The sequence below is a fragment of the Urocitellus parryii genome, chromosome 1 (assembly GCF_045843805.1).
Source record: "Urocitellus parryii isolate mUroPar1 chromosome 1, mUroPar1.hap1, whole genome shotgun sequence".
Taxonomy (NCBI): domain Eukaryota; kingdom Metazoa; phylum Chordata; class Mammalia; order Rodentia; family Sciuridae; genus Urocitellus; species Urocitellus parryii.
In genome coordinates, this window is record NC_135531.1 from 30540240 (window position 1) to 30828597 (window position 288358).

Genomic DNA, 288358 nt, shown 5'->3' on the forward strand with positions numbered 1-288358 from the left:
CATTGTCAAGAGATAGACAAATCAAAATAAAATGCTTCAAGGGCTGGGGATGTGGCTCAAGCAGTAGTGAGCTCGCCTGACATGCGTACGGCCAGGTTGGATCCTCAGCACTACATACAAAGAAAGATGTTGTGTCCGTCGAAAACTAAAAAAATAAATATTAAAATTCTCTCTCTCTCTCTCCTCTCTCTCTCTCTCTCTCTCTCTCTCTCTCTCTCTCTCTCTCTCTCTGTCTCTCTCTCTCTCTCTCTCAAAATAAAAAAAATAAAATGCTTCAATTTTATGCTGGGTAAAATAAAAAGTTCATGATGGTTTTGAAGAAGGTGAGACTACCATATAATCTTCTGCTTATCTCTTATATATTTATTTCTATTCATCATCTATCTGTTTAAATCAGGGCTCACTTTTGATAGAATGGGAGAAATGGAAATGGGATGAATAGGTAGACTTGGAAATAATTTGAGGTAAAATGAATAGGAATGAATTATATTTTGTTAAGGTCTGTAAATAAGTCAAAAATAACACCTGGTATTTTGCCAGAGAAATGTTAGAGTTCGTAAACAAGTCTGGATGGTGCCTGGCAAAATATCAGAGGGAGTGGTTTGAGAAGTAACAAAAGTGAGCCATTAAGTGTGGAGATTCCTTATTGGTTGATTGATGTATCTAGTTTATGCTAATTAAGATAAGCTGTGCAAAATGTATAAATAGCTCTGTTGCCCTACAATAAATGGCTCCCATTCCTGCTGCATCAATCTACAGAAGTTATTCGTCACCCCCCGGTTATTCTGCTGCAGCCGGACTCCGGCAATATTTCCTTAACATTGCAAGGAAAATGAAAAAAAAAAAAAGACAGGGAGAAAGAAGAAAAATGGACGGAAGGGATAGAGAACTGAAGAGAACAAAGGAGGGAGGGAAAGTAGGAAGAACAAAAAGAAAAAAATGTGTTTTGTGATAATGAGAAGGCAAATTGGTTCCAAGTTACCAAATCTCTAAATAAATTCAGTTTATTCTGGATAATGTTTATACACAAAGAATTAAAAATGCATAGAAGAAACATGGAATTGGATCACTCGATCCTTCTCAATTTCTTGATTTCTTTTTCTTTTTTCTTTCTTGCTAAGTCTTCAGGATGCTTGGGTTCCGTCAAATTATTGTTTTCTACCAAGCAAAAATTAAGTGTGTCTATCAAAAGGAAACTAAAGTTTGTTCAGCCAAATCATACGCTCATTTATATGTGTAGGTGAGAAATTTTCATATTTAAAAGGCAGATTAGATGTCTTCCCTGTCAAAACCAATCCTTACAATAGCATGGAGAATGATCAGTTTTGCATGGAAGACTCAGGGAAGTCTTGCTTAAAAATTGACATCTGAGCTGGAATTTGAAGGAAGGAATAACTCAGTTTAACTCAATATGTATTATGGACTTATTAAATACAAGGTACTCTGTTGAGGTGCTGTGAAGCATAGAGAAGGGAATAAAATATAGTTTCTTCAATACAGGGATTTACAATCTAATGAAGGAGACTGACACATACACATAAGCTCTGTGGAAGTTCTCTTATCATCATTATGTTAACCCTTGAGACACACTGAAATGCCTGGCATTCTTAAAAGGTTTAGTGACAGCAGCATATGCTGCAATGATGGGACAAGTTAGCTAGATAAAGAGTAATATACAGATGATGGGTTTAGCTATAAATTGGCAAAGTATCCATTGAGTAAATAGTTATTGACTATCTGTCTGATGAGAAAATGTGTGATGCTATGGATGCAGAGGTAAAACTTCAGCTCATTATAAATCAGTTAAACCCATACTCTGTTGCACCCAGAGTATAATAAACCACAGATGATTTCATAAAAGATTTTGAGTTACTTAGTGTTCACATGCCTGGTCTATTTATTTCTTAAACTGACCCTTGTAGTTGGTGGTAATTGTCAATTCTAAGTGCAGATGAAGAAGCCAATGTGTCAAGAATTTTAGTAACTTGCTCTGTGATGTAAATGGAGACTGGGATTTAAAACCAGACTCCAGAGTCCAAACCTACAAGAGAAAAGAGAAACAAGTCCAACACAGAGAAAATACAAAAGGGTCAGGGCTGGAAAGTTTCAGCAAAGCATAGGAATCGGTGTGATGGAAATAACTGAGTGAGAAAGTTGGCAGAGAAAGAGGATGAGCCAAGTGCAGTGGCACATGCCTGTAATGCCAACAGATTGGGAGGCTGAGGAAGGAGGATTGAAAGCTCAAAGCCAGCCTCAGCAACAACAGCCAGGTGCTAAGCCACTCAGTGAGACCCTGGATCTAAAAAAAATACAAAATGGGGCTGGGGATGTGGCTTGGTGGCTAAGTGACCCTGAGTTCAATCTCCAGTACCCCCACCTCCCCCCCCCCAAAAAAAAAAAAGAAAGAAAGAAAGGAAAGAAGGATGAAATTTGAGTATGGGGTTTCAATTTAAGAATTATGAATTGGAATGATTGAGTGCTCAACTGGTTTAATATTTGGCTCTGAATGTTGGATATTGCACAGGTGCCATTTAACTGAGGATTAGTCTTATATCCTTGAAATATCATGTTTAGTTTTTTATCTACAATAATGTCTGGGTAATGAGGTTTTTTTTTTTTAAAAAAAAAGTGTAAACAACCATCCCAAATCTTACTTAATGTGTCTTTTGCTTCCAGCACATTGTAGTTAATAGCGTGTGTGCAACTTCAGTTCCATTGTTATATCTTTGCCTCATCTGCAGCTGCTTCTGGGAAACTCTGCACCAAATCTCTTTTTAAATTCATCTCATTTTCTGTTGCCAGTGCATTATTTCAAACCGATGATATTTATATCTTAAATCACTGTTGTGGTTTAGAATGTGAGATGTTCCCCAAAAGCTCATGCATGAAAGTTTAGAGGTGAATTATTGGGTTATGACAGCCTTAACATAATCAGTACCTTAATCCCCTGATGGGATTAATTGGGTTGTATCTCTAGTCACATAGGAAATGGACAGAGGAGGTGGGTCAATGGGGGAGTGCCCTTGAGGTTTGTGTTTCTTCCCTGGAGAGTGCAGCTCTCTGGGTTTCCTTGTTGTCATGTCCTGAGCTGTGTCCTCCTCCACACCCTTCCTCCTAGATGTTGTGCTTCATCTTGGACATAGAGCAATGCACAGCTGGATGTGTATGGACTAAGACTTCTGAAACCAGGAACACTAAATAAAATCTTTCTCCTCTAAAATTGTTCTGGTCAGGTCTTTTGGTCACAGCAATGATAAATCTAACTAAAGTGATTATCATACTAAATTCTTAAGTGATCTTAGTCTAAATTTCACCACTTTTATTTATCTCAAAATATTAAATTAAATTTGTTTCTAAGTAATTCCCATGTTAGAACTTTAGGCGTCCTTTAGCCCCCAAATCAAGTCAGATTCCTAAATTACTATTAACCCTATCTCTATGACCCTGTCCTGGCCATCTTTCCTGCCTTGCCACTTTCCACTAAACTCTAGTCCTTTTTTTCCCTCAAATTAACTTTCTCACCTTTAGGATTTGGCAGATGTTTCTCCACTTGAAGCATTTAGAGCAATTCCTTACCAAAATCTTTCCTTCTGCCTCAGAGAATGTACTGCAATTGCTTTCAAATTTTGGCTTCAAATATTGTCATTTTTTGAAAAAAAAAATTCTTTTACCAGCTACAATTAATTGGTATTTCCTTAATATAAAACTACAAATTTTGCTATTGAATAAGTTTTCTTTAAAAAAAATTTTTTTTAGTTATAGATGGACATGACACCTTTATTTTATGTATTTATCTTTTTATGTGGTACTGAGTATCGAACTCAGGGTATCTCATGTGTTAGGCAAGCACTCTATCAATGAGCCACAACACCAACCCCACTGAATGAATTTTCAACATAAGATATACTTCCTTCCTTGCTTTTGAACTCCCACTAGAGAATGTAACTGTTATATACTCATTCATGCACATCACGTACTAGGATCTTTAAATTAATGTAAACACATGCTATGTTGACCTTCTCTGGTGTTCGAAGACTGACAATATGCAGTTACTTGCATTTATGAAGTTTTGTTATAATACCAATTAGATGAGAAAATTTTGCTTAGTCCAAGTGTGTTTTGTTTGTTTGTTTGTTTTAAAGGTGAAGGTAAATAATCATTTTTGTTTTCTTTTTTTTTCCCCTTTGTTTTTTGGGGTATTGAGGATTGAACTCAAGGGTATTCAACCACTGAGCCACCTCTCCAGACTTATTTTGTATTTTCTTTAGAGACAGTGTTTTACTGAATTGCTTAGTGCCTCCCTGTTGCTGAGGCTGGATTTGAACTCTTGATCCTCTTGCCTCAGCCTTCTTAGATGCTGGGATTACAGGTGTGCACTTTTCTTTTCTTTTTTTTTTTTCGGTGATACTGGGGATTGAACCCAGGGTTTGTGCATGTGAGGCGAGCACTCTACCAACTGAACTATATCCCAGCCCCACGTCCCACTTTTTTTTTCTTTTTTTAAGTAACATGTTGTCATGCTTGTTCTTCTTTTGTCTATATAAAGGCTTTAGCCAGCATAAGGTAACACATTTTCATACACAGAAAGACATCTTTCATTTGCGAGGCCTGGAGAAGGCTCTAATTCATTTGAGAATCTCAACATTCTAGAGAATTAGAAATGTGTACTACTGGTATGTGTAAGTCTTGATAGCCATGGAAGATTGTATACAGGTCTTCAGACTTCATTCTTCACTTAATGGAGACTTTGTAGTTTAGGCTATTTTCTGTTGCTCTATCAGGCATGTTGTATTACTGTTGTGAATCCCAAAGTTCACATGAAAAATAAATGTGCAATTGTTTCTAAGAAAATTGTTTAAGTAAGATAAGGAGCCTTGAGCTAAGATTTGAAGGGGTGAAAATGGGTTCACATAGCATGGGTCAAGAGAGGTCATTGAAGGCAGAGAAAGTTTGTTTTATTCAAATGCATAAGGGCCAGAGAGTAGACTACATGCAGGGAACTGCATATTAAATTTTTTATTGCTAATAAGGTTAACCTTTACTTTTAAAAAGACTTTAGTGCTCAAGTAAGTGTTGATTTTTTGTTTTTCTATATAATTTACATTTTTATGTGTGGCTGCAGACAATTTTATTCCCCTGCTTCCTTTTATTAGTGATATTTGCCTTATGGATAGAACTTCTCACCAACTCGCTCTTAAAGAAATATATAGTACTTTTGAATAAAGATGACTTTTCTTTCCATTATATTCTTATATTACATATTGCATGCTCATTACAGGGATACAGAGGTGTGCACTTCCTAGTGAATATTGCTATTCTATTTCTGTCATAATTACCATCTCTATTCTCAGTCCAGGCTCTTTTATTCCCATTAGCATATCATTAATTTCCTGAAGACCTCCAAAACAATATACAGTTCTAGGAATTACAGCCCTATTAATTATCTGAGAAATACTATGCAGATAAATATAAGCTTCTGCCATTGAGATGAATCCCCTGATTAACACTCTACTTTATTCTAATCCCTTCCATTCATTACTCAAAATTCATGGATAGTACTGAAATGTGTGAAAATTCCTGGGCTCATTTTAGAAACCATTCTGAAATGCTTTAAAACTGTTAATGTCTTTGTTTATTTTTCCCATGTCTGTCAATTTAATGTGATTGTGATGTTGTCCTCCTTTTTAAAGTTTGGTTATAGCTAGTGACTAATTTCCTGGGACTTTACTTTTTCTTTTTAAGGTATTGATGAAGGAGTTATTTGATCAACTCTTTCTTCCAGATCTGTGATTCTAGAGGTCAGAATATGTTTGTAAGCATATTCTTAAGAATGTCAGTGATTCTGTATCACTGAAATAAAAGACATCGTTCCATTTGGCTAAGTGGCCTATCTTTCATCAAAAGATACAGTAAAATTTACAGTGTTAGTCCAAATATATTTTTGCAAAATTCAGCTGTAATTAGTGCCAAAATTGACTGTGCACTCTGTGAGAACACAGTACATCTATCTTGTTTTTTTTTTTTCGACTTGAATAATTAGTACCTTGCTGTGTCCATAAATACCATTCCCTAAATATTTGATAAATGGAGGGAAAAATGTATATCTCTTCTTATGAAAACTTCCCTATTTCTTGGTCATAAACAAATGAATCAATTGGTTTTTGTAGCAATATCAGGTTTACAGAAAAAAGTGAGTGGGAACTAAAGAGTTCTTATAAATGCTGTGCTCACCCCCAATAATAATGTGTGTGCACTCACACACAGAGTACACTCTGTCATTCCTGTTATTAATCCCCTTGCTTTTGTGGCATTTTTTGTTGCAATTGATAAATGAGTATACTGATACATTGTCATAACTTAAATCCATAGTCCAAGAATTCCCTCTTTTCATCATACTTTCTACAGTTTTGACAGATTTAAAATAACTTATATCCACCATTATAGTATCATACAGAATAGAACCATGCTCTAAAAAAAAAGAAGGAAGAAAAAAAAAGAAAGGAAAAAGAAAAGGAAAGAAAAACCTTTCCTCATTTGTTTGTTTTTCTCTCTCCTTCTGCATCATCCTGAAATCCTGGCAACAGTGGATCCTTTTACTATATAGTTTTGCCTTGTGCAAATGTCATGTAGTTGGCATTATATTGTACATGTTTCTATCTTTATTTTTTTCTTTTTTTTCTCACAATGGCTTCTTTCACTTAGCAATGTGTACGTAAGTTTCCTCCATGTTTTTCCTTGCCTTGATAGATATAAGTATGACAATATTTTCCTAAGATATTTTAAGAATTTTTCAAAATTTCAGATGATTTTCCAGCTCTCAGGCTTTGAAACTTACTGCCTCCTTTGCCTCATCCTGCTATCTTTCTACCTATCTTGTATGGTTGATAGGTGTGAGGAAACAATCTCCAGAAATTCATTTTATCCACTATTTATTTCATATTTTTACTAATTAACTTTTTTCCTCCAAGAATCTAAATTTGTCCAATGCAGGATGTATAACTACCTCAAAATTTTTGTCACAGGATAGATACTGAAAAAACTATCTAAATCTTTGTTCAACTTATTTGAATACTCATGTCTAAAGTATATACAGTATTTCATTTAAATTACTTATTAGCTTAATTATTTTGCTCAATGATCTAATTTAGATGGATTGTGGTTCCATTCCTAATGTTTCTAGTTGTATTATCTTTAGTGTTTCAATCAAACTCATTCTCTAGATTCTATTAGTAATTTGCTTATGTTTCAAATTAAGTAGAGTAAAATCCTTCACCAATGGTCTCTCCACAGACAAAAGAAGCTGAGCAAATCTTCTGTTATCAAAATATTTTAATAAGATCTGAGAAAACCAGGAGAGAGTCCATGGTGCTTAGGTTAGTTTTATGAAATACAAGACATTGAAGAATGCATGAAAGTAAAAGTTGCCATGTCATGATTTCTCCCAATTCCAAACAGTCAAGGGTGGAGAGAGACACCTCCTACTTGTGGATGGAAAAGGAAATTAAGTTCAGACCTTAAACTTGAAACCCAGATTCATGCTTGCTATGGAGAAACCCAGCATTAGAAAGAACAATACTACTCCTACCACAGCGCCAGGTCTTGCAGACTGACTGACTGAAACTTTGTTCCCCAGGAAACAAAGAGATGACCTTCACACCCTTCCCAAATCTTTGGGAGTAGAGGAGGAGCAAAACCTCACTTGCTCAGGAGCAGAACTCAAAAGTTTGCGTAAGTCTTTGTCTCAGAGTTATTTAGCAGGTCTGCCATAATGAGAAGAAGAGCCAGATGTAAATGAAAAGTCCCACACATAGGACAAAACACATCTCTAGACCTGTCCTGATATCAGGAGGGAATCTGCATCCTAGTAGGAGAGATTCAAGTTTTGGTCTACGTCATTACCAGCTGCATCATGGGACTTGATAAACTACTGAGACTGTGCATGATTCTGAAGTTATGAAATTTAGGTACAATTTAATTTATCATCAGCCTAGGTGGCTAAATAACTACTTCATCAGGGCAGGGGCTGTAGCTCAGTGGTAGAGGGCTTGCCTAGAATGTGTGAGGCACTGGGTTCGGTCTTCAGCACCACATAAAAATAAATAAAGATATTTAAAACAAAAGAAAACAAAACTTCTTTTAAAAAAAGAACTGCCTTCATCAAATAGTACCCTAATCTTATCATATAAATCAAGATCTCACTCAGTGAGAGTAGGACACCAGACTAAGTTCAGAAGTTTGCACTAGACCTTAGTTCCAGATGGGTTAAATCAAAAGCTGGGCAAATCCTAAAGGATCTCATAGCAAAGGCTGCTTATAGATAAGTCCTCTGCAATAACCACATTGCCCATGAGGACATTCAGTTCCGGTGTATTGGAACTGAATACATTGGAACTGAATGTCCCACTGTCTGGTTGCAGTGGCCTAGGGCAAAATGTCCAACATAAATGGTAGACATCTGAACAACAATGCAGGCTTTGGTCCCACCTAACTGTTTTTCTGGCTCTGTCAGGCTATGAGCATAGGGTGTGGCACAATTTTGTGGTGTTGTTGATAAATAATTGTGGTATAGGAGCCTAGTTATTGTTCTTCCATGGTGATTCAACCAAGAGCTGAGTAGAATCCTATGGGCAGAAACTATGTATAAGGGATCTGGGCCTACCCTGGCTCCATGGAGTCTTGTTGAGGTGTACTGCCCTTTATGGACACTCTCATGGTTAATTTTGAGCAATCTATCAACTTTGATATAACGTGAGCTTGCTCCACAACCTCCATGGCTCAACACTAAAAACCAGTGAAGGGGAATGGGGAATTAAAGAAAACACACAGACATTAACAAAGAGAAACCTGGGACTAGGTGGGACACCAATATCTGATGGAGGAACAGGGACTCAGAACTAGCACAACACAATTTATTATATGGGGACTCATAATCAGGAAATTAAAATTATAGAATCATTGTAACTTGTTCAAGGCTTTTGAATTATCAAGAGGCTTCCATGTGCACTAAAATGTTACTGAGCTAGAAATATTTTTGCAGCTATCCTACTGTTGCAGTGCTAGGAACATTCTGCTATTATCCTGCTGCACCCAAGTAATCCATTTTTTTCAGAATTTCTGTAAAGCCAGGCTTAAAGGTTGCAGTGCTTGCAAGATATTGTGGTTATCTTGTTATGCTCAGAATCTCTATTCCCAACAGCTATTGTCTAGCTCAAGGTCAAGATTGAAGTACTTCCAAGTCTTTGCACAGAACTTCCTTAGCTAGGGCATTACCATAGCTCCTGGGCAATCTTGTCCTGCAGCTTTGCACAGAAAATTCCCAGAGCAAAGTACAGCCACAACTCTGAGGCAATCAAAGACTGTAATCCAACTCACTGTTCTACACGGTCTTGAATCAGCCTTTATTGCTGACACCATGACAATTTATTTAAAGCTCACAGCAAACCTGGGTGTGGGTGCTACCTGATGTTGAAATAGTGGAATTGACTACAGGCTAAGAGAATATAGGCAAACTACTAAGAATATATCTATATCTATATCTATATCTATATCTATATCTATATCTATATCTATATCTATCTATCTATATACACACACAGATACATATACATTACATTTGAAGTAAAAGAGTAAAATACACACACACACACACACACACACACACACACACAGATTAGGAATACTAAAATACATCCTTCATTACCCTGGCCATATTGCATAACAATAAACACCAATAAATTTTGGGAAAACATGACTTCACTTAAGATTTAAAATAGATTCCAGAAACTGAACAGATAGTAGTCACTATGGGATAAATCTCAAATACAGAATTTAAGATAACTGTTATAAGCAAAGTCAATGAGTATAAAGAAAACACATAGAAATTAGCAAGTACTCTACCAGAAACTTAATAAAGAGATTGAATCAATTCTTAAAAAATCAAACCAAAAAGAAAACCTTACGATGAAGAATACACTCAGTCATATTAAAAACACTACTGAAGGCATCTATAGCAAGATAGATCAAACAGAATAAAGAGTCATTGAGTTCAAAGATAAGATATTGAAAAATATTCCCCCAGGAGGAAAAAAAAAGAAGAAGAAAGAAGAAATCTCACAGGAACATAAGACTGTAGTAAATGAGTAGATTTGGGGGTTTCTGAGGTTCAAAATGACAAGAGAAGGTCAAAGAAATACAAAGGATATTCACAGATATAATAACATAAAACTTCCAAAACCTAGATAAATATCCTAGTATCCAGGCACAGGAAGAAGAAATGTCACCAGTCAAATTTAAGTCAATCAGGTTTAACCTAGGACATTTATAATCAAACTCTAAAAAGTCAAATATAAAAAGAAGATGCTCAAGGCTAGAACACAAAAAACCAAACCAAACCAAACTAAACAAAATACAATGAAACAATTCATAATGGTTTTCTAGTTCTCTTGGATTGTATACATTGAATAAAAACTAGTATTCGTAGCAGTAATATGAAGACTTAAAAAGCAATTAAACATTATTAATTGTGGGGTATGATGCTGAATGCCTGTGATTCCAGCAACTTGAGAGACTGAGGAAGGAGGATTTCAAGTATAAAGCCAGCCTCAGCAATTTACTGCGGTCCTAAGCAATTAAGTGAGATCTTGTCTCAAAATAAAATATAAAAAGGGCTGGGGATGTGGCATTGTGGTTAAGTACCCCTGGGCTCAATCCAGGAAACAAAAAACTAAATAAACAAATAAAAGTTATTAACTACCTTAATATGTTATGAGACAGGCAATTGTTAATGTATGCTTTCCTTTAAAAGATTACCTAAAATAATTGGAAGTTTCAGTGTTTGACAGATTGGACCTGTTGCTTTGGATTTGGGGTGGTGCAGTACATAATGGCAAAATCTCCTGGAGGAGAAAAACTGTTCACATCATGGCAGAGGGAAAATACACACACACACACACACACACACACACACACACACACCACATTAAAGGCTGTACTCCTCCCTCCGAGACAACTACACACCTTTTTAATTTTTAAAACTTTCAATAGTTCCAGGGTAGTAGCTAAGACTTTCACTTTTACCACATGGGCCTTTGGGGAATATTTAAGATCTAAACTATAGAAACCATGTATAAAAATATAAAATGAGATATAAAAATTAAAAATATGTGAAGAAATAGATTCAATGTATAGTTTTCTTTTTAATGATTTCTCTCTCTCTCCTACTATTACTATTTTATGATAAAGTTAATTTGCTGTCATTTCAGAATAACTTATTAAAATAAAAATTTATTTTAGTAAGCCTTATGGTATCAACAAAGGAAAGACATAGTAGAAAAAAAACATAATAGTAAACGAATCAAAGTATTTTCGAAAGTTAATCTCTTAACCAAAAAAAGTTGTCTAAAATAATGTTAGAAATAAAAACTAAAGGGATTTTAAAGGAATCTAAAAAGCAAGAAAAATTTGAGGTAAAATAGTAAATATTGATAATTCTTTGAATGTAGCTATATTATATTCTCCAATAAAATACAGAATTTTAGAATTAATTAATGAAAAAAAGACCTTAATATATGTTGCCTACACTTTACCTATAAGGACATTAATAGCCTGAAAGTGGTATTCCAAATAAGATGATTCCTTCAAATGGGATCCAAAGGAAAGCAGGTGTACTTATGACTATATTAAAAAGAGTAGACCTTAAATAAAAGACAGTAAAAAAATACAAAGAAGTTTGTTATATATTATGAAAATTAAATTCATAAAAAAGAAAAAATATGTATTTCCTCAATATCAAATCACACTAGTATATAAATCAAATATTAATATTCTTAAAGGGATATATAGATGCCAATACATTTAATAGCAAAGGATTATTACAGAATTTATCTATATGTAAAAAAATCTTACTGCCTCGTGTACAATTTGTGTTTTTATATATCAGTTAAAATAAATTTATTTTAAATAAAATATAATCAATAGTCTTCTTATATAACTTTGTGTCACTTTTTAAAATGTTTATTTTTGAAATAATTATATATTTACCTGTAGTTGTATGGAATATTTCTCCACTGGTTTTATCTTACATAAGGATAAAGCAGCATCAATACCAGAAAATTAAAACTAAGTTTTAAATCTATGTATAACTCCATGTTAATTTTTTCTATAGATAAGTTTACAGCATCACATGAACAATTAAGATACAGAACTATCCTATCATCATAAAGATTTCTCTATGCTATTTCCTCATAGTTAAAAGTATCTTCACTTACTCTCACCAAGGAAATAACTAAATCTGTTTTCTATCTCTATCACTTTGTCACTTAGAAAGTCTACAGAAATTTATATGACAATCTTTTAAGATTGACCTTTTTTTTGTTATGAGTTGTTTTTACTCAGTTTTACCTACCTTCCTTAATGCAACAAAACTTTAAAATTTTAATTAGGAGTTACTTAAGAATATACTTCACTGAAAAAATTATAGAAAGTAGACAGATCCAAGAAAATTTGAGATGGTTGGTTAATCTAACAAGAAAAGTATATATATATATATATATACCTAAGACAAAAATATTGGGATTTAAGGTAAAAGGGGAAGAATTCAATTTGCTAGTACAAACTAAAAATATATATTGTTGAATTTAATGAATAACAATTTAAAAAAATGTAGTTCTGGACAACCACATATAGGAGATGATGATAGATCATACAAATAGATCAATGAGTTCTAAAAATACAGACATTTCATAATAGACAAAATTAAGCAATGCTACAATGCTAGAATCACTACATTTTGTCAGACTTTTTCTTACTCTAACTTTTAAGCACAAATGAGGGTTGAGAAAGTAAAAACAAGCTTGGCAACATAATAAAATTTGGCATTTATGATTTGTTTTCTGACAACTTTATTTCAAAGTAGGATGGTGCCAGGAATAATTATCAGTCAGGACTGCTGCCCTGTCAGACATTCAGCAAGAATCTGTCACTTCACATTTCTCTAGTTTACTTCATGCCCTAAAGCAGGCCATTAAGCTTGACTTTGTTATTTTTAAGGCAATCTTGTTAGGTTTGATATTCTAATGGGAGTAAGCACTGTCATTCAGATACTGTGAAACACAATGTCATTGTGGGAAAATTAGTGTGTGTCACTAAGATTGTCATGAATGTTTCACCCAAAATATGACTTCCTTGTTTTTGGTTTCTCTTAAGTCTCAATGAGTGCAATATTTTTTAAATAACCATAACTAAAACTTTCACAAATTAATATTATGGTAATTTTAGTCAGTGCTATTTTTCAGATGCAAGTATTTTTATCCTTATTAACAGAAAAAAGAGTTTGCTTTTGAAGACTTAAGCAAGAAAACCAATTTCTTTTCAAAGTTGCCTGTAATTAAAATTCCTATGTTCCAGTGTTGTTGAGATACCCGAATGAATGTAATGCAAATGTAAAAATAAGATGCTTTGCAGAATGGATACCTTGTTGGGACTCTCCACATTGCAAAAGCAAGGACTCTGTTTTACAATGATCTTTGTTGGATTTTGAAATATTTAAATAACCAAGAAATCATAAAATTGATAAGGAATTGATTTTAAGAGTAATGAAGTGAATATCAGAATTCTCAATTCACTGTAAGAAATAGAATGTCAACAATTTTGTGACACCCCAAATTATAATTTTCTTTTCAACAAAGCCCAAGCTGTTGTGGTGTATATAGAATTAATTGTTGTCTTACAATTTGAAAATGAATATTTCAATCTATGTTTGTGTTCATGAGCTATGAGTATATAGATTTATCTGTTAAATTTTTAAAATACATTTAATGTAGACTTAAATTGTAATATTATAATGAATCCTTATAGTCTCATTAAATTAATACTGTATTTAATGTCCACATGTTGTTGATGGATAAGATTACCCTAAAGAAAACAGATATGTCTGTTAACTTATATACAGCCATTAACATTTTTCTTCTCTGTGCTTGCACATAACTTTGGACTTCTATAATGCAAGGTATTCTCTCTGACTGGTAACTATTTAAGCTCTAATCAATTCCCCAAATTACATCTTTGAACTATAAAATCACGGTCTATGTAATCATTATTTGTACATAGTACATTCTGAGAAATGTCTTTTTAAACAACTTTGTCCTTGTGAGAACATTGCAAAGTATACCTAGTATACTGATTTTTACTTATAATACTGATATTATGAGATGGTTATAATATCACCAGGAAAGATGCTTATCGTACCACCATGGTACATGTGATTTTACGGTGACTAAAACCCTGTTATGTGGTGGTGTATGACTGTATTATATGTGCATTGTGTTTTTTCATTTGATATATATTCCTGTAAGAAAACAATCAAGTATAAGATCCTAAATATTTTGGCCACATTTTTTAGATAAGAAAACTAAGACACAGTGAGTTTCTATAACTTGCTGGAGGCCAATTACACTGAAATTCAAAAATAAGTACATAGTTCTAGTCACCATACCAGAGACTCCAAAACTTTCTTCGTTCACAAAACTCTTAATATGTTGCTGCTTGTTTTTTAAAATACTTTCTAAGCATTTCAAATTTCAAAATCCTTTACAGGTATTTTTGTCTTAAAGTATAACTAATAGTCCATTGAAATACAAACACATGTAGGTGGAAAAAAATGCAAAGTATTTTCATAGCAGTCTTTCATAACAATTATTATTTACATATGGGGTATATGCTTCTGTTGAGCACTGTACAACTTAGTATTGGATACCAATATACAGTTCTACATTGATTTATTTTGCAGTTCCAGAAATAAAGCCCACTAAATTTAATTTGTCTAAAGATTTTTTAAAACAGTAATCAGAGCAATATACCCAACTCACAAGGCATGGCAGGGTATTTTACACTTTGAGAGAAACAAAGAAATTCTCAAAATTTATCAACCATTGTGCAAAACACAAGTGGAAGAAGTTCAAAGTATTAATATTTGATTATGTTTAATTCTTTGGATGATGTCATTCTAGTGTTTCAAATATCTGCAATTCAGTGATATACAACTCATTTGTTTCAGTTACCTTTTATAATTATGTCCAAATGGGTTCTACTCTCATGTACAACTAAAAAAGAGCAAATAAATAAATAAATAAATACATAACCTAAAAAACGTATAATTCCCTAATAGTGTTCTTAACTACTCTTATTTAACATATTAGAAGTTATATATTGCCTACATGTGAACAACTAATGATTAAAAATATGATAGAATTGCCTATTTAAGATAAAACTACTATAAAATGTTTGTGGTTTTATGTGACATAATACTTGATAATCCTGAAGTGTGTCCAATATCTAATATACAACACATTGTAATATAAAATGCTAAATTATATATTTTGCTCTAGAAAGTGTTTTTAGATAGTAGCAGAATGGTTATAACTGGACTATATTACATATAGAACAAATTTTATTTTAAACGGAATATATATTCTTTTAAAATAATCATATCTCTTTTGGTTAAAACTGAAAAACATAACTGATGGATATCTCACAAATCATTTTCTTCAAGTCAAGATCATTGTAATATTTTGAGCAACTAATAAAAAATTAAAAAACAATTATTTTCTTCAATTTACTCTTCTTTGAAGATTTATCAGTTTTCAAGTATCTGGGAAAACATTTTCACACACAACTCCTCCTCACCCCACCCCACTCCTCAAAAAAGTAAACGAAAGCAAAAGAAACACCAACATTGAATTTTAATAAACTCAAAAATGAAGATGCCCATACTAAAAATTTAGAAAAACCCAGACTAAAACATTAAAAACAACACATTAACAGATATTTTGTAATACATTTGAAAATAAAATCTAATAATACCAATTAAGTAAAATATTGCTGAGAAAAAACAAGCATAGAGAAAAAGAAAATTTGAAGTTTTCATCCTAAATGAGCTTAAGCATACTTCAGAAAATAAATAAGCCTGAAAAAGTTACCTGCTTTAAATGAGAAACATAAAAAAAATAAGATAAAGAAAGAATTTGATTAAGCGCAGAAAACAACAAGAACAACCAAAAAACCCACTTCCTTAAAAATTGAGAATGCAACTCAAATGCCCAAGAAAGAATAGACTAAAAAATTTTGATGAGAAATATAGAAAAACAGATAAAAGAACAAGTAAATTAAGATGGTGCAGGTCAAATGGTTCAGATAATAAGGATGGCCAGTGAAAGACAAAGAAGAAGTTAACATTTTTGCTACTGGAATATTTTGAAGATGAAAAATAAAACATAAAACAGTATTTAGAACTATATTCCAATAATTCATAGAAAACATATACAGAATATCTATACATCATAACAAGAAAACTAAAATAGCAATCAACTTTATCATATATTCCATTAAAACTATTGTTTTAAAATATAAAGGAACTATTTTTATACCTCAAATATAGCAATCAAGCAAAAAATACTTTATAAAACCACAAGTAAGGTATAAGCAAATATAGCAGCAATTTTAAAATAATAAATTATGCAAACCAAATATTTATTTAGCCCAAATAGTCTTCAAGTTTTCAAAGTAATATCAAAGCTACTTTTTCTATATACAAATATAGAGAATTGTCATTCATGAAGGTGATTGAGAAATCTGCTATTAGTTTTTACAAGGCCTACAATTATTTCTAAATTAAAAATAAGGAAATAGTATCAGAAAAAAATCAGAAGACATAATTCTGTGAGCCAATAAATATGTTTTTGTATATAGTCGTGCACTTAGTATTAATCACTTTAGGTAAGGGTTTTATCATTACTATAATTCTTCAGGTCACATGGGTGAATCCCATACAGACACATTCTATTTATTTTACTTGAAATTTTTGTAATAAATTCAAATCCAGAATAAATTCAAGTCCAAGTAAAATTTCATTTCAAATGTTTGCTATTGTGAGTTAACATTTTTGTGTTCATTGATTTGGCCTACTCAGAAGGATAACTGAAATTTGATAACAAATGGGAGGAAGAAAAGGAATAATGAGATGGAATATTAAGCTGACATTAATCATTGAATTATAACTTTGGAGATATGTACTTGCTTAAAACATAAATATTCATCTATAACTTTATTTTAATAACAATTATTAGAAAATATTTTAAGGAATTTATTTTAATATGTGCACAGGTTTTTTCCCCCTTATCCATGGATAGAGACCATATGACCTCAACGTTTTATAAAAGAAATTACACCAAAGACATTTCCTTTGTATTCTTAAATATATGCTAAACCCATAGAATTGCCAAAAAATAACCATTTTCAAACCAAAGTGTGTTGTAATAATATCTCAGCAGTTTTTTAATCAACTTAGAAGTTAAGTTTCTGGGTTACAGTCCTTTCCTCCTAGTAGGCTTTATGCCAATAAACCCCAGAGGAAAAGAAGTAAATCTTGTTAGCATGTGTGGTTAATATTTGGGTAACAACATAAACAAGTAGCAAATGGGATTTTGTATTATATTTTGGTTGCGGGGATTGAACTCAGGGGCAGTTTTTTTTAAGGACCTTATTTTTCTATTTTTTTGTTCCTTTCAGTTATACATAACATTAGGATGTATTTGGACATATTATACATGCAGGAAGTATAACTCCTTCTTCTTATGGTACATGATGTGGAGTTACACTGGTTATGTATTCATATGTGGACATAGGAAAGTTATGACTGATTCATTCTACTGTCTTTCCTACTCTTACTCTCCTCCCTTCCCTTTATTTCCCTTTGTCTAATCTAATAAATTTCTCCCCTCACCTCCCTGACTCCCATCACCTTACTGAGTGTTAATACAAACACATGTCAGAGAGAACATCCAGCCTTTGATTTTTTGGGGACTCACTTATTTTACTTAGCATGATACTCTTCAGCTCCATCCATTTACTAGCAATTGCCATAATTTCATTCTTTTTTTTTGGCTGAGTAATAATCTGTTGTTTATATATACCACATTTCCTTTATTCATCTGTTGAAGGGCACGTAGGTTGATTCCACAGGTTAGCTATTGTGAATTGAGCTGCTATAAACATTGATGTGGCCATATCACTATAGTACACTGAGAAATCTAGTTCTTTACAAATGCTTTAAAATCTTTGCTATCACTGAAGTGTGATAAAATGATTCAATGTTGAGCAACAGGTTTAAATCCTGTCCTTTCATAAATGCATTCAGTAATAGTCCTTAACAAATTAAATGTTTTAAGTGAAAAAAATGAAACAATGAAGTCCATGAGAAAATCACAAAAAATTAACAGATTTCAAAAAGAAGCTATTTTTTTTAAATATTATATAATAAATCTAAGTTAATTCTTTTGTTACTGAAATAGTTGATACTGTATATGAATGTATTTATCATAGAATATTATATAATTTGAACTTTTTATGACAAAAGCTTATGTAAAAATGCAGAGAGAATAATACTTTAGGTTCATGCAGGGGAGAATACTACATTAGGTTTATGAAAGAATGGCAGACACAAAATCAACCCTTAGTGGAAACTTGTGAATACATAGCTGTATTCACCACATAGGAATATGCTCCTGCAAATGGAACAGTAACAGATTTAACACTAAATTTCAGTTATTCTTATGTAGGACTTATGATGAGGAAAATAGACATTTCAATATTTTGATGATTTGTTCTCTCCCCCAGCTGTACTACAGTCTGAGTACAGTGTTAAATCTTTTTGCAAAATAGCTCCCTCTTCTGTTGCAATCCATGTTCAAAAGGCCCTATTGTGATTTATGCTGAGTACACCTGAATGAGAAAAGCTAACCCATATATTTATTTCTCTATTACTGAGCATCCATCACCCAAGCACCATACTTAATGTATGATCTTGGGATATTTACAACACAATGATATTTGCCTTTAATGTACCAGGCTCAGTCTCATAAACAGGTGTATATTTCAATGCAACCATAACAGAATTAAAAATTGAATTAACAAGGTGAAAGAGTAAGCCTCTTAGGACAAAACAAACTTTTTTGTCAAATCGTTTTATTCTCATATTCTAGAAATTACTTTTCCAGAGTTTGAGAAAATACAAAGCGTGTTTCATATGTAGACTCAGACATCTTTTGTCAAAAACAATAAAGTGAGAAAAAATTGAAAATATTGATATTTTTCCTAGTAGATATTTTTCACTGTTTTAGTTATAACTAAAGACTATGAATGGTACTTTTAAACATTTTTATTGGTGCTTTATAATTATACATTATAATGGGAATCAGTAAGCCATGTTTGCATATGAACATAATTTGATAAATCTTATTCCCCAGAATATTCCCTGCCCCTCCTCCTTCTTTCTCTGATTCACTCTATTGAGCTCCCTTCTATGATGATGACAGTGGAGAAAATGACTCCAATTAGTGCATTATAATAATAAGCATGATGCATTGTGGTGTATTCATATGTGGACATAGCACAATTTCATAGATTTGGTTCATAGAAGTTCACCATGCAGTCCTTTCCTCCTTCCTTAGGGATTCCATTCCTTTACTGTTCTAATTTCCTTCTATAAAATACATATGAAATTTTATACCAAGTAGGGATATGTATTATTTCTTATCTTTTATATTTTCACTAGTTTGTATGTATACTCTGAGGAAAGAAAATATTTATTTTAGGGCTGGGGATGTGGCTTAAGCAGTAACGAATTGCCTGGCATGCGCGGGGCGCTGGGTTCTATCCTGAGCACCACATAAAATAAAAATAAAGATGTTGTGTCCACCAAAAACTGAAAAATAAATGTTTAAAATCTCTCTCTCTCTCTCTCTCTCTCTCTCTCTCTCTCTCTCTCTCTCTCTCCTTCTCTCTCTCCTCTCTCTTTTTTTTAAAAAAAGAAAATATTCATTTTATCAGATTTCAATGTAATTGTGAGAATTTCACTAAATATCCATACAGAATTTTCATTCTTCAAAAGCAGCTTTTTTTTTTTTTTTTGAATGAGGATTGAACCCAGGGATGCTTAACCACTGAGCCATATTCCTTGCCTTTTGTACTTTTGAGACCGGTCTCCCTAAATTGATTACATCTCACTAAATTGCTGGGACTTGGTTTGAATTTTTCATTCTCCTGCCTCAGCCTCTTGAGCCAATTGCATTAAAGCATGGTCCACCATGACTCCTCAAAACACTTTTTCTGATGCTGCTAAATAACCTCAACTAAAAATTATTTCAAAAATTTTACTAGTTGTAAACTTTTATTTGGGCATGTTATTTGTGCTGTAGAATATTTCTAGCTGTTTCCAGACTTTTGAATTTGAAAATAACAGACATGGACTTTCAGTTTTAATTCTGTCAGTTATCAGTATTAAAGGACCTACCAACTTTCACTGTGATTTTATTAATAAAAGGAAGTTTTATCAAAAAAATTATTGGGAAAAAGATTACAAGTGACAGACTTTTAAATCAAGTCACTTTATATTTATGAAAACTAATCTAACATCTTTTTTTCTCATTTTACATCCGTCGTGATTTTTTTTTCCACAAGTCAAAGTGATCTATTGAAGGGACATGCTAAACTCACTTAGACCAAAATAAAATGTGTTTGTTCCCAAATTTGCATTTATACAATGAAGTATGTTTTAGTTCTGTGGGGTGCAACATGAAAGTATTCTCAATAATGAGTAAGTATGTAGGCATTATGATAACCTATCATGTCACACTTGAGTCTAGTGAGTTTTTTTTTTAATCCAATATTTAGACCCATGTCCTCAGCATCAGCATGGAAGTATAAAATATCTTGTGAATCATTTTGTATTGTTCAGCCTCCCCTAGAATGTAAGCAATATAGGAACACTGTTTTTAGTTTGCTTCTGCTTCCTTAAGGTGAAAAACATACTTATATGTAGTAGTTTCCATTAATAATGAAGTAATTTTTTAAAAAGCAAATAAGTACTTAGAATTAGCTACCTTTTGCATTACATGTCACATGTTTATTAATTTTGGTTTTTTGATACTTATATATATGATTGAAAATAAAAGAGCACATTTCTGGCATGTCTACACATCACAGTTGGTACAATTTTGGTATGTCTTTATGTACCAAGCATATTTGAGTACCCATGGGTACTGAATAAACATCATAGCCCCAAATTACGTTAATGCAAAAGCTTTAAACACTAGAAACATCCCCAAGAAGCTATACCTGGAGATGTTATACCTTTATGTTACACAAGAACTTTCATAAAAATCCATGCTTCTACCTACCTGGGGTACACTTTATATAAAATTGAATGCTGTATAAAATAAAATCAACTTGTATCAGAGGTTTAAAGAGAAACGATGGTATATAGCTGTAAGAGGCAAAGGAAAACAGAAATCTTTAATATCTATATTGTTGTAAGAATTTTATGGTTTATTTGAAGGAAATAGAGCTTCCTTCCAATGAAGTTAATAAAGACTGTAGTTCAAGTGAATTATCAGCAACTAGAATTGAGATAAGTGTGATATTTTTGAAACAGTTTTAAAGATGACTGAGACAGAAGTATCAGACCAATGTGGAATATACAGAGTGAGACTTTGTTTATGTAGGAGACTATTAATGTTATAAAATGGATAAAAAGAAATTTGGTTTCTTGAAGAATTAAAACGTCACCATTTTATTTGGGAGGAAAAGAAAATTAACGCAGAACTCAACTACTGAATAAATAGGATTAAATCATTTACAAAATTATTGTAGAGCAATGAATGAAGACTGCAAATATTTTTTTCAAATAAATCATATTAAACTTAGCGTAATATTTTAAGATATAAGACATGCTAGGACTGCATGCACAGAATAGTTTCTGCCTGGTTGTTGCTTATTGCAATCAGGGTGTTAGGCCCCTCCTGAGCAATGTGGTCAACAAATCCACTACTGTGGTGGTTCCTACTAACATTTGCTGTGGGTTTCTAATTAATAAATAGTCCTATTAAAATTTACCTAGACACTGATTAAAGTCTCTTACATACTATTATATTTTATTTTTTTCAAATTCCTTGAAATCAGCTTCAAATCTACTACAAAAGTTGCCCAAGATTACTAAAATGGAGATGGTTGCATTTGTCTTGCCAGAATAATTGTTTCTGATCTGATTATTTAAATGACTGACAGAAAAATCAAACTCATTTTTGCTTAGAAAAATTTCAAAAAAAGATTCATCAAGAAAGGTGATTTTATTTCAATTATCTAAGCAATTCAGCTCTGAGTTTATTATAAATTTACTTTATTAACGTTTGATTTAACTCTGTAAGCCTAAATTTCAGGATATAATTTTCTAGATTAACTGGTATGCTCTCTAAATCACAGTATTACAAAAAAGACAATAATAATAAACATAATATGAAATATGCCCTAAATAATTCCAGGAGAGCTTAACATGCACACATATTCAAAATATTTTATAAATATACAAAATTAATTAAGGCATTCAATTCAAATACTGGGAAAGGGAAAAGACAAGGACAATTACAGACATCACACACACACATACATAGTTGTGTGAGTATTTAAATATTAATTTCCAATTATCAGAAACTGAAGAATTAATAAGAGAATGAGTCTTTCAATTTCTGTTAGAAAGTAGAAATCTGAAAGGATCAATCCTTCCATTCTAACAAAGAATAAGAGTAACATGTTTTACAAAATCTTATCTACACATATTATGTAGTATGTATTATTTTTGTCCGTTAATTTTACCATCATAATGCTGAGGACTTTATTCTAAATAAATAAACTTCAAAACTTGATGTGTAGATTGTAGGAGAGAGCATCAAAACTGAATGTTTCCTTAATAACCATGTGTGCCCTACTGTGAAGAGCTGGATTCTGAGAACTCAGCTGCAAGCTCTTCCATATCTATCTTTTTCCTTAAGACTTCCAGCAAATGCAGGAGCTCAGAGCACCTCAGGTTGAAGGAAGAGCAGGAGAGCTTAGGGAAGCCCCACGGGCAAGGAGTGGCGATTTACTTCTGCATGCCAGTAGATTTTTTTTTCCTTCTCTTTTACTATTCTCCCGCCCTCATAACCCTAACCCTAACATACGTGAAACCAAGTACTTGGTGTGAATTAGGATTTCGAGGTCTGGTACATCTGAATAATATATTAAAGTTGTATTGTATATCCTTATATACATACACACATATATTTATATATACATCACACACACATACACACATATGATTTGTATCAGCTATGTATATGCATACCTGTCTCAAATAATTATATACTCAGTGCTTACAATAATTATTTAAAATTATGAGAAAATGACACCCATCAAACCAGGAGTAGAGAAACACAGATTCTGAACACTTCATAAAAGAATATGCATGTATCCCCTATACAAATACAAATACCTTAAACGATCATAAATTTAAATAAAAATTCAAAGAGTGAAACAATTTCTTCTGTGTTCACTTAAAAAAATCATTTTATAAACTTGCAGTATTTCCCATCTTAGTCATGACACCATTGCATCTATTTATAATTTTCTTTTCATTTAAATGAAAACATTATACATGAATAGTTGTTTGTTTGTTTAATGTCATGTAACACTTTTTAACTAGGTCCTATTGTAATTGAATACAATTCGAATAAATCATCCAGGGGAGAAGGGGAATTCAGCTCAGCCCTGGCAGGTTCTAGACTAATCCAAAAATATATATATATTTTGATGCATATATATATATCATGCATCAAAAGAGGCCTAAGTAGAGACTGATTTAGGAAAGCAAGAGGAAAGGAAACAATAGAGCAAGATCCACACTCAGGGAGCTCCAGAGTGAGTCCTGCTCAGGTGCATCTTAAGTTGTTCCATTAAAGGAAACCTGGGAATGGTAAACTAGCAAAGCATTCATAAGGAGTGAAGTCAGCCTGATGAGCTGGATCCCTTTGACTGTGGAGCATGAAACAGGCCAAGGTGGTCTGGTTCCTCTCAAACTTAAGGTGGACATTATTAATTGAGTATATAGCATTTGGACTGTATACATATAATGGGTCTCTAGCAATATTTCTTTCTGGTCTTCTTTCAAATAATCTAAAAATACATTCTGTAAATGAACAAAGTAGAGAGGCTCTCTCTAAATAGTTATATTTATAGTACTCTAATATTCACTGGGCCTTTTAAGAATTTGGGTCTGGAGGAATACAGGCCTGGGGGTGAAGCTGAGGGTATATGGAGTTTTAAGACCTAAAGTTACAGTCCCTTCTTTCCTTGTTTGTCTCCCTTTTACTTATTCTTATTTCTTTTATCCTGCCAATTTTCAATATGCCAATATATCTAAATTAAAGTTTAAAATTTTAATATATTTATAGAAATGCAGAACTAATAACCACTCTCCTATGTTATTTTTCATAACAATTTTCACTATTACTTTAGTGAAGGGTCAGGGAACATTCCTACCTTCATCATTTCTTTTTCACCATATTGTTTCTAATTGAAGAAAAATTAAAGGAACCATATCAGTTTCTGAGGACCTTAACAACCAGGAAACTATGATGAAATTTTAGACAAATTTATATGTGACTACGAAATTATTTTTCTTTTTAAGAAAATTTTGAATCAAATAATTTTGTACAAACTGAAGTCTTTTTTTGCATTCAGAGTGCTTTGAGAGTTCTTTGCAAATATATTCCACAAATATTGACATTTAAAAGCATTATTACAATAATCAATGATCCGAAGTATTTAAAATAAGCTTTCAGAAAGCATTTCATAAATGGGTGCGAGAAACATTTAAAATTGAATTTTGAATTGTTTTTGATCATTGGGCCTGTTGATAGGTGTACCAGGAATCTATGACTTCAATTTTATGTCCTCCAATTCACAAATCCTTATGTGAAAAGAAAAGACTGTCATTTTCCTTTTTAGTTTTGGACAGAAGTCAAACATTTCAAACAACTGTGCTGATGACATTCTGTTAAAAAAAGAAGAAAAAGAAGAGGAGGAGGAATAGGAGAAAAATAAACAGAAAAAAAAAATCCAGTTTGCAGATTAAGCCTGGCACTCACTTGTCATTAACCAGAACTCTGCCTGATTAGGTGCTTGAATCTTTTCTAAAAATGAAGGGAATGCTTAGTACAGAGGAGTAACTAGTGATCTGCTGTCTTCTCTTCCTAACTCTTGACAGGAGTTGTCTACTATTTGGAAGAGTCTGGAAATCTCTGGCTCTACTATAGCAGCAAACTGTTGTTAATGTATGACACAGGTTTTTTTTTTTTTTTTTTTTTTTTTTTTGAGGAGCTTCATTTGATAATATACTTTTCATTTATTTTTTAAAATATCTATATTATTTTCTTTATTACCGCAGGGCTAGTAGCTTAGTTTGAAGTGCCAGCATCTGGCATTCAGATAGAGGAACCTATACTGAAGACAACTTTAAGCAGTTACTTTAAGACATATAATTTATTTCTATTCTGTATGTACTATAGTCCTGTGCATATTAGTTCAACACACAGTGGAAAATATGTCTCTCTTTGTGGACGTGTGACCTAAAAATTTCTAATTTCTGATGAAAGAAACACATGTATATATGTCAGAAAAAACAACAGCTCTCAACTCCTGATTAACGCCTGTGATTTGTTTATTTTTGTTTTTCTGGCTTAGTGTGCTGTTACTTTGAAACTGGAAGAAGTTTTATCTTCTGGGGGCTTTTTTCACTTGTCTAGTCTGTCATGTCAGAGAACACTTCCCTGTGCCCTTTTAAAAAGTGTACTTCAGCAAATCCAACTGCTTCAAGAACACTTACACCAAGATGGCCTTGTCTCTTTCAGAAATGGGATCAAGTATCAACTCACTTTGGTATTGGGTGGACAATTTTAATGTGGTTCCAAAAATGCAAGATGAATGAATATCTGTAATCTATAATCCAAACCAAGAAGGAAATAAAAGGAAAAGTGGAGACAGCTGTCACTACAGCTCCTTTCTGTTTCCTTATCATTGGTTGCTTTACTGTGCATAAAGTTGTTTTCAATGAAATACTTGTTGTATAAATATTGTGAATTATTTTGTAAAATAAAAAAAAAATCTTGCCAAACAAGGCTCTTGAAGACTGGAAATATCTTTTAAAATCAGTGGTTTACATTAATCATCTTGTTTGTTCTTAAATATTTTGAAGTGTGAGAAAAATGACAGCATTAATAAAGTAAAAGATTGACCAAACAAAAAGCAGTGAAGCATAATTATCAGTATGATGCTTGTAGGCTAAAATATTTAACTCAATAACTAAGTACACATCTTTAAGTTTTTCCTATTTATAGACTATTAGAGGCTTTATTTTGCTATATTGGATATCAAGTTTTAGAGAAACAGATTAATCATAATACTTGGTTGTATCAAAAAATGAATCAATGTTTTGTATTTTATTTAGTCCAATAATAATCAATACAAAATATTTTATACTTGTGTTGACCAAAAAAATGGCCAGTTACTATTCTATATTTATTCTAGAGCTGTTACTAATTATTTGTCCTAATGAATAGTTTATGGGAATAGGTTTGAATTTTTTCTAAAACAGAGCTGTGGGAGATATATGTGTATGGACTTCTCAATATAGGCTCAAGAATAACTTTTTTTTGTAAAAGATTAGCTATTGTCTCCCATACCAGAAGAGGCCATCAGCAATCATGTAAATAAAATGTTTAATTTTGTGGCAGAACAACACTCTACTTTTGTATGCTGGTGCTTACTCAATTTGCATATGTAAAAAATGGTTCTGTAGACAAAAATTCACAGGTTCAAAAATATGTATGTCTCCTCAGGAATGGTAACTGCCATAGTTTGATTGATTTTTGCAAATCAGAGAACAATACTGAACCTCCATTCCCCATTGGAGTAAGACAGTCATGTTCTTTAAAGTTTATGTTTTAATTCTTATAAAGAAAAATGCATTGGTTTGCTACATCTAGCAGCTAAAACCTTGCTAATATACCTATGGTCTCTTTTTGTTTTTCAAAAATAACTAATTAAGAGCCTTATACCTAGTAAAGATTAATTTATATTAATCTCTCTCTGTTAAAATGTCTTTAGTGTTTTCCTAATCTTTTTAAACTCTGACCAATATATATGTTATCTATATTCTCCTTCTTTAATTTTTATCAATATATTTAAGGGCTTGAAGTTTGAATTTGATCATTGAATCTGAGTACATTTGTCATTTTAGTGGAGTATTTATGTAATTTATAATTGAATTTATTATGTTTTAGCTTACCATCAATTTTATGAGTAAATTTTAGATAAAACATTATAAAAAGATAGATGGTGGATGAAAATATTAGATGGTAATATCATAATTTTTTGTTGTCAATTTGATGTGAAAGGGACACTAATAATGCTAGTGAAGCATTATTTCTGAGAGTGTTTGTGAGATTGGCTTTCTGGTAGATAGGCAGAATGACAAAATTTTGTTCTTGATATAATTGGTACCACCCGATTATCTAGGGCTAAATAGTAGAAAAATATGGAGAAAATGAGAATACTTTTTTCTTTCTGGCCATTATTTTTATTCTGTTTTTAGACATCAATACAGTAGATTCTCTGGCCTTTGTACCCTGAAACTTACACTAACACCTCCCTGCCTTCTCATGTTTATTAAAAGTTACACAATTGGCTTTTCCACTTATGAGATTTGAGGTCTTGGACAAACCCATGCTAACAGCTTTCCAATTTATCTTTCAGACAGCATATCAAAAATTTCAGCATCTGAAATTAGTAAGCCAATTCCTCCAGAAATCCCCTCTCATCTCTTTCCATCCTTCTTTCCTCTCCTTTTTCTTTCTTTCCTTTCTCCATATCAATCATATCTACCGGTGCTGTTTCTTTAAAGAACTGATTAGATAAGCTGTATGTGAGTAAATAATTACTAAAAATTATCCTCAGATTTGGAAAAAAAACTCAATATACTCAAACTCTAATTTTCCCATAAATTTGGGGAGAATAATACTTAAACTTAATTGTTTGATTTAAGAGATAATGTATATATATATACATATATATACATAAATATATATAATATTCTGTTCAGCCTATACTATAATTTTTAACAATATTATTTTTAAATTCAATTTTTCTATTATTTTCCCTTCTCCTTTTCTCAGATCATATATAAAATTATAAAAACAGGCAAAAAATTGATGAACATTTTTCAGGATTTATTTCTTTATATAATGTTTCATATCTTTACATATGAATATGTATTTGTCCACTGAAACAAAGTCTTGATTAAAGAATTGATTTCATCCACTCCTCCATCCCTTTCATTAACTCAACTTTAATTTAAAATGTTTACAAATATTTATTGTATGTAATTTTCCATCATTCATTTTTAATTCTCTTACATTCTTGTTCATTAATTGCTTTTTTAATTTCAGAAAAATTTTAAATTTTTGTTTTATTGGTTCTTTTCAGTTACATAATGCATGAGGATTTATTTGGACGTAATTATTTTAAAAAATGGAAAATGATTTTCTCTAATTCTGTCCTAAGTACTTTCCACTTCCCTCCCCTCCTCCCTCTCCCAGTTTACTTGTGTCTACTCTACTGAACTAAATGTGCTTTTTTTAGTATTACTAACAGGAAAATGTTGTTCATTTCAACATGTTGTGCAATACCATAGTATGCAATACCATACTATCTTCTAGGTAGTATAAAAGGGTCAAGAAATTTTTGTGTGTATGTGTTGTGCTGGGAATTGTACCTAGGGTCTTGTGCATGCAAGGCAAGCACTGTATGAATTGTTCTATATCCCCAGCCAAGATTCAAGTATTTTTTTAAAAACGATTAGGTTTATCTCTCAAATAAACATTTGAAATGGTATATATCTTCATATTTATGTCTCCTATGTCTTTAAACAAATAATACATTTACTTAAATTTTCCATTTACCATGCTATGAAAAATTCCCAGTAATAAAATACTTATACATTTATAAATGGTGTATCTCTTGATATTAATGGTTTTTAACCATTTAAAACATTCTGTAGTCTTGATGTTACAAATTATAGAAAAGTATAATTTTATAGATAAAAATTGAATCATTCCCTGTAAAATCCCAGAATAATTCATTTATTCATGCAGTAATTTTATTGTTGAGGATCCAGCAATAAAATAGTAAATATCCCAATCTATAAGTGACCATTCATGGGTAAATTTAAAAGAGTATCAAATGGTGTTAAGTACTATAAAACTATGACAGGGTATGAGAAAGAAAAAGTAATAATTGGTGTTGATAGATAATATTCTATATATTATGTATGTATTATGTATGATTTTTCAGGAAGCTCTCATTATTATCCAATATGAATAACAACTTAATCAGTATGGAGGAGTAAAATATTTAGTATCTGTGGAAAGAGATTTCTGACATTTATGGAGTACTTGTAAACCCTCAGGTGAAAGCACTATTGATATATTTGATGAACAGAAAAATGTACAGGGGAGTTGAAGCTGTGTGGAATGTTATGCTAAAATGACTTTCAATGATCTCTAACTATTGATGTTGAAATACTGTGTAATGACTTCAAAATTTTTGAAGGTTGAGATTTATACCTTGCATCTAATATTATAATGTGTTAAAAATAAGGGGATATCATTTTCAAGGTTGTATTTTGGGAAACATACTATTGTGTTTTGGAACACTAAGCAGAAGACCCAGATAAGTTGTCATAAGTAAATTAGAGGAAAAGTTTTAGTACATATTATAAAAAATTATTATTACATATGGAACAAGTATTGACTTGCAGGTTTTGATATGTTTATCAAATTTTACTATTAATATGCATTCATTATATTATCTGAAGAGAAAATTTCCATGAGATAACTGATTTTTTGTTTTGTTTTATTTTTCCTGTTGAGGCAGTGTCTAATATGATTATGGTCTTGCTAAGTTACAGAGTCTGGCCTTCAATTTGAGATCTTCCTGCCTCAAATTTTGAGTCCCTGAGATTATAGGCATATGCCACCATGACTAGCTGAGATGACATAGTTCTAACAACATCATCTCTGAAAATTATCAAGTATATAATATGAACTTTAAGTAAAAACATTAGAGAGGAGACTTCATTATGCTTCAGTACATGCTTGGAACAATAACAAGGAGGTTAACAATGGACACAGGAATACTGTTTAGATTCTAGTGAATTTTGGAGAAGGAGTCTTAAAATTTTTACTTAAAAAGGAGTCAAGAATAACTGAAAATACAAGTATTTATCAATTAGAGGAACAGAATAGTCATTCAATGAGACAGGAGGGACAGTGAGAAGAGCAGAACTTGATGGGAATTAAAGTTAAATTTGTTCAAAATAAATTAAAGACTGTTGTATAAAATTCAAGATGGGAGTTATATACATTATCTTATTGAAAGAAGAAGATTGGATTAGGTTGAGGTAATTGAATAAATAATATTAATTTACAATTATTTCATGTAACACATAAAATTCAGAAATAGAATGCAAACAAAAGAGGAAAAAGAAGCGATCATTTTTGTCAAATATGTGGCAGAATGAAGAATACAGATGATCAGTTTTGGAGACATGGAAGTCAGCTCTGATTGAAGACAAAGATAACATTTTGTGAATAATAAAATCACCAAGAATTTAATAACAAATGTTGAAACCATATGATTTGAGTGTCTGTCTCACAGACTTTAAAATTTATATCTAGAACATTCTATAATTTTTGTAATGTATTTTAATATAGATATATGTTACACTCAGCAAGATACAAGTTTTTCACCTGAAATAGAAAAATTTGTGCATAAACACTATTAAATTTTTGGCAATAGTTATACTTTGGCAACACATTAATTCACTATTTTTTCCTATGACATAATTTCCATGTAGTTTTAAATTTTAATAAATGCTGATAGCTTTCTGTAATGAATACTATTTTATGTTTATTTAAGTTTTGGAAGGTAGACATGCTCAATCTTTACATGGACTTATTGACCCATTAAGTCCCAGGTTTTCAATTCTACAAGCATAATAAATATTCAAATATTATTTCAAAGTTACTGTAGTGATATATTTATTATTTAAGTGTCTATAAGTGTTCAACATCTGTAACAATGAAACAAAACCTGTCAAAAAACTCTCTATAAAGACAATCCTTTAAGGCAACTTGACTCCATTGTACTTAATTCTTGAGTAGTGAATGTATTTTAAGTCAGACATTTAAAATAGTACATTGATTGGTTCTTAGGAATGTTTATTTAAGAAATATGTCTCAGATAATATAATTCTGCTGCAATAATAACCCTGGTTTGTGGAGTAATTATAGTACAATTATTGATTTTGGCACATTGATAAAAATGAAATTGAGCAAATACTGGCTGTCATGAGTATTGTTTTATTTTAGTCACCTCCCCCTCACCTTGTTATTGAGTTGTAATCTAAACTGTTGGAATTTATGAACTATAGATTAATAGAATGTCTAATAACCTTTGTCTGGGCATAGCATGCACGACTATAATTAGTTTGTCATAGTTAATTTACAGAGCTTTGTATAATATTGAAAATTCTCTTGTTACCATAACAGCTATACTATCTTGAAATTAAACATGTCATGCAAGACATCCTTTCTCTAATATAGTGTAAAATTTAGTTTAGACATTTTATTGCATGACAACTGTGAACACTATAAAGTTTAGATTTATATGTTAGACATAATTGCCCATTAAAATGAGTCGGGAAACATATTGTTCATTTTAAGTAATAAAACTCTCTGAATCCAAGGTGTAAACTATTCCATTTCACTTCTTGGATTTATGAACTCATACAATCTATACTATTTTTCAAGGTTAATAGTCTTTCGACTTGGCTTTCTGAGATTTTTGTTTGTCCAGTACTTCAATATATACTATTGATTTATTCAATTAGACTAAAGTATATTAGTTTTATTATGAACTTATATACATCAAATGCACTTTAAAGTGTTTATGGGCCTTTAATTAATTAATTAATTAATGTATGCATATATGGTGCTGAGGATGAAACCCAGGGCCTCAAACATGACAGGTAAATGCTCTACCACTGATCCACAACCCCAGCCTCTCAGAATATTTCTTTGAGGTCAATTTTATTCTTTTTTAAATCCCCTTTTGAACAGTTGAGTAAATTGAATCAGAGGACAATTTATCCAATATGTAAAATCTAATACTTGCAAAATAATTCTTTTGCAGAGTTTTGCCTGGCTTCAGAGTCTGTTTCCTTAATGACTAATCTATAGTTTGGGCTTCATTTTTAATCAAATTAAATACATTCACAATAGGATGGCCTTGTCATTTATAGTTGAAGAGACAAATATTCATAAAAGATGACAGGGGTAGTTTCACAATATTCCCTTACACAAAATTGAACATTTAAGAAATATATCAAAGATAAAGTATGTAAAATACTGTATAAGCCTCAAAGATTATTTTGCAATTCAGCCCAAAAGAGACACCATTCACTGATAGTTCTAAATGCAATATCTTTATATTGGTAGAAAATAGAATTTACCTATCACTATAGCTATTAGTTTCTATCCAACCAAAATCTAAATTACACTAAATCATATCATTTGTTGTGTTAGTCAACTTTCTTGTGTTTGTGACCAAAATACTTGGCCATTACAACTTAGACGAGGAAGAGTTTTTTGAGGGGTCATGGTTTCATGGGTTCAGTACACTGTCAACAAGTTCCATCACTCCAGGCCCAAAGTAAGGTGGATCATCATAGCTCAAAAAAATATGATGTACTGATTACCTTAAAGCTCTGTAAATCTAATAATTTTACTTCTAAATATTCCTGTATTAACATAAGAGTTTTGGCAGGGACACCTCTTTAAAAACCATCCCTAGTGTACAGAAACTAAAAAGGTGAAAAATATTTTGGAAAGCTCAGAGAGAAGAAAATGGAAATACATTATTGTACTTTTAACTCAGAACTAAATTTTACATAGTTAATAAACTGCAATGGATAAAAATAATAGGTTAGTTATTATAAATCTAAAATAATTTTTTAAAGAAATGAAGTGAATTTCTTAGATACAAATTAACTTCATTTATTGACTACTTGTTAAAATGTTTTGTTTTAAAATTTATTTTGAAAATGTAATCTTAATTATAAATGTATTTAGCATAATTTATTTTTAATATTTAATTAAAATATTTTTGAAATCAAAACTACTACTTGAACATGTCACATTTTTAATAATTCCTTATTAGATAAGGGAACAGAATAATACTGCCTATAAAATTTTATGTCATATTCATAATTTCATACTGTAGTGTATATGTGCAATCTTTCATTCCATCTTATTCATTTTTCACAATTTATTTTGAAACAAATTATAATAATTATACTTTATCTCTGAAATACAATATTTTATTTTTCATTTTTAAAAAATTAATTCAAATTTGTTATGTATGGCAAAAATAATTCATTACAATTCATATTACACAAATAGAGCACAATATTTCATATCTTTGGTTGTATACAAAGTAGAGTTACACAATTCCTGTTTTTATATATGTCCTTAGGGTAATGATGTTCATCTCATTCCACCCTCTTTCCTACCTCCATGCTACCTCCCTTCCCCTTTCATTCCTTTGACCTATCTAGTGTTTGTATAACCCTCCCATGCTTCCCTGCAACCCCATCATGAATCAACAACATTATATCAGAAAAAAACATTCAGCATTTGGTGTTTTGGGGATTGGCTAACTTCACTTAGCATTATATTCTCCAACTCCATCCCTTTACCTGCAAATCCCATGATTTTATTCTCTTCTGTTGCTGAATTTTATTGCTGAATTCCATTGTGTATATACACCAACCTTTCTTTCTCCATTCATTTATCATAGAGCATCTAGTATTGGTTCCACAGTTTAGCTATTGTGAATTGTGCTGCTACACACATTGATGTGGCTGTGTACATGTAGTATGCTGTTTTTAAGTCCTTTGTTTAGAGACCAAGGCGTGGGATAACTGATTCAAATGTTGGTTTCATTCCCAGTTTTCCAAGGAATCTTCATACTGCTTTCCATATTAGCTGCACCATTTTGCAGTCCCATCAAGAATGTATGAGTGTGCCTTTTCCTCCATATCCCCTACAACACTTATTGTTGTTTGTTTTCCTAATAGCTGCCATTCTGACTGGAGTGAGATAAAGTCTTAGAATAGTTTAGATTTGCATTTCCCTATTGCTAGAGATGTTGAGCAGTTTTTTTTTATATATTTGTTGCTTAATTGTATACCATCTTCTGATATGTGTCTGTTTAGTTTCTTGGCCCATCTATTGATTGGGTTATTTGGTTTTTTGATGTTAAGATTTCTGAGGTCTCTATATATCCTAAAGTTTAGTGCTTTGTCTGATGTGTTTGTGGTAAAAATTTGTTCCCCAAATGTAGGCTCTGTATACATCTCACTGATTATTTATTTTGCTGAGAAAAAGCTTTTTAATTTGAATCCATCCTATTTATTGATTCTTGATTTTAATTTTTGAGCTATAAGAATCTTATTATGAAAGTCAAGGCCTAATATGACATGATGGAGATTTGGGCCTACTTTTTCCTTCTATTAAGTACAGTGTCTCTGGTTTAATTCCTAGGTCCTTCAGCCACTTTGAATTGAGTTTTGTGCATGGTAAAAGATAGGGGTTTAATCTCATTTTGGTGCATAAAGATTTCCAACTTTTACAGCACCATTTGTTGAAGAGGCAATCTTTTCTCCAATGTAGTTTTTTGGCACATTTGTCTAATATAAGATAACTGTAGTTATGTGAGTTTGTCTCTGTGACCTCTATTCTTTACCATTGGTGTATAGGTCTATTTTGGTGCTAATATCATGCTGTTTTTGTTACTATAGCTCTGTTAGTATAGTTTAAGATCTGGTATAATGATGCCACCTGCTTCACTCTTCTTGCTGAGGATTGCTTTAGCTATTCTGGGTCTCTTATTTTTCCAGATGAATTTCATGACTGCTTTTTCTATTTCCATGAGGTATGTAATTGGGATTTGGATTGGAATTGCATTAAATCTGTATAATGCTTTTGGTAGTAGAATCATTTTGACAATATTAATTCTGCCTATCCAGGAGTCTGAGAGATCTTTCCATCTTCTGAGGTATTCTTTAATTTCTTTCTTTAGTGTTCTGTAGTTTTAATTGTAGAGGCCTTTCACCTCTTTTGTTAGATTGATTCCCAGGTATTTTATTTCATTTTATTTGATACTATTGTAAATGGGGTAGTTTTCTTCATTTCCCTTTTAGAGGATTGGTCACTGATATACAGAAATGCCTTTAATTTATGGGTGTTGTTTTTATATCTTCCTGCTTTGCTGAATTCATTTACTAGTTCTAGAAGTTTTCTAGTGGAATTTTTGGATCTTCTAGGTATAGAATCATATCATCAGCAAATAGTGCTAATGTGAGTACTTCATTTCCTATCTGTATGCTTTTAATTTCTTTTGTCTGTCTAATTGCTCTGGGCAGCGTTTCATGAAGTATGTTAAATAGAAGTGGTGAAAGAGGGCATACCTGTCTTGTTCCAGTTTTTAGAGGGAATGCTTTAAATTTTTCTCCATTTAGAATGAAGTTAACCTAGGAGTTAACAAAGACAGCCTTTATGACATTGATATATGTTTCTGTTATCCCCTATTTTTTCTAGTGTTTTGAACAAAAAGTGGTGCTGTATTTTGTCAAATACTTTTTCTGCATGCATTAATATGATCATATGATTCTTATCTTTATGTCTATCACAATAACTCTTAAAATCGGTCATTTTATGCTATCACATATTTCTTGAATGTTCTGTTCATGGTTTCATGTGGTGATGGTCATAAATTTTGTCTTCATGGTCTGAGGTCCTGTCTTGCAAGTGGTCTAATCTATTGGTGATAATTTCATTTGAACTTTTAATTTGGGTTATTGTTTCTTTCCTTTCAAGGATTTTTTAAATTTTTTTTAGAATCTCTCTCTCCTTACTAATCTTTTGCTTCCTTTATTAGCTTATGTAGCTCTTTATTGAAACGATCTTCTGCTGCCTGTATTTGCTCTCTTGTATCATCTTGTATCATTAATACACAGAACATTTTAATTTTGTACATCCTGAACTTCTTCTATGTCATTTCTTCTTCTGTGATAGATTCTAATAAAGTTGTATCCTGATTTGTTTGGGGCTCTTTTTCCCCTTGTCTTTTCATGTTGTTCATGTGTCTTCCCTTTTAGCACTGAGGCTGTGAGGCATTACTCTTTTACTTTATGGGCTTATAGGGCCTCTGCAGAGTTCCAATAACTCTCCTGGAGTTCTGATGTTTCAAACTGGTAGTTGCCCCAACTAAAGATGGTGATGGAAGTGACCCAAGAAGGAGGCAGGTGCCTCAGCAATGCAGTGTTGAATCAGGTGGGAGGAGTTTGGTGATAGTGTTGTGCCTTACATTCAGAAATGAGCTCTGTGGCAGTGTTGTGGCTGTGGGCTGTCATCAGAGCCTGTGTCATGTCCCAGGTGCAGGCATGCTATCATGTATAGGGGACTATGGCAGTTGCTGCCGATTCCCAAGATTGAAGCGACCAGGGGAGTCCCACATTGGTAGATGAGGGTCCACAAGGGAGACAAGAGTTCCTATGCATGGGTAGCCCCTGAGTGTTCTGTGTGGGAGCAGCATCTGGGAATTCTGCCCTGGTGCTGAGGCCAATGGTCCCACTAAGGCACCTGCAAAACCTGTGTGGACGAAGAGTCCGGAGTCAGGAGTCCTGCTCTAATGCTGAGGCACAGAGTCCTTCACGGGCACAGCAGACATGATTCCTGTGCAGGAGCATCTGTGGCGGTGTCCTCTAGCCCTCTCAGAGAGACAGTATTCCCACTAGTTGTGACCCAGGTAACTAAGTGACACAGAATGCTGTTTCCCTGTGGCCCACTATCTCTGATCCCTCCCACATTGCTATTTTAAAGTGAGGTCTTAAACTTACTGTATATTTTCACTTATAGACAAAACATGATAAATAGAATCATTGTAGATTACTGATAGATTTACATTACAAATTAAAATATTAAAAACACTAAGAAAATTATAATAATATTCCAACTTAACATTTTTTTCAATTTTACATGGCCAAATTAAATATTGGGGAACTGGATTTAACTAGATTCAAAACAGAAAAGTCAGACATACTTTTCCTATGTAGAAGAGAGATTTGAAAAAGATTCAATAAAATTGTTTTATAGAAAGTTAAAAAATAATAATGTCAATCCTGAACATGAGCCAAGGAAAGAACATTTTCTCATTTCTTCACATGTATTATTTACTGTAAGAAATGAAGACCATTTTGGTAATTGATAGATGTATACAATTAAAATAATGTAAAAATATGAGTATGTAACAGATGTGATTCTGCAATCTGTATTTGGGGTAGAAATGGGAGTTCAAAACCCAATTGAATCAAATGTATGAAAGATGATTTATCATGAGCTCTGTAATGTTTTGAACAATCAATAAAAAAAAATCTGACTAGGATAGAAAAAAATAAAATAATTATGGTTAGCCATCATATGGCCCATTGGTTGATTATCTGAGAGTGTAAACTTGAAGTTTTTTTTATTAATATCTCTATTTTTCTGTGAATTATTAATATCCTTTTATAGTTATTTAATATTTAATCCTTTTAAATAATAATTCTAAAAGACAGTTGTTTTTAAAAATTAGCCTGTAAAATATGAAAGAAGCCTTTTTATTTCAGTGCTATATGTTCTGTAATGTCTTTGTTTGTTCTTAGTTTTCTGGTAGAAAAGCCTACACAAGAAGTGTGTGCCATTGTCTGGAAATGCTCAAGTTCCTAAGTCACATGAGGATGGAAATATTTGAGGTTGAAAACAACCCTTGTGTGTGTGTGTGTGTGTGTGTGTGTGTGTGTTCAGTTTCATTACCCTTTTCTATGAATGAGACTTAATCCAGGTAAAGGGGTTGAGGCTGGTCTAGGCATGCAACATTTTACAAAAGGACTGGTGAAAGTAATGGTGAATGAAAGCAAAATATCCTAAATCAAATGGTAAGTAAAAATTGGACTGCATGACACTTGTTTATGGAATTGTTTAACAAGGAAAGAAAGGAGTTTACATGTGACAGGTTTTTGACAATTGCATGTGAAACACATTATGCCTATCTCTTTCCAGAGATAGAGCTAACAGATGTGAAAGTAGAGTTATTTTAGGAGAAACTTAAGGTGTCAAATGAATAGATTCATTGACTAAAATTATATTATAAAAAAAGACATGTTTGAAACCTCAAATCCCCCCTGCTCCACCAGCCCAGAATTGAAAAAAATTCTCTCAACAATTTTAGTATATAGGAAAATGTAGCTCTACTGTTACTCTTACTTTGGGTAAAATGAGACCACTATAATTACTTATTTGATTCCAAAATACTGCTTTTTAAATAAAAAAGAAAATATTAGTATGGTATGTCTAGGTATGATTTATATGATATAATATAAATGATATCATATATGTGTGTATATATACATTTATGTGTATGTGCACGTGAATATAGCTATTAATCATAAAATAGTATATGTCTTCACTATTCAGTAAAAACCTAAAATTTAAAATGAGATATACAACATAGGTAGACCTTTGAAATTAGTACTTGTATGTCTGGTGAATATTTTTATCCATATTATTAACTACAGCCACACTCATTTATACAGATTCATAAAGTAGTATTCTGTAGAAGCTATGCTAGTTCTCACAATTATAGGCCTGAAATATTAGAAAGCTTAAAGATATAATTGGATTTCATTTGTCTCAAAAAAATAATTACTATTTCTTTGGAACTATAGCTTATTGAAGTTATGCCTTAAGCAATATGGTAAACAATCTATAAATAAGTGGAAATATAATTACAAATATAATTGTAATCTACAAAAATAAGTTTTTCTTCATATCAATTCATATTTCATCTTTCTCCAAGGAATACTTATATATTTTTACTCTATCTCATCTCAATTGGATTAAATATTTATTGTTCTGCTGAGGTAACTAAATTGCATGAAACTGCATTCATTAAAACTTATGGAATAACTTTATATATTGTTGATTCACTGTTTCAAATGTGTAATACAAAACACAAAAAAATTGATGATTTATTATTGAAATAATATTAACCATGGCTGTCCATTTATAATGAGTTATATTCGACACAGATTTTTAGATACTATAGAAGGAATGCCTTTCTTTCTTTTTTTTTTCTTTCTTTCTTTCTTTTTTTTTTTTTGTGTGTAGGTGGGGGCGGAAGAGGGTGTACCAGGAATTGAAATCAGGAGCACTCAACCACTGAGCCCCAAAATCTCATTGAGTTGCTTAGCACCTCACTTTTGCTGAGGCTGGCATGGATGTAATTCCCCTGCCTCAACATCTCAAGCTGCTGGGATTACAGGTGTGTACCACACGCCCGCCAGGAGAAAAAATGCTTTCAAAGTAAAGATTATTACTATTAAGGGCATTGTAACAAACATAAAAATGAGTCATTTTATTATTGACAGTGTTTGCTTTTGACTCACTAACAAATACACATCATGAAGTCTATTTGTTCAACATTTATAACTTGTACATATCACATGTTTTTGGTGTGCTGTTTTAATACATGCACACACAGTAGACTAATCCAATCATTTTGCCCTTAGCCACCTCACCCCAGCAACTTCCCACCCTCTACTAATTACTTCTCTATGTGTGGATTGACTTTTAAAAAAATCCTACATATTATAGAAAACATATAGTACTTGTTTTTTCCAGCTTATTTCACTTAAAACCATCTAATGATGTTAGATCATTCCAACATAGTACTCTATATAGGGAAAAAAATTAGTTGAATAATGAGAGAGAAGGTAAAAAGTTAAATTATTGACACATGAATAAATAGGCTAGATAATAAAGAAAATTGAGAAAAACTACAGCCTCATAAGTAATTAAGTGATAGCCAATAACTGATAATTTAGAATTGAGTAGCAGATCTTTTTTAAATATTTTTTGTAAATGGACAAAATATTTTTATTTATTTATTTATTCATTTTCTATGAGTTTTTAAAATTGATTTTTAAAAACAAATGACAGCAGAATGCATTACAATTCTTATTACACATATACAGCACAATTTTTCATATCTCTTATTGTATATAAAGTATGTTGACACCAATTTGTGTCTTCATACATGTACTTTGGATAATGATGTCTAGCACATTCCACCATCCTTGCTAATCTCATGCCCTCTTCCTTTCCCTCCAACCCCTCTGCCCTACTAGAATTCATATGTTTCTCCCATGCTCCCCCTCCCTACCCCACTATGAGTCAGCCTCCTTTTATCAGAGAAAACTTTAATTTTTTTTTAATGTGGTGCTGAGTATTAAACCTAGTGCCTCACATGTGCTAGGCAAGTGCTCTACCACTGAGCTGTAACATCTGCCCCAATAGCAGCATATCTTAAAAATTTTGTATAAGCATTTTTGCTGGGGGAAAACAAAAAACTTATTGTAGTTTTAATGTGTTCTGACAAAAACTATATTGTGGGTAGTTTCTATAAAATTAGTTCTCATATGCAGACCTGAAGTTCATTTGGGCTTCAGTTTATCTTGTTAGACTGAAGAGTGAAATCCAAATTCATTCTGCATATCACATTTTGATGTGTGGGCTGGAGAAGGTAGTGTCCATGGCTATCAGTAGTATGTTAATTTCAATGTGGATCCACTCAGTACAGGAACACCAAACAAACATGTTTATATCCCTATCTGTATACTAGCAATAAATTGTCCAAAATCATATCACACTGACAAATCTGGCATCAATGAAACAATGACACTTTAATCTGAGTAGAAGCCACTGGAAAATTTATACTGAAAGAAATATGTGTGCTATTACAAAAAAACTAATAATCCAGTAATATCCTAATGTAACACACTAATTCTGTATATATTTAAAAGTATAGCTTAAAACCAAGCAATTCCATGTATCTTAGTACACACTTTATAGTTTCAAAATTTAAAACTGTATAGTTCTATTTCTTTTAAAGAAAATACCTTTCTACACGTATGAATACTACAAATAAATCTAATACATTTTATTTCTAGTATCTTATCAAATTACCCAATCCAGAAATCTACCTATTAGGTCTTATATAATATTTTATTAATTTGCTTTAATATTGTACAGAGATATCTAAAAATTCATAGTTACATTACTTAGAAAAGGAATGACTGAAGTATAAATCAAACTCATAGAGAAATAATTGTAAAGTTATTTTATACAGAATAGCAAAAAATGCAAAATTAAATACCACATCAACTGGTGTTTCCATTTTGGATCTATGATAGGCCTTGTGGAAGTGCAATTGTAAAATTTACCACAACTAGAGGATTAGTACCTGGTTTATTTAAATATATATAATGAATTAAATGTATGAATGATATTAATATAAATTAAGCACAATAATTCAAAGCTTATATCATTGTTGACAATTTATTACCCATCTTGAAAACATACTTTTCTAGTTTCAGCATGGTTAGGTAAAGCCATTGATGGCTTAAAATAAAAAATGCACACAATTTACTAAAACAATTTATAAATACCACACCAGAATTGAACATACTTGGTATTTATTATATACCAAATATAAATATGTAAAGCATTATTTGTGGTATTATTTGCATTTACAATGCTTTTCTGGACATAAAGGAATATTTAAAATTACTATTTATTCTAGTAGTTTATTAACTGAACTATTTCATATGATATGTTATTAGAAAAAGAGAATTGGTCATTTCTATGCACATCAGCTATAATAGCCTTCATTTGAGTTTCAATATAAATAAAGATTCCAATAAAGTATATGAATTTAAATCAAAGTTGAAAGAATGATTTTTATCTGAATTAATCTCATGCAGCAATTTTAAGTTGTTAAAGAAATCTTAGGCATGGACATGTGGGTGTTGTCATGGATGAATGTCCTGCTCTGTAGACCATAAGAACAAATTAAAAGCTACACTTTAAAATTTTATTTATAAATTTGATTTTTCAGGATGGCAGCTGGTAACACCCAGAGGAATCAGACACTATTATTGTCATTTTATGCAAAATAAATAAGTAAATAAAACATAAATAAATAAATAATGTGTGGCACTCTCAGTAACCTTCATCCCCAATGGTCAGAGTGTAATGAAATTCACAAGAAAATGAAGTGTATAAATAACCTGTGCTTTCTAAGATTTGGGATATAGTCTTTAGAGAAGATTTTACAAACATGTAAGGTAATTTGTTTCACAATTCACAAGTAGGCTGACACATATTCTGCTTGACTATTCCACAAATGACTCAAACTGTGGCATTCAAAATTGAATCCATCACGCTTGACACATGTCTATAGTTGTTAGGATTCAAAATCAATCATTACATGTGTATGATTTTAAACCTCAAGTAATACAATTAGGTATCACATAAAACATAAAACAGGTTAGGCAACTTTGCTTCTGTTTCTCATTCATGACAAAAATAAACATATTGATAACATCAAATCATGCTATTTGCATATATAAAAGCATTGAAGAGAAGGATTATATATATATATATATATATATATATATATATATATATATGGAAATGTGTAGAGATTTTAACAGCCAAATGTGGCTGGTACATAAATGTCATTATATAATCATTATTAAGTTAGCTTGTCTGTTAACTGTTAAGGATTTATAATATACTATGCCCTAGTCTAAGTTTCAAAAGGTTTTAATCCATCTATTCTTCTTCAAAAATCCCATTGAGTTAGTTACAATAATCATCTCTAATTTAAAGATTAAAAATGAAGATCCCAAGCTCACACGTTTAAAATTAGCACCAAAATTTATACTCAGTATTCTGTCTCTTTTTAATCTTAAAAAGTGTCATTGCCTTACTTTCATTCTTCATTATGGCTGAGTAAAACTCCATTGTGAATACATACCACAATTTCTTAATCCATTTCTTTATTGAGTGGCACCTAGACTAATTCCATAAATTGACTATTGGGAATTTTGCTTCTATAAACATTGATTTAGCTGTACCCACTACAGTATGTTTATTTTAATTGATGGTAAATGGATGGAAATGGAGAATGTTATTCTTAGTGAACAAAGCACCCTCAGAAAATTAAGGGTGGAATATTTTCTCTCATACATAGAAGGTAGAGCAAAATAAAAAAGAGTGGTAGTCAGATATAATGAAGATAAAGGGAAGATCAGTGGACAAAAAAAAAAAAGATTCAGATGGTGGGAAGAGAGACTGAAAAAAGGATGGGAATGTGAAATGAACCTAACAAAATATGCTATGTGTACATATAAACATACCACAGCACTTTGTATATGTTGTTGTGTATTATTTTGAAGTAATTCAGGACAATATGCTTTAGGTTAACTGTTTAAACTTGTAAGATTTTCCTTATAGGTAAGAGATTGCTATGTAGGTAAATAAACGGCCACAAACAGATGTATTGTTGGAAGGATCTCATTAGTCAGACATAGTGTCTATTTTTCCAAATTTGGAGCTCTATTATTTAGAATTCAGACTTGTTTAACATTTTGAAAGAATAATATACTATTATTATTTGATGTAACAAAGAAGTTGTGTTTGTTCTAACTTTTAATTCAGTATGTTGTATTCCATCATTATCATTATTCTTTCTGATGCTCAAATTGTCCCAAATTTGGCCAATGCAAACTTCTCCAGCTGGTGCTGAAATTCTTCTGTCATGTTCCCATCTGGTATTTTCAGAATAAATTTGAAGCTATGCATAGAAAAATTATATTTTCCAACACATTTAATATAGCAAAGAATTTAAAATATCTAAAATAATCTTCATACAAAGCAAGGTTTAAACACAAATGCCCCAGTTACACTATCTTCTTTATATAACTATAATATTTTGAAGAGAGCATACTGATTACAGAAATTACAATAACACAACTTCAGGCTTAGGATTGCTGTTATACTTTATTTTTAATCTGAAATAAGTGATTATTATTTGCAGAATATTACTATATTTAAGACACAATTTTTTTGAAATGGTTCATTTATTTTATAAAATTTATATCATCTGTTTAAACTTTTCTTCTATAGAAAACACACTTTTGTAGTGTATCTCATCCAGTAACTAAAATTAATAAAAAAATATTTAAAAATAAATTACCAAAATAGAATATTCTGTAAGAATAATTTCCATTAGTATTTGAAAGATTATTGTTATTAATACTACCTACCATGGCCACCTTATTTAAAATACAGCTTTCCACTTTGTTTCTGAAGCAAAATTGAAAAGATTCAATGGAGTTCCAGATATATGAAGTCATTTTTACCAATAAAGCATATTTGCCATCATAAGTGAAATATTCATAATGTTTCTCCTATGTTTTTAGTCTAAAATCTGTGCCTTGTCTGGGAGGCTGTTCCACGGACCACACATGTACTCATAGCTGCATCTGCCTTCATCTGTTGAATCTACTGGGGAGTCTAATAGGACCTCATGCAGGAGTGTTGTGTTGTAAAAAAGATGAGATGTCACAGGAAAAAGCTTTATATCATCCAATTTGCTTTTCTATGACTGCACACTTACACATTTCCCTGTACAACTTGCTGCAATATATGCAGTTCACGCAAAGGATCTGTTTAATTTCCAGGGGTGTTTTATAGTTTGTTGCACTGTGACCTGTTGTATTTTGTCTCACTGTGTTCTTTTCTGTTTTAGTATATTCTTTCAAAAGTAAGTTTCCTGTTCAATCTGTAAACTTAGAATGTTGTTTTGCTAATGCATAATAAAATCAGTTTGATTAACACTAATATGAAATAGTTACACACACTTAATATTCTACTTTATATCCTCACTGAAGAAATATGCTATTTTGAAAAAGGTCTGTAGGCATGTTGCCTTTATATAATAGTCACTAAAAAAATTAAAAAAAATAAAAGAATATTAGGGAATTGTGTATTAATTTAATGTCATTCTGTTTGAAATATTTCAAACAAGTTGATATTGGAGGAGAATTTTTTAAAAAATCAAAGTCTTCTTATAGACTCATTTACTATTCCATTTCATTATGAGACCTCTGTGTGATGCCAGTATATTAAACAAAACTATCCACTGGTATCCAACATATTAATGACTCTCTATTCTTCCTGTGGTAGAGGGCCCAACTATTATTATTATGTTCAGGTTTCCTTTCAATGTATTCTGGATTTAGAAGCCATAAAGCTATTTAACATATTATTGCCCTTCTGTTTTCAGGCTTCTGTATACATGTTTTCTTTTTCAATTGATTAATTTGTATTTAAATATAATAATTGCATATCTCTATAGATACTTTATAGAATACATATATACAATGTGTAAATATTAAATTATAATAATAAGTATTTCTATGGCTTCAGACATAATGGTTTTATGTGATAAGAATTTCATACAATTCTAGTAATTTTCAAACTATACATACTCTGTAGGATCATGTCATTGTTATATGAGCAGGTGTTTTGGATCTCACACAATGCATTTTGGTGCTTCATTATACTTTGATAGTAACCCTAATGCCCATTGGTTTGATTTTATGTGTAAATCTTATATATGTATGGTTTGAAAGACAGGATGAGTAAAAAATACAGGTATTTGCAAATATATTTTGTGATCTTTTTCCTTAGTTTACTTAATATCTGTGTTGTACATTTTTGTCCCTCATGTCTGGCTGCCTATTTTAAAAACAATAAATATAACATTTGTAAAAATTTTACTCCACATTAGATACTAGCTGCTTATTTTTTATGTGGAGTCTTTATGAAAACAGAGAATAGAGGTTCAAAAAATAATATTCAAGGGTATGCTCTGAGACTTTTGCAGGTGTTAAGGGGATTGACCAAGTGAATAGTTTGAAATGGCCATGGATATACCCTGAAAAGAAAAATTGTCCTGTGCATGATAAGAAATTTTAAACAAGTATTTTTTTCTTTTTGAATTTCATGTCTTCTTGAGATTAAAGGATATGAATTGCAAATATTTATTAGCAAGAATTTTTTTAGCTGTTTGTTATCAATTTTTCAGAGAAAAGGGCAAGTTCTTACTTGATCTTCAGGGGAAGAACTAAGAGTTCTGCTCTACTTTTCCCCAACTCCATACACATTGGAGAGGTGGTAGTATGATGTGCTGGTTATATATGCTATACCAGTCAGCAAAATAGTAATTGTCTTTAACTACTCCAGGGAAAGAAATTGAAATATTTAATTTCTTTTAAAAATTTAAGAATTTTATAATATTTATATTGCACATTCTATTGGTAGCTCAAATAATGTGCATTGTCCTTTCATATGGTTTCTGGAAATATTTGTAAAACATTTTTGGTGAGTGGGCTTGTAAAATTATAATTACATAATAACTGTAAACTAGTAAGAAAGCAGATAATGGTAATTTGCAATTTATCCCTGTGAGTAGTATAGGTGTCAGACTTTAATTATTACAATCAGAACTTATTATAGAACTGAACATTTGCTCTGAAATAATTCATATGGAAATTTTTATCCACAACACAATCATAGGTTTTAGCTCATTACTATTACTTGTTTTTGGTAGCAATTAAAGAACATTTATGGGTGAAATATAGTGGGATTATTTAATTAGTACTTTCAATGTCTCAGAATAAAAAAACCTTATCAGGTGGTTCAAAAATACAGAGGATAGTCTGACTTTGAAAACAAAAACAATTTTTAATTGTTTACTCTCAATATACTTAACAGGGATTATTATTTTTGTTCAAAGACAGGGAAATGAGAAAAAAATAAATATCTGGCAATTATATTGTTGATATAATTGTTATATTGTTTTCATAAAAATACTAAAATCAATAGAACTATAAGTCAACAAACACATTTGTAGCATCTTGATTTATGCAACTTTTCTAAATTTCCTTAAAATATGGCTATATTTCAATATTTATGATTAAAATAAATTTCCTTTGATCTCATAAAAATAGAAAGAAAAGGTGAAGTAAAGAAAGGAGACTGAGGGAAGGAAGGAATGGTGGTAAAGGAGAGAAATTGCAGAATGGATTTGAACAAATTATGATTTGTGCATGCATGAATATATCACAATGAATTCCACTTTTATATATATAAATATATATATATATATATATATATATATATATATAATGCACCAATTAAAATAAATAAATAAATAAACAATTGGAAACATGACCAATGGTATAGATAAAGGCAATCAGGAAGTGGGAGGGGAGGAGGAAAGAAGGAAGTATTGGGTATTGAATTTAGAAAATTATATGCATGTACAAATATGTTAAAATGAATCCCATTATTACATGTAACTATAATGGACTAATAAAACATTAAATTATATGAATGTTTAATTTAGTATGCTGACTTTTAAAATATGGAAAGATACATTTTTATATTCTAATGTAAAAATAGATAAATTAAGAAAACTTAATTACATGCATTTTGCAACATTTGGTAGAGTCAGAATAAAGCAAATGGGGCTGGGGATATAGCTCAGTTGATAGAATACTTGCTTGAATGCATAAGGCCCTGGGTTTCAATCCCCAGCACCACACAAAAAATAAACATATAAAGCAAAATGTATATTAACAAATGTAATTCTAAACTCTATCATGATATGTAACCATATATTCTGGAATAAACATGAAAAGAGACTTAAAACATGAAATGAGATTTAAATCTTCTTTTCACCCAGAGTCTTATTTCTATCTGCTCACATACTGTGATGATGTTAAATCCATAAATATGACTCTAAATATTATAGTTTATATTATATGGCTTGTAAACACAATATGCCTATTTCATACAAATTATTTGCTATAAATTATTATGCTTGAATCAAAACTGCATGAAATAGACTCTAAGAAGTGAAATTTTAGTCTCATATTTAGAAACAACATATAGAATTTCCAAGAGTAATTTTTACTAATATGACTTTTCGCAACTAAATACTATGTAAGACACAATTTGTATTCTATTATCTCCTCCAAACATGAAATTTATGGAATCACATTAATTGGCAGTATATTTTTGAATACATATGGGCTTAATAAAAATTTGAAAAGTTAACAAAATAGTTTATAGACAAAAGCTAAAATGTGATTAAGTGTGTATATTGGTAAATATAGAATAACAGTAAAAGACATGACTCAAAGATACATTTGAAAATTGCTAATAAGGCAAATAATTTGAACAATTAATATTATTTTCCTAAAATGAGCTTTTAGTTTTATATGGGTAAAAATTGAGACAGCCTTAGGAGTCATACAGTTAACAATTTCATAATGAAGAAATAAATAAAAATTTATTAAGAATTATACATTGAAATGAGACAAAATTTAGCAAGGAAATTAGGACCAGCCTGGGCAAGAAGCAAGCTTGGAACTCAAAAAATAGATATTAAACATTTTCCATAGTAGGAAACACATATTATTTTAGCAAAAAATTGCCCATTAAGCATGAAAATATCTCTAAAGAAAAATAATAGTATTCTCAGATCACAATTCAATTAAATTTATGATTATCATGTGTCTTTGAGGAGGGAGAGAGGAATACATTCATTGACAATTCAATGTATGGAAAGAAAAAGCCAAAATATAGTTTGCTTTTCAAATTGGGTATTTTCAATTTTCTGATATGTCCTGGAACCTAGAACTGATCTGTTCTGGGAAGTGGATGAAAGTTGAGTACATTTGTGCCTGTGTTAAACCCTCTCTCCCTTTCTGTTGTTAATTTTGGCAATCAAAATAAGAAGAAAGAAAAACAAGTAAATTGTTCATATGTTACAAGGTTCTGAGTGGGAAGGATAAAAGAAAAAGAGAGTTTTATAGAAATGTTTTTGATGTGAAAAACTCTAATCGTTGGATATTTTAATAGGTGGTGATGGTAACCCTCACAGAAAATTTGATATTTAGCAAAATCATAATGAGGATGAAAAGAGCTGAATAGAGGTTATGAAAATTATTTAATACTACTGAATTTTAAATGTCCTTAATGGTATTTAATTGTATACTTACAAATAGTTAATATGATAAATATTACATTCATTGTATTTCCCTCAATAAAAAATGAGCTCTTAAGTCACAAAAATGAATTGATCTACAATGCACAGTGCTAAATTCAAGAAGCTACTGTGGAAAAGCATAGTCCATGATCCCAATTACATGACATCCTGGGAAAGCAAAGTACAAAGCTGGTGAAAATAAATTGGTTTCAATGGATTTGGGATGAGGAAGCAAATGACTTAATAGATGAGAGGGAATTTATTTTTTTAGTACTGTAAAATTATTTGATATATTTAAATTATGAAAACACAATATGGTGCATTTTCCAGAACATCTACAGCACAAAAAATTAAACTTTATGTATACAATTGTTTTAACCCATTTAGGAATTAGAGAAATTCCCAGGAGAGAATGCCGACTATGACCAAAAACACTAAAAACACACAAAACTTCACGAATGAAGTCAGTGGATAGAAAAACTACTGGATTGAATACAATTGCACAAAAACTATACCCAAGTTCCAAAGAAATAGGGTTAAAAATGTTTGATACTATTATGCATGTGTATTGGAGTTGAACAAAGTAATGAATGTTGGGTGGTGAGAGATATATTTATCATGATTTGAGTGGGAATTCACACATGAGAAAGAGAAGGCCGGAATAATTTATATAGTAATGTATTAGACTTGGAGAAATTAGTATGAAATCATGGCTAACACATGTAGAGATGTTTATTAACATACGTACATATGGCAGTTAGCATGCACACATATATTTATCTTATCCATTAGTTGAGAGGGCTTGAAACAAAAGCAGCTCTGTAACAATGAGTACACTTAGTAGCTATGTCTTTATTTGAAGTATCATTCTCCAATAGACTGAACCAAGACTTCTTAGAGAAATAATGTCTTCTATAGTAGAATAGCGAATACAAGTATGAGTCTGGAAAATCTCAGACTCATTTTAGTTTCAGAAAGGAATAAAATTGCTCAAAAACAATCAAATTATGTGTAACAGTGTATCAAATCAGCACAAGAGGCCTCTGAAAGATCTCTCAAAGTCTAAAATTATTACAGTTTTATAAACAAATTAGTGCTGGTTTATAGCTCAAAATATAAAACAAATATCCATAAGTCCCAAATTATATAAATATGTGATTGAATGTACAAGTCATGATTTCTCATACTTAAGAATTCCAAACAAACACCTTTGCAAGTTCCCTGTCCTTCTAAAGGTGCAATGTAACTCCTCACTCCATAAATGTGGTCTGTAGATACTGCTCCTATGAGGATGGTATAGAATGGGGGACAGAAGAATGTGATAATGGGAAAAGCATGCCATGCTCTGTCTCATACAGATGAACAAGTTCAGTGTCAAGAGTTGTAGCTCATATTGCTGGTGTGTACCTTGGTAAATGTGTCAACACCACTTCACTTCTGTTGTATTTCTGTCAGGAACACATAAAAACCCCTTAATCATGTTTAAATAATAATTTATTTTGAAAAGCAGGAATGTTCTGTAAAACACTTGGCTTGTGTTCCTTAAAATTATGAAGATCAATGAATCCTAGGTAAATGTGAGAAACTGTCACTGCAAAGAGCACCCTAATGAAATATGGTGACCAATGACAGTGGTGTCCTAGAGGAGATTTTGGAACAGAAAAGAGATATTAAGCAAGTGAGGGGAATCAAGGGATTTGAATAAGATCTGTACTTGAATGAAAAGCAACCTGTCAATGTTGATATAATATCAGTTGTGTTTATTAATTATAAGATTAATAATAGGAGAAACTGGGTAGCAGATTCTCTGCAAATCTCTGTATTAACTTCACAATGTCTCTACAAATGAAAATTATTTAAAAATGTTAATTATATAAAATTTTAAAATGTGAATGAATATACATTGAACAAGTAAAAATCAATAAGATTTTTGAACAGTCATCAAAAATTAAACATATGGAAATTCAAATGCATTATTTTTAACAGGATAAATAATTATACAAGACTTAATAATGAAAAAGAAGAACAGAAATTGTAAAGAGATACTTAAAACATAAAATAGTAGGGGCTGGGGATGTGGCTCACGCGGTAGCGCGCTCGCCTGGCATGCATGCAGCCCGGGTTCGATCCTCAGCACCACATACAAACAAAGATGTTGTGTCCACTGAAAACATAAAATAGTAGTTGCTATATTTAAAATAATATTTTATTACATTTTGATACCTCAAGTTGGTCTATTTGCATTATATTATTTGTCAGAATAAGAATTTTATAACTTTTAGTATATTTTTTCCTGTCTTATGATAGAAATAGAGAATATTTTGAGCATGGTCTTCCATGATCTTGGTAAATCTTCCATCTTCATTCATTATTTGCTATTTAACATATATGTATTCTTTGATATTAAACATGTTTAATATAATTCATTTTAACATGTAGATCAATTTTATTGTTCTGTTTCCATATTTCAGTATTTGATAAAATATAGAATTATATACATAATACAAATACATGTTTTTTACTTAATTTTCTCTGTTTTATCAGTTGTTAAGTGGCTAGACTATTATGGTTTTCTTGATTATTGTATGACATTTTTATTATAGTATAAATATATTTTCATTGTCTTTGATCACTTATAAATCTTCATTAATTTTTTAGAAACATAAAACATTAGAACACATTTTGACATAACTTTTCCTGGCCCTCTTCTGTCCTCAATCTCCTTGTCTACTCTACTTATCTTTCTCCTATTTTAATGAAATATTTTCTCCTTTATTTTCCATTCTCTTTCTCCACCTTTCCCATTTTGGATTAGCATCCACTTATTAGAGAAAACATTTGACCTTTAACTTTCTGGTCCTGTCTTATTGCACATATCATGATAATCTACCATCACATTCATTTACCAGCAAATGGCATTATTTCATTCTTCTTTATGGCCAAGTAATACTCCATTGTGTATATATACCACATTTTCTTTATCCATTTATCTGTTGAAGGGAATGTATATTGACTCCATAGCTTGGTTATCCTGAATTGTGCTTCCATAAAAATAGTTGTGGCTACATCACTGAAACGTGCTGCTTTCAAATATTTTGGATATATACTGAGGAGTGGGATAGCTAGGTCATGTGGTGGGTTTATTCCTAGATTTTTGAGGACACCCCATGCCATTTTTCAGAGTGTTTGCACTACTTTGCAGTCTCACAAACAATGTAAGAGTGTACCTCTTTCATCACTTTATTGCCCACATTTAATATTATTTATATTCTTGATAATTACCAATATGACTGGAGTGAGGTAAAATCACAATATAGTTTTTATTTTAATGTAGTTTCACTAGACATGTGAAACGTTTTTTCATACATTTGTTGACCATTTGAATTTCTTCTTTTGAGAACTGAATGGTTTAGTTTTGCCGATTTATTGATGGGATTCTAAGTTGTTTTTTTTTTTTTAAGTGTTGGAGAAAGGATACCCTTTTAAACAAATAATGATGGGAAAAATGAAAATCCATATATAGAGGAATAAAATCTGACACCTGTCTCTCACCCTGCACAAAAGTCACCTCAAAGTGAATCAAATACCTAGGAATTAGAGGAGAAACTCTGCAATTGCTAGAAGAAAATTTAGGTCCAGTATTTGAGCACATCAGCAAAGGAACTGACTTACTTAAAAAGACTCTGACAGAACAAAAAATAAAATAAATCAAGACATGGGGTGGAATTAATTTTAAAAACTTCTTCACAGCAAAAGTAACAAGAGCATGAAGAGAAAGCCTGAAAAATGGGAGAAAATCTTTGCCACCTGCACCTCAGATAGGGCATTAATATCTAGAATACACAAAAAACTCAAAAAACTTAACACCAAAAACAAACAAACAAATAAATAAAACAACTTAAGCTATGGAGGCTAGAAACAGTCACATAACTTAATATATAAATAAATATTAACTGATGTAATTTCAGAATATTTTATTTAGCCACTGAAAAATTGAAACAGATTACATGAAATTATTTGAAAGGTTTGAAACACATACAAATAATATTTGAAATGAAAAATCTAAACAACTATAACTGGATCACAATTATATTGAATAATTAAGTATGAATTTTCATCAAAATACTCTCTGCATAAAGTATTGTGTTCAGATATTTAACAATGAAGTAAACTTTTAAATGGTGACCTTAATTAATGATAACAACAAAATAATGGATAAACTGAAAGGGAAATCCATTAGTAGGCTCTTAGAAGAGTTCCTTGATGCTAGTATTGCTTTGATTTTCTTTTTTCTTTTCCTTTTTTTTTTTTTGGCATCTTACTTACATGAATATGCTACACTTTGAAATTCAGAAATGTATGAGACTTTATTTTTTATTTTTATTTATGCATATTATCCATTAATAAATGTTCAGTATTTGCTAAAATATAGAATTATATACATAATATAATAAAGGCACATATATAGCTATATTTATATCTGGGCTCATTGTATGTATCTTTCTAATATGTAGTAAATTGTACAAAATTATATTTCTGGACAGAGGGAAATTTTACACCATATGCTGTAACACTGTCTACAATTTATGTTCCTATATTTTGGACAAAATGAAAGAAAACATTTGTATATTCCATAGCAATTTTTTTTTTATTTTTGTGTATTTATATGTCTTAAAATCATGTCACATTATTAGCATTGACAAAGTTATTTTATCCAAAACAGAAAAAAAAATATTTGTTTTATTTCCATTCCTATTCAATTCATATATTCTTTAGAATTACATGTTATTTAAAATAATAAGAAATGCAGAGGACCCAGAAAGTAACTCAGTGATAAATCACTTTGCCATGTATGAGGTTCTGGGTTCAATTCCCACAAAACAAACAGACAAAAAAACAAAAAGGGAATACCTATTTAAAAAGAGTAAGAAAGATGAAAGGAAGGAAAGAAGTTAAGAGTTGATTAAGAGAATAAAGAGACTTAATGTGCAGACAAGAAATACTAACAAGAGAGAGTAGGCAAATGTTAGTTACAACAAAATAAGTCCATGCATTAATTTAAATTAGAGAACATAGAAAACATTGTGGAGGCATTGTGAACAGCTAAAATTTTCTTATGTATGAGTTTATGAACTAAAAACCTACTCTGTGATCAATGTTATAGGAGTTTATGTGTGAAACAGCTTACAAGTGACTACTTATTCCATAATACATATTCTATAAGTTCAATTTTATGGTCATTTCATAAAAATACTGGGTGTTTTCTCTTTTATTACATAAATATTTGAAATTTGGAAAATGAGAATTCTGATACTAAATATAGGGAAATGAGTATAGTATAGCATAAGCTAAGTCATTAAAACTAATATTTAACCAAAACCACTGAATATTGAGATCAGTGATTTTTATTCTGGTGTGCATTTATTTATCTTAATTTTAGTTTTAAAATAACTTTCTTATAAAGTATTTTGATATTACCATGATTAAACCTGAATAAATTTTTATACTCATGTCTTAGTGGGGAGGATTGAGAGAGATCACACCAAACATTAGTTTTCAAGTGTGAAAGTGTAAGTAATAATCAAGTAGCAAATGTGATTCCATTTTATGTCTAAAATATTTCCACCTTTTTGAAATTATTTTATTTTCCAACTGCATAAAAATTAATAAAGTTTATCTGTAATATTTGTTTTTCACAACAAACAAAGTGGCACTTAAGGCACACATTATTAATTTGAATCACAATTAACATATCCTTTTACTCAATGTAATGCATGTAATCAAAAGAAAAATGAAGGCAAATTAAATGTTAGAATATTAGAGTCTACTCTAAAAACAGAATTGAAATTATCATTATAAACATGAGCTGAAACAAAAATCTATTAAGAATAAAATAAAGATTCTAAAACAACAGGTATTTTACTTAATTTTTTATTTAATTAGTTAATTTTTTGGTTGTATTCAAAATATATTCAAACCTATTTGTGTCTTCATACATGTATTTTGGATAATGATGTCCATCACTTTCCACCATCATTTCTAACCCCATGCCCTCTCTCTTCCCCTCTTACCCCTCTGTCCTATCTACACTTTGTCTATTCTTCTCATGCTCCCGCTCCATACCCCACTACAAATCAATCTCCTTATATCAGAGAAAACATTCAGCATTTTTTTTTGAATTGGCTAACTTCACTTAGCATTATCTTCTCAAACTCCATTTATTACCTGCAAACACCATGATTCTATTTTATTTTAATAATGAATAATATTCTGTTGTGTATATATACCACATTTCATTTATCCATTCACCTATTAAAGGGCATCTAGATTGGTTCCACAGTCTATTGTGAATTGTGCTGTTATAAACATTGATGTGGCTGTGTCCCTGTAGTATGCTGTTTTTAAGTCCATTTGTTTTACTGTATTTTACATAAGTACTTTATTATTAATTATGAAGAAATGAAAAGTATACACTTAAAAATCAAAACAAAGAGTATCAGTTTTAGGTGAATAAATGGGAAATATTTGTTTTAGCCAGAGATACTTGAATAATTTGAACATGTATGCTTTCTTTATGTAAGAATTTCATTTAAGCCAGGCACAGTGGTACATGCCTATAATCCCATTGGCTCAGTAGGCTGAGGCAGGAGGATCAAGAGTTTAAAGCCAGCCTCAGCAAAAGTAAGGCATTAAGCAACTCAGTGAGACCCTGTCTCTAAAATATATAAAATATGTATAAAATGTGTAGACATATTTAAGTGAACAACATATATAATCTTAATACCTCAGAGATAATGAAACAGAACAAAATTACTTTATCATTTCTTTAGATATAGTATTTTGTGGCCACATAATCAAGGTGTCCAAAGTTAACAAAATCAAAGCAAACATAAATGCAATGATATTTAAAAGAGAATGATCTTGATTTATCAACAAATATATAAGATATCAATGTTGCAGGTATACAAAGAGGATATTTGTTTAAATGAAGATAAATAAAAATAGATATGCATTGATCATAACTTAATTCACAATAGGTAAGAAATTAATGACCTGTATATTTTTATATCCTTCTCACCAATAAGTTCCACTACATCTTAGTAATATCAGTGAACACCTTTGAAAAAGTTTCATCATGGAATTACTTCTAAAAAGGCAAAATGTGAAACAAAAGAAAGTTATTTTTTTCTCTATTGGAGCATGCTTTAGTTCTTTCCAAAGTCAAAATGTTCAATTTGTAAAATATTTCAAGTATAAAATATAGAATATATATATATATATATATATATATATATATATATATATATAACAAGGAGATTATTATATACTAATTTCCAAAAGGGCAATACAGAGTTTAATAGTCACAGACAATTTAACATTTGCCTTCTTTATTTCCAAAGAAACACTTTGTTCATGAATAGCAAAGACCATATGTGTCTGTAATTAATTACAAATTATCTACTCAACTGGTAATACCTGGCACAGCTGGTTTTTTCCCCCAAAAAACTGTGTACGCATTGAAATGATCATTAATTTCTGTAGCCATATGTACATTCACATTTTTGTAATGCATATGTCTAATTACACTTTGAGACTGTATTTCTTGTTGATCATTATAAGCATTAATATTTAGTCAATGTAATTTTAAATCTTGCAGCTAAGTGCTAAAGTAGATTTTGTTTACTCTAATAGTAGCAAGATTTTATCCCTATTGCACTTCCCCTTTTTCCAGGCTTTATAGTCTTGGTAGGAACATTAATCAACAAATATAATGACTGAAGAGCCAATATTGAGATTCAATATTTGTCCTTATGTTTCATTATTTTTCTTACCTTGAAAACTATAACACTGTGCTGCTAATATAGCTCTGTGAAGAATGAAAGTGGATGTAAAAATCCTCTAATTATTAACAGAGCAGAGAAAATGTTTTTTCAAAGCAGTAGTGGATGGTGAATAAATACAATGGTAGAGAAACCAATTCAATAAAGTTGGGTATGATCCTGGATAGAAAAGAGGTTTATACAGACATAGAGTCATAGAAACATCTAAAAGCAAAAGGGTGACTTTCTAGTACTACCAACAAGGAAACATAATAAAATTTTCTATCTTCAAGAGCATGTGATATTTCAAAATAGAAGGTAAATATATCCTAACATACCCCAAATATACACATTTCATGATACAGCAAATACAATTTTTATCATTCAAAAATTATAAACAAATAAATCTAACACAAATTATTTCATTTAATTAATTTCTAATCTTTCTCTTCAATGTGATACATTTTCTAATATTAGAAAAATTCTAAACTATACTGTTTTATTACAAACTAAAATATATATTTTCAAGTTACACATCTAAATGTATAAGGAACTCACTAGAGCTCCCTAAGAAATATTAAATAAAATATATATGTATGATTGGAATGCATAAAATAAACATATAAACACCAAACACATACATATATATGAATAAAATGATGAATCGCTACGATGAGAACCAAAAATATCATGACTCAAATATGAATCTATGTTACAGGGTTATATTATAGAACATCTTGACCAGGAAATATTATTCAAAAAATATATATTTTTAAAAATCTCAAATCTTGAAATTCCTTTGAAAATTACCAGATTTAATTGAATGTTTTTATCTACGTGCTTTCAGTATAAAATATATAAATAATCTTTATATATTTTGTTTTATTGATTTTTTCTAGAGTATTTTAGTATGAGATGAGAATATTTAGCTCATACTGCAGAATTAGAATAAATCAACTTTATAATGAAAAGTGGCATTGTACAAATCATATTGTATAGTCATTCCTTAATATCTAAGGGGGATTTGTTCCATGATCTAATGGATATCAAATACATGCATGCTTGATTGATTCCCTTATATGAAATGGCAGAGTCTATGCAAATAATTTATATACAACTTCTCATGTGCTTTAAATAATCACTAGGATTACCTGTAATACATAATACAATGTCATTTCAATATAAATATCTATTCTTCTAAGATATTTCTAAGGAAAAATAACAACAAAAATGTCTATTTTTTCAATATAGATGTAATTATTTTTTTAATATTTTCAATCTGTGGATGTTTCAATCTATGATAGCACTCTTAAGCTATAGATATAGAAAGGTGTTTGCAATAAAAATTAATTTATAAACATCAATAAAAATTACTTTATCATTTTACATGACTTCAAGACAATAATTCAGTTAAGCTAAATGAAATTCAAAATGAATTATAATCACTTCAAACATAATTATTTTATCTCTTCAAGTAACTTTTCTGATCAAAGAGAACATATTAGAAAACAAAGCTATTCAGATGATCAGAAATACAGTTTTATTTAGTAGCCTTTCATAAAAAAAATAAAAATCAGCACCTCTAAAGCAGAGCATGTTTTAAAATCTAATATTTACATAATTTTTATTAGTAAAATGTATTATTATAGACAAATAAATATTAAGAGAGTGATTGTTAAGACAGTGATTGTTATGGATTGGATATGAAATGTCCCCAAATGCTCATGTTAGAAAATGCAAGAATGTTCATAGGTGAAAAACTAATATTATGATATTTGTAAGCTAAAAAGTGGATTAATCCATTTGATGGACTAATAATGTGAAAAAAAATACTGTGAGGGTTGGTAACTGTGGGCAAATGGGGTATGACTGAAGGATGTAAATCAATTGGAGTGTGTTTTTGCTATATTTTGTCTCTGGCCTGTTTCTTTCTCTCCCCGCCCCAAACACAACATTGTCTCCAGGATGCCATGAGCTGAACAGTTTTCCTAAACCACATCATTCTACCATGATGCTCTGGCTCACCTGGGCCTAGAGCACTGGATTCATCTGACTTTGGACTGAGACCTCTGAAAATATGAGTTAAAATAATCTTTTTTCCTATAATTTGTTGTTGTTAGTTATTTTAGTCACATTAACAAAAAACTGATTAAAGGGGCTTGGGTTGTGGCTCAGAGGTAGAGGGCTCACCTAGCAAATGTGAGGAACTGGGTTTGATTCTCAGCACAACATAAATATAAAATGAAGTTATTGTGTCCACTTTACAACTAAAAAATAAATATTAAAAACTAATTAAAACAGTTTTTTTCTTAACTGAATTATAGTCTTCAGGTATATTAAATAATATTGATTTTGTTGTCATTTATTGTTAGTTGGATTATTAGAAAATAAGAAATATCAATGTTAAACAAATGTCTTAAACCCAAAACTTTCATCCTTGATTTCTTTTAAAATTGTATCCTATATTAAAACCATAAAATCCCTTTAAAATCTCATGGTCAATACAAAAAATAAGTTATGTAATTACTACAATATACATTTTTAAAAATATTTATTTATTTATTTATTTATTTTTGTACTGGGTATTGAACTCAGGGGCACTCCAGCTTCATTTTGTATTTTATTTAGAGATAGGGTATCACTGAGTTGCTTAGTGTCTCACTTTTGGTGAGACTGGCTTTGAAATTCGCCCTGCACCACTGGGTTTACAGGTGAGCACCTTCACACCCAGCACAATATAAGCTTTTTATGTTTGTGGTATGTATGAAGGAACAGACATCACACAGTTATGCCTTAGATGTTAGTCTAAGATGAGTAACAAAAGAGAAAGTATAGAGATAGAGGTAAAATAGAAACTGTCAAGTTCAAAGGCACTGAAGAAACAAAAGACTGATTTAAAAAAAACAATAGAATGGTAAAAATCACAAGGCACAGAGTGAAAAATATGTTTTAATATGTAAAAAATTAAGAATAATTAGATACAGCCAACTCTGCGAGAAAAATTCAAATTGTGTATTTTTCATTCACATCTCCAGGTTAAAGTGATCATTTTTAATTACTTCACTTCCTCTGTCTTTAACCTAGTCTTTCTCTCTCAGCCTATGTAACAAGTTCCATTTTTTCCTTCTAAGTTTAATATATGTATTTAGAGGTAGATGGACAAAATACCTTTAACTTATTAATTTATTTTTATGTGGTGCTGAGGATCTAACCCAGGGCCTCACAAGTGCAAAGTGAGTGCTCTCCCACTGATCTGCTACCCCAGCCTTTATATACACTGATTATTGTAACTTTGATCTTTCTCTTAACATGGTATGACTTTTCAAGCAAATCCAAGTTTAGATCCTAACAAGAGCATGCTACAGGGACACTGCTACATCGATGTTCATAGCAGCTCAATTCACGATAGCAAGACTGTGGAACCAGCCTAGATGCCCTTCAATAGATGAATGGATAAAAAAAATGTGGCATTTATATACTATGGAGTATTACTCTGCATTAAGAAACGACAAAATCATAGAATTTGGAGGGAAATGGATGGCATTAGAGCAGATTATGCTAAGTGAAGCTAGTCAATCTTTAAAAAACAAATACCAAATGACTCCTTTGATATAAGGGGAGTTAACAAGGACAGGGCAGGGACGAAGAGCTTGAGAATAAGATTTACATTAAATAGGGATGAGAGGTGGGAGGGAAAGGAAGTGAGAAGGGAAATTGCATGGAAATGGAAGGCGATCCTCAGGGTTATACAAAATGTCATATAAGAGGAAAGGAGGGGCAAGACAAGATAATACAAATGGAAGAAATGATTTACAGTAGAAGGGGTAGAGAGAGAAAAGGGGAGGGGAGGGGAGGGGAGGGGAAGGGAGGGGGGATAGTAGAGAATTGGACAGACAGCAGAATACATCAGAAACTAGAAAGGCAATATGTCAATCAATGGAAGGGAAACTGATGTGATACAGCAATTTGTATACGGGGTAAAAGCGGGAGTTCATAATCCACGTGAATCAACCGTGTAATATGATGTATTAAGAACTATGTAATGTTATGAACGTCCAATAAAAAAAAAAAAAAATATACAGATGATCACTGCATGTAATTGTGAAAAACTTTCCCTGTTAAAAAAAAAAAAATATGTCACTTTCACTGACTTGTCTTCAACATTTCACCCAGTATTTTAGCAAGTGTAATTGGCCAACGACAACAACAACAACAAAAAAGAATCAATAGCGTCTACTTTTTAAAATAAGAAAGAAGACTGCTCTTCCTCACAGAAATCCTTAAAAATCTATTTAGAAGAAACACTGAAAGCTAACAAGCTACTATTCCTATTAAGAAGCTTCTAAAATACAGCAGGAAATAATATACAAGAATTTGTGTGTCTCTGTATTAGCAATCAGAAGTTAGAAATTTAAGCAATACCAAAACATAGGAAATATTTTGGGACAAATTTCACATGACATATTATAATGAAAGCTTTGAAAATCAGAGGTTAGTAGGAGTAATTCTAAGTTCAATCCTACTGCTTGGTGACAAATGACAGGGAAGTTTCTTCAATTCCATTTTTCCACATGAGGTTATTCTCTCCCTGGAGGATTTCATCTGATAATTATGGGACTGGAAAGTACATGTATATAGCATATCTTCTATCACATACTAATATATGGAAGTAAAACAATAGTCTTTTCAAATGATAAAAATATTTTCACAACAAATATCACACCAGACTCCCCCCAGGTGAATATGCCAAACTCAGTGGAATTGTAGGACTCTCACTTCCTTCTCCACTGCACAATTTAGTTTGGCCTCTAAGTTTTCTGTGTCCAATAGAGACATAAAATTTGCATTAACTCCCTGCTCTGAGTTTCAGCAGTATATTGTGATTGGTTTGTTTGGAATTACCTCTGATCTGAGTTTAAGTCTCATCCCTAATCATATTTCATCTTTTAACTTAAAGTAGCTAAGGTGGAGTACAGAAAGAAAAGAAGTGTTCTAGAAACTGTGGACTCCTACCAAGAGTAAACAGTAAAGCTCTCAAGTTTACATTCAATTGCCATAAGATAACAACATGGAGTCAATAAATGAGATTCTAAAGCTTTGGTCCAAGTACTTTTTGCAGCTATGATCCATTTAAAAAACAGACCCTTCTTGGTTTAGCTCCTAGGAAGCTTGTATTTGTGTGTGTGTGTGTGTGTGTGTGTGTGTGTGTGTGTGTGAACTAGGAGCATGAGTACATGAGTGGAATAGACGGTCATTGCCTCTCTGTTTGAGCTGGTGACATATGTGTCCTTTTCACTTGCTCTGCCTATGATCCCCACTCAGCACATGAGATGGGAGTGGCCTTCCAAGATGTCAGTCAATCTGCTGACTGCAAGACATCAAGAAGCTAGACTCAACCCCCTGAAACCTGACCCCTTGCCTCTTTTGGGGTGAAACTTTCTGGAGTGTCTTTCCTTCAATAAAAGGGCTTCTGAATGTGCTCCTTCCTCTTTTGTCTGCCTCCCTTGCCTTCCATGTGGGAGCTGTGGCTGAGGAGCCATCACTGAATCCAAAGAAAAAGGTACTTTCTGTGTCTGTGTCTTTATTTAGTCAGCCCAAATTCACCTGGAGTAACTCTGACTGATTTAGTTGCGTGTCACGACACAGGGAGTTCTATGTTTTACAGGGAAAGGAAACCAGAGACTTGCACATGCTAAGCAAGTGCTCTACCACTGAGCTACATCTGCATTATTTTTCTTAATTTTATTTTAAGGCAGAGTATCCCTAAATTGTTCAAGATGGCCTCAAACTTGTGATCCATTTTCTTCTGTCTCCTGAGATGATAGGTGGGATTTCAAGCATGCACCCCTGTGTCTGGATCCAACGTGCACTTCTAACATTATCCATTCCACACTACCCCATCAGAAAGAAATGAAACAACAATCAGTGCACTATTTAATAATACTTTCCAATATGCAGCCTCTACCTATTTATTTACAGTGTGTTGGTTGAAAACTTTTATCTCTATATTTTACTCAAGAATTAGGAAAGAGTAGCTCGGCTTTTTCATTTAAGAATTAGGCAAGACAAGCAATGGTTTAGACCATTTTCTATTAGCCCTTGGGGCTCTTATATGTTCTCTTTCAAAAAAAACAGTTGTCAGTTAGCTACCCATGCCCTTCAAAATCTATCAAATCTCTACTCAAAACCTCAGAAGGTAGACTGTCACAATTTTATGGATGCTGGCAGAAGACAGAAAACCACCATGTCAGAGATAAAGGACATGATTACCAACAACACAGTAAGAAAAATGAGCTTTGTGTTCACAAAAATGTCTCTTAAGACAGGATTATGCATGAAGTGGCTTTATGTTGCAGATAATGAACCTCATACTTAGGGAACTTGAATATTTCATAGTCAGTCTGCCTAACCTTTGACTTGGGCAAGAAGATCTACCTATCATTTGCCCAGAAGGGTGACATTCTCTTTATTATACTGGAAAAGAAAAGAAACATTTCTTCTATTCCAGAGGAATAGAGTTTTCATAATCCAAGCTCTTCCTTACACAAACATTTATAAAAACAGAATCTTTAACAGAATCTATTTTCAATCTGTGTGTATGTTATCATATTTACCTCTTTAATTATGAGATATTATTTTTATTTTATTTTCTACAGTTTGTTCCATTTTTTTCCTTTCATAATAAATTTTATGTGGTACACCTGATTTAACATCATTTTAAATTTATAGCCTCTCATACACACACACACACACACACATATATAGAAATACATTCATTACATACACAAGCAATTGTATGATTATATGATTAACTCATGCTTTTTCTCAGATACAAACATGCCCTCCATCATTTGCATTTTACAAAATTACTATTGTGGAGCTATTTTTTCTTCAATTCATGCTATAGGTGTTCTAAATATCTTTAAGCTTTCCAAAATTAATTACAAAATAATTAGAAAAAATACATGTTCTCCAAATAGCCTAAGATTTAAAATTTTTGTCTAAAATGCACACTATTGTTTTAACAATATAACTATACAAAAATAATTGTTATGTGCCAGGTTATAAATCTTGGATAAATATTGAGTTATTTACTCATTCATAGAGTTTAGTTATAGAAAAAAATATTCCATTCCAACAACTATTGATTAGTTAATGTTCTTATGGGGGAATTGATGCCCCAAATTATTTTATCTTCACAAGTTTTAAAGAGAAATAACATCTTCACAAAATTTAAAGAGAGTTAACATCACCAGCTACAATGGATATATGTGTTGTAATGTTTCAAAATTTAATTACAAGAAACTCAAGGAATGAGGTCTTAAAAATCTGAGAAAACTATGTGATTAATTGGATGAATGACCAAATTGTATGATGGCTAAATATCAACTTTAACCTAAATAACCTGTAATAGTTATTTTATGTTATTTTTTTCTAGGTTTTTAAAATATCATGATTAAAGTAATATACCACAAAAGAAAATGAGAAGAGTTAAATGATTTTACAACATCTTCTCAAGGAACTCAACACACAATTATAAATGAAAATGTAATGAAAATAAAAAGAGACACAAAGAAAAGATACAGAGGCAGGAAAAAAGAGTGGCTGCCCTTTCAAGCAGCCATGTTTATTTATATCAATAGGTTACATTAGGTCATTAGTGCTATAACTACAGTATTGCTTATAGTATCTGTAAGATTGCTTATTCTGAACTTATATTCTACAGTTACAATATGCAATGTTAGAAGTTTTGTGCAGCTTTCAAGAAGGTTCATTGTCTGAAATTACTATTAGATGGGGAGATACAGGGGCACTGGAGCTTAAAGAAACATTGTATTTATCTAGCAAGCAAGTTCCTTTACTCCCAGGGAGCACCATGCCTGTAATCAAGGCTGAAGTTGATCAGACTCTAGCACAAAGCCTTTTCATGAATGACATCACAATAGCAACTAGATACTGAACCTGCTTGAGTCATCTTACTAGCTTCAAGGAGAAACTGCCAAGCATTCCAAGTATGGGAAACAGAGTGCCAGTTACCCCTAGAGTTTGCTCACCAGATTAATGCTTCCCTGTACATTTCCAGGATCGGAAAACCTACAAGTCCCCTGTTTTGTTATGTATGGACTTTTGGATGAATAATATCTGTTTCTCTTTAATATTGGAGGAGGCAAAAAATAGAGTAGGTGCTGACAACAGCAAGCACAACATAACAATCCCGATATTAGTAGACATCCACTATAAAAATTGTTTAATCCAAGTAAAAGTGGGTAACCACGAAGTGAGCCAATCCAATAAATCTGAACTTCCATAATCTTGTGAATCTTTTTAATGATTTCTTTAAGGTAATCTAACTCCTTTGAAATAGAATTACTATTATCACTTAAATTAAAGCAACACGTATTATTAAGCTTCTGACAGACTTTATAATGTAATAATAATCAATTGCAGCACAATTGTCATGAATGGCTTGATGTTATTTGTTTTTTGTTCTTCATTAAGCATACTAATTGCCATAGAGGTTTTATTAATATTTTTTACCATAACACAGGCCAGTTTCATAGTTGTTCTGTATGCCCTGAGAGCTAGTCCAAGGATACCCACTAAGGAATATGCCAAAGCTTCAAATTCTACCTTAGAGAGAAGGTTTACTGAATCATCACAGTTTTCATCGAGGGAAATAGACCCTTTATGTATATGTTGTGCAGTAAGGTGGTCTATTAAACACTGTGAGGAATAGAGTTAGTCTGCTAAGATAACAATAAGTACCATGAGACATATTATCATGTATATAATTAAAAGTATATGTTACACAAGAAAAGAACCATCCTGGTGGTTAGAGAATATAACCATTTCGATATACAATGAGCTCCACCTTAGTACAATTAAACAAGGATCACCCTAAAGAAACACATCTATTTACACAGCCTTAAATTTCAGCACAAGTACTTATAGCAACAGTGGGGGTAAGTAACATCATAGCATTAGAAGGTTTAACATACTGAGTATTTTCTCAATTATAAGAATCTTCATAGGATATAGGTTTTTGGATGCCTCCTTTAAAGAACATAGTCATTTGTAATTTTGAGTGCAGGACAGCACACAGGAAAAAGACATGAGCACAATATATTTCCCATATCAATATCCTGGGAGATACAAATCTCAGATGAGTTAACAATTTCAACCAAGTGAACCCAGATATTATAATGGGTTCTAGAAGTTAAGGAGTCTGACTCTACAGAATTTTCCATGGCTGGGGTACAATAGCAGAACATCATTATCATAAAGATCAAAATATTTACAGAGTTTTGTCTAAATTTAGCAAATAAATAACCAAATTTTCCAGAGTGTATATTAACCTCTTTTGAGGCAACAGCTGTTGATCGGAAGCTGTTAATGATTTATCTCCCCAAGTCATTGAGGTTGAGTATCTCAGAACCCTGTTGTAGTGTTCCTTCTCTTTTGAGGAGAGTGATTCTCTTATTGTTTGGTGGAGTCCTCTTCATCCAGGGTCAAATGAAACTTGAGGGTCAGGTTGTGAAGTCCCTGATGCCAACTCATAATTGATAGGTCTCATACCCTGAGCTGGAATCCAAGTGGGACCTGCTGGTGTAAGCACAACAGCATATCCTTTTCTCCATGAGATCAAAGATACAGGGTCCCACCATCCTGGGTGTGGTGAAATCCTCTATTTTACATAAATTTTTGTCAATGGTTGTTTGGGAATAAAATGACTATCCAAAGCAGATGACCAATTGTGAGTATTATTTTCATGGTGCACATTGAGTGCATCTATTGTAAATGAAGCAATATTTAAAGTATCTTTAATATGAGAGAGATTAGGTGAAAATACATAGAAATTACCATAAATTATAGAAAGTAGAAAGTCAAGTATTATATAAGGCTCTTTGTGTTCAAATTAAGAAGTGACAATTGTCACACCAGAATCTTTTCCATTATTTGTTGTATTTTTTTTCAAATATTTCTCAGATTTTCACTTTGAAGCTTTTTCAAAACCATTTTCATTAAAATGTCAAACTTGGAAAAATATGTAAAAGTTAAAGCCACATAATATTTTTATGCAATTTGCCTTTCTCTTCTTTAAAAAAAAGTGCTAAGAGTGTTTTAAGCATTGCATGAAATTGAATTCTAGTGTAAAAATGAGTACTTTTATTTCAACTAACAGCTGTTCAAATATATATTTCAAATTCATCTACAAATAGATTCCAAATACAGTAATGTGTTAGAAAGACATCATAAATCTTCAATGCATTTTAATCCAAAAGTCAGTATATTAAATATTGCTTTTTATAAAGAAAAATATGACAAACTGAACCAAACACTTATCTATACATTATGTCCAATAAATGGGTTTCCACATGATGAAAATTTTAAATGTGGTGAGCAAACATACTGTTAAATCTAAAAGATTTTGGTGCTTGAGGAATACTTGTGCTATGAAGCAATTATTTTCATCTCTCTTTCTTTAAAGAGTTCAGATCTCTATTCTGTAAAATTCTATAGGGTGTAGGCTGAAGCCTTTAATCTTGCCCTCATTACGCAGATCTATTTACTGTGCCCCTGCTTGGCTACATGTTCCCAAAGGCTTTGGTTGCTGTCCTTGTGCACATTATTTTATTCCTTTCAGTATTCTATTGCTAAGTACTGTGATTCAATGATAATATGATGATGCTGTACCAACATTATGGATGAATGTTCTATGGGTTATTTATTTTAAATTTCTATTGAGAAATTTCTATTTTATTGAGCCTAAAATTATATATAATGAAACACACAGATCTTAATATCATTTAGAATGAGAAGAAATTTTAAATATTGATAAAATATAATTTACCAAAATTTGCAGATTGTGCCCTTTGTTAGAAATAGTGTTTACCATAAAGTTGGGAAACATGTTTATATGTTTCTTTCTGAAATATTAAATTGTGACTTTTTAGATGTAAGATCTATGTAGTATTAATTTCATACAATGTTCGTTCTGTGAGATGAATTAATCTACTTTTCATATATTTTCTCATTTCATTTGAGAATTTTTCTTTCTCATCAGATTGCCTCAGTACCACTTGTTAAAATATGAGGTTATGTCATTATATGTCCAAACCAATGTGCTCATTTTTATGTATTATTTATTTTGCTTCACATATATTTTGTCAATATTTATGGCAATATCACAGTATTTACATTATTTTAATCTTTAAAAATGTTTGAAATTAATAAGTGAAAGTCTGTTAGTATAGGTTTTTTCTAACGTTGGTTTTGACAATAGTAAGGTTTCTGCATCTCCATATAATTACAGAATAAACCTGACATTATCAAATTTTGTAAAAATGTGTTTATATTGGATTTGGATTTATACTAAAACTCTATACCAATTTTGATGTGAAAGATAAATCAAGAATAGAGGTGAGTCACTGAAATTTTAAGTTGTTGTTTTACACCATACCTTGAACTGAAAAATAAACAAATTTTAAGACAGAGCTTCCATCAAATATGGTTGCTTTGTAGATCCAGTCACCCTTATCTTCATAAATTTTAGAAATTGTAGATTGTGTCTTCAGTTAAAAATGTTTCAAAATTTATTTTCACATAAATTACTTATTTCTGTATTGACATATAAGTGTCCTGGAAGCAAGGTGTGTTTGGATTTGTGCCAGTCTTTAGATTGAGACCTAATGAAAATATACAGATATTTGTTCAAATAAAAAAATAGTGACAATCTTAAACTCATTTTAACTTTGGTTAGATTGAATACATTAGAGAAAACCCTTTAAGGGATCAATAAAATGAAATATTATGATTTCCTTTTAACAGGAAATGGACAAAGTATACACTTAGAAGCATCTACATGAGATGGAGGAAGGAATGAAGAGAGGGTAGGAGGGAGAGATAGGGATAGAAATAGAGGAAAGTAAAGCTAAAGAGAGAAGGAGAGAGAGAGAGAGAGAGAGAGAGAGAGAGAGAGAGAGAGAGAGAGAGAATTTGACACAAGCAAATATTAGTTTGCTCATTCACAAAATATTTTGTTACCACTATGTAGTACTAAATAAAACCATGAAAGTTAACTGTGTATTCTCAATAAGTGTGCTCACAATCAGATAGGAAAATATGTGATTCATATGTATACATATGTATGTATAATTATATAACATATGTAAGTATATACATATATAACAATACTACAAATCAAAAGAGCAAGTGTCCTATGGACAATTCCAAATATAATAAAAATCAAAATAAGAAGTCAACAGTGTTAAAAGTTTTGCATTTTCCCACTTTATAAGAAGGGTCCACTGAATACCTAAGCTGTTTGTTAAAAATAGATTCACTAAAAGATATGGGTAGAAGATATATTAAAATTTGGTTTAGAAATAATATACAAATGTACAAAACTGTAGATATAAAAACAAGGATGATATTACATTTCATGATAAGCAAAAAATGTTTTAACTCAAGAAAATTCTAAATCAAAAAAATATATAAAATATGTAATTTTTATTTGTTATAATTTCAGGTAATAGTGGCTAGCTGGTTTATAAATGTAAACTTTGCTTTTAATAGTATGAGAAAATGCATAGAAATAGTCAAGTTAAAAATGCAATCATTTTAATTTTAAAAATTTTGCTTAAGAACAGACTTTAAAAATAAACATGATACCACATTCTTCAATGTGAAACTATCTTCTTTTATCATACAACATACGTATTCTGAATACCATTTCTTCTGCAAGAAAAGTTAATATTTGTCTTTCTTGAGTTCCCTCTCATGACAACTTTCCATACAGTGAAATTTTCTCTTCTTCAGCTTTTGTCTAAGACTTGTCATCTGTTTTAACACTTCTAAAGACCACTTGCCCTGTTATGGAAGGTTCATTCTATAGCAAGTTTCCTATTATTTCTGAGAAAGAACATGTTTTATTGCAATATAACTTTTTGTAGTTTTTGAATTAATTACAATTACTTTAGTAATGATAACAGTATATTTATTTTGAGGATATACACATTATAGATTTAAATCTTTTGATTCAGAATAAAAATCCAACTACATTTTTCACCTTTCAACAAAATAAAACACTAAATTTCTAGAGAAAATATTTCTCTTTTAAATTGCCTCTGTGATTTCCACGCATGAAATATATGATGAAATTTGATGATATATTAACCATCAGGTAGTATAAATTTGAAAGCTGTATTCCTAGTCACATTTTGCCTGAATTATAATGGCTGAACTGCAGTCTACCCTCCATATGAACATTTCAAGATCATTTTGAAGTAAAATTGGGAAAATATAAGTGATACATAAAAATTTTCTACACAACTCTGATGGTTAAAGAGATTTCCTAAGTGATAGTTATCACTAGAAATAAGAAACAACTACTTTGGAAGAGTATATTCTACCAACTTAAAGAAAAGAATACATTAGAACTGAAATGGATATTTGATAAGAATAAAAGACTTTGTTACTGTCAATAAGAGAATACAGGGTAAAATTAACAATAGTCATATGGAAGTATGCTATGATTTAAAAAAATTAAAAAGGTCAATTTGTATATTGTGGTAACAACTGTAGACTCATCAGCAGACATATTTTAATGCAAAGGTGTCTGCATTAATTGTTTGTCATAGACATCTCTTCAAGAAAAAAGGAAGAAAGCCATTTTTCTCATTACTAGGTATAAGCTGACAAGTCCGCTGTAACCTTCATGTTGAATGAGGCAGAAGCACAGCAGCACTCCTCTTAACTGGTTCACTGAGGGGGAGACATTCTGTTTATATTTATCTCTGTTGTTTCTCAAAGATGATCCAACTTATTACTCATCGGAGAAAGTCCTTAATCAGTTTACAATTGCCTTGATGCATAAGAGCACTTGCTATACCAGCAGCAGGTGTAGGAGTCAGAATGATTGAGAAAATATGTTTCAAACACAGCAGGAAGAGAAATTAGATATCAGGAATGGCACTTAATTTCCTCACCTGCTCAGGGAACTGTCTTTAATGGTTGAAAGTAAGGTTAGAAACATCAGCTTACCAGAAAATGAGCATGGAATCTAACAAAATATTTAAGAAACTATATGATATAAAATTATAGTTTACATGTTAGCTCTTGATGGGCATGTGGTCGACCTTGAAGTAATAAGAGCATGCTAAAGAATGAAAGCATGAGTTAACTAGATTACTAGTTCTAAATATGGTATGGCAAAGGTTGGAAGTGGGTTGAAGAAATAGAGTTTGAATATGCCAGGTAGTGAGAGTTTGATTGGCATATTTTACAAACCCAAGAAATTTTGAGAGACCTGCAAACAAATCTGTCAGAATGCTGAAATGGGGATGGTCAATTAGGAATTTGAATTTTTCAATGCAGAGAAGTAGAACTCATTTAAAGGCTTTTATGTAGTATATAAGATGCTAATTTTTTAAAAAAAGAATTCATATATGCAGTTAACACTGAAGACTACACTAATATGGATGATACTGGATGAAGAAATATCAATTAGTAGACTGAACTAACAAATCCAGGAAGCAAAGATGTGAGATGACTCAAAAAATGACAATAAAATTTATGCCTTGAATAGCAAGTCAATAAGGAAAACTATTCACAGGAAAAGGCAATAACAAAGAAAAAGACAATTTTCAAAATCAGGGTTGTCCAGAAAAAAATGCAACAGATGGTTACCACATGTTCATTGATGTTAGTGTTACTGTAAAGTATCTAAAGGAGGTAACAGCAATAATCTTATAGGTCATAAACTTTGAGTTAGAACTCAAAGACAAAATTACATTTTAATCTGAATAGAGATTAGAGAAAGTAGATAGATATTAGAAGGATTTATTAAAGTAAGAAGGTTTGATGTTTCAAAAGTGAAGTGAAAATTTATACACGTGAATAAAGATTAGTTTCTGAGGATAAAAATTAGAACAAATTTTAGAGAATTAAAATAACTAATTGAATAGATAAGGAGGAAAAATACCTTGCTCCATAGAAACCAAAGGCAGAAGAGAAGATGACAGTGCATACAAAGCTATAGTTTGGGAGACAAATAATCATGGGAGTTTCTATATGAGAGTACTTAGATTTTTTTTTTATATAAAGTAGCAATTGAAGTCATCCATACTTTGAGGAAAGAGGAAAGAAAGTAAATTTGGGGTGGGGGGGGAAGTAGTAGGTAAAAAATGGTGGAGAAGAAAGAGAATGGTATTAGCAATCCAAATCGAAGATCCTTTAATAGCCATAAATCAATATTGATATTTACCTGCTTTTATGCTTACATTGGAATGATTTCTCTAGCAGTTCTTAACTTGCATGCAGAAGAAGAAAAGCAGAGAGGTGTTCACCAGAAATGTGTAATGTTAAAGAACACTAGTAGTATAGAGATTAAAGTAATGTAACAGGAATGAAAGAGGTAGGAAGCTTGAAGAATGAAGGAGGTAGAAAGGGAAAAAAATAAGTTGAAGGAAATGAAGTTCAGAATAAAGCAGAAACAGAAAATTTAGAGATACCTAGAAAAGAGATAATGAAGTTCCTAGAATCCTTAACACTTTTATTTTTTAATTCTATCACACTACCCATAGCAAGATGTTCCTGCTTGGGCTTACATTTACTAACACCTGGCTCCTTCAATTTAAGTCTGCATTTGTTAACACTTCATTGGTATTTCTAGGGAATTTACTCAAATATACGTTTTTAAAAATATAAAGATATTTCCTTCTTTAAATGCCCTTTTTTTCTTTTTTTTCACTAAAGTGAAAAAAATGTGGTTTTGAATGTGCACCCCATACTTTCTTTGATTCACTTGTGATTTTATTGGGATGTGTGACTAGATTGTGAGGCCTCCTCCCTGATGAGTGGGTTACTATCATCATGGGAGTATAATTATTGTGAGAATGTACTTGTTCAAAAAGTGGAAAGGCTTTCTCTTGTTCTCACTCTAGCTCCCTTGCCATTACCCCTTCATCCTGTGGGTAGCATAGCAAAAGACCCCTCCCAGATGATGGTGCAAAGCTCCTGTACTTCCCAGGATCCAGAAACAGGGGCCAAATAAAGTTGTGCTTTTTATAAATCACTCATTATCCAATGTTGTTTCCACAGCAAAAAAAAAAAAAAGAAATAATGTGTCTTTGTTTCCTTCTTTTCCAGTACAGTTACTCTTGTATTTCCTTAAATATTTTTATTCTGTGATCTGAATTCATTGTAATATTAAATATTGTCTTTTCTGTTTTTATAGTTTCTATTGTATTTTTTATTACAATGCATTTCTCAATAGGAGTCATCCCTGAAAGTTACTAGTCAAATGTTACCCAACATAAGCATGCTTTCCAGATATTATCATAGTTAAACACTTCAATGCTTTCTTAACACTATTGAAATATTTCACTTGGTTTGTCTAAGAGACCTGTAAACATGCTTTTCAAAATGACATGAAATATCACTGAATGGATCAGTTTACTTGTGGAAGGACCAGTATGCACTGATCAAACTTTGTAATAATTGAATTTGTTTTTGTGATTGCATCCTTATTGCCTAAAGTGTCTGAAGACTTCCAGCCTCCTCAGGTTGTATGTGTGGTGGGGTAACTGCTCTTATAAGATGAATGCCCATATATGTATTTTCTTATCCTGTCTAGCCCTGCTAAATATTTAAGCACCTCATGTGAAGACAAATGCTTTATTTTGGGGGGAGAAAATCTTAAGTATCAAAAAAAAAAAAAAATGAGGGCTGGGGATGTGGCTCAAGAGGTAGCGCGCTTGCCTGGCATGCGTGCTGCCTGGGTTCGATCCTCAACACCACATACAAACAAAGATGTTCTGTCCGCCAAAAACTAAAAAATAAAGATTAAAAAAATTCTCTCTCTCTCTCTCTCTCTCTCTCTCTCTCTCAAAAAAAAATTGAAATTTATTAGACAAAATTAGTATTTTAAAATACTTTAAAAATCATCAATGTTCAATAGTGTATGTTTGAACATTTTATTTTGCATCAACTATGAAACACATGCTTCAGTTTTAAATTATATATATATAATTTAAATTAAATTATATATTATATATCATATATAAATTTATATATATAATTTAAATTAAATTATGTAATTTAATAACAAATATTTAAAAAGTCTGGAGGGACAACAAATAATAAAAGGTCCACAAAATATGCAGTACTAACACTTACCAAATTTATATATATAAAACTTTAGAAGGTTGAGCCTTATTGTGGAAGGAAACGTCTGGCTTTGGGGTCCAAAATATAATCCTAGTGATGGAATAAGTGATTTAAATGTTCAATGGTTATTTTATTGGTACAAAAAAGAGAAATACATAGATAACATGGTGAAATGGGGAAAAGGGAAAGTTTTTATTGTTAAAATAAAGTGAAGAACAATTTTATGTCAACTCCATATTTTTCTAGTCTATGTATATTAGAAGCACAGGATTCAGTAATTCTGTGTTTACTTTTTACTTTTATATTAATATTATTGAATTTTATTAAAAAACTGAGTGTCTTTAATGAGTCTTCTACTAAAAACATGTAGACTCAATAATAAGTTTTAACTTTCATATAAAGCAATCAATGTACATTGGAAAATAAACATTTAATAATCTACCATTTGTACTATTATATTGTACTTATATTTTTATTTTTATATATATTTAAATATAAAAGTATAAATAATAGGTAGTTTTGCTCTAATATTGTGTGTGTGTATATATATACATATATATATTTATTTATTTTATTTTAGTTGTAGATGGACACAGTACTTTTATTTTATTTATTTATTTTTATATGCTGAGGATAGAACCCAGTGCCTCACATGTGGTAGGCAATTTCTCTATCACTAACCTACAACTCCAACCCATTTATATATATCAATATAAGAATATTTCTACTGTAATTGTATATAAACATATAACATTACTTAAAAATAGTACTTAAAAGCTGGAGTTGTAGCTCAGTGGTAAGTGCTTGCCTCACATGTGTGAGGAACTAGGTTCAAGCCTCAGCAACATATAAAAATGAATAAATAAAGGTATTAATTATTTAGTATTATATATGTTAAATGAGAATATACATTTAAATTATTTTGAACTCTGTAATGATCAGAACACAAGTAAAATCAAAAGTTTTATAATTCATATACTGAATAATACTACCAGAATTATAAAGCACCTTACAAATATCAGTGATCACTATGAAGGCCTACATTACACATTTAAAGATATCATAAGGAATTATTTCACCAATTTCACAGAAAGAAAATATTGAATTTTCCAAAGGAATTCTGAACTTACAATTCTATCCCTCTGTGCTATTTATAAAGGTATTTATCCCTTATGCAGTTATATTTGACATGTTTCATTTTTATGAAAATTCAAAGTTCCTTATGCTTATAGATTTCTATAAAAGAACTTAAACTTCAGTGTTTCATGTTTATAACAATTTTTGCAGATGAACAAAAGGCTGTATATAATTGTCTCAAAGTTTTCAGTGTACTATATTTTATGTCTGATGTAAATTAAACTACATTAGTAATTATTTGTTTCCAAGGTCAGCAATTCTCTATTTACATGGCAACTATCACTCTAAGGTTTACCCTTGAAATCCACAAAGGAACTAAATTTGTCTTTAGTTACACTAAGCTTATATAAATATGTTTTTGTTGGATTTATAAAAATAGAACTGTGTACAAAGAAAACTAGCTCTGGGCTACAGCTATCTGAAGAGACTGGATTCATGACAGTCATTATCTTCTTCCTAACCTATTGTATCATAAGCAGAAGGTGAAGAAAGGTGATGATTGGAAACTGAAGTCCTTTGACCTCTTTAAAGATCATATTTGAAGGACATATTCTGAAGTCCTGGGAGATATGACTTTGACATGTTTCTTAGTGGGATGTATTTCAACACACAGAAACCAGTAATGAAGAAACCAATGCAGTAATCCTACATTTACAAAGGAGGAATGGAATTATTTTAAAAATGATGTTTGTCAGAAACAAAAATTTTAAAAAGTAACTGTACAAAATACACAAAAAGAGAATTAAGATATTGCTTGTAATTCCATGTAAAATTATGCCTTTTGTGTGCAGATATTTGAAAATTAAAATTAAAATTCTTATGCTAGGGTCTGTATAGCATACCGCATTTAATCACAAATATTAAAAAAAATCTGGAGGGACAAAAAAATAATAAAAGGTCCCCAAAATATGAAGTATTAACACTTACTAAATAATAAGTGTTTGTAGATTTTGATAGAAAATACTACAATCTACAAATTCCTATTGAGCTTCATTTTCAGGAAAGAAATTATAACAAATATCACAAAAATATGTCATCTAATTAAACATAAAAATCTGGTCCATGGAGTGGTAAATTGGTCTTTGTTCCTTTTACAATCTTACTCATTAAACATTTTTTTCAAAGCAATAAATTGTTGAACACTCATCATTTTTTTTTAAACTTTTTGTTCCTAACTAGAGAGAGAGAGATTTTTTTTTTAAATATTTATTCTTTTGTAGTTTTCATCAGGCACAACGTTTTTGTTTGGTGCTGAGGATCGAACCCGGGCCACATGCATGCCAGGAGAGCGCGCTACAGCTTGAGCCACATCCCCAGCCCGAACACTCATCATTTTTGCAGATTGGGTTTAGAAATGTTTCCCTTTGATTCTCCACTCACATGGTGTTCATATCATGAATGTGTGGGAAGGATGGGGAAAACATTGGGAGTAAAAAGAGAAAGAAATGCAAAAGCTTAAGACCGGAAATAAAAAACAAAAAGAACAATCTAGAAGATAGTATTCACTTCAAAAGCCAAATGTGGCATCTGGTAATAAATAAATCCAGGTTTAAAGTGAAATTTAAGTATTTACAGCTATGTTTACTTAGAGAAGCCAATTAATCTCAGTAAGCATCAGTTTTCTTCTCTGGAACATGGAGCTGTTATGCCTACTCCAAAGAGTTGTCCCACGAGAAAATAGTTCTGAAATATTCAGTATCATGCTTTGCAAATAAAAAGCATTTATTCTTGTAGCTATTTGTATCATTCAAATATATGCATGTATGTATATGTGTATATACATAGAGTATATTTATAAATCAGAACCCATAAGAAAAACCAAGCAAATTTTATTATAAAGGGAATAAACATTGAAACAGTTTATACTTAAAACTTAAGCTTAAATGTGTATTCATGATTAAAATACTGAATGAAAATATCAAAATTAAACTTAAATCATCTAATGATTACCAGGATGCAATAATTAATCATTGATAATAATTATACAAAACTCTATACATAGAGATGAGAAATGAGATGTAGGAGAAGGGCAGGAAAGTAAAAATGACAAGATAAATTCCATACCTTTTATTTAAAGAGTGAAAAATTACTTATTCAATGATTATGACAATTAGAGAAAGGATCTACATTATGTTAAAATTTATATACTAAGAATTCTTGATGGTTTGATAACAAGGTTATAGATGTCTAACTGGCTTTCTCATGGAATTTGTTTTAATATATTTTTAAAAAGATGAAGCTGACTAAATGGATCATTTTTAGAAATAATGTGTCTTCATTAAGATATCTGATATATTTCTGTTATATATGCAGCATGTAATAATTCAGTTAGAATCATATTAATATAAATCAGAAAATTTTACTCTTGATCAACTTTTCTAAAAGTAACTGAATAAAATAAAAATATAAATATTTTATGAACCCTAGGGAAATTTGAAGGATACTACTTTTGACCATTCAAGTAAATGAAATACACGAAATTTGGAGCTCTTGGTTGCTACCCTGGTAACTGGTGAGTTATTCTAGAATAAATTAAATTGTTTTTGCAATAAATATCATTAGTAAGAAAGTAACAGAAGGTTTACTGGTTCCATCATAAGTCCAAATAGATAAATCATATTTTTCATCAGAATTGATCAATAATTTGAAATTCTTCTAGAGTAGCAAGTGTTCTTCAACTGGATTCATTAAAAAAAACTAACTATGATTTGGTAATTATTTAGACCTTGAGATTTTACAGCTTAAACAAAGTACTCTATTACCTGTAAATTTTAAAATTAGGAGAAATAATACTTTAAAAATGGCCAAAAATACATTTTAAAAATAGTTTTATTTTAAAAAATCCTCTGAGTTAGTAGATTCACTATAGGTCTGAATTGTTTCAAGATTTTTCTCCTTCTGAAAGTAAGCATTTAAATGTTTACTAAAATTAGATAATATGACAAAGTTATGACTCATAACAGTTAAGTGCAGTCTTTAATAATTAAGAACATAATAAAAAAAAGCTATCAAATAGAGCATTAATTCTTCATGAAGTATACTCTAGTCATGACATAAAGGCAAAACAGGGTTATCATGTTATAAAACAGCATAATATAGGGACGTTCGCTAACAAAGAAACATACCTCAAATTTTGCAAAGTTCTGTTGAACAACATCTCTTTATATATAAGACAACATTATATGTTTGGTATTTTAAATAACTTTACAAAATAAGTAATATCGACAATAATATTTATAACCATATATAGTTTAATTCAAAACGATTACATATATGTGTATATATTCACTTACATATATACACATATACATATATATGTATGTATGTATATATTTCAAAATTAATTTTGCTCTCGTCTGCATAGATGTAAATGTATTATGAGCATAATCAGCCTCTGCCTTATTTGAAGTTTTTTTTTTTTTTTTTTTTTTTTTTTTTTTTTTTTTTAGTTTGTAAATTATAATAAATCTTTTGGCTTTCTCAATTTCACTACTACTCAACCAAAGGTATCCAAAATTTAGTACTCAGTACCATGACATAGGAATACACCGAATGATAATGGCATTACAGAATATATTTAGTGTTTTCTATTCTTTGTTACTATTTTACAAAAGTTTATATTTCTAGAATATTTAGTTTATTGTGTGGTTAGCAGAAGAAAGGTACTGTTTTAATTGTTCTTGCTTTCACTTTTGTCACTGTACAATCCAGTCTCCAGAGAGGAAACAAGGTGATTTTATGAATGAAGTCCTGGCTTTGTAAGGAGGTATCTAGGGTTCTTTGTAATCAGAAACTTCCTAGCTCATCACAAACGTGATCCATGGGCTTGAGTAACATGCATGTAGCTTCTAGACTTGAACAGGACCTGCTCTGCTCTGCCTTGGATTCTTTAAAATTGCTGCATTTGTATGGACTGTTTTTTCCCTAAGTCTTCACAAGGTGCTTGCTTCTTGGCAGTTTTCCTCCAAGAAATGACAAAGATGATAATTATAGAAGTCTTCCCCGAATCTGCTTATAAAGTTGTCCCCTCTATCTAATTAGGTTTCTCATAAGACTTTTGACATTTGTATGACTTCTTGTTCTTTGTAAAAACCGGTACTATAGGAATGAACTGATTTATTATTTAGTCATCTACTACTTCTAGAATAGAAGTGTGATGAGACAATAACTCCTTTGGTGTAGTGTCCCTCAGAATAACTATTCTGGACATAGTGAAGCCATTTTTAACAAATATATTAGACAAATGAGTGAAAGTGAACAAGCAAATGGGAAATAGTGTGGGAAATATAGCTATGTACACATTGGTTCAGTGAATAAGATATAAAGAAAAATAATTTAGTCTTGCTTTGATTTCCCTTTGTTCATTATGAACCTGAGGCTTCTAAATTAAGTAAACTTTAAAGTTCTGTATTAAAATGTCAAGCAGTAAGCCAAATATGTACATTCTACTAAACGTTTGATACTACACTGACAATTTTAAATTGATAAAAATGCTATCTTTCAAAGTACAGGCTTAAGATGCATGTCATTTCTTCTATAAAAGGTGAGTGGATGATATGAAAGAAGTATAAAATATTTTTAATGATTAAGAAAAATGAGCATATCACATCAGATGATGTTTTAATAAAACTGTATCAGTTGAATAATGTTTCAAGGATAATAGTTTTAAGTGATGCTTGTTAAATAATATATTTGTGTCCCTTTATAGTTGTTAAATTTTAATTTGAATATTTGAATTTATTAAATCGGTTCATAAAAATCTTACTTTAGTTATGTTAACTATTCCTACTCTTTCACCTGTCATTCAGTCAAATGTTCTTGTTCGGTTAAATATAGAGAAATAATGAATATTTAGGGAAATTCTTATTTTCATTTTAAAGAGTAATACATATAATTTTAAATGGACATAAAAAGAGCTATTTGAAAATTTGGAAAAAGATGAAGAAAAAACTTCTTTGAAGTTTTCATCTATAAAAATCATTGGCAATAAATATAAATGAGACTTTTATTCATGGATAATCCAAAATTATAGTTTCTGTCATTTATAATCTGTGACTATGACTATTGGCCATTAAAATAATAAGTTGAAATACAGCTGAGTGAATTGGGGGCTACATGTCCCCGGATGGTCTATACTCTACTTAGCACTCCATCTACACCTCTTTTTTTACACTTGGCACTGTGCACAGTGCTTTGTAACCCTTCTCCTGCTCCACACAAGGCCAATTTCACCCTATTGGCTAGCATCATCTTTCATATCCATTCACTCCCTCTTTCCTTCACCCCTCCATACCAGAAGTTCTTTTAGCTGCTTAGCAGGGTGTATGTTCTACATTTACAGCCTTTAATGAAAATATTTTTTTGGTTGTGACTTAATTAATAGTGTAGTATTGAGTAAAATGTATAAGAATGATTATTTGTAATTATTTCTCAATTACTTGGATATTTTAAATATTTAAAAAGTAATTATATACATATAATAGACATTTTGTTGTTATGTGGTTCTGAAAATGCCTATGATCTTACATGCATTTCCCTTCTAAAATTTCTAGAAGTTCTCAAGTTTTAGTATTGTGGAGAAGTCCAATATAAACCTGGCTATTTGTCCTTTTATTAAATATAAGAACACCTAAAACTTAGCTTTTCATTTTATTTTTCCAAGCAAAACCTGTGCCTACCACATAGTAGATATTCCATAAATATTTGGAAAATACTTGACTGAATTACCAGTATTCCTCTATGTACAACTATTTACTAAATGGACTCACCAGATAAGCATTTGAAATAAATAATGCTTATGACTGACTTCTTTAAAAAGTTCTAAAACATAATTCATGAGAGAAACATGAATTTTACTTGATTATACCTTGCCTCTTACTTTCCATGTCTAATTGGTTTTTAAATTCTTTTGATTCTGCTACTTCATATACTTTGAGAGGAACCCACAAATTCACCCTTACTCAAACATTATTGACTTCATTCACAACTTTTTGTTAGTGCAGTAATAATTTATCTTCCAAACTTGTTCAACATGCTTCTGAATATGATACTTGAAATTTAAGCCCTTTGATATTCAAATTTTTTTATCCTTTTTGGAAGAAATTTCCAGCTTCAGCTGGCAGGAGAGATCTGAAAGTAGATTACTAAAAGGATATTTAATCATATCTTCATGCACTTTCTGGTCCCCTGAGGACACTGCAAAGAAAGAGATGAACAGTATGATATTGAATCCTCCTTTCCCAAGTTGATCTTCTCTCTTCTCCTAGTGAAGCTCATAAAGGGCTTTAGCAGAGTTTTGATTTTACAGGAGGAATAATCTTTCCAGAACACACAGAGTTGGTGTGAAGAGAAGGACTTATCTTAGTGAGATCATTGATGACTTCCAGGGGAGTGGCCTGAGAGAGAAACCAGTGGAAGTGTATTCATATGTAAAACAAAGTTTTGAGTAATAAAAGAGAGAAACACTTCAAGATATTGGAAGAAACAATGTTTTTTTTTTTTTTCTGGATAAGACTTCAAAAGTATATGAAACAAAAGCTAAAAGTAAAAACTAGTATCACATTACACTAAAACTTCTGTACAGCAAAGCAATCAACCAAGAGAGTGAAGAGGCAAACTGCAGAATGGGAGAAAATACTTGCCAGCTTTTCATCTCAAAGATGATTAATATCCAGAACTTAAAAAAAAAAGCCTAAAAAGTAACAACAAAGAAAACAAGCAATCCAATTTTTTAAATGGGCAAATAATTTGAATAGACTCTGCTTTAAAGAATACAAATGGCCAATAAATACATGATAAACTGCTACTATAGTTAGCAATCAGGGAAAGGCAGATTAAAACTACAATGAAGTACTGTCTCACCCAAGGTGGAACAGCTATTATGAATAACTAACAAACAAACAATGACAAATGTTGTCAAAGATGTGGACAGAAAGGATCTCTTATATAACATTTATATAACATTTATATATCATTTATATAACATTACAACAGCCACTTCGAAAAAACAATATGGAGGTTTCTAAAAGTAGAACTACCATATGAGTCCACCCATAGGACCCCTGGTTTTATATCCAAAGAAAATGAATTAAGCACATGGAAGCAACCTGAATGCCCGTGTTTATTGTGGCCCTATTCAAAATAGCTGAGATGGGGAGTTGACCTTGATTCTCATAAACAGATGGATGGAACACAAAAATGTGTTATGTATATACAATGAAGAATTTTTCAGTCATAAAGAACAATAAAATCATTTAACATCATGTTACAGGAAACAGGCCACACACAGAAAGATAAGTATTAGATTTCCTCCCTTATGTGGAAACTTACAAAGTAAACACCACCTGAATGTTGAATATTTATTACTAGGGAGTAGGAGGAATACCCAGGGGTGAAGATTGAAGGGCAAAGGTGGAAGAAGAGGGATGAGTACCATCAGGGCATAATGTATGCCTGAATGGAAATATTACAGTGAGTCCCATTCATGTGTAAAATTAATATATCAATTAATCTGTATACGGGGTAAAAATGGGAGTTCATAACCCTTTTGAATCAAATTGTGAAATATGATATATCAAGTTAGATGTAATGTTTTGAACAACCAACAATAAAAAAAAATAACAAGTCTACATAAAAACAAGGAACAAAGTACATTGGCCATGTTGTTATTGCACATTTCTTTTAATACAACAAGACATCTTCAAAAGTTATTGAAATTTGAATTAGAACAATCTTTGAAGGTTTTGAAGTTGCACCACATCTACAAGGTAAAAGCAATTGTAATCATATTTTTAAAACATGCTTACTCATTTGAAAGAATAGAGATAAAATCAAACTGAAAGGCTTCATAGTTTTTTAATATTTGCTCTCTTGTATAATATTTTAAGAATGAGGACATCTTCATTTTTTTTCTTTCCTGATAGTTCTTATATTGTATTGTTTCTAGCACATTATCACTAATTTAGGATACAGTTTTCTTTGAATTCAGGCAAGTTTTTTTTTTAATATTGAAAAAAATTCTTGATTGACTCACAATTGACAACAAATTCTCTAACATGTAACATAAAATTGTATATGTATAGATTCTCTTAATGACATAGAATTATATATTTTTTGTAAGTAAGCACATACACATACATTCATAGCAAAGAAAGATAAGACATTTTTCATGCTTGCTTTTTTATACATATTTTTTATGCAATGCTCATTTGTGTAGGCTAATTAACAGTGGTGAATAATCTTACTTACATTCCTCTCAAGTCAATAGCATGTGTGCTCTGGAGCCTGATGTATTTCCAGAAAGCTGGGTCATGATAGAAGACATGCTAAAGAATAGATCTCTGTCCCTTCTGTGTCACACCCAGTTTTTTTTTCTTATGCCATATTATTTAATTATAAATAATAAATTGCATCTATATTTTAATATCCATACACTGTTTTGATTAAATACTGTAATGGAGAAGGAAATTATTTATTACATCAAAGATGTAGCTATATGTTTCTAACATCTACATAATTCATTTAAGTTTTGGATTTAAAGAGTGATGTGAATAATCAAACTCTTGTTTTTGGAAAACTAGCAGAATCTAGCGCCTATGTTTCTTAATTTCTCCAAGATATTACCATAAATATTTTGAATAAATACATTTTTTAACAATTTTGATTAAAAAACTAGATTGTATGTTCTGGATTTGAAACAATGAACATATTTCTATGTTGATCACTTTATAATTTGAATCATTTCCTTTTGTGCGGAGATAAATATATAGTTTTGTCTTTGCAATATCTTGTTTCCTGTAAATTTTTTATTCCATTCAAATTTCACTAGTTAATTGGAGCGTTTGTTGTGATTCCTGTGTTGCCTCTTCGTTCTTAATTCATGATTTATGTGTAGACCATGGAAAGTAGAAAGCCGCTCATTAAAATTAAGGAGCATCACTCTCCATTGAGCTTTGTCAGGTGCATAATGTGTCACAGAGAAAGCTGTCTGATTCTTGTCAATGTAAATTTGGAAAGCTGAGCAATGAGCAGGGCAGAAGAGAGAAAAATCATGAATAAAAATCAGATAAAGCATTTCTTGTTCTATCTAGATTACTGAAGAATAACATTAAACAATACATATAGGTCATCACTAAATTCAGCTTTTCAAAACATTTCATCATGTGTGATAGCTAATTGAAAGTGGCTTCTTTACATTTTTACTTTGCTAAGTCTGTGAAAAGAAGGATGGATTCAAGAATATTAATAGAAAAATTCTCAATAAACATGATGAAATCCAAAATTAATTATAATAAAGCCCCGAATCCAAAAGCCTAATCTTTCCTCTCTTTTTTTATCATAATGTCTTAAGCCTCTAGAGATATAACTCACAGGATGGACCCCAACAAATATCTCTCTTATTGCTGTTTGACCACCTGTTCATTTTAAATATGATTCTGAAATACAAAAATGAGCTTACTTAAACATAAGCACAATGTATATCACAACACAAAAAGAAAAATCTGAGAAAGTATGTCCTTATTTTTGACAAGTGAGACCTAGCATTTTCAACTTAGTTTTGTTTTATCTTTTTTCATGTTTACCAAAGTTTTTCCTTCCTTTACTGTCTACTCATGCCTTCTGACCAATATAGTTCAATTGTGGTTTTGATCTTATGTTTCTGGATTTCTAGCTGCTGTTTACAATTTGGGAACATTGTCCCTTTTATATGGTGCAAATTATAAATATTTTCCCTGTTGGTTGTTTTTACCTATCTTTTTCTTGTTTCAAGTATATTTAACTGCATCTGTATTGAATCATGCATTATATATTTCATGATTGTAAAAATGTCACCATGTTTTCTGATACTTCTATGGCTTCATGTTTCACATTTAAATCCTTAGCAATTTGGTGTTTATCGTACCCTACAGCAAGAAAAATATGATCTTTAAATGGTTGTACAGTTCTCAATACCATCTAACAAGTCAGTTTAATATTACTGTTTTTGAATACTGACTTGAATAACATAGCAATTGCATACATATATGCATATATGTGTGTGTGATTACTGTATTCTAATCTATAGAATTGTATTCTGTTCATGTTTCAATACTATAATGTTTTAAATATTGACACACCATGCTATACTTTTATAATTGAAAGCTTCATATTTTCTATGAACCATGTAACTTTTCCTTTCTGTCAGAAAATCTACAGAAAATTTTGCTGATTTATTTTATCACATGTCAGTTTTATGTTTTCAACTTAGAAAAGCAACATGGTGATATTTGATATCAATTTCAAACTGCTATCTTTGTAATATTTTCTTCATATAAATTTTAATGTTTTAGTGGTTTTTCCTCATTTATTTTATTATTGTTAATGCTGTGACATAGATCTGCTTCATAATGTTATGATTCATTTTTATCAGGAAGGGAGAACCCTGTGTGTGTGTGTGTGTGTGTGTATGTGCATGTGTGTGTGTGCATGCTCATGCATACATGTGCACTTGAATGTGTGTGTATATTCTATTGCTATATTAATGGCAAGCATCTAAATTTATCTATCCTTATATGTCAATCTATATGTGATACACACATACATTATGAACACATGCATACAGTTATAAATACCAGAATATTTGCTTTATTTGTATCTCACAAAAATATTTCCCATAATTTTCATTTGATCCTCATATAATTTCCTCCTCTACTTTAATATTATCTGATAAGCAAAGCTAATTTTACTTTTTTCAGTTTTTAGCTGGAACTAAAATTTCTATTGATTGCATTATTACATTGTCTTATACTTTTAGTGTATTTATAAGTACATAAATTTGAAGAAATATCTCCATTTCTAAGCTAAGTTTGAAATATATGTATGTACATATGTGTGTCTATGTAATAGGCATATATGAAATAATTACTAAGAGTATTTAAAAATTTATGTTTATTTAAACTTAAATCCTAATGGTTTGGTTCGAACATTGCTAAATGTTGATGTGATTTTTTTTCTCTTGTGATCTCTCAGTATGATGTAATAAATTTAAACATTTTCAAATATTGTCACACTTCTGTTCATAGAATAAATCCAATATTAATATTGGGTTTTATTATTTCTTCTAAATGTTTATGAGGTATATTTATAGGTTTTTGAGAAATAATTAGTAGAATTTGTGCAAATGTTATTTTCAATTTTTGTTTCCATATTTGTAACTTTATCTTTCAGCAGATTCTCAAATTATGTTAGTAGGCATGGTCTAATAAAATCTTAAAATTTGAAGTGAGCATATGCTATTAAATATAAATGAACCATGCACATGAGGAATCAGTCCTGGCCTAAGGAAATATTTGATACCATTATTTATTCTAGATTTTTTTCAATGTATATATTTCCTTCCATTGTTTTCACATTAAAATATTAATTAAGTTTCTGAAACCATTCATGTCATCTGCTTTGTATTTTCAATTACATAGGGTCAAGTAAAGTATATCTGATATTTTAATTCTATTTTCATAATTATATATCTCTTCTTATTGTATTTTCTGTATGTTTTTTTCACCCTTTAGATTCCCTAATTTAGTTTTTGAAATAAATATTTAGCTGAATTTTAAATGGCAAATGCCTAAATGTATTCATTTTATTTTTTCTAACTCATTAATTTATGATTCTGTCATGAATTCTTTAGACTTTTTTGATTTATTTTTTGGTTTTGTTTTATCTCTCCATACTGGGGATTGAATCCAGGAGTGATTAACCACTGAGTGACATCCAAAGCCCTTTTTATTTATTTATTTAGAGACAAGGTCTCACGAAGTTGTTTAGAGCCTTGGTTAGTTGCTGAGACTGGCCTCAAACTTGTAACCCTCCTTCCAAGTCTGCCAAATCACTGGGGTTACAGGTATGTGCCACTGCACCCATGTTGATTTTGATTGATCGTTTTGAAATTCTGAATAATTTTAAAATTTTTCATGTTTTTTTAACTAAAATTTTAACCTCTGAATTTTCTTCTATGTTAGTTTTGCTCTTTTAAACAGAAATTTCCTGTTCCTTATTAAAAACATATTTAATGATTTCAGTCTGGTTTTTTTGGGAGGGGGGGTTGTAATACTGGGGATTGAACTCAGGGGCACTCAACCACTGACCACATCCCCAGCCCTATTTTGTATTTTATTTAGAGACTGGGTCTCACTGAGTTGTTTAGCGCCTCACTGTTGCTGATGCTGGCATTTAACTCAAGCCTCCTGCCTCAGCCTCTCAAGCCGCTGGGATTATAGGCAGGTGCTACCACGCCTATCTCAGTTGGTATTTTTCCTTTGACCTGAAAAGAGTTGTTTAACAAGAGCATTATCAAGTATCCACATAGAAATATAGTATACTATATTGTTATTTGGTTGCCATTTAGGCTTTATGTGCTTTTTGAGGTAATAGTATAGATTGTACAAGCTTCAGTAGTGTTGTGATATGCTCGGTACTGTGTCCTCAGTTCCTAGGACAGTAACTGGAACATTTCTAGTATTGAATAAGTGTTTTCTGAATAAAAGAACAAATTATATTGTCTTAGGAAAATATACCAAATATGTTATATGCCTGGAATCAGGATTGTTTTCTCTTTATAAAATATTAACCCATCTGTGGCTCTATCATATTTTTATACTTTATGGACAGTTGCACATATAAACACTCACACACTAACTCCAAAACAGAACAAGAGTATAATTCTTTTCATCAGAAGGAAGAAATTTTGTCAATACATTTCTAGAACTTATTCATGGTTATTTTAGTCATTTGCATTTCTGAAGATTATTTAGTGTTTATTTGTTTACATTCAAATGTACAATGTTTTCATCATTCTTACAATAGCATCTTAAGTGCAAAAAAAATGTGCATTGTAGAAAAGAAAATTTTTATCAAGTGGTGCTGGGAAAACTGGGTATCATCATGTAGAAGAATGAAACTTGATACCTGTCTTTCATCCCACATAAAGTCAAGTCAAAATGGATCAAAGATCTTATAATTAGACCAGAAACTCTGCAAATGATAGAAGGAAACAGGCTCAACATGCCAGCATATTAGCACAGGCACTGACTTCCTTTATAAGATTCCTAAAGCTTAGGACATAAAACCAATAATTAGTAAGTGGATGACATCAAACTAACAAGTTCCTGCACATCAAAGGAAACATTTAAAAGTGTGAATAAAGGGCCTTTAGAATAGAAGAAAATCTTTGCTTACTACTCCTCCAATGGTACATTAATATACCAAATACATAAGGAATTCAAAAACTTAACAACAATAAGTAAATAACCCAATCAATAAATAAGCAAAAGACCTAAACAGATATTTCTCAAAAGAAGAGATTCATTTGGCAACAGATATATAAAGACATAATCAACATCCGTATCCATCAGAAAAACACAAATTAAAACTACATTAAGATTTCATCTCACTAAATTCAGAATGGCAATCATCAAGAATACTTATAATAATAAATGTTGTCAAGAATGTGGGGGAAAAAGGTACACTCATACACTGTTGGTAGAACTGTGTCAAATTAGCACAAACACTTTGGAAAGCAATGGGGAGATTCCAAAAAAGATTGAAAAGAAAACGATCACATGACACCAACTATCCCATTCCTTGATATTTACCCAAAATAACTAAAATCAGCATAAGATAGTGATACAAGCACATCAATGTTTATAGCAGCACAATTCACAATCGTCAAGTTATGCAACAGCTCCAGTACCCATCAATAGATGAATTAGTAAAGAAAATTGACATATATACACAATGGAGTTTACTCAGCCAGAAAGAAGAACGGAATTATGTCATTTACTAGTAAGTGGATAGAACTGGAGAACCTCCTGCTAGTGAAATAAACCAGAATCAGAATGCCAAGATTTTCATATGCAAAAGCTAAGAAAAAATATAAGAAAAAACAAAGGACAGTGCAGGGGGAAACTTATGAAAATAGCTGGAAGATCAGTAGAATAAAAGAAGGCAATTGTGGGGAAGGAGGAGTGACTGGAAAAGGCAGGAACTAGGAAATGAAACTGACCAAAGAAAAGAAAATGAAAAAACAATTAGGTTTTTGCTGACCCAATACTCACTTTAATCAGAGACTCTCAGAGGATACAGATAAAGGCTTGACCCAAATAGCACAAAGCACACATGGGATACATATTTTTGTTTCTTAATTTATTCTGTGATAAAATGATAAAGAGATCTTGATGAAACAATTGACACTATAGTCAGATGAGTAAATACACAAGACAAATATGGACCATTCCATGGTCTCAATAATGACAGTGATACAGAAAAAGAAACAATTGTGACATCACAAACAGATAAAGAGATAACTATGGCTCAGTGTAGAACATTTGGAGAAGGAAAAAAATAAATTGATCTATGTCCTTAAAGAATAAAATGAATATTCACAATTTCTTAGCAATATTAATAAGCCATTAATAAGACTATGGGAGAGAATATTAAAATATTCCATGTAAAAATTTACATGACTTACAAAATCTCCCAAAATTAAGCAGGTGAAGAAAATTCTCACTGACCTTTTTTCAAGGAATATACTCCAGGAAGAAAAGAAAAATTATTTTGGAGCAAAGTGAAAAAAAACTACCTCCAGTCAAATGTTCAAGGTTCATGCCAGAGCAATTCCCTGTCTATAGTATGACAGCTCTGTTTTGAGGTATTGAAATGAGATTTTATCTTTGTGGTCTTCCTCTAAGCACACTTCACACTGGTGAATTCATTTTCTGTTTGCCAAATGACCATGGACCAGGAGATTTGAGGCAAGAGAAATTTATTTTCTTGCAACTCTGGAGGCCAAAAGTCCAAGTCAGTTTTTCTATGTTGGATTCTAGGTGTCAGTAGAGCACCAGTTCCTACAAAGGCTTTTCTCCTGGTCCACCTTTGCTTTACTCATAGCTACAGCACTTTATTCTCAGTCTCTTGAGTTTATCTTACCTCCTCATCTGTGTACACAATATCTCCCTTTTATCTCTCTTAAACTACATTTGTGAAAAGATTTAAGGCTTAAACAGATAGTCCAGAATAATATCCCTATTTCAGGATTCTTAACTAATTTGTATCCACAAAGATGTTTTATTTTGTAAGGTAGTATTACAGTTTCTGGTGTTCAGAACTGATATCTTTGGATGGCCATTATTAAACTGACTACACTAAACGTGGTCAGGAATAAAACATAGAAAAATTACAATTCAATCATGTTCTACTAGTGATTCACCTGTTATCAAGGTCATCAAAATTAAAAGAAGTTGAGAAGAAGAAACTACAGACAATTATCTTTATATAGTGTAGTAATGACTACTGCTATAATGTAGTATCCTAATATGGTTCTAGAGCAAAAAAGGAGAGACAGAAAGAAAGAATTTGAGAAAATTGGAGCAAAATATGGATGAGCTTTAATGATAATAATTTCACAATGTGATTATTGGTTCATTTAATAAAGCGAATTTACCGTAAACATTTAACTGATTATAAAACCAGGTGCATTTTAAAAATGGGAAAAACAGGTGTGTCACTGTATTTACTTAATATTTTACAGAAATAAATATTCTAACAAAGATTTCATCACAATTTATGAAAGAATTGAAGTTTTATTTTTTGTTCCTTCCAATTAGCAAGTTCTCTGTCTAAAATATCAAGTATGCTGACAGATGACAGATGTTAGAAATAAATAAGTTTATTATTTTTTATAGAAGCAAGTTCCCCTGTCAAGGTGATAGTAAAAGAACAAAATGATACTTTATATGTGTGTGTGTGTGTGTATGTACATATATATGCACAAATGTATATATGTGTGCATATGCATATATGTATGTGTCTATATATAGAGAGACAGATGAATGTATATCTATCTCTCTATATATACATGCATGTATACATTTATATGTACATACACATATATATGTGTGCATATATATATCCATTTTTCTATATAAATATAGAAAAATATTTCTATATAAATATAGAAAAATATAGAAATATATATATATATATATATATATATATATATATATATATATATATATATACTCCTATGTGTCTTAGGGTTGGGATACATCCCAAGGTACGTGTGCTGGCTTGTAATCCATAGTTTTTGTGAACATTGTAAATCATTCTTATAAACCACAAAATTCATATGTTATAGTCTTCTGCAGAACTTAGCTATTTTACTGTTAAGCTACAAATCTATACAAGATATCACTCTACTAAATACTGTAGGCAACTATAATACAGTGGTAAATATTTTTTAAACCAAACATGGCTAAATCTAGGAAAGGCACAGTAAATTATGGTATAAAGTATAAAAAATGCTACACCTGTTTAGAGCACTTATCATGAATGGAAACTGCAGGACTGGAAATTGCTTTGGGAGAGTCCACGAGTTTATGAGGAGTGATCATGAAGGCCAAGAATATTATTTTAGACTACTTCAGATTTCGTAAATACCACACAAGTAAGCTACACTAAATTTAAATATAACAATATTAAATATGAAGGTCAAAATTGTAGGTGATATTTGAATCTTTCCTAAATTGTGACTGCAAAGATATTGAAACCAAACATTTCCTACAATGGGAATATGATAGTAGATCTTCTAATTGATGTTCAGAAACAGTACAGAAACTTGCATTCCTTAAATATAAAGCCTCCAATACTTTTAATTTAGACATTATTACACAGAAGTTCATCAGCTTATTGTTTTTACTCTTGAGGTAACTTGCAGAAATGAACATATTTACCCACATCAAATTTCATGTCCTAATTTGTGCAATATATATTAGTGAAACATGAACCAACACTTATATCATATTAACTGAATGTGCTCTCTGTTGAAGCTATGTGAAATAAAGAAGATGAAGGATTTTAATAGCAAGCTTTGGGAACATTTTACCTAAAATTGGGTTTCAAATTAAGTCTGCAATGTGCTAATAAATCATTACTTTATAGCCCTCATATTCATGCATGGAATCACTGGCAAGTTTTAAGAGTTTTGCAACTTGTGTTACTTGTATATATAGTTTTAAGCATTTTACAAAATCTTTCCCAAATATATCATTTTGTAATTCTAGTCTGATCACATCAAACTCCAAAAGCAATCTATTGCAGAGATTATTTATTTAATTTCTTTACTTAAATATCTCAAGACTAGGTTTGGAGGCAAAAGAACCTCAAAATTTTAGTAAATAACTCTTAATAGTCTCTTGCATTTCTGTTTGTGAGCTGACAGTGCCAACCTTTGGTCTGAACTATTATTTCAAAGATATATGTTTATCATGAACTGCTTTGAAAACTAGAAGTGATAATTTCACTAGAGTGAATAGGAGGTTTATTTATTATCACATAAAGTAATGTTAATTGTCTCCTTTGAGGGCATGTTCAAGCAGCTGACAGTTCAGTACTGATGATTTTATGTGTAAACTAAACATTATGGGTGGTGGTCCAGATATTTGATCAAACATTTTCCTGGGTATGTATGCAAGAATATTTTGGTTGACTTTAACATTTAATTCAATAGATTGATTAAAGTACTTTGCCCCATCCCTAATATACCTGATACCACTAGATGAAGTAATGAATAAAACAAAAAGGCTAAGAGAAAACTCCTTGACCTAACTTGAAACAAGGAGTATCCTTTTTTCCCTGCCTTTGGGCTTGAAATAAATAATTGGCTTTTCATGAGTCTCAAACAGCCAGCTTTTGATCTAATACTAACCCAGTGGCTACTCCTGGGTCTCTAGTTCCATCTCATGTACAGATCCTGAGATATTTCAGCCTTCATAATTACATGAACAAATTCCTATGACTGTATTTCTAAACACACATACACACACACACACACATACATGCACACACATCACACTTATATAAACATACACACACAGAGTTACATGTTACATAATGTTTCAGTAAAGATGGGATGCATATTTGATTGCAATTTTTTCTATACTGGGAAACATTATTGACTAAATGAGTCTACCCTTTCATTATTAATTTGTGCAAATACATTTTATTTTATATTAGAATTTTATATATGCAAAATTTCTTTTGGAATTATCTAGTATGTTCTATTTATCTATTTATCTTGGACCAATGTTATATTATTTTTCATTTATCTCTCAATATCTCATATAGAGAGATCCAATTTTTTGCTATTTCAATTTTTATTTGACTCTAGACACTTATGCAAATTTCAGAATGAATTCCAAAGTATGAACTCTTGACAACTATATTTTTTATGGATGGATATGATGCAGATTAATATTTCTAAAATGCTGTCATTACATCTATATTTATCCTGAATTATTCATATGTTCTCATAACTCTTAATAGATAATTAAATTTTTGTAGAAGACCTAAAAATTATTTATTAGAAAATTTTTATGATAGTTTATAGGTTTTTACAGTTATGTATTAATATTAGTTTATAATACATTTACTATTAGGTTTTTGCTGAGATACAAAAATCACTATTGATTCCTGTCAATCAATATTTATTTGCAAAAAATAATGAGGTTTTCTTTTATCTCAATAATTTGTAAGATGTTGGGATTTCTGGGTAGATGTTGTATCATCATATACTTAACCATCTCTCCTCTCTTGTAGTTCTTACGATGTCCACCACAATGTCCAATATCATGTGCACTTTACATTTTCTCTTTCTTTAAACTACTCAGTTTTTATTTCTAACTTGTATTTCTCTGGTAAATGCTAGCTTTTTATGTTTATATTTTTATCTAATATTAGATGATGTAGCCTGTGTGACCTTCATGTATATTTATTTTCTTATTAGAGACCTCTATTATTGTGTACATTTCCTCTCTGGTAACAAAGGCCTTCCTCTTACTGCTTTTTTTTTAAGAGGAAAACTTTTAATTTATTTTAATCAGGTATATATTAAAGCAGTATGCATTTTGATTCATTGTAAACAACTGAGCACAACTTTACATTTCTATGGTTGTACACAATGTAGCATCACACCATATGTGCAGTCATATATGTACCTAGAGTAATCCATTTCATTCCATCATCTTTCCTGCCCTCATTCTCCCTCTCTACCCTCCCTCTTCTTTGTCCAATCAAAGTTCCTCCATGTTTCCCATGTCTTCCCCCTCTCCATCATAATTACCATCCACTCATCAGACAGAACATTCAGCCTTTGGTTTATTGAGATTGGCTTAATTCACTTAGTATGATTTTCTCCAACTCCATCCATTTACATGCAAAAGGCATATTTTTATTCTCTTTTAATACTAAGTAATATTCCATTGTGTATATACACCACAGTTTCTTTATCCATTCATCTAGATTGTTTTCACAGTTCGGCTATTGTGAAATGAGTTGTGATGAACATTGATATGGCTGTGTTACTATAGTATGCTGATTTTAAGTCCTTTGGGTATAGACCTAAGAGTGGAATAGCTGGGTCAAATGGTGGTTCCATTCCAAGTTTTCTAAAGAATCTCCATACTGCTTTCCAGATTGTTTGTACTAATTTGCAGTCCCACCAGCAATGTGTGCGTATGCCTTTTCCCCCACATCCTCGTCAACATTTATTGTGGTCTGTATTCTTTTTTTTTTTTGGAATAAAAAATGTATAGATATTTATTAGCTACAGGACTTTGAAAACACACGTTTTGGACCTAAAAGACAGTTATTTTGCTTTGTAATTGCAGAACTTTTTATAAGTGTGTGAGGAGTTTTAGGTCTATGTTTTTTTTTTAATTGGTTGTTCACAACATTACAAAGCTCTTGACATATCATATTTCATACTTTAGATTGAAGTGGGTTATGAACTCCCAATTTCACCCCAAATGCAGATTGCAGAATCACTTCAGTTACACATCCACAATTTTACATAATGCCCTATTAGTAATTGTTGTATTCTGCTACCTTTCCTATCCCCTACTATCCCCCCTCCCCTCCCCTCCCATCTTCTCTCTCTACCCCATCTATTCTTGATAACTGCCATTCTGACTGGCATGAGATGAAATATTAGAGTAGTTATGACTTGCATTTCTCTAATTACTAGAGATATTGAACTTTTTAAATATATTTATCGATCAAATGCATATCTTCTTCTGAGAGGTGTCTGTTCAGCTCCTCATCCCATTTATTGATTGGTTTTTTTTTTGGGGGGGGGTGCTGAGTTTTTTGAGTTTTTTTTTTATATATCCTGGAGATTAGTGCTATATCTGATATGTGTATGGCAAAAATTTGCTCCCAAAATGTAGGCTCTCCCTTCAGCTTATTGATTGTTTCTTTTCCTGAGAAGAAACTTTTTAATTTGAGTCCATCATTTCTTGTGCTTTAGGAGTCTTGTTAAGGAAATTGTGGTCTAATCTGACATGATGAAGATTTGGGCTTACTTTTTCCTCTCTTGGACTAATTTTTAGGTCCTTGATCCACTTTGAATTGAGTTTTGTGCATGGTGAGATATAGGGATTTATTTTCATTTTGTTGAATATGGAATTCCAGTTCTCCCAGCACCATTTGTTGAAATGGCTATCTTTTCTCCACTGTATATTTTAGGTGCCTTTGCCTAGTATAAGATAACTGTATTTAGGTGGGTTTGTCTCTGTGTCTTCTATTCTGTAACATTGGTCTACATGTTTATTTTGGTGTCTATACCATGCATTTTGGTTACTATAGCTCTGTAGTATAATTTAAGATCTGGTATTGTGATGCCTTCTGTTTCACTCGTCTTGATAAGGATTTATCTATTCTGGGTCTCTTATTTTTCCAAATGAATTTCATGATTGCTTTTTCTGTTTCTATAAGGAGTGAAATTGGAATTTTAATTGGAATTACATTGAATCTGTATGGTGCTTTGAGTAGTATTGCCATTTTGATAATATTAGTTTTGCCTATGCAAGGGAGCATGGGAGATCTTTCCATCTTCTAAGGTCTTCTTCATATTCTTTATTTAGTGTTCTGTAGTTTTCATTGTAGAGGTCTGTCACCTCTTTGGTAATCATAACCATTATATTTTCTTCAACTATGTTTGTCATTCCATAATGTCCATTATATTAGTTACGGGTTTTGTATGATTACCTCTCTATATTCTGACATTCAATCTGCTATTCTGATTTTAATTTGCCTCAAATATTCCCAGAACAAATTTTTCTATTACTGTATTTATCATTTTTTTAATCACTTTTTTTTACATTTGTACATTTATACAATATATTGCCATATCTTGTTTTCTACCAGGCCCAGTTTTCCAACTATTATTAGTGAGTTTTTACATATACGTATGTATATGTATGTGTATATATTTATATATGGATATATATATACACATATACATATTAATATTAAGACTCAAATCCTCAATCTCATATTTTATTTCAACTTTGCAGAAATTTATTGGATTAACTGAATCTGTGTTTCTTCTACAGTTTTAGAAATGCATATTTTAATTTTTCAAAATTTTATTTATGAGACTATTAAGTATTTTATGCTAGACACTTTTTCAAAATACACAATATAATTTTTCTAATTTTTATATTAACCTTTAAAGAAACATTTATGAGCTTTATTCAATGAAAATGAATGCTTGAGATATTAAATAAATCTAACATTTTTCATAGATGATTACAAAATTATAGATCCAAGTTTTTGAAAAAGGGATGTGCAGTTTATTTCCTCTAATGTATACAGACTTGATATCTCAATGGAGAAGTAAGAAGAAAAGTCTTCTGTAGCCAACTTTCTTTTCAGGTGAGCCCAGGATCACCACTCACTTAATTTGCCATGGAGTTTCCCAAAGGATGTGTGTCTGTTTGCCCATGTGTGCACAAATGGGTACTATTTCTCAGATAGGTTCTCTTTGCTTTCCTTTGGGGTTGTTTAGTTGTTTTTTATTTATTTATTTATTTATTTATTTGTTTGTTCATTTATGCATGTTTGCTTTGTTTTTTTGAATCATAATACATAATGGTTACTCTGTGAATAGATGATAATACTGAAGCTCTTTTTAATCTATTTATATTTAAAATAATTAAAGTTGTATAAAACATAGAAAGTGATTGCAAATATGCATTCATTCTAAAATGAAAAGAGAAGCCTGTGTTTTCCACTGAAATCTGGCATGTTAAAAAGTACAAAATCTTCAATGCCCTTTCTTTGCAGTATTATGGTGATTTTGTTGCCTTAATATTAGATGCTAGGTGTAAAAGTATGCTACATTTTATAGACATCTGCATACTTTTATAGATTTTAGAAACCCATCATAACTTCTATAGTTATCCTGAAAATATTATTCAGGAATATCTACTTCATCTAAAAACCTTACTGCATTTTATTAACTATATTGTCTCTATATTCGTCGATAATTCAAACCAGAGACAAAGACAAAGGTATGTTGGCAGGGTATTGAAAGGTAATCCTAGAAAAGTGGTAAGGTAAAAATCTATGTTAATTGTTCAATATCAAGGTTACTGCTATAAACCCCAGGGATTCCATTTTGTTGTAAGGCCAGAGGCTCATGCTGATGTCTTTCATATTTGTCCAAACATCAGGAGACCAGGCACTTGCCTACTTGTTAATGGCATCTGCTGATTGAGGATTGCTTCTAAAGGTATTAAGACCTACACAGTTCTAAGCCACACTTGGGTAGGCTTTTATGGTTTCAAAGAAAACCCTCTGAAAAAACAAGATACATGGAGTGTGTTTGAGGTAGCATTATCAGTATGAGTCTAAAAATTTCACAGAACTGACCCCTGGGGTTATGGCCAGAACCAAAATGAACGTGACTATAGTCTACCAAAGAAACAGCTGTAATCCATTGCCAACACTGAATTTGCTCCATTTTAAATTCATTTTTTCACTGGTGTTCAAGAAATTTGTTAGCTTCAATCTATAAAAATAACTTCATAAAGAAAGAGTGTCAGAATAAGGTTTTTGTTCTCATGAAATGTAGATATATGACCAGAAATGATCAAATAGATGTATGTGCAATAAGTCAATCAAGTAGTAGATGAGAATAAGTCCTGTGATGAATATGCTTCAAATAGAAGGATGGAAATACTGGTGGCATTCTGAATGGTGGGTTGTTGTTATTTGTTTGTTTGTTTGTAATTGCAGGCCCTTGAGTAGACAGACCTGCTCAAAGCAATGCTTGACCTAATGCTCACTCAGTCTGTGTCTCTAGAATATTTTCTAATAGAAACCTCAATAAATGTAAACTAAATAAATTTAGGGTATAATGAAACCCATTTTAGAAGATGTCTTTGGGACATTTGAAGAAGTCTATTTACCTTTGGAAACAGAGTGACATTTTCATTTTTGGCTTAGAAAATTTTACGTATACATTTTTTTCTGAAAGAAAAGAAGTAAGATATTCACTATGGAATCTACCTTTGATCATCTGATAGCATAGCTGCAAAATATGTAAATAGAATGACTTGGTTGCATGTATTAGGATTCAATCTCTTATGATTCCACTTTCATTTCATCATAAAACATCGATGCTATTCAGAATTGAAAGATCTCAGCTTGTTTTTGGTTGCATACTCGCATCATTGATGAGGCACTTAGTATTACAAAGCACCTGCATATTTCTAAAATGTTTTGCTTTACAGTTTGAAATAGATTTTAACAATGTGTGAATGTGTTTATGGCCACAGACAAGAAGATAGAATAATAAAAAAGAGAACAATGCACTGAATTATTATAAATTGTCTCTTAGCAGAATTTCATACGGATGAGCACACATATTTTGTCATTATTGACAAGAGCATCTAGAAAATATAGAACAATGGTTAACAGTTTATTTAATACCTGAAATATTTACAAGAGCACTTTGAAAAGATACAGTTGTCAGGAAACAAGAATACTGCCATCATCTAAATAACTTTAGGGAAAGAATGGTTTTTACTACATATGTAAATCTCACTTACTTCAATGAGTATTTTTAACACAGCTGTGGGATTGTCACATTAAAAGAAATGGGAGGCACTTTCTATGCAATCCATTTTATAAGGAAAAAAAACACTCATGTGAAGTAAATAATAATTTGCTTTTAGTGACTAATAAGGAATGGAAATTTCAGGTTTGTCTTAGTGCAAAATTGAAGGCAAATAACAGCAATGAAATCAAATCTGAGGAAGTAGCTCCAGGCCCAACAGCAGAAATAACACATCTAAAGATGAAAAGTGGCTGCATATGCATTGGCATCAGGCCCTCATTCCACAGACATTGTTGTTCATATTACAAGTAGGAATCATGACGATTAGCCAGTTCTCACACAGAAAGATATATATGAGGAAGAGCAGAAGAATTAAGAATACCTAAGGGAATAGATCCTGTGTGAATCTTCCTCCCAATTTATCTGTCTTTATCTGACCTAAACATCCTGGCCTTTTCCATATATTTTCTTTCAGGAGTTTACATTCCAGATCTCAGGATTAGATCTTCCATCTATTTTGATTTGATTTTTTTGTAAGGTTTAATGCAAGTTTCCAGTTTTATTCTGATGCTTATAAATATGCAGTTTTGCCAACATGATAAATTGAGAAGTTATTCTTTCCCCATTTCTTTCTCTTTTTTTTTTTTTTTTTTGGTGCCTTGTAAAATTAGTTCATCCTAAACATCTGGGCTTACTTTTCAGGCTTGCTTTGTGTTCTTTTGGTCAATGTCAGTTTTTATGCTAGCCCCATACTATTGAAGCCAGATTTAAAGTTAGGTAGTCAGTGTAGTTAGGTAAATCGGGTCGAATATCGAGTGAGATCTAACATGGAGGCCATGCTGAGAATGACTCAGGGAAACACAGGACAATTCATGGAATGTTAATGAAGTCCCAAAAAGGCCCTAGGCCAAAGTCCACCTCAAAGAAGTATTAAGGAACAGCCCCCAACAGATTTGGAGATAGCCCATCCCAGAGAAGTGATAATCCCATCCCAAAAGGTGATAATTAGGTCCACCTGTGTCCTAACCCTCCCCCCTTGCATTCCATCACCAAAATTATAAAAAGGGGAAACAAACGCACTTCCACAGATTCCACCTCTTGGGTCCCCTTCTTCCTCCGGGAGAAGTCTTTTCTGCTGTCCTTTAACAAGCTTCTAATTTCTACTCTGACCTTGCCTCTGCGTGCTTCTCTGGTGTTATTCTTCAACATCGGGGAAGGACTCGTCACCGGTCAACAGCGGTAACACTATTTTGACTATTATAGTTTTATAATATAATTTGAAAGGAGGAAGAATGATGCTTCCAACTTTCTTTGTATTTCTCAAGATTGTTTTGGATGTTTAGTATCTTTTTATGCCTTCATGTAAATTTCAGCAGTTTTTTTCTCTATTTCCATGAAAAAGTACCACTAATATTTTGATAGAAATTACCCCAGATAGTATGAATATTTTAACAATACCATTTTTTCCAACCCAAGAACACAGGCTTTATTTCCATTTTTTGGGCTAATTTCAATTATTTATTTAGTGCTTTACAGCAAAAAGTAAATAAAATTAACTAAAAATGTAAAATTATGCAAAATATCTTGAGGTAGGAGAAAGAAATAAGTGGGTAGAAAGGAGACATAAAGAAAGAGTAAGGTCCTGGGCATGGTGGTATACACCTACAATCCCAGCATATCAGGAGGCTGAGGCAGAAGGATTGTGAGTTCAAAGCCAGCCTTAAAAAAAAAAAAAGTGAGTCACTAAATAACTCAGTGAGACTCTGACTCTGAATAAAATACAAAATAAGGCTGGGGATGTGGGTCAGTGGCCGAGTGCCCCTGAATTCAATCTTCATTACCTCCCTGCCCTGCTGCCAACGACAACAACAGCAACAACAAAAAAGGATGAGGAAATTAAAATTTAATTTAAAATTTCTTATAATTTTTCAGGCCTTCCACTCCTTCCCCCTCCCCTAGTCAGTCTCTCCCCTTAGGCCAGTTACCTGCAGATTCCTGGGGAATCAATGCACTGTTAATTACCTCACTACTAACACAATTAACAGATTAAGCAAAGAGAGAAAAAAATATCTTGAGCATCCTGCCGCAGTCTGGCTGTGGCAAAATACCCGGGGGTTGAGGAGCAACTTGTGTACATTGATACAGCAGGAGTAGGAGCCGTTCATTGTAGGACAGGAGCAGTATTTATACATTTCACACAGCTTATCTTAATTAGCATAAACTATATACATCAGTCAACCAATAAGAAATCTCCACACTTAATGGCTCGCTGGCACCACCTCACAAACCACTCCCTCTGGCAAAATGCCAGGCACCATCCTGACTTGTTTACAGACTCTAACAATTCCCCCTTTTGTTTAATTTAAATAACGACCATAGTGGTTTTTACACAAACACCATAAATAATCTGCTATGAGCAGAAGGGGAGGATACAAAATGTCACAATACCAAGCCAATTGATGGTTCCATGCAAGAAGCCTTTGGAAAAATTATACCAGCAATGACACTGTTAGCAAAGATTACAACTTGTTGTAGATTACAGTTTGTTTCTCAATCCAGGTAAAGCAGTGTCTTAATAGATTAACTCATAGTCCAGGTAAATCACAGTCCAGGTAAGTTCAGCAGGCAGCTAGCTTGATCCAAAGTCTCCTCTGGTTCTCAGCCAAAGTCTCATCTGGTTTTCAGCAACACTGGAAATTCTTCCACCTATGTCTTCACCAGCACTGGGATGAAGGCAGGAACTCCAGCAATGATGTTAAAGAAAATCCTGTAGTATTCCAGCAGGCACTAAGAAAACAACCTTCTGAACAATTTAGTACATTATCTCAAGGTTTTTTACATTTGAAATAAGCCTTAATAGTGCTCATTACTCATTAGCTTCCAGGTGTGGGAGAACCATTGTAGTTACTGGCCTTGGAAATGATCAAACTTCAGGGACACAGGCCATCTTCTGCCTGTAGCATCCAGGGCAGCCCCAGATGGCCCTGGGGAGAGTCCCGGACTCAAACTGCTTCTGGGCACAGGGAGCAAAAGCTTTCAAGACTGGGCCTCCAGGTCAGGTCTGGATTTGGGCTCTTGCAGTAGTGTCCCTCTCCCTGGGCAGGGGTGGGGAAAGGCCGCTGCCACCACTTGGAAAGTCCTTGCTGTGCCATGACCGGCTCGCACACGTGGCAATTCACGCCCACTCCGGTAATGAAAAGAATTTAGTAATAGCCTTTTGTTGCAACTTTTTTTCTGATACTCCTTCTTCATCTGAACTTTCTTTTTCTTTCTGACTAGAGTTCGTGGGCTTCCATCAACACATGCCCTAACTATTCTTGGTTCCACTGGGGTGCCTCTTTCCCTTATCAATTTACTTAATACCCCTTCCATATTTTCATCACAAAGACAATACAACACACTGAGACAAAGCAAGACACAAACATACTGCATCAATCCTCTCTATTTTCTCGAAATGGCCATTTTTCCTTTCGCCCTATCAGACTCTAACAGCATCCTAAAATCCAGGGGAATTTCTGTTCATCAAATAATGAAGATCACATCCACCAAAGAATCCTGATCAGGCTACCAGAACCCATCTTGAGATCACTAGACTGATATCCTTCCTACACACTTTTCCATACCACCCTCACCACGTTTCCTTTTAAAAGAAGAGTTGAGAACACCAGAACTGCATCTCTCTTTCTTGAGATGTTCTGCCTTCTCTCTTGAATCCATATTTCCCAAGACCTATCTCTCTTGAGATTGCTCACATTCTCTCTTGAATGAGTACCTGCTTTCCTAAATAAAACTCTATGTCTCCGTCTGACTGACATGTACTGAAATTCATTAATGTCATGCATGACACGAACATCACTGGTCCCAAGGCTGTCTACTTCCCTTTTCTCTCTGGGAAATCCTTGCAACTCTCATCAGAGAAATCTCTTCTCTTGTGACAACCTGAGTAGACGTATTTCCAAAGGAGACCAAAAATGACCAGCAAACACACACACACACACACACACATACACACACACACAGCATCCCTAATCACTAGGGAAGTGCAACCAGAACCATGATATCACCTCACACCTGTTAGCTTTGCTATTATCAAAGTGATAAGAGAGTAGTGTTGCAAGGATGTGGAGAAAATAAATCCCTCCTATGGTGCTAGTGGGATGGTAATATGGTGCATGCCTCACTGCAAATGTGAACATTTCTCAAGAAAATTAAAAATAGAATTATTATGTGACCCATCAATCTCTCTTCTGGGTACATATTTACAGAGTATGAAATCAATGCTTTGTAGAGACATCTACATTCACACTGAATCATCATTGAATCATCATTCACAATATCCAAGCTAGAAAATGAAGCAAGGTGTCTATCAGCTTATGAATACATTAATAAATGGTACATATACAAAATGGCATAGTATTCAGTCATAAAAAAGGAATTGTGTTACTTATGATAGCATAGCTGCATCTAGTGGTTGTTATGCTAGTGGAAATAACTCATAATAAAAAGTGCTATATCATCTCACTTATATGGCTTTTCGAAAAAAGTCAAATATATAGAATCAGAGAGTCAGAGAGTTAAACAGTTATTACCAGGAGTGGTGAGGAAATTTATTGGAGAGATAGGTCCAAGGGTGAATAATAAATATAGAAATCTAATGTACAGCATGAGGGCCATAGTTAATACTGTATTATGTACTGGAAATTTGTCAAAATAGCACATTTCAGGTGAATGTAATACACACATACATATACGGGGTAACTGAGATCTGTATCTTAATTTTCTTCACTCTAGTTATTGTTTCACTATAAATAAGTATATCAAAAAATCACATTGTGTGTCTTAAGTGGTAATAATAGAGACTTGTAACTAAATGAGATCACTTTGATGTAATAAATGCCAGGGGCATGAAAAAGAAATCAGCCAAGGGACACCCATGTCTTAGATACATCAGTGAAGAATCAATGTTGGATGTGGACCACCTAGCATCAACCACCTCAGGTGGTTCCAGGTAGATAAGAGACAAAAAAAATGATTTCTTTCTAAATTCCTATACATTGATATCAATAATAATGGCTAGACTAATTTGTTATGCTGTTGTTTTGTTGTTGTTATTGTTGTTGTTGTTTTTGTAATATTGAGGGATTAAACCCCATGGCTCACACATTCTAAGCAAGGCTCTACCATTGAGCTGGGGAGGCCTCCATCATGTTTTTGAACAGCTTAATTTTAGCAAGTATATGTAAATACTCTCGGTGTCACACAATTGTGATACACTGATTTTGTTGTCACAGTTGTCACTGTGTTTACTTTCTGTTTTACTCAAGATATTGAGGCTACTTTCTTCCCCAGCATCTCATCAAGAAGAAAATCCTAGTATCTATAAAGATGCTGAAAAGTATTGTTCTTATTTATGACAATGAAAATAAATCTTTCCTGATAACCTAAATATCCAGAATACAATTGAATACTTTCATATACAACTTTACAGATGAGAGGGCAATGGATACAGTGGTGTGCACATAAAACTCTAGTAGGTTTTCCCTTCACTAGTCATATTCATTTAAACCCCAAATTCCAACTTTTGCTGCTTTAGGATCACTGGCATTGCTTGAAGTCCTAAGTGGTTCCTCTTAAATCTGTTCATGGAAAACTGGCTAAATCAATTTTTGAAAGCCTGTACCACATGTCAAACTTGAAGAACTTTGACTTAAATGTTATGAATCCACCCACTTAGAACTGGGCATGTTAAAGGTTTAAAAAAAAACTTCTTTACCCTCTTTCTAAATTCAATTACCTTTTTATAACTCTGGTCATAGTCACAGCGAAATAAGCCAGGAATAAGTCCTTTGCCTTTTATTCCCCTGTCTTGAGGACATGCTTCATATTAAACTTGAGATACATTCCTATATATTTTGTTTTCTTCATGCTTCTTTCATACATTCCTTTTTCTCCATTCCTACTGTCGCTGACTTTAATCTGGAATATGTCCCTCTATATCTTTTTAAAATTAGTTTTGCATTGTCATTTGAAATCTATCATTACAGAAACATCTGTATCTATTTTAACAATGCATTTAAATTATTCCACACATAGATTTTAAAACTATCAATAATTCCCCCTAACAGTGAGAGTTCTGACTTTTTTAAGTCCAACAAAAAACATTGACTACTACTATAAAATCAGTTATGGATTGATTACTTTTGCGCCTCTAAAGTTCTGGTTTGAATTTTTTTTATCTTCATTGTGCTGGTAATATCATGTGGGATTTTGGCTGGTAATTAAGTCATGAGTATAGAGCCCTCAAGAGTGAGATGAATGTTCCTTTAAAGAGATGAGAGCTTTTTCTCTGCCTGTGCACAGCACCATGTGAAGACAGAATGAGAATCTGGCCACCCAGAAGTGGAGTCTCATTCATAATGCAGCCACGCTGGCCCCATCATCAAAGACGTTCAGCTTCCAGGCTGCCAAAAATAAATTTCTATCATTTATGAACCGCCAGACTAAGTTACTTTGTTATAGTAGTCTGAACTAAGACAACAATTAAAGATATTACCATCATTTATAGCAATATCTAAATTACTTAGAATGACATGCAAGGAATTTTATCATCTTTGCTTAGTTTCTATTGCCTTATCTCATGTGTAAGAAATCTTTTTGAGCTAGTATTAAACCAGAGGACACAGTTGTGATTTCTTCACCTTACCAAATTAGTTCATTGGCAACTTTAGACCTTACTCTACCATCTTCTTTCAGAATGAAATCAGCCCTCTTCTTTCCAATGACTGTCTTTGACTTCGTGAACTTGATTCAGTCTGTCTTTACTTCTCTCTCCTTTCATTGGGAATGCCCACTCAGGCTCCAGGTCTACCTGTGTCGTGTGCACCCAATGTATCACACACTGTCAAGTAATCACAGTTAAAAGGAAACTGACCATCTCTTAGTGCGTCATTACCATATAGCATTTGTGGGACATATTTAAGAAACATTTGGAAAAGTCAAAAATGAGCAAATGAACGTGCTATTCTCTTATTAATCAAATTAGCAATGTTCCAATAAATTAATTAATCTACTAATCAATACTTTGAAATAGTCCTCCAAATTTGGCAAAAATTCTCTCTCTCTCTCTCTCTCTCTCTCTCTGTGTGTGTGTGTGTGTGTGTGTGTGTGTGTGTGTGCATAAGCTCTTAGAGCATAAGATTAATCTTTCAAACTTTAAGGGATTTTGGGTACTTTCAGCATAAAATCACCCCATCAAGCCTAGAGAAATTAAATCAATTGCCTAAAACCATAAAAACCAGTTGAAAGAAAACTGTATCACAACTTTCGAGGGGATTTCTCTGTTGAAAGATATTGGCACTTTGTTTCATGTCATATTGCCATACCCCAAATTACCATGAATGTAGCTCCTTAAAGCAACCCATATTTATTCTGGAATGTGTCTCAGGCTCTCACAGGGCTATATTCAAGGTGTAAGCTGTGACTTGGATCTCATCTATGGTTCAGAGTCCTCTTTCATGATCACAAGTTAGTTGTTGGTAGAATTCAGGTCCTTGCAGTTCTAGAAATTACTGTCTTGTTTTCTTCAAGAGCATCAGGAGATCATCTCTGTTGCTTCCAGGCTCTTTGTTTTAATTTGTTCAACTGATTGGGTCAGAACTACATCTCTTTAGGTAACTTATACTAATGAGGGACCTTAATTCCATTTGTAGAATACCATTGCCATATAACATAATATAGCCATAGGGGTGATACCCCATGGTGTTCTTAGGCCCCACCACACTCCAGAGACGGTATTAAATAGAAAATGTCTTTACAGTCATTTAAATTCTACTTACCATAGAGATGATAAATTTTTATTTTGCATAAAAATTTTGTTATTTCTATTAACTTTTTTAAATAAATGAAATCTTGCTGAAAAAGTTAACAAAGTTCTTGACTAGCTTCCTAGTAGTACTTGACTCCACTCACACTGAGACAACCTCTATCACAAACTGGTTAAGAATTTACAATATATAAATAAATGATAAGCAATACTATTATGTATAATCATCTTAAATTATTAAAAATAGTTGCTTTATAGTATTTTCTTTCTATAAAATATATTTGGGAGCTAGATACAGTGAAGTATGCGGTAATCACAGTAACTTGGGAGACTGAGACAAGGGGATCTCAAGTTTGAGGCCAGCCTCCACAATTTAGTGAGATCCTGTGGAAAAATTTAAAAATAATAATGATAGTAAAAAGAGGTCTGGGATATAGGTCAGTGGCAGAGCAACCCTAGATTCAAATTTTTAAAAATTCAGGGGAAATACTGTTCTATCTGGGTTAAAATTGTATATGAAGTATTTGTTCCATTTTTTATTTGGTGCATACAAATTTTCTACTTTAATAATGATTATTTAACTACTTCATCTCTAATTTTCTGAGAAAAGAATGATTGAATTTTTCTAGCACATTTTCAAAATTGTAAACATCTATTTTTTTTTTGCTCATTTTTTTTTACCTGCATACTGTGACCTTGGAGTGTGAAAACACACTCATAACTTCTGCTTTTATATTACTATTTCTTTGGTGAGTGTGAAATACAGTTAATTCATTGTATTTATTTTTTCTGAATATGTGAAATTCTCTATTTTGCTAAAATACATTTGCAACCCCAAAATTAATACTTACAGTAATTTTATGCTCATTCATAGTAAAGTTCAGAGTAACAAAAGTATGATACTGAGTTTCCTGACATGGCTATTCCCAGCTGAGATCAAATAATCTAGTACCTGGCTTTCTATTTCAGTTGCCATAAGAGTTTTCCAGAGGTTGGAGATATTGAACTTCAAGAAGCTTGAATTCTGGATCCAGTTAGGTAGGGTTTGAATGCTAATTGTGGAACCCCTTAATAGGATAAGCTGTCTATCAAATAAAACCACCCATAGTAATGAGCCACATATGTTCCATTATATTTGTTTAATTACTGATATATTTGGACAATTTCTACCTGCTTTTTTCCTCAACATCTATTCATTGTCATTTCATTTTTTTAAGTTTTTCTTGTCCTGGTTAGTATTCTCTGTTCTGTTTTTGCTGCTCAGATGTTAGATATTACATTACACTACTAATTTTTATAAAATGCTAGTATTTATTTTAATATTTATTATTTTTGTAACTTTGTTTATACTTTTGATCCATGGAAGTAGAGAAGCAGAACACATTTGAATAATTTTGAATTATTTTCTAAAAATATGTCAAAAGTATTTAGACTTCAAATAAAATACTGATGGGCTGGGATTGTGGCTCAGTGCTTGCATAGCTCACAAAAGAAACTGGGTTCAACCCCCAGCACCACTCTAAACAAACAAAAAACTAAATAAGTAAATATTGAATATATAAACTGAAAACTTATAATGACAATGATGCCAAGGAAATGAATGGAAAAGTAGATTTACTTTTTCCCCTGAATGACATTTTAAACTGAAGTGACTCCAGAATTTACACATGACAATAGTGAAGAATTGATCTAATTTCTTATCACTTCAGTGCATTTAATAATAAGCTACAGGTATTGATGTCTTTTCAATGAGTTTTGCAGATGTTAAAAATCATTTTGCGTCATAAATTTATTGAAGTTTAGCAAGAATTGTGATTTCAATTTGCAATACTTTTTATTTAGTTGTTTATGCAATTATTTGTATCAATGTGAAGATTTTTATTTTCCTTCTCATCTTGATTATAATGAAATTTTGTTTATATTTCTGAAATAATTAAAGTTATTGCATTTTACATTATGTAGAGTGCTTTATTAGACATGATATTATGTAGAAAACTAATAATTTATGTCATTAAATGTCAATATAACTCAACATAATTAACACCAACAAGAGGAAACCATGTATTGATAAAAATGATTATTAGTAATAGGGGATTACAAATGAGGAAAACTTTGCTCAACTTTCTACATTTGTCTTAATATCTAATCTCTGATTCTTTATTTTCCCAGAAAATCTTAATTTGAGGATTTGAGTTAAACATCAAAAGTCAAATACTCTAACATATCATTAAGAAAAATCTCAAGAGATATTTTACTTTTAAACGAAGTTTGGGACATAATTTAAGAAAATTCATTCTCAAACTCTTTCTGTATATAAAAATATACAAACTTCCCCCTCTTATAGATACAATATTTTCATCTAAAACACTTCTCACATATTTAATTGGCCACCCTAAATCCACAGTTTGAATAATTTGCTACTACAGAGAAAATTTCACATTAATTTTCATATTAATCATTTATTTTCTTGATTTTAAATTTTCTTTTGTTTGCCTGTAGAAAGGCAACATGCCATCTTATAATGCAAGTATAAGTGGCCCCTTAATTATTTTAGAGACATAAGAATTAAGTTTTTTGTTTGTTTTTTGTTTTTAGTTTTTATCCTAATTAGAGTCTCTATTGCAAAAGTATTTATTGGCTTTAAAATTTCATTATATAACATTATGTTTTATGTACTGAAATAATTTAACATTGCCTTGGCTTGTATATCAATCGCTGTGTATTTGTGGTGGATTATATTCCCCTGTCCCTACTCCTCTGTATGGTAAAGAATGCTTTAACTCCTTCAGAGAGCATTTGTCCATCTGTTCTTCTGAACTCTAGATTATTTTTAAATTCCATCTACTGGAGTTACAGATAAGAGACTGTTGTCAAGAGCTACCAGATGTCTTCCTTTCAAATCTCATATCTCATTTTTTCTTCATATTATCTCAATCTGAATCTCATTACTTACATTACTTCATGGTCTAGTAATAAAATGTTTTGTTCCTTGCCCCTGCAGGTCTAGAGTGGTGAGAAAATCTTCCCATTCTGGATATTTCAACATGCTTGATTTCCTTTGACTCTACCCAGATGTCTATTAATAGAACTCTCAAGAAGTTTTACTCAAAATTCTAGCCCAATGTACATTATGATACTGGCCCAAAATTTATTTAACAAATTTTTAAAAAGACCCTGTTACTCTTTCTATCCTGTGCTATCAGGAATTAAAATTATATCAACCATGTCTTCTAGTTTGGTAGTCATGGATGAAAATACTTATGTTAATTTCAAATAATTTGCTTGTAGTCTAAACATGCTTTATACTTTGAAAATAGTCCAAATCAAATACTAATTGGTAATGTATCTAAAATAGTTAAAATTAATATGAATACATGATTGTTGTGGTACCATAAGCAAACCTTTTATTTTGTGACTAATTGTGCATTGTGTTTCATTAAATGGAGAATATGCAGTAACAACTTATAATTTCCATAACTTCCAAGTTATCCTGTTTTCTCAATTTTTTTTTCTCCCAATGTGCACAAATATACAATTTCTTATGTGGTTGTTTCTGAAACTCAATGTGATTATTTAGTCTCCAAGGAAGATAATAGACTTCATCATGTCAATTTACATTACTTAAACATGTGGAGACACTAAAAGCTATTAAAGAAAAACTGTTCTAACATGATTAACTTGTTAAATAGGCCTGTTTTGAAAGATGTTTTTCAAGATGCAGGTGGTCAAAATCTCAAACCCAGGAAGATTATTATTATTCAAGACAGTGGTTTGATGTTGTAAGAGCTGGCAATTAAAGTACAAAAACTTCAAAATGAAGAAATATATATATATATATATATATTTATTTCATTATTTCCTTCCTTCCTTATATTTCTTGGTTCAATATGTCTTTTACTAAGTATTACAGTAGGATGAATCAATATGGAGATTATGTTATTAGAAGGATGGCAGTATATTACTGCAAAGATAAAGGAAAGATTGGAGCCTTTCACTCAGAACATGAAAAATCTATCCAAGCTACTGAGAGCTACCTCAGCCTCTCCTCCTTCAGCACTGCATCACTGTCAGATTTTTCTCCCATTCAACAGCAGCTAATGAAGAGATTACTGTGTTTGAAATGAGAATGTCATATGTAGTAACATTAATCTTAGTCTCCACTATGTTTAAGAATGTCCTTCAAGTTTAGATTTTTTAAAATGTCTATGAATGTTACATTGTTTACTGTCTAAACAACTATAGTAAAGCCTGTATAACATAAAATTTACTTTCTTACCTGTTTATAGAGTACAGTTCAATAATGTGAACCAAAATCACATTGGTGTGTAATAGACCTCTAGAACATTTTTATCTTATTAATCTGAAACTCTACACTCATTTAAACATCTTCCCTATTTTCTCTCTCCATAGACCCTGAAAATGATTCTCCTGCTTATGTGAGTTTGACTAATATTGATACAGTACAGTATTATTCACAATAGCCACAGTTGAGTAAAACTGTGATGTTCATCAATGGATAAATGATAAAGAAAATGTGTTTATGTGATATGTGTGTGTTAACGTGTGTATATACACACTTTTATAACAAAATAGTATTAATCCTTCAAAAAAGGAAATCCTATTATTTGGTATATCATGGATGAACTCTGAGGATATAAAATATTTAGTGAAATACAGCACACACAAAATGACACAAATGTATGAATCCAGTGATATGAAATATATACATATATATAGTTTTAACTTTGTATTTAGTGTTAGTAACCAAATTTAAAATAACATGTGAATTAGAGTCTTAAGAGACAAAGAACCATAGAATATGAAAATAGATATAAAAGGGACAATTATTAGGAAGTTTGCTCACAGAATTATGGCAAGTGAGATCTGCTAGTGTTAAGTCCTGGTATCCATAGGCTGGAGAGCTGGAAGTTTTCATGTCCAAAGAAGGAACTGAGTGGCTCCAGGCTTTCATTCACCTTCTCTGTGTGCACTCTTTGGGACAGGAGCAAATTGGATGGAAACCACCCATACTGAGGACCAGACTTCCTCATGTTGTCCATTTTCATTCATATGCTAAACACCTCTGGAAACACTTTTCCATACATACCTCAAATATTGCTTTTTTAGATTTATAGGTATTCCTTATTCCATTCAAGTTGACATCTAAAATTAAATCTTATGAGTCATTTATTCTTTAAAAATTTTAGTAGAACTCAAATATTTAGAATTTATTGATACTGCATAGATACAGGGAAATGCCATTGGGGGTGGGGACGTGAAGTATGTCACCTGTGTGACACTTATTTTCAAACAGTTATAAGCAGACAGAGTTATCAGTTGTTAAAGGTTAGATTTGTAAAACCAGACATTCCATAAGAGCTGTATATGATATTAAACCAGTAATTTAAAATATTTTAAAAATATTCTATCTCATATTAAAAAGAATGAATACAAAACTGCTGCACTAATTACATATTCATAAAGTTGATGACAATTCCAACAGCATATTTCTTCAAGAAACAATCTTATTTTGAAATAAATTGCTTTGATATTATTAGAATTTATGTATGCACCCTGTTCTATAAGCACATTTATAAATATTTTATAAACTTTCTCATCTCAGATAAGTTGCAAATAAACCAGAGGCAAATACCCATGCCCCAAGAAAGTTCTAAATCTAGAAAAAAAGTCTAGTTATTTATAAACTAACATAAATAAATGAATCAAAAATTCATCATATTCTTGTAAATTAATGAGCCAAGTGATTATTTGGTGTTTCTGATTAGAATGAGTAAGACATTTGATGGGCTTAAGGTTTTTTTCAACAACAAAAAGAGTTTAGCCCTCCACAGAAACCTTAACATATACAACTCTAGATATCAGCATGGCTATAATTAAAGAAAAATAATTCACATTCTAACTAATTGTTAATTTAAAGCAATTATGATATGGTGTACATTTATTTTCAGTTAAACTACAATAAACACTTTACTTAAAGAATTTGAGAAAATCCATACAATAGTGATTTTAGCCAGGTAATAGTACTATTCAGATAAAAAAGTGATATTTAGATAGATGCCCAAATTTAATTTTACATTCAAATGTGGCTTTGAGTCTATTTGACATTAAGAAAATAATTCCTTAATGTTTCCCTGAAAAAAATCATATTTAAATGATTAAGTGAACTAAAAACCAAATGCCTAATAAAAAAAAAAATAGTACCTTGACCTTGACCTTGTGTGGCAGCTGTTATGAGACTTTCCAAAGAAAGTTGACACTGAAGATTTTCTTTTATTCCTCAAACATTCCACTCAAAACCTGCAGATATATTTATCTCTTTAAACACAAACTCCACCAACTGTACATGCAGTGTTCTATCCATATAAATATCATAAGCTAACAGACAAACCAAAAAATCTAGAACAAACAAGCAAAATAATCTTTAATCATGTTTGTCTTCACTATTCCTTTTGGTTGTTATTTGACTACCTCAACCTCAGAATTCTTATTTCTCCAAAACAGTTGATCCTAAAAAAAGATACAGAGTGACCTGAGGATTACAGAAGAATCTAAGCTGTAGCTGTCCCCATTGCTAAATTTACTATAAAGTTCTTCTTCCAAATCCCCTCTTGCTTTTTAGAAGTTCCTGGGAGAAAGAGATGAGCATAATACAGCTTCAAACCATGCAGAACCATTCCAATATGCAGAAGACAACAGGGAGGTAATGCCAGTGGCCATAAGATGAGCTTCGTCTCATTTTATTGTTAAAATCTCTGCAGAAGGAGGATCCCAACCTCTTTTCCATACCAAGGGATGTATGCCGGAACATATTGTCAAGCTGCACTTGTTCAGATCTATACCCCACAGATCATGTGAAGATGCCTTCAACTCTTTTGAATATTCAGCTCTGCTCAGATAAATGTTGTTGGGAGGGGGGGGGTCACAGCTTTAGAAATGGTTTCCCATGGTCTTTTTATTTATTCAAAATAAACTTGGTGTGACAACTATCTTTGGTGTTCTGTTCAATTTGATTTCCACCAAGAGGTGGACATGCTGATACTGGCAACAAAATGTATGTGCTGTAGGCTATTACACTCACATATAAAACAAATGTACAAAAAAAAGTTTTTAAGAAATCAATCATGAGTTTTAAATATTTTATTGGTAATAATATTATCCATTTCCATATGTGAAAGGCATCCTCAAACTAATTAATAGTGCCATCATTTACAATATGGTTAGATAATGACTCCCACCTGACTGTGCCTCCTACACTCAAGATGATTACTTCTTCTTTGCATCGAATACATTCTTATTAACAGAAACTGATTAAACATAGATTTCCTTTTAATGAAACTGTAACTACACTTGTGGTAATTTGATAGGTCACTGAATAAACAAAGATGAACTACTCATAATTAGTATTCATTTTGGAATTAGGTTGAAAAAATAAAACAGGTAAGAATAGAAAATAGTTTCATTCAGTAGAAATAATTGCATTTTGCACCTTTGTAAGAGGAGTCAAGTACAACCTCCTCCAACAGACTCAGAAAATGTACGAATCTGAAAAAGTATATTTCCCTTTGAGGATGATTTTTAAAATCACAATTAACAGAATTAAAGGATTTGCCTTGTAAATTACTAAATTTGGAATAATCTGTAGAATATGTGGCTATGACAAATGCAGTCAGTTAGAACATCGTTTTCAAATTTTAGTTATTGTTCCATTAGTTTCAGCATAGCTGCTAGAGACTGAGTATAATACTAATTTTGGTTGGGCAAAAATATATAAGGACCAAAATAAAGAATTGTTTTTATAGAATTTTATGCAAATGTGGATAATCATTTTAGTCTAGTTTATCCTGTGGAGTTGCTAGCAGAAAAGAATATCCAAAACTACAACGACAAAACAAACAAAACCCACAAAGAAAAGAAAAAGACTGGTAAACAGTGTGCAATTTGTTTCCCTTTCACAGTTTTTGAAACATAGTTTTACTCAGTTAAAGAATGTTTAAAAATTAATATGACCATTATTTATACCTTGTTACCATAAAAAAGCAGCAAAGCAGCAAAACAGCTGTTCATATAACCAGGATACTTATGTTGGAGTAATAATTGTCCCTCAATATTTTCTTTCTAAATTTACAGACGTCTGAAATTTGAAGTGACCATAAAGTCATCCAGAGTGATCAACTATACTTTTCCAGCCTCTCATGAAGCTATATGTCTCCATGTATCTAATTTTGCCAAAAAAAAAAAGATATAATATGAAAAACAACATACTACAGGGACACAGGCACATCAATGTGTGTAGCATCACAATTCACAACAGCTAAACTGTGGAACCGACTTAGATGCCCTTCAGTGGATGAATGGATAAAGAAAATGTGGTATATGTACACAATGGAATATTACTCACTAATAAAAGATTAAAATCATGGCATTTGCAAGTAAATGGATGAAGTTGGAGAATATAGTGCTAAGTAAAGTTAGTCAATCCCCAAAACCAAATGCTGAATTTTTTTCTGATATAAGGAGGCTGATTCAAAATAGGGTTGAGAGGGGGAGCATGGTAGGATTAGATGAACTCTAGTTAGTGCAAAGGGGTGGGAGGAACAGGGAGGGGGCATGGGATTAGAAATGATGGTGGTATGAGATGGATATAATTATCCTAAGTACATGTATGAAGACATGAATGGTGTGAATATACTGTGTATAAAACCAGATATGTGAAAAATTGTGCTCTATATGTATAATATGAATTATAATGCATTCTGCTGTCATATGACAAATTAGATTAAAACAATTAAAAACCATTTAAAAAGATATAACATGAGGTAGTTTATGACAATATCAAGAATTTTTTGTTAACAGGTAACTAATACATGTATTTCATGTCTTTATTACTGTTGAAACTTTGAAAGTGTTACATTCACTAGAACCACAAGTGTTTGATCGTCTAGAATAAGTAGAAACTAGAGGACGTTTCAGTTCATCTGGACTCTGTGGAGCAGAGATGACATAACAGTCCTGGTGATCCTAACACTATTCCTCAACATGAAAGACTATTTGTAGGTGGTTTTTCAAAATTCTTTTTTACTTGAGTGATTTATAATGGACACACTTATTTCAAAATGACAGAGTTTCTTAAGTGCTCTTCATTTCTGACAACGTACTTTAAAAATCTTCTCATTTTCTCATATGGCAATTTTGAAAATCAAGTAGGTTTTGAAATACCTACTAGATGTGAAATATACTCTTCACTGGAAAATACAAACACTTTTTATGACCTATAACCTTATCTAAGACTTTTTTTCAATCTGTATTTACATTTATGGGCTATGGAAGAAAATGATTAAACCAACCTGTAATGACTAGTATAGAAACTATGTGGAACATTGGCTAAGAAACAATCCAAATATATTTTCAGGGTAATATCTGCTTTGTTAGAACATAGAGCAAGTACTTGACTTTTTCAGTGGGGTCACTATGTAAAGTAGCTAAGCTTATATAGTCATTAGCTTTATATTCCAATCAATTATATTTAAACAAATTGGTCTGATTTCATTTTACACTGGAATCTTGGTTAAGGAACCATATAAAAGTAAAAATCATTCAGCAGTGAGTATTTGTGTCACATACACAAAAATGATCTTCAGCTACTTTTGGACACAGAATGTTGCTTTGATTCCCTAGTGGGCTGAGCATATCAAAGGTGGAGTTGGTCTTACCTGAGGTCTTTTACAGAAAAAAAAAAAAAAAAACAATAAAAAATATGTTTCTTTCCCTGTAGTCCAAGATCTTAAGCAGTAGCACAAGATTGGTTACTGGTTGGATAAAAATGAAGAATTGACCACAGGAGCCTAGGAAAAACAATGTGGATTAGAATAAATTCGTTCATGTAATAGGGTTGAATATTAGCTCAGTTAATGAGGTCAACTCCCTTTTTAATTAGGAAGGAGTATGAGTTCCTGATTTGAAATAAGTATACAATATAGTTACTAATCTTCATTTTTCCACTTCTTTATTTTTTCACTCTTTTTAGATATACATGACAGTAGAATGTATTTTGACATATTATATGTACCTAGAGTAAAACTTATTCTAATTAGGATTCCACTATTGTGGTTGCATATGGTGTGGCATTTCACTGGTAGCATATTCATATATGAAAGTAGAAAAGTAATGTTCAGTTCATTCCACTGTCTTTATAAGAAGAGATACTAAGTAGGAGAGGATAAGCCATGTAATTCCAAGAGTTAGATACTGAATGACATTCCATTTTCAGGATAAGTGTGGTATCTTCAAATAAGTGATACCTTTCCAAGATTTGTTTTCTTTTCCTCACAACTGAAGGAAACTCATAGAAAGAAGCTCTCACAGGGGGACTTTAGAGTAGTTACTGTAACTCAATAGGGCAGCAGATGTGGCTTCAAGACAGTGCATGAACTAGTGGACAAATGCTCAACCTCATCCTTGGATGGAAACTCTTTTGTGCATTGACTATGGTATTAAATAAACAAGTGTTTGCTATTACTTAGTTGCAAAATATCAGTCTACTCAGGGTGAGAAAGAAAGAACTTTGTTCCTACTCCTCATATATGATTTTTTTTTAAGAGAGAGTGAGAGAGGAGAGAAAGAGAGAGAGAGAGAGAGAGAGAGAGAGAGAGAGAGAGAGAGAATTTTTTTTTAATATTTATTTTTTAGTTCTCGGCAGACACAACATCTTTGTGGGTATGTGGTGCTGAGGATCGAACCCGGGCCGCACGCATGCCAGGCGAGCGCGCTACCCACATCCCCAGCCCTCATATATGATTTTTAAGAATGGAAGTAAAAACATATTTGATTCTTCTCAAAGTAAAAATCAATCTATAGTGAAATGAGAAAAGCTTTCCAAACAGCTTGTCTGTTTAATAGAAAGATACAGGAAAATTAAGTGCTAGTATGTGAGCCTAGCAATATTCTTTTCTGTGACTATGTCTAATTATCCAATATCCAGAATTTTATTCTTGTTTTCATCATTCTTGCCACTCACTACCTTTGTGACAGAGGGCCTGATTAGTATGAAGCTCAATTGCCAAAACTGAACCCTAAGATAATTATCTTAGAAAGCAGAATTGAACATCTCTGTGACTTCAGTGATGGCACTGACTTTTGCCATGGTATTAACTTAGACACCAAAAACTTGACTTTCCCGATTAGAGCTTATTGCCAAGTCTTCCTTTTTAAATTTTATTAAAATTATTGTGCTACAAGAGATTTGAACCCAAGAACACTTGGCCACAACTACATTCCCAGCCTTATTTGTTTATCTATCTATTTACCTATCTATTATCTATCTATCTATCTATCCATCTATTTATTTTTAATTTTGAGTTTGGGCCTCACTAAGTTGCTCAGGCTAGCTTTGAACTTGAGATCCTCCTGTCTCAGCTTCCTAGTTTTTGGAGTTTCAGGTTTGTACCAGAGCACCTGGCCCAAATCTTCCATTTCATCTTCTTCAACAGTGCAAGATGATTCTGCAAATAATCTCATTTATAGAGCTTGTCCTCCTTCTATTAGTAGAAATATGTTGTGTTTATTTGCCCACAGCTATGTTATATAGACATGAAAAAAACTATGCATCAATTTTAACTGGCAGTATTTATTTTGCTGTCTTATCTTGTATCAAATGCCCTTAATTCCTCCAGCAGGCCCTGGGGATTATTAGTGCACATGATTTTTTAAAGAGAGTCTAAAGACATTTTTCTGTAAGATTTTGGTGTCAGCCAACTAGCTTTACTCATTTTTCTTCCAGATACCTTGGCAGGATATCTAATTACAGGTAAAACAGAGTGTGGTTCACATATATGCTGCAGTATCTCCTTTTGCTTACTCTATTGTTTGGTTTCCTATAAGTACTCATGACTGGTTTTGGAACTCTGAAGAAAAATCTTTAACTCTAAGTGCAAGTCAATAAAATGTTTCCAAGTTTAGAGGCAAGCTGGAAACCTTGTTGGCAGTCCTGTTGAAAGATCTAGTTGTCACACTAAGGCTTGTCCTCCATCTCTAATGTGGCTCCACCAGGTCCACTACATCTTGGCTATATGTTCCAGGGCAGTTGACATCCTGGCCAGTCTCAATGCCTCATGCTCCTCATCTTGCTCTTCAGTGTCCACATGGAACCAACTTAGGGAGACCCTCCTTTTCCCAGGATCAATCTTGGGGATACAAGCACCATATCTGCCAGAGCCTGGAACTTACCAAGTTTAGATAGTTTTGTAAACCAATTTTTTTGGTTGCATATTCAGATTATAAAAACAATAGAAAACAATTTTACCAGAAAAACTTAAGGAATAATGTAATCTGAGTGATGGCAATTTGGGGCAATGACCTATGAGAAATTGAGAAGTGATTTAGGATACCCATGTAAGGCACAGTCCATGTTTGTGACTTAACTTCATTAACTTGTTCATTAATGATGCATATACATTTTTGTGTATGCATCATTTTCCTAGGTAGTTGGCAGGGCAAATTAAGTAATGGCTCTTGTTGGTGAATGGACTTTTTCCCTCTCTCTCTCCCTCTCTCTCCATAATCACTTTTCTAGTAAAATGTCTCTCATTAACTTTCTGCTTTTTCTCCAAACGTTAGTGACTTATTTATATGAGACTTAAAATTCAGGTTTAGAGTACTTCCATAACAAATAACAAGTTTATACTTTAAGTTATAATGGACTGTTCCTTTTTTCATAGAGTCACTTCCATGAATTCATGAAGTGATAAGAAGAAATGTGATTTGTAGGAATCCCTGGTTTCTTGGATTTATTGATGTCAAATAGCACTCAAAATCCCTCATAATTTATAATATATGGTGTAGTCTTAGGAGGCTGAGAGAAGAGAATTAAAGGGACTGTGAAGATGGATGAAATTTTTAAAAATACATAGCTTTGTGACCAAGAAGCTGTTTTTATACCTAAAAATGATAGAGGAAGTGTTCAGTTTTGACTGAGGTGTGTGATAGTTTCCCGTTTTCGTGGTAATGTTCTCAGATATTTGAATTTCTACTATAGAAATATTTTTTTAATTTTAGGGAAAAAATTACTAAATTCTGGGAAATCTTGACTCCAAATTTATTTTGCTCATAAAACTGGAAATAGTAGAGAACAATAGTTAAGAATTTAAATAAATTTGACGATTTAGTGTTTTGCTAGCTGGAAAAAGTCTCTATTGTTTATCTTGTTTTGATCAAAATTTTTATTGGTTTGCTCCTTAATCTGAATTTCATTTAGGCCTGAAGAAAGTATAAGCTTTTCAGATAGTCAGGTCAGAGAAAGGAGAGAAAAATATGTTATTAATGCATATTTGCAATTAACTTGAAGTTGTGAAGGTTAATTAACATTCAGGGAATTAAAAGCTGAGGAGAGACAAGATTTTCTCAAAAAGCATATGGCAAAAAGCAGGTGACATCCACTGAGTCTCAAAAGATACCGTCATGGGAGTTACTATCAGCAGTATAATAGAGCTAAAGAAAGTTGCAGTATTGTGCTAAACATGCGATTAGTGAAAAGCATATTTTTCAGGTAAAGGTTCCAACAACCTCTGTACTAATGACATTTTGGGTAAAAAAATTATTTTTTGTGGAAAGTTTTATGTGTATTGGAGGGTGCTTAATTACATTCCTGGCTTCTATCCAAAAGTAAAAATATACCCTCCCTCACAACTACTCCGGTAGGAATAATGAAAAAATCAAAGAGGCCATATGTCCTCTTGGGGACAAAGTCTCCCCAGTTGACAATTACTGGTAAAAAGTAATGCATATTTTTCTTCTGAGTTTCTTTACTTCTAGAGTGACAATTATTAAGACTTGCATATTTGAAAGTATGGAAGCACAACTGAACAATCATTTTCATAATCTTTTTATGGAAATATTATATATATATACACAAAAAAAAGTTTATGTATCATTAGTGCACAAGCTAATGAAGTCAAATATGGGAAACATCTTAACACATCTGGGAAAGTGGCACAAAGATCAAGGATTAGAACATAAGGCACAAAAATGAGCTCACTCTATCCCCTTCCAAGTTCTAATTACAAGGACCATCTCCTTCTTGATGTCTTAACAGCCCAGACTGGTTTTCTTGCTTTTGCACTTTATATGTCTATAATCCCAAGGTCTCTCATTTCATATATGAATTTTCCCTCAATATTATTCTTAAGAGATATATCTGTATTGCTCCATATTATTTTGAGTTATTTTCATTGATGATTAGTGTCATACTCTATACACGAACTCAATTTTTTTAATCTATTCACTATATATAGGCATTTGAGTGGTTTCATCGTCTCTGATTTTTATGAAAAAGCCTCTCTGAACAACTTTGCACAATGCTCTATATATTTGTGTGAGTGTGTGCTGTCTGAGTGTGTTTGTATGTGTAAATACTGAGGCAGAAACACAGACCACTTCTAGGCAGCTAGGAATAAAGGCCTCAAAAGAGGGAAGGAAATCACACCATCCTAAAAGGAGATTCTGGGCCTGAGAATATCCTGTTGCTGCTGCTAATAGGTTCAACCACAGTGACTCTTTTTTTTACCTACACCTAGCAATGGTGAACCACAAAAAAACAACACTCACTTCAAATATTTCCTCTCACCAGTAAACGTGCCCAATCTCTCATTACGTGAAACAAGAATTAAACTTGTATTCTTCTAATGCCTTATTAAACTCAGAGCTTGACTGGTCCATACCAGAATCCCTCATTTACATGGGCTCCATCAATCACCTGGGCTGGGCCATCAGAAATGCTGTTTAAAAAAGCCCATAGACAAAGAACAGCCTCCCTTTAGTTCCTTCCTGCCTGGCAGGAAAAGTTTTTGCTCCAAAAATTCTTCTTACTACACCTTCTGTGTCTGTGGATATCATTGCTCAGATTCCTGAGATGAAGAACTGATCTGACACCAAGCTCCTCTGCTACAATATGATTTTCTTTTTATTTCTGTTTGATGAATACCCAGGAGTGAAATTGATGTGGGAACAGCAAGTATTTTTTTTTATCTTTATCCAATATATCCAATATGTTGTTTTCATAAAATCATTTTCTGCACTATAACTAAATGTTGGTTGTCATTTTTATAAATCAGTTAAATATATATATATATTTAATAATAAAGTCATATTAGTTTTCTCTGCCTTATGGTAAAGTGGCACATTTTGAGGCAAATCTACAGGAAAAAGTTATGAAAATACTTTTAGAAATAAAATTGTTCTTGGAAATAAATATTACCAAATGGATTTTTAAAATACAACAGTGCAGACAAATTTAGTAAGTTGTCTTCCTCAACTTACTAAACAGCAACTTGACTGCATGGAGATTTTTTAGCTAGCTAACCAGCTCAGATGACTCATTCTCTGCCAAAATAAATAAACAAATAAATAAACAAATACCAATTGCATGCAATTTTAGTTTTCTTATTTAAAATAATCCTCCCATAATTTTCAAGGGATTGCTATATTTAAATTTATAAATCAAAAAGTATTAGAAACTTAATAAAACTGGAGATACTTTCATCTCTTATTTACTTCCATTTAATAAACATATATAAATATTACAAAAACTATTTGCTAACTGTGGTTTACCAATATTATTTTTTCTTTTCAAGAAATTTTCAGACTATGCATTTATAAACACACTCATAATATTGATAATGAATGTAATGAATCATGTATATTAAAATCCAAACTCTTTGGTGAGCCGATAGTAATAAATACATTCTACAAATTTGGTAAAGAAATGTAACACAAGTTATTCTGATTAGAAAAAAAAAATTCTTGAAATATGGAGGGTTCAGATAATTAGGGTGGAACGGACAATTTAATACGAGGAATGATGCTTCAACTTCAAGTCCCTTGACCACAGAGCACAAATTGGACAGATGCTGGACAGAATCCAGGATGTCAGAGTAGGCCAGCTGTATTCTTAGCCAGTAAGGTTGAGTGTGACTCCATTTCCCCAAGCAGAGGATATCAAGAGGTTAGGAAGTCTTAACTTTTCAACTGAAATATATGTGGACATTTCCCCAATGGACCCTGCCTTCCTCTAGATGTGAAACTTTAGGGCAGGCAGATGGTGAATCTGTCAAAGAGCTTGCATAGAGACTCCACTCTTTTGAGAACTATCAAAATCTGAACTCTTATTAGAGAGCAAGTGCATAGTCTATGTTACGTTTACATTAAATGACAGCATGACTCCAAGGTGTTTTTGGTCAAAGCATTTTGAAAATAAAATGAAAAAAAAAACATATATTACATAGCTTTGTCTAAAGTAACTTTAATGTTTGACATGATGACAATTGATTAAAAATAACTGAATTATCAGCTTGAACAGAACAGGAGTTCTGAAATGGCTGGAAAAACTATTCTAGTATATTATTTAGTAATTAATAAAGTATTTAATATATCACTCAAATAATAGAAAATATCAACATTCATGGGGGGTGTGAAAGAAGTTGACTTAGTCAAAGGGAGTTTTGAGGCTGCAAAACAGGTACGAAGGCCACAGATTTTCACAGGCAGGTCTGGAAGAAAGAGTTTTCTTCAGAGTCATAACATCTAAGGGAAATGTGCTAGGCCTTTTATCCCCCAGTCATTGGATGTGGGGTGTTACCTAGAATCATGCATGACCATAGGAAAGGTAGCTTTTCAGAGCTAAGAGAAGTTCCTGAAAAGGATTTTAGTTGAGATGTGTGATGACCAATATTCTGAATTACAATTTAAATAATTTACTTTCATACAGAGTATTTTTTTCAGGTTCAATATGATTTAAAATATAAAATAAAAAATCAAGTATCATTTATCAATTTTGACACTCATTCTGTAAAATTTAAGACAACCAAATCTTACAGAATTTTTTCCATTTGAAAAGAAATCTGACCTATATTACTTACTTTGTTATGAATGCTTATTCAATGTATGAATAAGAACAAAGTGATTGCTCATTTACTTTGTCCATTTTTTATAATCTGTTGTTATATTAGAAAAACATACTGTTTAAGGGTTTATTTCCCTAATCCATGGCTTCCATAGTAAGGAATTCAACCAACTGTAATTCAGAAATATTTTAATAAAAAATTCTAGAAAATTTCAAAAAAAAAAAAACTTGAATTTGCTGTGCATCAGGTAGTATGCTGAATCTATGCAGAGGTGGTGTATTGACATACACATTGTCATCTCCTACAGTGTCATAGATCCCCTGCCTCTCTCCTGACCTGGCAGTCTGAACACTGTTTACCTGAATTCTTATTTGTATACACTTTTGTCAGCCCTATGATGGTTAAGTCTGTACTGACCATGCCCAGAACATTGTTTTAATCATCATTATCAATATATACAATATAGCAACTATCTATACAAGATTTATATTTTGATGTTGTAAATAATCTAGAAATTATTTAAAATATACAGAAGGTTATACATAGGTTACATGCAAATATTGTATAGCCTTTTGTGTAGGGTAATTGAGCATTCATAGATTTTGATATCCATGATGGGTAGATAATCCTAAACCAATATCCTACAGATACTGAAGGACAAACTTAAAATCTCTAAGTTTACAGAACATAAAGTTCCACAACTATCCTTAGGAACATTAATGTAACTTAGAGCTGAGTCTAGAAAATTAGAAAAGAAAGATTTTTGAGTAATTTATGTTTAAAAGAAATGAGTTGTTTTTGCAATTTCTAATGTTAATACTAAAACCTTATACAAAACATGTGCCATGTTTTGAAGAAATATTTTCATTGGAATTGATAGGAAAGTGCAAAAAAGAAAAAGAAAAAATTTAAAATGAAAACAAATTTGAAGTTTCTATGTTAGAAACTGTCTGTATTCTGATTTTCAGAACTGAAACATATCAGAAGAATAAGAGAGCTAAGCTATTTAGGTGAAAGAGTGTTGAAAGGTGCTATCAGATATAAGCAGAGAATTACATGATAAAATGGAAATCTGTATTAGAAATATAACTTGAAGGATTATTGTGGAATCTATGATATCAAACAGTCAGTAAAAAAGAGATATACTGGGGCTGGGGATGTGCCTCATGTGGTAGTGCGCTCGCCTGGCATCCGTGCAGCCCAGGTTCAGTCCTCAGCACCACATACAAACAAAGATGTTGTGTCCACCGAAAACTGAAAAATAAATATTGAAATTCTCTCTCCTCTCTCTCTCTCTCTCCCTCTCTCTCTTTAAGACAAAAGAGATATACTATAGGAAACTTAGTATGCCAAAGCTTGTTAGGAATTTTGTAGATGCTAAAAAAAAAATTAAATTATAAATGAAAAGCAACATCAAAGAAATTGGACCACAAAGTTGCCCGAGAGATACAATTTACAATTATGTTAGGGGGAAAAAAAACAGTTTTGTGAGTGCCAAGAGAGGAAGAATTTACAAAGGATAGAATTTAGTAATATGGTCAAATGCTAGAGTGCAGCCACCTTAAAACCTCACTGAAAATAAATAAATAAATAAAAGGCATTAAATGAGCAGACTTTCAAACTACTTTTCTCAAATACTCAGGTGGTAGGGCTGAAAGAGGTACTGTTAATGTGATAAAATAGGATGATATCAAAATATGTATGAGGCACATTTTCATAGCTTCTATGAAGTAAGAAAACTTCAAAAACTGTTTCCAATAAAAATTTCCCACAATAATCTGTGGAAATGTCAAATTGGCAAATACCATACACATCATTATGTTAGTTTACATGGACACATAGTTACTTGGGATATGTAATTAAGTATTCTAATTGGTTAACCTCATAATAGCATAATTATAATGTCCCAAAATATCACGAGTTTTTGTCTGAAATATTTGGTATATGAAAACGAAACACACACACACACACACACACACACACACACACCTGCTGATTGTGAAGTAAGAGAGGGTGGGATGGGATATCTCTACTACATAGAACAACCCTGGCTGATAGCCATAAAGGATGTTCAACGGCCTCAGACCTCCAGATGCATAGAATTGGATTCTGTAATTGACCTGAATGGGTCAGAAACAAAACAATGCCAGAGTTTCTAGGTAAGAGTTTACCCTGGTGGTTGCCTCTATTTTAGCTTTGTAATACTCTGAATATGTATAATGTAGTTAGCCCATACTTCAGACCTCTAGGGCTATGACCTAATCAGTGAGTGTTGTGTAAAATCACTAAATTTGTTATATTTCAGTTTTCAGAAATATAAAACTAATATATCTGGATACTTTCGACAGGAAACTATCTTAAATTTGTACAGTAGCACCCAAGAACACAAAAATTATGTCTCCAGAAGTGCATACTGCAGGTGATCCTTAGCCAAGAAAAATGAACTTTTTTATTCTGATGAGACTCAGATATGTAATCATTTCAGTCAGCACAGGAATGCTCAATATCACATTCTAAACCATTGTTCCGAATTAACATGTGTATTTACATAGGCTTCACACATTTAAATCCAAAGTATTTAAATTTTAAATTCTTATTCATTTTTCGTATTTGAAATTGGTCTTTTCCCTCTCTCCAAAACATGTCTATATTCACTTCTTATCTTTATTATTTTCTATTGTATATTACCCCAATTTATTTAATTGGGATTCTGAAAACATGGATTCAAATTCCACTTTCAACAGTTAACAGAAATGCAAACTTGAAACTAGCAATTGGTGTTTTTATTATATATATATATATATATATATATATATATATATATATATATATATACACACACACACACACACACACACACACATACACACACACACTATTATGGGATAAAAAAGGATTAAAAAGGCAACACAGTTGAAATCACTTAACCAAGGATTGAATGCTTGAAATATGTAATAATTATAAGTGGAATCTGAGTCATTTCAAAGATAAGAGTGTTGATTTAGTTATTTCTTATTCCCCTATAGCATTCCTTTTTTTTTTTTTATTGGTTGTTCAAAACCTTACAAAGCTCTTGACATATCATATTTCAAACATTAGTTTCAAGTGAGTTATGAACTCCCATTTTTACCCCAAATACAGATTGCAGAATCACATTGGTTACACATTCACTTTTTACATAATGCCATACTAGTAACTGTTGTATTCTGCTACCTTTCCTATCCTCTACTATCCCCCTCCCCCACCCCATCTTCTCTTTCTATCCCATTTACTGTAATACATTTCTCTCCTTGTTTTTCCTTCCAATTCCCCTCACAACCTCTTTTATGTAGTTTTCCATAACAATGAGGGTATACTCTGGATATTAAGGCTCTGTCTGAAGTGTGAGGAGTAAAAATTTGTTCCCATGATGTAGGCTCCCGATTAACTTCTCTTATTGTTTCTCTTGCTGTGAAAAAACTTTTTAGTTTAAGTAAGTCGCATTTGTTGATTCTTGCTGTTAACTCTTGTGCTATGGGTGTCCTGTTAAGGAATTTGGAGCCTGATCCTACAATATGTAGATCGTAGCCAACTTTTTCTTCTATCATAAGCAGAGTCTCTGATTTGATATCAATGTCCTTGATCCATTTTGAGCTCACTTTTGTGCATGGTGAGAGGAGGAGATTCAGTTTCATTTTGTTGCATATGGATTTCCAGTTTTCCCAACACCATTTGTTGAAGATGCTATCCTTCCTCCATTGCATGCTTTTAGCCCCTTTATCAAATATAAGATAGATGTAACTTTGTGGATTAGTCTCTGTATCCTCTATTCTGTACCATTGGTCCACCCGCCTGTTTGGGTACCAGTACCATGCTGTTTTTGTTACTATTGCTCTGTAGTATAGTTTGAAATATGGTATTGCTATACCACCTGATTCACACTTCCTGCTCAGAATTGCTTTTGCTATTCTGGGTCTTTTATTTTTCCATATGAATTTCATGATTGCTTTATCTATTTCTACAAGCAATGCCATTGGGATTTTGATTGGCATTGCATTAAACCTATAGAGGACTTTTGGTAATATCGCCATTTTGATGATGTTAGTTCTGCCTATCCATGAACAGGGTATATCTTTCCATCTTCTAAGATCTTCTTCTACTTCTATTTTTAGGGTTCTGTAGTTTTCATTGTATAAATCTTTCACCTCTTTTGTTAGGTTGATTCCCAAGTATTTTATTTTTTTTGAGGATATTGTGAATGGAGTGTTTTTCCTCATTTCCGTTTCAGAAGTTTTGTCACTGATATACAGAAATGCCTTTGATTTGTGCGTGTTGATTTTATATCCTGCCACTTTGCCAAATTCATTTATTAGTTCTAGTAGTTTTTTTGTAGACCCTTTTGGGTCTTCTATGTATAGAATCATGTCATCTGCAAATAGTGATAATTTAAATTCTTCTTTTCCTATTTTTATGCCTTTAATTTCTTTCGTCTGTCTAATTGCTCTGGCCAGTGTTTCGAGAACTATATTGAATAGAAGTGGTGATAAAGGGCATCCCTGTCTTGTTCCAGATTTTAGAGGGAATGCCTCCAATTTTTCTCCGTTCAGAATGATGCTAGCCTGGGGCTTAGCGTAGATAGTTTTTACAATGTCAAGGTAAGTTCCTGTTATCCCTAGTTTTTCTAATGTTTTGAACATGAAGGGATGCTGTACTTTGTCGAATGCTTTTTCTGCGTCTATCGAGATGATCATATGGTTCTTATCTTTAAGTCTATTGATATGGTGAATAACATTTATTGATTTTTGTATATTGAACCATCCCTGCATCCCAGGGATGAATCCTACTTGATCATGATGCACAATTTTTTTGATGTGTCTTTGTATCCGATTCGCCAGAATTTTATTGAGGAATTTTGCATCTAGGTTCATCAGAGATATTGGTCTGTAGTTTTCTTTCTTTGAAGTGTCTTTGTCTGGTTTCGGAATCAATGTGATGTTGGCCTCATAGAATGAATTTGGAAGAACTCCCTCTTTTTCTATTTCCTGAAATAACTTGAAAAGTATTGGCATTAATTCTTCTTTAAAGGTTTTGTAAAACTCCGCTGTATACCCATCCGGTCCTGGGCTTTTCTTGGTTGGTAGTCTTTTGATTACTTCTTCAATTTCATCCATTGATATTGGTCTGTTCAAATCTTGTGTGTCCTCCTGACTCAGTCTGGGCAAGTCATATGTCTTAAGAAATTTATCAATGTCTTCACTATCTTCTATTTTATTGGAATATAGGTTTTCAAAATAATTTCTAATTGTCTTCTGTATTTCTGTGGCGTCTGTTGTGATATTGCCTTTTTCATCCCTTATGTTAGTAATTTGAGTTCTCTCTCTTCTTCTCTTCGTTAGCATGGCTAAGGGTCTGTCAATCTTGTTTATTTTTTCAAAGAACCAAATTTTAGTTTTGTTAATTTTTTTAATAGTTTCTTTTGTTTCAATTTCATTGATTTCCGCTCTGATTTTAATTATTTCTTGCTTTCTGCTGCATTTACTATTGTTTTGCTCTTCCTTTTCTAGGGCTTTGAGATGAAGTGTGAGGTCATTTATTTGTTGGTTTTTCCTTTTTTTGAGGAATGACCTCCAGGCGATGAATTTTAAAACTGCTTTCATTGTGTCCCATAGATTCCGATATGTTGTGTCTGAGTTTTCATTTATCTCTAAGAATTTTTTGATTTCCTCCTTTATGTCTTCTGTAACCCCTTGATCATTCAGTAACACATTGTTCATTTTCCATGTGATATTGGATTTTCCCTTCCTTCTTTTATCATTAATTTCCAGTTTCAATCCATTATGATCAGATAAAATGCATGGTATAATCCCAACCCCTTTATATTTATTGAGGGTTGCCCTATGGCATAATATATGGTCTATTTTTGAGAAGGATCCATGTGCTGCTGAGAAAAAAGTATATCCATTTGATGATGGTTGATATATTCTATATATGTCAGTTAAGTCTAGGTTATTGATTGTGGTATTGAGTTCTATAGTTTCTTTATTCAACTTTTGTTTGGAGGATCTGTCCAATGGTGAGAGAGGTGTGTTGAAGTCACCCATAATTATTGTGTTGTGATCTATTTGATTCTTGAACTTGAGGAGAATTTGTTTTATGTACTTCGCAGCACCATTATTTGGTGCATAAATATTGATAATTGTTATATCTTGTTGTTTAATGGTTCCTTTTAACAGTATATAATGTCCTTCCTTATCCCTTTGGATTAACTTAGTCTTGAAGTCGATTTTATTCGATATGAGGATGGCCACCCCTGCTTGCTTGCGTGGACCATGTGCGTGGTATATTTTTTCCCAACCTTTCACCTTCAGCCTGTGTATGTCTTTTCCAGTCAGGTGTGTCTCCTGGAGGCAGCATATTGTTGGATTTGTTTTTTTAATCCATGTTACCAGCCTATGTCGCTTTATTGGAGTGTTTAAACCATTAATGTTTAGAGTTACTATTGATATATGGTTTGTACTTCCAGCCATGTTTGATTATTTATCTCTCTCTTTTTTTTTTAATTTTGTTTGTTTCTCCATGATTAGCTTTCCCCCCTCCGTCTGTGTTTACTGAGGTACTTCCCACTGTTGGCTTTGGTTATTGTTTTCCATTTCTTCCTCATGAAGTGTTTTGCTCAAGATGCTTTGCAACTCTGGTTTTCTGGCTGCAAATTCTTTTAGTTTTTGTTTATTGTGAAAGATTTTTATTTCGTTGTCGTATCTGAAGCTTAATTTTGCTGGGTACAGAATTCTTGGTTGGCATCCATTGTCTTTCAGTGTTTGAAATACGTTGTTCCAGGATCTTCTCACTTTCAGCGTCTGAGTTGAAAAGTCCGTTGTTAACCTTATTGGTTTACCCCTGAATGTAATCTTTCTCTTTTCTCTTGTAGCTTTTAATATTTTCTCTTTGTTCTGTATATTGGATATCTTCATAACAATGTGTCTTGGCATTGGTCTACTGTGATTTTGTATGCTCGGTGTCCTGTATGCATCTACAATTTGTATATCTGTTTCCTTTTTTATTTCTGGAAAGTTTTCTGTAATTATTTCATCTAGTAGATTACTCATTCCCCTGGTTTGAATCTCTATCCCTTCCTCTATCCCAATGACTCTTAAATTTGGTTTTTTTATATTATCACATATCTCTTGTAGGTTTCTCTCGTGATTTTTAACCAGCCTATCTGAGTTGGCTAGACTCTTTTCCAGATGATATATTTTGTCTTCATTATCTGACGTTCTGGCTTCTACTTGCTCCACTCTATTAATGATACTCTCATTTGAGTGTTTAATTTGGTTTATAATTTCCCTCATTTCTAAGGTCATTGTTTGATTCTTTTTTATAATCTCTATCTCCTGATAAAGATGCTTAACTTCTTCTTTTATCTGTTTATGTAATTCATTCTCAATGTGTTCTTTCGCTGCTTGAATTTGCTGTCTCGTATCCTCTTTAAGGTTCCGTTCCATCTGTCTCAGGTGATCCATGAGTTCTTTATATGACCATTTTTCTGGTGACTCTATATCCTCCTGAATATTTAGGCTGCCCTGCATTGTTTGCACTCCTTTTCTTCCTTGCTTTTTCATGCTGTTCATATTGTTTCTTGTTCTGTTTGACTGCTGAGTTACTGTTTACTCCTATAAATTTATTTGATGCTTGGGAGGAAAGGTATTAGAAGGGATGGGAAGAAGTCACTAAAGAGAATGAGAGTAAGCAGGTAGAATTCAAGGAAGGGGGAATAAGAAAGTTGAAAAGAAATGTAAAGGCAGGAGAAAAGAAGGAAATAAAAAAATAGAAAATTTAAAAGAATTTAAAGAAAAATAATAATAGTAGAAATGAAAAATGAAATTAAAAAAATAGAATAAAATAAAATAAGATGGATTAAAAAAACATTTAAAAAGACAGCAAAAAAAAAAAATTATAAATGTAGTCCTAGAGTTCGATTAACTGCTCTTCCAGTAGATGGAGCTATGCCTACCGGGCCAAGTTTCTCCTCTCAGTAGGCGGGAGTCAATCACTGTGTAGCAGTTCTTCCTCCCGGACTGGGCGAGTCTCCACTCCTGATGTTCGCCGCATGGGCGGGGCCTTTCCCAGAGCTGGTCAGGGGTCGTTTGCAGCACTGGGCTGGCAGGTGGGGGGTGGTCGTCTGTAGCTCCAAACCACCAGAGGAGGTTCACAGAGTCGGGCCTGCCGGGGCCAAGCAGGCAGCGCCCGCTCCCCCACTCACTGCAAGGGTGTAGGCAGCGGCTGCTTGGCGCCAGCCGGCGGCGGTTCACAGAGCCGCGGCGGGCGTGGGCCCTGGCAGGCAGCGCCCGTTCCTAAGTTTGCTGCAGCATGTGGGCGGCGGCCAGAGGCGGTTCACAGAGCCGGGTGGCGGGGGCCCAGGCGGTCAATGTCTGCTCCTTCGTTCCCTGCAACGTGTGGACTGCAGCCACCCGGCAGCGGCAGGTGGTGGATCAGGGAGCCCGGCCGGTGTGGGCCCAGGCAGGCAGCGCCTGTTCCTAAGATTGCTGCTACGTGTGAGCAGCAGTCATTTGGCGGCGGCTGGCGGGGCTGTGCCCCTGCTCTGCGTTGCCGAGATTCAGGAGTCTGTGACAAGCTGACACCTCCAATTAAACTTACTAGTTCCCAGTAGGTCTCCTTTCAGTGGAATTTTGCTTGAAGTTTCTCAGCCTGACGCATGTGGGTGTATTAATGAGTCTCTCTGATCCCCTTACCATGGAGGCATTGAATATGCTGCCTCTTCGCCCGCGGCCATGTTGGGTCTCCCCCTTTGGGTTTTTTATTCAAAGGCAAGTACAAGGTATTTTTGAAAGGACTTTTTATTTCAACATTAGGTAAAAACAATGTTCGAAATACTTAATTTTAGAGAAAATAGTCTAACTTACATAAACTGAAAACATCTTTAAGGAATATGCACTTAATAATGTGTTATATACACATAAAAAACAAATTATACATACATAAGGAGACAAAAATAATTTGAATAAACAAATACATCTAGATTCTTTCCTGGAATAATACCTATAATAATAATACCTTTTATTTTGATAAAAGTTGAAAACTGGATCTTGATTATTAATTAGATAACTATTTTGTGCCCTGTTTTCCAATTTTGATAGCTATACTGTAATATGGGAAAATCATACATTTTTTCTTAGAATGAAATCCCAGAAGTACTGAGGTGTAAAGAGTCAAGATATCTCTAACTATTATAAAAGAAAGAGATGTTTTGTGAAAAATAAATAGTAGCATGCAACATAGTTCATGAAGGTATATTGGTGATCGATACATAATTATAAACAACATTACTAGTATGGTGATTGATAAGACATTTGAAAAGAGTCATTATTACAAAAATTTAACTTTACTAATAAAATGCTTTGAATACGATGATTAACCCACGAATATAAAAAGTTCATATACAGAAGACATATGTTCCATTATATAACTATTCTATAATAAACTGTAATAAAATCATAAAATCTCACAGCATTTTATTAATGCCCCCAATTTTTTCATCTTTTGAGATGTATAACTACTTGATGGGTTAACTAATAAACTAAGCAGCTACATAAAGTCATCATTGCACTAATAGTCATTTTGGAGAAGTCATTTTAATAGGGAAAGAAAGTCAGCCAGCCAAGGTCAGCCTAAGATAACTAAAATAAGTCAAAATTAAGATGCATCAACTTTAGCTGACACTGTATTTTACATTTATAAGCAACTATGAACTATATATTAACTATATTCTTAACTCTTAACACATTTTTTTCTATAATGTATGAATTTTCAAGGATATAACAAAATATCTATGGTTAACTATTATAAAAAAGCTTTGAAGTGGTGGGAGTTGAAGGGATAAAAATGAGTATTACTTGAAAATATAAATTAAATGTCCTTTGGGTATATTCTATCCAGGGAAATTGTACTATGCCAGCCATTAGTCATAGGAGGATGGTATCACCTGCCTTTTAAGCTATGGGCTCAACAGGATTTTGCCTTTAATTTATATGTATCTTGCTATTTGAAATTAGACTTCTACATTAAGAGAAGCATTTTAGTGTTTTCAACTGGCAAATCACATGAGAAAATATATTGTTCTAAATTTGTAAGATTCTTTTTTTAAAAAAAATTTTACAAGGGCTGGGGTTATAGCTCAGCAGTAGAACACTTGCGTCATGCATGTGAGGCATTGAATTCAATTCTCAGCACCACATAAAAATAAATGAAGATATTATGTTCATCTACAACTAAAACATTTTTAAAAACTAAATTTTTCTAAAAAATTCAAAAATTAAATTAAATTATACACACACACATATGTCTATACATAAAGTATGCTTTGCTTTCAAGTAATTCATTTAAATTTTTTCTTTACTGATTTTGGTCCTGTTGATTTTGGTCATGATATATCATGTTGACCACATGTATTTTTGTGAGTTATATAAAATGGAAATTTCCTTTTCAAATTTGAAAAAATATGGAATATATAAGAAACACAATGTAAGACTTACCAAGGAAACATTTTGTCATAGTTCACCAGTGGAAGTATGAATCATTGTTTGACCACAGAATCACTTTTTTTCATTAACATATCCACTTTTTTTAAAAAAAATTCTCCTTCTGTAAGCATAATACTTGCACTAATTAGTATGTAGTCCCAAGACACATACATCTAGTGCATGCATAGCTTTCTTCTATATTGCTTGTAGAAAGAGGTTATGCTGGATCACAGGGATTAGAGTGTAAATATTAAGCGTAGATTTTTATACTCCCAGAATATTTTTTTAAAGAGAGAGTGAGAGAGGAGAGAGAGAGAGAGAGAGAGAATTTTTTTAATATTTATTTTTTAGTTCTCGGCGGACACAACATCTTTGTTTGTATGTGGTGCTGAGGACCGAACCGGGCCGCATGCATGCCAGGCGAGCGCGCTACCGCTGAGCCATATCTCCAGCCCTCTCCCAGAATATTTGGAATCAAACAGTACAACAAAGTGCAGCCACGTTTTATGTTGGCTTGTTTGGGTACTGAACACAGAAGTGTTTAAAAATTTTTGTTTGAGACACAATCTTACTAAAATATGTAGCCTTCCCTCAAGCCTATATTCTCCTGCCTTAGTCCCTAGAGTCTCTGAGATTACAGGTGTGTGCTACCATATCTGGCTCTTTTTACCTTTTTATTTGAATCTGTAATCAAATATGTTTCACATTTCTCATCTACTCACAGTTGGGTCCTGCCTCTTTTTTCCAAGAGTGAAAATGCATGTTAACGTTAGAGGAAGGGGGATGAAGTGAAAGGAGGGGAGCTCAGAACAGGAAATACTGTTGAATTAATCTGACGTAACTTTCATATGTACATGTATGAATACATCACAGTGAGCCTCCACATGAGACTGGGATCCTAGTTAGAATGAGGTATATTCCACGTTTTTATAAATATTTCAAAATTGACTTTACTGTCATGTATAATTAAAAACAACAAATGAAAAGAGAAAAAATAATTTTATCATAGTTACAGTAACAAGGGGGACATAGGTATATAAAAGTACTATTTATCTAGGAGGACAAATGATGATGGCACGAGCCTTTAAAACTAATGGGAGAATTACTTCTCCATTAGCAGGTGCTAGTGATAACCATATCAGGCAAGGTTCTCTAGTTGCCTTTGCATTTATAGACTACAGATCTAAAGAACAAGATTAGTCTCATTTACTATTTCAAAATTTTTAAAAAACTGGCTGTAAAATGTCAGTTATTCAAGACAGGTGTATATTCTGTGTTGAAAACATGGACTTGAGAATGGTGCATTGGAGCTGATGCGGTTAGTTTTGAAATAGGATAGTACTTCAAGTCTCCTTCTGGATTCAGTGAGACATCTAATTCTACAAAAGTATCTATGTGGGCTGCGGGTGTGGCTCAGAGGTAGAGCACTCGCCTAACATGTGGGAGATGCTGGGTTAATCCTCAGGACCACATAAAAATAAATAAATAAAATAAAGATTTTGTGTCCAACTACAACTAAAAAAAAGTATCCATGTATTTTAGTATCTCATAAATTAAGTCATCTGCATAAAATTATGTCAATTTGTTTCACAATTAAATTACATTAGTGTATCTCCCAGACAATTGCAACCTTTTAATGAATAATTTTGATATAATAATAAAACTAAATGGTGCTCTGTTTTAGGATTTTAAAGACCACTAAATCCTCATTCTTTCAAATGACATGGATAAATATAGAAGCACCTTTCATGTCCTCCCTGAAAGAGTAGAATGTATTACTGCTCTTCATTTTTAGAGATAGACACTTTGGTAGAGTATAACATCATTTTGAGAAAGCTGCTGTCATTTTATTCTGTACATTTGGGTTGCATAAATGCTCACTTTAATGATGCAGTATTTCCTTTGTGAAATTATCTTTTATGGTGGGTGAACTGATCATTAATTTCACTGTAAAGACATAATTTGTACATTTTAATGTATTTTTCAACTAATCTATTTGTGAGCATGTAACAGCTGGTAGCTCCCAAAAGACTACAGATAGTAAAAGCCCTACCTGAGTTCCATAATTTCTTTGATTTCTCTTTCCTGCCACATAAAACCCAGCTGTAAAATTTTATTTCTTTGTTATGCCAGTATCATAGTTATTTTGTATACAAGTATACCCGTAGTGTGTGAGGGTTACAATGGAACAGCAATTACACCATATTGCATAATAGTTTCTTAATGCTCTATTACTTTTTCATGCAAATAGCTAAAGTGAAGAACTAGAAACTCAGTCACTTTATTTGTACATCTCCAATTTAATTGACTAATTTTAAAAGTCTACTGGTCTACATTTTCACTACAAATATTTACCATTTTCTTCTCTTTCTCTTAGTTATAACTGAATATTTCTGAGCACGTTGGTTTATAGGTTTTTGAGAAAACTCAAACATCTATTTTTCAGCAAGAAAAATGTTGAAAATACACTAGGGTTTTCTGTAAACCGCCAATTATGTTTAAACATAGAATTTTAATATACATAGGAGTAAAATAACAAAAAGTGTAAATATACCAGGCATCCAATAAAAACAAGTTTACTAATTCCAATCAAAGTGTGTTTTACATGAAATAAAAATTGTTCATGAAATCAAGAATTTTACTAATACTCTCTTGTTTCATTTTCTGTTGCTATGACAAAATACCTGAGGATTAATAATTTTTAAATAAAAGAGTTTTATTTAGCTCACAACTCTAAAGGTACAAGGTCATGGTGCTAACATCTTTCTTCTTTGCCTCTGATGAGGTCCATGTTGTGTGAAAAAGTAGAAGAGAGATATATGTATGTGGGGGAGAGAGAGAGAAGACAGCCTTTAAAGCAGTCTGCTCTCATGGCAACTGATCCAGTCCCTCCAGGTCTGAACCACTACCTCAACAAAAGTATTTAATCTTAACAAACAAGCACCTGCTGCAGGCACCATGTCTCAATAATTGCTATATTGAGGAACAAAATGCAAAACCAAGTTCTCATGGGGACAAATAACTATATTCAAACCATAGCAAATAATATCCACTTTGATGTTATTTACTTCCTTTATAAGCACAACACATTGGCACTAGTTATTTACTTAATGCTTTTTGGAGAAAATTGTTTCTCATTATAAATTTCAATATTTATTTAGATGCTTTCAACAGGAAGAAAAAAATATATTTATATAACCAAAATAGTTCGCATTATATTGAGGAAAAAATGACATATCTCTCACGTCACCAGAAAATGCTCACTGGTGAATCAAGGACACTCAATTGAGTCTTGCTGAGTATTTAGATTTCTTAGCCCATGGATTGCAGCAAATGCATTTGCCAAAGAACACACAGTCAGAAAGCTATAGAAAATGTGATTCTTCAAGGATCAAGAGAAGGCAAACACTTCTTTGAGCTGTACAAAAGAGCTTATTTGTATTTCACTTTTGCAAAAGCCTTTGCTAATCTCAATGTGTTCATGAGAAGTAGAAATTGAAAGGTTGAAAACTCATGATGAATCTCAATCAACCTTCCTTTTGTCACCCCTAGTTACTGCCCCTTTGCACACTCATGAGAAAATAAGGAGTGGGGTGCTTATGATTCCTTATTAATATATAATAATTTGGTCATAATAACTACAGGGATTGTTATTATTATATTGTATTTTTCATGAGCTATATATTGGGATAAGTGGACTGATGTTCGAAAAGAAGTACCACAACTATGTATGAGATAGGATGTCATTTACACCATAGAACCCAAGCCAAATGGACCTAGGCATCTAAGTAGAGTAAAGGACTCTTCACAACAGTGTATATTCATCCAGAAATGATGTCACACATGGCAGATAGTACACAGACACAAAGTTCCTAGAAGAAGGGATGTGTGACCTTCATCAAAGTCACTGCCAGTGCATGGAGTGAATGGCTAGAACTTGGGAGAAAGGTTCACATAAAGGCTTCTCTTTTTATTCATGCCCCTAAATCATTAGCAATTTCTCACCTTACTTCCCAAACTCAAATTAACTGAAAAATCCATCGTTACTCAAAAAATTTATACATGTATGTCTAAACTGTTTATGGAAAATGTGTTTTTAATCTGATTTTATGTTTTTTTTTCCCTCAAAATTCCAATGTAAATACTCACATTCAGGATAAAAGACAAATTGAGTGTCTTCTAGTAATCCAGATCCTGTCCTCATGTAAAGTCCAGGAGTTAGTAGATGTGCCCAGCTAGCCCAAAGAAGTGAGTTCATTCCTCCCTCACTCACTGAGCAGAACTGGAGCTTCATCAGCAGTAAAAGGAGAAAAAAATTTCTCCAAAGACCAGAGTACTAGTAAACGGTGCTAGGTGGGAGACTCAGTTCCAGATGTAAACTGTATTGATTGGGTAGAGATGGCACACATCTGATTTTAGCTACAAATGAAAATTTCTCTCAAATTTATCCTGGTATCTTGAATTTCAAAGGGAATTTTTTAAATTGCTTTCATTGGTAGCAAGCCATCATTTTTCCTTGAAAGGACTCCTAAAATGTCACCATGCTATTTAAAAACCACTTATTAAAAGTTCATATTTTTTCCCCATAGACTTGCCTGGAGCTTCTCCAGGTTCTGATCACTCCTCAGTTTGAGAGCCAGCCCATGTGTCAGGTTTTGTCACAGGACATGACATCCGCAGTCCTAAAATCTGCCCGCTCCAGCTAATTATTGTTGCATAATAAATTACTATGAAATTTATCAGCCTAGAAGATAAATATTGATTCCTCCTAGCGGGGGGGGGGGGGGGGGGGGGGTTCAGAAGCGGCTTTGCCAGATGATTCTGACTCAGGATCTCATGAGATTGACAGTTCTTCAGTAGTCTGACGGCTTGGATGCCGCAGGGAATGGCTTGCAAGATGATTCACACATGGTGAAGGGCAGCAAGCCATAATTTTTTCTTAACCATTGCTGGAGACCTCAGTTCCTCACCTCGGAGACCTCCCCACTAGGCTGTTTGAGTGTCCTAAGAGAGCTTCTGCCTTTTCTCTGTATCCTTGAAGGTGTGGACTAGGAAGTAATATGTCTTCACTCTGATTTTGTCCTGTTGGTCACAAACATTGAAGCAGACACAATGGGAGAGGGGACTTTACAAGAGTATAAATATCAAGAAGGAAAAAACTTATGGGACCATCTTAGAGGCTTGTACATATATGGGACCATCTTAGAGATTTGCTCCCAAAATTTCTTAAGTTTTTTTTTTCCCTAGAAAACATGTGGACCTTTATGATTGTATTTTCTCTGAGATAAAATAAATAATAATAATGTTTTCTCTGAGCACACATTTTATAGTTAGGCAAACCACTTCTACAAAGTCTTCCCTTTCCTTGTTAATTTATATTAGGTCTCCCTTCCCTACTGCTTTCCTCAGATCAAAAATCAATTCATGAAGGAGAGGAGGCCATCTAAAGATACACCCATGGTGACAGTTAAGTTTTTGTTTTGACTTGACTTACTAGGCCTTAGGGAACCCAGACATTTATTCAAACATTATTTCCAATACTTATGAAGATATTTCTGGATGAGATGAACATTTTTCTCTATAGATTGAGTAAAGAATAACATCCTTTTAATGTATGTATGCCTCATCCTATCAGTTGTAGATTTAAATAAAAAAAGTTTGATCCTTCTACAAGTAAGGGAAACTCTCCTGGCTGACTGCTTTGAGCTGGTACATCAGATTTCCACTGTTCTGCATTGATGTGAATATCACTTACCCACGTAATACTTAGTTCTACCTCTACCAAATCAGGTAATCATGCAACATTGTACTAAGGGCTGAAATAGAAAAATGTTTTGGGAACTATCATGTATAATTTACACCTTGCTAGTTTAACTTTTTATTCTGGTAGAACTTTTAAATCATGCCTAATGCCTTACTAAATATTTTAACAGGTTTTTCTCCATGTAGGGCTATTGTAGCTAAATATTTAGATACACTTATATCTTCATAACAAGGTTCTACCTACAAAGGCATTTGTTCCTGTTATCTCCATTGAACTTTGCTTACATTGAAGCAGGCTTCCATTTTCACCATTAATTTTTTATGAGCTTTTTGTCTACATGGTCCTCTTTTTGAGAGAATGTGCTTACGTCAAAGACAGACGAAGTTGACATCATCTAAGTAAATAATGTATGTCAGATTTTAAAATTTTTTGAGTAAATTTGATGTTTATTTTTCCATTTGTTGAATAAAAAAATCTCCTGACTTTAATAAGAACATATTCAGTGGATACAAACAACTGCAAAAATTGTACACTTAACTATTTATATAATATTTATGGGAAGGATATAAAAATGTAATAACCATGTCTATCAGACCCCTAAGATTCATTAGAGTTTGTATCTCACTTTCAAGAGCAGATTACAGTTAGTAGCAGAATAAAATAGATAATAAAACACTTAAATGCAACATTTTTTCATGTAAACATAGAAATATGATATCCTAAGTTTTGTTTTTACTCAATAATTCATTTTGAAAGAACACATCACCTACCACTTAACAAATTAACAAATATTGACTAATAGGAAACACAACAAAAAAAATGACCATCCCACAAGCTTGTGTATAATTCCTTTTTTCTTTTACAAAAAATAAGAATATATATGGGGAAAAAGTTTGTTATTAAAGTAAATTTGAAATTCACTAGCATAATACCAACAATGTAAAGACTTGCAATTTTTGCAAGATGGTAAATTAGCCAGACTGCAGTTTATCTCAAATTATATCAAGTATTAAACATGGAAAGCCATATTCTGAAAAAGACAAAAAAAAATTGTAAGAAAATTTTGTAGGGGATTAGGGGGCTTAGTTCCTGTTAAAGGGTATTGATTTAACCCAGAACAAAAGATAGTCATAAAGATAAATTGGAATAAAAGAGTCTTCCCCATGGAAAAATCAATGCTGCTTCCTGATTTCTTGAAGCAACATTCTTAGCAAAATGTGTTATTACAAATAAGTAGCTCAGAAGTCTCTGTTAAAGAGATGAAAAACAAGAGTTGAGGTGGGTGTGGTGGTGCACACCTGTAATCCCAACAGCACAGGAGGCTGAGGCAGGAGGATGTGAATTCAAAGCCAGCCTTAGCAATGTGAGGCACTCAGCAACTCAACAAGAATCTCCCTGTCTCTAAATAAAAAACAAAATAAGGCTGGGGATATGGCTCAGTGGTTGAGTGCACCTGAATTCAATACCCAGTACCCTGCCAAAAAAAAAAAAGAGTGTGAGGAGACCCAGGTACTGATTCCCATCCAAACTTATGGTCCCTTTCCAGCCCACTGGGGCTGCTTCTCTTGCAAAGTTAGAGGGCTATTCTGACATCTAGAAAGCTTGGAGGCATGTTAGCTGGGTTTAGTTAATGTCTGGAGTTCCCAAATCCCTATGGAGTCACATACTAACATAACAAGACATCTGAGCAGGAGACCTATTTTTAAACAACCAACAAATCAAACTAGATGACTAGAACAACAAGCAAAACAAGGTCTTTGATTATGAATGCCAATGTGTGTGTGTGTGTGTGTGTGTGTGTTAAATGAGAAAGATCAATGATAAAATGAAAAAAATACATTATCAATGATAAACAAGAGTCATTTCACAAATAGTTATATTCATATACAAATGCATAGTTGCTTAAATTTGTTCTAAAATGTCATAAATATAAAAACATATCAGAGGAACATGTTGTAAGTGGAATAAACAAATAAGTTCTTTGCAGAATTTATACAAAATGATCAGTAAATTACAAAAAAACAATAAATTATAAAAACAAATATATGATTAAGAATTTTAAGTAGAAGAAGTATAGAAAGATGAATAACTGGGTAAATTAAATTGAACACCTAAAATAAAATAATAGGGGGGATTCAACATGGCGGCCTGCGAGCAGGCAGCATTTTCTATACCTCCGCAGTAACGGGATTAGAGAGACACATAAATACAATTGCATGGGACCTGCTGAGGAACTTCTAACAATATTCCACTGAAAAGAGACCTGCCGACAACTAGTAAGTCTGTGTGAGGGGTCAGTTTGTCCCAGGAGAGTGAATCTCAGCAACGCGGATCAGGGACACAATCCCGCCGGCAGCCGCTGAACTGCAGCGAACATATGAACGTACTGGGCCCGGCAGGCCTGAGTCTGTGAACTGACTCTAGCGGCTAGGCGCTAGGAACAACACTCCCACCACCCCACCCCACCCCCAGCGGATCAGGGACACAATCCCGCCGGCCGCGGCCGGACTTGGCCCCGCAGGCCTGAGTCTGTGAACTGCCCCTGGCGGTTCAGCGCTATGATCCACACTCCTACCACCCCCCCCCCAGCCGGTTAGGAGCAACGCGGATCAGGGACACAATCCCGCCGGCCGCGGAGGCTGCCAGACTGGGCCCCGCAGGCCTGAGTCTGTGAACTGCCTCTAGCGGTTTGGCGCTAGGACATTGGCAGCGGTTAGTGCTGAGTTCCAGCTTTGAGACAGAGGAGAGAAGCGGTCCAGTTTGGTTCCAGACACCGGTCGGACCACAGAGGAGGACACCTGCAGCCATTTCGGAGAGATGATGTAATCATCCCCATGTTCTTCTGATCTCTGCTCATTCAACTACGGAACAGGTGATTTCAGGCTGGTATTTGCCTGCATCTAGCAGACAGATTTCTTGCTCAGGCTTGGGACTGGGGATCTTGTGGAGAATACTTCCAGAGGCTTGTGCCTGGCAAGGCGTGCGCCGGGCACTGAGCAGCTGGATTCTGGTTCCCGGGGCTAACCTGGCCCAGGTCTGAGGAAACTGCGGAGACTGCCGGTGGAGGCCAGCTCCAAGTGGAGCGTGCGCTGAGCTTGGGGCAACTGGGTTCTGACTCCTGGAACAGTTTTGGCCTGGGGCTGGGGAACCCGTGGGGGTCGCTCGCTGGAGCCAGCTCCCAGCAGAGAGTGTATCAGGATCCGAGAGGCAGGGTTCTGGCTACCGAAGCTGCTTCGGCCCAAGGCTAGGGAACCAGCAGAGACTGCTTCTCAGTCAGGCTCCTGCTGGGTGCTGTGGGGCAGAGTGGAGCTTCCACCTGTGCCCAGAGCAGGCCAAGTGACCCGCCGGCGTGGTATCATGACACACCAAAGGCAGAAGAGAGTAGCCGCCCATGCCTAGAATAGGACCAGCGACCCCGTGGCGCGGTAGCCAAGTAACCTCATTTGGAGTAGGGGCTGTGCAGAGCTGCCATCTGAGCAAGCAGGGCAGGCAGACCTGCGGCCCACTGACAAGACAGGCCAGGTAGCTTGCCAGCGTGGTGGACACGTAACACCGAGGCAGTGGAGTCACACTGGTTGGGGTGGGGGCGGAGCAGGGTTGCCGCCCGGGTCCGGAGGGGGCCCAGAGACCCGTTGGAGAGGTAGTCAGGTACCCCCATTGGGAGTGGGGGCTGTGCAGAACTGGGACCCACCAGCCTAGAGGCCTGCCAGCGTGGTAGACACGTCACACCAATTGGAGTGGGGACCCAGCAGAGCCGCCACCCACATCCAGATCAGGACCAACGACGCCAGGGCGTGGTAGTTACGTTACTACAATTGGAGTGGGGGCAGAGCAGAGCCGCCACCCGTGCCCACAGGGGGGGCAGACCTGCGACCGAACAGCATGGTAGACAGACCAACCTAATTAGAGGAGGAGCACAGCCACTACCCGCCCAGAAAGGGAGGCTTCCCAACTATACAAGAGCAATATAAATAAATAGGGGGTAAATTTCAAAAACACAACAGTTGCACCAAGCAGAAAGAAACTCGAGCAGTATGAAAAGACAAGGAAAGAAAGGATCACAAGCAATGCAGGTCAACTCAACTTTAGAAGAGGCAATAGCTGCAACAGATGGAATGTCAGATAAAGAGTTCAGGATATATATGATTCAGATGATCTGGAGTCTCAAGGAAGACATGAGACAGCAAAATCAGACAATGAAAGATCACATTGACAAACAAATCCAGGAAGTAAAAGATCAATTTCACAGGGAGATAGAGGTAATAAAAAACAAACAAATAGAAATCCTAGAAATGCAGGAAACAATAAACCAACTTAAAAACTCAATTGAGAATACTATCAGCAGAGTAGATCACTTAGAAGAGAGAACATCAGACAATGAAGACAAAGTATTTCAACTGGAAAAGAACATAGACAGCTCAGCAAGTCTGCTAAGAAACCATGAGCAGAACATCCAAGAATTATGGGACAATATTAAAAGACCAAATTTAAGAGTCATTGGGATACAGGAAGGCACAGAGCTCCATACCAAAGGAATAAATAGTCTATTCAGTGAAATAATACGAGAAAACTTCCCAGACTTGAAGAATGAGACAGAATCCCAAATCCTAGAAGCCTACAGGACGCCGAATGTGCAAAATCATAAGAGATCCACACCTAGACACATTATAATGAAGATGTCCAACATACAGAATAAGGAGAGAATTTTAAAAGCTGCAAGAGAAAGAAAGCAGATTACATTTAGGGGTAAACCAATCAGGATAACAGCTGATCTCTCAACACAGACTCTGAAAGCTAGAAGATCCTGGAATAACATATTTCAAACACTGAAAGAAAATGGGTTCCAACCAAGAATCGTGTATCTGGCGAAATTAAGCTTCAGGATAGAAGATGAAATTAAAACCTTCCACGATAAACAAAAGTTAAAAGAATTCGCAGCTAGAAAACCATCTCTTCAAAAAATCCTTGGCAAAACATTTCAGGAAGAGGAAATGGAAAATAACATTGAAAACCAACAATGGGAGGTAGGACAGTAAAGGGGGGAAAGTAGTCAAAGAGGATAACAAATCAGGTTTAGTAACATCAATAAACAAATATGGCTAGAAGAACAAACCATATCTCAATAATAACCCTAAATGTTAATGGCTTAAACTCACCAATTAAGAGACACAGGCTAGTAGAATGGATCACAAAACAAGACCCAACAATATGCTGCCTACAGGAGACGCATCTGATTGAAAAAGATATTCATAGACTGAAAGTGAAAGGTTGGGAAAAATCATACCACTCATATGGACTGCGGAAAAAGCAGGAGTGTCCAGACTCATATCTAATAAAATAGATTTCAAGCCAAATTTAATCAAAAGGGATAAAGAAGGACACTTCATACTGCTCAAGGGAACCATACACCAACAAGACATAACAATCATAAATATATATGCCCCAAACAACGGTGCTGCTATGTTCATCAAGCAAACTCTTCTCAAGTTCAAGAGTCTAATAGACCACCATACAATAATCATGGGAGACTTCAATACACCTCTCTCACCACTGGACAGATCTTCCAAACAAAAGTTAAATAAGGAAACTATAGAACTCAATAACACAATTAATAACCTAGACTTAATTGACATATATAGACTATACCACCCAACATCAAGTAGTTACACTTTTTTCTCAGCAGCACATGGAACCTTCTCAAAAATAGACCATATATTATGTCACAGGGCAACTCTTAGACAATATAAAGGGGTAGAGATAATACCATGCATCTTATCTGATCATAATGGAATGAAACTGAAAATCAATGATAAAAGAAGGAAGGAAAAATCAAGCATCACCTGGAGAATGAACAATAGGTTGCTAAATGATCAATGGGTTTTAGAAGACATCAAGGAGGAAATTAAAAACTTCCTAGAGTTAAATGAAAACACAGACACAACATATCGGAATCTACGGGACACATTGAAAGCAGTTCTAAGAGGAAAATTCATTGCTTGGAGTTCATTCCTCAAAAAAAGAAAAAACCAACAAATAAATGATCTCATACTTCATCTCAAAATCCTAGAAAAAGAAGAGCAAAACAACAGCAAAAGAAGTAGAAGGCAAGAAATAATTAAAATCAGAGCTGAAATTAATGAAATTGAAACAAAAGAAACAATTGAAAAAATCGACAAAACTAAAAGTTGGTTCTTTGAAAAAATAAATAAAATTGACAGACCCTTAGCCATGCTAACGAAGAGAAGAAGAGAGAGAACCCAAATTACTAGCATATGGGATGAAAAAGGCAATATCACAACAGACACTTCAGAAATACAGATGATAATCAGAAATTATTTTGAATCCTTATACTCCAATAAAATAGAAGATAGTGAAGGCATAGATAAATTCCTTAAGTCTTATGATCTGCCCAGATTGAATCAGGAGGATATAGAAAACCTAAACAGACCAATAACAATAGAGGAAATAGAAGAAACCATCAAAAGATTACCAACTAAGAAAAGCCCAGGACCGGATGGGTATACAGCAGAGTTTTACAAAACCTTTAAAGAGGAACTAACACCAATACTTTTCAAGCTATTTCAGGAAATAGAAAAAGAGGGAGAACTTCCAAATTCATTCTATGAGGCCAACATCACCCTGATTCCGAAACCAGACAAAGACACTTCAAAGAAAGAAAACTACAGACCAATATCTCTAATGAACCTTGAGGCAAAAATCCTCAATAAAATTCTGGCGAATCGGATTCAAATACATATCAAAAAAATTATACACCATGATCAAGTAGGATTCATCCCTGGGATGCAAGGCTGGTTTAATATACGGAAATCAATAAATGTTATTCACCATATCAATAGACTTAAAAATAAGAACCATATGATCATCTCAATAGATGCAGAAAAAGCATTCGACAAAGTACAGCATCCCTTTATGTTCAAAAGTCTAGAAAAATTAGGGATAACTGGATCATACCTCAACATTGTAAAAGCAATCTATGATAAGCCACAGGCCAGCATCATTCTGAATGGAGAAAAATTGAAGGCATTCCCACTAAGATCTGGTACAAGACAGGGATGCTCTCTCTCACCACTTCTGTTCAACATAGTCCTCGAAACACTGGCCAGAGCAATTAGACAGACGAAAGAAATTAAAGGCATAAAAATAGGAAAAGAAAAACTTAAATTATCACTGTTTGCAGATGATATGATTCTATACCTTGCAGACCCAAAAGGGTCTACAAAGAAGCTATTAGAGCTAATAAATGAATTCAGCAAAGTGGCAGGATATAAGATCAACACGCATAAATCAAAGGCATTCCTGTATATCAGCGACAAATCCTCTGAAATGGAAATGAGGACAACTACTCCATTCACAATATCCCCCCAAAAAATAAAATGCTTGGGAATCAACCTAACAAAAGAGGTAAAATTTTTATACAATGAAAATTACAGAACACTAAAGAAAGATATAGAAGAAGACCTTAGAATATGGAAAAATATACCCTGCTCATGGGTAGGCAGAACTAACATCATCAAAATGGCGATATTACCAAAAGTTCTCTATAAGTTCAATGCAATGCCAATCAAAATCCCAACAGCATTTCTTGTAGAAATAGATAAGAGAATCATGAAATTCATATGGAATAATAAAAGACCCAGAATAGCAAAAACAATGCTAAGCAGGAAGGGTGAATCAGGCGTATAGCGATACCAGACTTCAAACTATACTACAGAGCAATAGTAACAAAAACAGCATGGTACTGGTACCAAAACAGGCGGGTGGACCAATGGTACAGAATAGAGGACACAGTAACCAATCCACAAAACTACAACTATCTTATATTTGATAAAGGGGCTAAAAGCATGCAATGGAGGAAAGATAGAATCTTCAACAAATGGTGCTGGGAAAACTGGAAATCCATTTGCATCAAAATGAATCTGAATCCCTTTCTCTCGCCATGCACAAAAGTTAACTCAAAATGGATCAAGGAGCTTGATATTAAAGCAGAGACACGGCATCTGATAGAAGAAAAAGTTGGTTATGATCTACATACTGTGGGATCGGGCTCCAAATTCCTCAATAGGACACCCATAGCGCAATAGTTAACAACTAGAATCAACAAATGGGACTTACTCAAACTAAAAAGTTTTTTCTCAGCAAAAGAAACAATAAGAGAGATAAACAGGGAGCCTACATCCTGGGAACAAATCTTTACTCCACACACTTCAGATAGAGCCCTAATAACCAGAATATACAAAGAACTCAAAAAATTAGACAATAAGATAACAAATAACCCAATCAATAAATGGGCCAAGCACCTGAACAGACACTTCTCAGAGGAGGACATACAATCAATCAATAAGTACATGAAAAAATGCTCACCATCGCTAGCAGTCAGAGAAATGCAAATCAAAACTACCCTAAGATACCATCTCACTCCAGTAAGATTGGCAGCCATTAGGAAGTCAAACAACAATAAGTGCTGGAGAGGATGCGGGGAAAAGGGCACTCTTGTTCATTGCTGGTGGGACTGCAAATTGGTGCAGCCAATTTGGAAAGCAGTATGGAGATTTCTTGGAAAGCTGGGAATGGAACCACCATTTGACCCAGCTATTCCCCTTCTAGGTCTATTCCCAAAAGACCTAAAAAGAGCGTACTACTGGGACACTGCTACATCGATGTTCATAGCAGCACAATTCACGATAGCAAGATTGTGGAATCAGCCTAGATGCCCTTCAATAGATGAATGGATAAAAAAAATGTGGCATTTATACACAATGGAGTATTACTCTGCATTAAAAAATGACAAAATCATAGAATTTGGAGGGAAATGGATGGCATTAGAGCACATTATGCTAAGTGAAGCTAGTCAATCTTTAAAAAACAAATACCAAATGACTCCTTTGATATAAGGGGAGTAAACAAGGACAGGGTAGGGACGAAGAGCTTGAGAAGAAGATTTACATTAAACAGGGATGAGAGGTGGGAGGGAAAGGGAGTGAGAAGGGAAATTGCATGAAAATGGAAGGCGATCCTCAGGGTTATACAAAATGACATATAAGAGGAAAGGAGGGGTAAGACAAGATAATACAAATGGAAGAAATGATTTACAGTAAAAGGGGTAGAGAGAGAAAAGGGGAGGGGAGGGGAGGGGAGGGGAGGGAGGATAGTAGAGAATAGGATAGACAGCAGAATACATCAGACACTAGAATGGCAATATGTAAATCAATGGAAGGGTAACTGATGTGATACAGCAATCTGTATACGGGGTAAAATTGGGAGTTCATAACCCACTTGAATCAAACTGTGAAATATGATGTATTAAGAACTATGTAATGTTTTGAACGACCAACAATAAAAAATAAATAAATAAAAAAATAAAATAATAGTGAAGAGGATGCATGTGAAGGAATAACATCAATAAATTTCCTAGGGATGGGGTTGTGGCTCAGTGGTAGAGGGCTTACCTAGGATGTGTGAGGCACTGGGTTCAATTCTTAGAACCACATATAAATAAACAAAGTCCATTGAAATTTTTTTAAAAAATAAATAATAAATTAAAAAATAAATTTTCCAGAAGTAAACAATGACTCATCAAATGCCAAATAATGGAAACATGAAAAATCATACTGAGAAATATTTTAGTGAAATTTAAAACTATAAAGAATTATGAGAAAAGTCCAAAAGCTATCAAGTATAAATCCCTGACATGTAGAGAAAAACAAGAAAAAGAGTAGCATCTTAATAGCCAATATCTAAACTGAAGCTGGAGAGCAAGTAGAAGAATACTTATGTATATATATAAATTTATACACATAAACTGTATATAATGTGATTATATATATGCAATATATAATATATATAATTAAATATAATATATATTGCATATATCTTATATTGCATATATATATAATCACATACATATATGTATATACCCACACACATACACACACACAGACCATTTTATGCATTAAGAATAAAATTATGTTTGGAAGAATTTAGACGATATAGTGATTTCTTATATATTTGAGATGTGTTTGGTAGTTGAAAATTTTTACATGATTTTGAGACAGAAACTTGTATACATATGAAATATTGGCATATGATATGTCATTGGGATAAGAATTGACCATACCATAAATGATATTGGAAAAATTGATTATCCCCTATCAAAGATGAATATAAAATTTTATTAATTTCTCTTCACAAACATAAATTAAAGAACAAAATACGGATATTATTAAAATATTTAAATTATAAAATATATTTATATTCTAGGTCAAAGAAGCATAAAAAACACACTAAAATGTAAATAATAATATTTTTGAATGCACAAACATTTCATTACATGCCATAGATAAGGCCCAGAATGATGAAAATAATTAGAATGTAAATTAATTTTTATGTCTGTTGAAATTGATTTTGATTTGTTTACTCAAATTAACAGTATTTAAGTTGGAATCAAGTACAATTATATAAAATAACTTTAAAATATAGGTTAAAATGACAAATATTGTCAATTTTCTGTTTTAATTTTATATGCCTTATGATATGAAGATTTCTATTCTATGTATTTCTAATAGAAAAATATCTTTATTTCTGAGTACTTTCCAGTACAGATTTACAAATACATTTTAGTATATTTATTTAAAAAAAAAAAATTTAAACCTCAGTTACCTATTAATAGTAAAATGGAACAAGGCTTTGTACTATATTAATTCAACAAAATTGTATACCAAAAAGATACATGAACTATGATATCATATATTGAACAGATTATAAATCCAGATAATAAATAAAAAAGCAAAACATCCACAGAAGAAGATATGTATACCATTCCACCAGAGCAGAACAAAATGGACCAATAGACAAATCTGACCAACACATTTCAGAAGCTTATAAATTCGTGGTAAAATTATAAAAATAGGTAAGACAAATGTCAGAATTATTTTTTTCATAGGAAATACGGGATAGCTAGAGATGTAAATTGGAAGGAATTTTTGACAGTCTTCAGAGGTTTTTTAAACCAGAGGGAACATATTACATACTTTTCTTTGTGTATGTCTTTATCATATTTTTTCTATTAAAAAAATTAAACATGATTAGTAAGCACGGTTTCCTACTTCAAGAAGAAATGTTGCTTTTGTATGTAAGGAGCTAAATAATGGAATAAAAAAGTACAGTGTGGACTTGGCATAGATAAAGGATTAAATCATATAATTCTTTCTGGAGATTAAGACAGAATTTATAGAATTTAGATTTTACTCTAATCATAAGAGTAAGCTACAAACCAATTTATATTTTTTTCTTCATATTACCCTGGTTGGTCTTTGGAAAAAGATTTTTTGTGTTTTCCAGAATAAATAGGCTCAAGAAAAGACCAATTTGAAAACTTTTATAGAAATCCATATGACAGATGTTGGTTTACACTCATGTGGTTGTCACAGAACTAGAAAGAAATAGACAGCTTTAAAATAGAGATAGAAGTAGAAATTTGCAGGACTTTATGATGGATTGCTGCTGGTGATTGAAGCAGAAGTGGGTGTTAAACAGTGTTTTCATGTCTTCAGCTTGAGTGACTGGAGGAAGGATAAAGTATTAATGTGGAGAACTCAGTAGGAAGAATTGAATTGTTGATAGGGCTAGATTATGCATTCTATTTTAGACACATTGTATTTTGGCACATTATGTTGCATTTGGTGACCAACATTTTACAATTTGTGGAACAGCTGAATGGAAATATTTTTTAATAATCACTTTGAAATATTCATCTGGGGTCAGAAAAACAGTATATCCTAGAAAAAGTGAGTCATTACACAGAAGGGCTGATGAAGTTCTGGGCATTAATGAGATCACCTAGATCAAGGGTGAAGAAGAAGGAGAGCTGTTAAGGCCTGTGAGGCTAATACTTTGGCAAGTGGTGGTGGAGGAATTATAAATAAAAAGAATGAGAATGAGAGGACTGAGAGTAAAACAAAAAAGGAAAATGTAGGAACAGAGAAGCCAGGAGAAATACATTTTTTTAAAAAGAACAATCTTCTTTGACAAATGATACAGTGAAGTTGAGAAGGAGGAAGACTAATAAATACCTATTGGATTTAGCAAATGAATGTCACTAGGGCCAGGAATAATAAAATGTCCAATTGAATGCTTTCATCATAGTGGTGGGTACTGAGGGGTTATGGGCCAGAGAAAAAATTTAAAATGGTAACATTTTGAAGCAGTTCAGGTGAAAAATTTACAGCTTATTATCTTGATGTGCAAAGACAACTTAGGTCTTTCTTTTTATTTTGACTAATGTTTTTCATGAAACTGTGTCGTGCTGGACAGCATAAGTCTGAAAAGGCTTAAAATTGACAGTATTTATTTTTTCTGATTTTGATGACCTCTTTCTACTTCATCTGGATTTGAATAGATGTGTACTGAAAATAATGTATTTTATTCATTTCTTCCAAAGATAGCACTTGAAAATAGGGGCTTTGGTGAAAGTAAGTTCATGATTATAACTAAATGTCTTTATGTAGAAGAAAAACAAGCCTGGGATCTACAAGTGAGCATTTATTTTATTTTTTTCTAGATCTATCATGTTGAAGTCCCATGAAGGTTTTGGATACACAATTGGTGATTCTCTGTAAAGTCTTTTACTGGACCTAACACTTAACTCTGATGAATTAAGTTTGAAATAAGAATGTCCAATATGAATAACAGGATTGGCACAAAAGAAATAAGAAGTTTGTAGGGTGGAAAACAAATACAATAATGGTGAAAATTTTATTAATTTTCTACTAAGATTTATATAAGTTTTGAAAATTAGAACAAAAATTCAGGGTATATCCATATAAAGACTATACCTAAGTCAATTTCTCTGTTGAGAGAGGCAATACCACTACATTTTCTCACATGATGATAATAATAGCTAAGTCTTATAAGCTTAAGTCTGATGTGTTTATGTTTTATTTATTTGTTCATTCATCAATCCATGCTTTACTAAATTATTTGGATTGTAATCATGTTTGGCTCCATCATAACTCTTATCAGTAGAGAAATGAATGACAATATCTGTCTTCCAAAGAATTTAAAAAGAACAAGAATCATTACTACCAAAGCCATACACAGATTTAGTGTAATCTCTATCAAAATGTCAGTGAAATTGTTCAATAAACTAGAAAAAAATCAATCCTAAAACTCACATAAAACCACAAAAGACTGAATAACCAAAGTATGCTTGAGAAAACAAAAATAAAAAAATAAAACAAATACACAAAATGAAGCTAGAGGCACCACACTATTGAGTTCCAAATTCTAATTTAAAAAAATAGTAATCAAAAAAGCCTAGTGTTGGCAAAAAAAAAATGGCAAAAACATAATAGAGAATACAGAAGTAAGTCTATATTTTTATAGACAACTGGTGTCTGAAAAAAGTCACCAAGAATACACCTATGAAAAGTCTCTTCAAACAGTGGTGCCAGAAACCCTGGATATCCATGTGCTGAGGAATAACATTAGAATCCTATGTCTCACACAGTACCAATATCAACTCAAAATGGATTAGATTTAGATGTAAGACCTGAAACCATAAAACCATTAGAAGAAAATTTAGGGGATATGTTTCATGATATTGGTCTGAACAAGGATTTGTTTTGAGTAAGAACCCCAAACATAGGCAACAAAAATAAACTAGACAGAATTACCTCAAATGAAGAAACTTCTATACAAGAACAACAGCAAAAAATATAAATAAATAAATAAATAAATAAAATAACAAGAGTGAAGATACAACTCACAGAATGAAAGAAAATCCTTGCAAACTATGTATCTGATATGGTTTATAAAAACATAAGAAACTCAAACAACGCAAAAGCAAATAATCTAATTTAAAATAGGCAAAGAAAAAAGAAAAAAATTCTCAAGACATATAAATGGCCAATAGGTAAACAGAAAACTGATCAAGATCATTGATCATTAATAAAATGTAAATTAAAACCATGATGAGATATAACCTAACCCTCATTAGAATGACTCTCATCAAGTTTCTAAGAAAGAACATGAACATGAATGTGAATGTGGAGAAATGGAAACAGCTCTACACTGTTGGTGGGCATATACATTATCACAGTCATTATGAATGACAGTATGGAGTTCCCCTAAAAAAGTAAAAATAAAAATATCACATAATCTACCAATCTTACTACTTCATATTTAAAAGCAATAAATCAATATGTAAAACAGATACCTGCACTTCTATATGTTTTTTTTTTGCAACACTCATCACAATGTTACAGCAACATTGTAATAAATCACCAACTCTGTCTTAAAGCAGGAGATGAAAATACCTTTATTCACCAGCTTGGTGGTACACCATCTGGTGAGACAAGGACAGGCTGCAAGTCTTCTCTCCTAGATCCCCCTCCAAGGTTAGAGCACACTTTTATAGTCCCAAACCACAATAACCCTAAATAGCTATTGCTATGATTCAAAATCATAAACAAACATCATGAGATTTTAAATCATAAGCAGAGGGGAAGTTGGTCAAAAGGATCTTGGTTGAGTACAATTAAAAAATGGTTACTAACATCTAGACAATCATTCTCTGACAGGGTACATTGTCCAAGAAAACTGGGAACCAAAAATAAAATGATTTTACATTGTATAAGAAGAACAGAAACGTGTGTTTCTTAGCAGGTCTGCTAAGCAGGATCAGGATGGCAGAGGTGAGATTTCTAATAAGAGAAGCACTTCTTACATGACATGTAGTCTGGGGTAAAATGGGGTGTGTTTGGTCATTGTCTTTATAGAAGGACCATAACAACAATAGCTAAATTTGAAATTGACTTAAGTATCCATCAATGGACAAATGAATAAAAAACATCACACGCACACACATACACAATTTAGTAATATTCAATCTTAAAAAGGAATAAAGTATTGTAATTAATAAAAATGTGTATGTACATGAAGTATATTAATTAGGCCTGATGGAAAAAGGCAAATACTTCACTCAATTGTGAAGTACAAGACAATGGATCTCATGGACTCATAACAGAGGTTAGAGAATGTGGTTATCAGAGACTGGAAGGCAAGGGTATATGAAATTACATTAAATAGGAATAACAAGTGGTTTTAATTCACATACAGTAGGGTTTATATTGTTAAAAATATGGTATTGTACATTTCTAAGTAACTAGAAAGAAAATATAAATTCTTAGGATCAAAGAGAAATGATAAATGCTTGAGGTGGTGGATATGCTAAGTGTCCTGACCTGATCATACCCAATATGGAATGGATCAAAAAGTAGGTGGCTATGGTGTGCATACTTGTAATCCCAGTGCTTCATGAGGCTGAGGCAGGAGAATCACACAAGTTTAAAGCCAGCTTCGGCAACTGAGCAAGATCCTGTCTCAAAAAATATAAATAAATAAATAAATAAAAAGAGCTGGAATGTGGCTAAGTGGTTAAGTGCCCCTGGGTTCAATCCTGCTACCATAAATAAAAATAAATTAATGAAAAAATAAATAAATAAATGAATAAAAAGGAAGAAAAGAAAAAAAGTCACACTGTACCCCATACATGTATAAAATTAGTATATGCTAATTAAAAATAAAATACAACTTTTACAGAAGAAAATATGAATATTTTATATTTATACAAGTTAAATAAAGAAGTAAGTAAAGAAGTAAGAAATAATTGCTAAATATTATAACTTGTTGTGGTATAGCAAGCAAACAGATTAAATAAAATTTATTTGAAAATAACTGATACTTTACGTCACTGTATATTCTCTACCTAGCAATTCAGTTGCTTAGAAATTAGATTTTTTTTTGGATCTGTGCAGGCCAATTAATGTTTTACTTATCCTTCCTCTGAAAAAGTAACACTTCATCAATACATAAAGTAAATCCATTAGTAGATGAAGATCTATCCATACACACATGATGTTATTATTTATACATTAGGTGTCCCTTCCTGGTGTGATGTCTTGAGTTGCTTTTCTCTATCACTCTTTTCCACCATGATGTTCTGCCTCACCTAGAGTCCCAAGGAATGGAGCAGGTTGTCTATAGACTGAGAGCTCTGAAGCCATGAGCCTCAATATAAACATCTCCTTCTCTAACTGTTCTTGTCATGTCTTTTGTTCGCAGCAGAAAAAAAAAAAAAAAAAGCTGACTAAACATGCATACTGCTTCTCAAAACATGTGCTCTTTGTTACTTATTTGGGAAGAAAGTACTTCAACCCTGAGAACCTTTTAGTCTACAATTGTCAGAAGTAGTTTATGCCTCTTTAGCTAAATATATGGTGAAATAAAAGCACTAGAGAAGAAAGAAGCGCCATTCCTGATATTTTAGAATCTCTGTTCCCATCCAGTATTAAATACGTCAACATCAATGAGTTTTATCAATTTCTTATATTTGTTATAACTATGTATGACAAACTGGGGACTTAAATAAACAGATATTTATCGTTTCACATTTGTTAATGTTCATTTTTAGTTGTAGTTGGACACAATAATCTTTATTTTACTTTTATGTGGTGCTGAGGATGAACCCAGGACCTCTTACATGTTAGGTGAGTGCTCTACAGCTGAGCCACAATCCCAGCCCTATTGTTTCACATTTCTGAAGTCTAGAAATCCAAAAGCAAAATAAAAGCAAGGCCTTCCTCCCTCAGAAATCTGTAAAGGAGAATCATTTTCCACTTTAGGGTGGTTTGCTGGCAGACCTTTGTACTTCTTTTGTGTTTAGCTGGAGCAATTCAATCTATGCTTTTCTGGTCACAAATGGCATTTCCCCTCTGAGTTCTGGTCTTCATGTGCAGTTTTCTATTTCTTCTTGGAACTCCTATCTGTTGGATTGTTCCTTGATACACTAGGCTGAGTTTCTTCCCCTTCTTCTTCTTCCCCATAATTCTCAGAATAACTGTATAATATACTTGCAAGGCAATGTCATAAAAGAGGAAAAAGCTGCCCAGGGCCGGCCAAGTTTTATTTCTGTCTCCTCTGAAAGCAGGATGTCCTTCATAGCTTTACCTAGTGATTTGGGTGGCCCCTTATGTAATCAGATGGGGCAGGCTATGGTTCAGGTAGGATATGGACAATGAAGAACCCATCTGCTCCAGAAAGCTTTCTTTGCCTTGGGAGACTGTCTTGCAATGCATCTTTGGCTTCCTTTGTCCCTCATTGTATCTATAGAAACAAATCTTCTTCATATGACTTGTGCATATTTGTCTTCTGACTCACCAGACAAAAGCAATTATTAAGACTTCAGCCCAGGATTTTCTGGATGAAAATGTTCAGCCTTCTCTTCTTAATGCTTGGCATGGTGATGATCTCTTATGTCCTTTTAGAAGTGAGATTCTTCTTTTGGGATCCATTATTAGTAAACCTGCTTCCCACAGTTGTATGAGTCTTAATGATTTCATTTTAAGTTCACTACATCTATAAAAACTCTTATTGCCAAACATGGTCCAATTCTAAGATACTGGGGATTAGTGTTTCAACATATCTTTGCAGAGATTCAATTCATCTCATAGTAATGTGTCTCTTCATTGAAGTGAAAGGACAGAAAGGGAGTGAGAGAGAGGTTATAAATATGAATTTATCCATTTTTCTCTTTCTGATGAGCAGATTTTTAAGTAGTGAGAGAAAAGTTCTTTTTTTCACTGGTTGTCCTTCTCCTCAATAATCATCAAGGGGTGAAAGACCATGACTCATATCTTATGCTTCCTCATATAAATATGAAAGATTAAAGTGAGAGGAATGTTAATGTCTGATTAGTGATATTTCTAAATATAGATGACTTTTCCAATCCAGAAGCCTATTTCCTATTTGTCCACTTAGAAATTAATTTGATCTTGCCCCATCATTAACCATGGAACCAACAAGCCAATTCCAATAGAATTATTTAAAAAAATCGAATATCTTTACTACCCTGAGCCTCAGATAAATAGCTATGGTCAGTGCCTTAGAGACTTAGCTACAAAATCTTATTATGTTTTTTCTTTTTGTCAAATAATGGGAATTATTTCTGATAGTGCTTAAATTTTAAAGATTTTCCTCTCTTAATCCAGAGGTTCCAGGCTATGAATTGTGAATTATTTGCAGATACACATATCTAGGAATCATTGGAATATTTTATGAAGTTAATTGTGCTTAGCAATTAGTTTTCTAAATACGTTAATTATTTTATATGTAAAAAGATGTGCAGAAATTGGACTTTGGTGGCAGGCCTTTTGTAGCTTCCAAGACACCCAGTCATGTGTGGGACTGACAACAGTCAGAAAATTATAAAATGTTTTTTAAAAATTCAGTGAAATAAAGTCAAACCACATTCTTATATATATTTATCAAAGTCATAATATATATTAAGCCTGTGACTAAGTATAAAGCAAATTTCAGAAATGTTAACCTTTGAAATTACTAGTTTGGGTTTTGCATGAAATATATATGAGACAAAACTGTCCCTTTTTTTAGTTGAAACATACATGTAAAACTTCTCAATTTCCTGTCTAAATATCCATGTATCTGAGATGCTTCTTGTATTTTGAATGGGAGTTAAGAAGACCAATGCCCATGATATTTTATGTCCTTTTTTTGAAGACTCTCTCTGCACAAGACTGTTACTACTAGAAATATGCTTCAGAATACTAAATTTGCTGGAATATGAAAAAGTTAAGCCTGAAAATTCTGTATTATATTATCTCATTTGTTGTTCTTTAATCACATATAACATTGCAGTAGTTCTAGTTAAGATTCCATTTTTTGTTTTTACTCAATCCTCTAATTTTATAGATGACAGCTGAATAAATATGTGTACTTTTCCTCCTCAAGAGCATTGTGAAATACAAAAAGTCACATGGTAGAGAGAGAAATCTTCATCTACTTAAAAGGATGCATACTTAACAGATTAAAGCTTCATCCTTATGATCTTATTAAACCTTAATTACTTCTCCAATCCTGATTCCCAGACACAATCTCAGTGGGGTTATGTCTTCAATAAATGAATCAGGCAGGAGACACAATCCAGTGCACATCAAATATTGAGCAGGTATTTTGTTTAAGGTTCATCAATTGAGATTTGCTTGATGTTTGCCTCATTATTAGCTTAGGGTTATAGAATTTGGGGAAGAAGAACACAATGACATAGTATGAACACCTGATACAATACAATCATGAGTAAATACAATGAACCTTACTTAGTGATTTTGCTATTAACCTTTGCTATTACCCTATCACCTGGCTGAGGTAGTATTTGTCAAATTTATTCATTACAAATGTAATAACTTTTTGTAATGTTCATATTCTGTTCTTTGGAAGTCAGTGTAATTAGCCCAGGACTTAGAGGTTCATTCTATGTGTTTGAGGTTAAAGTACCTACTATAATTATTTTAAATATTCTATATCAAAAATAGTTGGCATTAATTTATTCATTCAATTATTTATGTCACTATGTATTTATGAATAATTATTTTGTAAGTTGAGCTATAACTCAGTATTTATACTTTTACTATTTTTCCCCATTTTGTTCATTGGAAGATTTTTTTATTTTGGTACTGTGTCACTTGACGAATTTCTGTTATTTTGGATGTGTCTGTATGTGTGTGTTATATGTATGTATATGTCTTTAGCACCTTCCTAGTTTTTGGTGTTGCAAGATACTTTAGGCTTATTCTGTATACTTTTTGTTCAAATTTTGAAAATCACTCTTTAAGATCTAATTCTTTTCATGAAAACAGTATATAAAAATTAATACTTGGATGTCAGCCAGTACTTTTAATGTAATTTTCACCAATTATAAATGAGTTAGTTCAGTTGATCATTTCATGTTGTGAAATAATTTTAAACACACATTTGATGTAAGTACTGCAATTGTCTAAATGTGCTTCTTGTAAATAATGTTTTGAATATCAATAGATAAAATTTAAAGCAATAGGGAAAGATAACTTAGAACATTCAGTTTCGGTTCCAAAATATAAATAATTGTAAATCATCACTCCTGTTCATACAACAAGAAGAAGTTTTGGGAATCAAAACCATAGGTAAAACTGCCACCTAAAGATCCAGAGGCACTGGACCAGGAAGTCACACTGAAGTTTGCTTTTCTGAAGCACAAGTCATTAGAGACAGAAATGGGTGTAAACAGGTAAATTGTGATTTTGGCAAATAACTGATAAACTTTTATTATATGCAGGAGGCTAAGAGTAGACCATCATGAAAGTGAGAAACTTGTAGCCCCAGATTTACCCTTCAGGAAGGCCACTAGTTGTTCCAGTCAAAAAGCAGATTCTAAACTACAAATTTCCTGATGTCACTGGGGTTCAGGGAATGGATGGGTTTGGGGAAGAGGAGAATAGTCATTTTGAAATACACCTAAGGTCTTTTAAATAACATAATGAAAACATATAGTTTAGGAAAAAGGACCTTATCCCCACTGGGGAGGAAAAACATTTTTCCCTTTACCTTGCTCTGGTCTTCTGATCTCACTCACTTTAACAAAAAATCTTTATTTTTAATTCTGTATTAGCAAGATTTTAATAACTCAACAATTGCCCAATAGAGACAAGGGCTCCCTTTATTTTTGATTTTATTCATCTTTGTTTTTGTAGTATGAATTTAAAATGAAATATTTATAGAGAAATGCTTATGGAAAAATATACAGAAAAACATACTTACTTGAAATTTTTTAAAAAACCTAATCTCTTCAGATCCCTTGCATTTCTCTTCTCATTCACAAACACAGAAGGAGATATCAGCATCCACTTAACATTACTTACCTACTCATTTGTTTTCTCTCTAGGAAGTGACTTTGCATTCCCTTAACAATGTGTAGTTCTAAAAATCTAAAACACAGACTCTATGTACAATATGTGCTTTGTTCAGATTTTACTGCAATAATTGTGGCTAACAATCACCACATTACAGTGCTACTAAACAATGAACATGCATTCCTTGTTCTCATTCTTTCATCTGTGTCAAACAACAATGGTAGAATGCAGATTACTGAGGCCATTTTGAAGGACTCTTCTCCATATGTATTATTATAGTAGTACTGTGAAGATATAGTTTCTTCCCAAAATATGGTCTCCAAATTAATAGCAGGAGTATATGAAGGGAAACCCAACCTCATGAACATATTAAAGAGTTCTGCCATTAATAATATCAATTTCTTACTAAAGAATGTGAAAGAATTGTGCCCCAATCATGGTCAAGTAACCATGTAAAGGATGGAAAGGATGGAAAAAAAGGAACAAGACCAATGAGCTTTTATCTATTATAGTGTAAATGACATGACCTTCAAGTTGCAAAAATATAGTAATATTCATTCTAACATCCATTAAAGTCTTAATCATAGTAACAAGCTAAAAGGTCCAGATCTTGTCATTTGTGTCAAGTCTATATAATGGCTCCTTTTTCAAAGGCTCATTGTTATTGGTTGAATGCTTCCCACTCCAGAAAATATATATTTAAATTCTATCTGCTTAGACCTATAAATGTGCCCTAATTTAGAGAAAAGATGTTTGTAGATTCAACAATCTTAAGGAAAGTTCATGCTGAATTAGAATATTTCCTAATCTAAAGTTACTGGCATCCATATAGTAAGAGGACATAAGATTTATAGACAGAAAAAGGTTGTCACATAATGAAGGAAGTGGAAATCATAGTGACATGTCTGTAGGCCCAGGAATGCCAAGGATTGTCAGTATCTGATAGAAGGAGAAAAGCATGCCACCATGTTTCAAGAAGTAATCAAACCTTCCACCAACTTGATTTCAGACTTCTAGTTTCCAGAACCAATGATACACAATGATTCTGCTATTTTAAGCCACCTATTCTATTGCTCATTACTGTGGCAGATCAAACAAACCAATATTATAACACTCTAAAAAAATCCATTGCACTCTTAGAAAAAAAAAATAAAGGGCAGAATATACTTAAAAGTCAAAAGTCATCTAAAGGCTCATGTGTAAAGACTGGGTTCTACATACTGGTGCTATTGGGTGTGATTAAATCTTTGGAAGTAAATTCAGATAAGTCTTTAGGTCATTGGCTTGTTCCCTTGAAGGAGATTGTGAAACTCTGGCCCTTTCATTGTTATCTCCTTCTTCCTGGCTCATGAAGTAAACAGTTTGCCCTGTCTCACTCTCCCTGCCTTTGTCACCTGGCCTGCCTACCAGAAATCCAGAGCAAAAGGTCTACCCAATCTTGCACTAAAGTGTCCAAAACTGGAAGTCAAAATCAACATTTTTTACCTACAAGTTGATTATTTCAGACATTTTGTTATAGTGATAGAGAACTAACTGACACAGAAAAATTATACCAAGGAGTGGGGCCTTTTACACAGTTATACTTGAAAATGTGGAGAAGTCATCAGAATTAATATAGGGGCCAAATTTTGAAGAGTTTGGAGGAACAAGTAAGGGAAAACACAGAATGTTGTTTGCAGAGATTAATAGGTGAGTTAAGGGCTCACAATGCTAATAAGAATGAAGACAATAAAGGACAGACTGAAGAGTTTTAGATGGAAATGAAGACTCTGGTTGTGGACCAGAAGCTATACACATAACACACAATTTGAATACATTTTGTCTGTACTTTGATATTTTGTATGAAGGCTTATTTAAGGATGATGATGGTCTAGATTACTTGGAAGGAAATTTCAGGGCGATAAAGTAATCTGGCTGTGGTCTGAGTATTATAGGATGCTTTCAACCAGATTTATAGTTAAAAAAAAAAAAGACCCAGAAGCCAAAATGAACAGATTTAAAAGATCTGGAAAATTTGCATCATGGCAGGAAAAGGAGCAAAAGTGTAGGTGAAGCATGGAATTGCTAACAAAATTAGTATTGATGAAAAAAAAGCCTAGTGCTTAGCACAGAGTCAAGAGGAGAGAATCCCTCAAGGAATTCTAGAAAATTTCAAGGTTGCCCATTCATCACAGACTCAAGAGCACAAGTCACTTGGTAGAGAGAAAACAAATGAGTAGATAGTAACCACACAAGGGTGGTTTCAAAAATGTGCTAGGGTAAAATCATTTAAGAAAATACCCTGAGTCAGTCCTGAAACCAAATGGGAATTCATTTCCTCCTGGTCATCAAACAAAACATGTAGAGGCTGCAGCTTTGGTTGAACTGGGTTCATGTATAGCAGAGACCAGTGACAGATCTTGGCATTGCCCATGTGATGCTAGTTTTGCAGGCATGAAGAATGCAAGCATTATGGAGTTGGGATGGGGATATAACTCAGTTGGTAGAGTGCTTGCCTTGCATGCACAAGGCCCTGAATTCAATCCCCAGCACCACAAAAAAAAAAAAAAAAAGCATTATGGAATCATAGCAGCTTCCATTTAGACTTCAAAGTAAAGTCTCAGAAGGCACACATATGTAAACAGCCCCAACAGGGCTAGATGGAGCTGTGGGATGAAACAAAACTGGGATAGAAATTCCAAGAAATCAAGAACATAGAACATCTTTTGGGAGAAGCTGCAAGAAGCATGCAAAACCCAGTTAATCAAGAGGCCTTACAAGCTAAAATGGATTAAAACAATAGAAGAGGGTCATCGGGATCACAGTATCCTGACAGTGTGCTCCTGAAACCAGACATAAAGATTTAGTAATTAGTGTTTGCCCTTCTGGGTTTCACCATTGCTTTGAATTGATCCTTCCTCAATATTTTTCTATTCCTCCATGTTGAAATAAGAACATTTAACTTGTTTCCATCTCTCATTTTATATTACATGTATATATCTATATTTTTAAAAAATTACTGGGGCTCACAACTCAGTTTTCCTAGAGACTTTTAGGCTACTATGAACATGGATTTTTGAGCAATCATAAAATAGTAATGAACTTTGGGACTCTTACAAGTGAAGTGAAAGCCTTTCGCTAAGTGAGATGCACATTACACTTTGGGGGCAAGGGCAACAGAGATATAGATTGGATCTTAAATTTCCCCCAAAGACACATTTGTTAAAATTTGGTTCCTAGGGTGTCCCTACTGGACAGAGGTTGAACATCTGGGAGGAGGGACCTGGTGGGAGGTGGGAAGTCCTTAGGTAATTAGTGGTATGCTTTTGAAGAAAATTGTAGGAAACCTGCACTTTCCTTACACTCTTCTCCCTGGCTTGTGACATAAACAGTTTGCTCTGCCACACACTTCCTGACATTGCCATCTGGAATGCCCACCACAGGCCCAAAGCGAAGGGTCCACCTAATCTCAGACTGCAACCTCTCCAATACTGTGACTGAGACAGATTTCTGAAGTAGTTTCCACTTTTATTCCATGAGTGACTTTGAATTCCTGTTGATTGGTTAAAATACACATCATAACTTCTTTAAAAATTCCGTTATTTATGTATTTATCAAAGTACTCTTCTAAGAGTTCACAAATGTCATTCTTTTGAAACACATTTTTCTGCCTCAAAGTATATAGAATACTTCCTGTATATTTGACAAGACTTGAAAAATTCTGTTAGAGTCACAGTCCTTGATTTTTTACTTGCCTTGAGGTAGTGGCTTTCTTAGGGCTTTCTGAGTTTTTCTTCTGGATGTCTATTGTAAGTTCTACAATATTTAGTGTTGAGAAAAACATTTCTTTTATAATTGCAAATTTTCTATGTTTGCTCTTGTACCTCTACATCTGACTTGCTAATTGATAAGCTTATTTTCATAAAGTTCGCTGTTATCAAACATCACATTGTTTTCAAAATTCCTCCCTCATCATGACCTGTATATATCATGTATTTATTTTTTAACAAAATTTTTTGATTGTTGTGGATGGATGTAGTTTATTTATTTATTTATTTATTTACTTACTTATTCATTCATTCATTCATTCATTCATATGTGATTCCTATGAATCAAACCCAGTGCCTCAGTTGTGCTAGGCATGTGCTCCATAGAGCTAAAATGCCAAGCCACTTCATGTATTTTCTATCTCCCAATTTACTGCATACAACACTTTGACATTTTATGTCATGGTTCACTATTTTTTTAAAATTATTTTTAGTTGTTGATGGACATTTATTTCCTTTATTTTTATGTGGTGGCTGAGGACTGAACTCAGTGCCTCACACATACTAGGTAAGAACACTACCACTGTGCTACAACCCCAGCTCTATGGTTTACCATTTTTTTTTACCTCTTTAACACTTCCTAATTTCTCTTTCATTTGTCTTCAGATCAGTTGAGATGATTATGATTCAAATTATGTGCCTGCTATTCTTGATAACTCTGATAGATGCTGAAAATCTGATGGATGCTGAAAATCTGATGAAACCTGAAAATCTGCAGGTCTGAATCAGTAGTTTTGCTCCAAGTCCATTATTCTGTAACTGTGATTCATGGCCAACTGTTAAATGATCTTTCATCCATATGTGAAAAACAGAATGGCAAGCACAACTGTGTATGCATAGGTTAATAATTGGTATATTTACACCTAATAACATCCCATTGTCCTAAGCAATCATGGGAGAAATGCAACGTCCAGGTCATGCCAATTCTGTGAATGTTAAATCCTAGTTTGTTTACAATGAAAAATTGGAATAATATTTCAGCTTACCAAAATAGGTGTATGAACATATGTATACAGAAATGAGTCATATTACAGAGTTAACTGCTTCTATAAAATTAGAAGGGTAAGCAAGACATACTATTCCCTCTTCAATCAAATTCGTCTTTAGTTCCTTTCTTTTCCAATTAAAAATTCTTTCCAAATATAATTAGTTCAGTATTTTATTATTCAAATTATTTTGTTGAATCTTTTTTTCTACTACTAATTGTATTCTGTTCACTGACATATCTGCAAATTTTCACACAACCTCCCAGTTTCTTGGATCCTTTTTATAGAGAGTCTTCTCTTTTTCCTACCACTATTTTCACTTATCTCTCTTGTCACATTCTTGCCCAGGGCCTAGCACATGCTAGACAAGTGCTCTACCGCTGCACCACAACCCCAGCCCATTGTTCTTTTATCTGATGTTTAAATCTAGGCATGCTTTGGGTTTCTACCCTAGTGTAATATTTGTCTTCTTTCCATTTTTCTCCATGGATTGTGTCATTCATCTTTATGCAGCTGATTGTACATTACACAAAGTTAGCTGATGATTACATACTAAGTCCAGACCTCACTTATTATCTCTAACCATCCTTATATTCCCAGTTTTACTACCTATAAATCTTTTGCTCAGGTACGTGACACATGTACTGACCTTATTTCCTTCAAAATGTCAAGTTGTTTCCTCCTACAATCATTGTGTATTTACTGTTTTCTCAACTCAGTGTATCTTCACTTATAGTCTTTTTTATGCAAACAAATTTATTGAATTTAATTTTGAAAACAAAACTAAAAGAAGAAATAGAGAACTCTTAACATGTATTCTTTTAAAGATAATAGGAACACTGATATTTGAGATTAAAATATGTCATTTGAAAAAATCAGTTTTGCTTTTCTTCATTGCATTTTGTGAATTCAGACTTTTGAATTTTCAATGAAAAATTGACATATTAATATATTAACTGAATTAAACAAATTTCTAAATATTTAAGTTTAAATAACTTTTTTCTATAGTTGCAAATTTTACATTGAACTTTGTATATGCCTTTTTATTGATTATTTTTAATTATACATCACAATAGGATTTATTCTGACATAATTGTAAAAGCATGGAACATAATTTGTTCTAATTCAGTCCCCAGTACTTCCCCTTTCAATCTCCTCCTCCCTTCCCTCCCTCTACTGTCCTGATGTTTTTGCTATTTCCTTGTAGTTGTGTGTGTGTGTGTGTGTGTGTGTGTGTGTGTCTTAATTAGTGTCTTGTGGATGTACAAGATGGTGAGATTCACTGTGGTACATTCTTATTTTTTATGTACATAGGAAAGTTAATTACAGTCTTAACATGTCTGTCTTGCTCTTATTCTTACATTTTCCATTAAATTTTAATTCCTGAAGTAGTACTTCTTTCACCAGCAAATTAAAAGTGACATTCCAGGCAGGCAAGTGGTGCATGCCTATAACCTCAGTGATCCAGAAGGTTGAAGCAGAAGGATCACAAGTTCAAGACTGTCCTCAGCAACTTAACAGTACCTTGTTTCAAAATTTAAAAAATAAATAAATTAAATAGATAAAGAATAAAAAACACTATGGATGTAGCTCAGTGGTACAGCAATCCTGAGTTCAGTCTCCAATCTCTCTCTCTCTCTCTCTCTCTCTCTCTCTCACACACACACACACACACACACACACACACACACACAATGACATTTTCTTACCCTTCAGCACAATATTGCTTTTTCAAATGTTCCATTCATTTGGTTTCTTGGCCCTCTTCCCACATTGAAATCATGCATTTGTTCTTTTATTTATGATCTTTTTCTTCCAGTTCCTAAAAGCTGTATGAATTTTCTGTCCTGGTGGAGGATGTAACTGATTGCTGTACCACTTCATGCATCATAATTAGTAGATCACTTAAATTTTATTGGACCATCAGAATTTTTTTAATATTAACATTTTATTTGCTTTTTACTTAAAGAACATAAGATCCAAAAGAATTAGGTCTCTTTATTTTCTTGTGCAAAACTTCATTTCAAGGACTTACAATATAGCTTGGCATATAAAATTTTTCAATAAATGTTGGTTGAATAAGTGAATAAAAATTTTTCTCATGTATTCCTCCATGACTTTTAGTTTATGTATTACTTTTAAAATTTTTTACACTTAACTTTTTGTCATATTTGACAGTAGACTATATTTTGACATATTATTCAAACATGACATATTATCTTATTCTAATTAGGATCCCAGTCTTGTGGCTATACATAATGTGGAATCAACATTTTTTAATGTATTGAATAGTATTGTACAATCATCAATATTTAAAATGTTGAAGTAAAATAGCATTGACTAAAAATATATCAATTTTAAAAATTGAAATCACATTGACAGATGATATTGAAGGAAATCACCAATTAAGTTATTCACTTGGTTTATAATAAAATGAACAGTTATTTAAATGATCCAAGCAAAAATGATCTCTTCATTCATTAAGATACTAGAAGTTAAGTTACTTCAATAAAATGTTTGTGAAATATTGATGTCTATAATGTAAAAAAATGAATAAAAATAAGGAATGTTTATAATGCCCAAATACTCAGAATAATTTTTATATAAGTAGTTGTCTCTGTGTCATGGATAAGAGTTAAATAGTGTCAAAACTATTGCTGTCAAAACATTCTGATCTACGTTTAAATACCAGCACTACTACTTAATACCCAAGTAAACATGAACAAATAACATAATGATTTTAATTTTTATTTGTCAATCTATTAATAAACAAAGATAATATGCTGGATGTGGTGGTGCATGCCTCTACGTCCAGCTATCTGAGGAGCTGCAGCAGGAAAACCTCAAGTTCAAATCTAGCCTGGGTGACTTAATGAGATCCTGTCTCAAATTAAAACAACAACAACAACAACAAAAAAAAAAAAAACCACAAATAAATAAATAGAAATAAAAAGGTCTGGAGATCTGTGAATGTAGTTCAGTAGTAGATGGTCCCTGGATTAAATTTTTCTTCACTAAAAAAAAAGCAAGAATATTATAAAACATTAAAATACCATACACATATAAGACATACAGTATTATAGCTACATTCATTGACAAAGATAAAGTTCATTGTAAAAGAGAGTTCATTATCTTTATTTTGATTTTTTAAAAATATTGTACTTTTCTATTTCTTTGAATATTACCTTACCGATGTTCAGTTCTAAATTATTAATTATTGTAGTAATTTAATGATTAAGAAAATAAGAAAGAAAATATTCAATAAGTTATATAATGTTTTAATTTTTAGTATGTCTGATAGTTTTTATTATCATCATATGATTTATGGGGTTAAGAACATGATTCTCACAAACTATGGTTGATTTCAAAATGCTAAGAAATCTCATCAAAAGAAAATTTAAAAATTTTAAAAGCAGGCCCAAATTCCAAGTTTATCTGATCTGTGGTGAGCCGCTTCTGCCGCTTTTGCAGACTATGGTTGCCATTACAAGATGGCGCTGGCTCCGCTGTGGTTTGTGACAAACAACTCCTTATTTGGGAGAGTTGGCGCATGGTTTTTCAACACCCTATGAGAAAGTTCCACGTGGCAGCTTCGCATTGGGGCTTGAGGTGCTTTATTAAGGCTGGGAGGGGCATCCGAGATTCATTAGAAGAAGTATCAAGGACCTGAATAAACTGCTGAAAGAAGATTCCTGAGTTGCGTCTTCCTTGCGGGCAAGGGGTCGCGACAAGATCTTCTCTTGCTTCTTTTCTGTCAGTGTACGGAGAAGATTTCTGCAACATTTCCATGTCTACTTAAGTTCTAAACCCCAAAGGAAGACAGCAGTTATGTTTGATCCCTTGCCTGAGTTCCCAGGAACTTGAACTGATAAACAGGGAAGGAACTCCACCCTCACCACCAAATTTGGACAGTTGTGCTACACACTCTTATCCTTGATTGTCATCCCATGGAGAATCACTCACAAACCATTGTCAGCTCTAGAGATAACAGACATTGGCCCAGGGCAGTTTTTGTTCTCCAAACCCATCATGTTACCTTAATAATTATTTACTATTATCCTGATATTTTCCATTCTTTTCTCCACTGTTGGAAGGATATATATAAGTTTTTTAATAATTACTGGGTAACCACATTCATGATTTCCCCCATACTATGATTTTTCTTCTTTTGCCCTCTGTAAATTGGCACTACATATCCTCTATTTAATCTATCTTTGTCAGTTTGTTTCAGCAAACCTCAGACAGCTAAGTGAAAATTTTCCTATGCCTCTATACACGTATTTCATACTAAAAACGGTAAGACATCTTGCCTAAAGTCTTAGAAAAAATAAAGTATAAAAGCAAAAATAATACATGCAGGAAAATAATGACTTCAATGGTAACATATGCATGGACTTAAGTAGCATGCATACAAGTTAATCCCAATTAATAGGACACAGAATAATGTCTACTTTGAAGAAAACTTAATTTATGTAAATCTTCATGATGGTGTTAATGATTCCCCCAATCAGAGACCCAAACTCAATTCTTGCTTTTCAGAATTGCCACTGTAATATAATTGTGAATATATGTGTGTGTGTAAATAATTTGCTTAATATCTTAGGTTAGGATTGAGTGTCGAAATAAATAATTTATCTTTGGTATATAATGTGGCACTAAGTGGATCTTCTCTGTCTATATTTTGATTCGTAGTAATTCTTTGTCTTCCACCATAAAACTATATAGTAGTAAATGTGTATATGAGGTTTGCTCCTTTGGAAAGATGTTAAAGCTCACCAAGTAAGCTTCCTTGGGATTTTATAAACCTACAACTTGTTATATTGGTGAAATTTAATTCAGAGGAAAAAGCACAAATTGTTGCAGATAGTCTATTCTATTGGGAAAAGAGCACAGAACAGTTTTCATAAATTTGAATATGTTTAAAAGAGAAAAGGAAGAAAAGAAAGAAAGAATATCTGCTCAGGAAACTTATCTTGACTTATTCATTGAATATTTGTGCAAAATAGATTCAAAATTCCTTGTAATCTTCTTATTCTCTTAGTCAATGAATATAGTGCTTTCTCTTGTTTATTTATACTGGTGATCAAACATTTCCTAGATGTTCCAGAATTTTAGGGAGTCATAATTTTGATATTCATTAAAGAATATGCTTTATCAGAGAATATTTTACATGCTTGGCCTGAATTGCACAGATTTATGAATAAAAATTCTTGTTTAAACCAGAAAATATAGTTTTTAAGAAGAATTTTCATCCATAAATTTAAACCAAAAATATTTGTCAAACTGTCTTTTTTTGTTGTTTTGCATTATTTTTAATAGGGTAACTATTATCCACATTTCAAACATTTGCAGAATGTTTCAAACATTATGCATCATAACTCTAGGTCACTGTGGCCCATACTGACCAGTTCTAATTTTAGAGCATATGCTTGCAGATTTTATGGTTAAGGGATTATCCTCAGTTACATGGATTTATCTCTATTTTTCCACCTCAAAATAATGTGCAAGGTTGTTTTCTAAAATATTTTTGAAAATTTCTTCAGAGATTCTAATGCCTTTTACATAATGTTTATTGCAACATTTCAATTTTTAGATTTGTAATGCTTATAATTTAGATAGTTTTTGGTTCAAATTATGAACATTATTATTTTAAAAAATGAAAGAATATTTGAAAATCACACCTCCATACTTGTAAAACTAGTTGATTTTTCATATTAGAAGAATACAACCTCTTCAACAATGACCTTAAGTATAAATACTCTAATACATAATCAATACATAATTATATTTTTAGCCAGACCACTTTAAAAGAAATTAAAATATATTAAAAAAATTTGAAGAAAAAATGAAGTTGAAATACTTGTGTTGATCATAATCAAGACTAAGCTGTTTTATTTATGATAATACCAAAAGTAATCATAATTTAAGGTAAATTATATTGATGAGAAGATAATATTTAATAATATAAAAATAAAAATATTCAAATTTTAATTCAATAGTGACTCTTTTATTAATTATTTCAGTGTCAATTTTCAAATATTGATTAGTAGGCCCTAGAAGTATTTTTTTATCAGTTAAAATATTTTTACTATGATAGTAAACTTTTTGGTAAGAAATATGTGAAAGGCTGAAAAACATTTGAAAAGAAAACAACAAATAAAATTTTCTAAACTTTAAAATTGTGTATAAAATAAATCATTTTTGCAATTCTTATAATTAATAAACTAGTTAATTTGTTTCATTTTCATATTGTTGTTATTGTCCAAGAATAAGTTAGTGGGATTTACTCTAAACTGAATATATATGAGTGCCTCAGTCCCCCATATTGTTAGCCTGTCCCTGAATTGTAATACCTTCAATTGTTTAGTATACTACTCATAGTATTACTCATAAAATTGTTCTATCAGATAAAATAAAATAGTTTTATAGTATTATGCTTAGATTTGTAATTATGAAGCACCTTCCTAAAAAGTATATGAATGTGATTGCTACAGAGCTGAGGTATTCTGGGAAACTAAGGGAGCACAGGCCCCCCTCTGCAAAGCCCAATTCTTGCAATAGGGTCAGAGATATTTCAGGTGTGTCACTGGGAGTAACTGGAATGAGATTATTAGAAGGAATAGGAAAGAGAATATGGTGGACACTCTCAATTGTGGTTCCTCTGTGAGAGGAGAAGGATGGGTTATGCGTCCGGTACATAAATTTTATTAGGGGGTCCCAGGGAAGTTTCCAGAGAATCTTACTAAGGTTCACCTCCTGACTTTTGACTGACAGCTGGATGACATCAGAATTTCATGTCTTCATTATGCATCATAACTCTAGGTCACTGTGGCCCATACTGACCAGTTCTAATTTTAGAGCATATGCTTGCAGATTTTATGGTTAAGGGAAATTATTGTTCTCTCTCTGAGTTCTGGGATATAGTATAAGAATTACAAGGTTTACCCAAAATTGTAATATTCTTGTCAGCATTTCAGGACCTACATTTCTCCTGAAGATAGCAGGTAGTTTTCTGAGGAATGTAACCTATCTTGTAGACTGAATCCGGGCAAATTGATGGGAGGGCAGGGGGGATAGTAGAGGATAGAAAAGGCAGCAGAATACAACAGACACTAGTATGGCAATATGTAAAACAGTGGATGTATAACCGATGTGATTCTGCAATTTGTATTTGAGGTAAAAATGGGAGTTCATAACCCACTTGAATCAAATGTATAAAATATGATATGTCGAGAACTTAGTAATGTTTTGAACAACCAATAATAAAAATTTTTTAAAAAGCAAAAGTGTGTGGAGGTCAGCAAAGTGGGCCCTTCTACAAATAGTATTTTAACCTTATGTTCCCACCACTCACATAGTTCCCTTATCAGAGTCAACATATGACCCTACTATACCACTCCTTGGTATTTATCCTAAATACCTAAATCCTAAATATCCTTTGATATTTACCCTAAAGAATTAAAGTCAGCATACTACAGCAATACATACATACTTGTGTTTATACCACCATAATTCACAAGAGCAAACTATGAAACTAACCTAATTTTTCACCAATGGATTAATGTATAAAGACAATGTGAGATATATATATAATGAAATATATATAATTAAATATATATATATATATGTATAATGGAATTTATATATATATAATTGAATTTTTATATATATGTATGAATTGTAAAGAGAATAAAGATGGTATTAAAAAAGAATAAAATTTTATCATGTTTGTGTCATTTGCAAGAGAATGGATGGAACTTGAGAACATGATGCTAAGTGAAACAAGACAAACTCAGAAAATAAAGGGTCATAAGTTTTATCTTGCATGTGAAAGCTAGAAAGTAAAAAGGAAAAGAAAGCTATGTGTGAAGTATCTCAAAAAAAAAGGGAGATCAGTATAATAGAGAAAAGGAAACACAGGAAGGGAGGAGAGGAAGAACGAAAATGTTGAAGAATGATACTGATGAAATTATATTCTTATATTGTATGCATGTACAAATATATGACAATGATCCCCCATTATTGTACAATTACGATGTAACAAAAAAAAAAGATGAAAAAAAGTAGAATCTGAGGCACAATGAATAATCTTTACCAAATCCATTTATTTTCTTAATGACTACATATGGTATATCTAATAAAATGGATGCTTTAAATAACTCAAAATCAACCAATAAATAAGTAATCTCAATTTTTCAGTGAATGAAATTATTCAACTACATTCTTCTCATTTTTAGTTTTTTACAAAGTTGTTTTAAATTAGAAAACTAATGTTTTATTTTTATTATTTATGGAAAAAAATCACTGACTCATAAAATAGTCACAATATAGAAAATATAATTAATCCTAGCAGTTCAGGAGGCTGACACAGGAGGATCGAGAGTTCAAAGCCAGCCTCAACAAAAATGAGGAACTAAGAACTTCAGTGATACCCTGCCTCTTAAGAAAATAAAAAATACTGCTGGGGATGTGGCTCAGTGGTCAAGTGCCCTTCCCTGAGTTCAATCCCTGGTCCTGCCTTCCCAAAATAATGATTATAATATAAAATTACAATCAAAATTAAGGTAAACTACAGAAGACTATCAATATAGATGATATAGTCTATTAGCATTAATATTTATACTTTTTTGAATAACTGTAGTTGATTTATACTATATAAAATTTCCTAGTGTTAAGCCCATTTTCTTTTCTTATACCAATGATTTCAAAAACAAGACCAAATTTGTTGTTGCAATCTGTTTTGTTTTTATTGTAAAGTATCTGCTTTATTCAACTTAATATGCTTTTAGTATTAAAGAGTATTTAAGTATGTCTTTTAGCCCTATTAATCAATAACTCTAAAGGTCTTGTAGATTTTATATTAAAACTTACAGAATTTGTAAATTAAATTTGTATTATTTAATTCTGAAACCAGTTGATACCACAAAATGTGTATTAGAAATTTAAAACTTAACAGAAGAATATTCTGTTATTCATTTTTAAATATATAAAAATTATTGATTTTAGTATAGATAACATAACAGGATATTGCTTCATTTTTCCAGAAAGAAGTTACTGAAATTATTTTTTCCATTTATGTACATATTTTACTCAAACAAAAAAGCATATATAGATCAATAGCACTCTCTATGTTTATGGACATATTGAAAACATGACCAAAGCTTAAAATTTGGAAGAACACTCGTCTGGCTGAGCAAATTGGTAAAATTTCCACCTTTGTTTAGGAATTCTAGTTTTTATTTTAGGAACAAAACAAAGTTAGTGGTTCTTAAGTCTTTCATCTGGAAGATTTATATTTTAACTTTTTAATTTTTTTTTATTTCAGAGCTTTTGAACTAACAGTTGAGCTCAGATATATATTTAAGTTTCAGGCTTTAGGCTTCCAGCTAAGTCAGATCTATTTACGCTAACGATCTCCAACAGCTGCACTCTGCATTATCTGAGGCTTCTGGGAGGTGTTCCAAGGGAACTTCAAATAGAGCATATTGCAGCTATCTAGTCTGGAGTGCTGGAAATAATGTCCCACCTGCAATGATTTCTGTGCCACAGGAAACTTACTGTGGCTACATAGTATCTTTTTAGAAAGAGAGAGACAGAAACAGAGAAACAGGGACAGAGAGACCCACTTTTACGGTTTCTAAAAGTTTATTCATCCTCCCTTTGTCTATCATTGGCTTATTAAGAAAAATGAACTGTTATCTCAATCACCCCCATGCACCAAGGGTCCATATTCTACCTCCTGCTTTTTTATTGTTTTCTGTAATGTGAGCAACAGCCCATAGAAAGAACAGGAGTGAACCATATAACATCTTTGCTATTAATGAGCTTAAAAAGCACAGTCCATGAAAACACACTAGTCCTGCTGAAGAAAAACGAATGGAGATTTTACCACCCATCATTCAAATGATAAATGAACATCCTGGGCTATTTCTGTGAGACAGATGAACAGTCAGAGATGAAGAAGGTTGTTCAGAGGGATGGCGTCAAGGAAGGCACCACTCATGAAAAATGACTGCAGCGTGTGCTTTATTGGCATTAATGGTGCTTAAAGTGCTTTCTTGAGCATACACATATGCTTACACTAGTGCAGAGACAAAAAAGCACTCTCTCCCCCTAGACATTTTTGAACCAACAGATTAGTAGAAATGACTTCTGAAGTTCGGCTTCATAACTTTTCTAATAAAAATTGAAAAAGTTTGGTTATAGTTTGATAAATGATTCAATCTCCAGAAAACCCTTGGAACCATAACCATTTTTTACATGAAGATATGACAAAATATTTGAAAGTAAGTTAGACAGAGAATAGACTATACTATTTGCTGGTTCAAGAAATTGCCTTTAACCATTTGCCTCTCTTCATTCCATTTGAATATTTTATCCAGGAAATTACCATGGAATGCCATAGAAACCTATCTGAAGGATTTATTTTAAAGCAAAACAAAACAGTTATTGAGATTTGTCTAATACATGATCCAAAGAATGAATATTATTTAGACAACAATTCCAAAAGTAAATGTTTCTTATGAGAATTTTTCAGCTTAGAGCTGATTTTCAGTATATTTTAGATTGGTGTTAAAAAAGCTTATCTGTTTGTTTTATTACAGAATGAAAAGAGTAGACCAATATTTCTGTGGTTTTCATGAGTAAATGTCATATAGTAAAGGAAATAATATGTGTGAAATGTTAATGTATACTATAAAATTAGACTTTAATGGTGATACCTAATTTGACCTAAAAAGTGATCTTTATTTTGCATCCTACTTTACTTTTAGTCAGTTTAACAATTTTTTTTTAATTTGATGGTGTTGGGGATTGAACCCAGGGCCTTATGCATGCGAGGCAAGCACTCTTAACAACTGAGCTACATCTCCAGCCCTAAGAATTCTTAATATTCATTTTTTATTAGTATTTATTAATTGCTGATAATACCAATAGTTATAAATTCTCTGAACTACATAAAACCCCTTGATTTCTTGCAATAGAAACCTAGAAAAGAATGATATAAGAATCCATATGCCAATATAAGCCCTATACCAAGATTTCAAGCACCTGACTCAGGAAGAGAAGTTTTCTGCTTCACATATAACATTCGGGAGAGGCAAGGAAAACTCTGTGAAAATATGCAGTGGCAAAATGTAGAGTGGTTTAGCCCTTACAACTGGACATAAAGTTTTGATCTTTCTACTCTGAATGCCCAGGGATGCATTAGATATAATCAAACATTCCAAGAATCATCAAACATTCCAGAAGCATGTCCATGCTTTTGGACATGAGCATCAAGGGGTACAAATAATTTTAAATGCTAACTCATGTCTTTATGGTATTAGTTATAATCATTAAAACCATTTGACATCTGACTTTTATGCTGTCAATTCTGCCTGCCCGTATTCTTTTTTAAAGGTCACATTTAATGCCCGAATTGCAAGTTCTGTGGACTTTTCTTTTTTTAACTTTTACTCAAAATTGTCTTCCTATGTCACTTGTCTATAACCTTCCTAGATGTGTTTATACCTTAATGTGTTTCTCCTTATGAACCATTTCTGAGTTTCCTTCTATTATCACTTCTATTCCTAACTTTTGGTTAGCTTCGGTTATTTTCTACTTCCTGATGTAGGATTGCTTTTTTTTTTCTTTAACACCTTATGATTGAGCATCCACATTGACTCTCAAAGCTTTAAGAAGAGCCTGTAACGTGGGACTCCAGAAAAGATATTCCTCTTGGGCTCCAGACACATCATTTCCAGCTGTGGACATCTCATATAACTGGGTACATTCAATAAAAATACCTCATTAATTCATGAATACAATGTGCGGTATTTATAAAGTAGTCTTTTATATACATATTTCCATGCATAGATTCTGTCTCTGTGAGCTGATGATAAATTTTATGAGGCCAGAGGTTTTGAGTCTTGCTGACCATATATTTTTTTTCAATTTCTGTTAGTACCATTTGGCAGGGTCCTTCCTTCCTTACTGTGCCACAACTCTATGGGATGCTCATCTCAACTCTTACACAGGCATCAGAAAATTAGCTGCTTCCATTGAAAACAATTCTGAATCCCTTCCTACAAGTTTATAAGTTCTAAAATCTTAGCCTCTAGCCACTGTGCTGAGATTCCATCTCAAGTCAGTCTGAATGGCAGTTATAAAAACTACAAGTATCAATAAATGTTGGCAAGAATGTGGGGAGAAAGGTACTCTCATACATTGTTGGTGGGACTGCAAATTGGTGCAATCACTATTGGAAGCAGTATGGAGATTCCTTTAAAAACTTTGAATGAAAGTACAGTTGGACCCAGTTATCCCACTTCTAGGTCCAAGCTCAAAGGACTTAAAATCAGCATACAATAATATTTATAGCAGCTCAACTCACAATAGTTAAATTATGAAAACAATCCATGTGCCCTTGAACAGATGAATGAATAAAGAACATGTGAATGAATAAAGAGCACAATATAATATTACTCAGCCATAAAAAATGAATGAAATAATAGCATTTGCTGGTAAATGGATGGAACTAGAAAATATCATGCTAGGTGATATAAGCCAATTCCAAAAAAAGACCAAATATTCTCTCTAATATGTGGATGCTAATCCAAAATAAGCAGAGGAAAATAGAAATCCATTGGATGAGACAAAGGGGAATGAAGAGAAGGGAATAGGAAAAAATTAACTGGACATAACTTTCTCAGTACAATCAACTCAACATAACGTTTCTAGTCTTGTATTTGAATAAAAGGCCATCAATGTAATTCTGCATCACGTAGAACCATAAGAATGGGATTCTAAATAGAATAAGTTACACTCTATGTATGTATCATCAGCCAAAATATTTTCTACTCTCATGTATAACTAAAAAAAAGCAAGTTTAAAAAAATTAAATAAAACCATAACCTAATCCATTAAAACTTAAGCCGCAGAGGTAGCTGATGCTTCCTGCAATCACTATAACTCTTGCTACCAAATTCTGTAAATTCCTTCTTCTTAAAAAAAATAAAAATAAAAATATTTGTTTCACATTTTCTAACTTGATCCTAAAAATGTATTACCAGTATGATTTCTCGTGTTGTGCCTATTACATTCTTTTGATAGAGACTTTGATATATTAAAATTTTACTTGAATTTTAGGCAGTTTATTCATATTTTTAAAAATATTGGAGCATTTTTATTACATATAAGAAATCTTTTTTTATTCATGACTTGGGTACTCAGTCTCCCATATTAATTATAGAAAAATTACTTCTTATTGGGCTTTTAGATTTTGTTTTGTATAAGATTAGAAAGAGAATCATTTTCTTTTCTCTATATTATATATGTATGTATGTATGTGTGTGTATAGTTATACATATGTATACATGCATTTGTGTGTTTATGTGTCTGTGTGTGTGTGTGTGTGTGTGTGCTCACACATAACAGGTTGACAGAATTGTTCAAAATTAGAGAAAGAATGTTTTTGGAAATATCATTTTTTTCTTATGATCCTTTCATGCAATTCTGTCCCTCTGTTATAAGCCCATCATGTCCACCTGCATAGTTTCTCTGTTACATTGGTCTCTATTTGTGTTCTCTGCCTTAGTCGTCTCACCTCAATAGGATGTGATTATTTCCAGGAACATGTTTCCATCTTTGTTTCAGAAAATAGTGACAAGCCATGATCTCTCATAAGCATGAAAGTATTTCAGTTTTAAAAAATTATGCTAGGTTTACATTGACACTATTGATCTCTTTGGAGAGGACTGCTGTAGTTATGATATATATAAACACAAATTAGTTTGATATTTTCAAAGAGATAGCTTTATGTTTATTGTTTTTGTTTATAGTCCCTTTTATCTTCTTATTTCCAATTTGATTGATATCTTTTATAATTTTTAAATTGTTTTTCTTTTTGCTTTAAGCTTAAGTTATTCTTCTATCTCTAGTTTATTCAAGTGAAGCTTATCTTATCTCTTATATACTGTTTTAGTTTTCTAATATATGAATGGTAAGGTGTTTCACTTTAATTGACATATATTTAAATATTATTTATATAAATTCTTTGTTTATAATTTCAAATATTTTCAAACTTTCTAGTTATTTCTTAGTATCTCTTCTATAGCTGAGAACTTAACCCTATTACAGATTAAATTGTATCTTTCCAAAAGAAATATTTTGAGTACCAAAGTTCCAGTGTCTCAGAATGTAAGTTCACTGAGAAATGGAGTAATTACACTTCTATTTAGCTAAAATGAAAAGCCATCATGTTATCTAATATAACTAATGTTCTTCTATGAACTTGACCACGTGCAGAAACCATGTGATTTTGATGACACAGACTGAATTCATACAGCTGTAATTCAAGAGATGCCAAAAATTTTCAGCAAACCACCAACTACAAGAAGAGGTAAGGAAGAATTTGCTTCCAGATTTCAGAAGGAACATTACCCTGTCAATACCTTGATTTTAGACCTTTAACTTTTAGAACTGTAAGAAAATAAAGTTTTGTTCTCATTTTTACCAGCAATTTCTGGTAAAAAGCTATAGAAAATTGATATCATACCTTAATATATTTTTCAGTTATTTTAAATTTTCTACTTAATAATTCTAACATCTGACCCATTCTTTGTCTATTAGAATTTTTTCTGTTTTTTATGCTTTAATTATCTATTTTATTATTCCTTAAAAACTAGTAACTTTTATTATTAGTAAAAGGTCCTGAGGTATTTGGGTCATTAGTGTGAGGAATAATTTTACTCTGAGTTAGAAAGGGTTTATAGTTAACATTGTTTGTAGTTATAGATATCAGTGGCTACATATTCTTGTACTAATCATGTTTTTGTTTTCTCTCTTGATTTGGGGAGATTTTATGTATTTGTCTTGTGAGAGATTGCATCTTGCAGCTCTTATAGCTGTAATACACTGGTGTTATACAACAGGGAGACCTGTTGTGGTGGTGAGCAACGAGAGAGGGACAGCATTCTATACCTTTCCAACAACACACACTCACAATCATATTTTGTGTGATACAGTTCATTTTTCCTGGTACCTTATACTTTTTCCAGAATAAATGATTCTTAGATGATTTCCTTAAAGCCCTAATTCCTAGTGAATACACACCTTTTTTTTCCCATTCTATATGAGATAAGATGCCTGGGGAGGAATGTCATATACGGAATCTGATTTCCCAGAATTAAACTAGGTTCCTATTTTTAATTTCACATTTCAATATTCTCTTTATAATAAATATTATTCAATCCTTTTTTTTTTTATTTTTACTGAATGGTCAAATATTAAATGTAGTATAAGAATTGCTTTATAAATGCTGAAGCTAAATATCCTCTATGGTTCCTATGTTCAATGAACGGTAGTGTAAGTGGAAAATTTAGATCTAGGAAAACTATGCAAGTTGAAAAATAAAGTTAAACAACTTGTTAGTAAGAAGGAAATGAAAACTAAACAGAATGAGTCCTTTTTGAAAATGGTACTAAGATGTTAAACAATGAAGCTAAGGAAATCAACTAATTCTCAAGGAGCTTTATCAAATGTTGCAAAAGAAGATACTAAAATGGGTAAGGCTCACCCATTATAAGAAATCTAATATCATATATATATATATAAAATGTCCTCCAAAGTTCAAATATCAATGTGAGAATTTGATATGAAAGTCAAATAAGATCTATCAAATATATACCTTATTAATATAAGGAGTAAACACAGAAGGTGAATACAAAATAATATTGTATCAGCCAGGCATGGTGGTGCACACCTGTAATCCCAGTCTCTGGAGAGGTTGAGGCTGGAAGGTAGCCAATTTCAAAGCCAGTCTCTGCAAAAGCAAGGCACTAAGAAACTTAGTGAGAACCTGTCTCTAAGTAAAATACAAAATAGGACTGGGGATATAGTTCAGTTGTTGAGTGCCCCTAAGTTCAATACTAAGTACCATAATAATAATAATAAGAAGAAGAAGAAGAAGAAGAAGAATAGTAATAATACATCAAATTGAGAAGTAAGACTTACAAAAACCAAGTTATTATCATTTAAATCCCTTTTAAAGTCAAAGTATCATCTTAAGTTTAAGTTGAATAAGGGAAGAGAGTGTCCTAGGAGTAAAGAATGCTAAGACTTTTCATCAGAAAGTATACTACATATGAATGAGGTTGGTACTAGTAAGCTAAGTATGATCTGGATATTAAGGATTGGAGAGGTGGGAGGAGCTGAAATGGCCTTGTGCTGTGCTGATTAGGTGACTCTGCTATGCTGCTGAAGAGCTGAGTGTGCACTAGAACTTTGGGTCAAACTAAAAGTTTTTTTCTCAGCAAAAGAAACAATCTGTGAGATGAACAGAGAGCGTACATCCTGGAAGCAAATCATCTCTAGGGTATATAAAGAACTCAAAAAGCTAAACACTGAAAAAAAAAATAACCCAATCAACAAATGGCCCAAGGACCTGAACATATATTTCTCAGAAGAGGGTATACAATGAATCAACAAATATATGAAAAAAAAATGCTCATGATCTCTAGCAGTCAGAAAAATGCAAATCAAAACTACTCTAAGATATCATCTCACTCCAGTCATAATGGCAGCTATTAATGAAAGCAAACAACAATAAGTGTTGGTGAGGATGTGGGGGAAAAGGTACACTCGTACATTGCTTGTGGGACTACAAATTATCTGTGCAGCCAATATGAAAAACAGTATAGAGATTCCTTAGAAATCTGGAAATGAAATCAGCATTTGACCCAGCTATTCCTTTCCCCGGACTATATCCAAAGGCCTTAAAAACAGCATACTACAGGGACACAGCCACATCAATGTTTATAGCAGCACAATGCACAATAGCTAAACTGTGGAGCCAAACTTGATGTCCTTGAATGGTGAATGGATAAAAAAAAATGTGGCATATATACACAATGAAATTTCACTCAGCATTAAAAGAGAACAAAATCATGGCATTTGCAGGTAAATGAATGGTTTTGGAGAAGATAAAGCTAAGTGAAGTTAGCCAATCCCCAAAAAACAATGCCAAATGTTTTCTCTGATATAAGGAGGCTGACTCATAGTGGGGAGGGAGGAAGAACATGGGAGGATTACATGAATTCTAGATGGGGAAGAAGAGTGGGAGGATAAGGGAGGGGGCCTACAAGGATTAGCAAGGATGGTGGAATGTGATGGGACATCATTATACAAAGTACATGTATGAAGATTTGAATTGGATGTCAATATACTTTATATACAGAGATATGAAAAATTATGATATATATGTGTATTAAGAATTGTAATGCAAAAAACAAAGTGCATGTATAAAGGCATGAATTGGCATGAACATACTTTATGTACAGAGATATGAAAAATGTCCTCTATATGTGTAATAAGAATTGTAATGCATTCCACTGCTGTAATGTATTTTAAAATAATAAGATAAAAAATGATTAAAAAAGAGAAAATATGTAGATTGAAACAGTGTGTAATTGCTAAGTATTTGTGACAATTTTTACTTTGTTAGTTATTTCAAACTATAAATAAAACTATTATCTAGTTCTGATCTAAAATATGAATATGGTATAATATAAAATAGAAAATATAATTTTATAGCACTTCTGTGCTTACAGATGTTTTCGTACACATTGATACTGTGGAATTAAAATCAAAACTATTCTAAGTTAAAAAAAAAATATTTGGAATAAGAAAACAGGCAGGGTGGCACACAACAGTAATCCCAGGAGCTGTGGAGTATTAGGAAGGGGGATTGCAAGGTCAAGGTTAGCCTCAGCAGTTTGGTGAGGCAATTCAGTGAGATTCTGTCTCTAAATAAAATATAAACAAGGGCTGGGGTATGGTTCAGTGTATAAGTGCCCCTGGGTTTAATCCCTGATAAAAACAACAACAAAAAGTTGGAATAAGAGACTATTATATTTCATAGCCTCACAAAATTTATAGATTATTGAAGAAACTTATTTTTCTCATGAAAAAATCATTCTTATATATTCATTTATTATTGTGGTAAGAAATAAAACAAATGGTTCTGACTAAGATGGTGTTGGTGAGATAAAATGCATATTTGAGCAGAAGTTGGTACACTAGATAGGATTTTACTGTTCTAGAAATATCCTAGAATTGTTTGTCTTAGTTGTGGGGTGTGTGTGTGTGTATGTGTGTGTGTGTGTGTATGTGTGCGCGCGCGCTGTTTCTCTTGGAGTACATAGAGGAGGATACATTACATTTAGAATTAACCTCAAATAAAGAGACCTTAAAGTATGATGATAACTGATGACCTTGACAAAATCAAGGCCACTGTGACTGGATGGTGAGTGGCCAGGAGACTATCAGTCTGTTTTGGGAGAAGTATACAGAGATATAACCATTTAATTAAAAACCTGTGTTAAACACATTAAAGAACTGAAATCAAAAGTTCATATGATCAAATTTGCATTTTTAAAGATCAGTGATGCCAAGAGAATTTCTCCCAGTTTAATTTAATCTTTATATGAAATTGAACATGGCAGAATTTGCTAGAACAAGGAATTTTTGAAAGCAAATCCAATATTTGTTGACCTATGTCTCATAAATCCACAAGTCATATAAAATTTTAAAACTGTGTTGGGAACAAAATGAAAGTAGAAAAAAGGAAAAAAAATCTCAATAACAGAGTTATACCATAGGCTGGTATTTTTAATAGGATAAAGAAGACTGATGCAAACATTTGTGACATTTAAAAACTTTTACGGACTTACAATAAGTAAGCAAACATCAAGTGGAACTTCAAAATCTGAGCCATACTTTGAATCAATGCAGTGAAAAACATTGTTTCTCAGGTTTCTAAAAGATGGAGAATTGCTTAATAAGCAGAAGACTCAAATTCAAGATTTCTTTGTCCTCCTGGGTCCCTGTAGTCTTGAATTTTGAAGAAAATTAAGGGCCAGAGAAGGAATTAGTTACAGACAGTTGCAGTAGCAAACTACAACATATCTAGTAATCCTAAAAGGTATGCAAAAAAATGATGAATGTATTGAAGATTCATATTGTGGGTAGTAGGTACTATGGATTTTGCTTGGATAATTTAGTCTTACAAAGAGAAAGCTTGTGGTTTGTAAATGTAGAGAAGACAGAAGTTGTCCTTTGGCAGCCCAATCATATTTAAATGTGGAGTATCTAGAAAGGTAACTGCTTAGGGGAATCACATAACACCAAGACTCAATATTAGAGATGAATGATAAATATTTACCAACTTTACAGTTTCATTTTCCATAGCTAAGTATTACAATTCAGAAAATATTTCCCAGCTAAGAAACAATGAATATTGTTCCCCAACATTTTGTGACATCAAGAAGAAATCATATGAGTATAACTGAAGTTTAAAGAATGAGTTTTTCTATAATATCACATTTTTTGTTACTGATTCTTGATGAGCCATGGGATTGTGGATCTACTAGTTGCAAGAAAGAAGTTTAGATCACTTAGTCACAAAATGCAAAAGAAAGTCATCAATGAATTAGAAACCAGAACATTAGTATTCAGTATTATGAAAAATAATAGAAAATAGAATTTTATAGCACTTCTGTGCTTACAGATGTTTTCATACACATTGATACTGTGCAATTAAAATCAAAACTATTCTGATACAATAAGTATCTATTAACCGATTGAAATTCGAGGTTGGTTACAACTGGAGTTGCCCTAAGTAGTTGAAAATTTTTCTTTTATTTATTTTATAGAGTTTTTTTGTTTGTTTGTTGATTTGTTTTTTGTTTCTTAAGGAATTGAAAAAGGATAGCTTGAGAAAGACTGACCAGCAGCCTCACAACATTGAAACAAAGACCCTTTTTGTGTTGTTATTTTTATTTATTTATTCTTATTGTAGTCTATTTTCTTTCTTGGAAAAATGCTGTTTATATGCTCCCATGAAAGTGAAGCTGAAGCAAGATGGGTCTAGGTTATCACATGAATAACATTGTGGGGACACGGCTTTATCTTGTGATAAGATATTAAGAACATTGTAGTCTTGGTTTTAAACTACTACAGTGTTTCTGGGATTTTTTTTTTTAATGTTGAGACTGTAAAGTTTGTCTGTTGTTTTCATCTTATCAACACTTCAACAATTTGGAAAATAAAAATAAGAAACGAGAGATTTGAGCTAAAATATATGGACTGTGATGGTAAGAATGAAATTCATCAGTTCCAGAGAAGAATTAAAAGTAAAGAATTCTTTTTGTTCACTTTTTCACGCCTATATTGTACCTTTAATATTTCTGAAACTTAATGGCAATTTTAGGCTATGCTTTTTTATTAATTTTTCTTTTAGAAAAAGAGAGTTTTCACCACAGAGATTTTAAAGAATCCTTGGTGATATATTACTTTCCCTCCAGGAACAAAATATTAACAAAGAGATAGATTTTATATTTTACACTTCAAGTTTTTAAAATTTTTATGATTTTTGTGTTCTCATTGAAGGGTTTTGTAAGACTATGACTACAGATGTAGTTAGGCATCAGTGTTAAGCTAACCTTTATTTAGGAAGTAAAATGAGATTTGAAAGGTTCTTGCACATTGCTGTGAGCAACTTAAAACAACAAGCTTTTTACGTCAGACAGTCTTTTTAATATTTATTTTTTAGTTGTAGTTGAACACAATATCTTTATTTTATTTATTTATTATTTTTATGTTGTGCTGAGGATCGAACCCATGGCCCTGCACATGCTAGGCAGGCACTCAACCACTGAGCCACAACCTCAGCCCGTATCAGACAATCTTTAATTGCCAGAAATCTTGGAGTTGCTCATTTAGAGAATGGTTCTGGCCTTAGCTCTTTACTTGAACCTATTCTCAAAGTGACCATCAGGAAAATGTGTCAGACAAGTGTTTCAGTAGCCAGAAGACAGTTAAAATTTTGAGCTACTATTATCCTCCATTTCCATTTAGGTGATCTGTCTTCCCTGACTATGAAATGCATTCAACCCCTCCAGAAGTACCCAGAAGTCTTATATAAAAACACCCACTACTATATCTGCTCCAAATCTAGAATCTGAATTTCCTCATCAAATCAGGTACAGATGTGAATTTGCCTCCTTTGTTTTCATTCCTTTAATATAATCTCTCAAGTAAGCAAAAGAGGGGAAGGGCCAGAAGCAAAATAAACACTTCAAAGGTATATGTCTTCAGTGATCCACCTCTTCCAATTAAGCCTCATCAAAAGTTCCCACTGACCCCCAGTGGCACCACCAGCTAAGGAACAAGCCTTCAACATGTGAGACTTTCAGTGCAATTCTAGATCCAAACTATGCTGTTCTGTCCCTGGCTCCCAAACTCATTGACTTCACAATGCAAAATTCTTTTAGCCCTGCTTTAAGTATCTCAAATGTCTTGACAGTTCTAGCATTGTTCAAAAGTCCAATACTAATGTTTCCTCTGAGATTTAAGTCAAACTCTTGTGAACCCTTATAACAAATAAATAAATGTAAATAAAGGAAACAGTAATAGTTATAACATACAATAACTCAGGGTAAACCTTTCCATTCCCAAAGGGAGTCATAGCATAGAAAAGAGGAAAGAGACCAAAGAAAGACTAAAACCCACTAAGGCAAACACTAAATCCTGTAGTTCCACATCCTGCCTCTGTGGCATGCAATGGCATAACTTGAGCTCTAAAGGACTTGGGAAGACCCGTCCTAGCTTCCTACATTCTCTATTATAGCTTTGGTTCTACTCTCACAACTGCATATGTGGCCTTCTTCAGGCTGCCCACAGAGACTGGGACACTTTCATGTTCTTCCTGGCCTGCCAGACCTTCTTTTTAAATTTTGGTGGAAGTTTTCCGTGACTCAACAACACTTAAATTCTATATGCTTGAAAACCAGCATAGTGGCCCACAATGCCAAGGTTTGCCTTGGGCTCCAGCAGTAGCCAAGCTCCCTTAGAACACAGTTTTATTGTTCTCTGACTGCCTGGTTGACTGAGCTCAGTGAAAGGAATCCTGGAGAAACAGTTTCCTTGGTGAAGCAGTACAAGTAGGTAACATTGGCACTCTTCTCAAAATAGCCTTTTGAATTAATTTAAAATGCTAAACCCTTGAATCTATGATGCCTGAGATGCCCTACTATTGTATTTCTTATTTTCCCCATGTTGAGTATTAGACTTTTTTTTTTTAATGATGCTAATCTCATCATCAACCACACCCTCCTCCTGGGACTCACCTGTAAAAGTGTCTTTTTTTTTCTTCTTGATAAATTACATTAAAAAAATCTATCTGGTCTGCTATTTGCTCTTAATTTTCATAATATTTCTGGTTACAAGAAGCCACTCATGCCACTACCTGAATTTTGTGCTCCTTTAGAAATTCTTCCTAAAAAATTAATTTGTGAATCACCTTTAAACTCAGCTTCACAAATCCCAGGGCATGGATGAAAGAGAGAAAAGTAATTTACCAGGATGTAACACAAAGGGCCTCAACTTCAAGTCCCCATAGAGTACTCATTTTCATGTGAAACCTCACAAGCCTACTACCTACTGCCCACTTTCCTGTCAGCCATCCATTAAACTCTGCTCAGGAAACTCCAGGACTGCTGTAACTGACATCTCTAAACTTGTCCAGTCTCTCTCACAAACCATTTCCAAAGATTTCTAAACTATATGGTTAGGCATATTGACCACAAAGACCCTGATCTTAGGTACCAATTGTCCATGTTAGTCAGCTTTAGCAATCAAGGAAATATTGCAGTTCAGACATTTAAGTTTATTAATCATTCTATTATTTTTCATTTTTTATTTACTTTTTGAATGAATGATTATGTTCCAAAAATACTGTCTTTATGGATGTATATTTTGAAATTTTATATTTTTCAACAGATAAAATCAAACAATTTTACTTCTCCAGGTTATAGCTTACACTTAACTACCCACTTGATTTTACATAAAACCTACAATATAATGATCCTCAGAAGTGACAATTTGATCAGAATTCTTGGGAGTAAAACCTCTAAACATGTTGCCGTGTTAACACATGGAGAAGTTCATGGCATCTTCTTACCTTCTTTCTAAAGACATTGCTTTCTATGAAAATGTCAAATACTAAATGGCAGAAGGATTGTTTTCAGGATCTTTTTTTTTTTTTTACTATTTAGTTTTGCATAGATTCTCAAATACCATTCCCACTAGGCATTTTTCACAAGACACTTTTTCAGTCCTGCTTATACCTTTAGGTTTTCTTTTCCATTGTTAAGTGTCTTTCTATTGCTCAATGAATAATGAAATTCCAAAGGATCCCTTTTATACGTTTTTCCACGTTACCAGTTTGTGTGTATGTTTGTGTTATTTCTTAAGTTGTCTTTATCTCGGGTTCAGTTTATACCTTTAAAAAAATCTTAAAAAGATAAATATATCTCACTTTCACCACCCATTCTGTTTCTGGGCTTCAGGAATGTGGATTCAACTTTCCATATACTATTTGAGGTAATATTTCAAAGTACAGTGATCCAAAATACTAGAACTTATCGATGTAGCTAGATCTGTTTCTTAGAGTGGTTATTTAACAGATGGAAATACATTTTCACAGTGTAAATTGTGTAGTAAATACATAATTCATTATTTCTGTACCTTAGATATATCACTTTTTGAGACATCCAACTAAACTTCAGAAAGTAGCCCTAGCCTGCAACCTGAATCAGTATATTGTACTGGATACTTTGTACTTATTCTAAAGTATGTAGGGTGAAAGTATAAATAAAGGCATCTTAGAAAATATTCAAGCTAATATATTTTTGTGGCTTATCATTAATGAAGAGCTTGGCAAACCAAGGGCAGGATGAACACACAAAATATATAAACAATAAGTAATATTAAGAAATATTCTTCATATCCAATCTACTTTAAACCAGGAAATGCTACACCATATTTAAGATTGCATATGGGAGTTTTTAGTCCGGGCTTAAAATTTAATACAACATAATTCAGTGGCCACAGTCATTAATATTACTTAGAGGTAAGTGATGAATTAAAAAAATAACCTAAGAGCTAAAAAGATAATAACAAATAATTGTTCAATTAATTATGTAAGACAGATATCTAGGCAGATTGGTAACACTAATTCTGTGAAATTAATTTCTGTTATCATATAAATAAAGACAAAATGCAATAAATTGGGTTGATTTCATTACATAAGGTAGTAAATGTATATATGAGAAAAGATTGCTTAATTATATAAAAGCCTACTACTATTTCAGAACATCTGACACATTGCTCTAAAAGAGTACTTACTTTATATGTTGATGTTATCTTGATTTGTTTCATAGAAATGATGATCTGCAAAGTTTTAAATAATTCAATATTAAGTATTAATTTTATTTTCTAAAAGTATTTCTACTAATATGAAATAAAAGTTAATTTAGAGTAATATAGTTTATTACTACAAAATATAGTTTTAGCTATGTAAGAACAATGATGAAGAAAGGATTTCAAAACATTTAATATGTTTTGTGCTAAAAATAGTCATCAATAACAATGTTTTTATATTTTATATATGCATGCAACTACATACTTATAAATATATGCATACACTTGAATAGTTGGCTCAACATAGCTCAATTAAGCCTTAAAAGATATAAATTGATAGAATATTTACACGGATTTCACTGATTCACAATGATGAAGTGTTTTTAATCAATTTAATCGAGTAATTGCATATACTCCATTCATCCAAAAGCAGTATATTACATATAACCTTGAATGTCTTTCTGATTTTTTCTTTGATTCTCATTCCTCTGACGTGTGAATAGATAAAGCATTCCTTTTTTTGTTCTTATAATATCAAAGACATATTTTTACATTCTGCATGTCTTTTTAAAATTAAGTGCATAAGCATATATTTTCCCTGTGGGTTTATGTTAGTGTTCTATGCCTAACTTAATTGAAAGTTATCTATACACAGCATTTTCAAATCACATTGTTTTATCCTTTTGAATGTCAGCAATGAATCATGAACACAGGAGTACTTGTTCTGGTCAGAGGGAATAAATTAAGTACTCCATTACATACCTAGGAGGTACATATTTTCTTTGAATTTAGTTTGACTTGGGCAGGTGGGTAAAGAGACTAATGTTTTTCTCTTAGTGTGCCATTCATCAACCACCACAGTGGCTCAAAGCAATTTTGTTCTCTCTTCATGTCCCAGGGGTCCCAATATAGATTTTCATTTTGCCAGCTAAAATGAGCCTGAAAACACTACCTGATGCTTGGTCTTGATCAGCTGCTGGTCTTCATTGACTGAGAAATTAATCATGTTAGTGCCATTAAGGTGGAGAAGTGACCTAGCCTATGAGTGATCCTGGAATTCATTTACTCTTTTTATTATACTAAGCTATCATGTTGAAGGACAACTGAAGTTGATTTGGCTAAATAAAGAAATATCTGTGTCACAGGCCAAAGTTTCAAATGAAATCTGCAATTTATATACACTCTATAAACTATACACTGTATAGAAACTATATACTATATAAACTATATACTTAACTTCTTTTTAGCAGAACTGTACAAAAGACCACACACACACACACACACACACACACACACACACACACACACCTAGTATTCTTCAGAATTCTTAGGAAAAGCCCCATATATTTTTTATTCTCATACCCAGGCTGTATTTTTCATTTGAATTATGGCCAGTGGTAAAGACTTCCATTGTCTCAACCATCAGCTTCTATAGACTCTAAACAGTATACCTTAGTGCAACATAAAAAACAAATGGATTAATGAATTACAAGATCTATATACAGGTCACCTTTTTAATTTAGTGCAGTATGAACTTGTGTATGTTTGTAGTCACCTGAATTCTGTTTGGGAGAAGCACTGAGTATACCTAATGTTCACTATCAGAGAACAGAATTATGTATCTGATTGTTTATTTGATTATTTGTTTTAAGAATCATTTTACTGCTTGTTAAAAGTAGTAATACATCCACATGATTTCTTGACTGACATAAATCTCCTTTGATAAACTACTTTCAACATTGTATATGCAAATATTTTCAAATTACTTTATCAAAGAAACACTTTTTTGGCTTTGTTTAGTGCACATCAATATGTTAGATCCTGGGAATGCCAAAATGAATAAACACCATACTTATTTAGAAAACAAATAGATTATTTTATAAAGAACACTGAAAACACAGATGTGTTATGCAATAGGAAGACATCAAGATAATCATATTTTTTACTTAATTCATTTAAAATAATTAACATCAAAATTTAAAACCTCTCATGAAATATGTTTCAATTCATCTACTGCTTTTTGAAAACATATACTGCTTTCAGTTACATATCATTGTACAGCAAACCATTCTACAACTCAATGACTTACAAAAGTAGCTGTTACAATATGCTCATGGATTCTGACAGGAATTTATGCTGCAGTCTGGCTGGGCACAAAATAACCGAGTTGCCACACAGCCTTGTAGGTTCAAACAGCAGCCTTTATTCCTGAACTCTCACCGGCACTCTACACACACTTCCCGGGAACACACTGCCTTCACCGGGCTCCAAGCACCAATTTTCTCAGAACCCTGTGAGAACTCAATGGGAACTCCAAAATAGCAGGCTCCTGAGGCAGCAGGATCCACCCTAATCCTGGAGCCTCCCTAATCCCGGAGCAGGGTCACCCTTCAACCATTCCCTCTGGCAAAAATGCCAGGTGTCATTCTGACTAAAGTGGCTTTCAACAAATTTAGACAGGACACAGAGAATGTAGCTTGGTTGTGTTCCATGATGCCCAAGAATTAAAATGGGAATATACATCTAAACACCTATGATAGTCAAAGCTAGAGCTAAAGAATCCATTTCAATTCTAATTTTTTACATTTATTTTAGGTTCTTGGGTTCAGTGTATCTCTCTGTCTCCCCATAGCACCTAAATGTGGATTCATCATATGGCGAGGATTTTTCTACTGTATTTGAGAAGGAGAAAACAGAAAATGACATTCCTAATCAGGACATTCCAGAAACTGAGTCTGAAGTGTCTTTGGCTTTTGGAGTCATGGCCTCAGAAGGCACTTGGCATAATTTAGGCCATATTTTATTGATGAGGCATTGTCTCAGTCCATTCAGGTTCCTATAAAAATAATACTTTCTTTGGAAAACTTACAAAGGGAACAAATCTAAATCACAGAGTTCTGGCAGCTGGGAATTCCAAGATAAGGAGTTGGCAGTTCCTTGTTGGGCAAAGGCTTGCTTTCTCATTCATAGATGGCAGCTTCTCTCTCTGTCTTCAAAGAGTGGAAGGGACACAGCAGCTTTCTGAGTCTATTTTATAAGGCACCAACCCTTTTAAAAAGGGCAAAAAAGCTCCTGTGACCTAATCTCCTCCCACAGGCCTCACCTCCTAACACCATCAATTGGAGATTCAACATATGAATTTGGGTTTCACAAATATTCAGACAAGAGAGAAAAGCATAAGCCTTTCCTTCTCAATGTGATAGATGTTAAATAATTTGGTGCCGAATTTTAAACACACATAATATCTAAATTTGTTAGTTTCTTTACATATTTAAGTACATTAAAATTCATTCTATTTATTTATTTTGTAAACTCATCTTTCAATTAAATGATTTACATTCATGTCTGTCTTGAAGCTTAGTGATATATTGTTAATGGATAAAACAAAAGAGAATATATTTTACCTCACCTATTAAAATAAGACATTTAAAAATAACACAGAATTATAGCATGTTAAATAATGTTTAACTTTGAGAACCATAAAAGATATTTAATAGTAATGATTTTACAGTAATAGACTATCTCTTTAATTCTTAACATGTAATTTAACAAAATAAACCTTCCAATCTTTAATGTCATAAATAATATAACAATATAAGTTCTCAACTTTTTCATCTAAATCTAATATGTTGGATTTAATAAATACTAGAATAGTAAAAATTGGCTTTGAAAATATTTAGGCTGAAAATGGCAGGAAAATTGGCCAATATTGAAGAAGAAGAAAATATTTTAAAACATTTAAACTTTAAAATATTTGTTTATTTCATTTAATAGCAAGTGTGGAGATAGTCTAGTAGAGTCTGTTAACAATTGCAAGATTTTTTTTTAATAAGTTATTCTTTGGTTTGACTTACATACATGGATCTTGACTGCTCAACTCAGATGTTTTTGAAAAATAGAAATGAATGTATTAAAAAAATAACAAGTGTAGAGATATGTAGTTGTTGACATCCATTCAGAATGCACAAGATCAGGGTACTTTGGTCATGTCTCTGAGTTTCTTAAATTCCTTTGAATTCAAAATAGGATCACATCAGTTAAAAATGCCTTTACATTCCTCTTATTTACCTTGCAGTGAAAATAATGAGATTATGATTATGTTAGGGAGAAAATAATCTTTTTGAGAAACATGTCTTATATTTTCTGAGTGGATAAAATGTGCCTTATGGTGTCATCTTAGTAACCAAACATTTGGCAAGGGAGTCTTTACCATTTATGACCTATATAATGGGTAACAGGTAAGTAACAATGTGTTTGCAGTAGAAAAAACTGAACAATATGTAATTGTGAGAGTAGAATGATGAATCTTTTTCCCTTCCCTCATGATGTCTATGTCCCAGTCCTGGAAACTTGGATTGTGTTATTTTACATGGCAAAAGAACATTATAGATGAGATAAGGATTTTGAGATGGAGATTTAACTTTGATGGTGTGGGTGTTCTAATGACCAGGCACCTTATAAATCAATAAGTCAAGAAAACTCCTGTCAGAGTCGTATCAATTAAGGAAGAGTTGACTGGTTCACATTGGTTTGAAGATGGAGGAGTGGACCAGGAGAGAAAAAATTAAGTATAAAAATGGAAAAGGAAAAGGAAAAGGAAAGAGAGTAGATCTTCCCTTGGTCCAACACAAGGGATGTAGCATGCTGACAGTTTTAGTAAAGTGAAACCTATTTTGGACTTCAGAGCTTCAGTATTGTTAGATAATGAGTTTATCTTGTTTTAAGGCACTAAATTTGCATCAATTTGTTATAGCAATGATGAGAATCTAACAGTAATTCTATATTAAAGAAACTATTTCCATCCTTTGGTTTTCAAACTTATTTTTCTGTAGAACATATCTTGTGGGCTGGGGATGTGGCTCAAGTGGTAGCGTGCTCGCCTGGCATGCGTGCGGCCTGGGTTCGATCCTCAGCACCACATACAAACAAAGATGTTGTGTCCGCCGATAACTAAAAAATAAATATTAAAAAATCTCTCTCCCTATCTCTCCCTCTCTCTCTCACTCTCTCTTTAAAAAAAAACAAAAAACATATCTTGTACCTAAACTTATTCATTTTGTTTTACATATCTTTTCTATCTGTCCAACATGAGTTTTAATAAAATAGTGAAGACAAATTGTGATAATTTAGAAATAATATCCCATCCATGTTTAAATAGTTCTTTTTTTCATAACTTCAGACATTTACATAAAATAATGATTTACAAAAAATGTTATTTAATTTTTTTCTATAAAGAGATAAATTAAGCATAAGAATTAAGAATTGGTAGATAAGACATGTAAAAAAGTATAATGGGTCTTAAAAATTTGAACATTGCCCCAATGTTATATCATTATGCTATTAAACTATTGATATTATATCAATGCCATCAAATATCTATTTAAATTATTTCAAAAGATGATATATAATAATATTTGAAAGGGACAATATATACTGACTAATTCATCTCCCATGTTTACAAAAACTGAGAAAAAGGCAAATAAATCAAATCAAGTAGTTAGTTTTATTATGATAAAATTTGATTGCAGAAAGTGGCCTGGATATGGAACCATGGACCTTGATTTACTCCCTTCAACATTACACTTACTTGCTCAGTCACAGAAGAGGGAATCATAGCCCACCTCAGGAAAGCAAAGTTAAAAGTAATGGTGAGAAAAAGGAAAGGCCTCTCCTGGTGGCAGGGAGAACCATAGCAGGACCAGGGATTTTCCTCCAGGGTGCTGGATGCTCTCTTCATAACACAGAGATAATTAAATATCATAAATTAAAAACCCCGGGATCTAGAAAAAGTTATTTCACAAACACAAGGAATAAAGGAATGTGGTATCCTCCAATGCTGTGATATACAATTAAAATAAATTACAGTGTGTTTTTTTTCATGTCACAAACATTTGTAAGATTAATGGGGTGTTAATTCTAAAAAAAGGCTATCTAAAAACTGTGGTTTTCTCTAGATAGTTTATGCAAACAGGACTAATTATACTATATTGTATTGAGCAAATTATTTGATCACATTGCCAGTCCAATATTTGAGTAAATATTAATTTCTGTGGTTGTCTTTAAATGAAATTTTACCATTCATACATTAAATGGTTACCATTTCTTAACTACCAAACCATGTTTTAAAAGATATTCCAGATGAAGCCAGATGGGAGAAAAATAGAGGAAAGCTATACATAAAAATATAAGGAAATAAAAAGAAATAAAAACCAAAAGCAAATCTTAAAGCAAAGCAATATTTAGAAATTTATTGTGAAATCAAACATTAATGGTGAAGCCAGTTAACCCAACAGAGGAATACTCTATTTAAAACAAAGTGCAAATCAAAACCACATGAGATATTACTTCAAGGCATAAAAATATTTATTGCCCAAAATACTATAGATAACAAGTGCTGGTGATAATATGGAAAAGAGAGAAAATTGACATACCACTGGTGGAAATATAAATGACTATATCCATTATAAGAATAATATAGAGTTTCCTCAGAAAATTAAAAGTGAATTACCTCATGATCCATCAATCACAGTACTGGGTATAAATTCAAAGGGAAGGGCATATATTCAAATCACAGTACTGGGTATATATTCAACCAATTTCCTAATTGGTTGTATACAGTGGATCTCTTCACTTTCATATTCACAAGAGTAAAGAAACTGAAACAAGCTAAGTGTTCATCAGCTGATGAGTGGATAAGTAATATGTGGTTAGTATACCTAATAGAGTACTATTCACACATAAAAGAGGGTGAAATCCTGTCATTTGTGACTTCATGGATAAAACTGAAAATAATTATGTCAAGTGAGATAAACCAGGCACAGAAAGGAAGTATGAATGTTGGCACTCATATGTGAAATAAAAAAAAATTCATCTCACAGAAATTGAGAGGAGAATGGTGGAGAATAGAGGAAGGAGAATTTGGAAAGTTGACCAATGTGTATCAAGTTATAGTTAGATGGGAGCAAGAAGTTCTGGTGTGCTATTGCACACTTTGTGACTATATATAACAATAATATATGGTACATTTCAAAAAGCTAGAAGAAAAAATATTTTGAATGCTTTTGCCATAAAGAAATAATGATTGAGGTGACAGACAAGTTTAGCTTGATTTGAACACTGTATAATGAATACATGCATTGAAACATTACATTATGCCATTGATACATAAAATTTTATAGTTTTATGTAACATTTATGAAATAAATATAATTGATAAGAGAAAAGAAACATACAAGCTGACTTGACTTTTGTTACCTCACATTTCGAAGATGTTATATTTTGTGCTGTCTATCAGAGAATTTCAGTTCTTCATTTACATATTTGAAATTAGTATATGCATCAGAGGAAGCAAAGTACTAATCGACCTAAATATCATCTTTTAAAAAACTCACTTTGAGGCATAATTTCTCGGTATGCAGAGAAATTTTTCGTCAATACCAAAAAATTTTATGGACTAGAATAGTATCCTCATCACTTATTTATCACATATTCGTGTTAAACTTCTATGATTTAATTTAAAAATCATGATAAACAATATATAGAGGAGACAGTACTATATCGAGGGATATTTATTACATTTTTTGGTAAAGTTTCATACTCTGTTTTTATCTTCTAGTTATTTATTTTTCTACACATGTATAATAGATAATGACTTCCATTGAGAATAAAAATATTGGCAGGATCCAGGTTGAGGTTTTTCTTTTCTTTTCTTTCTTTCTTTTTTTTTTTTTTTTTTTAGGAAAACACTCATATACTCTGTATAAGGCAAGCAAAATTAAATCAAGTATTTGAAGAAAAAATAACAAATTTAATACCAACTCAGTATAAATCAAGTGTTTAAATGGACATTCAGAATCATTTTGGACATTTTAAATATATTAGATCCACAATGAGAATGAGAAAATTAATGAAAGAATTAAAGTTTTTAGCTGTATTAAATACAAAGTTTTTGTAGATAATCTAGGTTAAATCAATTATTCCTGAATCCAATACATATAAATCATCAAATACAACCTCAGTTACTGAAGAAAACTGCAAGAACTGTGGCCCCTACAACAGTTCATAGAAGAAGAAAAAATAGGGAAGTGAGCTTTCTTACTTTAATATCTTGGAATACATTAAAAAATTGCATAAAGTAAATATAGCACTTATTTCTTTATCAAAATTTTATTTTATTTTTATAAACTTTTGTTAATCATTTTACTTGAAAAAAAGAAGGTACACTGCACACACACACACACGTACAGTTATACAATGTGAACAATTAGGGAATATTATAGCATGGTAACATCTGGTTTAATCAGTCATTTTGTAAACATGATGCAAAATATGTTGTGATAGAATGAAGCTGTAGTATTTATCTGTATTTTTCCTTGCAGTTAAAAATGCACACAAAAACCCCCAGCACTGCTTGATTGTTGATATTTTTCCTCAATTAGCATAAAGGAAAAAAAAATATATATATACATATATATGTATTCATATATGTGTATATATATATATATATATATATATATATATAATTTTAGCTTGAGAGAGGCAAAACAACAGGGAGTTGTTTTCTTCTTCCAGCTGTATTCCTATCAAAACCCATTTTTAGTGCAAACTGTTTGTATCTTAGGCAAAATATTTTTATTCTTGTAAGTCAGAAATAATTTTCAATTGCAGCTTTCTATGCTCCCTTAAGGAATCACACTGGCTACCACATGGTGGTTTAAATGCACAATTAGCCTTTTCCTCACTCTTTCTATATAATACATCCACATAGGTGATCTTTAAACACTGAAGTAGTTACTCCAAGGGCATTGTACACTAACTAGTTTGGTTCTTCCAGTGGGGTCAGATATTGTGTGTATTTAATCATGTCTGGCTTTAGATGAAATGATTTCAAACAGTAGGAAAGTTTTGGTTCTTTAGTGAGTCATTCTCCACCAAATGCCAAAGTCTGATGAATGATAACCCGCCTAGAAATAAAAGAATGCTATTAAAATAAACATTCCAATCACCCAAGAGAAGCAGCAGGAAAATAAGAAAGATTTTCTTTTTTATAAATTCTGTTGGGTAGTGAATATTGGAAAGAGATAAAAAGGCATAAATTTTCTTTGATATAGAAATAAAGCCTGGTTACCTTGTAGCCATAAATGGTGCTTATTATCTAATTATTCTTGCAATATAATAAAGTTACTGGGAACGTTATTGCATTAGTGTAATAAGTTTGTTATGGATTAATTATAGTGAAAAAAAAATGTTTGCATTTATTATGTGCAGAACTCACAAAAAAACTTCAGGAAATTCACCACAATTACCTGGAAGATAATTCACAATCTGGAAATGAAGCCCTGTATGAAAAAAACCCTTCTTCATTCTCATGTTATTGTATTCTCAATTCTAGATGGCAGCAAGCCCACAGATACTACAGAGGCAGAGACCCACAGTATGAAACAGCATCTATTCAACAAAACACACTGTTCTGCAAAAACTTGGCTGTAAAGGAAAAGATAAATTGTCTTCACATGAACAGTACTTCTCAGAGGTGATCTACAGCTCTTTGCTTGTCTAAAGATGTATGCAATGTGAACAAGAAATGAAAGCTGACTTCAATCCCACATTCTGCTCTTTCAAAATTGTTCAGCCAATTCTATCCAAATCCCAAAGGAAAATGATTTACCACCATTAAGTGTATTAAACAGATTACTCATAGGTAAAAATACTAACACAAGATAAAATAATAAAGTAAGCAGCCATCCACAAATTAATTATCACTATTGGAAAATGCTTAAGAAAATATTTTGAAGAGGGCACAAGTGTCAGATTTTTTACTAAGTTGTGTTTTATTGATTATAATTGTTTTTTATTGATTATAATTGTTTTTTTACAGTAAAAACTTTTTAAAAATTTGTTTTCAGATAGCTTTTTATAATTTGTTGCATGAATTTACTTATATATATCGTTTGAAATTTTACTTTAATGTATGTATAATGAATGAGTTAAGAAATTAAGAGATATAATTTAGACCTCAATTTTATAATTTTAAACTAAGTATTATGAAATTAGTCAAAAGTCTACATTTTTGCTTAAATAGATACTTTTCTGTCATTTCATATGCTATGCTGTATTGTTCATAAAGCAACATAATTTTTTAAGGACTTTCAAAAATATTGCCGTAACAATGTAACTCCTGATTCTTTTTTGTTTCATTACAATTATCTAAAACTATGACTTTTATACTGGTGCTGTGGTGCACCCTTGTAATCTCAGCTGCTCAGGAGGTTGAGGCGGGAAGATTGAATATTCAAAGCCAGCCTCAGCAACTTAGCAAGGCCCTAAGAAACTTAGGAAGACCCTGTCTCAAAATAAAACACAAAAAAAGTGTGCTGGGGATGTGTCTCAGTAATATAACAGTCTTATCTTCCATCTCTAATACAAAAAAAAATTAAAAAGTGACTATTTACTCCTATTGAGACTTAAATTATTCAAGTGTGAAATGGAACAATAACTACTTCATAAGACTCAGGAACATTGCATTTGTAATTTATTCTGTTTTTTAAAAAAAGCCTATCACATATTAAATATTCAATTAATATTAGTAGTAGGGCTAGTATGAACATAAACCAGTATTAACATTAGTATTGCTTATTCAGCACTTCACTTTATGTTGAGGAATGTTGTACAGATCAACAGATTCTTTATGATTTTTGATTAAACATGGAGAATTTTATGTATTTTCTAATTTTCTTCTTTGAAGATAGCCTGCTTCTGAACCATCACATCAAGTGCATTCCATGTATACATGGACAGCATGCTTCTTTATACACTTTTAACTTCACCATGTTATTCAGAAAATATATGCTGGGAATGTGCATTAAGACCTTGATGGTGAGACCTAAACGTAATTCAGGAACTTGAAATTTTTGATAGTTTTTGCTTTTACTATTTATATTTTTTATTTCAAGACAGATTAAAAAGAGTAGAGGCAGATGGGTCAATAATCACAAAGTTAGCATACCTCTATAACCATCATCCACATAAAAATTAGATTATTGGACTCTCAGAACCCCACCTTCATTCTCTTTCCAAATTTACATTTTTTCCCAATCTAAGAGTAACCACTGTGCCTACATTCTAATGTCATACATCTGTTTACTACCTTTTAAATACATATATTTGAAATAACAATGTGCATTGTTTAATGTTTTATTTCTTTCATTTTACTATGTATTTGTGAGTCGTTCATGTTGTATGTAGTCATAATAAATTCTTTTTTATTGTTACATAGAATTTTTATTTTATCCATCCTCTGCTTGAAAAAAATATTTTAGTTTCAATTTTTACAATTATAAGTAATTATACTATGAATATTTGTGTGCATATCTCTATGACATAAATATATATAAATCTTATAACATATTAAAAATTTATAATGCATGATATGTTGATATGTATATATATGACATGTATGTGTGTATATGTGTGTGTGTGTGTGTGTGTGTGTGTGTGTGTGTGTGTGTGTATCTTTGGAGAATTATCTAAGATAAAATTTCTGGATGATTGGATATAAATATTGTAATGCTGAGTCTTCACTGGATTGAGAAACACCTAGAAAATTAGCAAAACACATTCTAAGGTGTGTTTATGAGGGCATTTTCCACTGGCCTATGGTCAGTGAATTGAGGAGGAATACTAACCCTGCATTTGAGATCCACCATAAAACAGACTGGAAGACCAGACACAGCAGAAAGAGGAGGAAGGAGGAAGCACCCAAGTGCATGCAAGCCCAGTTCCTGATCAGGTACATTTTCTGTGTTACCCTCATCTGGGGACATCAGACTCCATATTTTTCAGCCTTTGAATACAGATTCACACAAGTGACTCTTCTGGGAGCGTCCAGGCCTTTATCCTGAGAGTGAGGCTCAATCTTTGGTTGCCTGTTTTGAGGCTTCCTGCTTCTTGAATTGAACAGCTACTGCTTCCCCTAGTTCTTCACTGTGCAGAGGGCCATTGTGGGACTATTCAGCCATTGATTGTATGAACCACCTAATAAACCTCCTTCTGTAATCACATGTAGATAGATACATAGGTATGAATACAGATAGGTAAATATAATTTTATTGGCTTTATTTCTCTAGAGAACTCTAATACACATATGTTGAATTTTAATAGGCAATTTTTAAAAAGTTGATTGTTATTAGAATTTTCTCTTTTACCAAATTTTCATTTTTGCCAAATTGTCACTAAGTGATTTGTTTGTTTGTTTGTTTGTTTTCTTTTACTTGGTTAATTCTACTAAGTAAGCAGTGGTATGTAGATATTTTGTATATTATATGTATTTTCTTTATTATGCATAAGTACCCTTTCAGAGATTTCTTGGTTATTTGGATATAAGAAATACTCCATTGAAGACATCTGCTATTTCCTCTAGTATTTGTCCAAAATTTTCTAACTTGGTGATCCTTTTTTAACCTACATTGAAACTTTTTGCTAATTTCATGTTCTTAGGGTAAACTTTTGTTCTTTATAACTATTGAAGTTATTAATTTTATCAAAGTCAATTTTAATCTGCTTGTATTTATGGTTAATAATTCTGTGCTATCTAAAATCATTGCCTCTCTCATGTTCATGAAGTTATTCTCCCAGGTTACTCAATAGAATTTTATTGTTTGCTTTTACATGTTTAGTTCTACAATGCCTGTAAAATTGAATTTTATACTTCATGTTAGGTGAGATAAATGTCATCTTTTTTCATTTAGGTATACAAATGCTCAGAGTGTTTACTGATTAGACCTTCCTTTCTCCAATGGCTCTATATTCTACACAAGAGGTGCAAACTTTTCCTGTTGAGGCCAGAAGGAAAATATGTTGAATCCAGAAAGTAGTTATAAATCATCCATAGGCAAACAGATCTTTATTTGCCAATTCATGCAGGAGGTCACATTCAGACTACAAACTACAGTTTCTGACTCCACTTTTGTAGCATGGGGATTATCGTTAGGAAAGTTCAGTTTTCTTCTGTTACTCTGTTAACTATTGTGTATAATTGTATTTTCTTAAATATTGCAGTGCTACAGTAGGTGTTGACATATAATAGGAGAGTATTCCAGTTTATGTTTGTTATTCCAAGATTGCCTTACTTACACTTGATAGAAATGACATTAAGCTATAGATCAATTGTAGAAAAAAATAAATTGTTTTACAACTGATATAATTTCCCTATCTCCATTTCTTTAGCTCTTGCTTGATTTCTTTCATCCAGTTATTATAAGGACATCAGGAAGTTGGTGCTATATGACTCTCCAGCACTTGCACACCACAGAGAAATCAATTCAAATAACTATTCAGGCATAAAAAATACCCCTACAGAGCCAAAGAGATAATCATCATAGTAAAGAGACAATGAAAGAGTGGAAAAAATATTTGCAAAATACATATTTGATAAGGATTGACATCCAAACATATAGTTCAACAGAAAACTAACAAATGGCCTGACAAAAATATAAAGAATTCCAACAGACATATCTCAGAATATGAAATACAAATGGGCAACAGGTATCTGAATAAATTCTCAATATCTAGGAAATGTAAATTATAATGACAATGACATAACCTTTTTCCATCATCTAAATGATGAAAAATAAATATTGGAAAGTATATAGAGAAAAGGAAAGGCTATACGCTATGGATAAAAAATATAAAGATTAGTGTAGATATTATGGAAAATTGTTGGAGGTTTCTGAAAATATTAAACACAGAACTACAGTATGATCCAGCAATCCCATTCCAAGGGGCACTTCATCACTGAGATATAAAACCAGTCACTAAAGGACAAATACCATATTATCTCACTTATATGTGGAATTAATAAAATGAATTTACAGAAGTAGAGAGTAAAGGATGGTGATTGTGAATGGTGGAAAAACAATGGTCAAAGGAAAGAAAATTTCAGCTTTATAGAAGGAAAAGTTTCAGGAGTTTTTTATTTTTATTTTTTTTTGTATAGCATGCATGGTAACTATAATTAATGACAATTTATTTTGAAAATTACTGAGCATAGGTTTTAGGAGTTCTCACCACATAAAATAAGAACATGTGTTAATTAGCTCACTTTGATCATTTTACAATGTGTATATATTTTAAGACATTTTGTATATGATAAATATATGCACTTTAATTCACCAATTAAAATATATTTTGAAGAAAAAACTGTTTTTTTTTTTCTTGTAAAGACCTTATTCATATGATATATAGAAGTATATATACATATATACATAAATAAATATATACATATTTATTTAGATTCATCTATGTATTTGATAACTTTGATCTTATGGCATGTTTTTTATTTCCCATTTTCTGTTGCTGGGTTAAAGAAATAATTTTAATCTTGTAAAATTGTTCTTGAATTCCATGACTATTCTAAATTAACTTGAACTACTTACTAGTATTTCTATAAAGACTTTAGATTTTTCTATATACTAAATTAAATGATCAAAAACACTTGAGTTTTATTTCTTTCTTTGAAATGTGAATCTTCCTGTGTTTCCTCCTTTGAGAATTCCCTTGCTAGGGGCTATTGCATATCACTGACCAGAAATGGTGACCTCTATCTCCAATTTATTTTACTATTTCAGTTTCTGTACTATGTTTGTTCTAGAATTTTAAAGATACCCTCAGATTATGAAAATGTTCTTGTAACCTATTTTTTCATAACTGGCTTTTCTGCATTGGGTTTTAATTTTATCAAATAATTTTACATGTATTAAAATGATTACATGATTTAACTTTGTTATAGTTGTTTATTACACTAATTTATGTTTAAACGTGTATTTATGAATAAAATAGCATAATAAGTTATGCTTATATATTGTCAGATCATATTTACTAATATTTTGTTGAGGACATGACTATGTTCAGATGATTTGAATGTAGGATTCAGACTCAATTAGGGTGGTCTATTTTTGTTTTCCTCTTTCCTAAGTGTAATGTTTCAGATTCCCTGCAGAATATCTGGGGTACTTAGCAAATGCCATCTTGCTCTACAGATTCATTAGTTAAAAATTTAGGAAGAGTGAAAAGGGGCAATAATATACCTACCATTTAACAGAAGAGAGGAAATACCTTCTGATATGTTCCATGACCAAACATCACGAGGTGTGTGTAAAAAGTAGTGAGGACAAGAGTCAAAAAATATTTTGAGTTCATTTTTTAAAATCTTTTCAAAGCTGAACAATACCTACTGCCTACGCTCCTTCATCTTTCATTATTAGCCCTTTGTTTAATGGCTTTTGTGATGAAAGGCATACCGTAGTAAGACTTCAAATGCTCTATGAGTGTGAAAATCAGAACCCAAGCAAGTTTCAAGGGCCACAAGAGTGTAACTATAGTCAGTTTATCAGATAGGTAAAAGAACACTGCAAATTGGAAAAGCATCTGCAGTGGAAAGACCCCAGACGTGGTCCTGAATGGGGGTAAAAGGTTGTGGTAGTCAAACTAAAACAATGGTGCTGGGACTTGTAGCTTAGTGGCAGAGCGCTTGCTTAGCATGTGTAAGGCACTGGGTTTGATCCTTAGCACCACATAAAAATAAAGAAATAAAATAAAGGCATTCTGGAGAAAAGACAGCAACAAATGGTGCTAGTAAAACTGGAAGTCCAGATGTAGCAAAATGAAATTAAACCTCTATCTCTCACCCTGCACAAAAATCAACTCAAAGTGGGTCAAAGACTTAGGCACTAGAACAGAGATCTTGAGCCTAATAAGAGAAAAAAATAGGCCCAAGTCTTCACCAAATTGGCCTAGGATCTGACTCCTAAATCATGAGAAGTAAAATCAAGAATTAATAAATGGGATTAATTCAAATTAAGAAGCTTCTTCTCTGTAAAGGAATAATAAAGTGAGGAGAGAGCCTACAGATTGGGAGAAAATCTTTACCACATGAACCTCTAATGAGGCATTAATCTCTAAGATATATAAAATTGAAAAAAGTGAAGTTAGCCAATCCCAAAAAAATAAATAAAAACAAATAACCCCATCAATAAATGGGCTAAGGAACTGAACAGACACTTCACAGAAGAAGAAATACAATTGATCAACAAATACATGAAAAAGTGTTCAACATCTCTAGCAAATAGAGAAATGCAAATCAAAATTCCTCTAAGATTTCCTCTCACTCCTGTTAGAATGGCAATCATCAAGAATACATGCAACAATTACTGTTAGCAAGGATGTATTGAAAATGTACACTCATACATTGCTGGTGAGACTGCAAATTGGTGCAACCAGTATAGAAAGCAGTATGAAGATTTCTTAGAAAATTGGGAATGGAACCACCATGTGACCCAGCTATCCCACTCCTTGGTTTATACTCAAAGGACTTAAAATAATAAGCATTCTATAGTGACACAGCCACATCAATGTTTATAGCAATTCAATTCAAAATAACTAGACTATGGAACCAATCTAGGTTCACTCAATAGATGAATGGATAAAGAAAATGTGATATATATATATATATATATATATATATATATATATATATTCAATGGGATATTACTCAGCTTTAAAGAAGAGTAAAATTATGGCATTTGCCAGTAAATGGTTGGAGTTGGAGAATGTCATGCTAAGCGAAATAAGCCAATCTCGAAAAGCAAAAGCCAAATGTTTTATCTAATATGTAGATGCTAATTCACAATAAGGTGGGGGGCACTAGGGAAGAATAGAGTTACCTTCGATTAGGTAGAGGGAAGTGATGGGAGGAAAGAGGAAGGGAGGTGGGGATAGTAAAGATAGTAGAATAAAACAGACGTTATTACTGTATGTGTGTGTGTGTATATATATATATATATATATATATATATATATATATATATATATATATATATACTACATGACCAATATGATTCTGTAACATGTACACTCAGAAAAATGAGAAATTATATCCCATCAATGTATGTTATATCAAAGTAATTTATAACTAATTAAAATAAATTTAAAAAATAAAAATAAGGGCATTTTGTCCATCTACAACTACAAAAACTTAAAAACAACAACAACAACAAAACTACAAACAATGGAAGAAGATAATTTCTGTGAAATGTGTCACTTTCACTACAAGATATTAGGCCAACTTCATCAGGAGACAAAATCTGACACACTGTACTAACTTCTTCCTCAGAATCCCAGATGTTTTATTTATATGGAAATTCTTCCCTGTCTGGTAATTTAATATATTCTAGTCTACGACAGTCACAGTCTCAACCATATATCCTTCAGCAACATGGTTGCAGTTGGGCTCTTAAAACTACCTTTACAGGGGCTATGAGTGATGCAGAGAGTTTACTAAGTAGAAATGATCTCTTTCCACAGTTTGTACCTCCTAAGAAGAGCATGTTAATTTTCCAAACTATAGTTTCCCAAATGACAGGATCACAGATATCAAAGGTACCAAGAATCATTTTTTTTAAAGTTTGCTAAAAGAACATATTGCCCAGAGCTAACACAATGAGAGTGGACTTAATATGTGGAGGCACAGCATGAAGGTAACTCAGTGTTTGGTTCTGAGGCAGGAGGGTAGATGACAAGTAGGCAGTTAGGATAAGGGGAAGGATTCCATACCATCCTGAAGACAGCAGGGCCATGAGTAACAATCTGTAGGTGCTCCTGACAGCTGCAATCACAACAGCCATTCCTGGTTTCCCCTACCCACACCCCAGCAATGGCTGACCATAAAATCTATCCCCACCCAAAGTGCTTTGTTTTCTCAACAGAGGTGCCAAAATACAAGGTTGGACCAGTCCTGTTAATTATGTAATTAAGGTATTAAAGTTATGCACTCATTAGCACAGTCCCCACCAATTACCAATTGTAGGTTATCAGATATGCCTTTAAAATTCCCCAAAGACCTGTCAGTAGTATTCTCTCTTGGGACCCTCTCCCTTACTGTTGGAGTCATTCTCTTCTTTAAATAAATCTAACACTATACCATCATGGATCTCATTCTCTGAATTCTTGAGACAAAGAACCCACTGAAATTTTCATTTGTTCATGGAAAAAGAACTTGGAGAAGGAAAAGCAGAGTTCTCTTGTCCATATTACCCACCACTCCATGGGTCCTGTATGAGTCTCCAAGATGTAACCTGGAGTCATCAATATTAAGTGTTTTTCTCTACTTAGAGAGGAGTTAAAACAAACAAACAAACAAACAAAAAATCAAAGAGGAACAACAACAAAATAAACTGCCATTTGAACAATACATACCAGTCACAGTCACAGGTGTCACTACTTAGCCTCCCTATGTTAACTTAACTCTTGCATTAGCAGCTGCTTAGATTCCTGAGGACACTGTCTTTCTCTTCTTGAAAGCCATGCATCCTTCAGTATCCAGTCCTCATTGACAAAGAGAATGCTGTGAGGATTTTATCCATTTTCAAGCTAACTACTTTGTTTCATAAAGTCTCCTGGATGCTGGCATGGGACACCAGAGTTTAGGGTCAGAGACAAAGGCTATTATGACTCATGGCACAGAAAGAGAATGAGCACAACCATCAGCTTCCCTTGCCTCATAGCCCCATGGTAGAGTTTCAGATTGGCTCACATAAATACCTGCATACATACTGGGTTGCATTTATTATGAGAAAACAAGAGTTGAGGTCATTTGAATCCTTTATAAAATGGGTAGTAAACATGTCTGCCCTTTGCTCCAGGTATAGACATGTAAGTGTTACTGTACTGGGCAGGAAACGCACAAGTCCTTTTCTCCACAGAGAGTCGGAAACTGCTTTCCAAGGCTTACTGCTCTGCAAACGACTTTGCAAGTTAATTCTGAAAAAAAAGTTAGTCAGTGCATCTATTCATAAGATCTTCAGTAACACTGGACAATAATTACAGATTTATATCATGACAAATATGTAAAAAGTACAGACTAATAAAGAAAGGTAGTATTAAAAATAATTAACTTTTGGTATTATTAAGTGTTAATTAAGAGTAATATTGCATATTTATATTTCATATTTTTAAACATTATGTTAATGTTGTATTTTTAACTTTTAAAATTCTCATGTTGGTATTTTGATTTTTATGGGGGTTTTGACCCATATTTGATAAATCCAAAAATTTTTAGAATTCTGTGTATTCTGTATCAATCTTTCATATGCACATGAGTTTGTGCATTAATATAAATGCATATATAATTTTTAAAGTATTGTTGTTAATATCTCGGTACTTATTTAGACAAAATTATAAATATATTTTTAAAAATATATCTCAGAATATATTTTATTGAACTATCTATTGGCAGTTTAGTAATCTTGCATTAAATTTTATTATATAGCATACCTGAAGTTATTAATTATTGACAAATATAAATATTCTTAATATCATACAAAAATAGTTAATAGAAAAAATGCATTCTGTCATTTCTGTGATAGATATGACATAGGTCATCTTTAAACTCAAATTGACATAGAAAGTACATGGAAAAATAAATTGTTAAGTGTATTTTAACATTTGTTTGGACAAGAATATACTAAAACATAAAAACAGGATCAATATTAAAGACAGTAATTTATCAGTTACAAAATCTTATATATTTGTATGCATTTTTTAACTATCAGATAACTGTATGATGTCAGATAATATACAGTTTATGTATCAGATACATACATTTTGAGTTCTGTTTTAAATCTTGCTCAGAGAAAGATACTCTTTTGGTCACCTTTAAAGATCTGGTATTTACCATTTATCTTATTTATCATTTCAACATTTTAATATGTGGGAAAGTCTTGTACATCAGACAATTTTTTTCTTAATTGAGAATATGATGCACTGTTCATAGAAAATAAAAAGGTAAACGTTACAAATGAATGAGTCATTGTGCGTGATAAAATAACAATTTCACAATAAAGTAAATATCATAGAGATTGTTGACTGAATGAAATAGAGGAGTAACTATGTTTGCTTCCCATCAGTGTCACACCTGCTTAGAGATTAAATTGCATCATTTTATGCTACATTAAAATGGCATTTTCTAGAGTGATATTTTATGATTCTGATAGGCGGTTGTGAATGCCTTTGTGAACTCAGTAACATTTTGCTTTCTGCAGTGAACATTTCTATTAGTGACAAATCATCCATAATTTTACTTCAAGAAAGAAAGAATGTTAGCCAGGACACAGTTATATACATCTGCTTTTTCTGAGCCAGAAAAATAAGACATTTTAACATTACTAATAACTTCTAAATTCAGGCAGATGGAACTTCAATTTAATGCTTCATCTGAATATCACCCCCTACATATATTAATGCTGAATAAAAACTTGTGCTTTGAAGAAAGAATATGTATTCTATTTCATAATTTTACATTAGATTATACTTATAAACTGAATGCAGTTGACAACTTCTAATATGTGCATATTTTATTTTTATTAGAAACATTTTGAAAGCAATATGGAGATTCCTTGGAAATCTGGGAATGGAACCACCATTTGACCCAGCTATCCCTCTCCTCGGACTATACCCAAAGGACTTAACAGCATACTACAGGGACATAGCCACATCAATGTTTATAGCAGCACAATTCATAATAGCTAAACTGTAAAGCCAACTTAAATGCCCTTCAGTGGATTAATGGATAAAAAATGTGATATATATATACACACACACACACACACACACACACACACAATGGAATTTTACTCAGCATTAAAAGAGAATAAAATAATGACATTTGCAGGTAAATGGATGGTGTTGGAGAAGATAATGCTAAGTGAAGTTAGCCAATCCCAAAAAACACATGCTGAATGTTTTCTGTAATATAAGAAGGCTGACTCATAGTAGTGTAGGGAGGGGGACCATGGGAGGATTAGATGAATTATAGATAGGAAAGGGGGCAAGGATGCTGGAATGTGATGGACATCATTATCCAAAGTACACGTATGAAGACTCAAATTGGGTGTCAACATACTTTATATACAAACAGAGATAAGAAAAATTGTGGTATATATGTGTAATAAGAATTGTAATGCAAAAAATAGTACATGTATAAAGACATGAATTGGTGTGAACATACTTCATATACAAAGATATGAAAAATTGTGCTCTATATGTATAATAAGAATGGTAATGCATTCCGCTGTCATGTATTTAAAAAAATAAAATCAATTAATAAAAGAAACATTTTATTTCCATGTATCCATAACTTAGTTATTTTTTCATTTCTTTTTTGAATATTTGGACCATACATTTTAATCATGGTTTTAGCATGTAGGTTTCTTGTTAAGCATTGCAATTTTATATGTAAATATCATGGCGATTATTTTAGGAAAAAATATCTAAATAATATAGTCCTAGAAAGAAGATGGTTGGTGTTATATTCACTTGGAATTTATAACAGCTTTCTAATAGTGGGGCATCTTGTTTTATCAATGGCGGAGGCAGTGGGACAACCTGGCTCCTGCAGGACATCACACAATTGTCCCTTCATCTTCTTTTCAGCTAGTTCTCTGTATGCCTCTTTGCATGCTATTTATGAGAAAGCTTAGTACTCTAGAGTTGTCATTAACAACCTTCATTCTGTGGGCCAGGCTCAGCCTGGACTCTAATTATACACAGCATTTGAGTGAAAATGGTTTTAACATGTTTAAAGGGTTTAAAGGAGAAAAAGAACTAGGAGGAGGTGGAGGAGAGAAAACAAGAACAATAAGAACAAAAACTAGAACCAGAGCAAGAAGAGAAAAAGCAAGGGAGGGACAGGGAAAAGTTACATAGATCGTATGTGACTTTCAATGTGTTAATTATTGACTATTTAGACATTTCAAGGACATATTTATTGATCTTCTCTCAAGTACCTTGTGAAATCAGGTTCTCCTTCCATTTCAAACTATCAAATTTGATAACTTTACCTGAATTCACACCTATGCTTCCCCTTTTTGTACTCATACTGTGAAAGCTGAACATTTCTTTGTTGTCCTTTGGCTAGCAAATCCTGTTTTATATTTAAATGGCACAACTTAAATGACCTCCTCCATTGATCACTAATTTTCTTACAGCCTAGATTTCTCAACTAGAAATTTTCCATCAAAAATGAAACATACTCTATTATAACAAAATCCATTAAAGTGTTAGAATGTAAATCTACAGATATATGCCTGACTTTTGCTTCCATGGTTATCCTACTTTACTAATGCTTCTGAAAGTACAATCCTGGGTGGGTGAATTTGTCTTAGAACTGCAGAACAACCCCCTTTTCCAACTGCATATCCAGCTGAGTTCAGATTCTCTTCATTAATTCTAGCCAAACCACAACATCAATAGAGACTGAATATAAGTAAACATGAGAATGCACCTGGCTTCTACTAAGACAGACATTTGATAGAACTACACGAAGTGTATTAAAAAATAACTCTGAGCTTTCTTATATTGTAAAATGTAATTTTATTATCATATATTATTTATGTTAATATATAATGAGTTTGTTATTACTGGTTAAAAGTTACTATTTTTTAAAAAAATTAGGTTTAATTTCTAATAAATATTGATCCATATACCCAAACAAACAAAAGCTGTTTAATTCCTTGTGACAGGAAAGTTTGAGAACCACTGCACCAGAACATGAATTCAACTTAAGTAAAAACTGTACTGCAACAGATCTCTTCAAATATGGAGACCTGCAGCATCATCTACTTGAAAAGTTCTCTTTGAAACCAACACCATGCCAGGCCCAGAATAAGTACTTAAGAAATATCCACTAATGATGTAATGCATAGACAAAGTAATTTATGAGTGAATAGAAGAAGAAATCAAAGCAATGCAGCTCATGAGATAAACGCAGTGGTGAATCTATGGTATGTCCGAAGTGTCCTATAGGGCTTTCAGCTAATACAACAACTGTCATCATTTCTACAAAACAAAAGAGGAATAAAGGCATGGCACAAGACAGTTGTAACTATTTTCTCTGATTAATACAACATTCCCTCACATTTCCCTAACTTTGGATGTTAGACTCTTACCTCCTATTGTATACTATTCATAAGTGAGTAATAACAAGATTGTTACAGAGCTAAATTATAAGTTCTAGCTCATATGACATATGGACATATTTTTGTGTTTGTTTTTGATTTCTTTTGCTAGAGATTTAAAATTTTAACAGAAAACTATTAAAAAAGTAACAATTTTTAAAACATTTGAAAATTTGGAAGGACAAACCTAATTGCGCACTATAGTTTTTAAATAATATATTTACAAAGAAAAGAAGAAGGGATACAATTAAAAGAATAGAGAATAGCATATTTTAATATATATTTTGAATCAGGGGATGAAAATGATGGCAAAGAAGCCCCTTAGATAGTTTCAAGACTACCCTCAGTTTTTTTCTCATGTAGCATGTTTTCATGTGCCATGTAAAATATTTATAAAAGCTATTTAGGAAGGGATTAAAAATATTTTGGGGGGAATTTTATTTCTGCCTCTAGGGCAGGAAAATATTTCAACTTAATTATTTAGAAATCAAATTACTTTTAATCTTAACCATTCTTTTTTTTAAAGAAATAACACTACAATAATTATTGAAACAGTATGTCCAGTGAGTTAAACATTCCAATGAGAATATACTAGACTAGTATAGTGATTTTTATTTAAGGAAATACAATGAGAAGAAAAGTAAGCAAATTATACTATTATGACCCAACGTATAAGAATTCACTGCTGTTACCAAATTAAATGAAGAAATTAAGCGTTCTAATAAGGACAATTATTATTTTTAACCCTCAATGCACACCACTCAGAATTTCCTCTGATGTTTTGAAAGCCATATTTAAAAATTTTGTGTCTGCCTGGAGCAATGTCACACACCTGCAATCCCAACAGCTCAGAAGGCTGAAGCAGGAGAATCATGAATTCAAAGGCAGCCTCAGCAACTACAAAGCGCTAAACAACTCAGTGAGAACCTGTCTCTAGATAAAATACAGAATAGGGTGGGGATATAGCTCAGTGTTTGAGTGTACCTGAGTTCAATTCCCGGTACAATCCTCTCTCCAGAAACAAGAATTTGTTTCTTCTGAAATCAGAAAATGATTTGGAGAAAATACCAACTCAACTCTTTCATTACACAGAAAACTTCCCTTTTGAAAGATCCAACCTACCACTTATATTAATCTTAAGGAATGAAGCACTTAAACTCAAATAATTTCAAGGTTTTATGTGCTATGCAATATTTGCCTCTCATACAAAATTTCTTGAAATGTTCAACATCAATCTCCCATCAAAAACAGTACTTAAGAGATGAAACAGTGACCTACCTGAGTCAAAGGCTAAGAACATGTATAAATGGGATAGGGCACTATCAAAATAAAAATAGTATTGGATAATTGAAAACAATTAGACACTGGAATGAATGAATATTTAAATTCATTTTACTATTAGCATCAGTTCAGGTATATGAAATGAAGATATATATATATATATATATATATATATATATATATATATATAAATTATTAGTACATAGGATCTTTAGTTATCAGAAAAGTACTTCAGGAAGAATAAACAAAAGGAATGATAAGAATCTTACAGCACTTTTTTGCATTTTGATTTATTATATAATATGTTTTTACTTTCCATTTCTTTAACAACCATGCCCTCCCTCCCCACTGTTAACATGAACCAAATCATGATCATCAATGGACTGACTTCTCAGTAGATTTCTCTATGTATGGTCTTTTTCTTCTCCCATCACTTCTTATGAAGCAGAGTGATTTCTCCAAAATCTAAAAAAAAACAATCCTATTGTATTGCCCAATTGAAATCCTCCTCAGAGTTTTAATTGAAACTAAAATAACACAATGTTTAACATTATATACATATATTGCAAAAATGGCAGTTAACTTGCAGAAATAACAATGTAAATTTGTTAATTTTTTTTAGAAAACCATACAAGATTGTTTTTATCTCTTTGCTTCAAGTAACTTATGCTTAAGTTAGCAATGGGCACACAATGCTTTGTGGTCCATAAACACTTTTGACTTCCTACTGAAATCCTATTATTAGTGTAAATTGAATTCTGATCTTTTTTGAGATTCAGCAAAAGAGATATCATGTATGCATGTCATGTTATGAGTTCAAACAGCATTGATAGCATTGATATTTACTATTAGAAAATTCCTGAATGCTTTTATGTTTTATGATAATATGTCTTTGATGGACAATTCTCTTTAAAATACAAAGTCTGAATTACCCTGAACAATTTTTTAAAAATTTACTTAAATTACCACAAGCTAAAAATTTCACTAGGTATAATTTCTATGCCAAATGAGGGTAGTGTTAGGGACAATTCATTCCATTTGTATAGTGCATAAACACTTTCTTGCTAATAAACACTACATAAAAATCTTTTGAATGAATAATTCTATTCAATTAAAATAAATGTCACCACAAGTGTCTGATGTTCAAGTAGGGCAGACTCGAACTAATCTGAAACTCAAGGGAAATGGGATGTGTTTCCAATAAAGATCAAAAACAGTACCCAATATATGTTGGTGCAGAGTAAACAGGAAGAAAAAGGAGCATGGAAAGGAGGAATGGGACCAAAGCAATAAGGAAATCCAACTGGGAAAACAAATCCTGTAGCTCCACGTCCAACATCTGAATCACATGGCATTGTGATGTTCTTTCCCAGTGGCTTATGTAAGTCCACTCCATGGCCTTGCTGGCTATAGCCCACATGGCCTCTCTCTTGGCTTTTTTTCCCCCCCTTTCCTTCTTGATTGCTGAATCTTTCATCTGCAAACATCCCACATTATTGGCATCTCTGAGTATCAGGGGTCTCCTCTGCAGCGTTGACTTTCTTATCACTGCTTCATGCATCACCCTCTGGAAGGCATCCTGCAGAGACTCTGACTCTTCTATATTTTGTCTGGCCTCACAGGCCTTCCTTTTAAATATTTCATTTCAGCAGAAGCAGCACCATGTTGTTGATACCAAGGTCTGCCACCATCTTAAGCAGTAGCCAAAATCCCTGAGGCCATGGCTACAAGAGCTTTTGGATGCCTGGGCAGATGCATTTGGTGAAACAACTTCCTAGGTCCTTCTGTACAAGCAGGGTGCCCTACTGGTCTCTTCTCAAAGGAACTTTTGCTACTGTAACCTTGAGTCTAGGATGGGTGTGGTCTTGCCAATTCCAGAGATGTCTTCAAGCTATATTCATAAAATATTTAACATTCCTTTAGTGGTTGGAATCTCTTTAACTACCACAACTTCCTTAGTTCTAGTTTTACTTATGGTTTCCTGAACAAAATAAGTTTTTCAAAAATGTCTGTTTTGTTTTCTGCTCCTGATTATCATAGCAAATGTGGCTAAACACTGCTAGAAACATTCATGCTACTCCTGAATGCTGTGCCACCTTAAAATCCCTCTGACAAATTAACTAGTCCATTGCCTTTAAATTAAACCTTACAGAAAGTCTGAAGACATGGGCAAAATGTAGACCACTTTCAGTCAGAATGTAACATGAATGGTCTCTAGTTCAATTTCCAAAGGAGTTTTCCTTCTTTGATACACATAAGTTCAGTTTTTACTGTCTACAGTCCTTTTAGATATTCTGGTCTTTGTTCTTCCAGAAGCATGCATTAAGCTCTACTTCCAACAATCCAAAGTTTTCCCAGCTTGCAGGTCTACATGACTCAAATTTCTCACATAAACTCTGCCAAATTTCCAAAATCTTCTTGATCACATTGTCAGGTTATTCAGAGCCACAAACCCCTTTTCAGGAACAATTTCTGTTTTAGTCAGCTTTTTGTCACTGTGACAAAAAGACCTGACAAGAAAAGTAGAGGAGGATATGTTTATTGGGCTCATGGATTCAGAGGTATCAGTCTATAGAGAGCCAACCTCATAGCTCTGAGCCTTAGGTGAAGCAGAACACCTTGGTAGAAGGGTGTAGAGGAGGAAAACCACTTAGAAACATAGCCAGCAGGAAGCTGAAAGGACTTTGTTCACCAGAGACAAAATATATACCCACAGGTATGCCTTTAGCAACCTAACTCCTCTAGCTAGTACCCAGGAAATCTATTCAAGTTTATTCATCCACTAATCAGGTTATAACTCTAAATCTAATCTTTTAACTTCTGAATGTTCTTCAGCTATCTCATACATCAGATTTTAGAAGACAGCTCATATCTAAACCAAAAAGTTATGAATTGAAAGATCTAGTTGAATAATATTTCCAAATACTTAGTGGAGAAGTATAAAATTAATAGAATAAATTATAATGATTTCTAATATATTTGTTTATAAATTTTAAAAATGGAATAAGAAATCAATCTGTGATTCAATTTTTAAATCATTAAAAACATTATCTAAAATAAAGAAATAATGAAAATAGAAGTTCTATTATTCTATTATCTATAAATTCTCCCAAATAAGCCAGAGTCTTATAGCAACTTGGTTCTCTGGTGGAAAGTTGGTAAGCCTGATTCCAGAGAACATAAATAGAGATTATATTTGTATTTTAAGAGAACATTGAATAGTTCAATCCAGTGTGTTTTTATTATTCTTTTCTACATAAGATATAGAGTCTACAAATAAGATTGATTTGTCATTGATTATGAAGTATTTCAACAATATCATTTCAGTCTCCCTCAATCTCTTTACTTAATTCATGTCATAGATATATTCATTCAAAAGCGTGAAAATGTTAATCTGTCCATAAGTTTCTCAGTAAGCTACAAGGATATCCTTTGACAATTAAGTGAAATAACACAGAAAAAAAACAAGTCAGTTTAATATACTCTCATTAGGATGCATAGATCTCTTACTCATTACAGGTTTTGCTATTGGCTGTGTACATGGGGATATATTTTAATTTATTCACTTTATAGAATATTTTCTCACTGGAAAAAACATTTTGAAAGATCATATTCTAGTGAACCAACATGTGGAAAAGTGTTATTTGTCTTGTTCAGTTTTTTTTCAAGGAAATAACACTTTCCTATATTCATATTGAAGATATATAAAATTGCTACATTGGATTTTCACCTACAAAATGTTGTGATGGGGTTATTGTCACTTGTATAAAAACATGATTTTTACAGATAAGTTCACATTATTTAAAAAATATTTTATTCTACTTAGTAACCAGGATTAGTATATAATATGAGCAGAGAATGGAAATGACTACCAAATTGCATATTCTATATGATGCTGAATTCTCATTAAATTATAGCTGTATAGTGCTTACATAAATTCTTAGTCATTGGAGGCAAGTATTTTTAGCAATAAATCTTAGGATTCTGTGTATATCATGTATAACAAAGATGATTTTTGAAGAGAAAATAGGGAAAGGTGATTTTGGACTGCTCTCAGGAAAGAATAGTATGAATTCATGAGAATTTTGCATTGTACAAGCATTTCTTACTTCATTAAGGAGGGTAAACTCACTGGAATTTAAAAAAAAGAGAGATTGAATTATACAAAAAGAGGGAAGAGTACTAACAACATAATATTCACTGCTTAATAATAGCTGCTTATCTAAGAATAACTTCCCATATTCACTGAATTAAGAATTGTTTATTAAAAAACTTTGTGTGTCAGAAAATTGACATATAGCAATACATAAAATATCATCCTTTCTTCCAGGTATGTGTTATGATGCCTGGCTAGTACGATGACACACACACCTGTAATCCCAGCAGCTTAAGGTCCTGAGGTAAGAGGATCACCAGTTTAAAGCCAGAAACTCAGTGAGACCCTGTCTCTAAATAAAATACAAAAATATGTCTGGAGATGTGGCTCAGTAGTCAAGTGCCCCTGAGTTTAATCCCCAGTATATATATAAAAAATGATATTTTTTATGGTTTGCATGTTTGTATGTGAGATGTCCCACAAAAGCTCACAAGTGATACAATGCTAGAAGTTTCAAAAGAGAAATGATTAGTTTTTGTGAGAGTTTAAATCCAATCAGTGAATTAATCCCCTGATAGAGATTAACTGAATAGTGTTTGAAGTGATAAGGTGTGGCTAGAGGAGGTGGGAATTAGGGAGTGGCTTTGATGTATATATTTGTACCTGGCAAGTGGAGACTCTCTTGCTCTGCTTTCTGATGATCACCATGTAAACTGTTTCCCTCTGCCACTTTCTCCCAGCATGATGTTCAGCCTCACATTGAGCGAAGAGAAATGAAGCTGGCCTTCATTTGAGCTAGATGGAGCATACATCTAGCTCAATAAAATTAAAAATGTTACTATAAGCTTGACCTAATGAATTTGAAAACCAAGAAAATAAGTCTGGAGAGGATTATATTCATTCCCATAATTGTCTTAGTTGCTTCCTAAAACAAGGAAGAAAATTCCTAATAGGAAAGAAGAAAAATCTAGACATTTAACAATATGTTATCTGCCTTACCCAGCAAACAATAAGATATTACAAGACATATAAAGAAAAACACACAAAAAAATCACATATACAATGCAGCACATAGATGTGCCAGAATTTCCAATATAAAAGAAAGGGCAATGGCATGACAAATAAGATGTAGGAGATAAAAGTCTATTTTTGAAAGCTTTTTACATAGTTTATGAAATATTAAAATCTATGTCTTATAGTATGACTATAGAAAAAAATTAATGGTAAATATCACAAAACAAATTAGCAATTCTTTAAAAAAGACCCAGAGTATAAAAATTAAGCAAATTCAGGAAATATAATGACTCAATCAGTTTTTAAAAAGTCAGAAAAAATATAGAATAAAGATAAATTTGGATCTAAAATAAATAGCAAGAAGATAAACTTAAGTCACATGTATTGTAATTATAGTAAGTATAGGGTGTTTTAATTTAAAAGCCAGTAAAAGATAAACAATTGTCAGTGTTCTATCATAAGGTACATACTTATTCTATAAAGTAAATGAATGAAAAGAGAGACATAAGAAGAAATCTAATCATAGGAAAACTGGAATGTTTATTTTAATATTAGGCATTGTAGACATCTGGAAAAATATAACCAGAAATGAATAAGGACATTTTATCAACTCAACATATGAATTCAGCAAAATGATATAATTGATATAAAGAAATATAGGCCTATCAACACAGTTTCAGAATTTAAAAAGCAGAAGCTGAGAAAATAAACAGACAAAAGAATAAAAAATATCCACAAATTTGGTTAAAAATTTTCTCAGTACTTAGGTAGAACAAGTTTAAAGAATAGAAAAGAAAATCGCAGTACCATTCAATTAAACTTTCCTGACATTTATGAAACTTTACATGAAACTATAAAAAATGCAAATTTTTGAAGTACAGATGGTATATTTACTTCCTTAGCTACATACAATGCCATAAAATGTCTTAGTAAATAATAAAAAAAAACTGAAACATTTGTGAGTATGTTTTCTGACCAAAGGACAATTAAATTATAAATACAAAAAGAGGTTATTTAGGATATAGCCAAATAATTGTAAATTGAATAGTTATAAAACTGTCACAAATCAAATATATGAAAATTGAAGTTAAAACACTTTTAAATTTAACTAAAATCATACAGAAAATCAAAATTCTTACAGTATCACTGAAACAGGGATAAGGTGTAAAACATTGCATCAATCTAATAAAATCACAATAAAATAAAATAATAAAATTATTTTCCCTAATAACAAAAAAGAGCAAATTAAATGTAATAAATTTTAGAAAAAGAAAGGAAAGCAAACACAGAACAGGTGAGCAATATAAAAATATTAATAGAGCCAATACAAGATTTAAATTAAAATACTAAATTGAGAGACCACAGCATACCAAAGAGTATAAAACAGAAGGCATGACACAACCTGCAAGCATAAAGGATGAAAGACGTACAAGTACAGGTCCTAAAGTCTTTGAGATAACAAAGAATATTATGAGAAAAGCCATGCTGACATAAAGGATCAAAGTATACAGTGAACACAAAAATGTCATTAAATTGATATAAAGAATAATATAAAATATAAGTATACCTATAATCATAAAATAATTATTGTGGGGGAAGGCTTTATAAAATATAATTTAAAACTATTTTGTACCAATAGAAAATATTAATTTTATAATTTTATCATCTGTTAAAGCATTTGCAAAAATCATATGTTCTACTTCAATTTTATAGCACAATATATATAATAAAATATTAATTTTAAATGAGAAAACAAAAATGCTTTTAATATTAAAAGATGATCTGAATTTAAAGAGAATATTCCTTAAGAATGTCTACCTAGAAATGAAACAAACAGCCTCTACCTCAGAGCAAAGCCTGTTGAAGGAAGGGACATGACCTTTGTCCTTGGAAAGACCCACAGAGCACTCCTAGGCACATTCCCACCCTGCTAAGTTGTTTATCTACAAATGAAATCTGCTGCCCCAGGTGTCCCTGACTCAGTCAGGCTAGGTGGGAACCCATAGCAACTCCTTAGCAGCCACCAATCAGCATGGGACAGGGAAATACCTAGGATGCCAGATGACCCTCCCAGTAGTTTATGGTGTTGGGAAACCATGTAGTTCAGCAGAAACACCCCTTTTGGCTTAAGCCAATCAGTTCAAACAAATCCCCTCTTATAGTAACCAATCACCCCTACCCGACTTGTTCCCGCCAGTGAATGTGCTAATCATGTTTAAGAGTTGTTATTTGATTTTCCCGTGGTGTGTGATGATTTACTAAGAGATGCTATGACGTATGTGAGGGTCCCTGCCTTCACCAAAGAATGTATAAAACTGCTGCAAACCCTGGGCTCAGGGCCTCTCAGGGTAAACACCTCTTTGCTGTTTACATAGATCTTGGTCTCTGGTGGTCTTTTGGGGGTCCTGAATTCGAGCATAACAGAAACAATAACTTTCATAGGATATCAACCTAGTCAGAGGATTTGAAAAATTTTGTACAAAGTTCTACTTAAAACTACTCTGGAATAATTATTCCAAACTATATCATCATTTGCCATTAGAAATTTAGAGACCATGTTATGCTCGAATTCGGGAACCCCAGAAGACCACCAGAGACCAAGATGGATGTAAGTAGCAAAGAGGTGTTTATTGTGAGCTAGCTCCATCCACTGCATGCATACAGCAACTGGTGACATTGAGAGGCCCCGAGCCCAGGGTTTGGAGCAATTTTATAAGTTGGGTTAGGGTGATTGGTTAGTACAAGAGGGGGATTCATTTGAACTGATTGGTTTAAGCCATGAGGGGAGTGCATGCTGAACTACATGGTTTCCCAACATATTATCAACCACTATAAACTACTGGGAGGGCCATCTGGCATCCCAGGTATTTTCCCTGTCTCATGATGATTGGTGGTTGCTAGGGGGTCGGTATGGGTCCTCACCTAGCCTGACTGAGTCTGGGACACCTGGCTCCACAGATCTCTCCTGTTATTTGTAGATAAACAACTCAGCACGGTGGGTATGTGTCTAGGAGTGCTCTGTGGGTCTTTCCAAGCACAAGTGTCACACCTCCTTCCTTGGACAGGCTTTGCTCTGAGATAGTGGCTGGTTTTTCAACTATATATGTTGGTTTCTCATATTAAAAAAAAAAAAGTCAAGACATTGTTCAATGTGAACATTCTGAACATCTCTTACATATCAAAAACAATGCTTCAAATTAAAAAGACATTTGAATCATTTTAATCTTCATGCATTTTGTTCTTGAAAACTTTTATTTTTATTGCTCATTAATGATCCATTGTAGTTTATGGTGATAGAAATCATAAGTTAAATAGACTTATTATTATTTATTTATTTAGTGCTAAGGAATTAGCCAAGGGATACTTTACCACTGAATCCATCCTGTGTATTTATTTTATTTTTCATTTGAGACAGGTTCCTCTTAAGTTGAAGAGGGTTAGTTAAGTTTCGGAGTCTGGCCTAGAACTTCAGATGCTCAAGCTTCAGCATCCTGGTTCACTGGGATTACTGGGGTGCAACACTGCATTCTGCTTTATAACCTCATCGTTTGCTGAATCAATTTGTGTAATTGCTTCATAAAAATTGTCAAAACCATCAATATGATGCTCATTTATGTGATTGCATGTAAGTTAGTTTTCCCAAATTGGGGTGGCAGATATCCTACTTTTCTATGCATTGTAATCACTAAATAAATCCAAGACCTAACCTACAATCCCCAAACAGTCTAATTTACAAGACTTTATGATGGAGGTTAGTGGGATATAAACCTGAACTTTGAAAGTTTCTCATAAAGAAAACGCTATGCTCAGGTGCCTTCTCTAGAGATCTCTATCCAACATTCTACCATGCAATAAAACCAATTCTTTACAAAAATTTTTGAATAAATAAACAAACAAAAAGAGCAAAAACAGAAACTTTGCAGCTCATTCCAGTTATCGAATGTCATTGCACTAAACATGTGCTAGAAATTTTTAAAAGTAAAAGCTACAGGCAAATATCATTTACTAATATAGATGTAATATTCTGAAGATATTAAATTGAATCTAAATGGTTATACTGGATATCTGTATAATATGATAATTTACAAGTGATATAAATATACACTTATGCAAATAGTATTAAACATGAGACATTTATTGAAAGAAAGAACCCATCATGAATAAAGGAAAAAAGGAGAAGAAGTAGGCTGGAGAATTGTTTGGGCAGTGTGCAGGTCAGTTAAATATTAAAGAATAGTTAGAGATGAAAACTGGATAGTAAGAATTTTGCACCACAGCATAGCACAGTTCTGACATAATCCTGATGAGGGAGGGGCATATTTCTTGAGCAAGGGCTGACAATAAATAGGACTGAACATAACGCAAAAATGGGTCTTGCCTGGGATCCCAACTGCACTCAGTCACTGGCTTAAAGCAGCTCAGGGTGAAAATGGCCTAAGCATTAATGGATTTTCCAGTCAGGACAATGAGTCCACTATATTATCTGAGGCCATTCTTCAGCAAGGAGATCTGAACAAGTGTCTCTCCCGTATGCCAAAATATTTAATGTGGTTTATAACAAGAAAGTAAAGTGGCTGTAACATTTAAACATAATTTAACAAATTTAGTTCTAGACACCTTTTCATTACTTTTTAAAAATACGTGTGTTATGAGGAAAGACTTATTTTGACTTATAATTTTTTAAGTTTCCATCCTTACTTGGTTCCCACATTTGCTTTATGATTCATGGAGGGGAATACATTATGGAACAAAGACTGTTAAACTTATGGCCAGAAACTGAAAGAAAAAGGAAAAGGAATACACCAGGTTCTCACCATTTCCTTTAAGGACATGAGGAAATGCCTGAGACCTCCCACTAGGCTTCACCTCCTAAAGGTTCCATAACCTCCCAGTAGTGCCATTTGCTAGGGACAATACATCAATCATAGTCCTTTAGGGGACATTCCAGATCCAAATCATAGCAAATTTCATTGTATGCACAGAAGAATACCAGTATATTCTCTGCAACACTCTCATTAAAAATTTTTTAAAAAATTAAAGAATCATTCCTATTTAAAAAAACTATCAGAAAACTAAAAATAGAAAAAACTGATTTTGGCAAGATAAATGTCATCTGTCAAAACTCTAGATTTAATATGATACTTAATAGTCAAAAACCAATATTTCTTGTGAAAATAGACATAAAAATTTTTTGGAACCAGAGACAAGACAGACTTATTACATATACCTGTTTAATGGCCAATTTGATGATGAAATACCATGAAAATTATGTGTTTATTTTGACAGAAGGTAATGGATCAAATGGATATAATTTGGGGGAAATTTGCAATGACCTGAATCTTTACATTGTGATGATATACACAAAAAATAACATAAAAAATAGCACAAACACAATTTAAAGAGATAATTATATAGAAGAAAGTAGATATAGGAGTAATAGGCAAAAATGTACATAAGATGTTTGCAAAAACAAGAAAAAATGGAATAAGAAAAAAGAGGAAAGAAAGAAAAAAAAAGAAAGAAAATGAAAAAACAAACAAACAAAAAAATTTGAAACCTTGAAGCAGGCAAAAAGTTTCTAAAGGAAAAGACACATACAACACATTAAGCATGCAAAGATACGATATAGGTTATCAAAACTTATTATGCATTCCCTGTAAGATACATTATATTAAAGCCTCAGATGTGCAAAAAAGATGTTGACATATATTATTAGAGAATGAATCTGATTACACACTTTATAAAATCTTTTTAAATTCAAGAAAGTCTCTGACTGGGGAGTGCAGATGGATCCTCACTATACTGACTGTATTTTCTGCCCTTGTGTACGAAGTAGTGAAATAACTGGATCAAGGTTGTCATGCTTTTTATCTTTTGAGGAACCACTATAATGTTTTCCATGATGGTTGTGCTAATCTGACTTTCCACCAATAGTGTGCAAACTCTCTCTTTCTTTCCACATCCTTCGAAGCACTTGTCATTTTTCTGTCTCTGTTTGTGTTTGGTGCTAGAGGTTAAACCCAGGCCCATTCCAACCAGATGCTCTACCATCCAGTGACATGCCAACACGTTTGTCTTTCTGACAATAGTCATTCTTCCTGGAGTGGAGTGATGGCCCATTGGAGTTTTCATTTGCATTTCCCCTTTGATTAGTGATATTGAGCATTTTTTTTTTACACCCAGTGTCCATTTGTGTCTTAAGAATGTCAGTCATTGTCTATTGACTAATTTTTCATGAGATTATTTGGGCTTCTTGCCTTGGAGTTCTTGGAATCCTTTACCAACCTCTTCTCAGATTTATAGTTAGCATTTTTTTTTTCCTATTATACCATAGTTTGTGTTTTCTTTCTTGACTATTTTACTTTACTGTGATGTAATCTAATTTTTCTATTTCTGCTTTTTTGTTATTTTTTAATTGTTTTTAGTTAGTCACACGTGACAGTACAATGACCTTGACATATCATACATTTGAAACAGATGGGTTATAATTTCTCATTATTCTGAGTGTGCAGGTTGCAGAATCACATTGGTCATGCAGTCGCATATATACACACAGCAATAATAATGTCTATTTAATTCTACTGTCCTTCCTTTCCCCCATACCCCACCTCTCCCCTACCATCACTTCTTTCTACCCAATCTAAAGAAATGCATTTTTTTTCTCACATCTTAATACATGTCTTTTGTATAATGATGAGGGTCTCCTTCCATCTTCCATGCAATTCCCTTTCTCCCTTCCTTGCCCTCCCACCTCTCTTCCCTATCTAGAGGTAATCTTCTTCTCATGCTCTTCCTCCCTACCCCATTTTGAGTCACCCCCTTATATCAGAGAAGACATTTGGCATTTTTTTTTGTATTTTTTGGGTGGGTTGGCTAACTTAGTATGATCTGCTCAATTGCCATCCATTTCCCTGCAAATGCCATGATCTTGTTATTTTTTATAGCTGAGTAATATTCCATTGTGTATAATATAAATGCCACATTTTTTAAGTCCATTCATCCACTGAAGGGCACCTAGGTTGGCTCCACAGTCTAGCTATTGTGAACTGTGCTGCTATAAACATTGATATGGCTGTTTCCCTGTAGTATGCTGTTTTTAAGTCCTTTGAGTATAGGACCAAGAAGAGGAATAGCTGGGTCAAATGGTGGTTTCATTCCCAGCTTTCCAAGGAATCTTCATATTGCTTTCCAAATTGGCTGCACAAATTTGCAGTCCCACCAGCAATGTATGAGTGTACCTTTTTTTCCCCACATCCTCGCCAGCCCATGTTGTTGTTTGACTTCATAATGGCTGCCATTCTTACTGGACTGAGTTGGTATCTTAGAGTAGTCTTAATTTGCATTTCTCTGATTACTAGAGATGGTGAGCATTTTTTCATGTATTTGTTGATTGATTGTATATCCTCTTTTGAGATGTGTCTGTTCAGGTCCTTGGCCCATTAGTTGATTTGGTTATTTGGTCTTTTTTTGTGTGTGTGTTTAACTTTTTGAGTTCTTTGTGTACCCTAGAGATTAGAGCTCTATCTGATGTGTGAGGGGTAAAAATTTGTTCCCAGGATGTAGGCTCCGTATTCATCTTGCATATTATTTCTCTTGCTGAGAAAAAACTTTTTAGTTTGAATTCATCCTATTTATTGATTCTTGGTTTTAATTCTTGTGCTATAGGTGTCTTATTAAGGAACTTGGGGCCTAACCCCACCTGAAAGAAATTAGGGTCAACTTTTTCTTCTATTAGATGCAGAGTCTCTGGTTTGATTCCTAGATCCTTGATCCATTTTGATTAACTTTTGTGCATGGTGAGAGATAGGGATTCAATTTCATTTTGTTGCATATGGATTTCCATTTTTCCCAGCACCATTTGTTGAGGATACTATCCTTTCTCCATTGCATGCTTTTAGCACCTTTGTCTAATATAAGGTAGTTGTAATTTTGTTGGTTGGTCTCTGTGTACTCTATTCTGTACCATTGGTCTACTAGCCTGTTTTGGTGCCAGTACCATGCTGTTTTTGTTACTATTGCTCTGTAGTATTGTTTAAGATCTGGTATAGCAATACCACCTGTTTCACGCTTCCTGCTTAGAATTGTTTTAGCTATTCTGGGTCTCTTATTTCTGCTTTTGGTTCCTTTGTCTTTGGGGTCTAATCCAAATAAATACATATAAATTAATAAATAATAACACAAACTTGCCATTTCAAAGATATTTAGTGAAGCATTATTCACAATAGTATAGGGAAAAAAAGTTATCCATGAACTTATGAATGGATAAAACACGGGGTACTTATACTTGATAGAATACTGTTCAGCCATGGAAAGAATGAAACCCTTCCTTTTTCAATTGAATAGATGGATCTGAAGATCATTGTGTAGACTGAAATAATCCAGACACAGAAAGTTAAGTACCACATGATCTCACTTATATGTGGAATATAACAGTTGATCTCAAAGAAGTTGAGTGTAAAATGGCAATTACCAGAGGCTGGGGAGGGTAGAGGGAAAAGGATGTAAAGATGTTATAGTTAAAGAACAGTAAAAAATTATGTGGTGCACAGAATTTGCAGAGTAGTAGGTTATAGATAATGGTAGTATGCTATACTTTTCAATGAGCTAGAATAAAATATTTTGAAAGTTTTTACCATAAAGAAATAATAAATATCTGAGGATATATTTAACCTGATTTATATATACCTGTTAAACATATACCTGATTCAAACATTATACAATGTATCCATGCATTGAAACTGATATTTCAATAGTATGTACAATTTCTATGTACAAATCAAAAGTTCATTTATTCAGTTTTCTTCTTTTTTTAGAAGAACAAGTGAAATTCATTTGAATGTTAGAAATAAGTATAGTTACGGTCTTCACAAAAGACGAAAAGCCCTGAAAGGGTTTAATGTTGTTGCTATTTTGGGAAAAAATGTGAATGAAATATATAAAAAAATAGGAAAATGTTTGAAAATACACTTCTTAAAAGAGATTCTATGTATTCAAACTATAATCACATTAAAAGACATTCAATTTTAATAGTCATCAGGGAAATGCCAATTAAAATAGCAATGAAATATTACTGCATAACAAATAAAATAGCTAACAAGTAATGACTTGCTAATCACTGGTGTAGATGGAAAGCATCTTAACCATTCTTGTATTTCTGGTTCAGATGTTAAATAGTTTGGAAATTCATATAAACTTGTTTGTACATTTCAAAATGAAGTAATTTAACCTCTAAGTCATTTAATAAAGATATGAATTGTACACAGAGATTCATAAACATTTTATTCATGAAAACATCAAATATTATATGTATACAAATATCAGTGAACAGGTAACTAAATGAACATTATTACATCATAATGCAATATGCATAAAGACACCTTATATACATAATATATAATATTGCTAGGAATACTACCTAGTAATATTTAAAAAAAAAAAAAAAAGAACAGCTGAGCACAGCCTCAAAGGTGAATCTCAAAAATAGCATGCTGAGTAAGAGAAGAGAAAGACAAAAGACTCTAAACTTCAAATTTTAGTTTTTTGAAATTTGTAAGTAGGCAAAACTCATCTTTCATCAATGAAAGTGCAAGGGAGATTGACTGAGGCTGAAAGATAGGATATGGATGGATAGGATAATTAGAAAGAAAACCTTTATGATCTGATAGAATACAGGATAGTATTTCTACTTTTTAATATTTGCTAAGAGTTGCTTTGTGGCATAGTATATAGTATATTTTAGAGAAGGATCCATGTGCTGCTGAGAAGAAAGTATATTCTCTTATTGAAGGATGGAATATTCTATATATGTCAGTTAAGTATAAGTTATTGACTGTAGCAATAGAAGAGAATAAAATCATGGCATTTGCAGGTAAATGGATGGATTTAGAGAAGATAATGCTAAGTGAAGTTAGCCAATCCCCAAAATCAAATGTTGAATGTTTTCTTTGATATAAGGAGGCTGATTCATAGTGGGATAGGGAACAGGAGCATGGGAGGCATTGGAAGGGAAGGGAGGGAGTGTGGGGTTATTAATGATGGTGGAATGTGATGATGATTATTATCCAAAGTAGAGGTATGAAGACATGAATTGGTGTGAATATACTATGTATACAACAAGAAATAAGAAAAATTGTGCTCTACATGTGTAATAAGAATTGTAATTCATTCCACTGTCATATAATAATAATAATTATTATTATTATTTTAAAAAACAAAAGAAAACCTTATATGATTATAGGAATGGTTCATGATCATTATAAGGTAATATTGAATTGTCATATAGTTTTATAATTTATGAACGCATATACCTAAAAAAGTTTAATTTGTATGAAAATGGTATCTGGATCATGTTAATTATTAAAAAAAATAAAACTCAGTGTAATGCCTTGATTTATTTTATGGTATAAACATAAAAATAAAATATGTTGTATTTCAAGTATATGCCGACATTAATGCATTGATTTGAATAGTATAAAAATTAGAAAAATATTTCAGATGTCTCAAATTTATTAAGAAGCCTTGATATGACTGTAAAATTAAGTAATGGAAACATCCTTATTTCATTGCAGAAAGCATTATTTTATTATTGATTCCTAGAAATAGGATGATCTCAAAAATGAACTTACTGAGTTAAGACACAAAGCATTATAAATATTTACACACATCCTTGATGTTTATTAAGTGGTCAATGCTTTGTTTTGTTTCTTATTTAGTTTTCTGATCTACTACTTCATTCAGAAAAAAAGCCAATTCCTTAAATAAATGTATTATACCTACCAAATGAGTAACTATATTCTTTATACAGAATAATTTCAAGTTGAAAAGATTTCAAATAACAAAAAAAAATGAATTAAGTGTAAGTTTTTTGTTTCTTATTAATGAATCTTTGTGGAAAACAGTAAATTTTGACAAATAATTTGTATTCTTCTGTGAAGAACAATGATTTAAGTAGGTCATCTGTCAGTAAAGAGGAAAAAAACACTTTATCTTGAGGCAGTAAATAGAGTACTGGAATTTATCTCAAGTTCATTGAAGTCATATGAAAATCTCAGTTTAATGGTAAAGAAAATAATGAGAAATGCTTTTAGATTCAAATAACAGTTAACAGAAAAACTGACCACAAATAAACCCCACAATTTTCATGTACCAGAAATTGGGAAACCTGTCAACAACTGAAAAACTATTTTCTTGTGAGAGTAAAAAAAAGAAGGTGATTCTGAGGAATTCAATTGACAAAAATTCTTTTGAACCATAATTGACTGGACAGTAAGACATGTTAACTCTTGCTGAGTTATGATAATCTAATAGACAAGAGAGATATTCTTTATAAATGATATATTAATTCTGCTTAATTTTTAATATTTTGGAAAATTATGATAAAAAGCATGTATTGTGTGATTTACCATCATAAATCTTCATTCTATCATACAGTATTATTTACTTTAAGCACAATAACAGAAAAGAAGCAAAAGCATAAACTTTCATGCTCCAGAATATTTGTGTCCTACATGACTTAAATTTTATTTCCACTGAATAGCAATTGCCCTTTTTCTCATTCACCCAGCACCTGACACCCCTGAGAATTTTCTGCTTCCATAGATTTGTGTACTTCAGGTACTTCATAGAAATGAAGTCATGTGCCATTGATCTTGTGGTTACTGGTTTATTTCATTTTTCATAAAGTCTTCTGATTCTTTCATTATGTACCACATGACAAGACTTCTCTTTTTGGTAAATTAATTATATGGCATTGTGTGTATATATCATATTTTCTTCAAGTATTCACAGCTTTTTAAGTCTTTCCCACATGTTGGCTATTGTGAATCACATTGCAGTGACTTCAATGGATAGATATAGATATAGATATAGATATAGATATAGATATATAGATATATAGATAGATATAAATAGATATAGATAGATAGGTAGATATAGATAGATATATAGATATAGATATAGATATAGATATAGATATAGATATAGATATAGATATAGATATAGATATATTTGAGCTGATTTCAAATCTTTTGGAAAACACATGCAAGTATTACTACTGCATTATGTGGTAGTTAGACATTTTTGACAAGCTTCCATACTGTTCATTAAAACGGGTGCCCCATTTTGCATTTCCACCAAGATGGTATAGGATTCCAATCAATCAATCAATCAATCAATCAATAAATCTATTTAATTGCATTAAATCTATTTCTATTTTTATTTTTAATATTTAGTACTAGATATTGAACACAGGAGCTACTTTGCCACTGAGCTACATATACACTCCTTTTAATTTTTTTTTTTTTTTATTTTAAGACAGGGCCTTGCTAATTTTTAGAATTTCACTGAACTGCTAAGGTTGGCCTCAAACTTTTGTGATTCTCTTATCTCAGCCTCCCAAGTTGCTGGGATTAGAGGTGTGTGCCACCTTACTTAGCATCTATTTTTAAGTTTAAATTTACATTTTTTTTTGCTAATTAGTTGCAGGATAATTATGCTTAAGATTCATTTACAGTTTCTTTCTTCTTTAGAGACATTTTGTAGGACAATGCTTTTAAATATTTCATATGAACCATGTAGCCTGATGATAAATAGTTCCTGAATATGTAATAATTTTGGTTAAATTTTAGACTTGATTATCCCTTTAAAAATTAATTTGTCTCCTTTTTTATAAATTTGACCAAACTAAATTAAATTCAGCAAACATATTTTAAAACAGCCTAAATGCCTCTCATCAAAGGAAATCTTTAGTACCTCTTTAGTATATTTATTTCCAATTATTTTTATATATTTTTGTATCTGCAATTATCTATCTTATATAAAATATGCAGTACTGATTTTGTGAGTTTATATAATGTGTATTTGTCTCATTAAAATGTTTCATATTAATATTAATTCTTCTATGTAGATGGTTATTTTATCATAAGATGGTACCATCATGTAGCTCTTAGAGGGTGTGACAGGAGAATCTCAAGTGTGAGAATACCCTGGTCAATTTACAGAGACCCTGTTTCAAACTGAAACATTTTTAAAGGGCAAGGCATGTAGCGCAGTGAACAGCATCTTTGATTTCAATCCCCAGACCCTTCAAAATAAAAATAAAAATAGAGGTGTATTAAGAATTGTAATGTAGGAGCTGGGGATGTGGCTCAACCTGTTGCGCGCTCGCCTGGCATGTGTGCAGCCCGGGTTCCATCCTTAGCACCACATACAAACAAAGATGTTGTGTCCACCGAAAACTGAAAAATAAATATTGAAATTCTCTCTTTTAAAAAAAGGAATTGTAAAGTAAAAAAAATTCAATAAGAGAGCTCATGTACAATGGCATAATTTGGCATGAACATACTTTTATACAGAGTTATGAAAAATTGTGCTGTGAATGGATAATTATGAATGTAATGCATTCCACTATTGTCCTGTATTAAAGAAATAAATAAAATTTTTAAAAATAAGATTTTTTAATTCAACTTACTTTGGTTTGATTTCTTATTTTATATACAATATCAATGAGAATCATATTATTTAAAATGTTTATGTTCATTTCCCTTGGGAAAAAAATCCTCAAGACATGATTTAAAAAAAAATGACATTCATTTTAGACAGATATATTTGAATATGCATATCTAAAGTTTGTATGAACATTTTAATATGATGTGATCGTAACTTAATTTCTACCTATGCATGTATCCAGCTAATAATATAATAACTATTATAGTTACAAATATATGTTTACAAATATATAGATATTTATTTTAATATGTAATACTACTTTTATAAGTTACTTCATATAAGTTTCTACTGAACATTGTTTGCTCATTTATGTTACTTAATATTTTTTAGTGACTTCAAGTTTCATCATTGATTATATAGTTGCAGATTTGGTATTTATCTAATTTCTATTTGTTGGCTATTTCACTTCAGTGAAACTAATTGCTCAACTGTATATTTTGTCATTTCCTTTTTAATTCATGATATTGTGTTGATACAGTTTTAAGGGAGTTTCAGTTTTGACCTTTATATTTAAAGAAAGTTTTAGGATTTAGATATGTGCTGTCTTCCCAACAGGAGTCCTCTAAACAGGAATGTTCATAGGTGAAATCAGTAGATTATGATAACTGTAACATAATCATGAATTAATCCTTTTGATGCATTCATAATTTGAATCAGTTACTGGGTGATAACTCTAGATATTTGGGGCCTGTCTAGAGGAAGTAGGTGATTGGGGGGTGCTTTCGGAGATTATATTTTGTACTTTGCTCTTTTGTAAACTTCATATGATTTTTACAATCTAAAATCTAGTGAAAGCAGAAAAGCTAAAATTTCGTAGAAAAATCACATATATGAGGAAAATTAATACTGGATACCAAATAGAAAATGGTAGTAAAGAACTATAGCAAAGGGAACCAGGAGATTACTGTGTAACCCTGGAGTCTTAAGTCCTTCAGTTTTATTTTATTTTTTTATTGGTTGTTCAAAACATTACAAAGCTGTTGACATATCATATTTCATACATTAGATTCAAGTGGGTTATGAACTCCCATTTTTACCCAAAATACAGATTGAAGAATCACATTGGTTACACATCCACATTTTTACATAATGCCATATTAGTAACTGTTGTATTCTGCTACCTTTCCTTCAGTTTTAAACCTGCTATATTCTAGAGCACTATGTGACCCTGTGGGTACTTTGCTTTGGGGGAAAGTATGGACTGAGAGGTTACATGTCTCCTTTCATCACATGCGTTCTGCAGACCCTTTAAAGATTAGAAAACTTTAAGTATTCTTACCTAGACACAAAAGATTTGGACAACATTTTCTAGCCACATCATATCAAATAGAGGATAAAGATGGATATTTTAAAAACTCTCTTCCATATCACATATTATTATACCTTAATATTTCTGCTTTTTGTTTCTTTATCAATAATATTACTTTTTCACTGTTACTCTAAATATGTGAGAAGAAAAAATAATTATAAATGCCATTTTTCAGTATAGGATGAGTTTATGACAATGTACTCTATATGAACAATTTTTAATTAGTTCCAATGAGTAAATTAACTGTAAAATGGCAAGACAATGCCTGATGATCTCTTTTCCAGAGCAGGTAGAAATGGCCTCAGAATAAGATTTTTTTAAATTCTAATATTTTGTTAGTAAATTTTTAGTAAAATTTAAAGAGAGAGAGAGAGAGAGAGAGAGAGAGAGAGAGAGAGAGAGAATTTTAATATTTATTTTTTAGTTTTTAGCAGACACAACATGTTTTTATTTGTATGTGGTGGTGAGGATAGAACCCAGGCCGCATGCATGCCAGGCAAGTGCGCTACCCCAGCCCTTTCAGAATTTTTAAGATATACTCTTACATTTGGGTTTTATAATAACATGTTAAAAGAAACTTGAAGAGAACTAGTGAGCTAAACATATTTGAGAAAATAAGTTCCTTATTTGTAAATAAACACAATATGACTGCTAGAAAGAACTGTACTTGGTAAATTTGGAGTTACCATAAATGGGCAACAAATGGTTTTATGGTTACATGAGTTTATTCCTCTGGCACATAATGTCCACAACAAGTTTTCTAGTCTGTTTGTCTCTATCTTTCTTGTAATGATTCAGAAATTAAGAATCATTTCATCCTGGGACGTTGCCATGTTCAACACATGGCTTGTAAATTCACCATGCTCAACTATTGGGCAGACAGAAGGGGATGTGGTGAAATAGCTGATACAGAAGTGTTTTATGGCTAATGTTGAAAAGTTGTCCATATGTTTTCAGTTCACATGTCATTGACAATATCAATTCTCTGGCCATATTTAGTTTCAAGGAAGTCTTGAAAATGTGAAAAAGTTTTTTCACAAAGTATCACTGAAAAAAATACAGCAGGTCTTTGTGAAAAAATAGCATTATACTCTATTGAGTTTCTTAAATTTATTTATAATATCATAAATAAAATATTACCAAAATAAAAAGATTATTTGTAAACAAATGGGATAAAATGTTTATATTTTAAAAGGCTTTTTAAATTTAAAATGTTTCAAAGACAATAGAGGAAATGACAAACTACAAAATGGATATTAATGTTATCTATGACAGAATAAGAAATAACATATTCTTAGTCCAAAACGATAAATAATATAGATCAACAAAATAATATATTCAAAGAGCATAGGGTAAACATTTGTTCAAATGCAAATCATAATACAATTAAATTAAGATTATAGCACAAAGGTAAAGTAAAAATATTTAAGATATATTTTAAAAGGACATTTTATTGTCTTAAGATTCTCACAGAAAGAATCATTAATCATGTATTGTACCCAAAAGAAAAAATCCAAGAAAGAAAAATGAAACACGGAGTTTAGTACATCTAAATTCTAATTAAGTATAGAAATATTTGCACAGGTAATACAAGCATTTCAAAATATTACCCTTTATGATTGTTCAATTTAAGGAGTAGTGACTATAAATGTAAATTAATCAAATCTTAGTATGTAAAATATTTTCCCTTTTATTACTTGGATTCATGAAAATGATACTCTTAGCTTCTCATCTCTCTACCATACACACAATTTCTTTCCAGTCAAGAAATAATAATTGACAAAGTTGAGAAATCATGTAAATATATTCCTTAGTGTATTCAGTGTGTCATGCATTCTATACACACATTTTGAATATAGATTCCAGGTTCAAGCATATTTGTCAGAGTTCAAGAATGTAGGTATATTTCTAGCCTGGCATCATTATACCAACACAAGTGAGACTATTGCAAATAAACTTCAACTCACATCTCCCATATGGATAACTATCCCTCAGATAATTTCTTCAGCCTCATAAAAATATATTTTTTTAGAAAAAAATAGAAATCTTGCCAGTTCATGCTTGAAGACATGTCAATAATATTATAAATTCTTGCTAACAAAATCCTTTGTTTCTGACTAAAATTATGATAAATTATCAGAAATGATTTGTTTAATTAATTTTCCTAGCTATTTTCTGGTATGAAAGATAAATTTAAAACGATATTCAAATTACTTAGCTTTGCATATTTGAAAGGATTATATATTTTTTGGAATTTTCTGCTGCAGTCTGGCTGCAGCAAAATAACCGCGGGGGGGGGGGGGGACGAGCAACTTGTGTAGATTGATACAGCAGGAATGGGAGCCCTTTATTGTAGGACCAGAGGGGTATTTATACATTCCACACAGGTTATCTAATTAACATAAACTAGATACAGCCTTCAACCCATAAGGAATCTCCCCACTTAATGGCTCCCTGGAGTTACTTCACAAACCACTCCCTCTGGCAAAATGCCAGGTGCCATCCTGACTTGTTTACAGACTCTGACAATTTTCTAGCCATCACTCATTACTCTTACATAATTTAGGCAATTTATAGTAAAAAATATTAAAAACTTCAAATTTTCCCAAAATCTAATATGTGAAGTTATTCATAAGCCTTATATATAGGATAGACATTATTTTAAGTAGTTAGAACTAAGATTTAATATATTATTACATCAGTTCTTTTTTCCTTGTCTACAAAAAATTTTAATATAAAAATGAGCAGTTCCTCTTTTCAGTTTAGGTTCATAGTTATCCACTGATATATATTAAAATGTGACATTTCTGTGTGAAGATTTTGGGAATATTTCCTTTAGATAATTAAATATAGATAATTGTTATATTTTTACATATAGATTCTACTGCTGTATGAACTGTTTTAAAATTAAATATTTTCTAATATAAAAAGAGTCATGTTATGGAGTTTATTGTACTATAAATTGTGAAAAGATGATTAAGATTAATTATTTTGTTTTTATTGCTTAAAAATTATGTATGAATCTATAAAATATTTTAAAATTATGAAGGAAATAGGAACCTCCATCAGTATTTCTGTTTGTAATTGTTTAAATATGTGCACACTTTTTTCAAATATGTTAATGAAGTAATAATATCACTTCATTGTCAGTGAAACTAAGTATTTTACATTAAATATCCTGCCAAAGATCACATAGATCTATTGACTTTTACTTGTATATTGGAAGGCAAACTTAAGTCCTATTTGAACACTAAACATTCATTATTCTGAGATAAATGTGAAGTGATCCTTTTAGAGCACAGCATTATAATAAAGCAATATCTATGGAAGGTGAATATCATTTAAAAACCTTTCTTACATAGTAAATATAAGAAATAAGAGATAAAATTGGTTTTAAAAGATGAATATGAGTTCACTAAGGACTTTAAATATTTAAGAACCTGATAATCAAGGAAAGGGAGATACTAGAATAAAAAAATTGCTAAGAAAGTAGATTTAAAATCTTCATGACAAATAAGTATAAGAAGTGATACAATATTAATTAGCTTTATTTATCCATTATATAATCTATAAATATTTTAGAATATCATATCATAAATATATTAAAATTTTATTTGTCAATAAGAAATAAACGAACATATTTGAACATATGTATCTTATATATAATATATATCATATGTGTAACATGTACTTCTTTAGTTTCAATATCAGAGTCTTTATAATGTAAGAAAACTGAATTGTACTCTTTTTAACTTGACTTCTTTCTATCAATAGGTAGGTAATATCAATGAATCAAAATTTCAGAACAAAAAAATGTATAGCATGATATTCTGCATCACTCTTTTCCAAATGATTATCCCATTGTCAAATAGTTACATACTAAAAACTATAAGATAGGAGGATCTGGTCCTTGGCTATCTTATATCCCTATTACCTGGTATTGTTATCACAATATATGTGATATCAGTATGTATTTATGAATTGATTTATTTGAATGTAACTTTTAGGATTAGGTTTGTGTTTTGGAAATACACTGAAAAAAATTGGAGAAAGTCTTATAAAGGTGAGAAAATAGATGAAATGCAAGTATTTAAAAGTATTGGAGACAAAGAGGGTTTATAAGAAACTAATTTTTTTAAAAGTTATTTACTTAATATTGTTCTGAGAGAAAAAAAATCATCATTCTTGCATGACCAAAGTCATGTGAGGAGTCAAGAGAAAGGCCACATCAAGTGACAAAGATTGATTGGTGACTTTGAAATCTGAGTTAATTGACAAAAATTGACAAATTGGTATCAACTTCCTCAGGCTGTTGTAACAACAGACCATGAACTGGTGGCTTAAAGTAACAGAAATTTATTAACTCACTGTTCTAGAAGCTGGAAGTCTGAATCAAGTTGCCAGAGTTTGGTAGACGTGAGATGGTTCTCTGTGGATTCTGCAAACTTTACAAATGGACTCTCTGTATGAGGTTCGGAAGACTTGGGAAGACATACAAGACCTTAGGACCATGTTCTAAAATTCAGTTGACCAAGAGCAAATAATTGACATTATGAGAAGTAATATTCACTTGAATGACTATGATTCATTAAAAATAAATAAATAAAATAAAGGTATTATTTCTATATAGAACTAAAAATATTAAAAAGGGTGGAGGGGGGCTGGAGATATAGTTCAGTTGGTAGAGTGCATGCCTTTCATGCAGAAGGACCTGGGTTTGATCCCCAACACCACCAAAAAACAAACAAACAAATAACTAAATAAATAAATAGAATAAAATGTGATTTGGAAAGAAAGATAAATCCAGAGTAACAACAAAACTCTTGATTCCTGCATGGTCCAGAGGCACTTTATGCATGGAGTTTTAAAAATTCTAATATCATTTTCTGAAGATAATGATTATTGAAGGGTTGGAAATAAATAATGCAACACATAAGTAGTTGCCTTATTGGACACAGGATGAAATATAGAATAACAAGAATCAATATAAATGTGCAATGCCTTGTTACACGGAACATAGCCTGAACTAGAGGTACTAGCCATAGAGCCAGGTCCAAAGAGAAAAGAGGTGGTGAAACACCAGTAATGAAGACAACTAGATAACTGTCAAGTGTCTCAAAGTTGGTCCAACTACTGTTCTTTATCCAATTCCAAAGGCATTTTTCCATTCTTAGGTATTTGTTACAGCAACTTTTCACTCTTGCTACCAAATCTAGGTGGCTTAAAATGAAAGAAGTTTATTCTCAGTTCTGGATCAGGTTAGTCCAAATAAAGATGTTGACAAAGATATATTCCCACTTAAGTTTTAGAGAAGAATCTTTGCCTTTTCCAGATTTTGATGATCCCAGACATTTCTTAACTTGTGATAACATAACTCCAATCTCTACCTCCATCTGTAAATGTTCTTTACCATGTATGTCTCTCTTTACTCTTCTATAAGGAACTGGATTTAGGGCTTTGGCAAAATTCAAGATAGTTTCATTTTGAAATTCTTAAATAATTTCCTTGCAAAAAAAAAACATTTTTAAATAATGTCGTATTCTGAGGTTATAGGTAACATAAATTTTGGGGGAATACTATTAAATCCACTTCAAAATTATAAAACATATTTTAAGGCAATCAATCTATAAACAATAACTTGCTTCAAAATGTGATATTTAAAGCAGTGAGTTTTCCCTTTTTTCACTAGAATTCATTCTCTCTGAATTCTCTTAAATTAAAATGGCAGCTCTTGCTCTAATATACCTTAATTCTTGTGGATAGGTAGTATACTATTTTTCAGAAAAAAAAAATGATCTGGCTCCCTAATATTAAGCTTTTATTAGTGAAGATGCTATTAGTAGGGTAATCAAGAATGACTACTCTAGGGTCTAAGTATTTGCTGAGCACTCATTTGCCAAGTGATTTAAACTGTGAAATGAAATACAAGTTATCCAAAAGTATGTTCCTCATGTGTATTCATGTCCTTGCTTCAAACTATTGGACAGAAATGACATGCCTGGAGTAAATTCTTTGGGTTAGAAAACAAAGATATGAATAATTTGCAAAATCCATGTACTACCTATCTGGTGCTCATGGTGAGCCCTCCTTTACTCTTCTAGTTCAGAAAATTATTCCGCTTAATTTCCTTGAATATAGTGGATCATATTCCCAACAATCATAGACAACTTAGATCATCTTAACATTCTTACTTGATTTCAAAAAAAGGAAACATGGATAAGCAATGTCAATTAAAATGATTGAATTATATGCTGAAATGTTTTCTTCATGTGTACATGATATATTAAAATTTGCAATTAAATCTGTTTTCTAAAATAATATGATTGTCACTAAGAGCATACACAGATTGGGTAATTTTCTGTTCTGCTAAAGTTCAACTATGTTTTCATCCATGTTTAATATATATTCATAGCTCTAAAACATGAATTCAGATCTTAAGACTTCAGATCAATTTAAAAAATCTTCCTTCCCAATGCTGCTATAGTATATGCAAAGTTTGGCATCTTTTTATTTGTCAAATTTGTATACTCAGTTTTAGAAAAACTTTTTTTTCTCTGCAATAAATACTAATGAGTATATTTCCACATACATTTCCAAATCATTATTCACTTTTAAGATTATTCAGTTCTGTTAATGTTTCATAGGACACTAGAAATAATATAGTAAGCTATTATTTTACTTTTGTATCAAATAGGTACTAATATTCAGTTTTCATTTTTATCAAGACTCTTTATTACCTACTTTAAGTAGGTTCCAAAAGTCCCTAGAAACCATGTATTTTGCAGTGATATAAAGTTATAGCTATCTTCATCCTTTGTCTCATTTTCTCAGATATATCACTGTAATATTTTGAATTTGTTGTCAAATTACAAAAGTGTACATGGCTAAGCATCTCAATATCATTAACCAAAATAAATTTATAGTCTAGATAGTCTTGTGACTCAATGAATAATTAAATTAGAGTTTGAGATAGATTTTTGCCAAAATTAACTAGTTCAAACATGACAAGAAACTGCCTACATACTCTCAAAATTTCTTTCTACATGATATTTATTACTTATTAAAAAAACATAATTTCACTGTTAAGTAACCTACCATAGCACACCTTAAGTAAGCATAAAAAATAATATAATCAATAATGAATCACACTGCTATCATCTACCTCCTGAAATATGTTACCTTTTGGGGCATACTCACTTCTGCATTCTTAATAGAAGTATATAACAAAATCAGGAAAAAAATCAGATAAATCCTCTTTAAGGAAAAGTTTACCAAATACTAGTAAATACTCTTCAAAAGTTTAAAGGTCACAAAAAATAATGAAACAATGAGGATTTGTGTTGGAAGACACTACAGAAATATCGCTCCTAAATGTTTTACTGAGTTCATATTGGAACCTCTCCCAGAGAAAGAAAGTTAATAGGAAAATGAAATAAATTTGTGGAAGATATGTAGGTTAGCTTTTAGTTACACAATAATTTATGACAATTTACCAATACTTACATAATTTAAAATTTTGAGGAGCATAAATGAAAGATATGGTAGTTCCCCATAACTCACCAGGTGGAGACCTCCAGTGAAAACTTTCTATGGAATATGTAATATGTTTTCCCACTATGCATACGTTAATGATAAAATTCAATGTATAAAATTGGCACAAAAAGAATTAACAACAGTAACCAATAATACATTCAAACAATTATAATAAAATGCTCTAATAGCATTTTTTTCAAAACCTATAAATTGTGTATTTTGGGAAATTCCCTTTTAATATTTTGAACACCAAATATTGTTTATCTATTTAATATTTTTGACTACATTTACTGACATATAACTGAAAACATGGGAAGCAAAACCATGAATAAGAGGGGATTTGCCGCAGTCTGGCTGCAGCAAAATAACCAGGGGTGGGGGGAGTGAGGAGCAACTTGTGTAGATTGATACAGCAGGAGTGGGAGCCGATTATTGATTATTGTAGGACAGGAGCCGTATATATACCTTCCACACAGCTTATCTTAATTAACATAAACTAGATACAGCAGTCAACCAATAAGAAATCTCCACACTTAATGGCTCGCTGGCGTTACTTCACAAACCACTCCCTCTGGCAAAATGCCAGGCGCCATCCTGACTTGTTTACAGACTCTAACAGGGATTGCTATCTGTGGGAATTTTTAAAATATTTTTATGCCTTTTAGTTTATTCTGGATTTGTTTTGAAATTGAAAATTTAAAAAAAATATTCATGACATAAAAACTAATGACAGTTTATTTTAAAAATTTCAAGATACTGGTGAAGATGAAAGTATATGTCTTCATTTCTACAGAATGTTATTGACACTCTGGAAGGTAGTTTAACTAGAAGCAGGAATTATTATTATTTTTCCCCCCTCAAAGAAGGGAAAACATTCTCTATGAAATTATGGTTGACTTTTATCAAAATTAGATGATTCTATATTAATTATTTTTAGTTATAAAACTTGTTATCTTATATAGCCAATATGTAGCACCCACAGTAAAGTCATAATAAAGATTATCCAAGTAATATGAGATTTAAATTAGAATTTTACAATGTGTTTGTAATTATTAATATACATACTTATATACACATGTGTGTATACATATGGGCTTGTATTATAAATAAAACATCTGTGGATTGTCAATTATGTGTGGGGGGGTGTTTTGTGTGGTGTGTGTGTGTGTGTGTGCATATGGGGGCAGAGAGAAGGAGAGAGAGAGAGAGAGAGAGAGAGAGAGAGAGAGAGAGAGAGCGCGCTCAAGTGCGATTGGCAGACTGGGATAGAAGCTAAAATTGCAGATTGTAAAAGAACCCTCTTTCAACTCAATGAGACTTTGGAGTAAGTCAAAGAACTCAGAGCTCTGAACTAAATCAACAACTCTGAGGTACATAAAGATTCAGTTAGAAAGAGGTTAACAAAGGAATTAGGTATATACTGACTATACTCTAACAGTAAGAATGATGAAAACACCATGACTATGATGCCTCTCAGAGATAGGAAATGTAGCCCAGAGCACCAGAGCTCAGAAGAAGATGATAGGACAGACAGTATGCTTATTGTGAACAGGTGATATCAAACTCTGAGGCCAATTCTGAAAGTGGTCCAGTAGAACCGGGACCAGCACAAAAAATGAAGTTTAGGTCACAAAATAAATCCAAGCAACAGTACTCATGAAGAATAAACTAAATGTTGCACATTTTCTGAGAAATTATGGTAGTTAGAAGGAGAGATGTTGGAAGTGGTCTCCCTAACAAAATATTATTTAAATTATATCTAGTTGTTTGCTTTAATAAATTTAACCTTCTCTCTGTGTGTTATTTCCTTCACAGTCAAATACATTTATCATTTCAATAACTTTTTTCAGAGATAAGAAAAGAAAGCAGCTACAGTAAATCTCAAAAAGTTAATTATACTCTAGAAGGTATTCTAACTAGAAACAGGAATTAGGTTTTTTCCTCAAAGAAAGGAAAACATTCTCTATGAAGTTGTGGTTGACTTTTATGAAGACTAGGTGATACCATATTTATATGCAGAAAATGTAGTTTGCTTGGTTTCATTTGAAAATGTCCCAGAGCAATTTTCTTCTTATAAATAAATATCCTACAAAGAGTTATTTTTAGTTATTTAGAAAGTTTAAATAAACACAAAGTCAACCTTATATTGGAAGGTCACTCTTTCAAACAAACTAATTTAATTTCATTATTTAATTTATAAAAGGCAGAGATTCTTTGAATTATTGATAGCTTATCTGGCCAAAGTTTTGTCTTTTTTTCCCCTCCATTTTTAATTTCTGTTTTCTTCTCAAATGCCATTATATAAAGTATTAGGAATATGTTTGAAAATATTTATATATCCATGAACATGCATTTTTTATCCAATAATTATATATACAACTCAGGAGGTATTTTTTACTAATTTGAAATCTGATTCTAAGAAGTTCATTGACTTCTGTCTGCCATAAGCAAGTTCCTATACATTTTTCTGTACATCAAAGGAAATTTAAGAATTTAAATTAAAGTTATATTGCCTGAAATTAGAAACCTCTGAGTTTAATTTTCTTTCTAATAAAATATTGTCTCAAGACTTCAAATTTGTCAGTTAAATCCACCTTTTTAATTTTTATTTTTGCTTTGTTCTTGAAATAGCATCTGTTCTCTAAATATTCACATGGTTATGAGTCAAAACTGACAATCACAGTAAAAAAGTTTATTTTTTCATGTTATGAGTGTGAAGTCACAGTATTATATTAATAGTATAATAAACCATATTACTAATTGATATTTTAAAGAAGTTTTTACAACACAAATTTATAAATTATGGTAAAATATCTATATAAGAATATAGCAAATAAATAGTAAATATGTAACTTATTTTTTATTGATTTTATATTTTTAAGTACATGACAGTGGAATGCATTACAATTCTTATTACACATATAGAGCACAATTTTTCATATCTCTGTTTGAATATAAAATATAAAATATGTATGTCTTCATACATACATTATGTACTTTGGATAATGATGTCCATCACAAAAAAAAAAAAAACCCAAAACTGTGTCTCTACATTTTTTGCAATTAAGTTTTATGAATATAGAAAATAATATGCTATATAAGTTTCTAGATTTTGTTTATATATGACAAATCCATATATATGTGCTTAAAACAACATATACAAACATACATGTACTTAGAATAAGGTTATTGTGCTCTACATATGGTTCTGAAACTTATCCAAGTAAGCAGAAAATAATGGACATATTTCAGATCACTAAGTGTGTATATACCTAATTATTTAAATTATTTTAATATTCAAATTAATCATTATTTACATTACCTGGCTTTTACATTATTTATATGCATTTGTTTTTTGAGATTTTAAAATTATAACTAAAACTGATATATTCCAGATATATTAAATTTTTGATAATTTATATATATTCTATAACTAAATTATGTTGTGTAGGTGAGAGAATATGTGTGTGTTTAGTGTTAATTGATACTATAGTTTCTACTCTAAAATATTTTATCTCTCACTCCAAATAAATTATGTATGAGAATGATTATTTATCACCAAACATCATTAAAATTTAGAAGTTATTAGACACAAATGTTTGCTGATCTAATAGAAAAATGTTCACTTTTTTTTTTTTTTTTTTGGTACTGGGGATTGAACTCAGGGGCACTTGACTACTGGGCTACATCTCCAGCCAGATTTTATATTTTATTTAGAGACAGGGTCTCACTAAATTGCTTAGCACCTTGCTTTTGCTGAAGCTGGCTTTGTGAATTGCCTTTTTAAATCCAGCAGTGGATGTACTAGTTTTACTAGCTCTTTATATATTCAGGTTCATTAGTTTTATCTTTAAGACTACAGTCCATATTTGATCCTATGTTCTAGCATTTCATTTGAAAAGTTTTCTTTCACTATAAAGAAGTTTAGATAAAAAGCTTTAGAATGCTTCAAATTTATTGCTCATTATCCTAATCAAACATTCAACAAAATATTCTCATCATTTCCATTTTATTTATTTTATTTTTTTGAGTTGTGCCTGGCTATGTCATCTAGGCTGATCTTGAACTCCTGAATTAAAATGTTTCTCCTTTTTCAGTTTCCCTACTAGGAGCACTACAGATTACTGCATTCTTTCAAAATTTACTTTAGATCATAATCTTTCTTTTTGTTTTAAAACAATATTCCCTCTTACAAAAAATATATAGAGAAAGCTCAAGTGCACAAAATGAAAAAAATTCCTTGCATGCACATCATCCTGGAATATTCATATATTCTTTCACCTTATAAATATATTCCAATATCTCTATAAATAACAAAAACCTAATATGTCCTGAATAAAGTAATATTTGGTTTATTCCTGTAAATACTTAGGGGGGATATTAAAATACATATGAATCTTGTGGACTATTTGTTTTAAAAGCATAATATGAAAAGTCAAAAAATTAAATTGAAGCAGAATCAGTATCTACATCTCCCAATGAAAATGAAAATAAACCAAGCAAGGTTGCAAGTACCCTGTTGTCTAGGTTGGGAACTCTTATGGGATATTATTTTATGATAATCTTTTTGTATTCATCTTTTAACTCCATTGTTTTCCCTTGTCTACTCAATAATATTAACATGAACTCATGGATTCCTCTTCAATTTGACTTTCCTTTTTCTTAATTTATTTTGGCAGAGGATGTCCTGTGATAACCCCTCCAGAGACCTACCTTTGGTAAAATCATTAATTTTTAAATCTATTTAATTTTATTCAGAGCTCATGGTTATCTTTATTAAATAAGATGATGTTCAGCTCATTACTATATAAAGGGTAAGCAAGATATTGATCTTCCTTTACTTCAGTTACAGCTATAACTCAAGCATAACAAGAAATTGATAAATATATGGCATAAACTTCAAGACTCCATTGAATAGAGAAGAATTCAATTTTGTCATAACATAGTTGAAACTAAGAAAAAATGCTGATATCTATCTCATGTTTCCCGTTCAGTGTATAGTCAAAAATAAATTTTAAAAATAGTTTCATATCAAATACACACAGCATTCATTCACTAAACATCAATTTGCAAGAGAGGCCATGACAGAAGTCTTTGTATCTCAGCACGAAGAGTTCTGTTGAAAACAAGGGAAGGCTCTTAATGTCATTATCCACTCTGCAGTGGACCAAAAATCCATTATGTGAAGAGTAATGGATAAAACAATTATGTAGAGGCAGAGACATTTTTCTAGGCTAATTGGGAGGTGACAATGATTTATCAGGATCCTCATCTGAATTTTGAACACTTGAAACTGGGATTTTGTAGCTCTAGGAAAATAGTGTATATTAGGAAATTGGTACTGGCTCTCAGTTAATTTCACACATGCCAACTGAAGTGTCTTTCTGACATATGCTGGGGAGAAGGTCTAGGTATCTGTTTTCTGTGGAATTATCAAAAATTTTTTGTCAAGGCTTCCTACCCAGAGAAAGCACACCAGGCTTCGTTCCTGATTTCTTGTGGTTTTGCCCTGTCTTCAGTTCCTCCCATAAAATTCTTGATTCCTAATCTTGTTTCTGCGGAAATTCTGCCTGTCAGTCTACATGCTGTGGCTCCTTAGCTTCTTTTTGATCCTGATAAGTACTTCTACTGGGTTTAATTAGTTATCTTTTTTGTAACCAGTTACACTTTTATGTGTGTAGTGTTCTATACTATGTTTCCAAAGACGTCATTTATCAAAGACAATCATGCAATTGATATTTCCTTTTATCTTGAGGTTGGCTGAGCATGCAGAGGGACTTACAACTTCCCTTTTTATAATGGTTTCCTCCTTACTAAGTCGTGGTTTAGTAAATGATACTGAGTTTGACTCTGTTCAGCTTAGCCTGTGAATTCTGTGAAGAGTGAGAAGCTGGCCCTCTTGTCATGAGAAGTGGGACTGTGACCAATTGTTCATGTGAAGCAGCTGCGTAATTTCTACTGCCTGTCTCCAGTTCACTCAGGGCCAGGCTTCTCTTTTTCCCCATAGTTACTATTGGCTTCTTAAGAAAAAGGCAGTATTATCTGGATTCTCGTGCTTCCCCAATGAGGGTGTGGCCTAAAATAAGGCCAAATAACTTGGATGCTCCATATTTAATATCTCAGATGCACCCCCAAGCTGCGTATATTCTGTAACTGTCCCTTCCTCTCTGTCATTCCTCTGCAGTCTATGATTTACAGAGTGGTTTCCTCCATGGATACGGCTATATTTGTTTTGTATTATTACATAACAAATTTTATATAGTTAATAGCTTGATATAATATGAAATGTTATCTTGTTGGTCTGGAATTTAGATGTCAACATGTTTGACTAGATCGTCTGCTTACGGCCTCACAAGGCTGAAATCAATGTAACACTTAGAACACACTCATCTTAGAGAGTCTGGGGGAAAAATCCTACTAATCTTATTCAAATGGCTGGCTAAATATAGTTCTATAAGTCTTGGGGCCTAGTCTCCTTTCTCATTGAAAGTCAGTAGTGCTCATTCTTATTATGGAGAGATGACCTTTATTCTATGACCTGTTTCCCCCTCCACATTCAAACCCAGGAGTAGTTAAGAGCATCAATACTGGCAAAAGAGCAGAAGACCAAGGGGCCCTAGGATGGACATTATAAAAGACAAACTCAAGGAGTTCCTCAAATCCTTTTTGCCCTTCAAATCTCTCTGATATCCTCATCTGCTATCAGCAGGACATTATCCACACTTAAGGGCTATGTTATTGCTATGGGCCCACCCATGGTAATCCAACTATTCTGTGGTCAGCTACAACATTTGTCATAACATAACCATGCAACTATTGTCTCAATATATTCACTGAATCTTGGTATTACATTGGGGCATCTTCAGCCATTTTAGAAATCCATCAACCTACTGTGCTTTCTCATGTCCAGAATCTTCATATTACAGGTTTACCAGCAGAAATTGTTCATGTTGTTTAGCGTTGATACAGATACTTTTGTTGTTCTTGTTGCTTTGTTTTGCTTTGCTAGGAATCAAAGCCAGGGCTTTACGCTTGCAAGGCAAATACTGTATCAGTAAACTATCCCATCTATACCCTGCAGATGCATTTTTTTTTTTGGTAAATCTTTATGTCTCTGTATTTGCAAACATCTATAGTATAAACATTTGTAAAAATGTCAGGTAGAAAGGGATATCTTGATAGTTATTCATTTTTCAAAGTCCTTAGTAATGCTATATTATTGAAGGATTCAAAGATATGAAAGTCAAGGAGAGAGATGAAGCATTCAGTTATATAATTGTAGGCAAATAGCCCACAAATTAATAAATAAAATGTTGTTTCTTCTGTTTCTACTTCAGTAAATGAGGAGTTCTTGACAACACAGTTGAGGGGATGACTAACTCTGGATAAATTACTGATGTTAACAGCCTTTTTATTTACTCACAGATTCAACCAGGGTAGGGAAGACAACTCATGCTAAGGAGTGTCACACTCACGTTGTGCTCAAGAGAAGATCAAAACAGTAGAGGCCATAGGAATCTGGCTTTGTAATATTATACCTGTGAGGGTTTTCCCTGGTTCTATGGGAAGCTATAACTGTCTGAATAACTCTTCAAAGTAACAACGAAGTAAAAATCCCTAATCTAGGTTCAGTAGTAACAGTGCCAGGTCTCCTTCACATAGAATGATACTGGATGACAGTGCCTTATCCACAGAAGCAGAATGTGAAAGAGAACTTGAGGAAAGGCCATTCACACTCTTGATTTGAAAGAATATCAAGACTGCATATAATATGTGATCTTAATTTCACACCTTATATCATGAAAATTAATGGAAAATTCATGGTGGTTAAAATTAGAGTTACGACAGGGTGGAGATAGGATAGCTATGGAAGCCTTCATGGTGGATATGACATGTAAACTGAGGTCTGAATGAACCTTATCATTCAACCCAAGAACCAGGAAAGGCATATTTTAAAGATGATGTAGATAAACCTCAGAAGCCCTAAAGGAGAGATAAGTTTTCCTTGATTAAAGATAGAAGAGATTTCAGTGAGACAGTGATCCCTTGAATGAGGAAGGGAGTGCTGTAGGGTGACTTGGAGAGGCAAACCCTTGACAGATGCACAGATAGGTATTTATATTCAGGCATCACTCGTTTTGATGAAGTGTGCATCTAGAAGTCACTGTAGGATTTTAAACAGGCAGATGACATGGTTGAACAAACTTTCAGTGAGAAGCATGGAGAAGAGCCAGTAACAGTGTGCACTTTAAGAAGAGAAGGACTTGTCACTACAGTCTGAGGCTCTCGAAGGCTGTCTAGAAGAGGAGTAGCAGGCTGAGACAATGCTTCAATCCGCTGCCTGGTTACAAGCCTTAGCTTACTTCTTTAGGAATTCAAATGTGAAATATAATTTTGCATCATTTATATGCTTGGTAATGAAGAGAAGAAGAAAACCATTACATTAACTAAAGAGGGACACTGATAACCTATAATTTTTCAATTCAGAGAGTTATTGTCAATGTTATAGAATTTAAAATTTTTATCATCTGAATAAATTTTTAAGAGATGAGATGTATATATTCTCACATTAGTTATTGTCATGTTTTGTTATAACCATCTAAAACATTGAGAAATGTGTAAATCATTAAAATGTCAGTGCACACATAACCAAACACACACACATATATTGAGAAAATACTATTTGTGTTTTTCTGTTATTCTGCATCTTTCCCTGGACTTTCCAAGGTTAATCTAAAAAATATATTTTCCTTGAGCAATGCAGCTTCCCTGTCTTTATTCCAATAAATTTATTTAGTAATTTTATCTATGAATATGGCACAGTATTTCTAAAGGTCACTGTCAACTTTATTTTATTTACTTAAAAAATAAATATGATCAAACTGAATTTGATAATGAATGAAAAGCAAAGAACTAACCATAAATCTACTTTATTGGAAATTTACTCAAAGCCATGTAGGTGGCAAGTAATTGAAACCACATTTGAAAAGCCACTTGAAATTCTTGCTATCTTAGTGTAATAAGAATATCATGAAAATTGAGAAAGCCTAGGAAATAGCAATCTGCTTGAAAATATTATCTCTTCACAATAGAGGAGGAAATTGCATTTATAGTTCTGGTAATAGCAAATTATGTGAATACCTAGTGAATGTGGCAGAAAATCAAAAAGAATAATCAAGAAAAGTTTGTGAGTATAACTTTCAAAGAATAGAAAGGATATTTAAAAATTTAAATTCCAGACAAGACAGCTGCCTGACATTTCAGACTACACAGAAACCTTAGGGAATGCTGCTTTAAAGTACTGTAAAAAAGGAAAACATTCTACAGAGAGTAAGATTTCTATGCTCCAGAATGAGATTCAAGAATCCTTATTGTAAAATCATGTGTGTCAGACACTCAACAACACAATGTTATGAAAATACTGACCTAAGACATCTGCAGAAAACATCTTTATATCCAACAAAGCTCAGATGCAAACAAAACTAATATTACCAAATCCTCACAGGAAAAAATTACAATTTTTAAATGATTTTATTACTGATCATGGATATATGTGTGTGTATACATATGTGTGTGTATATATATGATATTCACATTTGTTATATATATATATATATACACACACACACACACACACACACACACATACACATACATATATATATATCATGGTATCACTGGTATTTATGCTTTGTGCATCTGGAAGTCACTATAATATTTTAAACAGGCAGGTGACATAGTTAGGAAAATCTTCAGTTATAAGCGATGAGAAGAGCCAGCATACCCACAGATACAGACACACACACAAACACACATTCACACACACACACATACCACACACTCTCTCATACACATATGTACTGGTGATTGAACCTAGAGGGTTTTTAACACTAAGCCACATCCTCAGTCCTTTTTATTTTATTTTTTAAATTCTGAATCAGGGTCTCACTATGCTTCTTAGAGTCTTGCAGAGTTACTAAGGCTGGCCTCCAACTTGTGATCATCTTGCCTCTGTCTCCTAAATCTCTGGGATTACAGGTGTGTGCCACCATGCCTGGCACAAACAGATGTATTTCACTGATTTTTATGGCAGATGAATACATAGAAATTGATAGATTATGTAATTAATTTTGTTTGGGAAAATAAAGGAAACAGATATTTTAAATCTTCAAACTAGAGGCTAGAGAGAAATGGTGATAAATTTTACATATAAATTATAAATTGCCTAGTAGAATATAAAAATTAAGAGAGGATAGAAGATACAGGGATTTGGTTTGGGAGTGATAGAAAAAAAGGGAAATGAGAGAGAGATAGAGAGAGATGCAAGCACAGACAGAATCACTCAGCATTCAGAAGAGTAGGAACTACTCTGCTTGAGTGGCAAGAAAGATGAAAGATGGTAAAATTCTCAGTGTCACATTGACCACATCTGAGTACTTTAAAGTTCATTTGGGCAATTTCTTTATGATAATGCACTTTAAAAATTCCTTTTATCATAAAATTACCAAAAATGTTGCTGCTATTGTGAGTGGTGAATATAGATGTGCTTTTAAAATCATACTTTTCTTAATAAGATTCCATCCTCATCACTAGTCTCACCCAAATATATATTTGATGTCATTGGCACTGATCTCACAGACTCCAAAATGATAATGGAAAAAAAAATGTGCATCATTCTAAGCTATAAATTTAACAACTTAGATAAAATAGAACTCCTCTTTTTAGGACACACTCCAAGACCTAACACAAGTAGAAATTGTAAGCCGATTGTTCAGGCCTGGCCATAATTCAATTACAAAGATTTTACTGGCCAGGTTAAATGGGGAAAGTGATTCTTACCAACCTCACTTGGTGCACAGCTAATACAGCAGAAACTTTATAATAATATATCAACATTTCATGAATTATATCAATACAAGATATTAAAAATTGGAAAAACTGGGTACAGAGGTCATGAGAATTATATATGTACTATCTGTAATTTTTCCAAAAACATATAAGTGTTTTAAAATTTAAAGCATTATTTGTTTAAAGATTTGTTATATGACCACTGCATTGTCAAGCTATGACTAATGAAAATTTTGTTTAAAATGTGAAAGAAATGATTTACCCTCCACCAGGCACAGTCTACTCTTCAAAGCACCCTCCCACAGACAAACACCGTGCCCGTTTTCAAACTCCCCATCAGTTTCTGGAAAGTTGAAATGGAGAGCATATTTGTTGGTCCTGGGACCTACCATCCCACAGAGAAGCCTTCTTTGTTAACAAAGAAGTCAAAATTACAACAAATGCTGCTAAGCAAATGTAAATCACTGCCAATCATAAAGGCAAGATCCAGAATGAAGCTGATGGTAAGCAGGTATCACCCAATTTGATGAATCTCCCTTTCCTTGTTCAACAGGTATGTACAATAAGCATCTGCAGGTACAGAGAGAAAGAACAGAGCCTTTTCTGGCATGAAGTGTGATTATAAAACCACAAAAATATGCTTAGAAGATGACTTCCTCATTGTTTAGATAGACATCTTTCTGGGGTTTTGTTGTTCTTTTTAAAATATTACTTGAATGCTTTTAAGACTCATGGGCCTATGGTTTCCAGTATTCTTTTATACTCTCCATATTTTGAAAGAGACTTCCTCTGCCCCTAGTCAACAGTTTTTAATACACAGTTTGATTTATGTTTAAACCCAGTCTATAAGATATTTATAAAATGCATTTAGGAAATGGTTTTGTGTAACTCAATTTATCCATCCTATAGTGAAATACCTTTTCTTAGTTCATAATATTGTTGTTAGCATTGCCATAAAATCAAACAGAAACTTTCCATGTGTGTTCATTGTCATCGTACCAGAATTGCCACTGCTGGTGCATATCATTTTTTTAAAATCTGTTTCTTTCACTTTGGGTTAAATAGAATGCTGCAGTTTCCCTGTAATCAGTGAGTCAGTTTGCAATTGCTTCTGAGAAAAGGCTTTTCAAACATTACTTTCTTCCTTTTTTTTCCCCTGAGATTTACATTAATACCTTTCTACTCCTAAAGTCTATAGACTCCTCAAGTGATCACTTCAAATTCTAACTACTCTGTCTATCCTGATGATTTTCATACCTTTATTTCCAGATCAAATTTCTCCTTATAATTACAAATGCAGATGTCTGCCACATATGTCTACGGATATGCTACATGGAAATATCTGACTTTGCAGCCCCACACTCAAATTCTATTCTCCAATTCAGTGCCTCTTCTGCTAGTTCCTATTTCCTTGAGTGACACTAAGAACCAGTTTTGAAGCCCCCAAAACCTGGCTATTATTATTGCTAGATACCTCTCATTTCTCACATCCCACAAGACACCCCAGAGCATTGATTCTTTAGACTGGAGAAATCTCCAATTAGCCCACTTCTTGTATTTCTACCTCCTAGCCTTATTGGTAAGAGTTGCTGACATCAGAGAGCAACCACCATCCTTTGAAATATTGAAGAGAATTAAATGAAGAGACAAGAGAGCAGTTTTAATGTGAAGCTAATGAAGCTTAACCTGCAGGATTCCCATTTGCATGTGCATCTGAAAGGTCTGGCAGTTGCTGTGTAATGTTGTGTTCTGAGTGGGGAGAGGCAACCTGATTACAGTGAAGAATCATTACATGTCTCATAAAATGTCTACAGGGGTTCTGGAAAAATGGAATTTCCATTCCCCAGTAACATAATTTCACTCTTATTCTAAATGTTCATTTTCTTCTATACAAATTTAACGTTTATAATTGTGTACTCCTTTTCTAAAAGGAAAATTTCCAAATAGTACAAATTTTAGACCCTATAAAACCTACATCTACCCCTGAAACGGACAATTTCAAGATGTGTGGACAAGCCTCAAGCATCCAACAAGTGATATTGAGGCAAGTAGTCAGGAGACAATACTAAGTCACTATCATTTAGAGCTTCAGTGAGAAATAGAGAGACTGGTTTTATCAGGGCTAAATGAGAGAAAGGTCCTTGGATGGTGCTATTGCCACATTATTTAAAACAATCTAAAAGGCAGTCTCTGGAGATTACTAAATAGTTCTCATTTCCTACAGTACTTTTAAATAAACTTTATTTTTTAGACAATTTATAAGGAAAAATGACAGTGAAAATTAGCAGTTTTCAACATAATTCAGTTTACCAATTTTTAATATTTATGAGCATAATATATTTGTTATAATTAATGAATCAATGATAGCCATAATTAACTAGAGTACATTCTTAATTCATATTTTTCTAATATCCTTTGTTTTTCTAAAATCCTATCCAAGATATCCCATTGAATTTAGTAACCATGTGTTCTTAAAGACATTGTTGGCAAACAATTTATCATATTTGTCTCATTTTAAAGGATGTTTATAGTTTCAAAAAGTATTTTCTGGTATTGTGTAGAATGTTCCTCCACTGAGTAACTGGTATTTTTTCTATTTATTTTAGTAAAATTTATTTTTGAGGGGAAGAACACATGTTAACATGCAATCTATTCACAAAATATCATTAATCCATACCATTAACTTGCGTTACATCTGTTGATGTTGGGCTATATTACGGTTGGCCAGATTTCTCCAGTGTGAAATTGTAATTTTTCTTCCTGTCAATATTGTACTATTGCAGGCAAGAGCCACACTTTTGAAATAAGATATATGTACTCCATCTTTGAGGGTGAAGAACCTACAAAGATGATTTGAATAATTTTGCTCAGGGAATTATTTACCCATTACTCCTTCATTTACGTATATAGTGGATTATATGTATAGATGAATTTGTTTTCTTGGACACTTATTTGATTCTTTGGGTGACTAGCCAATACAAAATTATCTGTTGTTTAGATTTTTATAGACTTGTCTACAAAAATCTATGTCATTTGACTCTTTTTTTATTAGCTCATTTAGTTCTACATATTATTAAGATTTATTCTGACATAATTATACAGGCTTGAGATATAATTTGTTCTAATTCTGTCCCCAGTACTTTTATTCTCCTCCTCCCTCTCTGTTTCTTCCCCTTTGCTCTGCTGTTCTTTCTGCTATTCATTTATAGTTTTATTTACTTATTTTATTAGTGCCTTGTACACGTGTGTGAAGGTAAGTCTCACTGTGGTATGTTTACATATGTACATAGAAAAGTTATGGCAGATTCATTTTACCATTCTTCTGTTTTATATAGAAAATCTTGCAGGACTTCCTTTAATCATGTCCTTCCAAAGCTGACTTTTCCCAGACTTTGGTTTTCTAAAAATTTATTTTGTCTTCATCTATGAGTGATATTTTCACAGGGAATTGAATTCTGGGTTGGCACATCAAGGATATCAGTCTTTTGTCTACTGCTTCTATTGTTTCTTTTTCTTTGAAGACAATATGCCTTTTTTCTGTCTTCTTTTATTTTATTTTCTGGCTGCCTTTATAATTTTCCTCTTTGTCTTTGTTTTTGGCAGTTATACTATGACATTTCCGCTTCTGCTTTTTTAATCCTTTTTTTTGGTTTGCTTTCAGTTATTTTCTTGTTGCTTGCCTGATTATTTTTGCATGAGACCCAGAAATTATGTCTGATACATGGCAGGACCATTTAAAACTGAATGTTTCCAAAAATGTTTGCTTCAAGAATCAATTAAACAGTGAGAAGTAGTCCTAAATACAAACCCAAACTGACTTTGTTTGAAGATGGCTTCAGTTATTTTAGGACCTGGCTGATTTCTGTTTATTAAATGTAAAGCACATGCATTAAGGGTTCCAACAAAAATTTCAGTGTGTAATGGGCCTCGCACACATTGGCCTCAAGTTCAAATTCATGTCCTCTCTTCAATGCTGTGTAACCGTCTATTAAGTTTGGTAAGTTTCACAGCCTTTCAGACTCAAATAATTGTTCAGCTTCCTAGATTCCTACCCATTTAGGAAGCAAATCTTGATGAAAAAGTGGTGCCCATAGTCTGCCTACAGTTCTTTGCTGTCAGGTGCATATAGAGTTCTAATATGCCCATGCTATAGAAGGCCTTTGTTAACTTCAAAGTTAGTTTGTTTGTATTACTTTTTGATCTTTAAAATAGATGTCTTTCAAAAATATTAATCTTCTTTGGTTCTAATTAATTATACATACAGTAGAATGCATTTTTGACACATCATAAATAAATAGAGTATAATTTCTCATCCTTCTGGTTGTACTTGATGTGGAATAATATAAAACTATATATCTTTTTATTTTTCAGTTGTTTCCAATTAAGGGTCTGTTTCATTGCTGCAAATGGGTCATACTTCTTTTCAGCTGACCATATAATATACCAATTTCAAAATGTATAAAATTATGACACAAAAATAATATCAAATACAAGATTTCTACATTTTGATGAGATGTAAATTGGTTTAGTATTATAACAGAAGCATTCTATTTTTCAGATTAAACTTAAATTTATAATATACTACCAGATTTATTGTGTGGTTTTAAACAAAACTATACTTAAAATTCTGAGTATACCATAGATTTTGATGAATTTCCAATGAATTACTGTGATCTTTAAATAAAAACATGTTTAAATATATACCTAACCAATAAATTTTACTAATTTACTTCTAAATCACTCCTTAACACCAAACATCTGTTCTAAAAATAAACTGCTTTGTGACAAAAGTGCAGGTTAATATATAACTGGCACAAAATAGGGAGTTTTGAAATAGTGGACATGATTTGCAATTTTTGGTTAGAGTTTCTCCTATTATAAGCTACATTTGTTTTAATTTCATGTTCCATTGTCTTACTAATATTAGCTTACTAGCTTTTTCATGTTTCTGTGGCACTTGATAAGTATTAAAAATCTGAGAAAACTTTAAGTTTAAATTTTAATCTTGAATCAGTTGAGATGTTTGGGATTCAAATAACAGAAAATGTGTTCTTTTGTAAAGGAAATAAATATTGAAATGATAGAGCCGACAGAATAACATTAAATTATATATTATCATCTTCAGGAGTATCATTAAACTATGAGTCAGGAAGTGCTTTTCTCACTCTTTTAGGTGCTGAGGTAAAAGAGATTCGTTTTTGACCTCCTTCCATCCATATGCAGCTCCATGCAGCAGTCCCAGGAAGGAGAGTTAGGTACTGATTGAACAAAGGTGAGGCAGCAATCAAACTGTAAGTAACATGGGCCTGTTATATGTATTGTAATAAAACTCAGTGATAAGTGTTCCTTCTACTTTATGGTTGAAATCAAATTTTCTTTATTCTTTCATTAGTTGATGGACACTGTTTCTGTTCCTGTTTTTTTTTTTTTTTTTTTTTTTTTTTTTTTACCTATTATAAATAGGTCAATTCACATGGCACTTTGCTAACCTGATTTCATTAACTTTGGACATATCCCTAGCAGTGGAATGATATGCTATATATATTTTTAATTTTTTGAAGCATCCCCAGTTTTCCCTATTGTCTATAGTCATGTACATTCCCAACAACAAGGGTACCAAGGTACACTTTTTCTTACATCCTTCCCCAAACTTACTATCTTTACTCTATTGATAGTAACCATTCTTATTGCAGTAAGGTAGTGTCTCAATGTGGTTTCAATTTTCATTTCACAAATTATTAATGATGTTGAGTATTTGTTAATATACGTCTTGGTCATTTGCATACTTTCTTTTGAGAATTATCAATTTTGGTCTGTTGCCTATTTTTTAAATGTTTTATTTGACTTTTATGTGTGTGTGTACCAGGAATTGATCCCAAGGGCACTCAAAAACTGGGCCACATCCCCAGCTCTTTTTTTGTATTTTATTTAGAAACAGGGTGTCACTGAGTTGCTTAAGGCCTCACTATGTTGCTGAGGCTGGCTCTGAACTTGAAATCCTCTTACCTCAGCTTCTTGAGTCACTGGGATTACAGGAGTGAACCACCATACCCAGCTGGTTTATTTGAGTTTTAATTTTATTTTTAACTTTAGATGTTTTAAATGCACTTTATACATTCTGGGTATGAACACCTTGTCTGATTGTTATTTTATAATTATTTCTCACCTTTTCTAAGTCATCTCTCTAGCTACTGGGATTACAGGCTGCACTATTACCTGTTTAGCATTTTCCTATAGTATAGGGATATTGGAAATGTATTCTCTGTTTTTCTCTGTTTGTAAGTGTCTTTAGTTCTCTGTTTCCAAAGGATAGCTTTGCTGGGTACATTATTCCCATTTGGGAATTTCATTTTGTTTTGCTTTCTCCTTCATTTGTTTGGAAATCCTGTGGCACCCACACTTGTCTCTTCAGCTGAGGGGTCAGCAGTCAGGTGAATTGGAACTCCTTTATGGATTGGTTGTTTCCTTCCTCTTACAGCCATATTTTCTTCATATCATTCACTTTTTGAAATCTTGATTATCACATGCCTTGATTGAGTTAAATCTGACTGATAATCTTTACCTTTATATACCTGCATATTTGAATCCTTCTCTGTGTTTGGGAAATTTTATGTTATTATCACTTTGAATAAGCTTCTTTGGCTTCTCAAGTATCTCTGGAACCCTAGTAATCTAATGTTTCCTCTAGTCTTTGTGACCCAGAATTCTCTTAAGCTTTCTTCTTTCTTTGTCCTTGTTTTGGTTGTTGTTTGTTTTGCTCTGAATATGTGTTTTCAAATAGCCTGTTGTCAAGGTCACTGAATTACTCTAAGGATAATACCAAGGTCCAGGCTACTGCTTATAGTGATGTAGGTGGACACATAAGTTAGTCCCACAAGGGCATAGATCTCTGGATTGTGCCAGGGAGATCCTGCAGCATTATCTGTGAGAAATGGTCTGGTGATAATTATTCTACCGAAGACCCATGGATGGTGGTCGAGACAGTTTCTTGGGTACCTGGGCTAAAGTTAAGATGGATCGCACACATGAGTATCACAGCCATAACCTTGGGGGAGAGTTTTGTGTGCCCCAGTCCCAATAAGGACAGTTTATAATGCAGGTCAAAACCCAAATTTGTCTGACTAATATACAGGCTTCTACCTGATGCCTCGTTCTACAGTCTCCATCTATAAGGTCTGACCTGAATAAGAAAGCCTTTGTTTTCTGCCTAGTGCTGTGCTGTGTTTTATTACCCAAGACTTGATAATGAGCTCTAAGACCAAATCCTATATAGCTTTCCTGCCCTGATTCCAAGAGAGTGGATTCTTGCTCCTTGCTCTTTTGCCTGAGGGAGGAGTATTGGTGGACGTGATCTATTTTTCCATCTGACAAAATAATTCTAGTAACTTAGTCCATGGATATTGGCTAAGGTGGAAGTTGTAAGGTTCTTTTCTGGTGCTGAATTTCACCAAGGTGTGCCTAAAATTGAATTTAAGTGTTAAGACCTGGACTGAATTCCCTCTTCCTTCCCTAAGTATGAAGTGTCTTTTCATGATGTGCAGCTTGGAGTTGGGAGAAGGGTGTCATGAACTCATTGTGGTCTCTCACCTGGCTCCTTTGTGCCTGTGCAGGTGGTTTGGTACATCAGTAGCTGTTCAACATATCATGAAGAGAGCATGGACAGAAGATAGTCCTCAGCTGCATCTCACTCTTTTTTTTTTTTTTTTTTTGGCAGAGGGGTATCAGGGATTGAACTAGGGGCACTTGACCACTGAGACATATCCCCAGTCTGATTTTGTATTTTATTTAGAGACAGGGTCTTACTGAGTTACTTAGCACTCCACTTTTCCTGAGGCTGGCTTTGAACTTTTGATCTTCCTGCATCAGCCTCCAGAGCTGGTGGGATTACAGATGTGTACACCCAGCTGCATCTTACGCTTCTGAATATTAATGTGAACACTTTGATCCTTCAAAATCATGCCTTTTTATGCCTTTCTCAACTCTCTAAGTTTTTGTTCTACTTTACAGATTCAGTTATACTTTCTGTACAAATTTATTCTGTCTAAATTCAAACGTGTTTTTCTATATGATATCACTGAGTTTTACCTAAATATAATTATATACTTACATGAGACAAAGTTTTAATGCTGGGCAGTGACTAGCAGGTATTGAGGTTATATTATATTACTATAGCAATTAAGCATTTAGTATTCAATTATTTTATAGTTCAAATTAACTATTGACATTTAAATATATACTATTCTTATTTGTCAAATTGAGTTTTTAAAAACAATTTATGCGTCACAGAACTGTGTCTATTGGTAACAAATAAACTTTAACTTTTAGTATTTTGAGGAGTATTGAAAATACTGTAAATATATCCTGAAGATGGTATAGGATAACTGGAATCCTGAAACCATAGTTTTTCAGATATACAACTACTGAATACTATATAATGACTTCAAGTCTCATTTTATTCGCCTATAAAATGGTAACAATAATAAAACCTAAACCATAGAATTGTGAGAATAAATTAAGTGATGTTTTAGGAAGCACAGTACTTGACATATAATAAGGAGATATTAAATTACTATAGTTAAGGTAAATAATAGCTAAATACATTAAGAATTCAAATTAATTTTAATATTTAAAAGTATGTAAATTAATATGTATCACTGGTACTAATTAACTTACTAGAACTGAGACTTGTTCTGATCATGAGTAAGGTCTTTTAACTATTTTATAATGGAAGCTACAACCTATCAAATGTCTTTAAAACATAAATTCCATGTTCCCATATTATCATGATGTAGTGTAATATTCTGTAATATTACCATGATGCAGAATATTACAAGTGGTACTCTCAGGCAGAGAAATTTTGTTAGGCTGTAGTTAACAATGAGCCAGGAAATGCATGGCAAGTTCACAAATGTTCTTTAAATTATTTTAGGGTCTTCTTTAAACTACTGCCAAAGTAGATAAGAAAGTAAAAGATAGTAGTTAATTTGTAGAAATAAAGAGAAACACAGGAGTGAAACAAAGGGAGAATATGTGAAAAGAAAAGGATTAATGGGATTAACTCTTGACAGGATTTATTGATGTTTATGAGAAGCTAGAAATTATGGCTATGGGTATCTCCATTTGTCTGGGAAGGAAGATTCCTTTAGTAGTGCAATTTCTGACCAGTTACTGACTGCAGTGCTCACTTTAACTTGAGATTGACTCATAGATGAAGTCCCTCTATATAGGATGGCCACCTGTTCCGGAGAGTAAAAACTAAATTCAACAACTTCAGTAGCTGATGTGAAGGAGGAGTTGAAGACCTGATTGTCAGAGAGTACAGAAGGTGGACTTCAGTTCCCATGGTAAACATCAAGCAATAATAAATTTGGGAACAGCATTGTCTTCTTTAGCAATTTCTTCTTGGATCTGGTCCACTCTCTCTTTTGAGAGTGCTCTCTGCTTAAGACTCTCTTTGCTTTTATTTTACTTTCACCTCAGTTTCTCTGATAATAAAGTACTCTTCATGGTTTTTATGTTTTTTTTTTTTTTTGTGTGTGTGTGTGTGTGTGTGTGAATTTAAATTTTCTTTCATTGGAACACAAAAACCAAGGTTTGGAGTTTCAGCTTCCTGCTTTCCTGTGACAATGTGGTTATATAAAAATATGCATACAGCTTTTCATATGTATTACATATTTATTTGCTTTTTTGTTTTGGCTGAGCAATACTTTCACATGCTAGTCTACATCAATTATTAATAAGTACTTGCTCTTCAATTTTTTTGTTTTAATGGTTACACGGGTCTTATGAGTAATTAGACCAATATTTCTGGTAAAATAGGTAGAACCAAATTACCTGTTAAATATTAAGAGTACTTATTCATATAGTGTTCAATGCTCAGAAAAAAAGAAATAAAGAAAAAAGGAAATACACCAGGCTCACCAGCCTTAAGTGAAAGATCATAACTTGAAGTCACACTGAAGGGTCTAAATGCCAGGTACTCATTGAATCAGGTGAACCATTTGATAGCTGACAACTTTAAGATGGCTCTAAAACATAGGAAATTGAAACATTAAACTTCTGTTAGTTACAATCCATCATGGTCCTAACAAATCACCACAGGATATTTCAAATGGCATATTATTGCTCACAATCCATCTACATGAAAGAACAAGGGACAGAGGCTTTTGTTGCTGCTTGTGTTTTAATGATCTCAACAATTTTTCATCCTTTTGTAATTGTGCATAGAAATATGTGAAGCCCTAATGTTCTAGCTGCATTCACCACTCCTGGTGAATTATTCTTTTAAGAGAATATTTCATGGAAGACAAATCCATTTTATAAGGCAAATGATCTTTTGTGAAAGTACACATTTAAGAAAATTTCTGTTCCTCCTCTTTTGCAAAACTTGAGACAAGTTTGAATTATTTTCCATAAAAGTTAGAAAAAATTGCATTTCCTTAAAATAGATGCAAAAATGTATGAATAAATGTTTAATAAAAAAATTTCATACACTCATGTTCACTTTAAGAAATAAAAGTATAATGTATACTTCATTTCCCTTCTACAGAAAACTTATTGCACCTAAACTTTTAGTTATTAGCATTAATATAATTATTTTATCAGAATCTTTAATTAATGATGTTATATAAATAGTGAGCCATTATATATTTTTAATCCTTATTTTCATTAATTACACCAAATGATTTACTATATTCCATATGTAATTTTACAAAATTTTAGTGAACATTATATAATTATATAAATCATAATTTAAACTAAAGACACTTTCAAATCAAAGTACACTTTGAATTCTTTCTTGTATAAATTTATAGTTGTTGATGGACATAGTATCTTTATTTATTTACTTATGTGGGGCTATGGATCAAATTCAATGTCCCACACATACAAGGAGGTTAATGAATAAAATTTTGTACATTTTTAACTCATCCAGGTTTAACCACTACAATCAAGATTATCACAGAAAATAAAAAGCCTTCAGGTATTCAAGTATTAGTTTTAGAACACTAATAATCTTGAGTAACTGACATGCATTATATTTTTCTGGGGTAAAAATCTATCATTTAGCAAAAAAAGAGGTAGAAAAAGACAACTTTCATAAATTTCCTTGAAAAGTGTAAGGAAATAGCAATATATTGATATGAAGTGATATTTTTTGAGTATTATCAGAAGACAGTAAAAGACTTTCAATGAGCAAAGTTACTGATTAGTGAAAATAAGTATTTAATTTTAAGACTATTATTGGAAACTTCATTGCTTCTTATGATACAGAAGATTCTATACTATTTTTAATAATCACACCTTTAAAACCAAAAATAAAGTTTATATTTTGTAAGAGAGACTGGGAAATATTGCTTCACAGTTTGAAATATGTCTTTGAATATTAATTTCATGGGCTGAATCTTTAAATAAATAAGGAAAAGAAGAAAACACTTAGAATTAACAAATAATGGCTTTTGTAGAAGATAACACCACATATTTAATGAAAAGAAACAAAGAACCATCATTAAAAATTCAAAACAGAGATTTAAATTTTAAAAGCAAATCATCTTTATAAATATTTAGTAGTACATTTAATAAATTGTTCATTTAATAAATAGTTTCATGTCAATGAGTATAAAATATTTCACTTTTGCAAATAATTACATCCTGAAATAACTTAGAGCCTATGAAGGGATTTTTGAAAATTATATTGGGCATTTTTAATCCCTATTAAATATTTGTACAACTATAAAAATACTAGCTTAATGTCCATTTGGTACAAATATTCAAAATTAAAATTAAATGGAATGGCTATTTTCAAAGAAGGGGCCACAATATATTTATAGAGTATAGAAGCTCTATTGTCATAAGAGATTCAATCCAGTATCTGAAGCACGGCACTTTGGGCAAACAATCTTTAAGGGCTGTGTTGGAGAGCAGAGTTTAATCAGTTCTGATGGTAAAATTCACCAGAACTTTTGGAACTTGTTATTAGAATTGGTAGAGAAGGAGAAAATTCACTGTGGCAAACAGAGTTAGGGAAAGACAAAGAACGGGTGGAAAGGAAGAAATAAAATCGAAACTTAAGTTTTAAAAAATGCAGTCTTTGTTTAAAGATATGATCACAAGTTTAAAAAAAAAAAAGTTAAGCTATCAAGAGTTTAATGGGGATAAAAGGGTATTCCTAGCTGATTCACAGACCTCACAGATGACCACAGATCTTTAGACACTGACATTGCAAAAGTCTGATTAGAATTGACTTGCAAAATTGAACAGTGAAAATTCTCCAAGTTGTATGGATTCAGAGAGGATTATCATACAGGGAGACATGTATTTTGTTTGTTTCAGCATGTATATTTGTGTTTCCTGTATGCACACATAACCATCCACAAAGGCAGCAGAGGAAATTTTCTCTTTGTTACTACTCAGCCTTCCTTTTTTTTTTTTTTTTTGGTCTATCACAGCAGAGGATCATTAGATTTTCTTGACCCACCTTGTTTTCTTCAGTTTCTATGACAACATGCTCTTCAGTTTACCTCACACCTCTCTAGATGCTTCTCTTCTATTTTTCTTTTCTTTTTTTTAATATTTATTTTATAGTTGTAGTTAGACACAATACCTTTCTTTTTATTTATTTATATATTTATATGTGGTGCTGAGGATCAAACCCAGGGCCTCACACTTGCTAGGCCAGCTCTCTACTGCTGAGCCACAACCCCAGCCCTCTTCTATTTTTCTTGTTCTTTTATCTCTAATTGACCCTGGAGTGCTCTCTGTTTGTGTGTGTGTGTGTGTGTGTGTGTATGTGTGTGTGTGTGTGTTGTTGTTGTTGCTTTGGTTTTCTTTTAAAATTCTGTTTATTTTTGCCAATCTCCAACCCTTTGTATATTTTCCACAGAGACTCATGCTTGCTAGGCCAGCACTCCACCTCTGAGCTACATCCCCAGTCCCAGGCTGAAATGTTAAACAATGGCTCTTCTTCCAAATATAAACTGCTAACCCTGAGTCTGCTTTTCCTTTAACACTTCTTGTATACACCCAGCTTCATATTTGACATCATCTTCTAGACATCTGTCAGAAAACCTGATATTGCTTTTCCAGGCAATAGGTACAGCTACGACTGTTTAACTTTTTCACTGCCTCTACCATACCTTTTCCTTTCTCTGTCTTCCCTTATTAGCAATTTTCTCTGACTGTGGATTCATATTTCTCCAGTCCCTATTTTCTCATTAATTTTAATTGACTGCACTTTCCAAATCACATCTTTAGTACACACATATTTATGAATGTATTGAAATCATTGTGTGTATGTGTATGTGTGTGTGTGTGTTGTTTTGGTTTTCTTTTAAAATTCTGTTTATTTTTGCCAATCTCCAACCCTTTGTATACTTGTCTACCAAAAATATAACAGTAACTGCTGTTGATGACACAACTGCATTTTCTGTGTTTCTCTTGTCTCCGTGTTCATAGAATTTTCTGAGATTCCTTGATGAGATCTACCCATACTTTCTTGACTCTGTCTTGAGCTGTGTTTCATAATTTTGTGTCTCTGGGTAATCTCCTTCCTTGTTACATTTGACATATAGATCATGTCAAGTAGATATTCTCAGTTCCACCATTTTCTCCTATCAAATAATTATTAATTTTCAAAATATATCTTTAACTACTTTTTTTTTTGATGTGGGTGTACCCCAGGGATTGAACTCAAGTGAATTCTACCACTGAGCCACATCCCCATCCTGATTTTGTATTTGATTTAGAGACAGGTTCTGAGTTGCTAAGTGCCTCACTTTTGTTGAGGCTGTGTTTGAATTTGTGATCTTCCAATCTCAACCTCCTAAACTTCTGGGATTACAGGCATGAGCCACTGCACCTGGCATCTTCAATGATTTTTAATAACAAATTTTATGTGTTAATAAATCAATATCTTTTACCTAAGAAATCACTCTCAGTATGACTGGCTTTGCTTTCTTAATATAAATCTGCATTTTTATCTCTTTTGAAAATCACAGTGTAAACTCCATTTTTCTGATAATTTCCACATCTTTTCTATGGTAATGCTGAAGACCATGGTGAAGAATATTATTCATTCTGTATATACCTGTGATAATGTCTGCTCATTATACATGAGTACTATGTAGATTGAAAAGATAAATTCAGAAAAAGAAGCAGGTTGAGCTATGCAACATTATAGAGAAATTTTCAATTGCAACTTGCACTTAAGTTTTTCAGACCACATCCACCTGAAAGATGAGGAAGTTGCTAACAAAATCCATATATTGTTAACCTGCATAAGAATGCAGTTGGAACCATTTTGTTGTATAGGATTATTGGTAATAGAATTATCAAAGAGTTTATCCTACTTACCTTTAAATACCTTTTATACATAAAAGTATACATATTGCAAATACACAATTAAAAGTCTAATCTTTCCTGTGCAATAAACATACACATCAAAAAGTGATATATTGGGCAGGGGTTGTGGCTCAGTGGTAGAGTGCTCACTTAGCACGTGCAAGGCACAGGGCTCTATCCTCAGTATCAATATAAATAAATAAATAGATAGATAGATAGATAGATAGATAGATAGACAAATAAAATAACGGTATTGTGTCCATCTACAACTAACTAAATAAATAGAAAAAAAATTAAAAACCGATATAACAAAGTGGATTTGTATGAGAATCCAGAATAATATTGATGCTTGTTTAATTCACCACCAAAAGTAAGAATTATCTGAACTTGTTAAGTGTATAGATTTTCTGTTTGCTTGTTAGAAACCAGTTTTTAAACTTTTTAAAAAAAATTTATAAGTGTATCATTTTATTCTGTAGTATAAGTGTATCATTTTATTCTGTAAAATATTGGAAAAGTAAAGAATAACAAAATGAAGAAAATAAGTCACTACCAAATATTTAGGATATATACTTTTGCAAATATATATATATATATATAAAATATACATCATACAGAAACTATATGTATGATGTATATTATATATATAAACATTGTTTGTGCAGCATATATTTTAAGTTCCACAGCATATGTAATTATCTTCTTGTGCCATCAAATATCCTTTATCACATGACTGGATGACCTTATAGATTTCCTTGAGTGGTTCAACCTTAATTTAAACTACTCTCAATTATTGGCTATTTAGCCTATTCATTATTTATATTTGTTATTTTGGTACTTAAAATGCACAATTGCTTGATTATTTTAATGCATATTTTCTTGTGGTAAAATATGCAAAAATAAAATTTTCCATTTTAATTATTTTTATATAAAATTAAATGGCATTTATTACATTCACAATGTTGAAAAACATTCCCAGATGCACTTAAAAAAGCTTTTTATCTTCCCAGATAGAAACTGTGTACTCACTAAACTACAATTCACCATTTTACCAATCCCAACCTCTAGGAACTTTAATCTAGTCTCAAACTCTGAATTTATTTATTCTAGATATGTCATAAAGTTGGATCTAAATAATATTTCCCTTTTGGTGTTTGCCTTATTTCACTGTGCATAGTGGTTTTACTGTTCTCCATATTGTTCTTTTTTTAAAAGAAATTCATTCATTTTAGACGGTTGAAAAACATCCCATTATTTGTATGTAGATTTTATTCTTTATGATATCAAATCATAGATGTTTTTGTGCATTTTACTGTATTCAGAGATACAGAGATACAGCATTCCAATTGCTACATGCAGTTAAGATATCATTTATTGAGATTACTGCATAGTAACCCACTGTGAGGATTACAGTAAGGCATTTGGTCATTTTAAAATTTTGTTTTGACTACTATGAATATTATTGCTAGAGCATTCTAATATGTGTGTTATCATAAATCTATGTTTTTGTTGTTATGTTATGAGATATCTGGTTCATATGTTGTACTTTAGTAGAGCCAAAGACATTTCAAGTTTCATTATATCAATATGCACTTCCACCACCATGTGTATTTCAGATATTCAGAACAGATTTCATAATAACATTTTTTAAATATTTACCTTCCTTGTGAGCAGACAGTAATATAGCATTCTATTTTCAAATTTCCTTTTTCTTGAAACTTCTTTCCTTTGTATTTTGTACACATTCATGTTGGGTTTTCTGTATTTTTCTCATTCATTTGTTGAAATTTGCTATATAATCTGGTTGTTCTTCATTGGAGATATTGTCTCTGATGTTGTGCCTTGTCTTTTAGTCTTTTAATAGTCTGTTGTTTAGATAGGGTCACTATATTTCCTGGGCTAGTCTTGATCCTGTGATTCTCCCACCTCAGTTAGGATTATATGTACCAGTACTACACCTGGATAATCATGTGTTTTTATAAATAAAAGTTCCTATTCCTAATGCAGTCTAATTTATAACCTATTTTTTTTTCTCATTGGTTAGCAATTTGTTTTTTCTTTTTAAACATAGTGGTTTTACTCCATGGTGACACAAATATTATATTTTACTCTATTTCATAATTTGAAAAAATGAATGTTCTGAACTCAGATGAAACATCCTTTACCTAGAGATGATTATTGACATTTTGAGACGAGAATAAAATGATAAATTAAATAACATAGAGCGTAGAACAAGAATATTAATATAACTTCTTGTTTTAATCCATTCTTCATAAATAATAATTAGTAAGGCCAAGTGTTGATGAGCATGAGTGTGGTAATGGATTAACTATTTGTCAAAAAGTAATTAGATATTATTTTATTTTCCATTTCATATTATCTACATAGTTAAGTGTGCATAGATCAACTTGCATAATAACTAAAAGGAGAAGTTCTATTTGTAAATCTACTATAAATATTAATTTTAACCTAGTTCTATTTATTAAAACCCAAATTTGATGGTTCAAAACTACAGCATCAATAATGATAAGAAGTATGTTGTTTGCTTCCTTTCTTAGAAGATATTGCACCAAAAATGTTCCCATTCCTTGAGTAACTTGTGACTGTAGAACTGATTTATGCATAATTAAAGCAAGCAGCAGCTCTATTAATGTGATTTGAAGGACTCTATGAAAATCCCCCTTAAATAAATTAACTCCCAGTTGTATCTTTTTAAATTTTCAACATTAGTATTTTTCCCTGTAGACTTTTTGTAGAAGATGTATATAGAGAGTTAGGCATTACATTTCCTTGGAGAGGTAACACATTATCTAGCTAATGAATTAACAGAGAATAATTGGTTGGATTTACCACTACTGTCCATATTTATTTTTTTGATCACTAAATTCTGAAGGGAATAGGAAAGTAGAAAAATGAAGATCATCAGCACAGGAAAAGGTAGGAAAATCAGTGAAATAAAGCAGTGTGATATAGGCGGGTATTTAGATTTTGGCAAGAAAGACGGAGAGAAATGAAAGTGTGTATGTTCATGTGTGTGTATACACAAACACATGTATACATTGCATCTGATTATGTTTGTTTCAGAATGTTTGTAATATAATAAAGTTTGCTTTATTTTCTCAGCATATAACAGATATACATATTATATTAATATCTAACTGAAAAGTACAGTTTTCTAGATTGGAAAAAAAAAACATGATAGGATATGTTAGAAAGTAGAGACAGCCTAAATACGCAGATTTGAAAATGGAGACCTATTATTACTCAAAATCAGTCAAAAAATTAACTGAGAATGTCTTTGAACCTGATAATTAAACATCATGAGAGAATCCAAATATTTGATGGACATTGTGTCCTTTGATTAAATGTCTAGATGAATAGATCATTTCTAGAAAATTCCATGAGTTAAGCAAAATGGCTTATCAAAAATAAACTAAGGTTGTGAGTTTATAAACAAGCCGGACAAACTATGGGGGGGAAAGCATGAGACAGAGATAGAACAGGGAAACACTTATCTGACTAAATCCTTGAGTAATGTGTAATGTGAAAAAACCATCTGGAATCATGAACATTTGGAACTATGGAGCAAACTCTACCAGTGTTCCACCTGAATCCCCCTTGCTGTTACTACTTTATTACACACTGGCCCCCATTGTTTAATTGCTTACACATTGCTTGAGGACTCTTACTAACCTGGAACCCACTCAGTTCCTTGTGAGTCGGGCTACAAGTGCAGGAATTAATGATCTGTGACACTAATGCACATTCTACAGCAGACAAAGGGTTTGTGCACAAATGTCTCACATTTCTTGCTTCTCAGGAGGAATAATTCTGAGGAGCATGTTCTACATTATTTCTCCATTGAGCTTAAGCTACAGTGCTAACTTTCCCCATGATGTAGCTTGTGCAGTTTTCTTCCGGTACTTACCTTACTTTCATGCCCCTGATAGAATTTCCTGGGAACACCTTTCTAATGAACTGCTCCAAATTTTTGTAAAGGTCTGCTTCTGGGTAAATTGAGATTATGGCTATTGTGCAAAAAGGAGTCCTAGAGAACAGAATGTCATCATGATAGGATTTTGGAATTGATATGTTTCCCGCCAGATGGCAATAAGAACCGTATTACTGGTAGTCAGTGAGGTGGCAAATTCTATAGCATTGAAATTACTAAAACACTCCCATGTTAAAACTCACACTTTGAAAATTGATCCAGAGATGGGAATGAACTAGTTTATAGAACCTGTCCAGCATTTGAGAAAATGGGAGTAGTATGAATAAAGAGAATCTATTGATTTTTAATCAAAGTCTGAGATTAGGTATATAAAAATGTTAAAGAATATTGAGACGCTCACAGTGATATGTTCTTCTGTAGAATTTCTGTTTGATCTTGATTCTGTAAGAAGTTTATGAAAAAAATAAACAACAAGTGAGGCTACGTGTATCCAAGTACATCAAACATCAAATCAGCAACTAATATAATTTGAATATAGGATCCAATTTTATATTTAAGCTTGCATATTTCTAATTTGCCTAGCATATAAATATTTAGTATGAAGTTATTTTCTCATACATGTATTCTTAATGAGTAGTTAACTGTTTTTTTTTTCTTTTCCCTATTCCAATATGTCCCCTAAAACCTTTTCTTTAGTTACTCAGCAACTCAGGGCATCCTGTGAACTTCTCAAGGGGAATGGTAACATTAAAAATTGAATTTACTTTTTATTTTCTTGCTTTAGGGATCTTATTTCTTGAATTCCCCATTAGCTTGGAAGCTCTCTGATGAGTTCAAAGAGATATTTTATTTAATTTATGAAGACTTTATAGTTTTACATACTGGTATAGATTGGTCTGCAAATGACTAGTGTTTTATATTAGAAAAAATGTCTATATAATCTTAAGTAAAAACATGATATCACTTAATATAAGCTTATCACCTTACTCGTGATAGTGATAGATTTTATAAATTCTGCTTTTCCTCAGGAATTACCTGATTACTTACAAGTTCTAACTTATAATATTTTATAAATATCAGCTTAACTTAGTGCCTCTCTCTAAAAGTATGCACAAGTATAGTGTTGGGAAAAAATATATAAGCTTTTTAATCATAGTTCTTGTGTTCAAATCCTAGCTCTAATTTTTTCTAACTCAATTACCTTGAGCAAATTAATAAATCCTCCATTGCATCAGTTTCTTCATTTATGAAATGAGGATTATAAAGCCTAATGTAGCCTGAAAAATAACTAAATAATTTAACACAGAAACTGTACTTTGAACAGTGCATGACATATTTAAGAATGCAATAATTGGAACCACTTGGTAATTGTATGTGTATGATATCTTCTACAGTTTAAATTTGCCTTAGATATTACATTTTTATAAATAATATATTTAGCTGATGTGTATAAATACCTTCAGTTAAAACTTGTTTTATCAGAACAATAATTCATATAATGTACTAACAATTTTTCTTTTTAAGTAGGCAATTTAAGAAATCTAAAATGGAATTGTTTTATAAATTAGATAAATATTTGTTTCTTAGATACAATCACAGTGAAATCCCAGAAAAGTATTAGAAACAAATTTTTCTTGTCCTTGGGAATAGTTTGTCAAATAGATGAGTCCCTTACAAACTAATTTCCTTAAACATATCCTATTATATTTGGTCCTATTTAAAAATTCAAACACTTGTTGCTGTAGGCAATTTGCTAATTCAACAAAAATACTGCATAGTGAGAGCCCAGTATTACTTTCTACTTGGAATACATATGACAATACCTACTATTTTATTTTGAATGAAACCTGTAAATCTAATTTCTTCTTTCTTCATGAAGCATTTGAATGATATGAAGATTATTTTCTGTGAATAATTTTACATAATTATTATTTTACAACTCTTTCCTCTCTCCTAGTACTAACCAAAAGTAAAACATTTGAGCTCAAGTCCAGTCCTTATGGTTAGAGAAGGGATGACCTTGAATGGCTTATTTCTTCTTCAATAAAACAAAAAAAGTTTGTTAAAATATTTATGGATTCATATGTAACATTCCCTTTTTCATTCTAACTCAGAGTCAATAAAAATACCTGTAATTTGTACTAATTGTAATGCTAATTGGATAAAATAACTATAGACAGTACACCAACAGTTATGCTAGCAATTTCTTCTAAAGACAACTTCAAAATAACGTGTAGGTTTTCTTTGAACACAACCTAATCCAGTAAGTTATATTAAGAAAAATAAGACAGAGGCTGTAAGAAGGTTGAAGATCTTGAAAGGAGAAACTCAAAAGTACCTCTCTAGAGAATGGAGTCTTCCTCAATCAGTTGAAATAGCCATTTCTTCTCTTCTAGAGAGGTCATTATTGGAGTACGGAGAAGTAGGTTCAATTCTCATACATCCTTTTTTTCCTTTAGTGGAAATATAAAATATAAGCCATAGGCATTCTCCCTCCCACAGGATTTGTCCTTCCTATCCCTGAAGTTAATATGAAACTTCATAAAAAGTTAGTTTTACCCTGTGACCATTCATGACCACCCAAACTCAATATAAGGAGAATCCACCAAAAGTGTGTTCCTGAAACATACAGTGCCAATAATATCTTCCCGTTTCTATTGTTATTCTCTTGTTATTTCAACTTGGCATTGTTTCTTTCTTTTCCTTTTGTACACCAAAAGGAAACTTAATTCTTTTATTTTATATCCAGAAAATTCTCTTTACGTCCTGATAACAATATTCAGCAAATTAGCTTTTGAATTCTAAATGTTAATGGGATTTTTTCTGGTTGGCTAGTATTCACTGGTCCTTCTGTATCTTGAATACATTCCTTGTTTATTTCATTACATAGTTATAATTTAATTGTCTTTTCCAATAATTAATTAGAAGTGCCCCAAAGCATGGTTTTGAAATATTCAGATCTATCTTATAGGTGTGGTATGTTTATCACTATGAAAAATATATGTTACAAAACTTTGTTAGATTAAAAAATATGTAATATAAATACATTTTAACTCACTTGAAATTACTAATTATTCAAAGGCAATAAATTCCAAATAATAAATAATATACAGAGGGTTTAAAATATTTGTATACTTGGGCTTATCTAATTCATTTATGTATTTCTTACTTTCCATAATTCATTTTTCTGCTTATGAAAGCTTATTAAAACATTCAGTTTAGTGAGTTCTGATGGAAAGGCAGAAAACATTCATTTTTCTTCTTGTATCTTCTAACTTACTTCTTAAAGTGTATATTGGTTACTATATTTTAATATAGTAGCTGATAGAATGCTCGCTTTTGCTTCTCTATTTCAACCTAAACAGAGGTTGGTGTTGTTAATACTCTCAACATATCTATAAATTGAGGCTCTATTGTGTTTCACATTTTTCTTTCTAGAATTCATTCTACTATGTTTTGTATGTGAGACAAAAATATCTTCTAAATATAATACATGTGTATCAATTTTACTATCCATGTCAACTATCCTGGATACATGACACAGTAGGTACACTTCAAGAAACCCTGGGTGACAAAGAAGTGGGTGTGTGATAAATGGAGTAATAGGTAGTGTCTAGGGTTCTCAGTAAACACAAGACTTTAGAAAGAGGAGTTGCAAAAACTTAAAATGCCTTCGATCACAAAGCATTCCTCAAGGAGTGACTCACTGGTCACCTGCATCATAGATGCCTATGATGTGTAACTATTATTCCTTGCTCATTTAATTATAATGAGGTAATTTAACATTTTTTAAAAATAGTTAATTGCAGGTTTCCAAGCCTTACTTCTAAGAAGATGTAGGGTAGATCTTGTCTATCTATATTTTTAAAAATACCGTGGCTAGTGGTTTTACTAAGTTTCACAACCACCAATTGGCAAGTACTTTATTTCACCATCTCAAGATTTATCAAGGTGTAATCCATCGGGCTTTATTAAAATCAACTCTGCTTCATTTGTGAATTGAATGAATTCTATATTCAGTTGAAGATCCCAACTCTCCATTTAATTTTGTTATGACTTCTTGTTGACAGTGATGAAACGAAGTCTAAAAATGATTAATAAGACATTTTCAAAATTAGAGGCTTAAAATTCTACACTCAGTTTTCATTCTGCAATCCATTTGCTGTGTCTGGAACTTGACAATTGCTGAAATTTCTTAAAGAATGTCCATTCCTAGGTCTATCAACGCTTTGTTATAAATGTGTTGTGCTGAGGTAGGAAATTTCCGAGAGACTGCTGAACTTTATTATGCTAATGTAAATCTTGGCCTACTCAGAGGAATTCTATCATTCTGTCCCCAAGTCATCTTCTTTAGATTTTTCAAGTAATAACATTTACAACATAAATAGTACTCACTATGATTCAGGAGTTCCTGTGCCTATCTTTCAATATGATTAGAAATAGTGTTTTACTTGGCAACTCAATTTGTCTAACTCAGCTTTATCACTCTATATCATAAAGAAGAGACTGACAATGCTTCTGCCCCATAATCATAGTATTGTTACCATTCTTATAACATCTAGGTAAGTAACTATATAAGAAAATGAAAAGTTTTATTAAAAGTTCCATATATTTATTACAAAATAGGACAACTTAAGAGATTGCTTATACAAATGTAATAAATAATGTGTGATAAAGTTTGTTATTCATAATTATATTTTTAGGCAAAATATTAATATACAGTGTGTAATTTATTTAAAAACACTTTTATTTGTTCTTTTTAGTTGTACATGACAATGGAATGTTCTTTGACATATCATAACTACACGGAGTATAACTTCCCATTCTTGTGGTTATACATGATGTGAAGTTACATTGATCATGTTATACATATATGAACATAGGAAAGTTATATCTGATTCATTTCTGTCTTTACCTTTCCCATCCCCCTTTCTTCCTACTCTTCCTGTCCAGTCCAGTGAACATCCACTTCCTACACTCCCACCCCACTTCTGCCTATTATGAGTCAGCATCTACATGTCAGAGTGAATTTTAGGCTAAAGTGTGTAATTTTTGAATGAATGAATTTTTACATTCAACCTATGTCCATGTAGAGTTTGGAATGTATAAATGCATGCAAAACACTTTGAATTAAAACAATAATAGCATAAAATGCATATAATCTTAAAATTAAGTCATATTGGATATAGTTACTATACTAAAAAAACACACAAAACATTTTCTAAATATTATTTTATTTTACCTAGTGGTAATTTTTTCAACAACACATGGCCAAATAAATATTAAATTATTATAGAAGAAAAATTTGCCATTTGTCTTTCTCTGATTTTCTTTTTGTTTTAATATTGTTTTTCTTTGTGAAAGCATTGTAGTCAATTTTGTTCACCAGCATTTGGAGTGTAATTCATTTCATAATCCTCTAGGAAGTCCTTCAAGGCATAACTGGTCCTTGTTTTGCAATGTTTGCTACTCTAGAAAAAGAATTACTTAGAATATAACTTCATCATTCTAGAAACACTTTCATTTAATTAGAATTCCAAATAATGTGCTAAACTCAGTAAAATATATGACTTCTTTAGTCTGTAAATATTGTGAGACATTTTATGGACATGATACTTTATATTTTGTGAGTGGTAAACTAAATCTTATTAAAACTTTAAAAATAAATATTATAACCATGTTTTCTATTTATCTGGTGAACAATATCAGTGTTCCAAGACAAGATGGTTATATTTAAGTGATGAGATAGGAAAACATTTGATTATAATTTATTGATAGATTTACATTTATGCTGAGTAAAATTTCAAATTCTCTTGCTTCTTCAGCCATGGCAGCAGTGAAGACAGACAGTATGCTAAAAAATGAAATAATGCTTTAATTCAAAACTTTCTGTTATTTAACAGGTAATATCTCCTCATCTAATGCTACTTGGAATTTTTCATATTGAGAGAATTTAGTGTGAATAACTATAATATAAACAAAATTTATGTAATATTTACAAGAAGAGAAAACTCAAACTATCTTTATTAATTATTGGTATTATAAAATCCTTATAGGATTAAAATAATAAAATTCATATGCAATTGCAAAATATCTGGCCTTATTTTCAACAAACATAAAATTCAGATGAAATAAATATACATATAGTAAGAAAGAATGTAAAGAAAATCAAAGGAGACACAAAGACAAGATGCAGAGGCAAGAATAGAAGTGGCTGCTCCTCCAACCAGCTGCGTTTATTTATCTGAAAAGTTACATAGCTCATTAGTACCATGACTACATTATGATTAGTATTCCTTTAATCCCAAGTGCTAGATAGCTGAGATCAAGTTCAGGCTAATTAAAACACAGAGCCCTTTTCTCCAAGGATATCACCATAGAAATTAGATAGTGTACCTACATAGTTAACTTACTAGATTATAGGAGAAACTCCTGGGCATTCTCAACATGGGAAACATGGTGCCTGTTAGCCCCAGGGAGTTTGCTCACCAGAGGAACCTTCCATGCACATTTCCATGGTGAGAATACCTACAGAAGAGTTCAGTATAAAAATGTTAGTTAATACAGTCAGTATGGAAAAACCATCTGGAGGTTCCTCAGAAATATTACTAGGTCTATCATATCACCCAGAAATTGAACTACTGTGCATATACACAGAGGAGATTAAATCAGTATGTTTTAAAAATATAATCCCATGTGCACTGCAGCACTGTTCACAGTAGTTAAGGAATGGAAACAACCACCTTAACTGATGAATAGATAAAAAAAATGTGGTACATGTACAAAATTGAATAATTATTAGTCACAAAAAGCATGAAATATTGTCATTTGTGACAACATGTATGAAACCAGAGATAATTATGTCAAGTAAAATAAGCCAGACATAGAAAGATAAGTACCTCAACATTCATATGTGTAATCTAAAACAGTTATCTCATAGAAGTTGAGTTTAGAAAGGTGGGTAACAGAGGCAGGCAAGACAAGGTCGGATAGAGCAAGGGGGGAAATGTGGATCAATGGGCACTAAGTTATTACATAAGATTAAGTAATTGTGGTATGATATGGTATAGTAGGTGACTATGGCAAACAAAAATGCTAAAGAAAGGATTTTGAAAGTTTTCACCATGAAGAGATGATATATGAGGAAAAATACAGGCTGAAGTTGACTCAAACATTTTACGAATAATACATGCATCAAATCATAACATGTAACCAATTAACACGTAATATTTTAATATTTCATATATCAGTTTAAAATAAAAAGCAAAATAACTCAATTAAAAATGATAGTATTTTAAAATATTTGAACAATAAAATATGCTTACTTTTATTATAAATATATATGATACATATATATGTCACACAACCATTCCAAGGCAAGAAATCCATCAAAGTTTTTGCTTTCTGCTAAGATACAGAAAGTTTTAAATGTTTCACAGACTATCTATGTTGCTTTCAAAACAGAAATCATTCAAGTATATTAAGACATTTTACAATTGTGGTTATTAAAATTATTTGCCCAATTTAAGATTCTAAGTATTTTAATGACTTCTTTGTAGCCTGTGTTACCATCATCCCGTGTGACAGAACATAACCAATTTATTTATGAAAATTATTGTATTTACTTATGGTTACTGGTTTAGAATGATGAGCTAATACATTTGATACAGGATTGACATCTTGTGAAGACTAGAGAAAGATTACTAGGACATAAGATCCATAGTGCACTCTGAAGCTACTCAGGAAAGAGAAGTGCTTTTGGGTGGAAATACATATAATCACCTCTAAACTTACATTTAGAACAGCAGTGCAACCACAAGATTATTCACATCAAGATAAATCTCCAAATCCTAAACTGAACATGACACCAGAGTCAGAATATGTTTTAGATTCGAAGGAAAACAAGGATTTAGAAGTAATAAATCCAGTAAGAAATATGATAATCTCAGAAAAAGTGTGAAAAGTTTCCTCTATCCATGGAGGTGACAGTGGATAAAGAAGCAGCTTAAAGGCTCAGGCCTCATTTATTTATTTTTTCCTACTTTTGATACTGGCGACTGAACTCAGGGGTGCTTACCTGAGACACATCTGAAGCACTTTTTTATGTTTTATTTAGAGACAGAGTCTCACTGAGTTGCTCAGGGCCTCACTAATTTGCTGAAGCTGGATTTGAACTTGTGATTCTCCTGCCTCAGCCTCCCAAGCTATTGGGATTACAAATTTGTGTCATTATGCCAGGGGAAGACAATAGTTTTTTAAGTGCCCAGATGAGAGAACTGTGTAAGGCAGAGATCCCCTGCAGGGTGCGGGGGGGTGTTTATACTCTTCTATAGTTCTATAGTTCTGTTCTGGAGTATCCTCAAAGCCCCACATGATAATGCTTTGATCGTCAGCTTTAGAATATTAGAAAGTGGCAAAACTTTTAAGAGATGATGGTCTATGAGTGGCTCTAGAAGGGAATTATGGAGAACCAGTATCTTTCTTTTGTTTACTGGACAGGAAGTAGATGGGATTCCTGTACCATATATTCTTGCCATAATGTGCTACCCCACCACAGGCCCAAAGGAAACTGGGCCAACTGACCATGGAGTAAAACTAAAACTTCCAAAACCAGGATCCAAAAAAGGTTTTCTTCATTTTAAGCTGATTTTATCAGGTAATTGTTACAGTAGCAGAAGGCTGACTATTATACACTATGAAATCAACCTGAAAAGCCCTTTACGTTTCTAATTTTGTTAAGAAGTGTCTGTGTTCACTTAATTATAAAAATGATAAATCAGTTTGTCTCATGCCTTTTAGAAAAATATCTGCTCTGTTTTAAAAAAAGCAATTACATCATCTGCACTGTATTCTAATAACTATCACTGCTGATTACAGTTTTTTCATAAAAAATCTAGTTAAATATTTTTTTAATAACAAAACACTGTAGACTTAGCTGTCAATTTACAGAATAATTGGGAAATCCCTTTATAGCAACAACATGCCTTGAAAGGATCACATCTTCAAATCAACATAAAGTGTAGTTTTATGACTGTGCCTTGAGTTTTGAACTATAGTTTTATGGAAAAATAATGGCTATTCTAAAGATTTAGTATAATCATCAAAACTAGGAATATGCTATATTCTCAGTCAGATGTTTATTTTCTAATATATACAGTTTTTCTAATTTGAAAGTTCAGTAAGTTTTAACATCAATTGTTCTTTTTTTGAGAGAGAGAGAGAGAAAGAGAGAGGGAGAGAATTTTTCTTTTTTTTTTTTTTTTTAGTTCTCGGAGGACACAACATCTTTTTATGTTGTTGTTTTTCTTTTTTCTTTTTTTTTTAATTTTATTTTTTTTATTGGTTGTTCACAACATTACAAAGCTCTTGACATATCATATTTCATATATTAGATTGAAGTGGGTTATGAACTCCCAATTTTATCCCAAAACCACCCTAAGATACCATCTCACTCCAGTAAGATTGGCAGCCACTATGAAGTTAAACAACAACAAGTGCTGGTGAGGATGTGGAGAAAAGGATACTCTTGTACATTGCTGGTGGGACTGCAAATTGGTGCGGCCAATTTGGAAAGCAGTTTGGAGATTCATGGGAAAGCTGGGAATGGAACCACCATTTGACCCTGCTATTGCCCTTCTCGGACTATTCCCTGAAGACCTTAAAAGAGCATGCTACAGGGATGCTGCCACATCGATGTTCATAGCAGCACAATTCACAATAGCTAGACTGTGGAACCAACCCAGATGCCCTTCAATAGATGAATGGATTAAAAAAATGTGGCATCTATACACAATGGAGTACTATGCAGCAATAAAAAATGACGAAATCATAGAATTTGGAGGGAAATGGATGGCACTAGAGCAGATTATGCTTAGTGAAGCTAGTCAATCCCTAAAAAACAAATAACAAATGTCTTCTTTGATATAATGAGAGCAACTATGAACAGAGCAGGGAGGAAGAGCAGGAAGAAACGATTAACATTAAACAGAGACATGAGATGGGAGGGAAAGGGAGAGAAAAGGGAAATTGCATGGAAATGAAGGGAGACCCTCATTGCTATACAAAATTACATATAAGAGGTTGAGAGGGGAATGGGAAAATAAACAACATCTTTATTTTTATGTGGTGCTGAGGATCGAACCCAGCGCGAACCCAGAGCCCCGCACATGCCATGAGAGCGCGCTACCGCTTGAGCCACATCCCCAGCCCAGGATTGTTCTTATTATTATAAAACAAATGGATAACTAACAGCTAATAATTATATTTTGAGGTGAGAGAGAGAATATATGAATCATGTAATATTGTCTTTGGGGTTAAGCAATGTTTGCATATTTATAATTATTTCAGCACTGATTATCTTTTCAGCCTTTTTCATAAATCTGTGTGCATATCTGGAAGTCTTATTTGGGGTGGTGAATTCTATAAACCTGGATACATTGGTCAGAAGTGAAATCCAACATTTGACATGCCTTTTGCTCCACAACACCAGAAGATATGACACCATTACACTACAGTCTTTCTGAAACTCTCCTAGGATGATGATGATGGCCCTTTTCATCATTTTTGTTTTCTTTATTTAGATGAATTCATTCCTGGGAGAAAATTTTAGAACATTTGAATTCTGTCATCTTCCCCTAATAAGGTTGCCTATTGTTCAATAATTAAATAATTTTGGAGAGAATGCAAACAAACTTACCTTTTCACAAATTCATTTTCATGCAAGCAATGTTCTTTCTAAATAAACAAGAGTCAACAATTGGAGAAAAAATATCAACAATACAGTTTTAACATAAAAGTGGTTGACTTTTTAATTGGACAAAATGGCAAGTGAAAGTATATACATATACTTCAAAATATGAAGCAATAATTTCTAAAAGTAAAAAGATTTTTTTAAGCAATTCCCTACTCAGGTATCAGAACATGTGTGTAGGTGTGATTAGAATTGGAAGTGAGTGATTCTTGCAATATAAGTTCCAAATGCATTCTGAAAAGGGAAATAAAAATATGGTTTATTCTATAATATTTATAGAAATAAAAAACAAGATAGTGTAATGATTCAATAAGGCCATTTAAAAATGATAATATTTATTAATTTTTTTTTTTATAATTTGAAGCTCAGTTAGGTGTAACTAAAATAACAAGGATTACTCACAGTGGGATCCCACTATTGGCTGCCAATTACTATGCAGCAGTAGCAGCTTGTCTTGATGTAACACAGCATGAATTTTTCCCAGTGGATAATAAAGTTGATTTTTTCCTGCCTTTGTGTTGGTGGTTTTATACAGTATTAACCCAGGATCAGGCTTGTGAAATGAAACATGATTTCATTGTTTGCAAACCCAATTTCTTTATAAGCTATTTTTGTTCCAATTTTATTTCAAAGATACTTAAATTACTAAACTAAAAATTTAGATTGTTTTCTTCTAATTAGTGTTACTGTGCTTTTGTAAGTCAATATACAATTTGAAAGTATGTTTTTTTACATGAATATAATTATATTTATTTTTAGAAACTAGGAAAAAATAGTTGCTATATAACTAGCTAATAATATAGTGAGGAAAAAAACAAATATAACAAAATTGTTTTGCAAAGTATTGGAATAACCTCTACTAATATTTTCAATGATACCATACTGTAATATTTTTATATAGCTTTTGTTCAGAAAAGTAAGTTTCATGTTGCACACGAATTAATGGTATTCTGTTAGATTCATGATTTATCTAGAGTTATAAAATTGTATAGATAAATTAAAAATTAAAATTTAATATTTTTCTACCTTGGTAAGGAAAAGCAGGTTAGTGTAGTAATAAAATAATAAAAATGATGAATAATGTGAAAACATGTTATTTGATCAGGAATGATAAAATTTGAGATCACTGATATAAGCAGACTTTCAAATAGTATATTGAATTACAAAAGCACATTCATATGGAGGGCTTTTTAAAGCACAAATTGGCTACTGTTTTCATCATCTTTTACATTGCTGTGACCAAAAGACCCGACAAAAACAATTTTAAGTAGGAAAATTTTGAGAGCTCATGGTTTTAGAGATCTCAGTCCATAGAAGGCCAGCTCCATTCTTCAGGACTCAAAGTGAGGTAGAACATCATGACAGAAGAGTGTGACAGAGGGAAGTAGCTCACATGATAATCAGAATGCAGGGAGAAACTCACCAGATAACAAAATATACCATGGACGCCATGCCCCCAATGACCCACCTCCTCCAGCTATGCCCTGCCTGCCTTCAGTTATCACTCAGATTAATTCAATCAGATTAATTAACTGATTGGATTTAGCATGGCAATGCCATACTAAAATAACTGTTCTAGGGTAATTTTATAATCCCCATTGTGCAAACATCCTTTTTGAGGAAGAAAGGGAAGGACAAATGAATGGAGAGGAGATACATAGATGCAATCATAAATAAATAGTTGGAAACCAGATTTGCTTGCTATAATTGTATTGTGAGAATTAAATACTTAGAGCAAAAGTTTGGCTGGTAGATTTGCTTCCTATTTGCAATATTTTCACTAGTTAGCTTTGTTGGTAATTTCAAGTTGGTTTGACTGGAAGCAGACTCTGAGATAAGAGTTACCATGAGGGAAGGATCTGAGAAATATTCTTTGCATCATCAGGTCTAGGAAGAGGGACCAAACTGAGCTAAGCATAAGGAAAGTTGGAGTGTGATCTTGTAATGGTTTATTATATATGTCAACTTGAGTGGGCCGTTATATTTTGGGGCATTCTGACTCTTTTTGTGATGAAAATACTAGGTGAGAATAACATGTGAATCATCAGACTGAGTAAAGTAATTTATTCTCCCCAATGTGAATCATTGTCTTTCAATCAATTAAGGACCTGACTAGAAGAAGGACAAAAGGCTGAGGAAGAGGGAACTCTCCCTGCCCCTCTTTCCTTGAGATACCATTCTTTTCCTGCTTCCAAATTCCATCTAACAGATTGATTCTTCTTGGTCTTCGGCTTTCCATCTGCAGACTTTAGCAGTTTTCAACCTCAGTAATCATGTTAAGATAGAAAAGGATAGACATTGGAGAGTAGGGAAGGGGAGTAAAGGTTGATAAGAGGTCAGACATTTTAACAAGCATCAACAGGTTACAAAATAACTTCTGTTTCTCAGAAAGCATATAAATCTCCATTTTGCTGAAAGTGACTGTATAATCCATAGTCTGGCCTGCAGGACAATTGAAATATCAAAAAAAAAAAAAAAAAAAAAGCACAAGGCGCTTATCAACTTCTTTTGATGTGACTTTGAAAGGAGGAACATGGTAAGACTTAAAGGGCACTGTTGCCCCTCTCAGGCAGGCTGAGCTGGGAGTTCTGAATCTTTTTTTCACTTTCTTTTTTTTTAATATTTAATATTTCTTCCTTGCTTCTTCCCTCAGTTGTGGTGTTCATGGTGGTCATTCTTGGACTCTGTGGAACACGAACCTGATTCCTGACTCCTGATGGTAACAATATGAGCCAATTCCTTATATTTATATCTCTCTAGATAGATAGATCTATCTAGATAGATATCTAGGTTAATTTCTCTGGAGCCCACTAAATAATAGAGATGACGTTCCAGGAAAAGTTTCCTCAGAACCACAAGGAAGTTCTGAGTTCCAGGGTGGTGCTTCAGGATTAGTCAAGATGGACATTAGGATTGACCTTTATTTACCTCTCCATTGACTAATCCCTAGCTGTCATTTAGTTCTTATCAGGTAGGAGCATTTTGTGGAAAGATCTGAAAGGTAAACGATGTTTACTATAGCACCCAAGCAAGTACAGTGCTGAGAAGCTCACACCACAGCATCCAGCAAATGCATTCAGTATGAATTATAAGACTGCTTTATGAAACACTTTCTTACTTGGTGCTCACACCCATTGGACCATCATCATCCTTCTTCTTAACACTTGTTGACCTAGTCATACAGTATTTCTTGTTCTACTCCCCTGACAAATTCCTCAAATAATTTGTCACTACCTATGAGACCACAGTTTTTTGAACCCACAATCCTCCCACCAGTACACCTGGCTCCAGGGATGCTTTTAACTGGAGGTGTTGTGCAGCATTAATTTATTTTTTGACAAGCAACCACAAGCTAAACCAATTGATTATCAACCAAGTTCAATCATTTTTCCCTTTATTAACTAATCCACATGGATTTTTTCCATATCTACATATGCATATGTAATGATAAGTTGATGAAGGACCACAGGTGCATCAGTGGAGACAGCATGGAGGACTGAGACAGATCCTGATCCCTGAGGCCTTGTTCATGCCTTAGCCTGTTTATATTGCTTTCTTCTTACAATGATGGTTGCAGCTCGGCAAGCATCATATGATTTTGGTGTTTAATTGAACCCAACTCAGAATGGGTGGGTCACTGCAGGTTATTTCAACATTGACAAGGTCAAACATGGTTTGTCAGAACAAAGTAGAAACTAATATTTAAATGGATAAATATGTGTCAAACAACACAACATTTCTTAGCATTATAGGTGACTGGGATTACCAACTGGGATTGTATTAAATTCCACACAGCATATTTTGCCAATATGGATACATCTAATATCATTTTACTGTTGTACAAACTTGACCTCGAATCCTTTACTATATTGGGCCTCACTCAAACATGACAACTTCATTACTTATTCAGTTGCTTATTTATGGGTTAGAAAAATAACACAAGAAAATGGCCTTATATTCCATTGAGAAGAACTGAGGAGATTATTACTATATATGCTTACCATAAAGCTGTAGTACTATTCATCAAGGGCACAAAATATTATTGGTCTAAAAACTGACTGAAATAGGGAAGTTAGGCAAGAGACAGTGACTTTTTAATGGTGTGGTTCTACATAATATCTTGATATCCAAAAGTGATGGTTATATGGATATATCAGTTTCCCTGATGGCTGATCCCTTTCCTTTAGAGATATTGCTTTTCAATTAATTCTCTCTACTGGTTTTTTGAAAGACAGTACCCTTGGTTACCTTGTCACTGTGATGATTTTGTCCTTGATTATCCCATTATAATTTAAGTATTGATTCATCTTATTTGCCATTAGTAAGTGAATTTCTGAAGTGCAATCTCCTAACTCTGTCCCTCAAAGATTTTCATGTCTAGTCAACAAGAATATGTAAGATCCAGAACAAATATAGTTCAGAATTATAATTAAGGAAAAATAGAGCATACACAAATTTGATTAAAAATGTATTGATATAAATATATGAATATGAAATTTACAGAATGCAATGTATAGGCTAATGAACCCAGTTGCACATTGATCACTGAACTTCTAAATAATGTTGGGGAACTTCTCAATATCTCTTTAATTTTATCACTAGAGTATCATCTAGACCTTCCTGCAGGAATAGTCAACTAGTGAGTGGTCCAAACTTACATAATGTAATCCACCTTCATGTCTTATTGTCTAAATATTTTGATCCATATTTTTAATATTTTCATTGGAAAATTTCATATTTCTGCTCTATTTAGAATGGATCACCACTTTCCTCAAGATTTTTGAAGTACCATGTGATGTTTTAATACATGAATATGCTTTATAGTGGTTAAATAAAATTAAACATAGATACATCCTCAAAAATTATCATTTCTTTTGGTGAAAACATTCAAAATACTTTCTTATATCTTAGTAAAATTTCCCCAGGTTTTAAAAGACATAGCATGAACCTGATTGCCTGTATCTCAGGCCCATTCATGGATTGTATATTTCATAAAATCTATATATTTATATCTCCTTAAGGACCGCTTTGATCTTAATAAAAATTTCAATTTGATAAACCGATTATGTTTTGAATTATAATTATAGTTGTTACAGTCCCAAACATAGAAACATCTTGAGGAGATTATATTTTGACCCACAGAGTAAAGAACTCTGCATTTTCTTCAACTAAAGGAGGACCTGTTTTGCATCAGAAAGTTTTGAGCTCTTTCCTTTTTTTTTTAAGAGAGAGGAGAGAGAGAGAGAGAGAGAGAGAGAGAGAGAGAGAGAGAGAGAGAGAGAGAATTTTTAATATTTATTTTTTAGTTCTCGGCGGACACAACATGCTTGTTGGTATGTGGTGCTGAGGATCGAACCCGGGCCGCATGCATGCCAGGCGAGCGCGCTACCCCTTGAGCCACATCCCCAGCCCTGAGCTCTTTCTTTAGATACAGAAGTTGTGAGAAAATCTGGGAATTCAAAAATATTAAATGTATTAAACAAATGTCTCTATCTATTACCATACAGTCTCATTTTTTCATGTAAGTCCTGGACTTAATCATAATGTATAAATTTATGGTGAAAATTTAAACATTTTTTGGAACCTAGTTACTCTTATGTTATCTTCCTGGTCTTGAAATTTATTCTCTTACTATATTATATGAATATCTTTTAAGAAGCTGTCAATTTTGCTGTTATTATGTAAAGACTTGCACTAATGATTAAACTTCTTTAAGCTTTTAATGTCTTTGACATCATGGAAAGCTTTTCTTGTTATATCTTTACTTATTTCTCTTTCATATACATCACAAATAATAATTGATTGTGGTAAAATTGCTAGTGCATTTTTTTCCCAGTGGTATAGCATCACATTTTACCACTATTGAAACTTCAAGAAAATATAGTGCTAACTCATGTCAGGGACAAGGACTATCTATGCTTGAACCAGAAAAAAGATCCTCAGTACTCAGCCTTCAGGTGGTAACTCATCACCAACATCCTATCATAGTGTATGCTTTTTCAGACCAGTTGTGAGCCTGTTATTTAATAAGTATCTCAAGGAAGCATATACTCTAATAAAAAAAATCAGAAACATTTGTTGAGAAATGAAGAAATCATAATTGGGCAGAAGAAGAAGGTTGACTGCAATTCAGTACATGTAAAAATTTCAGCAGAAATTTTAGGGATATTGAAAACTGATTGGCCTTTCAGAGACATGGTGTGTTGGATGAAGGATCCAGATCTTGAAATGTCCACAATAAATAGTCATTTACTAGATACAGAAAAGAAGCAAGAAGTTGGGGAAAATGACATTTTAAAATTTCATTCATATTCATTCACAACTCTTCCCAAGAAAATAATAATAATAATAATAATAAATATGTACTCATTAGTATATTCATAAAAATATAATAATATATTAAAGCATGCAATTATTTTCGTTATCATATATTACTTTGATTCAGGAATGTACATTCACAGTTTGAACAATAAAGAATACTTTTTGGCCTAAAATTATAAGCATCAATCATTCTCTTTTATTTTTCCTCATTCTAAATTTATTCTGCTCACAGTCAACAACTTTCAAATCATTAACTTTCTTTTTCTACTATTTATTTCAGTATTTCTAAATTCACTATAATTTCTTGTTTTTCTTTGCATGTTTATATATTATAGGTCAATGTTAAAAAGTAATGAGATTTAAGATATCTTAAATCCCTTGTTCCTTGCATACTTAATATTTGCTTCCATATTCATAATTTTTCAATAAAATTTAATCCTTTTTAAATACCAATATCGAATTACTATATTATTTAGTCTTAGTAAACATTCCAA